Below are 259,337 nucleotides of genomic sequence, written 5' to 3'. Positions count from 1 at the left end.
ATGGAGACCCCACAGTCCAAGGCTACGATCCAGGCCTGTTCACTCAACACCTGGCCAGGTGGGCCAGCCGAAGTCAGGGTGGGTCTTCGAGCTGGGCCTGGAGCATCCTATACACCACCTGCCTCAACCTCTGCTACCCAGACTAAGACATGGCTTTCTCCAGAGGGAGAAAAGCAAGTAAAGGACCCTGTCTCTACTCAGGGCCCAACATCCCCTGCTGGAGGAGGGGAACGGGAGAGGGAGGAAGGTCAGGGCCGGGACCACATGCATTCTGGGGGCCCTACTGAGGCTGCAAGGGTCCATCTAACATTCCATGGATGAGAGATTCCAAGATTTTAAGGCTACAAGCCCTATAATTCTAAGATTCTAACAGAAGGATTTCGTGTGTTTAAGATTCCATCACCATATGATTCTAGACTGATAGTTCTTAAAACTTCAAGTCCCATTGTTCATCTTGGTCCCTAAACTGGAGGACCCTAGAGGCAACAGAGCACAGAGTTAAAGACGGTGAGAAAAACAGCTAAAATCAAATACTAGCAAAGCTCCATTATTTGAGTCAGAGGTGGACTGTAGCTGGGACCCAGGACCCCTCCTTTTGAGTGCGATACTGAATTTCTGTCCTGGGTAAATGACAGAAATGCCCACACCTGGCCCTCCCGGTGGCCAGTGGGGCAGGTGCTCCAGCCCAGCAAAGCCCTCACGCAGGCCATGCTGCCTCCTAGCTGTTGGGCAAGACAGTCCAGCTCAGAAGCCAAGTGGGGCCCTCGTGGCCCCATTTGGGAAGGGACTTCTTTGGGGTAGAAGGTACAAGACAAGGGATTAGCTGAGGAAATGAGCCCAAACACACCACCTTTCTGTTCCAAGCCAGAGGCTTGCCACTGGGCAACCATAGGGTCTTGCTACAAACCCCAGAGCCAGGTGCCTTCCCACTGACACTTGGGATGCAGCGTCCATGGCCACACAGCCCCTGCCCGATTCAAGGGACCTCTTCCCCTTCTCTAATGAGGCCATTGCCTATGGGATGTGGGAGGTCAGGGAGGTGCCTCTGGATTGGTCAGAACTAGTGGTCAGTGTGGCTGCCCTCCCTCCCGTGGACAGGGTTTCTGGTGAGCAGAGGGCACAGCGTTGAGCCCCTGAGGCTGGCCCAGCATAGGCTCCCCACCAGCCAGCCTCTTAGGACTTCAGAGAAGAGAAATTACTGGTTGATCATGTCCAGCCCCAAATCCTAATCATAGCTGCTATTTCTTGAGTGCCAACAACGTGCCAGGAAACACGCTTAGCTTTTTTTATACACATTGTCTTGCTTAACACTCACACAGCTCTGTGAGACAGGTACAATTATAATCCCCACTCCACAGACGAGGAAACTCAGAGACATGCACGGTGGCCTTCCCAGGTCATACAGTCAGCCAGAGGTCTCTGACCCCAGTAGCTGCCCTCATAAACACGATGCTATGCTGCTACCAGTGGCCCCCACTCAGCCCCACTCCCTGGCAGACCCTTTGCCAATCAAATCCCAGATCCCCAGGAGGCAATCTGTTCAGGGCACCTTTTCTTTGACCACGGCCTCCTGGAGCCACTGTCAGAGCCATGGGCGGTGGAGGTGAGCACCCAGAGTGCCCCCATCTCCATCCCCATCCCCAGGTGTCCGCTCCAGCCAGGGCCATACAGCCCAGAGCTCTCAGCCAGGGGCTGGGGCGTCTGGCAGGGTTTCACAGAACCCTGTTTCCTTTGGTCATGAGCATGGGTTTTCCTGACAATGCTGGGGGGTTGGGAAGTGATGCGGCTGGGGTGGCGATGGCTGGGGGTCAGACCTAGCTCCTCCGGACCCCCACTGCTGTGACCAAGGAAATCTCACCAGCTGTGTCATGAGCAACCCTGACCCTGTTACTCCAATGCCTTTGTAGGAGTATTTTTAGCAGAACCTTTTTTTTTTTTTTCCAAAATAAATGTGAATTGTAAAAATTATCGCCTGGACTCATGGTTTGTGGTATTTTCTTTTTCCATTGAGGTTCCCCAGGGAACACATGGGTGCTCCTAAAGGTTCTCAGCAGGGTCCTGAAGCATGACTAGGAGTTGTCCAGGGCTAAGAATGCAGCCAAGGCTAGGACTGGGGTTGAGGGTGGGGCAGGGACTTGGTCTGGGCTGGAGTTGGGTGTGGAGCTGGAGCAAATACTAGGAGCACACTCATGTATAGGATTTTGAGCTCTGCTATCAGGGATCCTAGCCTTGGAATCACAACTCTGCCATCTGTTAGCTATGTGTCCTTGGAGAGATCATATTTCTGCTCTAAGCCTCATTTTCACATCTGCTAAATGGGGCAATAATACCTAACACCTAGAGGGCAGAGGAGAATTAAATGAGATGGAGCATGGCAGGTCCTTCGCACTCTAGATGTCAGCTTTAAGTATTTTGCTGGGCAGAAAGGGGGGTCCATGTCTGTCATACACTCTGCAGGACAATGCCTGACCCACAGTAGACTCTCCATAAACATTTGTCAAATAAATGTCAGTTGACCTTCTGCTAAAAAAAAAAAAAAAAAAAAAAAGTGCTGGGGGGATTCAAAGAAGGTTCATGGTCAAATACATTAGGCAAATTCTGGACTTAGGCAAGTTGACAATTAGGCCTGACAAGTTAGGCAATTTCTTTACTTCAGGGTATTACAGAGCCTTAAATATGCTAAAAGGGCACATCTGAAAAGGTGTTATCAAGCCACCAGGGTGGCTCAATAAGTAGTTAAGTGTCTAACTCTTGGTTTTGGCTCAGGTCATGATCTCAGAGTCATGATCTCAGGGTCGTGAGATGGAGCTCTGGGTCAGGCTTTGTGCTCAGCTTGGGGGGGTCTGCTGGAGATTTTCTCTCTCTCCCCCTTTCCCTTTGCCCCTCCCTTTGCTTGCTCACATGTGCTCTCTCTCTTTCTCAATCTCTCTCTCAAATAAATAAAACTTAAAAAAAAAAAAAAAAGAAAAGGTGTTCTCATTTGCCAAATTTCCCATTCTATTTTTTTAATTTTTTTTTTTTAGTGGAGTTCAATTTACCAAAATATAGCCTACCTAACACCCAGTGCTCATCCCATCAAGTGCCCCCCTCATGAATTTCCCATTCTAGAGAGAATGGGACCAGCGTCTCTGGGAGCAGACTTGGAGAAGTGAGCCAGTGCTTGGGTAATAATGCTCTGAGGTTAGAGGTAGAGCACAGCTGAGGCTGGAGTGAGGCCTGGGAACAAGACAGGGTAGCAAGTCAGGGAGAATGGGAATCTATGAATCTGTCATTTGATTCATTCATTCAATACTTATTCATTCAAAAAATACTTACTGGGATCCCTGGGTGGCTCAGCAGTTTAGCGCTTGCCTTCGGCCTAGGGCATGATCCTAGGTTCCAGGATCGAGTCCCACATCGAACTTCCTGCATGGAGCCTGCTTCTCCCTCTGCCTGTGTCTCTGCCTTTCTCTCTCTCTCTCTCTCTCTCTCTCTCTCTTTCTCTCTGTGTGTCTCTCACAAATAAATAAATAAAATTTAAAAAAATACTTACTGTGTTTCTACTATACAAAAGGTGCTGTATTGTATCCCATGGGGGACACAGGAATGACCCACGTGTGCATCCCGCCCTGGAGAGCTTATCAGGGCATTATCAGGCTTATCGCAGGGCTCACTGCACACCAACTGGGCACCCCCACACAGTGCCAGACATGAGGCTGGTACCAGGAATGCCGTAGCGGTTTAGACGCGGGCCCTCACTTACAGGAGCTCCCCAGTCAATGGAGGAAGCCAATAGGTACTCTGGTCATTCCAACTCAGGGCAAATGTGCAACAGTCCAAGTGCCTACAGCTTCCAGAAAGGGTGCAGTTAATCCTGAGTGGGAGCGCCTCGGGGTCCTGACCAGGGTTCTAGGGCAGGCCCGGGAGTTCTGGAAGCTAAGTATTCCGCGTGGAGGGAACAGCAGATACAAACATACGAAGCCAACATGGATGTATTTTGTGAATTACTATGTAAGTAGTGCAAATATAAACATACAGACTCAAATATAAAGATACAGACTCTAAGCTCCTATCAGGGGCTGAGGGCTACTGGGTGGAGGAGATTCTGAGAACCCACAGTGAGGCCCATTGGGTCACACACCACCTGTGGGCACACAGCACAATTAGAGCTCAGTGTGCAAACTTAAGGCCTTCTTCTTCTTTTTTTTCAAGATTTTATTTATTCATGAGAGACAGAGAAAGAGAGAGGCAGGGACACAGGCAGAGGGAGAAGCAGGCTCCATGCGGGGAGCCCGATGTGGGACTCGATCCTGGGACCCCAGGATCATGCCCTGAGCTGAAGGCAGATGCTTAACCACTAGCCACCCAGGTGTCCCAAACTTAAGGCCTTCTTAAACATCCTGGGGCCTCAGACCCAACGCCACAGACAGCTTCCTGTGTCCTAGCCCAGCTCCTCTGAGAAGTCTGGATCCCCTTACTAGTTCCACCTGTCCCAGTCCCCGGTCTAACCCCGGGCCCTCCCTAGACTCTCCTGCCCATTCCAAGATCCAGCACAATCTCATGGGGGTTGCTCTAGCTCAGGGACACTGACCCCGGTCTCTTGCCCCTCAACATCCTCACCAAACCCTTGTTCCTCTCAACCCTCTTCTTGCCCATCCAGGAAGTAGCTGCAACCTCTCTTTGCCCTTCCTGGCTCTATATGGGCATCCACCGTCTCAGTCATTTCACAGGGACACAGATGTCACTATGACAAAGATGTCACCAAGGAAAAAAAGAGAAACAGAGGAGGAGATTTCCCCCATAGATTCTCACCAGGTTTGGCATCATAGCCATGGGACCCCTTCCCCCCACACTAGATAAGAGTCCACCCCACCACCACCTTCCCCCACCCCAATCCCCACCAATCCCATCAGACCAAAGTGTCTGCCTAGACCAGCCTTGCTCGAAGAATCCCTGATGACTCAGCGTGTGGGGTCCTGGGGCCAGTAGCAGCCTCCCCACCCTCTCCACTGCTGACACTTCCTCCCCTGCTGCCCCCTGGATGGCATAATGGTAAAACTTGAGACTTTATTACTACTACTGCTGCTGCCATGGCCCCTCCTCCCTCCTGGCGATGGAGGGTCCTGAGGCAGCAAGAAGTGTGCTAAAGCCTGCCCCAACCCCACCCCTACATACTCAAACACCTGCAATAAGACCCCCTCGTGCCCAAAGGAACCAGTGCGGGGATCCCTGGGTGGCGCAGCGGTTTAGCGCCTGCCTTTGGCCCAGGGCATGATCCTGGAGACCCGGGATCGAATCCCACGTCGGGCTTCCGGTGCATGGAGCCTGCTTCTCCCTCTGCCTGTGTCTCTGCCTCTCTCTCTCTCTCTCTCTCTCTCTCTGTGTGTGTGTGACTATCATAAAAAAAAATTAAAAAATAAAATAAAAAAAAAGGAACCAGTGCGGTTTTATACGCATGCATTTTTGCCATCAGCTACAAATAGGCACCCACCCACACATTCATGCACACACACACACCCATAGCTACAGGTTCATGTTCAAACTCACCCCATACAGATCAAGTCACACATACACAGCACTCACCCCCACAGGTAACTCACAGAATCCTTCCCCTGTGCCAAGTGTGGTTCTGAGTGCTCTACATGTACCATCCTGCTTAATCTTTTAAACCCATGCTTCTCAAATTATCTGTGGTGAAAGACCAGGTTTGTTTTTGAGGGGTTTTGTTTTGCTCCTAATTTCCAGTCTTTTGTGAACCAGTATATGGTCTGACTGTGAACTCAACACCCAAACCTGTTTGTACCCTGTTACATGAGACCAGTCCCTGATCTCATACGTGGGTGCTATGGCAATATCACGATGCCACAAATATTTCTGGAATTTCTGTACCTATCTTGTCATAGACCAGAAACAAACAGTTGTAGGGCAGGCACCAGTCCTGTCTTGAGTAGCAAGCCCCTAAAGCATGCCAGAAAGGGGACAACTGGCATTATCCCCATTTGACAGATAAGAAAACTAAGGTACAGTATTTTGAAGATTGCCCACAGTTAACACAGCTAATAAGAATGGGAAGCAGGATTAGAACCCAGGTGGTCTGTTCCAAAACTGGGCTGTCTCCTATCCCTACACACTCGGGCTCAAAGCTATACTCACATACACAACAGAAGATACGCACTTACAAATACACATATGGACAAGCACTCCAGACACAAACATGCACATGTATGCACACAGAACTACAGGTACAAACATACAGATGTGTCTGTGCTAATTATTATGCCCCTGGTGCTAGCACACTGCCTGGCACACAGTAGGCACTCAGAAAATATTTCTAAATGAATCAATACCCTCATGCCCCATATACATTCCTTCCATAAAGACATATGAATATGAGTGTATGGATTCTCAGTCATGGAGGGACTGATGCAGCAGGTTAAGAGCACAGTCTTCCCATTCAGGCAGATGACAGTTCAAATCCTATCTCTGCCACTAATGCTATCTGACATAAGAGGAAGTTGCTTCACCTTTCTGAGCCTCAATGTCACCACCTAGAAAATGGAGATTCATTACTTACTGAACCAATATTTATTGACTGCCTTCAAGTGATGGTCAGTTCACCAGGTGCTGGAAATACAGCAGACATAGCTTTACAAAAATCATCAATTGGGGTGCCTGGGTGGCTCAGTCGGTTAAGGGTCCAACTCTTGGGTTCAGTTCAGGTCATGATCTCAGGGTCATGGGATCTTGACCTGCATCAAGGCAGGCTCCACGCTCAGCACAGAGTCTGCTTGAAATTCTCTCCTCTGCCTCTCCCCCTGCTCATGCTTGCTCGCTCTCTCTCTCTCTCTCAAATAAATAAGTAAAATCCTTTAAAAAAATTATCAGTTTGCAAAAATGGGGTGGTCAAGGAAGGCCTCACTGAGAAGGTGATGGATGAGTAAACATCAAAGAGAAGAGAGGAGTGGTTCTCAGAGAAAGAACTGTAGAGGCAGAGGAGACAGCGAGAGCAAAGGCCGAGGACACCTGGCATGTTCAAGGAGCAGCGAGGAAGCCAGGGTGGCCGAGGGTGAGAGAACAAGAGGAGAGTGGAAAGAACAGGGGTCCTCCACAGGCCATGGTATAGACTTCAACTTTTCTTTGAATGAGATGAAAGCCCGGACAGTGTTTGAGAATACAGGTGCCATGATATGACTTTTTAAAGGATCATTCTGAGTGCTCTGGAGAATGATGGCTGGGAGTATATTAGTTAGGGTTCTCCAGAGAAACAGAACCACTAGGATATATATTAGGAGATTTATTTCGAAGAATTGGCTTACATGATTTGGCTAGCAAATCCAAACTCTGGAGTTGGGGCTGGTAGTCTGGAAACTCTCAGGCAGGAGCCGATGCCACATCCAGAGGCAGATTCCCTCCTCCTTGGGAACCACAGTTTTGCTCTTCAGGACTTGCACTGATTGGATGAGGCCCACCCAGATTTTTGACAGTAATCTCCTCTACCTAAAGTCCACTGACTGCAGATGTTAACCGCATCTGCAAAATACCTTCATGGCAACATCCAGATGAGTGCTTGAATAATTGAGTATTTACCCTCGTCACATTGACACAGAAAACTAACCACCACAGGGGTGGGGGGGTGGGCGGGTGGAAGTGGGGAGACAGGGAATTGCTATAATAAACCTGAAGGGAGAAGATGATGGCTTGGAAATGGCGAGAAGAGCAGAGGTGATGAGAAGAGATTGGATTCTGGACACAGTAAAGGTAAGCCAACATGACTTGTGGGTGGAATGGATGTGAGAGAAAGTGGGGATCCAGGAGTCTGCCCCGAGCAACAGCAAAGACAGAGCTGCCACTACCTGAGTTGGACAGACTACAAGAGGAACTGGTCTGGAGGTGAGACTGAGGTTCCCTTTGGGACATTAGGTAGAAATGCCTCCTAAACACCAAGTAGGCAGTTGGACACATGAGTCTGGAGTCAGGGGAGTAGTTGGGGTAGAGATACAAATTAGGGAGTGAAGGGGTTTGGCCAAGGAAGTATGATAAAGCCAGAAAAGGACAAAGACACAATGACAATGACCTGTGTGCCAAAGTTGTGCAGACAACGAGATACCACCACACACCTGTTAAGAGGATGAAAAGACAAGCCGCAGACTAGAACATATTTGCAAACTAGGGACCAGTATCTAGAATATGCAAAGAACTCCCAAAACTACAATTTCTTAAAATGTCCAGTCAGGAAATGGGCAAAAGACATAAGAGACATTTCACTGGAGAGGATATATGGATTGGTAGGGGAAAAAAAAACACATGAAAAGAAATTCAATTCAATCCTCATTCATTATCAGGGATCCCTGGGTGGTTCAGCGGTTTGGCGCCTGCCTGTGGCCCAGGGCACGATCCTGGAGTCCCGGGATCGAGTCCCACATCGGGCTTCCTGCATGGAGCCTGCTTCTCCCTCTGCCTGTGTCTCTGCCCCTCTCTCTCTCTCTCTCTATGTCTATCATAAATAAATAAATAAATAAATAAATAAATAAATAAATAAATAAATAAATCTTTAAAAAAAACTCATTCATTATCAAGAAATTAGAATTACAAAAAAAAAGAAAGAGAAAGAAAGAAGAAGAAAGAGATTACAGTTACGAAAATAATGATAATGACAATACCAAAAGATGGCACAAATGTGGGGAAGCTAAAAAAAAAAAAAAAAAGAAAAAGAAAAATGAAGGAAACCAGATCACTCATATATTGCTGATTGGAATACAAAATGGTACAGTCACTCTGAAAAACAGTTTGACAAGTTTCTTAAACACAAAACAAAACAAGACAAAACAAAAGCAAATGACTACCATTCAACTCATCGGTTGCACTCCTGGGCATTCATCCCAGAGAAATAAAAACTTATGTTCACACAGATACCTGTAAACAAAGGTTAATAGCAGCTTTATTTGTAATAGCCTAACACTGGAAATAAGCCAGGTGTCTTTCATCAAATGAATAGCTAAATAAACTGTGGCCCATCCATACCATGCAACCATTACTCTATAACAAAAAGACAAAAGCTGTTGATACTTGCAACAACTTGAATAAATCTCCAGAGAATTACGCTGAGTGAAAAAAAAAATCCCCCAAAATCATATACTGTATGGCTCCATACATATAGTATTCTTAAAATGGCAAAATTACAGAAATGGAAACCAGATTGGTGGCTGCTAGGAGTTAAGGAGGAGGTGGGGTTGGTAAGCAAGTGGGCACAGCCAGAAAAGGGCACCATGAGGGATTCTTGTCCTGATGAAAATGTTCTGTATCCTCACTCTATCAATGTCAATTATTGCTTATGCTATTGTAACTATAGTTTCGCAAGATGCTTTCATTGGAGGAAACTGAGTAAAAGGTACATGAGTTATTTCTTAGAGCTGCATGTGAATCTACAATTACCTCAAAGTAAAAAGGTTAATTTTTTTTAAAGGACATGCAAAAGACAAGCCTAAGTTTTGTATTGGATCCAACAGGTATAAAATTCATCCAAATGTTACAACTTCTGTTCTTCACCAAAAGACATCATTAGGAGAGAAACTGGAAAGGCAAACCAAAGACCGAGGGAATATATTTGCAATACCTGATCTGACAAAGCACTTGCGCCCAGAGCATATAGAGAACTTTTACAATATGAGGACTACAATGCCATCGAAACCGCAGTGAGCTAGGACTTCACAACCTCCAGCATGCCTAAAGTTGAAAAGACTGACAATGCTAAGTTTTTAAAAGCTGTGGAGCAACGACTTTTAAGTGTCACATTTTGCTGCTGGACATCCAGATAATGCAAGTGCTTTGGAAAACTGCACGATTTATCTATTTACCAAGAGAAATGAAAGCATGTATTCACAAAAAGACTTATACAGGAATGCTTTTTCCTTATAGCCCAAATCTGGAAACAACCCAAATGTCCATCAACAGGTGAATGAATAAGCAAATGTGGTACCCATACAATGGAATGCTACTTAGCAATAAAAAGAAACAAACTGGGGATCCCTGGGTGGCTCAGCGGTTTAGCACCTGCCTTCCACCGGGGCTGTGATCCTGGAGTCCTGGGATCGAGTCCCACATCGGGCTCCCTGCATGGAGACTGCTTCTCCCTCTGTCTGTGTCTCTGGCCCTTTCTTTCTCTCTGTCTCTCATGAATAACTAAATAAAATCTTAAAAAAAAAAAAAGAAAGCTTTAAAAAGAAACAAACTATTGATAACCCGTAAAGACATGGATTAACCTCAAAAACATCATGCTGGGGGGGGGGGGGGAGGACATACACAAAAGACTACACTGTATAATTCCATTTATATTAAATTCTAAAACAGGCAAAACTAATCCATAGTGACAAAAATAGATCAGTGGTTGCCTAGGGCTGGGTGCAGGGGAGGAGACTGACAGCAAAAGAAGTTTAGGGGATAATGGAAATTTTCTATATCTTGATTGTAGTGGGCATAAATATTTGTCAACTCTGATAAGGTGTGCATTTCGTTTTATACAAATTAAAACTCAGTAGGGCCTATTTCTAAAAGACAAAATGCAAACTCATATTTTGTCTTATATTCAACAGACACAAACATACTCTGGACACCTGGGTAACTCAGCCCCTTAAGCAACCCACTCTTGGTTCCAGGGCAGGTGGTGAGACTCGGGCTTAGCTTAGAGTCTGCTTGAGTTTCTCCCTCGCCTTCTGCCCCTCCCCCTGCTCACACGTGCTCTCTCCAATAAATAAATAAAATCTTTTTTTATAAGTACGCTTCGGGGGCACCTGGGTGACTCAGTGGTTGGGCATCTGCCTTTGGCTCAGGGCATGGTCCCGGGGTCCTGAAATCGAGTCCCGCATCGGGATCCCTGCGTGGAGCCTGCTTCTCCCTCTGCCTGTGTCTCTGCCCCTCTCTGTGTGTCTGTCATGAATACATAGATAAAATGAAGAAGAAAGAAGAAGGAAGAAGAAGGAGGAAGAAGGAGGAGGAGGAGGAGGAGGAAGGAGAAGGAAAAATAAGGAAGAAGAAAGAAGAAAGAAGAAGGAAGAAGACCAGCCGAAAGAAAGAAATAAGAAGACGAAAGAAGCACGAAAGAAAGAAGAAGAGGAAGGAAGACTAAGGCCAAGAGGAGGCGGAGGACAAAGCCCTAGAAGACAAGAAGGAGGAGGAGGAGGAGGAAGGAAGAATAAAAAAGAAGGAAGAAGGATGAGGAGGAGGAAGAAGATGGAAGAAGAAGGTACTCTGTCAACTTGCTAGGACAGTTTCTTTTTTTTTCTTTTTTTAAGATTTTATTTATTTATTCATGATAGACAGAGGGAGAGAGGGAGAGAGAGACACAGGCAGAGGGAGAAGCAGGCTCCATGCAGGGAGCCCGATGCGGGACTCGATCCCAGGACCCCGGGGCCAAAGGCAGGCGCCAAACCGCCGAGCCACCCAGGGACGCCCCCTTGCTAGGCCGGCTTCGAGATGCTTCCTCGCAGTGTCTGCGCTTAACTCCTCCCCCCCATGGAGAACGAACAGCTCAACCCCGGCGCGGTCCGCGGTCCGCAGGCCACAGCCCTGAGCAGAGCCGCGCTCCGCCGGCCGCAGGGGGTCTCTAACCGCCGCCCCGCCCCGCCCCCCCTTCCCAGTCCCGCGGGACCGAGGAGGCGAGGGAGGCCGGGGAAGGCCGGGCCGCGCCGCGCGTCACGGGGCCTGGAGCGCGGGCTTGCGCTGCAGCCGCAGCACCCGGTAGGTGTTGAGGCCCGGCACGTCGAAGCCGGGGGACAGCCCGTGGCGGTCCGGGGGGTAGAAGCGGACGAGCTGGCCGTGCTGCGCCTCGAGGGAGAGCCAGGCGTCCCCGGCCCCGGCCCCGGCCCCGAGGGGCAGCGCGCACGGGAACTCGCGCGCCACGTGCAGCTGGAAGACGCGGCCGCGCAGGTGGCGCAGCGCCAGGGTGCGGAAGGCGGGCGGCACGAGCGCCTCCACGCGGGGCCCGAACTGGCGCAGGCGCAGCTCGCCCGCCGGCCCGGGGCGCACCTCGTAGAAGGTCAGGTTGGCGAAGGTGAAGTAGCCGGCGAAGGGGCGCGCGCTGGGCGGCGGGGCGGGCCGGGGCTCGGCCTCGCGAAGGGCCCGCTCCAGGGCGGGCAGCAGCGCGTCGTAGGCCCGCGCCACCAGGTCGCGCCCGGGGGGCCGCGGCCCGGCCAGGAGCAGCACGAGGCCCAGGCGCAGCGGCGGCACGAGCGAGAGGGAGGCCGCGTAGCCGTCCAGGTCGCCGTCCTTGCGCGCCACGCGGTAGCCCCGCTGCGCGTGGAACTCCCACGGGGTGCCCGTCTCGTCGGCGAAGTAGGCGCCCGGGCAGGCCAGCAGCGGCGCCAGCAGGGCCTTGGCCGCGTCGGGCCGCAGCAGCCGCTGGGGCGCGCCGCCCAGGAGCGCGATGGCCAGCTTGGCCAGGTCGGCGGGCGTGGAGTACATCTGCCCCGACGGCCGGTACCAGCCCAGGTCGTAGAGCGGCGCGGGCCGCCCGCTGCCGTAGAAGCCGGCCGCCAGGCGGGCGCGCACGCGCGGCGTGAGGTCGAAGCCCGTGTCCTCCATCCCCAGCCGCTCCAGCACGTTCTCCGACACCCAGCGCTGGTAGTCACCCTGAGCCGTGTGCGCTGCCAGGACGTGGGCCAGGAGCGAGAAGGCCAGCGTGCTGTAGTGGCACCTGCAAGAGGAACGAACGGTGGAAACTGGGATGCGTGGCCCTCAGGAGCCCCGAGCCACCCACCCAGACTGTGTGAAATGTGGACTGGGTGCGGCTGAGGAGGAGCCTGCCTCGCTGCATCCCACGTGGTCAGACCCAGCAGACACTCCACAGGTCACTGCACACAAGTCACTATCCTACCCCTGGAAAGACTAAAAGCCAGAGAGGGGGGCAGAGAGTTGCCCAGGGGCACACAGCAGCTTGGACTCAGCAATGCACCTGGGAAAGGTGGTAAACAAGTCTTTTTTTTTTTTTTTTAGTGGTAAACAAGTCTTATTGGTTCCTTACACTTTAGTATGATTTATTTTCATCAAATGGAAAACTAGAGTCGCGGACTGTTGTGGGGTGAAAATGACAGGCAGCCAGGAGTTCAAGGGTAACAAACAAATAGGAGGCAGGACTGGACCCCCTCCCTTCTCCCAAGCCCTACTGCATCCACTCCTCGTCTCATCAGCGTCCCATTTATTTCCATTATGGCACTTGGCAAAATCTGTATTTCTCTTGTTTATCTGTTCACTGATAAAAATATCCTCTGTTCACTCAGAAGAATGCACACTACATGAGGAGCAGCCTGCTTTACATTTGTTCCCCGCTGTACCTCAACAGCTAGGTGCTGGGGGTGCCTGGGTGGTGGCTTAGTGGGTTAAGTGTCTGCCTTTGGCTCAGGTCATGATCCCGAGGTCCTGGGATGGAGCCCCATATCGGTTTCCCTGCTCAGCAGGGAGCATGCTTCTCCCTCTCCTCTGCCTGCTGCTCCTCCTGCTTGTGCTCTCTGTCAAATAAATAAGCAAAATCTAATAATAATAATAAAAATAAAGCTAGGTGCTATATCTCAGTTGAGTAGATGCTCAAAAAAAGTTGAGTTGATGTATTAACAGAATACAAGGTTCACACAGAACTGGATATGGGCCCAGCCTCCCCCTTGCCTTGTGCCGCCTGTCTGGGCCTGTCTTCCCAGCTGTGGAACAGGGGATGCGTTCAGGGATCCCTGAGGTCTCCCCTGGCTCCAGCTCTGTACGATGAGGTGACACAGGCTCTCTCCTAGGAGGGGTATGTCGCCTCGGGAGGTTCCTAATGTTGTCGGGGCATCAGACACACTCCTCACCTGGTTCCCGGGTCTGCCACCAGCACATCATCCTTGAGCAGGCTCAGGGCCTCCTGGGTGCTGCCCCTCCACAGCAGTGAAGTGGACCGGAGCCTTCTAGGCAGCCCTGGGGAAGAGCAGTGATCAGACCTGCTGGGCCAGCTGGAAGTGGGTCCCTGGGTGCACTCCCTCCCCCACCTTCCATGAATTGAAAGATAAGGACCACAGAACCACTTTAAAAAAAGAAGAGAGTAGACCCGGTGGCTCAGCGGTTTAGCGCCGCCTTCAGCCCAGGGTGTGATCCTGGAGTCCCGGGATCAAGTCCCACATCAGACTCCCTTCATGGAGCCTGCTTCTCTCTCTCTCTCTCTCTCTCTCTCTCTCTCTCTCTGTATCTCTGGTAAATAAATTAAAAATCTTTAAAAAAATAAAAATAAAAATAAAAAAAGAAGAAGAAGAAGGGGATCCCTGGGTGGCTCAGCGGTTTAGTGCCTGCCTTCAGCCCAGGGCATGATCCTGGAGTCCCAGGATCAAGTCCCACATCAGACTCCCTTCATGGAGCCTGCTGCTCCCTCTGCCTGTGTCTCTGCCCCATTCTCTCTCTCTCTCTCTCTCTCTCTCTCTCTCTCTCTCTCTCATCAATAAATAAGCAAAATCTTTAAAGAAGAAGAAGCAGAAGGAGTCGTCTAGCATGGACTCTAATCCCAGCTGTGTTTTCCTGGGCAAGTCACTTAACTCTCTGAGCTCCAGTCCCCTCATCTGTAACACGAGGGAAATAATTTCCTATATCATAGGGCTCATTTGAGGATTAGTTGAAATAAAATACTTAGCATAGGGTGACTAAGACCTGGCTTAGCACAGGTGGCTCAGACCTGTCTTCGGCTCAGGTCATGATACCAGGCTCCTGGGATTGAGCAGTGCGTTGGGCTCCCTGCTCAGTGGGAGTCGGCTTCTCCCTCTGCCCCTTCCCCCATTCTTGTGCTCGCTCGCTCTCTCATTCTCTCTCTCTCTCTCTCTCAAAATTTTTAAATGCTTAGCATGGGGTCTGGTCGCAGTAACCTTCAAAAATAATTGTCATCAACCATAGAGGTCTGATTCCACAAAATTCTTGAGGTCAGTACTCAAACAGGTTTTGTGGAACTGACTCCTCTGCCCACTTGGAATTTACTGTTTATTGAATGCAACCAGTCTTAGAAGGATCACAAGACTGGGCTTCTTTCCATCCTTCCACTCAATGGGTTTCAAGCATCCCTTTTGTTTCAAGGATTGTTCTGGGACCTGGAGGTTCTGTAGTGAGCAAGATAAAGTCCCTGCCCACAAGGAGTTTCTATTCAAGTGAAGGGGAAGATAATAAATAAATACTCATGCTGTGGGGAAAAATAATTGCATGTAAGAAGGGAGGGATTGTTATTTATCCAAGGTGACCAGAGGAAGTCCTCACAGAGAAGGTGACCCTTGAGAGGTGAAAGCTGGAGGAGGTGAGGGGGAGAGCCACGCAGCAGTGTGAGGAAAGAGTGTCTCCCACAGAAGGAACAGCTAATGCAGAGGCCCTGAGTCAACAGTGCCTTGGCATGTTTGGGGACCAGTGTGGAACAGCCAAAGTGGCTGAAGAAGAGTGAGAAGAGGGAGACTTTGGAGCTGAGAGATACAGGGATATGCCATGGGGTGCTAGAGAGTGCTAGAAGGACTTAGCTTTTTCTCTGAGTGGGATGTGACCACTGCAGGGGTTTTAAGCAGAGGACTGACCTATATTTTATCAGGTTGCTCTAGTTGCTATTTAAAAACAGACTTTTGAGGGGCAGGGGCAGAAGCAAGGAAGTCTGTAAGAAGACTTGAGAATCCATGTTTAATTGATGGTGGCTTAGACTTGGGTGCTAGCAGTGGAGATGGTGAGGAGTGGTTGGATTCTGGATATATTTTGAGTGGGGACCCAACAGAATTTACTATTGGAGGAGATTTGGAGGGTGTGGGGATTGGAGATATCAGGGGTGACTCAGAGCTTTTTGGCTCAAGCAACTGGGAGATGAAGTCTGGAGTCCTGAGTTTAAGTTCTGACTCTAACTCTGGTAATTCTAATTTTTTTTTCTTTTCTTTTCTTCTTTTTTTTTTATTGGAAAGGGGAGGGGCAGAGGTGGAGAGAGAGAATCAAGCAGGCTCCACGCCCAGCACAGAGCCCAATATGGAGCTCAATCCCACAACTCTGAGATCATGACCTGAGCTGAAATCGAGAATCAGATGCTTAACTGACTGAGCCACCCAGGCACTCCCTGACTCTGGCACTTCTTGCTGTGCGACCTAGAACCGTGTACTTTACCTCTCTGAGCCTCTACTTGCCCATCTTTAAATGGACTTAAGCACCTGCAGTGGTTTCCCTGTGAGGTTTGGAAGGCTTAACCTGGAGAATGGATGAAAAGCTCCAGGAATGGGAGAGAGTTTATAGATTATAGTGTGAGTCCATCACGAAAGACTTTGAGAGCCTAGAACAGAGTTGTTCAGGCAGCCACTGGCTCAGCTGGGCCCCTGAGACTGTAGGAGAAGATGTGTAGAATGTTTTAAAACTAACCAAGCACTTGGTGCTTGGGTCCCTGGGTATGGATTAAAGAAGAATCCACAACACACCCCTAGAGGGAGCGCTAGAGTCAGAGTTACAACCGGGGTGGATTTAACAGGAGGCTGGAGGAGCCTAAGCTTCAACGTTCCTCACCTGCATGGCCCCTTCCAAGGCCTGTATCTAATTTTGAATTTTTAATGATGTACCCTTAAAAAGGACCCCCAGAATTACATCCACATCAGACCCCACTGAACCTGGGTCTAACCCTGGCTATAGAATAACCAAAGCTACCCTGACAAGTGCTTGCTGTGTGCCAGGTGCTCTGCTAAGTGTTTTATACTCATTAGCTCATTTAATCCCCACTAATTATGCAAATGGAAGAGAAACATAGAGCTCAGAGAAGTTAAATGACTTGCCAAAGATCACACAGCTGGGAAGGGCAGAGCTGGAATTTCAGTGCTTGTGCCCTTAACCACTGGGCCGCCTTCCCTCCAGAAGACTGATGCTGGGGCGCCAGGGTGGCTCAGTCGGTTGAGCATCTGCCTTCAGCTCAGGTCATGATCCTGGGGTCCTGGGATTGAGCCCTGCATTGCGCTCCCTACTCAGCGGGGAGTCTGCTTTTCTCTCTCCCTCTGCCCCTCCCCCTGCTCACTCTCTCTCTCAAATAAATAAATAGATCTTAAAAAAAAAAAAATGAGGAAGGGACACCTGGGATGGCTCAGCAGTTCAGTGTCTGCCTTTGGCTCAGGGCGTGATCCTGGAGTCCCGGGATCGAGTCCCATATCGGGCTTCCTGCAGGGAGCCTGCTCCTCCCTCTGCCTCTGTCTCTGCCTCTCTCTGTGTCTCTAATGAATAAATAAATAAAATCTTTAAAGAAGAAGACGACAACGATGACTGATCCTGTCCTGCCTGAATTAATTTGGGAGGCTCCATCCTCTCGCTGAGCCTTGGGGACACCATCTGGGCTCAGAAGAGATAACCAGGCATGTCCATTGACTGAGACCTCAGGCCTTTCGAGATGATAGAATGGCAAGGTATGTGTATATTCATTAGGTTTACATAAGTGTGTTATATAATATGTACATTATACGTTCTTACATATATACATTCATGCACAGGTATGCACTAAATGTGTGTATTATTTTATCCATATTTTATCATATGGTAGCATATAATATATACTGTTTGAGCTTTTTCCTTACTTAAATTAACATTATGTCTTATTCCATCTCAGTACATAGCATTGTTACCCTTTTTTCTGGGGCTACATCTTGATTGTATACCCCTCTCCTATCTTTAAGTGTTTCCACTTTTCACTATTACAAACAGGGCTGTAATGAATGTGTGCCTACCTCGTAACACTCACGTGTGAATGCTTCTGTAGAATTTCCTACAAGGGTAATTGCTGAGTCAAAGGATATATACATTTTAAATTGTGATAAATGTTATCAATTGTCCCCCATACAGGTTGCACCAATTTAAGTTCCCACCACGGATGGATAAGAGGGCCTATTTCACCATTAACCTCACCAACTTAGTACACTCACCATTTTGGCCTTTGCCAGCCTGATGGTGGTGGTGGTGGGGGGGGTGTTTTGTTCAGTGGTTTTAATTTACATACATTTTGTTATGAATGAGGTTGATCATCATTTTAGTAGTCGTAAGGGCCATTTGTACTTTTCTGTGAGCTGTCTATTCTGTTCCTGTTCTTCAGCCATTTTTCTGTTGGGTTGTTGGTCTTGGTATTGATTTGTAGGCAATCTTTGTATATTGAGGGAAATTAGGTCTTCAGTGTAGAACTGAGTACAAATAATTGGCTTGTCCTTGACCTAATAATCAGATCTTGCCTTTCAACCTGCCACCTGATCTTGATTTGTCCCTTTGATCTAAACTCTCAGATTTCTTTTTTTTTTTTTTACAGAAATTTTCTTTGCAGATAGACTTTTTTTTAAGATTTTATTTATTTATTCATGAGAAACACACAGAGGAGAGAGAGAGGCAGAGACACAGGCAAAGGGAGAAAGAAGCAGGCTCCATGCAGGGAGCCCGAGTGGGATTCGATCCCGGGTCTCCAGGATCACGCCCTGGGCTGAAGGTGGCGCTAAACCACTGAGCCACCTGGGCTGCCCCTAAACTCCCAGATTTCACCTCAGCTTTTACCTTGCCAGATCTATCTACCCCTGGCCCACCATCCAGGGCAGGTGAGAGGGTGGTATGGCCAGCCTGGCTGGGTGAGAACTCACCTGAAATAGTTTGGGTTGAGCTGGGAAAGTTCAGAGCTGCTCACCTGAGAGCTGGCTGGCCATCCTTCGGAGGGTGACCGGTGAAGGCCTTGGGGCTGGGCCCACCTCCTCCAGCCCGTCCATCAGGCTCTGTTGTCCAGGGGCTGACGCCATGCCCAGCGGGTTGTTGATGGTGAAGGTGCTGACGTAGCGCTCCAGAGGGTCATCTAGGGAGGCCACAATGCCCTCCTCCCAAAGCCGGTATAGCATGAGGACCGGAAAGATCTTGGAGAGGCTGGAGATCCTGGACAGTGTTAGGGCACGAGGGTGCAGAGGAATGCGGTTGGCCCCACCACCCACATCCACCCTGCACCTCCACACCCCAACTCTGTAGTGTTCTAGGAAAGCACTGAGCCCACCCTTACCCAGGCCCTCAGACAGAAATCCACCAGCCTCTGTAGAACTGCCTTTGGGATGTTTGAGAACGTACCACAGTGGTGGGTGGACACTCTTGAGCACCCACCCCATTCCAGGCCATAACCCAGGCCCTTCCCATTCTGGAACAGATGTGGGTTGGCCAAGTGGTCTTGGGCAAGTATTAGATCTTTCTGAGATTCAGTTTCATTGTCCATTCATAGGTGGTAGGAGAGATTGAATGAGATTGGGCAACAAACCAGGCAGGTAGGTAGTAAGTGTTCAGCGGTGACAGCAAATAGAATTGTTGGCCCCATGCCTGGCACACAGCAGGTGCAGTGTGACTGGAACCTCTGTAGTCCTTACAGTATCTCTGGGTGTGAGTATGTTCACTTTGCATGGGCAGCTTTAGGGATCCCACAGGCAGCGCCTAGGCAGGGAGACTCTGGATGTGCAGCAGAGGGTCCCACATTTCTTCCACCTGGACCACTGCTGCCAACTGACAGGGATCAGGGGCAAGGGCCCAGGAACTGGTTATAGTCCCTTTGTGGCAGATAGAAGGGGCTGGGGGTGGGACACAGGGAAACTTTTCTGGTTAGGGAGGTTTTGAGCTCCTCAGAACTCTCCAGAAGGAATTTCTTCCTGACCTCTTACCACCATGGTGTGATGTTGGGCACCCTCTGGTCCACTCTGGACCTCAGTCTCCTCATCTATAAAATCGTCAGGACTTCATAAAGGCCCCTGGCAGTGTGAACCCTAGCCATGGTTCTCTTGAGTCCCCCGATCTCCTAGGTCTCCCCTGTCCTCCCATCTCTTGCCCTGCTCCACAGGACCCTGGAGGTCACCCGGCTGACCGGTACATGGTGTACTCGTTGGGGGGCCCAGAGGCCGGATCTGAGCCATTCTTCTTCCCAAAGTTCCCAGTCCAGAGCACAGTGTCATTGTGGATGACAACTGCAGACACGGCAGCCAGGCCCGGGGCAGACAGCGCCTGACGCAGGATCCTGTCCACCTTGGAGGAAAGGAGCAGGAGGCTCAAGTACAGGCACAGAGACACACTCCACTCATTCTTCATGCCCTGCGCACTCCCACACCACACCCTGCACACAGCAGCCCTGTCCTGACCCCCTCTATTCTCTCCCCACTGTCACTGGAGCCTCCAGACCTCAGGTTCTCATACCCCCTGGGATGGGACCCCCATCCAGTTACAACCAGTGCAGCTCCACACGTGTTTTCTATGTAGGGCTTCCTCATGAAGATTTTTGTTTAAAGAAACATTTCTTTGGCGAAATGTAAAAAGAGGGAGGGGTTAAACTACTCATCTAGTTGAACCCCCCTCTGATGCCCTAGAAAACCCCCAGGAGGCTAGTCTCACCTCCTAATGTTAGAGAAGTCACTATAGGAGGGCCCCTAGGCCCTCTTTGAACATTTATTGAAAAGACATTGTTTTCAATAATGAAATGCAGTGATGGTGAGAACTCCTAGGTTTGTTGGACTTTTGGAATGTGCCGGGTGTCATATAAAGTGATTTTCACGCATCGTTTCATTTAAGTCTCATAACAAGTTCAGTGCTCATTTCTCCATGTCTTACAGATGAGAAGATTAAATCCATGAGATACAAAGTGACTTGCCCTAAGCAGCTGAAGGTTCATGGAGTCAGGGTTAGAAGCCCACGTGAAGGCCAGCCCTAGCTCCTAACTTACTGCTGGACCGGCCTGCCAGGTGATTACACAGATCTGGAACCCAGAGCTCCGTCCACCTGTGGTTCCCAGGCCGGTGCTAGCTTTGCCTCTGTGTGCCTCAGTGTCTTCCTCTGTAGACGGGGCCTCCCAAGCATTCCTAGAAAGAAGCCACCATGCACTAGGCGCTCCCCAGAGGGCAGCCGTGGTTATCGTTGCTGCTCTGTTTTCATTACTATGACCCTGGAGCTTCCCAGCACCCTTCTGCTCCCTCTCCTCTGCTAACTTTGTCCTGTATTTGCAGACAGTGATGGTGTCTCCCTGCATTGGCTCACACCTTCTCCCACGTGGACACACATCACCCCCTGTCCCTTCAACTGTCCTGGACGCCTGTCCCGTCCCTGTGCCATGCTGCTGGCTCCTGTACTTCTGGTCATGTATCATTTGTCCATTTGTCGGTCTCCTGATGTGAGTGGCCCAGGGGGTGGGGTCTGAGTGGCACAGGCTGGGGCTGGCTGGCAGCCCCCTCTAGTGTTAAGCCATCATGTGGTGCTAAAAGGCATCATGGGGGGTGGGGGCAGTTAATCGTATTGTGCTGGCCTCTGGGATAGGGGCTCTGTCCTCCTCGGCCCACCTCTGGCCCCGCCAGCCTGAAGTTCCCTGTAGTTCTCTGTGTGTCCCTTGCCTTCACTCTGCTGCCTCTGGGCCTATGCACATGCTGGCCCCTCTGCCCAGAGCATGCGTGTCACTCCTCCAAGCTCCCTTGTCACATGAATGTCACGTGAATCTATCCTCTAGGTATCTCCTACTTGTTCACGTCTCAGCTTAGACACCACTCGCTCCAGAAGCCTAGCCTGACCCCAAAGCCAATTCTTTGTATCCCTGCATTCCCCAAATGTCCCCTATCCTCACTCTTTCCCGTGTTGTAGATGTTATTTGTGTTGACTACTCTGTCACTTCTAGACTAGTAGCTTCTTTAGAGCAGGACACTATCTTCCTGCTATAGCCCTGGTGCCTAGCACAGAGTAGGTGCTCAAGAACTGTATGTTGAATGAATGCATGAATACCACTGCTAGCGCACAGGTTATGCCCTCCCCTTCATCACCCAGGCCGAGCCCACACACCCAGTCCCCTCTTGGGTCATCACTGACCTTTTCCAGGGCCTCCTTCAACACAGGGAGAGGGTGGGCCAGGGGCACAGGCTCAGGGTGCCGGGGACACATTCTCACAGGGGCAGAGGTCACCTCTGGTCCCAAGGAACCTGGAGGGAACATCACATGGTGAGTGGGGGACAAAGATCAGGATAGGAGTCTAGGGGTCATCCTAGAAGAGATGGGACGGTGGCAGCAAAGGGCAGAGCCGTGCCTCGGGGCCAGCCCTCCCAGCTGGCAGCAGCCTCCCCGGGAGATAGCAGGGCACAACGACCTGCTATGAGCAGCAAGGGGCAAAAGGCAGAGTCAGCCTGGGAAGAGAAGGGACAGTCCATGCCCACATGTGATGCTTGGCCTTCAAAATACCAATTAGGCCACGGTTCCTGGTTGGCAGCCCTTCTCTCTTACATGACTGGCATCCCCCTTCCATGTAGTCAGCTGCCTTAGAAAAATTCTGGCTCCTTGGGGCTGGCTCAGCCATGTCTGTCTACCTGTCTGTGTCTGCTTCCCCGATTCTGATCATATATTTGGGTGGAGAAGTGCACTTGGGCTCCACTTAGGGCTTCAGGCCTAAACCATAAGGGACAGTGCCTTCTGTCACCAGAGCTGTGGGGCCAAAATAGCAGGTTTCAGTCCCATTCTGCTTTGGTCCAGGAGTATGGCTTCCCGGGAACCTCAGGGGAGATGTGGGCCCTAGCAGGACGGGGTTCAGGCTGACAGATCATTGCAGCCGCCCCAGACCTCCCCGGGTCCTCGAAGAACAGTGAGGAGCGGGGAGGGTGTAAGGGCCCCTAGGAGCCGCACCCTTCGTGAAGGCGTCCCCCCACTATGTCCCGAGACGACACAGAACTGAGAGCAGCCAGTCTGTGGGAGGCTCACCATGGCCATAAGTTCATCCAACTCCTCCCACCTTTTGAATCTGCCTGACTTTGTGACTTTGTCAGGATGAATTGTCTGGGTGCCTTCCAAAACTAGGCCTTGATCAGTTTGCTCCCTGGGAACACTGCCCCCTCGTGGATAAGCCTGGAATAGCGGCCATGGGAGCAGGTGTGTACATAGAGGGACTTCCCCGGGTGGTGACTTGTCTCCTGAATTGAAAAGAGCCCGGGTTAGACCAGCAGCAGAACTGTCAGCAGGCCCACAGAATCACGAGAAGTATAAATCACTTTGTTCCAAGCCAGTAGGTTTGGGGTGGTTTATTACTCAGCATTAGATAACCGATATGGTCCCAAACAGAAAAATTACAAACCTTGGGGAAGATCTCTCAACAAATCCCTGACATAGGTTTAATCATTGGAGTAGGGAGGTCTCAGCCAGTTTGTTTCGCCTGGGACTCAGGTAGGGCTCAAGCCCACGGCCCTGCAGTAATTTGCACCTGTACAAAAAGTCACCCAGGAATCTTAAAATGCAGATTTGAGGGGCACCTGGGTGGGTCACTCAGTTAAGCATCCAGCTCATGATCTCAGCTCAGGTCTTGATCTCAGGGTTATGAGTTCAAGCCCCATGCTGGGCTCCACACTGGGTATGGACCCTATTTTTAAAAATGCAGATTTGATTCAGTAGATAAGGGGTGGACCCAGGGCATCCTCATTTTTAACAGCCTCTCAGGTGGTGCCCACACGAGCAGGTCCATGAGCTGTTTGGTTCCCATTTGTGACAAATTAAGGAGAAAATTTGAAAACACGCATTTAGAAACTTCTATAGCAATTTGATGGAGTAATTATGTGTTGAATCTTAAAACTTGGGCATTTATAATCTTTTTTTCATTTAATCTCTCTTTTTTTTTTTTCATTTAATTTCATTTGTATGTACCGCATTACAGCAGTACTGGTCTACTTTAGGTTGGTAGGTTGACAGTTTGAGAAGCATGGCCCTAGAGGACAAGCTGACCCACCTACTTGGGGACTGTTGGCTTTAGAGTCTAAGAAAACCCTGGTAAAGGAATTTACCCTAGAAAGAATGGGTTGGGTGGGAGAAGAAAAGGCCAGCAAGAAAATAAAAGGAGCCATTTCTGCAAAGTATCTCTGTGGGACTTTGGGAGCCCAGGCCACCGTGTTGAGCCTTGGGCATCTGTAACACAAGAGGACTGGAGAGAGGCATTCACCTCAGCTTCAGCAGAGAGCTGGGATTCTGGATGATTCAGGATCTCGACAGGTTGGAGGGCATAGGGGTTGCTATAGCAACAGAGGGCCTGATGGATATGCCCAGCAGTGGTGGCTCATTTGCCAAGCCTTGACCAGCCCCCAGATGGAGAGGCTCCAAGCAATGGCAGCGTCTGTCCAAGGACACCTCATTGTTCCTCCCAGGGTCTTAGATATAGCTGGGGGAGGACCTTTAAAGGGGGGTAGGGCCTGAAGATCCTATCATGAGGGCAGAGGACCAGGCAAGAAAAACTCCATTCGCCCTTATTGGGGGACCCTGAGTTTTACAGCCAGACCGGGTAGTTTAGGGAAACCCCCGTGGCAATGGGGTCCTCATTTTAGACATTAGAGCAACAAGACACAGAAAGATCATGTGACTGGCCCAAAGCTACACAGCCAGTGAGGGTTGGAGTCAGAATGAAGGCCAGAGTTTCTGAGTCTAAATCTTGGGGTCTTCTTACCCCTACACCTTCAGGTCAGCTTACGGCCCACAGGACCCGCGGGTGGGGGAGAAACTCAAGGATGCTTGTGCACTCACTGGTCTTCAGCTTGGGGAGGTGGTACTGCCATAGGAAGCAGCCGGTCATAACCACAGATAACAGGAAGAAGAAGCTGCAGGAAGCTGGGAAGAGCCACTTCTTTTTCACTTTCAGCAGGCGGGGCTGCCGGCCCACCTGGAAGGGGAAGGACACAGGGCACAGCCCCCACGGCAGTCAGCCAGAGGGAGGAGAGAGAGGGACCCCCTACTATACCTTAGGTTCACCCAGACATCAGGAGAGCCCAGGGCGTGGGGGAAATATCACGCCTGGAAAACCAAGGTTCTTTCCAGGATGACCCCTTCAACGCCGTGCCACACGTGTACCTCCGCACCTCTGGGCCTTTGCACAGCCTGTTTCCTCTGCTGTATGTGCCATTTCTCTCCTGTGTACTTAGTGAAATCTCCAAGGCCAGCTGAGGTGCCACCTCCTCCGAGAAGCTTTCCCCAACTCTCCTCATCCAGGTCCCCTCCACGGCACTTTGTCCAAGTGTCCATTGTGGTACAAGACCAACTCCCTAAGGCAGTAGCTGATGTACTTAGGGGAGTGTGAGTTCTCCAAGGACGGGGCACCCACCACTCAAATTTCTTAGATCTTAACATTTTACCATATCGTAAAGATATTCTTTACATTTAAAAAAAAAATACCATGTCAGTCACTCATTTAGTTTCTGGTTGGTCCATCTCATCCCATAGAGAACAGGGGTTCGTGTTTGCTCACTGTGGTGCCCCAAGTGCCCCAAGTGCCTAGAACAGTCCTTGGAGCATAGCAGACCCTAATAAATAATTGACAAATGCATGGCTAGGGGAAAATAAAACATTCTAGGTGGAGATAATGTCCTCTTCGCACCACCTGCAGATTCCCATCTCCATCCCTTCTGTCCCTCGCCCCCTCATTTTCTCTCTTTAAATACAAAAAAAAAAAAAAGTTTTTTTTTTTAATTTATTTGAGAGAGAGAGAAAGCGAGAGAATACAAGCAGAGGGAAGGGTCACAGGGAGAGGGAGAAACAGACTCCCCACTGAGCAGGGAACCTGACCTGGGGCTCAATCCCAAGACCCCAGGATCCCGACCCGAGTCAAAGGCTGCCGCCAAATCAACTGAGCCACCCAGACACCCCTAAAATCTTTTTTTAAAGATTTTATTTATTCATGAGAGAGACAGAGAGAGAGAGAGACGGAGACACAGGCAGAGGGAGAAGCAGGCTCCATGCAGGGAGCCCAATGTGGGACTCAATCCCAGGGCTCCAGGATCAGGCCCTGGGCTGAAGGCGGCGCTAAACTGCTGAGCCACCCTGGCTGCCCCCTAAAATCTTTTTTTAAGTGCCTATTTTATGCATTTGAATTGAGAGCACTGTGACGGGCAATGAAATATCTGGGCGGTCAAGTGTGGCCTTTTTCAGCTGAACTAGATACTATCCAGTTGCTCTCCAAAGTTGTTGCTCCAGGTAACACTCCCACGACCTGTGATTCTCATTTCTATTTTTAATTAATAGGGCTGAACCCTTTTTCCTGTGTTTACTGTGTATATTTGGGTTTGCTTTTCTACGAATAGACTGTTCCTATCCTTTGCCTGTTTTTTCCTATTCAATTTTCTGTATTACTATTAGAGTTCTTTGTAAGTTCTGGATACTCTTGCTCATGTTTTTTGTCTTTTCACATTGCGTTTATGATACCTTGTTGCGGGGCCAGAATAGTGTAGTGGTGAATCTGTGGCCAGATTGCCAAATTGTGAATCTCAGTTCAGCCACTTCCTGGCTGCGTGACCTTAAGAAAGTCACCCTCTCTGTGCCTCTGATTCTGCACGTGTAAAAAGGAAGTGATAACAGTGCTTGCCTCGTAAATTAGTAAGGATTTAGTGAGTTAATATATATAAAGTGCATTCTGTTTGTCCCATTGTAAGCTCTGTTAGCTATTATTGTTGAATAGAGGGTTCTTCGTTTTGGTTTTGGTTGCTGCCAATCAAATTCATCAATATTGTCTCTTTTGTTTGCTCTGTGTGTGTGTGTGTGTGTGTGTGTGTGTGCTATCTACTCAGAAAAGCCTTTATACAGAGGTTATAGATGTAGATTTCTATACTTTCACACACACAAAAATATATTTTTGGTCATGGTATAAAGAAGGAAAATAGGGCAGCCCGGGTGGCTCAGAGGTTTAGTGCTGCCTTCAGCCCAGGGTGTGATCCTGGAGGCCCAGGATCGAGTCCCACGTCGGGCTCCCTGCAGGAGCCTGCTTCTCCCTCTGCCTGTGTCTCTGCCTCTCTCTGTCTCTCTCTCTCTCTCTCTCTCTGTCTCTCATGAATAGATAAATAAGTATTTTTTAAAAAGAAGGAAAATAATTTTATTTTTTCATGTGGATAATCAGTCATCTCAGAACCATTTATCAAATACTCTAATCCTGTCCCCCACTGACCTGTATGCCATCTCTGAAACATACCCAGCATCTGTACATACCAACACCTGCTCTATAGGCTCTGTTCCATTAGGGTCTCACTGAGTTTCAATTCCCTGTCCCTCTGTCCAATCCCACACACTCACATGTTGAGCACTGTCCTTCAGGAACCAGTCTGGCCAGAGAGGCTTGCTATAATCTGACCCCAACTGACTCCATGGGCCCATTTCCTGCCTCTCCTCCTCCTCCTCCTTCTCTTCCCCCTTGCATCTTTATGCCTCATCCCCCTCTCCATGACATTGTACTTGTGATTCCCCTCTGTGAGGCCCTTTCTATCCATTTCCACCTGACAAACTTGTCTTTTTCCCTTAAAACCCATGGGTATTCGTAGAGCCTTCTCATTCTCTGCAAGGTAGAACTGAGGGCCTCTCCTCTCTGCTGTATGCACACCCCTTACTGCATTGTAATAGTAATCCACACTGGCTGCTACTGGCATCTTTGTCTGGGTCCCTACTCGGTGGCAGGTGCCTCCCACACCAGGATCGTTCCTTTTTGGCCTTTACGCCTGCAACACTTGGCACTCCACCTGGCACTGGCAGATCCTCAGGAAATATGTTTTGAACTTTACATTGTCCTGCAAGATGAAGGTCTTGGGTTCAAATCTCAGCCCCATTTCCTGAGTCGGGTGTTAACTATGGACAAGTCCCTTCCCCTGTATGGGCCTCCGTGTCTTCAGCTGTTGGAGCAGGATGGACTATTTGTAAAGAGTTTATATTTACATCCGGAAATCTCCAGCTCTAAATCTGGGGTTCCCATTGAAGCCATTCTTTATTCATAATTTCCAAAGATTGGGAACAAACCAAAAGTCCCTCAACTGGATATAGTCGAGACAAACTCCACTATATCCCCACAACGGAATACTTATCAGCAATGTAAAGAAACAAATAGATGCAGTCATGTGAATGAATCTCAGATGCGTTATGCTAAATGAAAGAAGCCAGACTTAAAAGCTGCAGTCTATGTGATTCAATTTTCATAACATTCTGTAAAAAGCAGAGCTGTAGGGACAGAAAACCACTCAGTGGCTGCCTGGGGCGTAGGGATGGGTTAGAGGATGGAGGAGCAGAAAGGACTTTCGGAAGATGATAGAACAGTCCTGTATCTTGACAATGGTTTCAGGACTGTGTGCATTTGTCAAAACTCATAGAACTGAACACCAAAAAAAGTGCCTTTTAATGCATGTACACACTTCCTCCTTTTTTTTTTTTTTTTTTTTTTTTTTTTAACTAAGCCGCTAAAGAGCCCAAGAGCATAAGGATGACTCCACCGAGGTGTCACAGGAGTGACATCAGACACAAGACTGCGCTTCAGCCAAAAGGAGTGGAGGGGGTGCTCTCTGGCATTGTTTGTGTGAGAGGGAAGTCAGAAGGTGCTTCCCTCAGAGCATGAGCAAAGGGCCACTGGGGCAGGGCCAGGGAGGGAGCCCCAGTGGGAGGGCAACCTAATCTCCCTTAACACACATCCATGACATGGCCAGGATGTGGGCATCTCATTTTCTCTTTTTTTTTTTTTTAGAAAGCTATTTTTTTAAGATTTTATTTTTTATTTATTCATGAGAGACACAGAGCGAGAGAGAGAGGCAGAGACACAGGCAGAGGGAGAAGCAGGCCCCATGCAGGGAGCCCGATGTGGGACTCGATCCTGCGTCTCCAGGATCACGCCCCAGGCTGCAGGCGGCGCTAAACCGCTGCGCCACTGGGGCTGCCCAACATCTCATTTTCAAGTGCAGAACGAAATTCAGAGACTTTGAATGACTTGCCGAAGTCATGGACAGCACATGACGGACCTGGGATTCTAGCTCTGTGCTCTGCATCTCTCCACCCCACCTCACCACATGACTGTGATCTCTGCACCCCCAATTCATCATCCTCCTCTGAGGCCCAGCCGCCTCTCATGCCCATCTCCAATCTCAGGATTTACACCAATAGACCCAAATTTGGGGTCAGTGTTTAATGTCTAAGCTGCTCACCAGCTGCTCACATTTTGACTTGCAGTAGCCACTAAGACTCTCTCCCCTCTGGAAAATGCTGGCAAGGGAAGGGTTCCGGAAGAGCCCGACTCTCCCAAACTCTATGCCTCCCCCATTCTTTCCCCAGGTGGTCTACAGTCCCAAGACACTCACTTCCATTCTCCTTCTCCTGCCCACTCTGGTGCAACCCTCCTTGTCCAGTCAGTCATCCAGAATACAGTTTCCAAGGGTCAGCTGTGTGTTGGGCACAGTCCTATGCCCTTAGGGTACAGGACCTTTGGCCAACATCTGTCCCCCATAGAGCCAGCAAGATGGTGGAGTGACCATACTCAAGGGCTCTGGGGTCAGGGAAAGCAAGACTTGATGCCGACTTTGCCCTTACTGGCCTTGGACGAATGACTTCACCTCTTTGAGTCTCCATTTATCTGTGTAATGGAAGTGACCATCCTTCCTATACCTCATAGAAATTAGGTAAGGGTAAACGAGATAATGCATGCAAAGCCCCTAGAAAGCTATTGCCTAACTGGTGCTAGTGTAGTCATTTCTCTGGGAAGGAAATGTAAACAGAGCATGTGCAGACAGCTTTTGGGTCTCAGGGGGACCCATGAGCTCAGCCTCTGGGTGGGAGGGGGAGGAAAGATTCATTGAACAGGTAGTGGGGATGAATCAAGGGCACTCCAGCCAAAGGCCTGGGGATATGAGAAGGAAGGGGAGTACTTTCTGGCTGGTTTCGAGAATTTAGTATATGCAAAATACTTGAAACTGTTCCTGGCCTACAGTCCAAACTCTAGAAATGTTAGTGGTGATAATGAAGGTAATGTGGAATGATCTAGACTTCATGGGGCTATGCCTTACCTGGGTCTTCATTCTTTCCAAGGTGTGGAAGATTCCAGCTCCTTGAAGATTTGGGTCTACAGCTCAGGAGACCCTATGAATGGAAAATTGAGTCAGAGGAGTAAAGAACAACAGGGATCCTGGAATCTGGAAAGGAGGAGGGGACAGAAATGCTAGAAGATGAGGAGGGGGAATGAGGAGGGGAGGGGACAAAGCTTCACTTCATGAAGCTCCACCTCAAAGGCAAGGGGAACTGAGCTCAGAAACCCTGCAAGCTCGACCAACTGTCCAGATCTGCCCAGGTCTGTCATGATTTTAGCACTGAAAGTTCCAGATCCCTCAGGCCTGGGGAAATCAGGACAGTTGGTCGTTCTCCTGGCCACTGCCTCCCCTTCCAGCCTTAGAAACAACCCTGTCAGACACCGGCCCTCCAGACTCTTAACCCCACTCACCCTCTTCTGGAAGGCTCAGGAAGGACAGGGCAATTCAGGCCCAACCATGGCTGGCCAGTGTCTCCAGGAGTCCCCATGTGCCAGGGGACGGGAATGGCTTCCTGGGCTTCTGAGGTGCAGTTCTCCAGTGGCTGGCAGATGTAGTGCCGATTACCCCAGCACTAATCCCTCCACGAGCCCTCCGCCATTAGGATTAGTTCCTGGGGTCCCTGGGCGGCAGGGAGTGGGGAACATCTGTCAGGGCCTGGGCAGCACCACGTGATCCAAAATGCTCCGGGCTGGCGGACAAAGGAATGCTGTCTCCAGAAGGAGTGTCTGCCAAGCCCGGTGTGCCAGAGATGACCCACAGGCCTCCCAGACCTGTCCATGCCCCACACCAGCTCCTCAGCTGCCTCTGTGGAACCAGGATTCCAAGGAACACAGTTTGAAGACCACTAGGGGTCAACCCAATCGTTAAACATTCAGATAACCAGTTCTGTTGCTGCCTGCGTAGCCTTGGGTAAGGCATGCCCTCTTTGTTTCTTCCTCTATAAAAGGGGAAAATAATATCTTGGTTACCATGAGGATTAAATTACAGCGTGCTGGTGAACAGATAGCCTAGGACCTGGCCCTGAGTAAAGACTCTATAAAGACCAGCTTCTTGTGATAACTTAGCTTTGTGCCCAAAACTCTACCCCTGTGTCAGACATCAGATCTTTCTCGGTGAACGTGCTAGAAAGTTACTATCCATTGAGTTTAATTGACAAAAAAAAAAATTATTCATTCACCTTCCTGGCACTAGATGTGGCTACACATTGGAATTACCTGGAGAGCTTTGAAAAACCACTGGTGCCTGGGTTCCATACCTAGAGATGCTCAGGGACATGGCTTTGGTGATTCTACTATGTGGTCAAGGTTAGGTTAGGAACCGCTGCCCCAGACCAGCATGTCTCCAACTCACCTTAAATGTGTATAGGAGGGGATCCCTGGGTGGTTCAGTGGTTTAGCGTCTGCCTTAGGCCCAGGGCATGATCCTGGAGTCCTGGGATCGAGTCCCACATCAGGCTCCCTGCGTAGAGCCTGCTTCTCCCTCTGCCTGTGTGTGTGTGTCTCTCATGAATAAATACATAAAAATAATAAATAAATAAACACATACATACATACATACATACATACATAGGTATCGGAACAGCCTGAGGTCAAGTCAAACTGCAGGTTCTGAGTCAGTGGGTCAGAGCAGGACCTGAGATTCTACATCTCTAACCAGCTCCCAGGTGATGTCGATGCTGGTCCATGGACCACATTTTGAGGAGCAAGAATCCTCTGCAATTCATTGGTCACACAATCTCCCATATCATTATCTCCATAGGGCCCCGGAGCTACCTCCCAGCCACCCCGTTTTTGAAGGGACTTGAGCGATTCTCTCCACTTTGCTGATGATTAAGGTCAAGTATGTGAATGGGTGGAGGCAGGTCTTCTGGATCTTAGTTTGCATCTCTGGTGGTTAGAAATCTGGACTGGTCTAGAAAAGAATGCTTACTAAGTTAGAGCAAGAAGAGAGCTGAGTGATTTTGCCCAAACTCCACACCGTATGGCTGGTGAAACAGGCTCTGAGAGAGGAGGTGACTTCCCAGGGTCCCATAGCAAGCTTAGTGACAGCTGCTATAGTGGGGCTGGAACCTGTGTCTTCTGGACCTGGCCGCTTGGTCAGTCTTTGCTGGGCAGCGTGCCACCGGGTCACAGTTGGAGTGCCGATAGTACTCAGTGCTTTCCATGTTACCTCCTTTGGTCTTCAAAATAGTCCCACGAGGCACGTTCTGTTCTGCCCATGAAGTGGCAAGACTGGGATTTGGACCCAAGAGGCTTCACCTTGTCCCAAATACAGCCAACTATGTTGACTCCCCATCGGACCAAGAGGTCCTCTAGGGCGAGAACCACGTCTCACTCTAGTTGGTCTCCAACCCAAGGCCGAATATGCAAAACAGACCACTCCAGAGTTCTGCACCTCAGCTGACAAAGACCCTCATTCCCAGGACACAGACTACTTTCTGAGCTCCTCCCTCCCCAAAGCTGCCACTTGTCACCAACCCAGTCCAGTCTTGCCCCTTCTGAAGTTAGTGGGTAGGAATCTGCAGCATGTCATACAACAATGTGGCCACATGGCGACAGTAGAGGCCCATGTGTAAACTCTTAGGCCCGCCTGAGCCTCCTCTGAAGGATAATTTTATTCATTGAGCACTTCCCTTCCTCCAGGCATTTGTCCAAGGGCTTTCCATGCATGAACAAAGATAATCCCCACAACAGCCCCATGAGGGAGGAGTTATTCATCCACTTTATACATGAGAGATCATATTAGTCCTTTGCTTAAAAACCTTCGATGGCTGCCCACTGCCCTTGGAAAGATCAAAATTGGACCCTTGAGTCAGTCCACTGGGGTTCAGATCTCAGCTCCACTACTTACTACTTATGCGACTTTGGTTGGGCTTCTTGGCTCCTCTTGGACCTCAATATGCTCATCTAGTAACAAGAATAATAAAACAGAGCCTACCGCCTTGGGATGGGAGTGAGGGTGCCATTAGCTAAGCACACAGTTCTGCAGCTGGCACACAGCTAAGTGCTCAACACACATGAGCCACCATGACGACCATGGGTCCCATTCTGTCTCCTCCCAGCGTTCCCATTCATGCCCCCGCTGGTCTCTTCCCCTTTCTTCATCCCCCTTTTTGCCCACTTACCCCTACTTTCCCCATCTCCCCGCCACCCCTTCCTATCCCTTTTGCCTCCTCTTCTCACTTCCCTTCTCTTCTTTCCATCTTTCTCCCTCCAGTTTCAGAACTCATTCCAGTTGTCCCAACACTTCCTGGAGGTGTTTTCTGATATCTGTTCTCTGTGGCCCATGCTCAGGTTTGTAGAACTAGGAGCAGGTCTTGTTCCACAGAGGGTAGGTAGGAGGCTCCTGAGTTCCAGTGGACTGTGGGTTTCAGAAACTCCTGCTGGCCTCCTCTTTTTCCCCATGTTCTAAAACTCTCTCCTGAAGTCGACCTCTCCATGTGGCTTGCTCCCTAGATAATTTTGAGGTCACTCTCTTGTCCCCAAATCCACTCCAGAACATCCCCAGAGAGAGAAAATGACTGTCCCTACCCTCAGCATCAGAATTGTTTAGAATGAAGAACGTGGCCAAAAAGATCTCAAGGACAAATTAAACTTGAAAAAGAAAAGTCTCTCTCCCAAAGGATCTGTGAAGATATTTAGCATTTTTCCCCCAGTCATGCTTGGATTGATTAATTGATTCATCTGTTGGCTAACTTATCCATTGAATCACCCAACAGACACTTATTGAGGATCTACTATTCATCAGGTCTTATACTCGGGTCTGGGGGAGGACATAGGGCAAGGCAGACATAGCAACAAATACTCATTGTCAACACAATGTATATTTTTTTAAGCTTATATATTTAATCCCCCGTGGGGCTCAAACTCATGACCCAAGATCAAGAATCACAGGCTCTTCCCGATGAACCAGCCAGGCACCCCAGCACATATTTGTTGAGTACCTACTAAGTGTTGGACACTGCTCTAGCCGCTTGAATTTATCTCCATGAACAAGACAGATCCCTGACCCTGTAGAGCATATGTCCTAGCGGAGGCAGCACAATAAGTAAGTGAAGTGGCATGTGAGGAAGTGTCACAGACTATGGAGAATAAGTAGAGCTGGGGTGGAGGTTATAGTGTTAAATTGGGAGGTCAGGATGGCCTCACTGAGATAGAAACATTTAGCAAATCACCTAGAGGAATAAGGGAGTTAGGTATGTGGCCAGCAGTGGAAGAGTCCCTAGTAGGGGGGACATCTACTGCAAAGGCCTCTTAGAGGTCGAGAGTGTGCCCAGTGTGCCAAGGGAAAAGCAAGGAGACTGGTGGCTGGAGCAGACTAAGTGAGGGGCAGGCCAGTAGGCCAGGTCAGCAAGGTAAAGAGGGGTCATGGAGAACCTCATAGGCTGAAAGAAGGACTTTGGTTCTCATTCTGAGTGACATGGGAGCCCTTTGCAGGGCTTGGAGCAGAGGAGCAGCATGACATGACTCACGTTTTTAAAAGACCACTCGGGCTTTTGTGTTGAGGGCTGCTTAGAGGGCCAGAGTTGGGGGGTGGGGAGATCAGGGGCTTATCCCAGGTCAGAGATGGTGGTGGTCTGGAGCAATAGTGGAGGCAGCTGGAGTCCCAGACTCTGGCCATGCTTCGAAGGTGGAGCCAGCAGGACTTGCTCATAAGTTAGAGCTAAACACGAGAGAGAAAGAGAAGACTCAGGACCAGCTCTAAAGTTTTTGGCCTAAGCCACTGGAAGGGAGAAGCCTGCAGGTGGGAGAGGTTTGGAGCAGAGGGGCAGAGTTCAGGACTCGTTAATTCTGAGATGTCTGAGTGAAAGTATGGAAGTAGGCAACTGGCCATTCGAATCTGGAAGGTAGAGGTCTGTATCAAAGATATAATTTAGAAAATCATTAGCATTAGAAAATAGGAGATGATATTTAAAACCATCACCATGGAGTGGAATGAAGTGAAGGAGGGATCTGAACACTGAGCCCCGAGGTCCAGGAGATGTGAGCGCTGGATGAAGGCAGATGCCACAAAGTCATGCAGCGCAAGTGCAAATCGGGTTTCACTCAGGAAACTAGAAGTGACAGGTCAGCGGTTAATGAGGTGCTGGGTGGCGCAGCGGTTTAGCACCTGCCTTTAGCCCAGGGCTCGATCCTGGAGACCCGGGATTGAATCCCACGTCAGGCTCCCGGTGCATGGGGCCTGCTTCTCCCTCTGCCTATGTCTCTGCCTCTCTCTCTCTCTCTCTCTCTCTCTCTCTGTGTGTGTGACTATCATAAATAAAAAAAAAAAAAATGAGGTGCTGGTGCATTGTGCACTCTCTCATCATCATATGGAGAGAGGTTCGAGGGTTAGGTCATGGCTGGAAACATCCTGGAGTGTGCCCCAGAAGACCCCTTGATCCCCCCGCCCCACTACTCTATTGTTGTCTAGCCAGCATGAGGTCAGCCTCAAAAGTAAAGAAAAACTGGTCTGAGCTCAGGCACCAGCAAAATTGCTTGCATACTGAAGGCACCTGAAGACCCTAAGGGGAGTGGAGACCTTCTGGAATCATTTCTGCATCTGGGAAGGGAGTCTGCTCTAGAGTCCACCTGCTGTCATCTCATTGCTAGAACCTGGAGTGAGCTCTTAGGGTCTTCCAGTAGAGATTGTTTTTCCAAGGTCCATCTCCCGACCTAGGGCTCATTGAACATAGGCCTGCCCACCAGGGATGGAGATCAAGAAGAGTGTAATAAACAACAGGGGTAGAAATCAGCTGGGCTGGTAAAGGGATTTCCGGCTGTTATTGGCAATACTGGGTGAGACTCCCCAAAAGGAGAGAAGCCTGGAGTGATCAGTAAAAAGCCCATGGTAGAGGCCTGAGCCATCTGGCCATGGAGTCCTTACCAGATGCAGGAACCTATAACCAGAGCACAAAACAGTCCTAGGATATGAAGGGTGCTGCTCAATACTCTGCCAGTGGGCTTCAACACCATCTGAGCAAGGGACAGGAACATGGTTGTGGAGGCCCAAGACATAGCTGTTGGTGGCTGTGGCCAGCTAGGAGCAATGTCTTTGCCATTGTCAGAGGGTGAGTCACTGATAAGTCTCCTGCAGCTGGGTATGGTGGGCGGGGATAAGGGTGATGGTAGGTTGAGTACTGTGATAGGTTCGTGCCATGGGCCCTGGCCTGGGCAGCTGCTAGAAGCTGTTCAGCATTGCCCGTCCAAATCTGGAAGAGAAGGCAAGTTTACTTAGCCCTCCACCCTGGTCTGTTTCCTGAGATTGCTTGCATGTGTTCTTGCTAGATCACCCGTGAGGTGTCATGCGCCCGGGTGAGCCAAGTGATTTGTCCTTTCCCAGAGCATTGTCACCATAGGAGCCCAGGAGTCAGCATTCTACCTGACAAGTCAGGGATACCCTTCTCTTTCCTAGGTGCCCACAGAGGGTGATGACAAAGTGCTGGTGTAATGGCACCTTGAAGGAGCCATTGCAAAGCTCTGTTGTACCAACCATCTTGCAGGTGGCAAGTGTGGAAGAGCAAGTGAATTCCATAGTGACGTAAAGCCCACAACTGGGAGGCAGCGACTGTAAACAGAGTTTCGTTGTCAGACTGTGCCATTTTGAGAAATTTTAGCACATGGCAAAGGGGCTCATCAGAACCTTAGGAGTCTAGCTTAATGAAGAGAATAGCCACCCCCATATCCTAAATCAAGTCTACAGTGGTCAGAATCCATTGCACCCAATTTGCCTCTTCTGAATTTGTCAAATCCCCCAAGTTGTTGTGCTATACCTTGAGCCACAGACCAACATTTCTAGCAAGCAAGACATCCTCTGTGAGTACCAGCGATGTCATAGGTCAAGTGGATCCTCACTGGGTCACCTCAGACCTCCATGATGGTTTTGTTATTGTGGTAGGTGCAGGCATGATGTAGGGCACCAATTGGATATGATAGCCAAACAGCTCTGATCAGATTTTCTGTCCAGAGGCTCTGTTAAGATGCAGTGCCTTATTGTGAGCTTGTTATATATCACATACATTTGGAGTTTGGGGCTGAATTGCTTTATCTGTTTCCACAGCAGAGGTTTCCATATGGATATTCTAATAGTCCAATTCTGGGTGGTCCAATGGCCTGGCCATATAGCAAGACCATTAGCAGTAGCCCGTGAAGCTTTGTGAAAGGGACTGTTACAAAGGTGTAAGCAGGGACACCTGGGTGGCTCAGAGGTTGAGCATCTGCCTTTGGCTCAGGGTGTGATCCCGGGGTCCTGGGATAAAGTCCCACATTGGACTCCCCGCAGGAAGCCTGCTTCTCCCTCTGCCTATGTCTCTGCTTCACTCTCTGTGTCTCTCATAAATAAATAAATAAATAAATAAATAAATAAATAAATAAATAAATAAATAAAATCTTTTTTTTTTAAAGATTTTTACAGCAGCATATAGGGACCCCACAAAGATAATGTAGTATACCCCAGGACTGGAAAATGGAGAATGCTTACCACCCCCGGCTCCAAAGGGAACCTGGAAGAAGGTCCTGTAGAAAGAGCCTTCCTGAGAGGAGTGACCCTCTGTGAAGGAACCCAGCCAGCCCTAAACCAACCTGAGGCAACCCCAGAATGGAGAGTGGACTTGGAGAGGCATCAAGAGACCTGATCCACAAGGGAGGGTTGTGAGTTAAGCAGAGAGGTCATGGGAAGAAAGACCTGAGGGGGTGTAGTAGCTCACCTAATCCTTACAACATGCAATGAGGTTGGGAGTACTACTCTCCCCATTTCACAGTTGAGCAGACTGATTCACAGCAAGAATAAACAACTCAGAATTGTCTAAGATCACACAGCGGGGAATTGATAGAGGTGGGATTTAAAGTCAGGCAATTGGGCTCCAGAGATCCTGCTTAAAAAAAAAAAAAGAAAAGAAAAGAAATCAAGATATAGAAGAGTCATCATAAAAGGAGAACACTGAGAACATGTCTGGACACAAGACTGTGATCAACAATCAGAGATGCTATTTATTAAGCACTGACTATATGCTAGCCACACTGTTGGGCACTGTGGGAAGCAATATACAGATGAACAAGAGGCAGCGCTTGCCCTCAGAGAGTTTATAATCTAGTTGGAGGATGGGGAGGGAATATAGAAAGGTGTACAAATCAAATCCCAGCGGATTGTGACACATCCTAGTGTCGAACTGTAGATAAAATGCTGGGAGCGCACCAAGGAAGGAGACTCTTCCCGGTTGGTTTAGGGAAGCTTTCTGGAGGTGTAGTTTGAGAAAGACTGAAGAATTGTAATAGTAGAAAGGGGAGGAAAAGGGATTCCAGGGGAAGACGTCATGTGAGAGAAGACGTGGATGCTTTTGGGGGATGACCAGCCATCTGGTTTGATTAGAGATGGTTTTAGGTGGGGCACCGACAAGGCATTAAGCCACACCTGATCCCACAGCGAGGTGGTGATTTCCCTCTAGTTCTCCTTATTTTGGTGCTAGTCCCTCTCTCAAATGCTAATACTTGCTTATCTCGCTTTTTAACCCCAAATTCCCAGGCTCAGACCCTTCAGTGGGCAACCAAGCTCTGGTTGGAATTTTCGTAACATTGTTCTGTCTTCATTGTCTTTTACTTTTTGACAGTCATGTTCTATTTCAGCCCAATGATACTGCTTTTTAATGTACAGATCATTATTTTTATTATGACTTTCCTTCACAGACAAGTTTATTTAAGGAAAAAAAGTCCATTTAAAGAGACAGTATTGAGTCAAACATTCAGGTGGCTCGTGGCTCTGGCAAAAATCACAAAGGGGCTACTCCAGTGACTGATGTTTAGGATACTCTCTGGCACAAGGTATAAAGCACACGAGGGAGAGGAAGAGGGAAAACCGGCCTGGAAAGGGGGTCAGATCATGGAGGGTCTAAACACCATGGTAAGGAGGCCTTTATTCTGTCAACCACAGCGAGGTGTAGGCTTGAGAACAGGCAGTGAACTTGTCCGAAGCCGCACTTGGCAGAGCTCGGCTCTGGCCTCTGAGCAAAGGGGAATGGGAAGACTGGGAGCTGGGGCAGCCCTGGGGAGGCCATTGTAAGACTCCAGGTGAACAGGTATAGGGCCCTGGACTAGGGTTAAGGTGGTCAACTGAAAGAGAGGAGGAGCCGGATTCTGGAGCCCCCTCAGGTTGTATCTTAGAGTGCTGTGTGGCTGACCTAGTGAGTACTGATTTCTTTTCCAAAGGTGATTGGCTTTTCAGGCTCCAATCCTGCTCTCCAGTGTGATTTACTGAGAAAATTCAATAGTCTCTGACTGGGTTTTACTGAGTAAAGGTAACATCCAAACAGGCCAGCCCACCCCAGTCTCTCTGACCTCATTAGGGGGAGTTAGAAGTACAGTCAGAGTTGATGGAGAAAATTGAGTCCTGTCTCCTTATTCTGTGCTTCCTCGCGGGAAAAGTCCGCTGCCGGTTTGACCTCTTGCAGTGATTCATTCTATTCCATACAATGAACATCTGATTTTCTAAGACCTTCAGCTTCATTTCACTGAACATAAGCCGTTCAAGGACTTTGTCCTGGAGGGCGAAGCAGGCATGCAGTCTCTCGACTTCTTTTGTGTTCAAGACGCAGCTTTTGGGTTTGGCTTCAGGAGGCTTTGGTTTCTCTGCCTCTTCCTAGACTCCCCCCACCACAAAAAAGGAAATGTTGGTTAATAGTGTTATTTAAATACCCCATTAATCAGTCCTCACAACCAGCCTGCAAGGAGAGCATCTTTGCCACACCTTGTGGGTGAGAGATTTGGGGTCCAGTGAGGAAAGGTCCTCTTCTCAGCTTGGAAGCCCCCAAACTCCTAGGACCTGTCCTTGTCTTTGCTCCATAGGCATAAACGAAATGGCCTGCTCATCTGCATTAGCAGGGGAAATAAAGCATTTAACCCACATATATCGATCTCCGGAGCTTGTGTTTCTCCCAGTGTGCCTCTCTGAGACTGTCATCAGGCCTCATAAAATCACCACCTGCCGAGCTTCCCATGGTCTCACGACATGCCTCTAATCACTATGATCCTCATCTATCCCTACACAGTTAATAAATGTTTTTTTTTTTTCTTTTTGGGCTCAGCTACAAATTCCTCATCTTTAAAACCATTTTAGGGGATCCCTGGGTGGCTCAGTGGTTTAGTGCCTACCTTCAGCCCAGGGCGTGATCCTGGAGACCCAGGATCCCTGCATGGAGCCTGCTTCTCCCTCTGCCTGTGTCTCTGCCTCTCTCTCTCTCTGTCTCTCATGAATAAATAAATAAAATATTAAAAAAAAGACATTTTAAATATTCCAGATATGTCAAAAAAAAAAGTGAATGTTACAGCAAATATCCATGTTCCCTACCAGCTTGAGAAATAAAATATGACAAATGTAACTGAAATCCCCTGTGGGTCCCTCCCATTGAGTTCCCTCCCTCCCTGAACCTCATCTCAACTGCAATCCTGAATTCCAGATTTATCTTTTTCATACATTTCTTGATACCAGCGGTTCTCAATGGCAGGCTATTTTGCCTTCCCCGCAGGACATTTAGCAAATGTCTGGAGACATTGGTTGTCACAAAAGAGGAGTGAAAAGTGCTATTGGCACCTGTGGGTAGAAGCAAAGGATTCTGCTAAACATCCAACAGCGCACAGGACAGGCCCTCACAATGTAGAATTATCCAACTCAAAACATCAATTGTTCAGAGGTTGAGAGACCCAACCTTAAACATATTTTTGCTATACGTAGGCATCCATAAAACAAGGCAGGATATTGTTTCACATGTTCTTTTAAATATATATACTTTTTAAATTTTTTATTTATTTATGATAGTCACACAGAGAGAGAGAGAGAGGGTAAGAGACATAGGCAGAGGGAGAAGCAGGCTCCATGCAACGGGACCCCGACGTGGGATTTGATCCCAGGTTTCCAGGATTGCACCCTGGGCCAAAGGCAGGCGCCAAACCACTGCGCCACCCAGGGATCCCTCACATGTTCTTTTAACTTGACATAAAAGATGTCATAATCTGGGTACATTTCTACTATCTTTATTATGCTGTCCTGGAGATGTGTCTATGTTCTACAGGTATCTTTAGTTCATTAATTTAAAAAATTTCCACTTTATAAAGTAGTTGTTACTGTTGCCAAACCATGTTGATATCAAACATGAAGTAGGAGAGTCTGGGATGGTCCCTATTTTTTTTAAAACAAGTTTTTTCTCTTTCTTTTCTTTTTATTGAAGTGTAACTAATAGTGTTATATTAGTCTCAAGTATACAATATAGTGATTCTTTGATAGTATATATTTTTCAGTGTTTATCAAGATAAATGTACTCTTAATCCCCTTTATCTATTTCTTTTTGTTTTTTTTTTAAAAGATTTTATTTATTTATTCATGAGAGACACAGAGAGGCAGAGGGACACAGGCAGAGGGAGAAGCAGGTGCTCAGCGGGGAGCCCGATGTGGGACTCGATCCCAGGACCTTGGGATCACGACCTGAGTCGAAGGCAGACACTCAACTACTGGGCCACCCAGGCACCCCCTTTATCTATTTCACCCCTTCCCCACCTACCTCCTCTCTGGGAACCACCAGCTTGTTCTCTGTATTTTAAGAGTTTTTTATTGTAGGTTTTTTGTTTTGTTTCATTTCAGGTTTTTTTTGTTTGTTTGTTTGTTTTTGTTTTGTCTAGAGTTGGTCCCTATTTTACAGCCCAGGCAATTGAAACCTTGTAAAGGAAATCTTTGTCCTCCATCACCCAAGTGGGAGTTGCAGAGAGGGGGCTGAGATCAGAGCTGTGGATTTTTCGGTCTTGCCCCATTATCCTGACATCTTCCCTGTCCCCCAAACCCCCAGTCTAGCTGTACATATCCCATCATCCTTAGCTGAAGCTAAGGCCCCTCTTGCTCACCTGTGGGGGCTCTGAGGGGGTGGGCTTGAGTTCATGCTTGACCAGCCAGTTGCTAAGCAACAGCAGAAGGAATAGGAACCCAAACAAGGCTGGCTTATAGCTGATCAGCCAAGCCACCACTGCTCCTATGGTGCCTGAAGAAGCAAGTATCCCATGGAGATACCCGAAAAGAGTTATTAGTTCCCCCAGCATTATGGCTTGGAGGCACCCAGGCCCCAAGACCCTGACTTGGTGACCCTTCTAGGACAGTTACCCTCCATGACAGGAGCCATGGCTGCCCCCTGCTCTGAGTCATAACTAGCCACCCTTCCCAGCTACCGCATAACAATACTATTAACTACTCCTATGTCTTAAACAGCCACTATGTGACAGACTTTGACAGGCAGTTTGTAAGCAACATCTCATGACGTCCTCACAACAGCCAGGTGATGTAGGTCTTAGTGACACCTCATTTATTCAACAGTACTACTGGGCCTAGCCACTGGGAATAAAATGGTCAGCAGCACAGTGTCCCTACCCTCTTAGCAAGGGAGACTGCAAAGAAAAATTATCCAAGATCTGGAAATAAAGCAAAGAGATTACTTTGAGCTTATTTACGGTCATATTAGAATATTGTCCAGCTGGTCCACCTGTTGGTCATCTGATGCTTTAGGGGAAGGTAACTTTGTTCGACATACTGTTTAATTATTGATTAGGATCTTGACTCTGTAAAGTAGATGTTAAACTTTTTAAACGTTGGATAAGGGGTGCCTGGGTGGCTCAGTCGGTTAAGTGTCTGCCTTCAGGTCAGGTCATGATCCCAGGGTCCTGGGATGGAGCCCCATGTTGTGCTTCTTGCTCGGCGGGGCGCTCCCTGTGCAGCTCCCCCTGATTGGGCACTCACTCTCTCTCTCTCTCTGTCAAATAAATAAAATCTTAAAAAAAAAAAAATAAAAGTTGGATAAGTTGCTTCAGCAATTATACTTCTGGAAATATATCCAAAATAATTGAAAGCTGGGTCCTTTTCTTTTTAAAAAGGTTTTATTTATTTCATGAGAGACACAGAGAGACAGAGACATAGGCAGAAGGAGAAGCAGGCTCCACGCGTGGAGCCCGATGTGGGACTCCATCCTGGCACTCCGGGATCACACCCTGATCGGAAGGCAGATGCTCAACCACTGAGCCACCCAGGTGTCCCGAAAGCTGGGTCTGAAAGACCATAATTTTATGGGCATAATTTTATGCCCGTGTTCAGAGCAGCATTATTCACAATAGCCCTAAAATCCAACAACAGATGAATAGTTAAATAAAATGCTATATATATACCTACAATGGAATTATTCAGCCTTAAAAGAAGAAGGAAATTTGGAAAACCCCATGGGTTGTTGCCACGTTCTCCTTTCCCATCCATCATCTGCGGTGGAATCGCTGCCAAGATGCAGATTTTCATGAAAACCTTAATGGCAAAGATATCTTGAGGTTGAACCCTCAAATACAATAGAAAATGTAAAGGCCACGATCCAGGATAAGGAAGGAATTCCTCTTGATGAGCAGAGACCCATCTTCACTTGCAAGGAACTGAAAGTGGACGTTCTTTGTCTGACTACAGTGTCCTTCGTTTTGTGCTGAGACTTCATGGTGGTGCTAAGAAAAGCAGAAGCCTTATGCCACTCCCAAGAAGAATAAGCATAAGAGAAAGAAGGTTCAGCTAGCCACCCTGCAATACTATAAGGTGGATGAGAAGGGCAAAATCAGTCTCACCTTGGCCAGGAGTGCCCTTCAGCTAACATTAAAAAAAAAAAAAGGAAGGAAGGAAATTTCAACACATGCTAAAAAACATGGGTGAATTTTAAGTGATGAAGTGAAAGAAACCAGTCACAAAAACACAAAAGTCATCTGATTCTACTTATGTAAAATACCTAGAGTAGTTTATAGAGACAAAAAGTAGAACGGTTTTTGCCAGGAGTGAGGAGGAAGGGAGAAATGAATTGTGGTTTAATGGGCACAGAATTTTACAAGATGAAGAGAGTTCTGGAGGTTGTACAGGTATGTGAATGTGAATATAACTAACACTAGTGAACTGTACACTTAAAAATGGTTCAGATGATAAATTTTGTGTTATGTGTATTTTACCACAATTTTTAACAATTAAATAAATTTGTTATTTCCAGGGGGAAAATGGGTAAGTTACAAATGTTATTTGTTTCTTTTCCCCCAAATAGAAGCCATTGAGTTGTATCTGATAGAAAAGAAAACCTCAAAGTCTATAGCTTTATGGCTTTGGAAGACTTCAAAACCATTTTTTTTTTCTTATTTAACTTTGCAATTTTATTCCAGCGTTCTGTTTTCTTTCTTTCTTTTTTTTTTTTAAGATTTTATTTATTTATTTGACAGAAGGAGATCATAAGTACGGGGAGCAGCAAACAGAGGGAGAGCAAGAAGCAAGCCCCCCGTGGAGCAGGGAGCTGGAAGCGGGGCTTGATCCCAGGATCATGACCTGAGCCCAAGGCAGATGCTTAACAGACTGACTCACCCAGGTACCCCCAGCATTCTGACTAGTGACTATATATCAGTTTTTCATGTTTTCCTTTGAACCAGTGTTGTCATCTTGCTGATTCTCTCAATAATGAGTTAAATAAATCTTTGATATATGCTCACTATTTTGTATGGGAGTTCTTCATGTTCAAGCTTTAACTTTAATGGCTATGATATTCTAATATATTCAGTTAGTGGCTATTTATTGGGCCTTCAGGTTAATTCTTCTTTATTGCTATTTATACAATCTGATGCAGTTTTTTTTTTCTTTTTAAGATTTTACTTATTTATTCCTGAGAGACAGAGAGAGAGAGGCAGGGACACAGGTAGAGGGAGAAGCAGGCTCCCTGCAGGGAGTCCAATGCAGGACTCAATCCCAGGACCCCGGGGTCATACCCTGGGCGGAAGGCAGGCGCTAAACCGCTGAGCCACCCAGGCATCTCTGAGGCAAACAGTATTAAAGTTAAATCTTTGTACATATAGTTAAATATTTTCCTAGAATGTCTTCTGGAAAGTGGACTTGCTGGATTAAAGGATATGCATATTTTAAAAATCTAATTTTAAGTTTTATGAAATTATTAAATGTGCAAACAAGTCAGACAGAACTACAGGGTTTAAAACTATCTTTGATCTATCTCACCTCTTTCCATCCTCAAGTTATATGACAACTCATTCCAACTTTTTAGCTGTATCTTCTAGCATTTATCTCGATAAATCTAAACTGTATGCTTATACTGTTATTTCTTGATTTTTCAGTGTTGACATTATATATTATCTTTTTTTTAAGATTTTATTTATTTATTCATGAGAGACAGAGAGAGGGGCAGATAAATACGTGTATATATATATTCCTTATATATTATCTTTTTATGATGGAAGATGAGGATTTAGCTCCCATGTAGAAACTCCCCCATTCCCATTTCATCGCTGCTTCTGTAAACCCCTCTCATCCCTCTCCTCCATACATTTTCTCTTTCCTCCATTCTCTCAATATAATTCTATCCCATTGGTTAAAACAATATTCATTGCTTAAATTATTTTTTAAAGACTATTTATCCATTCATGAGAGACACAGAGACAGAGGCAGAGGGAGAAATGGGCTCCATGTAGGGAGCCCGACGAGGTAGGACTCGATCCCAGGTGTCCAGAATCACACCCTGGGCTGAAGGCGGCACTAAACCGCTGAGCCACCCGGGCTGCCCCTATTGCTTATATTATTATGGCCATGTCAGTGCAGTTCATAGCTGAGCCATATGTTGTACTATGATTGCACTTTTCTTCTTGCACAGCTTCTAAATTTCCTGGACTTGTCTCCTTTTTCCTGTTTGCTTAGTTAAAAAAAGAAAAAGTTCAACTTCATTGAAGTACGATTGACAAAAAGTAAAATATGAAAATATTTTACATGTATAGTACAATGAGTTTTGACTAAGGTATACAGCACCCAATCAAGATAAAAAACATTTCCACCAACCCCAGCAAATTCCCTCCTGCTTTTTACAGTTTCAAGGGGTGCCTGGGTGGCTCAATCAGGAGAGCATGCGACTCTTGATCTTGGGGTCATGAGTTCCACCCCACGTTGAGTGTAGAGATTACTAAAAAAAAAGCAAAAAACAAAACAACAGCAACAACAAAAAAAACTTAAAAAAAAAAAAGAAAAAAAATTATAGTTTGAAGAGACGTGTAAAACGATTATAGTTATGTGTAATGAGTAGAAACAAGCTTGAAGAACACAAGCTGTTCCAGTATTGGGTCACTAAAGGAGTCCTGGAGGAATAAAATAAATAAATAAATAAATAAATAAATAAATAAATAAATAAATAAATAAATAAATAAATAAACAAACCACCACCGCCACCTGCAGCATTAGAGTGAACTAACCTGGAGTAGAAAGGGCTGTTATGTATGGAAGACCCAGGGAGTGGGAGGAGGTGTGAGTGAGGGAGAACTAATGGGAAGGGGGTCCAGACACAAGGGAGAGCATGAACACCGCCCTGAATGAAACAGCAATCCAAACTTGGGCTTTTTGGGCTCAAACCTGGATTTCCTAATTTCTGTCCATTTTATTGCCACGAAACACATTTGCTGTCCAAGATTTCCCCAGTTCAAGCAGGACAGTTCTGCAACAAGATGATTTACCAGTTAATGGTTCAATGTTTTCCCCTCACTAGACTGTAAGCTCTTTGAAGGCAAAAAAAAAAAAAAAACCCAAACAAAACAAAACAAAACAAAAAACCAACCAACCAAACAAAAAACTTCATAATTAAACCCTCGTCACGTCGTAAGCATTAATACATTTTGGTGGAACTGACGCATGAGTACACGAATGAATGAATGCGCGCATGCATGAATGAATGAAACCGTATTTACGGGGTTGCAGGCGCGCCTCTAGAGGGGATGGTCGCCCTCGGAGGTGCAGTCTGGCCCAGAAGGCCTAGGGCCGGGAAGGTGCCGAGGCCGACTCCAAAGGCCAAGGCGACGCTCTAGGGGAGTGCGGTGCTCCGTGCGGCGCTGCCGCTCTAGCCGCGAGGACGCCGCTCTATGGCAGCGGGGGAAGGCGGGGCGGTGGGCGTTCCGGGCCTTTTTTGTCCGGACGCGGCGGGAGCGCGCTCAGCGCGTGCGTACGCGGCCGCGGTTGGCAGCGAGCTGCCTTCGTGAAGCGAGGTGCGGCGGGGCGGCTCCGGACTCACGGACCGACAGACCGAGCGGCCCCTTCGGCCGTCGGCGGCCAGGCGGCCAGAGATGTTGTCTGGGAAGAAGGCCGCGGCGGCGGCGGCGGCGGCGGCAGCGGCGGCGGCCGCCGGGACGGAGGCCGGCCCCGGGGCCGCGGGCGGCGCGGAGAACGGCTCCGAGGTGGCCGCGCCGCCCGCAGGCCTGTCGGGCCCCGCCGAGGCCGGGCCGGGGGTGGCCGGCGAGCGCACCCCGCGCAAGAAGGAGCCTCCGCGGGCGTCGCCCCCCGGGGGCCTGGCCGAGCCGCCGGGGTCCGCGGGGCCTCAAGCCGGGCCTACCGTCGTGCCTGGATCAGCGACCCCCATGGAAACGGGAATCGCCGAGACTCCGGAGGGGCGACGCACCAGCCGGCGCAAGCGAGCGAAGGTGAGGCGCGACCCCCCCCACACACACACACACACGGGCGCCCGCCCCCGCCGCACCGCGCGGGCCGTCCAGGCGGTCAGCCCCCGGCCGCCCCCACCTCCGCGGCCCGGCGTGAGGTGAGGGAGGGGAAGGGCTCCGCCGCGTTGAATGCCGTCTTTGTGCGCGGACCCGGCCGTCCGGAGGGGCGGCTGAGCCCTTAACGTCTGTACCCCTTTTCTTCTCTGGCCTGGGAAACATGGCTCCCTGACGTGGGGTCGGGCTGGCGTCGTTGGAGACGGGCACGGCCGGAGGCCCCGGGCGGTGTTGCGGGCGTCCGAGCTGCACGCGCGTGGGGCTGACGGAAAGGAACGTTTGTTGTTGTTGTTATTGTCGTTGCTTTAAGGGCCCGCTCTTTGCTAGTTTTCCTCTTTTTTTTTTTTTTCCCCCCCTCCCCTATTATTCTCTCTCAACGATCTTTTTTGACGTAGGTTTTTCACAGATGAGGAAACTGGCGAAAAGGGGCTTAATATCAATTAGTCAAAGCGCAGGTACGCGGGAAGGGGAAAAAGAAAAAAGAAAAAAGAAAAAAAAAAAGACTCGTCACGGAGCAGTATCTACCGACGGCGGCTGCCTCGCGTCTCTGGGTGCCCAGATGCCGTGCCCAGGGCGTCACTGACCGGGTTTTTTTTTTTTTTTTTTTTTTTTTTTTTTGCCGAACACGCGATGGGCAGGTGTCGTTGACCCTGTTTTAGGACATCAGTCAGCTGAGGCGCGCGGTTGAAGCAGCTTGCCCAAAGTCCCACAACTTAAGTCCAGTGGTGCAACTGGAATCTAACGCTTCTGTTGTGATGAGGTGTCCTCCGCCTCAGACAAAGGACCACATGGGACACCAACCGTGCAGGGCACTAAGGCAGTACTCGGGCACAGACTTTGTAGATTTGGGGGTTTTTTTTTTGTTTTGTTTTGTTTTGTTTTGTTTTTCTGGAGATTTAAGGCTTTTAAAATATTTAAAATCGTGCGATTCGTGTAATTTATGCATATAATAAGTCTCCTGTCTGTATATGGTTTTTTAAATGGATACGCCAAGTCGGGGTGTATGGAGAACTTCTTGAGATGAGCATCACCCAGACTGAACCCTCAGATTCAACTGCCCACTGGAGAGATCGCTCTCTAAGAATAAAAACCCCGCGCTAAAAGGAGGAAGGGCTTTTGGGGGCTTTAACCAGAGCCTAGGTTAGAAAAGACGCAGGTTGGAGACTCCCAACTCTCCGAAATGAAACAGAGGGCACAAGCCCTCTGCCCGGGTTTTTGTTTTACTGTTTTATTTTTATTTATTTATTTTTTTAATTTTTATTTATTTATGATAGTCACACAGAGAGAGAGAGAGAGAGAGAGAGAGGCAGAGACATAGGCAGAAGGAGAAGCAGGCTCCATGCACCGGGAGCCCGACGTGGGATTCGATCCCGGGTCTCCAGGATCGCGCCCTGGGCCAAAGGCAGGCGCCAAACCGCTGCGCCACTCAGGGATCCCTGTTTTACTGTTTTAATACAATAAAGAATGGCCAGAAACCATGCGATGTTTCTTAAAAACAGGTTTGTTGGGATAAATCATGTGATAAAATTTACGATTTTTAAGTTTTGCAGTTGAATGGTTTTTAGCATGTATTTACAAGTTTTGCCACCACCACCACAGTCAGTTCTAATTTGGGGACATTTTCACCACTCCCAAAAGACACCTGTACCATTGGCAGTCATTCCCCTTCTCCCGTAGCCCCACCCTTGGCAACCACTAGTTTACTTTCTGTCTGTATGAATTTGCTTTTTCTGGACGTTTTATATAAATGGAATCAGAATAGGTGGCCTTTGTGTCTTGCTTTAGTATGTTTTCAAGGTTCATCTATGTTGTATTTCCATTTGGTACTTGACAACTCTGTGGCATAATAATGTCTCATTGTATGGATATACCACATTTTGTTGATCCATTTTTTTTTTTTAATTTATTCATGAGAGACAGAGAGGCAGAGACACAGGCAAAGGGAGAAGCAGGCTCCCTGTGGGAAGCTTGATGCGGGACTCAATCCCAGGACTCTGAGCCAAAGGCAGATGCTCAACCATTGAGCCACCCAGGCGTCCCTATCCATTCATCATTTGGTGGACATTTGGGTTTCCTCTTATTGGGTGTTAATAATGCTATGAATATTTGTGTATTGTTTTTGTGTGAACATAGGTTTTCAGTTCTCTTGGGTATATACTAGAAGTAGAAATCACTAGGTCATATGGTATCTCAGTGGTTTTTTTGTGTCTTTTTTTTTTTTTTACTTCTTTAAATTCAGTTAATATATAGTGTATCATTGGTTGTAGATGTAGAGTTCAGTAATGCATCAGTTGCATATTAACACCCAAAGCTCATTACATCATGTGTCCCCTTTAATGCCCATCACCTGATTACCCCATTCCCTGCCCTTTTTTTAGGTTTCATTTGAGAGACCATGAGCGGGTGCGGGGGTGCAGAGGGAGAGGGATAAGCAGACTCCCTGCTGAGCAGGGAGCCTGACACAAGGTAGAAACACATCTCAGGAGCCTGGGATCAAGACCTGAGCCTCAGGCAGATGCTTAACTGACTGAGCCACTCAGGAGCCTTAGTGTTTTAAATTTTGCGGAATTGCCAAACGCTTTCCCACGTTAGCTACGACATTTTACATTTACATTGGCAGTATATAAGGTTTCCAATTTCTCCATATTCTTGTCTTGATGCTTTTTATTATAGTCATCCTAGTGGATGTGAAATGGTGTCTCATTATGGTTTTGATATGTTTTTCTAATGACTGATGATATGGAACATCTTATGCTTATTGGTTATTTGTTGTATATCTTCTTTGATAAAATGTTCAAGTCCTTGGCTCATTTTTAAATTGGGTTGTCTTTTTATTGTTGAATAGTTAGATTTCCTTATATATAGTGACAAAACAAAATAAAACAAAAGGTTTTTTTTTTTTTTTTAGATTTTATTTATTTATTCATGAGAGACACACAAAGACAGAGACACAGGCAGAGGGAGAAGCAGGCTCCATGCAGGGAGCCCTATGTGGGACTCGATCCTGCGTCTCCAGGATCACACCCTGGGCTGCAGGTGGTGCTAAACTGCTGCGGCAGCGGGCTGCCCAACAAAAGTTTTTTTATTTTAATGTCTGATTTATCTATTTTTCTTTTGTTCCTTTTGCTTCTGATGTTGTATCCAAGAAACCATTGCTTAATCCAATATCACGAAGATTTACTTCTGTGTTTTCTCCTAAGAGTTTTATAGTTTTAGCTCTTGCGTTTGGATCTGTGATCATTTTGGAGTTAATTTTTGTATATGGTATGAAGTAGGAGTTCAACTTCATTCTTTTTCATGTGGATATCCACTTGTCAGCACAATTTATTAAAGACTATTCTTTCTCCCTTTGAATGGTTGGTGCCCTTGTTGGTTGGCCAGAAACATAAAGATTTATTTCTGGATCGTCAATTCTGTCCCATTGATCTATACTTTTGTTCCAAAGCCAGTACCACACTGTCCTGATTACTGTCACTTTGTGTAATAAGTTTTGAAATCAGGGAAGTTTGAATTCTTCAATTTTGCTCTTCTTTTTCTAGATTGTTTTGGATATTCTGTGACCCTTCTATTTCCATATGAATTTTAGAATCAGTTTATCAGTTTCTACAAAAAAAGGTAATCCCAATCTGATTGGGATTGCCTTGAATCTGTAGATCAATTTGGGACATACCGTAAGATTTGTCTTTGCAATTATCCTATACAGATTTAATTCCTGTTATACTGTTTTTCCATGGTGATTAGGTCTGAAACTCCAAAAAAGAAAAGTAGATTACCTGTTTCTTTGGGGAAGCAACTAGAAAGTAAAGAACTGGGGAAATTAACCTGTCCCTGGCTAGTCTTAGGAGCCAGGGGGAAACAAACCTCAAGGGATAGAGTAGCCGTTAAAGGAAGAAAAAGCAAGCTGAGACTAGTATAGAGTGGCCTTGCTTCAAGAGTTCTGAGGTATATGCAGAGGGGTATATCTGTATCTATAGATACAGATTCTATAGGGGACTTGGATACAGGTGTTATATATAATTATATAACTAAAACAAGGTTCAGGATATTGGAAAGGGTCCATACAATTGGGAGGTCCCTAAAGCTTAAGCTTCAGAAGAAAATCACCTCTGTGTATGCTAACATAATAGCAAAATATTTAAAGTTTGGAATTTTTTTTTTTAAAGATCCTATTTATTTATTCATGGGAGACACAGAGAGAGAGAGGGGCAGAGACACAGGCAGAGGGAGAAGCAGGCCCCATGCAAGGAGCCCGACATGGGATTCGATCCCGAGATTCCAGGATCATGCCCCGGGCTGAAGGCAGGCACCAAACCACTGAGCCACTCAGGGATCCCCAAGTTTGGAATTAAGTTGGATTGGGACTTTAGGAACACACCAAACAGCTTCAGGAATGGTGGCCTTCAACTGGGCCTTGAAAAAGCACAGAATTTAGAAAAATATTCTGGAAGAGGAGTTAATTTTTCTCCCTATGATTCCTTTTCCTCAGGAAAATAAAACCTGTCTTGTAAGATTTTTAGGTTTAGGTACAATGTAAACAAAACACTTATTGCAGTGTCTGGCTTAGAATAAAGTGCCCAGTAATTAAGTAGGACCAGTGGAGGGAAGAAATGAAACATGCTTGACAGATTATGCAGGGTGTTTTGAGAAGCTGTAGGGAGTCCGGAGTGGACAATTGAACATTGGGAACAATTGGCAGATGACAGATGAGTTTAATTGGAAATAACGTTTTTTCTAGGAGCAAGATAAATTGCAAGGATCAGTAGTGTTTGGGTTGTAGAGTCCTGTCCGGATTATAGAGAGCCAAACACTAGATCTGTGCTATTCAGTATGGTAGTCACTAAGCCCATGTTACTAGTATGACTGAGGAAACTGAGTTTTTACATTTAAAAAAAAAAATTAAGACTTTTATTTACTTACTCATGAGAGACAGAGAGTGGCAGAGATATAGGCAGAGGGAGAAGTAGGCTCCCTGCCCAGAGCCTGATGTGGGACTCTATCGCAGGACTCCCTGGGATCATCACCTGAGCCAAAGGCAGACGCTCAATCATTGAGCCACCCAGGTGCCCCTACTTTTAAATTTAAATAGCCCGGGTGACTACTGCTGTCATATTGGTAGCACAAATGCAAAACATTGCCATTATTACAGAAAATGGCATCAGACAGTACTGCACGAGACTATTAAGTACAGACCTTAAGTGCTAGGAAGGAAAGATATATTTGGAAGGTTAGAGTAGTTAGGAAATTTGCAGAGGAGGTGAGCCTTGAATTTTAGGTATTGGAATAATAGAAAAAAATGGTGGGAATCGTTTTTAGGGAGTTTAGGGATCCCTAGAACATTGAGGACTTTTTGACTAGTGTGTTGGAAAACGGCTAAAGGTAAGTCTGACTCATTAGAGCCAGAAAGTTTATATGCTGGTTTGAAAAATTTGGTATTCTCCTGTAAACTATCTGAAAACATCACATATTTGGAAAATCAGTCTGGCAGTTGTGCCCTAGGTGAATTAAAAGGAAGAAAGCTTAAAACAAAAAGACTGGAGCTTTAAGGTGATTGGAAAGTGATTCAATCATTGTAGCAAGGGTGAGGAAGAGAAGGGAGAGACTAGAGGTGTAAATTTCAGAGTCATCTGTGTAAAGGTAAGAATAATTACCCTACTGATTTATAGCTGCCTATTGGACATTTTTGGTTGTAGTAGTTGTAGAACCTTCAAAGTCTTTGAGGATTTTACTTAGAGGTGAGAGGTTCTCACTACTTTGTGTTCAGAGTATCCATTCCTTTTCTCAGAGGAATAGTTTTTTATTCTTTTATTTTTTAGAGTTTTTGTATACTTTCAGGTGGTTTAACTTTTTATTTAGCAGAGAAACTTTTTTTTTTAATTTTTTTTTAATTTTTATTTATTTATTTATGATAGTCACAGAGGGAGAGAGAGAGAGAGAGAGAGAGAGAGGCAGAGACACAGGCAGAGGGAGAAGCAGGCTCCATGCACTGGGAGCCTGATGTGGGATTCGATCCCGGGTCTCCAGGATCACGCCCTGGGCCAAAGGCAGGCGCCAAACCGCTGCGCCACCCAGGGATCCCTACAAAATAAAACTATGCAAAAATCTCAAAATAAAGTAGTATTGGCTGTTTTTGTTTTTCAAGATTTTTATTTATTTATTTGTTATGAGAGACACAGAGAGAGAGGCAGAGACACAGGCAGAGAGAGAAGCAGGCTCCATGCAGGGAGCCTGATGTGGGACTCGATCCCTGGTCTCCAGGATCAGGCCCTGGGCTGAAGGCGGTGCTAAACCGCTGAGCCACCGAGGCTTGCCCGTATTTGCCTGTTTTATATTAAATTTAAACTTAAAATCTTTATTTTAAAGATTTTATTTATTTATTTGAGAGAGCGAGCGCGCACAGGTAGGGGCAGGGGCAGAGGGAGAGGGAAAACAGGCTCCCCACTGAGCAGGCAGCCTGATGCCTGGGATGCCTGCGGGCTGATCCCAGGACAGCAGGATCACGATCTGAGCCAAAGGCAGACCATCAACTGACTGAGCCACCCAGGCACCCCATAACCTTTATTTTAGTTGTCAGTCTTTGAGAAAATGAGGCTTTTTTTAATAGAACCACATTTGAGAATGGAGATTAAGCTTAATAGTTACAGTCTTATTTCAGTCTCAGAATCCAATTTTATTTGTTTTATGAAGTATTGTGAAGACCCAATGCTTGATTAGATCCAGCTATTGGTAAGTAGTGCAGATGGTTGTTTTTTTAGCTTGTCTTGTCATCTCAGGACACTCTTGGTTGAACAGATTGCAGAAGAAATTGCATTCTTAGGTCTAACCCATATTTAGTATCCAAGCAGTACAAGTTCATGTGTTGTTGGTCTCCAAAGGATTATTGTTTGGTTTAACACATATAAATGTATATTTAAATGAAATTCTGAAGAATCTTAGGATTCTGTGAAACACATTTTTTTTTTTCTGGTTATCAATGTTTTTTAACTATTTAGATATTTTTGCTCCTACTTCTAGGTATCTTTCTAATCTCTTTTTTCCCTTGAAAACCAAGAACTCTATTCCTTCTTAGTAGCTACTACATCAAAAGACTGGCTTAAACGATGTTTAAAAGATTGGTTTTGCTTCAAAAGTTCTCAGTAATTTTAATGTGCATTGTGATTGTCCTAGAAGGAGCCTGCAAAAAATGTAGTGTTTCCGAGACTTGATCATGGATTCCTTTTGCCTTCAAAGGGTATTGGTCTTGTGGAACATCCTTTGGAAAGATCCAAAAGGATCTTACATTATTGTTTCAGAATTTGCACATGACCCAGTTCCATGGTAGGCACTTAAGTGATTATTGATTTAAATGGATGAGATTGATGAACAGGATTAAAGGGCTGAATCTTTGGGTAGGGAGGGGTCAAGCACTGTTGAGAGCCAAAAGAAGAAAGGAAACTGCATACTCTAAACATTTATTATATTTTCTGGCCCCTGTATCCAGCTCTTTGAAACTTTTCCCTCCTTGCTGCTTTTTTGCGCATTGTCCTGAGGTCTGTTCCTACAGTTTATCTCAGTCAAATAGGGCAAAGTTTAGTATCTAGATTTCTGGAAGTTTTATTGTAAAGTCCTTCTATGAGATGATTTACCTAATAAGGACCATTAGTTTGCAGCTAGAATTTCAGTTTTTAAGGGCAGGGAGACTCTCATTCATAATTGTTTTCTTCATTGTGACCATGTAATCAGTGTTCCGTATTTGATAGATGAATAGTATCATTCATTTCTTAAATAAGAATTTGAGAGCGTGGGTCAGAACTGTTTAATTTATCTTTAATTTTTGTTTCCATTTTCTGACAATCTTTTTTACCTGTGTTCATGTCATTTAAAAACAATAAAGGCCAAATATAAAAGCAGCCAGCCAAATGGAGCTATTTCCAAGGCATTTCAAAAATTAAGGTAGATTACATTTGCTGTAATCCACAGGACTATTAATTCCAGAAACCTAACAAATTAGGTGTGTTACATATGGAAACCATGTTGTCTTTGCTCTGTCTCCATATCTAACAAATTTTTATTTCATTCATTTTATCTTTTCATTGACTCTGAAGTAGAGAGCTGTTGTTGCTATGGCTTCCTGGAATTTTTTTTTAGGGTGGGAACCACAGTGATAGTTTGCTAGTGTTCTAAGGTTGGTGACTATTTGTAATACTGTATTACACATTTTGGCAAACAGGTCCACATTAATCTTCCCTATAAGTTGCTTTACACCCAGTAGGACATTCACCAAGATTGCTTCCTCTATAATCTTATTACCTGATTCTCTCCTTTATAACCTTTATTACCTTATTCTCTCCTTATAATTCCTTTATGTGAATTAATTAGTAAGTAAGGCCTGTAGTCTCCATTTCTGTTTCATGTAATTTGTTGTATTAAGGATTCTTTTCTTTCATCATTCAACTGTCTTAGGTTATTGGTTATTTTTTAAGCAAATGTACTTTCTCATAGTTTCAGTGTGAATGCTGCCATTTGCAGTTTTTATTACCTGCCATTGCTCCCCATTTGGTTTCTGGGATTTTGTTGTTTTTTCGATGGAATAGTAGAAGTACAGGCTTGGTATTAGACAGACTTGTTTTTCTAGTCGACTATATTTTTATCTCAGGGTTATTTTATTTTATTTTATTTTATTTTCTAAGGATTTTATTTATTTATTCATGAGAGAGACAGAGAGGCAGGCAGAGACACAGGCAGAGGGAGAAGCAAGCTCCATGCAGGGAGCCCGATGTGGGACCCGTTCCCGGGTCTCCAGGATCACACCCCAGGCCAAAGGCGGCACCAAACTGCTGAGCCGCCCGAGTGCCCCTCTCATGGCTATTTTAGTCTTTGTTGAAACTTTCAGTGTGTAAACATGATGTATACATACATATGAATACATATGCATATACAAACCTACATATATACACATGTGCATATTTTAAAAGAGTTCTTAGGAGTTGTAGAGAGCCTCAGATTCGTTGATCTAGATGTCGGTATTGTGATGTAAAATTGATAGATTGGGCTAAAGCTGAACTGATTCCAGACTGTTACATGAGGGATTTTAGGGTTTTTTTGTTCTGTTTTTTAAGTTTGTTTAAGTAATCTCTGTATCCAACATGGGCCACACTTGAACTCATTATCCTGAGATCAGGAGTCATATGCTCTTTGAGCCAGCCAGATGCCCCAAGATTTGGTCTTTAATAGCTGCCTTTTATGAATGAGCTTGTTCCTTGTTATTTGCTTATATCCCTTACAATTTGAAGCTTAAAGGTAGTTCACATTCACTGATGGTTCCAAATTGAGTCCCTGGTTTTAGATGTTCACTGTATTTAGCTTTCCCTGGTATAATCTCCATATAGGTAGAGTACAGAGAGATGGATGAAAGCTTGGCCAACCTCTCAGAAGATGAGTATTACTCAGAAGAAGAGAGAAATGCTAAAGCAGAGAAAGAAAAGAAGCTTCCCCCACCACCCCCTCAAGCCCCACCTGAGGAAGAAAATGAAAGCGAGCCTGAAGAACCATCTGGTGAGTTATAGTAATCAACCAATTTTACTTTATCTTGGAAATAATAAATGGATTAATTCCTATTCCACAGTGTTATGTCTTCATCTTTGGTTTATACTCTGATATTGGTCGTATGTCTGTAGTGTATATATATATGTATACATATACACACGCATACATGCATCCATATTACGGTGGTACTGATATTTTGTGTGTGTCTGTATGGATATAGAAGGAAAGTAAAAGATGGTAATGGAAGGATAGTAGCCTTCTAAGGCACTTGGAAAGTTAGAGAAATAATTAAAACATACAGAAAGCCAAATCTAAAAACCAGACCCCTCAGATTTATCTCTGATTCAGAATTTGTAGATAGAATGGTTCAGAAATTATTCTGGTTAAATTATGCATTTACCACATAGATAATTTCTGATAAAACCTTCAGAGTGAGATCAGTTTTGAGAACAATTTCGTAGTGAACAAATGGAAGATTACGAGGTCAAAAAGAAAAGGTTTAATGCCTGTTATTGTTTAATATTGAGTCCTCCAATCAAAGGAATGGTAGGAGAAAGGGCTATGAAGAAATTCTAAACTTACACAGTCTTCCTATGGCAGTGGAAAGATTGGAGACTATATAGTCTTGATTTCAGAGCTTCAGACATCTTTGAAGAATTCTCACTAATATTCCCTCAGACTAAGTCCTGTTGAGAGACCCAGCCTAGGAGTACCCTTCTCCTTTGAAGAAACCAAACAAAAGTAGAATGTTAATTAATTTTGCATATCATCTGTTCTTGATGGTATTTCATGAACTCTTCTCAACTTTGAATTTCTACTAAGTTCTTCTCTTTAAAATACTTTTTATATTTCTGATAGCTCCAGGTCCACTTACCTCTGTATTCTTTTAGTCCTGCATCTTTTAAAAACAAAATTTTTTGTTTCAGATCCCATCTTTTAATATCTTGCATGACTTTCATAGGTACCCAGATACTGACATATTTGAGAGGTTTATCTTTTGTTTCAGTCTTTTGGGTGGTGGTGTTGGGAGGAGGGTTGGGGGGAGTTCTCCCCTGTGATGTTATATAAATCACTAGATGTTTGTTTTTTAAAGATTATTACTGATGTATTACTTGAGAGAATTACAGGTCAGGTGTTAATTTAAATTTAGATTTAGAACTTAACAAAGAGATTAATTCTGGCTAGAGATTCTGGCCAAAACTCTCAAAAATTAAAATTTATAATTTCAGTAATTATAATAAAGTTTAATAAAAACACAGTTTGAGAACATCTTAAAAGGATTAGATTCTGGGTTCAATTTATCTCAGGAATATGGGGTTTTCTAAGAATGGTTTTCTCTCTCAGTAGAGATACCAGAAGTATGTTTAAAAATTTATTAAAATGACTTCTTGGGCAGTTATTGGCAGTGATCTATTATTACCTCTGGGACTAATGTCCCTGAGACAAATGTTGCCTTCTCCATACCTTAAAACACCCCATTTCTTTTTGTGGATACATTTTTTTCTTTCTAGTCTTTTACATTTAGCTGTCATCCCTTTCTGTCCTTCCCTCCAACTTCTCCCTTGATTCTCTCTATTCCTTTTCATCTGTATTCTTCTGTGATTCTTGCCTTTCTTTTCTTCTGCCTTTGTTGTAGGCTTGCTAAATGAGGTACATGGGGATAAATCTTGATATCCGTCATAATTCAAGAGGCTGTTGATTTCTTGTTTCAAGGGCTCTGAGTATTCTTCAGTAGGTGATCTGATAGTTTAGATGCTGCTTCACCTTCTTTTTGTGTGTGTAGTTGTGTTTCTGGTAGACAGCTGTCTGAAGTTGGTACCAAGTTGATACACATTTTCTTTGTCCTCTGAACATTTTAAACCTGGTACTGGTATTTTCTTTTTCATGAAAGAGATTTTTTTGTTTGTTTTTCCATTAATGTCAGACACTGTTGCCCCAAGAAGTAAATATCTTAACAAAGAGATGTAGGATTTGGGGAACTGTCTTTATGCTATTATGTTGTAGTTAAATTTTTATCCAGTGGTTTAAATAAGTTATCTTAGTATTTGGGGGGATAGTTTAGACTATCTTCAATGCTCAGAGATGTGTTGAAAGCAGCCAAAACTTGCAATATATTATTTGTGATTATGTAAATAAAGTTATTTTTCCTTTAAAACAACTTGAAATTTAAAAAAAGTTTTCCAGCGTGAATTGGGGAAGTATTTGCCCCAGGAAAGTAGTGGCAACACACTGACCTGTGTAATTTAGAAATAGATTGGGCCCTAATACTGAATCATAAAATATTGTCAAGTGAGTTTGTTTGAAAACTGTCCAGGGTTTCCAAATCTCTTGTCTTACCAGAACCAGCTCTTTTGAGTTTTTATTAAAAAATTGAATAGAATCATTGTCATATAGGTATCTTAAAATCTTTGAGAGAAGATGTGGGACTTGTTCTTTGCCAAATCTTTATCTTAATCATTTTAGGTAATAACAAGAGGTTAACTTACTCTCTTAAAATATGTAAGTAAGGTTTGAATATATTTTATTTTTACCATCCTTTAAGTTTGTTTAGAAAATTTTGCTTGGCTTTCCACCATGTTATTCTTAAGAATATTTTGTTAGCACAAGGTATTCTGAAGTCTGTTGGGTCAGAGGGTATTATTGGAGAAGATTCCTCTAGGAGAATTCTGGGAGGAGGCCAGAAAAGAAGGTTGGAGTCTTTGTTACCAGGCTAAGGAATTTGAATTTCTTGTCCTTTAAACACTGGGAGGAATTGCCAGGGTAGCACTGAGGTATTTTGAGTGAGAGGCATTTTACCAAAATATATTTTTTGTAAAGATCAATTTGATATGCTCTATAAGAGTGAACTAAAGGAGTAAAAGAGACTGGCTTGGAGAGATGATTTAGGTTGTTTTGATAATCGAGTTTAGTGAATTTTGGTCATTGGAAAACTATTCTCAATATTAAAGTTGAATTTTTATGGTAACCAGATGTTTGGATTTTTTGTTTGGATTTATGTAATTGGGAAGAAGTTCTGTGTGGCTTAATTATTTTTCGATTTGCCTGCTTTAGATAACTGAATGTAGCTTGTCCTGTAGTAGTCACATGAGTAAATAATGTATTTTTCATACTAAATATTGCTGCTTATATTTAAAATTAAAATGATTTGTTTTCCTAAATGTTTTTGTGTATTTTACATTTACTGTGCACTTCTGAATGTATTTAACAAATGATGGATTTATTTGGTTTCCTAGTGCCTCTTCTAACAAGATAAAAGTGTTTTTTAAAGTCATGCCAACTGAACCTTGAAAAGTCTTTGGAATTGAGTGGTTATTAGTGAGTGGTATCACATAATAGTGGAGCATCTGTAAAATAGAGTAAAAATTCTCAGTTGGATTTTACTGGTTTAGAATAACACCCCTGTTAAATAACCTTCTGTTAGAGAGTTGCTTTTTTTTTCCTTTCTTGGTTCAGTTGTTAACTTTTTATGCCTTTGATTATTCCTCAAAGAGGTTTTATACTATATTAGCTGATTTGCTAGTGCTTAGCTTTTTATTTTCATGCAAAAACATTATTTTTTCTCCCTCCACTGCCTTACAACAGTTGAAAATTTTCAGAAAAATCTTACTAGTAGTTTCTGAATTTAAATTTTGTGTTGGATAGCTGTTTAGGAACTTGGGTTTAGGCAGATATTTGGGGTTAGAAGTAGCTTAGTTGTGTAAGCTTAAGACTAAAAAACTTGCTTTAAAATAGTAAAATGAATTGTGAAATGGGCTATTAGGATGCCTTTCTTAAGCTTTCTTCAGGTTAATGAATTTCTCAATAGAGATATCAGAAGTATGTTTAAAAATGCATATGTATGTATGTATATATATATATATATATATATATATACACATACATATGTATGTGTATCTACCATTTTTCCAGCCTCAGTGATGTGCTGTTACACTAATGAAGCTCTTCAAATCATTGGGTAATTTTGTTAGATATGATTAGTTGATTGATGACAGTTCTGCATTATCTGTTTTATTGAATGCCTATAGGAAGAATCACTTTGTCTCCCTGTTTATATTTTTTTAAGAGCATATAAAAACTTATAAGAATGTAAACAAGGGAACCTACTTGCTCTCTGTTGTGCATGGTAATTTTGGGGGTGTGTGTGTGTGTGTGTGGTATGTGTGTTTGAAAGACATATAAGCTGTTGAACAGATTACAGTAGTGATGTGAAAGATTGGCATGACAAAAAGTAGTTTTTAATAATTTGGGGGGCACTGTTCATGTAATAGTCATACTGTAGGTTGAAAGAATACTTTAAAAAATCACATGAAAGGAGATGCAACATGAATTAGTAAAAGTTACTAAATTCTAGAAAATAACACAAAATATGTGTATATAGGAAGAAGAACTTAGTTTAAAATGCAATGAAATTTGATCACAAATACTGTTATAATGAAAATATTTATGACAAAAGATTGATGACTTAATATTTTATGAATTGCTTATTCAGTACGGCAAAAATCTAAAAGGCAGAATCTTTTGGACTGTCCTTTAGAACTTAGTATACTAGAATTTGACCAGAGAAGAGTTTAAGATGAGTTTCCTTACATTAAAAGAAAAAAGAATCAGTGGTCCTAATACTTGTATAATGGGCTTTATATTTTTTTAGTTCCTTGTTCTTTAGGGTCCTGTGTGAGGCAGTCATACTGATTGTGGTCAGTAAAAGTCCTAGGTTTAGCAGCATGGATAGTTATGGTCAGAGTTCAGTGAATAATTTTGTTTACTGTGCCATAACTATTTTCAAGTAGCTTATCCCAGGCTCTTCTCTCTGATTTCTTTTGCTTGCCTTCAAGAACAATCATATAACAGGAGTAGCTTTTAGATTTCATGAGAATGGACTCCATTACCTCCACTGGGAGGATTATAGAATTTTCTATTACACCCTGCATACCCAGCAGGAGGCCCTCTTTTGTAGATTTACTAGAGGTTGCTGGGAAATTCATTCCTAACAGAGTTGTTTATGTTGCCATTTTGGCCTATTATCAAATAAGTGCCTGAAATCATTTGAGTTCTCATTGAATGAAGTATGATGTGTAACATTTAGAATGCAGACCTAGCCCCCCTCTTTTTTGTATAGCATCATTTCAGTATTTTGATTTGCCACTGTGCCCCAGAATAATTTCCTGGAGGGCTAAGGATAAAAAAGTCACAGGCTGGAAAGGTAATCTAGGTTAATTCACAATTTTTGTATTTTGAGTGGTAACTAAAAATGGGCCAAGATATGTATCACTATAAAGTACATGGTCCCCGCACTCATAATTTATGGCCTAGTATGAGATATAAATGTGTATATAAATCCAATAGAAGGTGAAATAACTCTTAGATAACACATTTTAGAATAAAAATTTGGAGAGAGAGGCAGGAAGAGTAGGAGGGAAGTAGATCTTATTTTTTTTTCTTTTAAAGATTTTATTTATTCACGAGGGACACAGAGAGAGAGAGAGAGAGGGAGGGAGGCACAGACACAGGCAGAGGGAGAAGCAGGCTCCATGCAGGGAGCCTGATGTGGGACTTGATCCTGGGTCTCCAGGATCACACCCTGGGCTGAAGGTGGCACTAAACCGCTGAGCCACCCGGGCTGCCCGGAAGTAGATCTTAAATCCTTGGTTTACTGGAAGGATTTTTAAAAAGGTTGTATGGAAGAAATTTTTTTAAATTTAATTTATTTTATTTATTCATGAGAGACACAGAGAGAGAGAGAGAGGCAGAGACATAGGCAGAGGGAGAAGTAGGCTCCCTGTGGGGAACCTGAGGCAGGGCTTGATCCCAGGACCCCAGGATCACAACCTGAGCCAAAGGCAGATGCTCAACCACTGAGCCATCCAGGTGCCCCCCCCCCCTTTCTTTTAAGATTTTATTTTTAAGCAATCTGTATACCCAACGTGGGGCTTGAACTCATAGCTTTGAGTCACATGCCCCACCGACCAAGTTTCAAGTCACATGCCCCAACCGACTGAGCCATGTACTGGGAAGGGAAATTTAAAAAAAAAAAAAAAAGAAATAGAGACATCTATCCTTTTCTTTTTTCTTTTTCCTTTCCTTTCCTTTCTTTTTCTTTACTTCACTTATTCATAGAGAGAGACAGGGAGAGGCAGAGACACAGGCAGAGGCAGAGGCAGAGGGAGAAGCAGGCTCCATGCAGGGAGCCGGATGTAGGACTCGATTCCAGGTGTCTAGGATTACGCCCTGGGCTGAAGGTGGTGCTAAATTGCTGAACCACCCAGGCTGCCCTAGAGACATTTTCTATACAAAGTAACATTGCCCCAAATTTGGCAGTTCTTCATGGACTTTATTCCACAGTTACTTCTAAAGTTACAATGCTTTGTTCCAGACATGTTGCTGGATTCTGTGGGTTCGGAGCTGAAGACTAGGTCTTACTGCAGAGAATTCATAGTCCACTTTAGGGTTACAGATTTAATAATTGTCTATAGTGAAGAAACAGTACAATAAAAGTATATTCAAAGTATGGTGAGAATCCACAAGTTGTTTTTATATGTTTTTCCAAAAATTGGGTTTTGGAGGTTTTACATTAAAACATGAAGGAATTAAATTAGGCTTTTTTGTAAGCAGTAATATCCTTGATTTTTAACTGGTTACTGCTTTGGGCTGATAACCATTGAATCAGATGCTACCAGTTTCATGTTCGGTCTTTGACAGATTGAGCTGCTTTTGATGATTCCATTTCACTGATTGTTTTGTTTTTTTATTAAGACAAAGTGGTTGTTTGGTTAGTGGAGGAATTTTATTTGTATAGTTTCCTTGAATTCTTTTTGCTACCATCCTTTATTTGGTGTGGTCTTGGTATAATAGAAGAACAGGATACTTGGGCTATGAGGATTTTCTCATCTGCAGAATGGGGCTTGGTATGGGATCAAATGAGAAAATAGGAATTCCACCCTCATGTACAAACATCTTATATGTATTAAACACAGAGTTGATCTAGCAATAGGGTGGATTGACATTTTATCAGGAAAAAATGAGAGTAAGTTGTTGGTTGACATACATACTCATCACTTTTGGAAAGTGGGAAGTATTTGTGGTAGCCCATTTTTAGTAGCATGTCATTTGCAAAATCATTTAAGTTTTTGTGCATTAAATCCTAGGAATGGCAAATGTTGGTACTTTTTTAATGTTAGATTCTCTCTTCTAGAATAACCTAATCAAAATCTGTGTATCAACTATTGAGATATAACAAATGTTAACATTTTGCAGTATTTGCTGATCACACAGGTCTTAAACATTTGAAGATAGAGTTATGTTTTTGTTTTTGTTATCTTTTTGCATCTTCTGATATGTGAAGATAGAAGATCATATGTGATTAATGCCTAAGAAGCTGTATCTCCTTCCTTCCTTGTACTCAAATCATACTGAGGATGGGAAGAGCCTCTAATCATGGTCTGAGAAGATGTAGATGGCCAGCATTCTGAGAAACTCGCTTGAGCAGAAAAAAGGGATTCTCTTATTGAAATTCTCTCATGGTTATCAGTTGTGAAAAGTTATTATGGTTCTTTTTAATAGGTTCAGGGTAATGTTCAGTATTGGCCTTTTTAGAAACAGGTGAGGGGTGCCTGGCTGGCTTGGTCAGAAGAGCATGAGACTTGTTTTCTTTGTGAATTCGAGCCCATGTTGGGTGTGGAGATTACATACATAAATGCATACATATGTAAACTAACTTTAAAAAAACAGGTGAATAAACTGGAAAAGTAAGCTTTATATTAACAACTCAAGCTTGGTAGCTTTAAGCTTGGTAGTTGAGCAACATGACAACATATAAATTGTAGACTTTCTCCTGAACATTTTGAAGAGTGAACTACAAACCAAGATTTTACAACAAAATAGGTGAGGAAAATGTCTACTATGGAATGTGGAAGGAAATAGCATGTTAAAAAGTTAATTCTTCCCTTTGGCTTCTAAAAGCTTTGTTTTTCTTCTTTAGTTTATAGGGCTTTTACTTTGTATAGGATTTCTGTTACGAGTTTCTCACTTCTGCCCCAGTGTTGTCTTCAGGTGCAAATCAGCAGTGCTCCAGCTCCTCCAGTCAAAGTGAGGAAATTCTAGGTAGGCTCCTACATTAAGCAGCGCCGTTTTCCTACATTCTAGACCTTATTGACACTGTAAACTAGGGTTGGAATTCTAATTGGAATCCACAGATTTCGTTCTGGATAATTTTGTTGAAGAGAATTGGTCAGGTTAGCCTGTGTTTTTTTTTTTTTTTTTTTTTTTAATTTTTATTTATTTATGATAGTCACACAGAGAGAGCGAGAGAGGCAGAGACACAGGCAGAGGGAGAAACAGGCTCCATGCACCGGGAGCCCGACGTGGGATTCGATCCCGGGTCTCCAGGATCGCGCCCTGGGCCCAAAGGCAGGCACTAAACCGCTGCGCCACCCAGGGATCCCAAGGTTAGCCTGTGTTTAAATAGCTCTGATGTGCTTCAAAGGAATGCCTGAGGCTTTCCTTCAGGCTAGTTTTATCTGTCTCTGTGATCTAAATTTACTTCCCTTTGCATTTTGAACTGTTGTAGATCATTTTTTATTCTGTCCAGAATCATAGTCAAAAAGTTAGAAAAGAGATACATCAAGAGCAGTATACTTGAGGATGTTAAAGCTATCTATCACTATAGAGAGGACTGGAAGGCAGCACAAAGTGGTGATAGCCCTCATAACTCACTACCTTTCAGTTATTTAAACTTTTTTGGGGATCCCTGGGTGGCGCAGTGGTTTGGCGCCTGCCTTTGACCCAGGGCACGATCCTGGAGACCCGGGATCAAACCCCACATCGGGCTCCCGGTGCATGGAGCCTGCTTCTCCCTCTGCCTGTGTCTCTGCCTCTCTCTCTCTCTCTCTCTGACTATCATAAATAAAAAAAATAAAAATAAAAAAAATTAAACTTTTTTGGTCATTTGTTTATGGTGACCAATTCCTCTTTGAAACTGTGACTTTCCTTATGAGATTATAGTCCTACATTTACAACTGCTTCAAACTCTCTGAGCCTATTATTACCTCCATGTTATTTTAAAGTTTTGGTCCCATTCTAACTTTGAAGTTCTGGCCCTTTTTTTTATAAATTTATTTTGTGGGGTGGTGGGTTGCAGAGGGAGGGAGAAAATCCTGAAGCTGATTTCATACTGAGCACTGATCCTGACACTGGGCTCTATCCCAGAACCCTGAGATCATGACCTGAGCAGAAATCAAGAGTCAGCTGCATAACTGACTCTACCACCCACGTGCCCCTGGAATTCTAGTCTTTAATTACTTTAAAGAATAAGTAATTAAGTAAAGAGCATTTCCATTTAATTTAATTCACATAAATTTTTCCTAAATTTCCCATTGTGTCCATTGCATTACCATTTCTGAACTTAAAACCTGGGAGTCAATCCTGAACATCCCTTAGCCCTTTGATCAAGTGTTTTAAAGTCATGTATCTTCTGTGCACAGCTTCTTTGACTTGTTATGCCTTATCCATTTTCATTGTTACCTTTTTATTCTAGTGAATTTTACTTCATATCTAAATTATTTAAGCAATCTTTCATTTGGATCTCCTTTATCTAGATCACCTTCTCCCTTTGATCTGTCTGGTACAAAGTGGCCAGATTAGATTAATTAAAATATCACTTGTTTTGCTGCTTTTCTGTGACAGATCATACAGTTCTACTCCCATAACTATTAAGATCGAGTTTAGGTTTTGACACTGAAAGAGGCCCATTTTACCTATCCTGCTCTCCCACATCTGCAAGTACTCTGTGGTTCTCCATACATACCAGCTCTGTGCTTTTCTTGCTTTTTATAAGTGTTCTGGACCATGCTGGTGGTTTGACCTGCCAAATCTCCGGATTTGTTCAGAAAACCTTCCCTGATTCCTTAAGTCTGTGTTAGCTTCTTTTTTCCCTTAAAAAAAGGGGGGGGAGTTTCTTTCTGGATATTTTTCATCTTTTCCCCAATTAGATGGTAAGCCTTTTGAAAATAGGTACTTACCGTGTTCAACTTTCTACTCGTGCTTGGCAATTTTGGAATAGGTATTCAGTAAACATTTTATTAGTGAGATTATTTAAAATATAAACTAAACTGAGGTGTTAATAGAGTGGAAACTCGTGTGTTCAAAGATGATTTAAACTTTTAAGGTTTTGTTTTTTTCCTCTGCTAATTTGTCAGATTTGCTTGAACCCAGTAGCTTGGCAGTCACTTTCATTCTATAGCTTTGGTAAAATTTTTATTACATTTTGTAAAGTTGATTTTTTATTTAAAAATCATTGCTTCTCAGAAGACTTAGAAGTTTCTCAAATTGTCTACAAAGTTACTAATTTGAATGTGATTTCAACAAACTAAAGTCAAAATGTGAATCAGCTGTTCAGTATGTTCCTGGAACAACACATCAGTGATCCTGCCTTCCATGCTTGTCAGATAAAAATATTTGAAAGACATCATAGATTTCCTTTTAAGATGTTGGAAGAGTGATCTCTTGAGAATTTGAATCAAGATGAGAAATCATCCTCTAGTGACTGAAACTAAAATACTTCACTGTTCTTTGATAATAACCTAACAGGTCTGTGAAAGGTTTATTAGAAGGCAACTGAAAGGCTGCTATGTAAGATAAACCAAAGATTTTATTTTTGACTTGTAGAAGAGATGTGCAAATACAGGTACTAAGGATCTCTGCTTCAGACTTGAGGAGTGTGTGTGTGTGTGTGTGTGTGTGTGTGTGTGGTGGGAATGAAAACAGAAGGAAGTCTCCTGCGCAGTGCAGTGGTGCCAAAATCAAGGTGATATGAAAAAGTTGCTTTTGTATATTTTCATTTTCCATTTTGAATTTGAGCTCATGGAGGATAACAACTGTACTTGACTGCTGTTCCATGTCTTTGTGCTACTGTCAGAAACAGAGTCCTAGGCCAGAAGAATTCAAGAAATAAGTGAATATGGCATTTTATATGTTCTAATCAGAGACACTCCTGGATAGAAAATTAGCTGTAAACATTTATATGTGTGTTGTTTTTAAGAAAATGGTGAAAGAATTGCTCTAGAATATCACTAATAAAGATGATGCTGTTACCTGTCTTTGGAGAAGTAGGCACTCTCCAAATACTCAGTGTGTTATGATTAGAGAGAAAGTAGCAACCTCATCTTTAAACATTCATCAAGTCAAGAGACACATTGTTCCCTTACTTAATTTAAGCACTTTTTGTTTCGCTTCTCATCATTTCTTAAGCGTTTATTTTTTTTTTTTTAATTTTTATTTATTTGTGATAGAGAGAGAGAGAGGCAGAGACATAGGCAGAGGGAGAAGCAGGCTCCATGCGCTGGGAGCCCGACGTGGGATTCGATCCCGGGTCTCCAGGATCGCGCCCTGGGCCAAAGGCAGGCGCTAAACCGCTGCGCCACCCAGGGATCCCTTCTTAAGCGTTTATATCACATATTTGGTTTTCTCCTATTTCTCTGCTTATGCAGTACTTTGGAGTTTCTCTCTGTCTCCCTTTGACTTTATACTGTTAAGAGGTATCCCTTAAATCATCACAGGGTTTTGAATATTTTTCATATTACTCCTACATATTTTATTAAAGAATAGTATATGAGTTTTGTTCCTTTTTTCAAAAGCAGAAGGTGAAAAAGACCTCCCTACCTTGTAAAAGAACGACCTTGTTAAGCTTTTGAGTGCATAAATCAGGCTTAAGAAATCTATATTTCCATTAAAGACCATTGACAGAAAACAATCAGCCAAGAGCTACCTGGAGGTTAAAATAAATTAATTTAGCGTACTGTATGACATGTAGTGTAGTAAGGGGAGAAAGCAAATAAATGATAGAAATAGGAAGGGTAAAATAATTCAGACTTAATGGCTAGCTTAAAAGTAGGCTTTATTATTATTATTTTTTAAAGTGGTAAAATGCCTTCGTGACAGGAGACTGTAGCTTTCATTCTTGGTATAGCAGGGTACATAATTTGAGAGAGAGTAGTTATATTATTCCTAGTGCTTAAATGTTATTCTTGGAAACTATTTATTTCATTGTTCTGAGCCCTCTCCCCCCTTTTAAAAATTGATTCAATCTTTTGATTTAGTGTGGTTCTATTTGGAACCAAACAGAACAATAACAACTTCTTTAAAAAAAAAAAAAAACTAAAAGTTTTTTTATGAATAAATCTAGAAGTTATTGAGAATGAACTTTTTTTTAAAGATTTATTTATTCATGAGAGACACAAAGAGAAAGGCAGAGACACAGACAGAGGGAGAAGCAGGCTCCCCAAGGGGAGCCTGATGTGGGACTCTATCCCAGGACCCTGGGGTCATGACCCGAGCCCAAGGCAGACGCTCAATTACTGAGCCACTCAGGTACTCCAAGAATGAACATTTTTTTTAATTTAAACTTTAAAAGTAAAAATTAAAACATAGGGCCTGCATTTTCAAGATGTTTGCAGACTGAATTTTGTAAGGAGTCATCTCTTTGGAATTATATGCCCTTTTCTAAAGGCTGTAAACAAATTATACATCTTGAGCCTTGTCTGAGAACCATACCCTTCTATAGAAGAACCTCAAGGGTCCTTCAGACAGAAGCATAGTGAAATAATTTTTAAAAAAAATTAAAAAAAATTAAAAAAAATAAAAATTTATTCATGAGAGAGAGGCAGAGGATGAAGCAGGCTCCCCTATAGGGAGCCCCAAGTGGGACTGATCTTGGGATCACACCCTGAGGGGAAGGCAGATGTTCAACCCTTGAGCCACTCAGGCTCCCCATGAAATAATTTTATTTTTATTTTTTTTTAAAGATTTTATTTATTCATGATAGACAGAGAGAGAGAGGGAGGGAGGCAGAGACACAGGCAGAGGGAGAAGCAGGCTCCATACGGGGAGCCTGATGCGGTGTTCCATCCCGGGACTCCAGGATCATGCCCTGAGCCACCCAGGGATCCCCCATTAAATAATTTTAGAATGAGATTCTATCCTATCTTCTAGTAACCCATTCTAATGTCAAACATCAATTCTTTCTAAACACCTTCATATATATGAGGGTAGAAATGTCATTTTCGCTTTCCTGCTCCCTTAAAATTCACATGGTAGTCAGTCTGCTTTTTCGTTGAGATTCTTTTAAAATAAACTGTTCAGTGAAGCGTGTCTAGTTTAGGTCATTGGAGAGAGTTTTCATATCTTTCAAGGATCATGCTGTAGTTTTCCTGTAGTGTACCAGGTTGCTAGAAGCTTAAGGAGATTGATAGCATCTGTCTTGGTGATAGATTTTGAAAGAGTCTAGAAGATGATCTGTCCTGACTTTGTCTGATTGAACTTTCAAGCTGTGATACTTTTCTTGAAGTTATATTTCTACTTTTTAGTCAATTAGGAAAATCTCTAACCTGGCTTGTTGTGTAGCTTGAGTTAGAAGCTCCATCATATCTAGCCTCCCCCGACTCCAACCATGTGTGTCTATCCACATTACTTGGCATATGACTGCAGGGTGTCTTGTGGTGTGTTTGAAAGTTTTACTAAGGAAGCACTGGTGTATTCAGATCTAGTGCTGTCTGGCATGCATAGTAAATGAAACTTGTTTTGGAGCTGAATCTTTACAATGCCTGCTTTGAAGTCAGAGGGAGAATTTTTCATTAAAACTGTCTTTTGCTTGTTCATTAAGTATACTCCTTGTGGATAGAAAGGTAAAGATAAAGGGAGATTGTTGCAGCTCTAGACCTAGAGCACGTTACACTGATCTCTCAGTCTAGCAACAAGTAGTAAAAGACCTTTGGAATTCGTTTTTCCCCCATCCAGCCTTGATTAAATAAGACTGACAGCAAGGATTTAGTGATTAGAAATACTGTGTACTTTGCTCTGCTACCTTTCAACAAGAATCAGTGTGTAAAGTTGAAATTTTCTGACCAGAATTTGGAAGACTATGATGTGATTCCCTGGGCCTGATTCAAGAAGGAGCTCTCTGAATATGGGTTTACTAGTTGGTGGTGAATTTGTGAGTCACCAACTATTAGGCCTTTATGTCCAGATATTATCTTAATTTATGGAGTAAGGTCCCTGAGTTCTCCTCTTTCCTTCCACAGGGCAAGCAGGAGGACTTCAAGACGACAGTTCTGGAGGGTATGGAGACGGCCAAGCATCAGGTGAGGGTGGCATTAGATGCTTGCCACTTAGTAGCAAGAGCCGCCAAGTCAGGGATTGATGCTTGCAAGTGTTTTTGGCTATGGTATCCACATTTTAGCCAGAAGCGCAGGGGAAATTTAACCCGCAGGACAGGGTAGTGGAATAGGAGAAGGTGTAGCCAGAACAAAGGCAAGCAAAACATTTTGAAGTCCTCAGGCCGATCTCAGCCCTCCGCTCTTCATGTTCTTGAGGAGATGGCGGGTACTTTTCTCCCCAGCAGCTTTTATAGTAGCAGTAAACATATAAAACATATTTAAGAATCATGGGACCTTTAAAAAGTAAAGCTATAAACACAGAGAGGAGAAGCCACAGGCTGAAAGCCTTCAAAAAAAATAAAAATAGGACAGAAAGGCATTCTAGGAGTTAGAGGAATTATACAGGCAGGGGATTCCTCAGAAGTGGTTGTTAGATGGTGTTGGGTACATATTTTTCAATTAACATTACATAGTTAATTTTGTAGTTTAAACATTTTGTCACGTGAAAATTCATCGTTTTTTAAAAGTCTACTCGAAATGCTTTCTTTTCAGATCAAACTGTTGAGATTTTTACTTCTAGGAAAAGGTAAAGGATTAAGTGATTTATAGGGCCCATCTGGAGCCATTAAAGTTTGTTTCAAGAATCCAAAGTAGTATGTCTGGATTTCATCCTTTGCCTTGGATGTTTTTGTGTGGTTCAGTGCTCAAAGCTGACTGATAACGTACATTTTGATAGAAATGGAATAGGTATTACTTCACTTTTGGAGTTTGTTACTTTTCAACTGTTAAGTTTACTTTAAAATTATTTGTCTTTTGCAGTTCTGTACAGCAGGTCTAGGAAATACTTGTATTTTACTCTTGGGTCAAAGTTCACTGTTAATGCAGAAATTAGTACATAGGGGATCCAGAATGTTAGAAGTAAACTTGTTTAAATGTTCTCCCAAGGATCGGAGGTTGATAATCAGCTCATGGTTATCTGAGAGGAGTTAAAATCCTCATTCAGAGTCTGTGGCAGATAAACCTTCAAGAATGCTGTTCATCAAATGATGCATAATTGGATCTTCCATGGAACTGTTGAGGATCAGGGATAGCCTTTAGAGCTTTAATCTTGAAAGTAATTGAGTTTTCTTGCTTTTTGTTTTAACGTGGATAAATTTACTCTTTTGCTTTAGTAAACAGTACATTGTATTGCTGAAAGTAAAAACAGACTTTCATATAAAATTGTGGTGCTTCTGACTTACTGTTTAGTAGAACATGAGTTTTTTAAAGTGTTTCCAAGAATAGTGGGGACTATTCTGAACCCTTCAAGACCTCTCTTCAGATCTTTGTCATGCTCAGAAGCATGCATTTGTGAGATGATCAGTTAGAAGCATATGCTTGTAAGTGATCAACATTCTTTTTTTAATAAAGGCAAATGACCCTCATGGGTATCTTGGGACCAGGATCATATCTTAACTTCTATAAATCCACATCAGTCTGGTGTATTCATCCTAAATCTTAAAAGTTAGAAGGGAACTTAAGGTCATTTTCACTAGTTTCCTGCTTTCAAACAGACTATTGTATCCACCTCTGTTTTATGGATTAGGACTTGAAATATAATTAAATGATATGACCAAAGATACACCAGCAGCTGGAGGAGTGAGAACCCAGAGGTCTTCTTTCTCATGCATAGACTAGTCCTTGTACCCTCCCTCATAGAATCACTTAAAGTGTACGTTTCCTCTAAAAAATAAAAGATATAAAGCATAAGAAATCATGATTCTCCTTTTTTTTTTCTTTTCCTCTCCTTTCCCTCTATTCTTTATTCTTTTTGTTTTTATACTATTGTAGGACTGGATATGGTGCATCTGTAGTTTACTAATTTTAAGTGTCTTTTATGTGTAGATTCTTGTCAGGCTTTTGTTTTCACTCTTCAACTAGAAATGTAGCTATTCTAGTTAATTTATCTACTTCATGAAAAAAAGGCAGTTAACTTTCATGGAGGTCTTCTTTTCTGTTAATTTTTATATCTGTTACCTCACTCTCCTCAGGATAATACCTGTATCATCAGAATCAGGGAGGAAGTGGTTTCATGGAGTAGAGAATTTATATCTTCACCTTCCCCTAACACTTTTCTGCGTCTCTAATCTATTGAAAGAAGCCTTCATATTCCCTTAAATATTTTACAACTTTTACTGTGTTTTCAGAGTAAGTGTGAGCCAGTCAGACCATTAGAAAGGGTATTTCTACTTCAGCATGACTGCATTTTGACAGGTGGCATTGGCATTTCCTGTGTCAAGCATGGGGGAAAAAGGAATTGAACTAAGGGGCAAGATAGATATGCAGGCAGCCCTGGGGCTTTTAAAAAAATTAAGGTAGCATCTTTGAAACATTCTCAATTTCCAGAATACCAGACTGTGTTAAGTGCACACAAACACTAAGTGTAAATTACTTTTGAATTAAATGTACTACTAGTACTTCCTTTTAATAAAGGTATTATTAGAGTCAATTGTATTTTTTAAGATTTTTCCCTCTAAAGGAAATACTTACAAGTAATATTGTCCAGAATGGTCTATTAGTTCATTTTGGAAAGAGTGCTTTGATTTCTATTCTGAATAGCTTGGGTTCCAAGTTAACATTTTTGGTTTCTTTGATAAAAGGTTAGTTGTGTGTGTGTGTGTGTGTGTGTTTTTTTTTTAATCTTACACGATTTTTATATTGATAATGATCTTCCTTCCTTGAAATAAGTCTTCATCCCTAAAAGCCGAAAGGAAGAAAATAATTACTGAGTTTTTAGAAACTGTTTTCATTTTTAAAAATTGACAAAGTGTTTAAGAGTAACTAGGTGTTTTTGGATGTTATGTAGAAGATAGAATGGACAAGAATATTATTCCACACATACATTAGTGTCACAACTTTTGGCTTAATTCATTTTGTTAATCATTTGGTGTTTGATTTAAGGAGTTTTTTTAAATTTAACATGACTTATGTAAATAACATTTAATTGTTACATAGTCTCAGGATTACCAAAGTTAGCCAGGTATTTTAGAGTGATTTTTTTTTTTTTTTTTTTTAATAAGAGCACTTGGAACAAGGAGCCAAATAAAAAATTTAGTGTTTTCCCTATGTGTTTTTTTTTTTTTTTTACTGTCGTTGACAGTAGTATTTTGTAGTAGGATTGATGTTCAATGATGACTTAATAAACATGTAGAGAAGGTATAGCTAAAAAAAACTACCCAGTTTTGGGGCAGTGGGGAGTTTATAGAGTTCATTGGCTTTCATGTTAGTAGTAGTGTACACTTATGAAGGTAATCTGTTTTAAGAGATCTTTGTTCTGGTTATTGTGTAGATAATACTCAATATAATGTGACATGTTTTTGTTCTTAGTTTTATTTTTTGTTTATTCAATTGGGGCATAGAGAATAGGGACATCAAAGCTGTGTGTACCTTTAGAGAATTTCACGTTACTGAAATAACCTATACCTCTGTTGCCAGCATTTCTTCTCTTCTTGCCTTAATTTCATGTTCTCCTCTCAACAGTATGGCTCATTATTTTTTTCCTTATGGAATAATTAATTATCCTGAAAGTCTTTAATTTTAGGTTGATATTTATTAAATGAGAGAATTGTTGACTTAGTAATGTGAATATAGTACATGGGCCCTCATTATCTGTTGTGAGTAGATAGCTTTTCCCCCCTCTTTCCCAAGAATATTGTTTCTTAATGTGCCACCCATATTAGCATTAGGCATTTTTCCTTGACCTCGTGTTAACCATTTTGTCCTAGTTAGTATCTTTAAATGTCTGTGGAAACAGCACTTTAATAGCTTAGTTGTCATTTTCTAAGTTACATCCTTACCTGCATTGTTCTTTTTATTTTCTTAATCTTACTATGCCTTTTCTTAATTTTATTTCCATTATCAGTGTTTCTAACTACTTGTTTTATGTGCTTTAAATGATTAAATATGGATATCTGGTGCCTGTTTCGTTACTTACATAGAATTACTTCAAAGGTATTGGATTTTGAAACTTTTTTTTTTCATAAGCTGGTGGTTAAATATATCTTTTATAAGGTGATCTTAGAAATACAGGTAAAATACACATAAGTGTATTTCTAAGGACATTCTGTAAAGACGTACTTAACTATCAGCTTGTAAAAATAATCGGTTTAATACCCAATTTTAAAAGTTTCAAAGTAATATATATTTTACTTGTACATTGCATGTATTTGTAGTGTATAGTATATGCAGTTAACATACTTGTGTAGTGTAGTATAAAGCATTTTTATGTTTTTGCTGGGAAAGGTAAATTCTTTGCTTTCTTCTGTGTCTTCATTGTAGTCTGCCTAACTTATCTGTTTGCCAGCATTGCATTATGGGGACTAATGGATGGTACCACTGACGAGATAATCTTACTTTGTTACTGTTGGTTATGTTCCCTGCTGTAATCTTAAAAGAAGGCATGTGGTTGTGTTTTTCACTCTGTAGTTTCTTTTCCTTTCCTATTAGTGTGTTTTCCTTTATTCTGGTTCTTTAGTTTAAGATTTCATGTACACTCTCAGTGATGCTAATTTTAATTAGAGTATCTTCCAGTATTATAAAGTTATTTTGTGGATAAAGAAAATATGTTGCATGCTTTGTTATGTTTTCTGAGGTAGATTGTTTCATTCATTAGTAAGCTGTAATTTTGGGAATATTAAGCTCAACAGAGTAAGTAAATTCTAAAGATGTTCCAGCTTTTGAGTAAAATGAAAGTTTTGTTTTTTGTTTTTTTGAAAGGAGATGGTCAGTGTTCTGTGAACAGGCAGAGCTTTATAGAGGTTCTTCAGGTGGAAAAGGAGTTTCATTATCCCTGATTTTGTATTCACTTGCACTTTTCCCAGAAGTCCTTTGCTTTCTTTGCTAGGTGTGGAGGGTGCAGCTTTCCAGAGTAGACTTCCTCATGACCGGATGACTTCTCAAGAAGCAGCCTGTTTTCCAGATATCATTAGTGGACCACAGCAGACCCAGAAAGTGTTTCTGTTCATTAGAAACCGCACAGTAAGTTTCCATGTCAGCTTTTTTTCTGTTTGGATTATAAAAAATGCATATTGCTTTTATGGAGAATATCAGAAAAGAGAGAGGAAGAATTACAAAATTACCTATAACATGTACCATTAACCAGAGGTAATATGTTAAAAATTAGTTTTTTTTTCCCTTTGGTCATTTTTTAAAAATGTATATTTAATTTTTGTTTTTAAATTTGAAATGCTATTTCCATATATTCTTTGGATTATTTTCATTCTCTTTTTTTGTTTGTTTGTTTTTTTAAGATTTTATTTATTTATCCATGAGAGATACACAGAGGCAGAGACACGCAGGCAGAGGGAGAAGCAGGCTCCTCGCAAGGAGCCTGATGTGGGACTCAATCCCAAGACTGGGATCATGCCCTGAGCCAAAGGCAGACACTCAACTGCTGAGCCACCCAGGTGTCCTATCTTTTCATTCTTCATAACCTCGTAAACATGGATCTTCATTTAAACTTTTTAAAAAATTTTTTATTTTAAGTAAACTTATGTGGGGCACAAACTCCCTACCCTGAGATCAAGAGTTGTGTGCTCTACTGACTGAGCCAGGTGCCTGGAAACCTCTTTGGCCGGGGGTGGGGGGTGGGGGGGGGAGTGCAGAAGGGGAAGGAGAATCTTAAGCAGGCTCCACACCCAGCTCAGAGCTGATCACAGGGCTCAGTCTCACAACTGTGAGATTATGACCTGAGCAGAAGTCAAGAGTCAGATGCTTAACTGACTGAGTCACTCAGGTGTCTCCCCAACCATCCCTTTTTAAAAAAGATTTTATTATTCTAGAGAGAGAACATGAACTGGAGGAGGAGCAGAGGAGAGGCAGGGGGAAAGAATGTCAAGCCAACTAGGTGCTGAGGGTGGAAGCTGTTACTGGACTAAATCCTACAACCCTGAGATCATGACCTAAGCCCAGACCAAGAATTGGGGCACTCAACTGACTGAGCCAGCCAGGCCCCCTCCCCTTTTTAAAATTTTTATTTATTTTATTTTATTTTTTTTAAGATTTTATTTATTTATTCATAGACACAGAGAGAGAGAAAGGCAGAGACACAGGAAGAGGGGGAAGCAAGCTCCATGCAGGGAGCCCGATGTGGGACTTGATCCCGGGTCTCCAGGATCACAACCCAGGCTGCAGGCGGCACCAAACCGCTGCACCACCAGGGCTGCCCTTAAAATTTTTAAATAATAATTTTGTCCTTTGATCCCAGGATAAGAGGAACTCTTATTCTGTTCTACTTGTCTGCTTCAACCTCCTCCTCTGGCTAAATGCTTGATTTTGATGTCTGCATAATATTTTGTCTGTTGGTTGGGTCATACTGTAAATTAGGCATTTAAATGTCCATTTGTGCTTTATTAAGCTGTGAACAGCTTTATACTTTTTTTTTTTTAAGATTTTATTTATTTATTCATGAGAGACACAGAGAGAGAGGGGTAGAGACATAGGCAGAGGGAAAAGCAGGGTCCATGCAGGGAGGCTGACGTGGCACTCGATCTTGGGTCTCCAGGATCACGGCCTGGACCGAAGGCGGTGCTAAACCGCTGAGCCACCTGGGCTGCCCAGCTGTATACATTCTTGACTCTATCTCTCGTTGTTATTTCCTTATAACAGCGTTCTAGAAGGAGAATTACCTTGTCAAAAAATAGGAACAGTTTTGGGGTTTTGTTACATATATATAGTCAGATGGCTTCTCAGAGAGACTGAATCAGTCAGCAACTCTATTTCTCTGCTCCTGCTTTGGTTATTAAAACAATGATAATCTGTACTGCTATTTAGACTAAGAGTTTTTCATTTCTTTAACATTTCTTACTTAGACTGACTTTTTTTCACATTTATTAGTCATTTGTATTTCTTTTGTGAATTTTTCTTTTATTTATTTATTTTTTTCTTCTGTGAATTTTTCTTTCATGGCCTTTATTCATCAGACATTTTTTATTTATTCATTTTTTTAAAGATTTTATTTATTTATTCGAGAGGGAGAAGCAGGCTCCATGCAGGGAGCCCAATATGGGACTCAATCCTAGGACTCCAGGATCACGCCCTGGGCCAAAGGCAGGCACTAACCTGCTGAGCCTTTCTGATCCCCTCATAAGAAATTTTTTAGCCATAGAGGAGGGCAAGGTACTCTTCAGAACATATTCCTTGTGCTCTAGGGTGATACAAAGTAAAAGAAATTTATGTTGTAATTTCAGCTGCTTTGAATATAGCTCAGAAATGTCATTTTAGCATGTCTGCTTTTTTAGCTACCACTAACTTCTTTATTTTGGCTGTTAGATTGCAAAACCTCTGCTGAATTTAGTTAAATGTTATTTAGCTAGAGTGATTGGTGGATTATACTGGGTTTTCATAGTACAGAATAAAGGGATTTTTGAGCATATGAAGAAAAAATCAGGGTAAGTTTTTAAAAAGTAAATGGAACATTTTTTTATAATGTTTGTATTTCTTTTTTTTTTTTTTTTTAAGATTTTATTTATTTATTCATGAGAGACACACAGAGGGAGAGGCAGACACACAGGGAGAGGGAGAAGCAGGCTCCATGCAGGGAGCTTGATGCAGGACTTCATCCTGGAACTCCAGGATCATGCCCTGAGCCGAAGGCAGAGAGAGGCTCAACCTCTGAGCCACCCAGGCATCCTGTAAATAGAAAATTCTTAATGTGGATTTCTGACACTTGTCTTAAAATCAACTTCTGTGTGTAGCATGTCAACATTTGATTTAAATGGAGTTTTTAGGGGACATCTGGCTGGCTTAGTCAGTAGAGCATATGACTCTTGATCTCAGGATCTTGAGTTCAAAGCCCAACATTTGATGTAGAGATCACTTAAAATTAATTCTTTTTTTTTTTTAAGATTTTATTTATTCATGAGAGAGAGAGAGAGAAAGATAGAGGCAGAGGGAGAAGCGTGGGACTTGATCCCGGGACTGCAGGATCACACCCTGGGCCGAAGGCAGCACTAAACTGCTGAGCCACTGGGGCTGCCCTTAATTCATTTTTAAAATGGATTCTTTTTTAAGATAAGGTCATCATTTTTTTATTTCATCTGAGGGAAGTTTTCACTCTTTACTTGAATTTCACTCTTTACAGTGATCTCTTCCTGTGATTTCTATTCTGTGATTTGGGGAAGGAAGGACTGGCCCAGGTTAGAGTTCTGCGCTTCTGACTGTGTAACTGAACATAAAGCGTTCTCTTACAAGAGTTGTATCAGTTCCTTTGTTTACAGATTTTGAAACCACAACAACTTTAGGATTATTGAGCTTAAAAACTGTGACCCAAGCCTTTTTTTTTTTTTTTTTTTAATAGGATGGATAGAGGAAGAAGGCTTGTGTTGAGGGGTGAGGAGCTTGGGCCCAGTGTATACTTGAGGAAGTGCATTTTGCCTTATCAGTGACCAGCAAGAAAAGTAGAGGATGGTTATGAATTTGGCTATGTCTCTTTGTAATTGGGTTTATTTACACATCGCCACATTTCTTTGTTGAAACTTGTCTTTGGAGCAATTAATTTTCAGCTAAGACTTAAATATGGTGGTAGTTGGTCGTTCCATTTATTTATTCATTCATTCATTCATTCATTCATTCATTCATGATAGACATAAAGAGGGAGAGAGGCAGAGACACACACAGGCAGAGGGAGAAGCAGGCTCCATGCCAGGAGCCTGACGCGGGACTTGATCCTGGGACTCCAGGATCCCGCCCTGGGCCAAGGCAGGCGTTAAACTGCTGAGCCACCCAGGGATCCCCCTGCCTGTTCCATTTAAAGAGCATTTGTGTTTGAGCTTATTGATTGTACCATAATATTTTTCATTCCTTATCTTACTGCTTTTTCATCAGTATTTGAAATAATTAACTATTATTTTCTTCTTAAACATAGAACTCCCTTAGCTTAACACAGTATTCTGGTTTTTCTCCTGTCTCCCTGGTCTTTGTCTTCTCTGATTGCTTTGTATGCTTAGCTTTAAAAATAGGCCATTATAAAAAAAATAAAAATAAAAAAACAGGCCATTATGTGAACTGACTGGAGTTCCTTAAGACTCCTTACAGTCTCTCCCTCCCCATACTGTCTTTTCCCCCCTAGAAGGCCTCTTCTGCACATTGGCTTCAGTTATCACCCATAGGCAAATGGCTGCAGACCTTAACTCTCCTCAGACCCTTAGCTCTGTATCTAGATGCCAATCTTGTATCTTTTCTTGGTTGTCTTGAAACTAAACTCACCTCTTCTTTCATTGACCCTCATTTAGGGACTAGCATACCAACTCATTTAGTTGTGCAAGACAAAAACTGGAGTTATCCTTGGCACCTCTGCCCTCCCCTACCACATCTACATATCTAATTTGATCATTTGATTCTGTGGATTTTATCTAGTCTGTATCTCTGGAGTCATGTAACCCAGTTTAAATCCTAATTGGTCCCTACCAGCTGTATGATACTCGCAAGTTACTAGGTTTTTTGTTTTTTTGTTTTTAGGCTAAATATCTTCCAGCTTCTTCAGTAATTTACTCATTTGACATCGTTTTGTGTTTCATCAGTTTGTCAAGAATATAACCCTCTGTCTCAATGAAAGGAAAGCCTATATTTGAGGCCTTAGAGTTGAAAAGATATTTTAAAGTGGTCAAGTGGTCTATGTCTACTCGTATAATAAAATTTCCATTTAAATACAGTTGCAGTTGTGGTTGGATAATCCAAAGATTCAGCTGACCTTTGAGGCCACTCTCCAACAATTAGAGGCACCTTACAACAGTAAGTAGTGTTATCAGTGGGATTAATTTTGGTTCATGGTTCATTGATAATGAATTTTTTCAATTCATATTTCCATCTTATTTTACCTTGTGTTATGCAAAAATAAGCCTTGTAGAAAACTATTATGTGTCTATTATTTTCTTGGTTTTTAAATTGTGAGTTTAAGAGATTGCTAATCATTTCACCAGGACTATGTTCCAACTTTAATCCTTAGAGTACTTTGTTGACATTTGATTGGCTGGCTGGCTTTCTCATTTTCCATTTACCACCCACAAAGTCTTGAAAAGTTTTTTCCAAAGTAACTGAGTATAATACTACTTTTAAAAGGGGTTAGTTTAGTTTTTTTTTTTTTTTTTTAAGATTTTTATTTATTTATTCATAGAGACACAGAGAGAGGGGGAGAGGCAGAGGATAGGCAGAGGGAGAAGCAGGCTCCATGCAGGGCTCCTGACGTGGGACTGAATCCCAGGTCTCCAGGATCAGGCCCTGCGCTGAGGCAGCGCTAAACCGCTGAGCTGCCCAAAAAGGGTTAGTTTTATCCTTTATGTCTTCTATAACAGCATGTCATTATTAAAAATTCCAAATTATGTGATATGCATTTTGGATTACACCACAGACCAATAGTTCTAGGAATCACTTTTCTTTTTTCTTTTTTCTTTTTTTTTTAAGATAGATAGATATAGATTGATTGATGAGAGATAACAGAGACAAAGACATAGGCAGAGGGAGAAGCAGGCTCTATGCAAGAATCCCAATGTGGGACTCGATCCTGGGATTCCGGGATCACACCCTGGGCTGAAGGCAGACACTCAACCATTGAGCCACCCAGGCATCCCAGGAATCACTTTTCTAAAGGAGTCACATGATCTTGTAGCTTATGGAAAATATGTATAGAATAACTTTATGATGGATAAATAGAAGAGTTAAAGAGCTTTCTGTTTAAACTGCTAAAAATATGAACATGTTTTAAAATTCATTTATCCTGTAGGTGATACTGTGCTAGTCCACCGAGTTCACAGTTATTTAGAGCGTCATGGTCTGATCAACTTTGGCATCTATAAGAGGATAAAACCCCTACCAAGTAAGGACCTGACCAATAGACTTTATGGTTTTAAGTTACAGTTCTAGACTCTCTTTTATTTCCAGGAGATTTTAGCATTTTATTTTGATTCCTAAGTCTAAATTTGGAGTCAGATATTCCCAAGTTTATTATAGGTCAAGTTTAAAGTAAAATCTCTTCATAAATATGCATTGCCTGTAATTGCTGGTTTGATAAGTGTACTTTAGTAAAAGATATTGAATTTCCAGTATAAGAAAAATCAGAAAACAAAATTTGTTAAAAAGGAAAGAAGTCCATTATGAAAGCAGATTTGAGGTTTTCTTTCAGTGGCCTGTTCTTTATACTGCCAAGAACCTAGGAGTCAGGGATATTTTGAGAATTAACACATTTGTTTGTTTTAATTAATTTATCTTTGATGCTTTAATAAGTCTTCAAAAAGGAATAGTAAAGACTCCAGAAGTAGAGCTTAAAGATGACTTTAAGAATAATTTGGCTGTCATATTGTCCTAGTATAATTGTGAGGTAAATGCTATTCATAATAAGTTAACCTGTCACATGACTGCAGTATAATGAGAAAGTAGATCTTAAAGGATTTCATTTATAAATTTTTAACACTGAATTAAAGTGTGTAAATTTCAGGTACTTGCTAATTTGTATTCAGATAGTTTCTCTATTTTGAAAATGAGTGAACTGTTTACCTTGTAAGACATTGTGACATGTTGAGAACCTAGAGGTTTTCATGATTTAGAAAATGGTAAAACAGACTCTTATATCTGCAACAAAATTTTGTAATTTTTATTCATTTTTTTTCTTTTTAGCTAAAAAGACAGGGAAGGTTATTATTATAGGCTCTGGGGTCTCAGGCTTGGCAGCAGCTCGTCAATTACAAAGTTTCGGAATGGATGTCACACTACTGGAAGCCAGGGTAAGAATTTTATTTTGCATTCAGAAAGCCTCACCTAATGGAAATAGATATTTATCAATACAGTAAGAAATTATCTTGCAAATTAATGAATCCTACAACTTGAACTAAACCAAACAGATTTGTATACTACTCAGAGTATTTTAGATTATGCTATTTATATTGGATAAAGCAATTTTGACAGTGAAGCTTTGAAAGGTGCTCAGTGAGTATTTAGAGTATGCAAATGATCTATATAGCCTTTTGATGGATATTTTTGGGTCATTGTTTCTTATAGTTAACTTTTCAAATTTTGGACTTTCATCGACATACTTGCAGGTGGCAGTTATTTTTAGTGGTGGAGCAGAGTGGATTGTATTCCTTACTTGATAGTAAAAGAAAAGGAGAGCATCTCAGGCAGCAGCCGACTCTGTGTCTGATGTAGCCAAGATATGTTGGTTCCCTTATCGTCAGTCCTAGAAAGAGAAATGGAAGTTGAAGGAGGAAAGGGATGATGGCACAGAGTAGGGGGGAAAAGAACATCATGTTAAGATGCTACTCTTCAAATTATTTTCGTGAGTGATTTTTTTAAAGATTTTATTTATTCATGAGAGAGAGAGAGAGAGAGGCAGAGACACAGGCAGAGGGAGAAGCAGGCTCAATGCAGGGAGCCTGATGTGGGACTTGATCCCGGGTCTCCAGGATCACGCCCTGGGCCGAAGGCAGGCACTTAACCACTGAGCCACCCAGGGATTCCCTCTTGAGTGATTTTTGACAGTTATCTTCCAGTGGCTTACAGGCCTCTGTGGACTCATACCATCTAAAAAACAAAAAAACACTTCTCAGGTTACCTAAACGATCTAAAATTTTATAGAAGCTTTCAAAATGTTTTGTGTAGTATATCTAAGTTACTTTTTATAAATTGTTAATTTTAAAAAATATTCTTTTAAAATAAAGTATGGAAAAATCAAAATAATTTTTAATATAGTCTTGTAAAAATGATGTTTTATAGATAATTTAGGAAACATTTGTGTGCCCTCTTGTCCTGTGTACTGGCAATATAGTAATGAATAATGGGATCATTATGATCCCTACCCGTGCAGAGTTTTAATCTAGTATACAAGAATTTGTTTTGCTTTGTTTTGCTTTTGTTTAATTTCAGGTTACAGAGTATTCTCATAATATCCATGATTAAAGTGTCACTACAGCTCAGTAATTTTCCCCCCATACTTGAAAATCCCTAGTCAGCAGAGATAAACTTGGGTCTATTGAGGAATGAGAGAGATTGTCAGAAGTTTATGTTCAGTAGACATTCTGCGCCAGGACGTAGGGCTGCACTAGTAAACCATTGGTCTGAGAAGTCCTCGGTCATCACAATGGACTTTGGGGTTGGGGGCCAAGAGTCAGAACTGGTAGTAGAAAGGTGGCATTTAGTGTTGCAGTTTGTGAACAGATATTTTCTGTGTGAGTGGCCCTTGCTCAGCCTAAACAGTAAATGGTATTAGAGACAGCTGGGTAGAGAGGTAATAGTACCAATGGCTGAATATGTCTCTGGCTGTCAAATTGTTTCATATCCTATCATTCCTTACCTACCACTCATTCAAATAGTGCCCATGCTGCAAGCCATGTATACTCAACTATATGTTTGTTTTATTTTGTTTTGTTTTTTTTCAATTATAAGAGACAGAGGCCTAGGATGGTATACCATGCCGGGTTCTTATGGTTAAAATAGAATTGATGATTTCAACCATTTAATTTCTGAAAAACAGGATCGAGTTGGTGGACGAGTTGCTACATTTCGCAAAGGAAACTATGTAGCTGATCTTGGTGCTATGGTAGTGACAGGTCTTGGTAAGTAGTCCTTAGTTTGTTTTTGTTTTTTGTTTTTAAAGATTTTATTTATTTATTTACTTACTTACTTACTTACTTACTTATTTATTATTTATGAATGACACAGAGAGAGCAAGAGGCAGAGGGAGAAGCAGGCTCCATACAAGGAGCCTGATGCGGGACTCGATCCCGGGACTCCAGAATCATGCTCTGGGCTGAAGACAGGCTCTAAACCACTGAGCCACCCAGGGATTCCCCAGTAGTCCTTAGTTTTATGCTGTTATACAAGGTCTGAGATTCATGATTAAGCTTATGTTTTAAAGCTTTTTGTTTAAAAACCCATAAATGTGGTTTTAAAACATTTTGGTTTAAGATACTGTTCTTACTGTTAGCAATAGGTGAATTGACAGATAGTCTTCCTGGAAAGATACATTAGTATGTGCAAAATTTAAATGGTACATATGTTTTGACCTAGCACATTCAGTTCTAGGAAATTATCGTAATAGACAAGTGGACCATGTTGTTTGGAGCTTTTTTTTTTCCTTTTTAATTTATTTAGTTTTTGCTTGTTTAAACATTTTTTTGTCTATTTGAGAGAGTATGTGAATGAGCACACATACACATGCAAGGAGGAGGGACAGAAAGGAGGGAGAGAATATCAAGCCGACTCTGCGCTGAGCACAGAGCCCATTGCAGGGCTTGATCTCTCTCTCTCTTTTTTTTTTTTTTAATATTTTATTTCTTTATTCATAGAGACGCAGAGAGAGAGAGAGAGGCAGAGACAGGCAGAGGGAGAAGCAGTCTCCATGCAGGGAGCCTGATGTGGGACCTGGGTCTCTAGGATCACACCCTGGGCTGAAGGCGGTGCTAAACCTCTGAGTCACCAGGGCTGCCCGTGAGGCTTGATCTCGACCTGGAGATCATGACCTGAGCCAAAACCAAGGTTCTGACACTTAACCAACTGAGCCACCTAGATGCCCCTGCAGCTTTTGAAATATGGCATAGCAAAATGTTAGAACCCATGGTTCTGGAGATTAAATTGTTACACAAGGAGAACTATACAGCCCCTAAATATTTTGTAGCTTTATACTAACATGAAATTATGGCCAGTTTATTGCTAAGTTGAAAAAAGATTACACAAGAATATATGCATTGTGATCTCTGTGCGTGTGTATGTGTATGATCTATGATTTTATGCACATGAAATCTAGAAGGAACTGTAACAAAATGTTAACTAACACATGGGGTTTGGTTATAGGTAATTTTTTGGCTCTTTATGCTTATCTTACATATTTTGTATATTACTTATTATTTTAGTTTGGGCAGTTTTTTGATCTATAATTCACATATCCTAAACTTGGAGTATTTTAAATTTTGAGTAAAAATATTTTTGCTTTGATGTTTTCTCTTTTCATAGATATGTTGAATTTAATAGTTTGAGTTTTTTTTTAGGAGGGAATCCCATGGCTGTGGTCAGCAAACAAGTAAATATGGAACTGGCCAAGATCAAGCAAAAGTGTCCACTTTATGAAGCCAATGGACAAGCTGTAAGTTGAGGACAAACAGAACTTTTCAAAATTTCTCTGGGTCAGTTGAAACAACAATTTGGGGTAAATGTGTGGATGAATATACCCACATGTCAGTATGAACTGAAGGTAGAAATTATGTGACATTCTGTTTGTTCCTTAATTGTGAGCTATAATATAGGATGGGATGATTATTGCATATATGCAAATTTACATTGCCTATTCAGGCATTCATCCTTAGACATTTAATGAAGGCTAGCTAGACAGTTAATTTTTTTATTTGGCTGTGGCCACCTACTCTAAGAGACCTGTGAAATTGACACCTGATTCATTTCTTTGTATTGTGCCTCCCATCATGTGCTTTAGCTCTGTGTGCTCTTTATGACTTCAGTTTTGTGTGTGTAGGTTCAAGATTTTAATGAACTAATGGCCAAATGGTGATATTGAACTCAGATGTTTAGGTAGATTAAAGTATTTGTTGACCAGGGGCATAGGAGCTTCCCCATGTTTAGTAGGCAGTAACATGGAAGTGATATTTGCTATGAGAGAGTAAGAGTAGTTTAACAACAACCATGTTGAGAGGCTTAGACCATGCAAGTCAGTTCTAATTTTGGGGGATGGGTGAAATTCAAAAGTTCATATTCAGATTTTACCAGCCCTCCCCTATCAGGAATGAGGAAGTTTACCATTCTTAGGATATAAGCATGTTATCATCTTTATATTTTGAGGAAGATTCACTATATAAATGGCAGTTCAGCTGTTGTTGCTCAAAGTGGTAAGATCCCAACTCTTGAATTTACTCAAGAGGCTTTGTTTGGTTTGTATCAAAAGAAGACAGACATAAAGGAATGCTTGGCTCTCCCATCCTCACCATTCTGGATTCAGATTCCTCCAGGGCTTATTTTGGGGTGGGTGGAGGGCAGGACCACTTTCTGGCAGGATAAACAAACTAGAATGAGCAAGAGAAAAAGGAGGAAAGTAGAGCTCTTAACAATTCAATAAACTTGTTACTCTGCAAAGATCTCTAAAGGCTATAGAGATGAATAAGACAGTCCCTGCTATATAAGACCCCACAGTCTAGTGGGGTTTGTGCACAGATAATTTTTTTCCCAACTTTTTATTATGGAAAATTTTAAACCTATACAAAAGTAGAAAGAATAGTATAATAATGGACTTTCATTTATTCTAGTCTTATTGCATCTATTCAATAGATTTTTTTTGGTCTGGAGTATTTTAAAGCAAATCACAATCAGGAAATATTTACTAAATATTTGCCAAAATCTAGGCATTGTTCTCTACATTGAGTATGTATTCCCTGCACTCAAGGGTCTTAAATTATAGGGACTCTGGCTATCTTACGAACCCAAGAACATCAGGAATTATAGGAATTAAAATTAAAATCAGATATTAAAATCTGTGACACTCCCATTTGCCCCCCAAGTACACGCCAACCACAAACATACTGCTCATACATATACCAGTAACACAAGGCAGATTTGCCAGGGGTTAGATAAAAGGATAAATTGCTATGGAAGAGTCAGTGGGGAGGGGAAGAGAGTGAGAGTCTAAGTCTCTGAAAGTGGGAGGGGCAAGAGTAGGGAGAGATTTAGAGGGAAAGCATTTGTGAAGATAGCTTAGGACTTAATGTGGTTGTGGAGGAAGGTTTAAGTCTAAGAAGTCTTTGAAGGAGGCTGGAATTATATTATTAGGGCTAAAATAGAAAACTGAAGATGAGGATGAAGGATGTTGTTTTACTAGGCTGATTTGTAGGTTGGGACTTCTGAGGGTTGAAAGCAGAAGTGACGTGACCAGATCAGTGTTTTAGGTAGATAGATACTACATTAGTCCTCAAGAAGTCATGGAATCCAGACCAAAGATTATCACTGATCATTGAGACACTGCTTTTTTCTTTAGACTTCTCTGAATTTAGATCAGGTTTATTTAGTCTTTCTAACAGTAAAAGGAGTTTTTTCTAGTAGAAATATCCAAAGAAATTGTCTCTTCCTTTCTTGGTATTAGAGGAACTTTAACACATTTTTTAAAACCTTTGCTTCCACATAGTATCCCAGCATTCCCCTCAAGTATGGCCTGCAACCAGCTGCTAATTCATGAACTAACTGTTGGTTACCAGTATGGGATGAGATAAATATGTAGCTTATGCCAGAATGTAAAATAAACTACATCGTTAACACACTGTTCAAATGATGATTTAGGGGAAGCAGGGGTGAGGGGTGGTAGCAAGACTTACCCAATGAAAAAAGTGGTGCTTCAGTTACCATCTGGCATAAACTCCTAATCTCACTAGGATCAGCCCTTTGAGTAGCATTTTAGTAAACCTCTGTTAAACTGGTGTGTGGTTTTCAGCATTTTTTATGCAGGAATATTTTTCCAAGGGAAATTTATAGTTGTCATACAATTCTGATCTTACAAAAGGATTTCTCTAAGTCATTTTGTTTGTATTTGGTGCAGTAGCCAAGTAGTTAAGGAGGATTCTTCAAGCACTCTCAAATTTAGGAGAAAATTGTTTACAGCTTTAAGTTCTGCTTGCCTTAAGTTAATCAAACATAAGAAGTCATGTTAATGTTTTTTGTATTTGGTGTAGCTGATAGTCTACCTCAGAGTAGAAATGGACAACTGTTAACCAGTAGATTGGCTTTTGGCTTGTAGGAAAAGAACTAAGAGCTTTTAGTTCCATTAATTTTGTTTTTAATTACAAATATATTTCTTGACTTCAGAAACCTAAGGAGTAAGTAGGTCAGTTGCTTTCATTCTTTCATTTTTCAGGGGAAGAATCTGAAGCTCAGACAAGGTATTTGCCTAGGGTCGTTCTAATCAATAAGTTGTAGAGCATAGGATATATTGCCTGGTATTCCATACCAAATTCCCTTACAGGCATATTGTGCTTTGCTTTATTGCATTTCCCAGATATTGCCCCCCCCCCCTTTCATACAAATGGAAAATTTGTGGCAGCCCTGCATAGAGCAAGTCTGTTGGCACCATTTTTCCAACAGCATTTGCTCACTTTGTGTCTCCATGTCGCATTTTTGTAATTCTCACAATATTTCAAGACTTTTTCAAAATTATGGTAATATGTGATCATTGATTACAACTTACTGAGAGCTTCAATGATAGCATTTGTTTTAGCAATGAAGTATTCTACTTTAAGGTATGTACATTGTTTTTTAGACATAATGCTATTGCACACTTAGGCTAACTACAGTATAGTGTAAACATAACTTTTATATGCACCGGGAAACAGAAAAATTGATTTGACTCACTTTATTATTACGGTGGTCTGGAACCAAGCCTGCAGTATCTCTGAGGTATGCCTATACTTGTTCTGCTATGTCTGGCTGATACCTGAAGGAAGATGGGGACTGGAATAAGTGTGATTGCATCAGCTGAGTGTCCATCTCCAGGAACTTTCTTTTAATAGTTACTCTAAAGGAGGCAACAAGGCCCCCACTCCACTCCACCCCACCCCCAGTGGACATTCACTTAGCCATTGATTTTTCTTCAGTAAACTTTTGAATGAAATGGAACTGTCTTCTCTATTTGTGGACAGTCTCAGTGCAAAAGAGGATGATTTGATGGTTCTGTTGTTAGTATCTAGAAATTAATTCCCTAATCCTGCACAAAGCAATTAACTCAGAGTGACAAATATCATTTGTAATACTGTCTTAAGGACCTATCACCAAACCTATCATTTTGCTTCTATACAACAAAAATCACATAGCAAGTGGTTTTTATTCTGTTAATTTGTTATATTGTTATTATAACAATCACAAGAATCTCTGAAAGAGTTCACTTCTTTATTCTCTCTGGTCTTGCATTGGCAGCTAGGATGTTGAGCCTCTGTGTTTTTGACAGAAGCCTTAATTTTATGGCTCCAGATGACTAGAACAAGGCCTTTCTTCTTTGATTCTAATATAGGATGTCCCTATAAGTAGAAGTATCTTCCAAACCCATAAAAACAGAGCTAATACAGCAGCTGCCCTCAGATTGACTGATGATGGAGTTATACTCTGAACTATGCTGTAATCAGCTTTAAAAGAACATGGAGATCGTTGAGAAATAGCATAATTCATATTTCAGGAGTCACCAGTGAGGAGACTGAAACATGGATTGGTGGGGAAACGGGAAATATAACTGAATGTTTTCTATGTATCTCCTGTACACCAACTAGTAATTCAAGAGCTTTAAATTCTAGTTTGTTTTGGCTTTCTTGAGTAATGAAACAGCATCTTAATCAAATTACTTCACTACTAAGCATTTTGGATTAAAAAATCTCTGGTTTCCATTGGGGGGAGGCATTTGGGTGTTGTGTTTTGTTTTTACCAGATGAGGCCCAAAGACTCAGTAACTACTTGGAGAAACAGATCTTGATTTTCTTCTTTGGAATGACTCAGCTGTTGTGAGGAAGAAAGATACACTTGAAAGATAAGGATTGCCAGGTCTCTTATGAAGGCCATTAATTTGGTTATTCTCTGTACCTACCACAATTCAGCAAGTTTTCACTTGCATTCATATAGAGTGATGCTTAGGTTAGTTATACATTTGACACAAGCCTGTTGGCATTTTAGTTTTCCTATTCCTTTGTGGAAACAGTTTTCGTTAGTTTTTATTTTATTTTATTTTATTTTATTTTATTTTATTTGAGAGAAAACGTGAGTGACAGGGCGGGTGGGGAGGTGGCAGGCAGAGGGAAAAAGTAGAGTCCCTGCTGAGCAGGGAGCCTGATGCATTGGGGAGGGGTTGGGGGTTTTGATCCCAGGACCCTGAGATCATGACAAGCTGAATGCAGACACTTAACCTACTGAGCCACCCCAGGCACCCCCAGATTGCTATTTTAAAAGGTGGTTTTTCTCTACCTCTTAAAATCTTCTAATCCTGTTTTTTTATAAATGTAAAAATTTCGTGCCTGCCTTTAATGTTCCTAAAGTTGCAAAATAGTTACTTTCCTTTCAAATATAGTTTTATAATATTGACTTTGCTTTTCCAAACCTTATTTACTCATTACATAAGAATTTACAGAGCACCTCTACTGTGTGCTAGAAACTACAAGTGAACTCCTTAGACATGTTAGTGTGCCTTCTCCACGCAGCTTAGTTACTGCTTTAGAGAAACCCATTATTTACATCCCCTAAAAGTTTCTTATGACAACTGTCTCCATTTATAGAATAAATAAATTTTATTTGTATTAAGGATAATATACGTGTTGTCCTTTACGGAGAATGGCCATACCTCATTTCTTTTAGCTATTTGGGAATCTGAATAGTGACTTGGAGATGTTAATTTTTCTTTTTTCTTTTTCTTTTTTTTAAACAGTTTCTTTCTCTTTTTTTTTTTTTTTTTTTTAAGATTTTATTTATTCATGAGAGATAGTGAGAGAGAGAGAGGCGAAGACATAGAGAAGTAGGCTCCATGCAAGGATCCCAATGTGGGACTCGATCCCAGGACCCCAGGATCACGCCCTGGGCCAAAGGCAGGCACTTAACCGCTGAGCCACCCAGATGTCCCCAGATGTAAATTTTTCTACCAGGTATTACAGAAGGTCCTAATCCAGATCTTTCATTTTATCATAATTTTAAAAGTACATGGGAATGGGAGAGACAGATTTACTGTAGCCTCTGTTGGCCAGGTTTAGCCATTACAGCCGTTTTTCATTGTGTTATTCTTTCCTGAAGATTTCTCTGGCTAAATCTCTGAACTTTGGATGCCCAGGACCTAGCTGTACCTAACTCCATCTTGCTCTCCTGCTAGAGAGCTTATGCATACTGGAAGCAAGAGAAATGGACAGTGTTTTGAAGATCTAAAGGGTTTGTGATGATAGAATGCAACCAGAAGTAGAACTGAGGAGAGCTGTCCTTCGTGAGATGACTTCTTGCAGGATTAGGACCCTGTCCAGAAAGCCACTTGGCTCTCACTAGATTTATTCTGCATAGGCTAGATACTCAGTCGGCTCTTCCTCAAGCCATGCTCAGGGATATTCCATATAATCTCTGCAGGACCATAGCAGTCAAGATTGTACCTATTTAAAGCAGTGAGACACACCAGATTCTTAGTTTGAAGGAACTGTTTGGAGCCTTTCATAGAGAAGTAAATGGGTTTGCAAAATTGTAATCAAAAGCTGTTTCAAAAAAAGTCTGTTTCAAAAAAAGTCTGTTTCAAAGTGATATCCATTTTGTTTGAATCTTTGCTAGAGAACAATTATCAAAGATACTTTACCTTCTTAGTTTACTGTTATGTTCTCGATATGTTGTCATAGAAATCCAGCTGCCATCAAACATGGTATGGTGCTTAGCCCCTTGCAGTCATTTGCTGAGTTCCTTTCTCAGGATGCAGTTTAAGAAGCTGAATAGAATGGTCAGGTAACCTGAAAATTATTGTGACTTGTGTTTAAAGATTGCCAATATTTCAGCTCCTTTCCATAATTTGTGGACCTAACAGAGTTCAAGGGTTCTCACCAAGGCAAGAGCAGTGACCTAAAACAAATACTTAAGAGGTGCTCAGGGGGTAGTCAGTTGCTAAAGTTCTTTTCATTGTCTGAATATGTGAAATGGAACATATCTGACTTAGCTTAATTTTAGAAATAGAGTCAAGATTTAAATATATCAAAAATATATTTTGGTTTTTTCCCAGTCAGTGTTGGTTTCCTAATGGACAGGTATTTGCTATTTTCCAAATATTTCTTTAATTTCAAAGTGGAATCCTAAAGTTAATGGGAAAATGCAGCTTTCAAAGCTATCCCTGGTCTCTCTGGCAACAGTCCTAAAATTGCTAAACTAGGTGGAAAATGGATGGGGCCTAAGTGCTGTCTCTTGTATTCTGGAAAGTGGAGTCTCCAGTTAGAGCAGTGGACCCAGTCAGTGGACCAGAGATGCAGTCTGTCATCCTGCTGTCCATCAAATGAGACAGTCATCTTTTTGGTTTGGTTTTTGTTTGTTTGATTTTGTTGTTCTTGTTTTACTGTTTTGTGTCTTTCCTTTTCTCTTTCATTGAATTTTGATTTATTCCTCACTGCTTTCTGACACCATCTCCCTTTATCACCCTCACACCCACCCCACCCCACCAAACTGCCTTTCTTTTGCCCATTTCTGTGCCTTGACTTTCCCATTTTGGTCTCTATACAGTCTGTTCCTTGTTTCTCTGGTGGTTGCAGCTTCTGAGCTAACAGAATGCTTCTGTCATGCTGTGTGTTTAAAGCCTTGATTTTACTGCTGTCATACAAAACTAAACTTGACGTGGCTGTTGGGCTGTTATTTACAGTTTATTTCTCTCTCTGCTGCACTGGTTAAAAGGACACTGTCAAGGTATTTTTTTTATATAATTTTTCAAATCATTTTCTTCACTGTTTACAATAACCCATTAAAAGCTTGAAACTTCGATCTTTCCCTTCCAAAGATCCTCTCCATCATACATTCACACTGGTTTGTTGTTGTAGAGTTGCGCCTATATGTTGGGCTGGTGCCATTTGAGTTTTTGTCATTGAAAGCGCATGTAAAAAGGTTTTTTGTGGGGGTGGGGTGGGTGGACTAAAGGGGAAAGTGTTATGAATCAAGCGGGCTGCTCAGCAAACAGAGGGAAGAAACAAAAGGTCAAATTTGGTCCCTCTAACCTTGACAGTGTCCCTTTAAATGTTTCTCTACCACACACCCTGGACCCCAGTTACTGAGCCTGAGTGCTGCATACTTTTCCAGAATGAACTTCCCTATGTGACTGTCACCCTAGCTAAAGAGATTAAAGCTTGTCTGAAGCAAGCCATCCAGTTCACACTGGAAGAGCTTTAATCTGTACCATTTGCACACTTGCGTATTGGCACATTCTGCCCTATTGCAGAGGCACATGTGATCTGGTCCCTCTTGCTTCTATAGCATCCTCTTGCTTGGCATTTTTGAAGCCACACATAGAAATATCACTATTTTGTACTCCATGAAAACTAGTCATGCACATTGCATCTGGGATCAGTTAAGATCTCATAACTATACAGATTTTGTGTTAAAAATGTAATTATTTCCTTTTTAAAAGAAGCACCAAATTTAGAGTTTCTAGAACTGTCTTTGGTAACATCATTGCAGGAATCACGCTGAGCAAAATTTCAGCGTTGCTTTGAGCTGCTCTGAATATGAGCCATCACATCCTTGAGCAACTGATACAAGGTAAATGAAATTCCTGACAAGAGGGTTTCTTCCATCAGCTCTGATAGCTGTGTAATCAGAACAATGTAGGGTGTCACCAAGAGCTCCTTCTTTTGGCCAGGGAGTTGAATGTGTAGGTAAGATGTGTTTGATCCACCAGGTCTTAGGTACCACTCATCTATATAAGGGGCACCAAGCATCCAAAGTCTGATTCTCTGCCTTACTTCTCAGCATAAACTAGAAGATTCTCAGAGATCTATATTTGTTAGGCCAAAGGGGATTCTCTAATTCATAAAGATTTCCTGATGGCTCCCATTCTTGGCCTTTTGGAATTTGATGCTTTAGAATTTCTGATTCGGTCACTTATGGGGTCATATTTACGGTTCCAAAAGAGAGTTGTGGTACATTCCCTTTCTTCTTTTGATTGCAGATTGTACTTTTTGCCATATTCTTTTGCCACACCATGGCTCATCTAGTAGAGTTACTTGTGTGACTCCTCAGTGAAGGGGCAGAGACAAGTGCTTTAAAAGTTGTCTATTCAGTTGCAAAGGGAAAAAAACTAAGGCATTTCAAATGAGAGGTAGAGTCTTATTGTGATGATCTCGCCCACAAGTTACCTCTGATTGTAAAACATCACTCCTCCTTGGCCTTAGTGTTTATTAGAACTTTTCTTTAATGCTGTCTTCTTGTTACCATTTTAGGTTGGCTGTAAAGTGAAATTCCATGTTTTGAATCCCATTAACTTGTTAATGCCCAGTTTATTCTGGCAAGAGATGCTTGCTTTAGACATGCTTGCCTTAGATAGATATGCTTTTTTCCTTCTTGCTACTACTGTGAATTCAGCAGTAAAATTGCAGATGCAGTTAAGGTTAGTACTGAATTAAGCAATAGCAAAGGAATTTGTGTCTGCTAACTGATGGTGTCAGTAGGCAGGAGCACAGCAGGGTTTAGGTATGTGGTCTTGCAGCTTGATGATCTGTTTTGCGATCTCTCTTCCTACACAGTAATGAGCCAGACCTGGTACCTCAGTCACTCATAGTCTCAGAGCTTTAGGCATTCAACTCTGAACTTAATCGGTGCCATAAAAACACTGTTACTCTGCGAAAGAATGAAGATGAGATTGTGTTCTTATTAATAGCTGTGAATTTCACTTCACTCTTTCTCTACTCCCACCTGAAACTCATCTTTGAGGGAAAGGCAATGCCTTGGGCTTCTTATTTTTCCATCCTGCCCTTATTCTGGGAGGTCCTCAGGTGTGTTGACATAGTTTTTGTTCTCTGAGACTTTTCCAGTGTGGCATTTGCATGTCGGCCCAGCTTATCTCAGTGCATGTCAGCTCCAGGACACCTTGTGCTCCACATAACTTCAGTTAGCACCAATTAGGACCAAGTGTGAATCCTGTGGCTGTTAATAGAGGTGAAGTCTCAGCTCAGAGGGCAAACTTGGGAGAATAGGAAACTATCAGGGCCAAAACATTTCATACCTCATTTAATGGAATTGACAGATGGAATCATTGTCCTCAAAGGTTCCCCCTTTGAGGTACATATTTTGACCTTTTAAACTGTAGAGCATTTGTGTTTTCATGGATGGTTATGTTTAGTCTTATTATAAGGACCAACTCTGCTATACTTCGGATTTGCAGGTTCCTAAAGAGAAAGATGAAATGGTAGAGCAAGAGTTTAACCGGTTGTTAGAAGCTACGTCTTACCTTAGTCACCAGCTAGACTTCAATGTCCTCAATAATAAGCCTGTGTCCCTTGGCCAGGCATTGGAAGTTGTCATTCAGTAAGTATTTTGAAACTGCTTATTGTACAGTGAATTCCACTTAGAGATTTGCTATTTGTGTTTTAAATTTTTCAGCAAGTCTTATTTGAGCTATTTTTTAACTTATTTTCATGCAAATTAATTAAATCCCAAAGTAAAACCATTTAAAATAAATGATCCTTGAAGGCCCCTCTCAATTCTAAAACTCACAGCTTTATATAAGGTACTAAACTATATTTAACATAGCCTAGAAAATAATTTGCCACCTTTCTTGTCCCAGAGTATTAGAAATTTCAGTGGGCCTTGGTGTCCTTGAATGCCTTTGATAGGTTCCTGTCTTGGGCTACAAAGCTGGCAGTGTGGCCAAGGCATATATTTTGTCTCTTTTAGGTTACAAGAAAAGCATGTCAAAGATGAGCAAATTGAACATTGGAAGAAGATAGTAAAGACTCAGGAGGAGTTGAAAGAACTTCTTAATAAGGTGAAATTTTAGATTTTCTTTATACCTGAAGATGCATTGGTTGGGAGATGCTTTAAAAAATTTTAGGTGTTTTTTTTTTTCCTCCAGGGGAGAGAGGGTCCGCCAGCTAGGGCTCATTATTCTTGAGAAAATAGTGACTAACAAAAGGGGTAGTTTTATCTGTCAGTCTTTCAGTACAGTACTACTGGTAGGTTGTTGCCATGGGAAATAGATCTTTGCTGTGTTGGGTTCCCTTTGGCAGAGTTAGCCCAGTGCCTTCTGCTGGATTCTGTGATGAGATGGAAATGAGCTGTGCTGGGGTCAAGTTGCCACTGATGAGGACAACAAATCAGCAGCCAGAACCACAATTCACTGCCATAATTATTTCGTTTGAGGTGCCAGGATGGGAATATTCCTCAGTGCTGTGTCTACTGAGTGCCCTTCTTTCCCCCCACTTCCCAGAGGTCCCACCACTTCCCAGAGGCCCGGTTCTCGACTGGGAAACCATTTGTTTTCTCCTGATCCTACCAGCTGCAAACATAATACCAACTTAGGGAGAAAACATGAAGTGAGACATCCTCTGTGGGGGGCTTTTTAATGCAAAATCTGAGTGCATCTTGTGACCAGACTCTTGACTCTCTCTCACTGTGCCTTGTTTCTTTATCCTGTCAAATGAGAAGATGTCTGTGCACAGATTCTTAGGGTCCAGTACCATCAGAAAGCTGAGAAACTAACATTAGGAATGGCTCTGGGAGGTTTTGTGTGGTGATTTAGCCTTTTACATAATTTAGGAAATAAATCATGACAGTTTGTTCCCCAAAACAGTAAGCTAAATTGGTGTTTGTTTTTTCCTGGAATTTGAGATAGATATATAGATATAGATAGATTTATTATTATTATTATTATTATTATTATTATTATTATTATTATTGGAACACTCCTGGTTCTTCATTTGTTTTGGAAGACAGAGATGATCTTACTTCTGTGATAATGTGATACGTCTGTGTTGAGCCATACAGGATTTTTTCCTCTTCTAAAATGTCATGATGTAGAAGAGGTATTTCAGAACTTCAAGGATTTTGCACTGTAACCTTTTTGGGTATAATAGTTTAGGGGATGAACCAAAGCATGTGATTTGGAGCTGGATTACATCACTATCTGAAATGGTACATTTGTATTTTTCTCTCTTAGATGGTAAATTTGAAAGAGAAAATTAAAGAACTCCATCAGCAGTACAAAGAAGCATCTGAGGTCAAGCCACCCAGAGACATCACTGCCGAGTTCTTAGTGAAAAGCAAACACAGGGATCTGACCGCCCTATGTAAGGTGTGGTACACATACATGCCCAGGTGGTTTTCCTTGGAATCCTGAGAAAGACCATAGGTCTGGGAAACTTTGGAAAGGGAGAACCACTAACCAATCACAGGTATATGTAGTAGGAAGAGAGAGGGTTTAGAACACAGAACCCAAAGGGACTGAATGGATTAGTTTGCTTTGAGATCTGCTTTTTCTGCAGAATTTCTACTTTGTTTTCACAGTCTTGTACTTTAACTTACATCTCAGGTTAGCTCCCTGTCAGCTTAGAATAATGATAATGAACATAACTTCAGTCATTTGATATCAAATTGATTGAAATCCCTAACTTAGTATCTCTTAGCCATGAGATCTTAGATTCCTCAGTCACCTCATCTGTGACACAGTGTTAATACTTTTCCTTTGTAAGAGATCTAAGCTTTAGCCCATGCTAGGGACATGGTAAGGGTACAGGAAGTAGTTGCTGTTCTTTTTCATTCTTGCTTTGTAGCACCCCAGTATCTGTGCTCGCTTCTGCAGCACATATACTAAAATTGTAGTACCCCAGTATGCTATTCTTCCTTTTTCTTCTCCTGTATGCCCTCTGCATCCCTTCTCCCCCTCATGTTCATTGAGGCTCACATTGTAACTTGTCTCTAAGAACAACCATCCCTGAGCCCTGATCCAGCCTTAAGCTTGAGGCATACTCCCAGATATGGACAGAGAGGTGGTCCAGGCCTTAACACTTTGTGGTATAAATAATTAGATTGGTCTCTGCCCCATGAAGATCGACCCAGTTCTCTTAATTTTATCAGGAATATGATGAATTAGCGGAAACACAAGGAAAACTAGAAGAAAAACTTCAAGAATTGGAAGCCAATCCCCCAAGGTGAGGAAAACACAAATGTTCAGAGGGATAGCTTTTGCTGTTCTGTTATATTTAGAAGGAAAATTACAGAGCACTATTCAATGAATGGATTGTAATTTTAATGTGTAGTAATCCCCTAAATATTTAAAAAATATGTTTTTGAAACGAAAACCTTTCTCCATAAGATCTAATATTTGAATGAAATATATTGTCTTCTGTGAGTAGAATAGAAGGTCATATTGCTTTAAATTCCCATAATTCTGAGGGCTAAGAAAGTCACACTTCATTGGATTTTTGACAGTGAATACTTGTATGCTGATAGTGTGTGTTCCGTGGTGCATCTGGCCCCCACATATCTACTCTGTTCTGTATTTGGGAATGCTACCCATTCTTGCTTTAAAAAAAAAAAAATCATGCTTTATTTATACAACAAATAAGCTTTTATAATGCCAGGTACCCATGTGAAGAAGTCTTTTTTTTTTTTTCTCCTAGACAAATGAAGCCTGATAGTAATTTGCTTTATGTAGTAGAGGTTGGCACTGCTCTAGGCACCAATAATAAAGGAGTTAATAAGACATATAAGGTCCTGTTTTTTGACTTGTCATTTCTTTGTATAAGGCACAGTACCAGGCTTAGGTTCTCTCAGTTATTGAGATTGTCTGCATCAGTCCACTGAGCACAGTAGTCCTGTCCTTCCTTTAATAACCTGCACCTCTCTGTTTTCATTTTGCAGTGACGTATATCTCTCATCGAGAGACAGACAAATACTTGATTGGCATTTTGCAAATCTTGAATTTGCTAATGCCACACCTCTCTCTACACTCTCCCTTAAACACTGGGATCAGGTAAAGTTGCTTTGTCATTTATTTTGTTGCACATGTCTTTGGGGGGAAGGCTCTTAGGAGCAACTGTTAATGTGTGTGTGTGTGTGTGTGTGTGTGTGTGTGTGTGTGTGTGTGTGTTTAAATAGCTGTAAGAGAGAGAATTTGCATACAGTACAATTTACCTATTTTAAACGAATAGCTTGAAGTTTTGCCAGACATACGTAGTCCTGAATCACCAGCACAATCAAGATAGAGAACATTTCCATCCTGGAAAGTTCTCTTGCCTCTCTGCAGTCAGTCCCCAGCCCTCCTACTCCTGACCTAAGATGACCCCGATTTCCTTTCTGTCATTATAGTTTGCTTTTTCTAGAATTACATATAAATTGAACTGTATGGTATATGATCATACAGAATATAGCCTTTTGTGTGTGATTTCTTTCACTTAGCAAATTGTTGAGATTCATATTTGTCGTTGTGTGTATCAGTGGTTTGTTCGTTTTCATTGTTTAGTGGTATTCTGTTGTATGGATATGCCATAAATTGTTTATCCATACACTGATACATTGGTGGATATTTGGATTTCCAAGTTTTGGGGCCATGAATATTCATGTCTTTCTTTTGGATATATACTTTGGAGTGAAATTGCTGGATCTTATGTAGATTTTTAACTTTCTAAGAAGCTCCAAACTATTCCAAATTGCATTCCCCCCAGCAGTGTTTGAAAGTTCTAATTGTTCCACATCCTTACCAACACTTGGTATTGCCAGTTTTTAAAAATTTAGCCTTTGTAACAGGTGTATAGTACCTGTTTCATTGTGGTGGTAATTTTTGCATTTCCTGAATGATGGGTGATGTGAAGCACCTTTTCATGTATTTACTTGCCATTGGTTTTTCAGTTCTTTGGTGAAGAGTCTGTTCAGATCTTTTGCCCATTATTTAAAAATCTGGTTAACCTCTTACTAAATTGTGTAAGAGTTAATTATGTTCCTTAGATTCTGGATAGAATTCCTTTGTCAGATTTTTGTTTTGTAAATATTTTCTTCCAGTCCACAACTTCCTTTTTCATTTTCTAAATAGTATGTTTCAAAGAGCAAAACTTTTTAATTTTATGAAGTTCCTATTTCTCAACTCTCTTTTAAAAGCTTTGTGCTTTTTTGTATCTTGAAAAATCTTTGTCTAAATTTCAGTAACTAAATTTTCTCCTGTTTTCTTCCTAAAGTTTCATAGACTTAGCTCTAATGTTAAGTCTGTGATTCATTTTAATTTTTGTGTACAATGAGAGATGAGAATAGAGTTCATATTTTTCCATGGTTATCTCATTAATTATTCTAGCACCACCCTTTTTCTTCATTTGTCTTGGTACCTTTGTTGAAAAATCATTTGACCATATGTTAAACTATTTGTTACTCCTTCCTGTTAATTCACTTGTCCACATGCCACTATCATAGTCTAGTTTACTATTGCTTTATGGTAAGTCTTGAAATTAGGTAGTATAAATTCTTCAACCTTTTTTTTTTTTTTTAATCATTTTGGCTACTTTAGGTCTTACATATTTCCATAAAAATTTTAGAATCAGTTTAGAAATTTCTATAGAAGACCTTCTGGGATTTTGATTGGGATTTGAACATGGTATATCTCTCCATTTATTTAGATTTTCTTTAATATTTTTCAGCCATAATTTACAGTTCTTCAGTGTACAAGTTTTACATGTCTTTTGTCAAATTATTCTTAAGTATTTTAAGTGTGAGTTACTCTTGAGCTGGTGAGAAATCACAGTGCTTCTTAGATATTGAATGAATCGATCTCTAAATCTGAGACTTTGGCCAGACCTAAGACTACAGAAATAAATATTCCTTTTTTTTTTTTTTTTACATACACATACATATTTTCATTTCTATTTTACATTTTCCTAGTAAAATTAGTTTGAATTCTTTTTTTTTTAATTAGTTTGAATTCTTAATCTTTAGGTTATATACTTTCATATTCTTTAGTATTTAACTTACAGTGAGGATTGGACCTGTTAGTGGTAAAAATCTTAACAGAATTCCTGGTTGTTTTTTTCATGTAAATACTAAATTTAGACCCTTCCTAGTCACTGATTTATCATTTGAAGTTTCAGTATGTGTCCATTCATAATCTTATTTGGGGTATGGGGAGATGAATCATTCACTTAAGTAGGGAGAGTTCTCCTAACCTAGTATTATATAACTTGAAAGAATCATGCCCTGCTTTCCCCTAGAAATTCCATGAGATTAGAAAATACTGACTAGCCTTCAAAATTTTTCAGTAAATTCAAAGAAATTAGATCATTTTGGGATTCCTTCCAGGCCAAATGTTGACTCCTTTACTAGATCCTCTTGGGCCAGTTTTTATAATCCCAGATTGTTTTTATCTAATTTGATTAATTTTAGTTTTGCAAGTCTTCCTTATCTTTCAAGACTGTAACTTAAAGAAATAAAAACTGATTTTGCTCCTAGGTAAAAGAAATGTAAGTAATTAGGATGGTGGTTTTGCCCACTCTTTAATGCATTCAGAGGCCAGACCGACACCTGAACTTATTGAATCATCTTTGTCTGAGAGCCCACCTCCTTTGGATAGCCTGGACTGAGAGATCGAGTGTAGGCCTGTGAGGAGAAAACTTGATCTAGGGAAGAAGACGCTGCCTCATCTCACTGCCCAGAGATGGCCATTTGGGACAGTGAAACATTTTTTTCTTTTCCCTCTAGTTCCTGGGACAGATGTAACTAAATACTGAGTGGTGGTTCTTTAATTTCTGCCTTACAGTATTGACTGTTTTCCACAAACTTGTTTTTCAGTGTTAATCTTATAGAACCCAGTATGTATGATAGAGATTAAGAGCGTGTTGGGTATACTTTTCTCTCTTTAGGACGACGACTTTGAGTTTACTGGCAGCCACCTGACAGTGAGGAATGGCTACTCATGTGTGCCTGTGGCTTTAGCAGAAGGCCTAGACATTAAGTTGAATACAGCAGTGCGGCAGGTTCGCTACACAGCTTCAGGTATGTCACTGCTTCACTGGTGAGATAAATCTCTTACTCTGAAACGCAGTACTGATCTTTAGTTTACCTCAGGAAAAAAAAATACTAGGTATATTTTCTCATAAAACCCTATAAACTATGACTTCTAATTTTAAAAATCTGCATTGACAGAAGGATTGAGCCTATATCTTTGGGCTTTCTAATCTGATGAGTGTGCAAACCAAAACCAAGAAATTGAGGCAAGTCGTAGGGTTTCCAGTTTGTTACATGTATTACTTTGGTGTTGTAACAACTACCAGTAAGTTTGGATCTAATTTTGCTGAATTTTTTTTTTTTTAAAGATTCATTTATTATTTGAGAGAGAAAGCACAGGTGGGAGGGCAGTGGGGGAGAGGGAGAAGCAGAAGCAGACTCCCCACTGAGCAGGGAGCCTGATGCAGGGCTCAATCCCAGGACCCTGAGATAAAGGCAGATGCTTAACTGACTGAACCACCCAGGCATCCAGTATTCTTAAATATCAGGATTCTGGCCTCTGGGCACAGTGGGACCCACTCGTGTATTTTACCATTTCTGTCTTGCTGTTTAGATCCATTTAGCCTCTCCTGTTGAGGGTGGGCTAACTTAACTGCTCAGGCTGGTTTCTGATTCTAGGAGCAGTCTGCTAAGAATTTGACTTCACAGATGGAATTGCCCTGATTCTCATGGGCAGAAGGCTCAGTGCTCACTGTTGCTGACTCCAGACCACATGTAATGTGGAGTGCAGAGAACTCGCTGTCCACCCACTTTTGGAAATAGTAGTCCAGAACTTGATGATAACTAGTCAGCCCCAGTCCCCTCCCCCAGGGCCCTCATAACAAGTGAAGATGTGGCCATCAACCTTGCTTGCTTGCCCTTCATGGTCACTTTTCTAGAATTGTGGAGACTACCACAGTTTTGTTTTTGTTTTTTTAAAATTTTTATTTATTTATGATAGTCACAGAGAGAGAGAGGCAGAGACATAGGCAGAGGGAGAAGCAGGCTCCATGCACCGAGAGCCCGATGTGGGATTTGATCCCGGGTCTCCAGGATCGCGCCCTGGGCCGAAGGCAGGCGCTAAACCGCTGCACCACCCAGGGATCCCTGTTTTTTGTTTTTGTTTTATAACCCCTGAAGCAGCCTTCCATTTAATTTTCCCTTCATATGCAGCTTCTAGCTGATAGTGAATCCTGTAGCCTTTAAATAGCCATCTGCAGGCAGGTGAAGAACAGTGAGAAAGTAGGCATGAACTGAGCTGTTGTACAAATTTTGAGCTACTTATATATTTTCTGAAATTCTATAAATAGGTATTTATTGAAGAAAAAAATCAAACACAAATGAAGAAAAATACCATTAACCTCTTTTCAGTGCTTTTTCTGTGGTCAGCTCTGAGCTTTATTCAGACTCTGGCAAGCGAGGCATCACAGTGCATTTGCAAGAATAGCATGCTCTGCGCTTCCAGTGGCATCATGTAACTGCACCACGGTCTTCCCAGTGTCATTCTTCACTTGATCCTCAGTAGGCACCTAACCATGGTGTAGAGGCATTGCCTGTAATGTTACATTTATTCTTCACTTTGGTCTACATTTACTTAATCCTTAGTAAATAATAATGTTTTTAAATTAGTCCAGAAGATCACTAGTGTATCAGAAAGGTAAGACAAGCACCGTGCTGAAGATTCAGGACTCTGAAATTGACTATTAGAATTTGAAACCTGGCACTTAGTATCCGTGTGGCCTTGTCTAAACTTACTTCACTACCACCTCAGTTTTCTTCTATTAAAAAATAAATAGAACAGATTTTACAAACTTATGGTAAGAATTAACTGAGATAGTGTATAGATTCTACAGTGCACTGAATGTTCAATAATACCATCCCTATCGCCACTAAAGTCTTTTCCCTCTGACATCTCTAGGATGTGAAGTGATAGCTGTGAATACCCGGTCCACAAGTCAAACCTTTATTTATAAATGTGATGCAGTTCTCTGTACCCTTCCCTTGGGGGTATTGAAGCAGCAGCCACCAGCCGTTCAGTTTGTGCCACCTCTTCCTGAGTGGAAAACATCTGCAGTCCAAAGGATGGGATTTGGCAACCTTAACAAGGTAACTTGCCTAGGCACCTCTCCACATACCCATTGTGCAAATACCAGCCTTCGGGCTCTCCAGTCAGAGAGGATGGGGGTGTTGTTTTTGTACGTTTTGCTGTGCTCCCAGCTTTGTGATATCAGGGTGAGGCCTGTCAGTTCATTCATTTCAGTGCCTAATTTCATATATATATAAAATATCCATGAGGACTTATTCTGGGATCACCTTGCAAACCTAAGCTCTAAATATTGTCTGAAGTAACACATTCATAATAGGGATTTCTAGGCTTAAATTGTGAGTAGATTAGGAGAAACTTTAATAAGATCTAAGGAAGAAGTATTACCTCTTGAGGTACAGCTATGCTTAAAGCCATGTTCTCTGAGCCCTGTCATCAGTTCATGTGCTCCTTTTTTACAATAGGTGGTATTGTGTTTTGACCGTGTGTTCTGGGATCCAAGTGTCAATTTGTTCGGGCATGTCGGCAGTACAACTGCCAGCAGGGGTGAACTCTTCCTCTTCTGGAACCTCTATAAAGGTAGCTGCTCCTGGTTTTAATCTTTTTCATATCCTTATAGGAACAGAGAATTAGGAATATTCTGGTTTTTCTCAAATACGTATGTCTTGATTTTTCATCAACTCAACTAGCAATTTCAGAAATTCCCGCTAGATGCTTGGGGATATGGGGGTGGGGTGGGAGAAACACCTGCCATCAAGGAGCTCACAGCCTAGTGGGAAATACACTAAGGAGGCGAACAGTCTAGGAACAGGCCTGTAAAGTCAACCCAGCCAAGGAAGCCCAGAACCAGGGAAGCTTCCCATAAGGGGAAACTTGTATTCCTCCTTCTCAGACTTTTGTATCTGGCCCCTGAATCTTTGATCACTTCCTTTAAAATGTATGTATCAAACTCCTACCTCCTGTTTTAATTTCTTCTGTAATTCGACTGTTCTTCTGTATGGTGCTTAAAATATTTATATATTTTATGAATACACGTATAAATGTTATCTCTATTTCTTGTCTTCTGGTTCAAGGCCTCTGCATGTACTATGTGGTCTGGGCCTGAGGAGCTTTTTTTTTCCTTCTCTTCCTTCCCATGATGGCCTTCCACTGTCTCAAATCTGAATTAAGTCCCTGTATTTTCTTTCTATCCTGTTTTTCTTCATTGCTTTTACCAGTTCATAATTATAGCTATGTGATACTTACCTGTTGATCTGTAGAGTTGTATAGTTTATAGCTTTTATATCCCAGCATCTTGTACTGTGCCTATTACAGAAGTATGTTGCATAAATATTCACCAAATGGGTGGGTGAAGGTGGTGATGGGTTTGGAGCGGCCTGGAATAGTTAAAAGGATATAGCTCTTGCCATGGAGCAAGCTGTCTAAGGTGGTCAGGGCTAAGGATTCTATGCCTAAATATAGGAATACCTGTTGGTTTTCTTAGCAAGATCCAAAGTTGTATCTTCAACATTTCTATATTCTGCAAAATTATAAGTGGTTAAGTACATGAGTCACACTTTACTCACTAGAGTTTGCCAGCTGCCTTCTAGGGATAGATTTTTGAGTTGCAATTTCAGAAACATGTCTCCATCCTAACTCTGGGAAACAAAGGGTTGCAAAAGGGGAAGTGCGTAGGGGGATAGGGTAATGGGTGACAGGCATTAAGGAGGGCACATGATGAGAGGAGTACTGGGTGTTATATGTTGGCAAATTGAATTTAAATAAAACTTAAAAAAAATAATAAAACTTGTCTCTAGCACAAGAGTTGCATGTCTATTGGTCATCAGATTTCAGAGTGCCCAGAATAACGTGGGGCCTGATAAAGAGGTTCTTGAGAAAAGTCTGTAGGAAAACCCTAGAATTGTCCTTTCTGTTTCCCTAGCTCCAATACTATTGGCACTAGTGGCAGGAGAAGCTGCTGGCATCATGGAAAACATAAGTGATGATGTGATTGTCGGTCGATGCCTGGCCATCCTCAAAGGGATTTTTGGTAGCAGTGCAGTGCCTCAGGTAAGTAAGTTGTGGGGACAAGTGGGGATCAAGGTTCACACTAGAGCCAGGTTTGACATAGTCTCTTTACATTGGTCAGCACAGTTTCAGCCAGAATTGTGTGTGCTAGGTTTCCGTGAATGCCAATGTTTGGAGTCTATGATGTAAGTGTGGGATTCAAGAAATCCCCCCAGTACATGGGCTGGGAGATTGAAAAGACTATTTGCTGCATATCCCTGCTGGTCTCATCCATTGTATGTGTGTGTGCAGTCATACCACTCCTGCCTTTTAGACAAAGTGGTCAGACTCAAAGAATTGCCTGGTACTTTTTTCTCTCTGAAACACTAGATCCTTATGATTCCTTTCATAGAAGGCATATTAATGCTTTGTGAATTGAGGGAATAAAGGTCTAGTCCTGGGTAAACCTGTAGATTTCACAGGCAAGGCAGTGTAGAATCTTGGTTGGAAGCTCTTTGTGTTGTGTTTTAAAGCAACGGAGTTCATCACTTGGCTAATTGGTGTCTCCTGCCTCCTTGCTCAGTTGTATCCCCACCTGCCACAGCTGTTCCACCTTTCCGAGAGGGCTGGTTTGTCCTCTGTCCTGTAGTAACTTCTGCCCGTGCTTTTTCCTTTAGCCCAAGGAGACTGTGGTATCTCGCTGGCGTGCTGATCCCTGGGCCCGGGGCTCCTATTCATATGTAGCTGCAGGATCATCTGGAAATGACTATGATTTAATGGCTCAGCCAATCACTCCTGGCCCCTCAATTCCAGGTGCCCCACAGGTGAGAAACTGGCAAACTACATGGGCTTATATGGGAAAAGGCCAGTATCCCAAAATTTCAGGGCAAACATGATGCCACTGTCTTGGGGGCTGTTGTTAGATTGTAGTCATTCTGATAATCAAGAGCAGAGGAGAAGTGAGGAACACTGATTTCTCATATTCTGGCTCTGTAAATCAAGGCAGTCCCATAGTATAAGCCAATTACTTTTTCCTTATTCAGATTTTTTTCCCCTAAGAAACGAAAAACATTTTTAGTTGCACCCCATTTTGTAATGACTTACAGTATTTTTGGGGGGTGTCAATCACTAACGGGTCTCCAGGATATGCCTCTGGGTGGGGGGGGGGGGGTCCTTATCTAGATGATACACACTCTGCTCCAGAGTAGCAAGGGTTCTTCAAGACCCTGTGAGCCTGCTCTGGAGCTGAGAAGCAAAGGTGTTCCTGGGTAAGAATAAATGCTGGATTATCTGTTGTACAGAGTAGTCAGGAACCTCTCTGACCAAGTAGGTGCTGTAGGAGGCAAAGGAAGCTCTAGAATTGGAAATTAAATGATAAATAAGAACAGATGCAGTTATGCATCACCCTAGGACTAAGGCTGGCTCGGCTGAGTTTTGTCACATTTCTACTCTGGTCATTTCTAGAATGCCTGCTGATGAGGGAGACCTTTTTTGGTAGAATGATGGTCTGTGATTGGTGGGGCAGCCTTCAAAGGCCAGTAGGCATTTCAAACATAACAAAAATAAAAGTTATTATTTGCAACCCACTGATCTTTTCTCTCAAAATTTTTCCCCCTGAAATAGCCAATTCCACGACTCTTCTTTGCTGGAGAACATACAATCCGTAACTACCCAGCCACTGTCCATGGTGCTCTGCTGAGTGGGCTGCGAGAAGCAGGAAGGATTGCAGACCAGTTTCTGGGTGCCATGTACACTCTGCCTCGCCAGGCCACGCCAGGCGTCCCTGCACAGCAGTCCCCAAGCATGTGAGACTGAAGGGTTCTGAGGGAAGCAGACGATGTGCGTGTCTTTTGCTGTGTAAGCAAAGCTCGTAGCAATACTGGATCCCACTGAGAAACTCACTCTGGCATCTGGGCTCCGATCAGCTGCTTGAACTCATGATGCCGGGTGGCCAAGGAGGTTGCCTCCTTTGAGTGACTTAGAGCTAGAGAGGCAGTTGTCCGTTAGCGTGGAAGTCAGTGTTCTTCCTAAAGACTTGAGGTAAGCAAGTGTGGTGAGAGGACATGTTAGTCTTTTGGTGTGTGGTGGTTTTTTATATTTTAAAAATAAAACTTCATATAAAATTATTCTGTTTCCCTCTTAGATTTATATATAAGATAGGGGTGCTGTGCCTTTGGAAATGCCAATTTTATCCATGTTTAAATATTTATGTAAGGGGGAAAAGTGGTGAGGTCTGAAGATGAGCTTGAGGGGGGGCCCCACAGAAGCAGTGGGCTTGACCAGTGGAACCAGAGTTCCCCATTGGGACTATGGGGTGGTTGCACTAGGGGTATGAAGCTATAGGTCAAGCATATGGATATTAGGAGACTGAATTTTTAAGGTAAAATAAGGCACAGAGTTTGGGTGGGTCTCTGGCAGACCATTCAGGCTTTACTCCCCAGGCTCCCTCCATGGGTATGTGCTAACTTTCCACTTTTGTCCAACATAGTGGTATAAAAGTTTTAGGAAGTGTCACAAAAGGATAAGATCCAGGGTTTGGGTGACTTAGTTTCCTGTTGCTGCTATTAACAGATGACCACAGCAGGCTCTGAGGGAAGATTCCATTTCCTTGCCTTTTTAGCTTCTAGTGGCTGTATTTCTTGGCCCTTCATCTTCAGAGCACATTACTCCAATCTCTGCTTCTCTTGTTCTATACTCCTGTCTTCCTTGTACAAGGATACTTGTGATTTCATTTAAGGTCCACCCAGATCATCTTCCCATTTCAAAATCCTTACTCATGTCTGCAAAGTCCCTTTTGCCATATAAGGGAAAATGTTTTTATAAGAAGGGAACAGTTAACTGTTCCTCAAGGGCTCCTAACAGACGTTACCATAAATGCATGTACATCATGTTTCTGAAAACTGGCTTTTACTGGTGTGTTAGTCAATTCTTCCCTATAATTAGTCTAAATGAGGTTTATACTTAGATTTGAAGGAACATTACATCGGTGGGCTAACAATAAGATGATGAAAATGGAGAAGGCTTTCCTTAGTCCTGGACTAACAGCAATGGGGGGAATCTGCACACCAGGATCAGGGCAAGTGGCATAGAGCTGAGAATAGCACGCAGTGGAAAGTACATGGCTTTTGGCCTGTGACCTGCATTTGAATCCCAGCTCTGCCATCAATATTGTTGCCTCAGGTGGGTTAGGTGCTTTAAAACCTTGTTTTTAAAATAAATGGCCCCTTGAGACAGGTCACTGTTTTCGTGTGTGACAGCAGACAAGCCTAAAACCAAGAATCCTAGCAACTGTTTCATTGCTACGTTTAAATCCAGTCATGTGGGTGCTAGGCGTATCCCTTCCCAAGCCCCAGCATGTTTCCAGTCCTTCCAGCATCACTAATTAGCCAGTTATTTTAAATAAAACACAGTGAGCTATACTAGCTGCACCGGTGCACAGACAGCAGCTGAACTCAGATGACGACAACAAAATGGCATCACTGACTCACACACACACACAGCCCATGGAAACTAGGGAGCTTTATTGGTTACATATTGTGCTGCGGAGCCAACAGACAGCATTCGAGCCAGAGGATACATGCAGACAGGCAGCTTCCACTATACACATGCACCCAAGGAGCCCCGAGTCACTGCTCATGGCTTCGCCCTGGTTTCCAGCCACAGGGTCCGGCCTCCTCGGTCCCATGCTTGGAGTGGGAATGTAGAAGCTGCCACACCTGGACTCCAAGGGGGCAGGGGTGAGACCAGAGCACCTGCCTGAACAAGCAGATGTGGACTGACGGCTACTGACGCCCCCCTGCAAAGGGGCCTGTAATGCATTAACAGTTTTTTGAGGGCTACTTCCCCAGCCCTCCCAATCTTTAAAATACAAAAAAATAGACTTTATTCTCTTAAAAATACATTCCATTCAATACATGTTCTGAGCTGTGAAGCAGCAGGAAAATAGGGCTCCTTTCCTATGATCTTGGTTGTGAGGCTTTGAGGAGAACCCTGAGCCCCACCCGGGGTAGTCAAGAGATAATCCCTAAAAGCAGCTCTTCCAAAGCAGTCCTGTCAGAGTGACCACAACAAACCCCACATCAACAGAGGCGGCTAGGGACCCCAAGGCTGGCCCCTGCACTTTTACTGGGAAGTGGTAGCACTTGGCACTAACCCACTAAATGTAAAGCACTAAAACTTCCCCAGGATGACAGGTCCAAGATCAACAGAGCCTCCCCACACCCCATGAGGGGCGCAGGATTTCTGTGCAGACTCGCCTGTGGCTGAGGTTGGAGTCGTCGGCTCTACTGCAGATCCCTTCAACCCAGGCTGTTTCGTTGCCACTCCAATGCAAAAACAGCCATGGCTTCTTTGCCTACCATCCCTGCAGCTTTCTCTCTAGTGGTTTTTCATACCAGAGTGGTGAGAGACCGGCCTCTGGCATTCAGCCACCTCAATTACTCTAACCACGGGCTCATTAGGAAGCCCTCCCACAACTGTCCACCTGCAGGTGAAACCTGGAGTTATAGCCACACTGCAGCAGAGGTTTGTCAGAAAAGTAGGTTTGTTGGCAGGGACAGTGGGAGTACTTGGTTGAGTGGACAGCTATTTGATTACCAGGTCTCCCCTTCATGTGGAAATTTCCACCAGGACCCCTGACAGTGAGGTCTAGATGGTCACACAGAGGTTGCTTTTCAGAAAGGTGCCTTCCAACTTTGGAATCTGAGAGCCAGCCTTGCCAGCCATTCGAAACCCAGAGGAACGAAGCCTCCAGCCTTCATTTGCTATTAAAAAGGTATCTCCTGCAATGCTGAGGACATTTAAAAATAAAATCTATTTTACAATGGTTCTAGAAAGTATGCAGATTAAGGAAACATAATATTTATCCTGAAATAATTGTTACAATCAAACCCTATTGCACTCAGATTTTAAGATAGCAGCCCCTGACCAGAGGGTTCCACAGCTGTCCCTCTTCCACAGAGCATTTTGGGTAGTGGCAGGTGTTGGTGCTGCTGCAACACAGAAAGATCCAGACTTTGGCACCAGGAGCTACAGCACCAGAATCCAGGGCTCCAACGCCCAAAGACAAGAATTATTGGCGAAATCTTTGTAGGCATGGCTTGGCACCCTTTTGTTTCCACCAGTAGAGAAGAGCCACAGACTTGGTTTCCTATAACCTCAGACGACCCCTGCAAAGGTCCATCTCCTTTGGACTCTCAAGATTGCCAACCAGTGAAGAATGGCAGGGGAGGCTACACGTGAGGTTGCAGCCTTAGGCAAGTGAGTTTCTGGCCAGTGATCCAGAAGAAGCAGCAGAAAGATATTTTGAAAACAGCGTCTTAAACTGAGCATCTGAGGCAGCATTGTGGAGAAAAGATCAGCTACATGGCAAGGCTCTTAGACTGGCAAAACTCCAGAAAATGGAAGTAGGCACAAAAACATTCCCATCCCTGAAAGGAAGCCAGGTGTGCCCTGGGTCTGATGGCAGACACGGGCAGAGTGAAAGCTGGTTCCCACACGGAGTGTGGGCCGGGAAGATGGCTCATGAAGCACAGCAACACGAGATGGCCAACTTGTGTCCTGAAAGCCAGGGGACACTGTGTGGCAAGTGGGCAAGGCTGGCGCCGAAAGGGCTACAGAAGCCATCTAATCTCTTATCTTACAGACTAGAAGAACAAGCCCAAGGGAGCTTCTCCTGGTTCATCCTCATGTTAAAATGTGGAAAAAATAAGGCCCAGGAAAGGGGGGGGAGGGCACACCTTCCCCAAACCCATCTGGATGCTACCTTCTAAAAGAATCACCACCTCCCCACCCACAGGACAGTGTAAACAGAATAATCCCAGAATGCCAAATTTAGGACCCTCAGAGACCATTTCAAAGAATTTGTTTTATAGCTAAGGAAACTAAGGCCCCAAGGGGACAGCGACTTGCCCAGAGCCATACAGCCTTCCTGACTCCTAGTAATGCTCTTTCACTACGAAGGAACAGCATCTAGCCATTGAAGAGGGATCCCTTCTTTGAACTGAGAGTGGTAGCCAAAAAGCAGTGCCAAGAATAAATGTTTCTTTTTAACCCCCCACCCCCACCCCTGCCGTGACTGGTATAAGGAAATTAATTTTTGTTTATGTGGCTTCCTGAAAGGTTTGCTGCACTATGCACTGTATAAACCTGGGGCCCTCAGTGGGCATTTACTACCTTTCCACCAGTGAAGTCATCGTAATGACAGTTTGCAGAAACCAAGGCCCACTTCTGTAGGAATGCATCAGCTTGGTAAAGTGCGAGACCTCCTCCACAGGGGATGAAGGAAGAGGGACAAAGTCCATGCCTTTCATGGAAATATTGCTTTGTGGAGTGACGGGAAACACTTCTTCCTGCCCACTTTCCCCCTTGCTGGGCCCTTTCTAGAAGGCAGAGTACGCTGGGTCAGGCCCAGTTCAGTCCAGGAGTATTCTGATGGCGGAAATGACGGAGTTGGCCTGAAGTCTCCCGCCACAGGAGAGGAGCGGGGCAGTGCCAGCAGCATTACTGGTGCCCAGGAAAGGAGATGCGTGAGGCTTATGCGCTTCCAGGTGCCTTTGGAAGGTGAGCAGAGAGCCGGGGGCGAGGGGAATAGGACATCATTCTAATAGGTGGGTACCCGTGTGCTCTGCCCCCAGGAAAGCATCAGCCAGGGGGCTATGTCAGAGAAGCTTCAGCCTACAGCTTGGTCCTATAGTCTCTTAGAGGCAGCACAGACCTCTTCTGCTGTCCCAGGCTGAGGAACTCCAAAGGGGAAAGGAGTGGAAGCCTCCCAGGTGGAGCTGGTGGCTGCTAAGTCTCGTGGGTACTTGGGCCCCTAGAGCAAACAAGGAGTGAACCGATGCGGTGAGGAGACTAAGAAACTAACCACACTGAAGGGGCTGCCCTCCAACCCCCCCGAGGAGCAGAGAGGAGCTTTCAGCTGCTGCTGGGTGGTGAGGATACAAGGGGCTTCTGTATCTTTCCCCACCCGGGGGCCAGAGGGGCCCATCCGACCTGGGGACAAGAACAAGGAGAGAGGACTCATGCATCAGGGAAGGCTGGGCCTGGGTGACTTTGTCCAGCTTGTAGTTTCTGATTCCCTCTGGCCAACTGGCAAGACGACCCGAGCCATAGCCTGGTCTGCCGGCGTCTCCCAGCCAAGGCCCGGCCTAGTCTAGCCTGGTCAACTGGCCTCGCATCCTTCATAGGGCAGGAAGGCAGGAGAGCAGAGAAGCAGGAGCACAGGAGACCGCAGACCTCACCCAGCCGGCTCAGTTGTCCTCAGCGCAGGGCCTGGCCGGCCGTAACCGTTCCTCGGCCCGGGCTCGCCCAGGCTCCAGCGGCCCCTGCTTTGCAGGCAGTTCAGATCGCTCCAGGGAGTTGTGCAGTCGCCTGTGGACACCGAGTGTGCAGTCGTCCCCCTCCTCCTGTGCCAAAAAGGACAGAAGTGAGCTGTGGAGGACAGCAGTGGGTAACAAGACTGCTCGCTCCCTACCCCAGGGGTCCTCTCCAGCCTGGCAGGGAGTACAGTGTAGGCTGACCATACCCTAACTACAAAGACTTGTTTTGGTCTGAGGACAGGCTGACTTACACACTCCTTGGAAACTAGGGTAGACGACACCCTGAAGCTGCTGGGGCTCGTAGGGTAGGACGGGGCATCGGCTGGCCCCGTGACTCGGGGCCTGGCAGTCCCTGAGCTCTGCACGTGCAGGCTGCACGCTTCCTGGGGGGAGCCATCTCCCTGCTTGGGGAACAAGGAAGTATACTAAAAAAAGGAAGCCAGACCATGCTTTTCCTTCTTCCCAACTACCAAAAAGCCAGGTGCCTTCCCCTTCAGGTCCCATACCTAAGCCCCCCCACTTCGCTCTCTGACAGCCACAGCCTCAGACCTACACACCTCTCTCTCTGTCTTCACTCCTCTTCTACCAGAACTCTGCCTTTCCACTGTCCTCTCTGGTCCTTTGAGCAAATGCAGATCAAAGAATGTAGAACAGTATGAATGAGAGGGTCAGGGTGCAGGGTAGAAAGCACTGGATTCCAAACTAGGAGGAACCTTGGATTCAAATCTTAGCTCTTCCAGTAATTCACTTGGGCGGTGTTGGGTTCGGTACTTGGTGTCTCTGACCTTTAGTTTCCGTATCTAAGAAATGAGGCTAATACCTGCCCGCAGGGCTCTTGGGAAACTGAGCTGGTGTGCAAGTGCTTGGTCAGAGGCTGAGCACCCTGTAAGGACTTACAGAATGGTTCAAGCTAATACACCATCACCTGCCTTTCAAAAAGAAGGAAACCATGTCTAAGTCCAAAACGTCTTACATCCTCGTAGGCTCCATATCTAAGACCCTCCCAGAGGCTTCCCCTTCAGGTGCTGTTCTGACCCTCAGATGAGGAGGTGGTCGTGGATTGCTCTCTCCTGTCACGAGCCGCACTGTATCAGCCCTGCCCTCAGACAGAGAATAGAAGGACTTGGACGGGTGTCTGGGGCAGAAGAAGGTGACGTGGGCACAAAGCATGTAAAGTAGGCCCCGAATGAGCCCTCGCTCCCTGCATCCCCCGCGTCCAGCAGCTGGCAGAGCTCTGCTGTGGGAACCCCTTCCCTGGCTCTCAGCTCTACGCACCACAGAAAGGTCAGGGCTGCCCTCGCCCAGAGCTCCCCAGGGGCTGCAGCAGCTTCCCTGGAGCTTCTAGGCGCTGCTCTGTGGGGCTTCAAGGGGAGGGAGTGCCTTTGGCTCCCCTGGCAAACCCAGAGAACAGAGGCCAGACCTCCTTTTGTGTGGCCTTCACAGATGAAAGAGACAAACTGGGAGAGAGGGTTTTGGAAACTCCTGCTGCTTCTCTACCAAAATACCTTCTTCAGTGTACTTCATCCTTCAAGGCTAACCCCACCTTATTTTCAGCAGTTCTCCGAGCAGCCCAGCTCTACCCAGTATTTCCCAGCCCTGGGCCACAGCGGCCAGAGGAAGGGACAGCGGGAGGAGAGGAGGGAGAGAGGATGGGCCCAGGGAGAGAGGGGGAGCAGTGGGGCTCACCGCGCCTGTCGAGTGGTTCCAGGCTGCAGCCGTGGCGGCGTCTCCCACCCGATTCCGACGAGTGAGCACCTCAGACACGGTGAGACTACTCTGGGTCCTTCTGGAGGCGAGCTCGGGGGCATCCCCTGAATTTCCTGCCCTTTGAGTGCCCTGCTCACCAAGGTGCAACCTGGACTGTCCAAGGTCTGAACAGTCTGTGGCGGCCCTCTGGGTGTAAGCATTGGTAGCTTCCACATTTCTACCTATTCGAGTTGGGGGGTCTTCTAAAGAGTTCAAGTCTCGCCTACTCTTCCAGGTGTTCCGCACAGTAACATGTCTGGCATCTGAAGAGCCCACTTCTGAAGGGGCACTATGGCTTTTCCACCTGATTGTCTCCGCTGGGGGTGCATGGCTATTTCTCTCCACAGGATCTGATGGCTTGATGATAATGCTGCTCCGAGAGACCACTGTTTCTGGCCTGTTCTTCAGGGGTCCATCTCCCATTCTTTCAGCTTCTGTGAACTGTAGGGCGATGTCATGTTTGTGAATGGATAGCTCAAAGGGGGAGCTGACGTGGTTGCTAACTGACGTGAGCTCTGCTGGCCCCACCTGGATGTTGCTGGTGGATGTGTGCCTCTCCCGCGGGGCCTCACCTGGGGTGGATCTAGGGTTGCTGCTGTCAGAGGGGTAGATAGTTATGCTGCTTGTCACCTTGTTTGGCCCTGGCTTGGAGGTGGATTTCTGCTTCTCCGTTGTGGCCTCAGTTCCAGATCCTCCCATGATTTTTTTCACATCCTTATCAATGATGACAGGTTTGATGATGGCTCTAGACCGCAAGGCCTCTCTGGGGCTGAAGGGCCGTTGGCTTTTTACCCCAGCACCATTGGCATCTGGGAACTCTGTGGCATTGGTGGAGGCTCTGACAGTTTTCATAGATTCATTTTCTGTCCCAACATCTTTATCATTCTCAAAGAGGGAGGTTTTAAGTCCTCCTCGGGATTTGGCTTTTTCCCTAGAGTTGGATTGGTGTTTGGGTTCTGGCTCTGGAGTAATGGTTGTGTTTACCAGCTTGGCAGTGACAAGAGATGTCACATCCACATCATCATCTGAGTCTGGCTTCTCTCTGCCACTGGACTTGATGACTCGGCACCGAAGGGCCTCATGCTGACTGCTGTCTTCCATCACAACTGCTACGGGTTGGTCAACACCTTCTTTATTTGGGGTTGAAAAGCCCTGAAGGATGTTCTCTTGGCTTCTGGAGCTATAAGGATACTTTGATAAAAGTGGAGGCTTGGAATTTGGGAAACTGGTATCAGCCTCTGGGCCACTAGCAGCCTTTTTGCCCTTGCAGAGCCCTTCTGAGGAAGATCTTCGAGATGAGGCCAGAGTTCCAACTGCCTTAGGACTGCCACAGTCTGAGGCCTGAGTTAATGGACTTCCATTGCCAGGTACCGGCCCCCTCTTGCAAAAGGGGGCCTCAGTGGAGGTGTCAGAAGCCTTGTCAGCTCTACCCAGTATGTCACTGGGAACAGATCCCTGGGTGCTATGGTCACTAAATGTTCGTGTGGTCTTCTCCACTTTTCCCTTCAACCCACTGTCAGTACCTGGCTTGGGAGTACCCTTCCAAACTTTATTGTGCTCCTGAGCAGCTGGCGGGTAGCGGCTAAGCACTGATGGCTGTTCCCTGGACTTCTTCCCTTCACTCTGAGAAGAGCCAGGTGCAAATCGATCCTCAGTTCTCCTTGTCTCCTGAGTCCCACTGTCCGCTACTGCCCCTATGTTGGAAGCTTTGGCTGCCCTCCTATTGGTGAAACTGGGAGAGGAAACCTGCCTGTTGCCCAGAGAATAGTTTTCATTGTTGAGAGCGAACTCCCTGTTGCGATGCCTCTCCCGCTTATGCAGAGGGGACAGTTCCCGGGGCGTGTGTTTGGATGCAGGTGCCTCACTCCCGTGGCCTCTCACCTTAGTCCTCTCGTGCCTCCCTTTGCTGGACAGGAAAGCCTCATCTCCTTCTACCTCCCCATTCTCTAATTCTTTCTGCTTCTTGATTTGTAGCTTGATCTCCTCCAGCTGGCTGGCTAGAAGTTTGTTTTTATTTTGTTCACTTAGGTAATTATCCTGAAGATCATTATTTTTGGCCCTCATTTTCTTAAGCTCCTCTTCCAAAAATTCAAAATGTTTGATTTGTGTCTTAAGTTTCTCAATCTCTTGGTTAAGATCTTTAACTTTGTTGTCTTCCTGATTTCGGTTCTTTTCATTTTCTGATTTGTTTCTTGTTTCATTCTCTACCTGCTTTAGATAGTCCAGCGTGCCCTTCCTTCTTGATTCTTTGCACGGCAGTGTGGAGGAGATCCCATCCTCAATCCGTAGGTCATTCCTTTCCAGAAGATTAGAAGCATTCCTTGTATAATCTCGGTTCATTTTTTTGTTCTGCTCCAGTTTCTGAGTGAGCTCTTTTATCAGTTTCTCATTTTCTTTCTCCTTTTCATTCAAGTATTTTCTCTCACTTACAAAGCTCAGAGTTAACGACTTCAGCTTTTCTAACTCTGACACTAAACTCTGTTCAGTTTTATCTAGGCGGTCCTCAGAAGATTCCAGTTCTTTCACTTTGACCCTGAGCATCTCCAGCTCAGAGGAGATCTTCTTTGTCAGGTTTCTCTCCTCATTCAGACTCAGACACAGTTGAGTACAGTCATTCTTACTCCTGCCAAAGGCCTCCTCCAGCTTCTCCAGTTCAGCCATTCGTTTCTGAAGCCGCTCGATCTCAGATTTCAGCTCCCGGGTGAGGTTTTCTTCCTCTTCCAGCTTCTCCTTCATCAGTTGACACAGGTCCTCTGCTCTCTTAATTTCCTCATCTTTGCCTTCAATTCTCAGCACTCGCTGGCGCAGCACTTCAATCTCTGCCAACATGCTGGAGTTGCTGCCTTCTGCCTGAATCACCTTGTCCTGGAGATCCAGGAGCTCATCCTCTGCTTTCTGGAGGTTTTTTGTGGCTTCCTCCAGCTCATCGAGGCGGCGGCTTAGACTCTGTAACTTAAACCGCAGGTGGCGGCTGGAGGCGGTCTCCTTGTAGCTTGTAAACTCAGCCATGTCTACTGCCAGCCGGCACGGGCTCCTAGAGACATCCAGTTCCACTCGAGGAGATGAGAAATGGTTACCTTTCTCTTGGCATCCACAACCTTCTTGGGCAGCCGGAGACCATTATCAGTCTATAGAAGGAAAGCAGAAAGCATGTCAGGGGGCAAATCTCAAACCTGTACTTCAGCTCCCAGGTGTAGTAATTCTTGTGCCTGGAACACAGGCGCTCAAATTTGTTAAATGAATGAATTTCAGTAATCCTGCAGGAACACCCTGGTGCTTTAAGGTGGATACTTAGGTGATTACCTAGTTTTATCCTAATGAAGAATGTCACCAGCGGCCACATGGCAAAAAGGCGTAAAAGAATGCCTCATTTCTCATGGCAGACTCTAAGAAAAATCACCTCTTGACATTAGGGAGATAACAGGACCTAGGCTCCATGAGAGGAGAAAGAAAGGGTTAGACCCCTAGAGAATCTATAATTTTGGGTGTGCCTTCATCCGAGTTCTGAGTTCAAATTTACCCTGCCTTGAGTGATATAGTATCAACTTGTCCTCACTGAGAATCTAACCTAAAATGGTCTCAGCCTGGCAAAATCCCTGGGAAACCTAGCAGAGGTCAACAAAATACTCCTGAGAGACACTCTCTCTACCCAGGTCACACGAGAGTTCCCACAGATAAAGTCCTGCTGCACCTTGGGTTTACTATTCTAAGTTACAAAACACATAAGGACCAATCTTTTACTATTTATATCAATAAGAACCAAGGTTTGTAAGATAGATTAAAGACCAGAAATTAAGCACATTCCAGTTTTTTTTTTTTTTAATTTTTATTTATTTATGATAGTCACAGAGAGAGAGGCAGAGACATAGGCAGAGGGAGAAGCAGGCTCCATGCACCGGGAGCCCGATGTGAGATTCGATCCCGGGTCTCCAGGATCACGCCCTGGGCCAAAGGCAGGCGCCAAACCGCTGCGCCACCCAGGGATCCCCTGCATTCCAGTGTTTAAAGGTGACAAACCAGGAGACAAGAAAAAGATGGTGTCAACAAAGATCAGAAGATTTTAAAATTAACCAAACTTCTTCACTAGAAATGGAAAGAAAAATGGCAAATTAGATGCAAGTGAAAAGTACAGTGGCTGAGAAGAGATATACGGAGATTACAAAGGGCAGCACAAACTTAAAAGATTTTATGAAAGAAAAGCTAATTAGTGGCTCAGTCAGTTAAGCCCCCAACTGTTGATTTCAGCTCAGGTCTTGATCTCAGAGTCATGAGTTCAAGACCCACCCTGGGCCCCATAAAGGGCATTAGGCCTACTTTTAAAAAGGGGCAAGGGGGCAGCTGGGTGACTCAGTTGGTTAAATGGCTGCCTTTGGCTCAGGTCATGATCTCAGGGTCGTGGGATCGAGCCCCACATGGGGCTCCCTGCTCAGTGGGGAAGCCTACTTCTCCCTCTTTCTCTGCTCATGCTCTTTCACCATCTCTCTCAAATAAATAAAATCTTCCAAAGAAAGAAAGGTTAATGGATGGGGAATAAAATTAACACATTTAACAAAAGGAAGGAATAGAGAGAATGGGGGGACGCAATATTTGAAGAGCTACTAGTATTTTCAAGAGTTGATGAAAGAGGGATCCCTGGGTGGCGCAGCGGTTTGGCGCCTGCCTTTGGCCCAGGGCGCGATCCTGGAGAACCGGGATCGAATCCCACATCGGGCTCCCGGTGCATGGAGCCTGCTTCTCTCTCTGCCTATGTCTCTGCCTCTCTCTCTCTCTCTCTCTCTCTCTCTCTGTGTCACTATCATAAATAAATAAAAATTAAAAAAAAAAAAAAGAGTTGATGAAAGATAGGGAGCTTCATATTTAGGAAGCAAAGTCCCAACCAAGCAGGGACAAAGTTAAATCTGCACCTAGACACATAGTAAGGATACAGGAGAATACCACTAAGAGAAGCAACAAGAAGGAAAAATATATATGTACTCTATGAAGTAAAAAATGAAGTAGATTCTCAGAAACTTGTGTCAAATAAAAGACATGGTAAGACTTTTAAAGTTCTAAGAGAAAATAATCATAACCTAGAAGAAGATACCCTGTGAAACTATGAAAGAAGGTACAATTAGAAACTCTTTCAGAACAAAAAAAAGGGAAATAAAAACCTAAGTATTCATTAGTAACACACCTTCACTGAAAAAGCTATTTATGGATTTATGATAATTGAGAATATAGAAACTGGGGCACATGGGTGGACCAGTCGGTCGAATATTGGACTCTTGATTTTGGCTCAGGACATGATCTCAGGGTTGTGGGATCGAGCCTCATTTTGGGCACCATGCTCAACAAGGAATCTGCTTTCCCTTTCCATCTACCCCTTTCCCTACTCATGCACACACACCCTCTCAGAAAAATAAATCTTTCACTTAAGACAGGCATGATATGCAAGAAGGAATGGAAAGCAAAGAAATTAACCCAAACAAGCACTGGTTCAGTTAAACAATAAACAAAAGTTAATTGGGGACAGGAGGGGGTAGGGCAGGATAAACCTAAATGCTAGGTAATGATATGTAAGTCATAAAGAAATCAGAATTCAAGTGTTCTTAAGAAGCTGTAGTTTGGGGGAAGAAGACAGAGTTAATTATAACTAACCTTAGACCTTGTTAAGAGTAACTGCTAATTATATATCTAATAAGACATTAATAAGCAGAATATATATAAAAGAACTCCTACAACTTAACAAATAACATGATTTAAAAATGGGCAAGTGGGGCAGCGTGGGTGGCTCAGCGGTTTAGTGCCACCGTCAGCCCAGGGCATGACCCTGGGGACCCGGGATCGAGTCCCACATCGGGCTCCCTGTGAGGAGCCTGCTTCTCCCTCTGCCTGTGTCTCTGCTTTTTTCTCTCTGTGTGTATACACTCTCATGAATAAATAAATAAAATCTTTTAAAAAATAAAAAATAAATTAAAAAAATATAAAAAAGGGCAAGTGCCTTGAACAGACATTGCTCCAAAGATAATATCCAAGTGGCCTACAAGCATATGAAAAGATACTTGATATCATTAATCATTGGGGAAATGCAAATCAAAATCACAATGAGAGAGATCACTTCATATACATCAGGATGGTTACTATCAAAAAAACAAGTGTTGTTTAGAATATGGAGAAACTGGAATGCTCATGATTGTTGGTGGGAAAATAAAATGGAAAAGCTGCTATGGAAAACAGTATGGCAGCTCCTCAAAAAAATTAAAGATAGAATTACCATATGACCCAGCAGTCTCACTCCTGGGTATAAGAACAAAAATTCAAAACAATCTTGAAGAGATATTTGCATACCTATCTATATTCACAACAGCGCTATTTGCAACGACCAAGAAGTGGAAACAACCCAAGTGTCCATCAATGGATGAATGGAAACACAAAATGTAGTATATGTTAAAGTGAAATATTAGTCTTTAAAAAGGAGACTCTGACATGCAGTATAACCCGGGTGAAGCTTGAGGACACTGTGCTAAGTGAAACAATCCAGTCACAAAAGACAAATACTTTATGATTTTACTCATATGAAGTACCTAGAATATTCAAATCCATAGAAACAGCAGAATGGTAAATGCCACAGGGTTGGAGAGGGGAAGTAGGAACTGTTGTTTAACGGGTATGGAATTTCAGTGATGCTAGATAAAAAATTGGTTTGCACAACAATGTGAATATATTTTAGGTTATGCATTTTTACCACAATAAAAAAAATCTTAAGGCAGGAGAGAAGTAAAAAGCATACAGAAGGTAGGGCTGACTTCCAGTTTCTGGTCTAGCACGTCAGGAAGTCATCACTGTGTCTTAACATATAAAAAGCTGAACAGTTTGAAAATCCATGAGAGAAATGAGGCCACAAAATCCACTTCTCAAAAAGTTAGACAAGTGGATGCAGGGAATCATAATCTAACAGAACAGAAACTCACGAGTATCTGTGGGAATCGGCACCAGGGTAGGAAAACCTATAACTACAATTGACAAATTGCTAGAGGCCCAGTGTGGACAACTCTGCAGATTAAGAACATGAGGCAGTTTCAATCTTAGAGGGATGCACTGCATTTTGTGGACTTTACCTCCAAGAGCTGTACAAGGTTCTCACAGTGAAGATGAGAGAAAACTCCCTTGAGCACCCAGCAGGGGGAGGGTTAAAGCAAGCATTTTCAAACCGAGCCTGCAAGAAGGGAAATACCCAACTCCAGCTCCCTTTAGCCATCCTGTATCACCTAAGGGGCATGGGAGTTTGGGGGAGCATGAGAGTCTGAGATAAGAAGGGGAGAAGGCCATCAATAAAGGCCTACTTACCTCAGTTCTTTCTATCCAGGACATCATGTCCTGCTTTCATCAAAAAATTACCAGGCATACTAAAAGGCAAAAAAGGAAGTTTGAAGAAACAGAGCAAGCATCAGAACCAGACTCAGATATGGCAGAGATGTTGGAATTACCAAAAATTTAAAACTATGATTAATATGCTAAGGGCTCTAATGGAAAAAGTAGACATCATACAAGAACAGAAATGGAAATTCTAGGAATAAAAAAAAAGTTAAAATCAGAAACATTGTAACAAATAAATAATGCCTTTATCTCATTAATAGACTAACAGAGCTGGGTAAAAAAACCTCTGAGCTTGAGGAGGGTATGTCATCAATAGAAACTTCCAAACCTCAAAAGTAAAGAAACTTTTAAAAAAAAGAAAGACAACTACAAAAGGTATAACATGTAACAGGAATCATGGAAGAAGAAAAAAATTTGAAGCAATGACTGAGAATTTCCAAAAATTAGCGTCAGATACCAAATAACACCAAGCAGGATAAATGCCAAAAAGATAAAAGAAAAAACAAAAACCCAACACTAGACATATCAAATTCACAATGCAGAAAATCAAAGATATGGAAAAAATCTTGAAAGACCCACAGGGAAAAAACAACCTTACCAATAGAGGAACAAAGACAAGAATTACATCTGTCTTCTCAGAAGTTATGCAAGCCAGAAGTCAGCGGAGTGAAATATTTAAAATGTTGGGAGGGAGGTCGGGGGGGAAGCCACCAATCTACAATTCTGTACCCTGCAAACACGAAAAAACTTCTATACCACTTGAGAAATAAAGGAAAAATAAACACTTTCTCAGACAAATAGAAACTGAGATCCACTGCCAATAAACCTAGCTTGCCAGAAATGTTAAAAGAGTTCATCAGTGAGCAGAAAAATAATATAAAAATTCAGACTACAGGGCAGCCCTGGTGGCGCAGCAGTTTAGCGCCGCCTGCACCCAGGATGTGGAGTCCTGTGTCAGGCTCTGTACATGGAGCCTGCTTCTCCCTCTCTGCCTGTGTCTCTGCCTCTCTCTCTCTCACTCTCTCTCTCTGTGTATCTCATGAATATAAATAAATAAAATATTTAATAAAAAAAAATTCAGACTACATAAAGAAAAGGAGAGCATTAAAGTAAAAGTAAAATGGCATTTTTCATTTTTATTACTCTCAATTGATCTAACAGATAATAGTTTGTTCAAAATAATAACAATGTATTCAATGGCTGTAGCTTAAATATAAATAAAATTAATGACCGCAATGGTACAAGGGACACATGAGAACTAGAAACACTTTATTATAAGGTACATGTACTACCTATAAATCTACACTGCAACTCTAGGTCAAACACCAAAAAAAAAAAAAAAAAAAAAAAAAAAAAAGTTTTAATTGATATGCTTAGGACAGAAACTGGATCCATATAAAATGCTCAGTTAAAACCACAAAAGGCAGAAAAAAAGACAAAAAGGAACAAAACGGGCAGCCCTGGTGGCGCAGCGGTTGAGCACCGCCTGCAGCCCGGGGTGTGATCCTGGAGACCAGGGATCGAGTCCCACGTCGGACTCCCTGCATGAAGCCTGCTTCTCCCTCTGCCTGTGTCTCTGCCTCTCTCTCTCTCTCTGTGTGTCTCTCATGAATTAAAAAAAAATAAAATCTTAAATAAAATAAAATAAAAGTACAGATGTTTAAAAAAAAAGGAACAAAAACACAAGAGCATATAATCACTTTAAATATCAACAGTCTAGGGGATCCCTGGGTGGCTCAGCAGTTTAGCGCCTGCCTTTGGCCCAGGGTGCAATCCTGGAGTCCCAGGATCGAGTCCCGTATCGGGCTCCCGGCATGGAGCCTGCTTCTCCCTCCTCTCTGTCTATCATAAATGAATGAATTAATTAATTAATTAATTAATATTTTAAGATAAATAAATAAATAAATATCAACAGTCTAAATATACCAAGTGAGAGAGACTGGTCTGAGTAGATAAAAAATTAAGACCCAAACATACATTTACAAAAACCCACTTAAAATATTTTTTTAAGATTTTATTTTTAAGTAATCTCAACACCCAAGGTCGGGCTCTAACTCCCAACCCCAAGATCAATAGTCATGCCCTCCACCAACTGAGCCACCCAGGGGACCCAACTTTAAATTTAATTCCAATATAATTAACATACAACATTATATTAGTCTCAGATGTACAACATAGGGATTCAACAATACAATGTATTACTCAGTGCACCCACTCTAAAATTTTAATAAAGTACATAATGACTAGGGGCGCCTGGGTTGCTCAGTAGGTTAAGTGTCTGACTCTTGATTTCAATTCAGGTCATGATCTCAGGGTTATGAAATCAAGCCCCATACTGGGTTCCATGCTCAGGAGGTAGTCTGCTTGAGATTCTCTCTCTCCCTCTGCCCCTTCCTTGCCCTTTCTCTAAAATTAATAAATCTTAAAAAAAAAAAAGATTAAAAGTTAAAGGACAGAGAAAGATATGTCATGCTAACTAATCAAAATGAAGTTGGAGGGGTGGCCTGGATGGCTCAGTTGGTTAAGTGTCTGCCTTTGGCTCAGGTCATGATCCCAGGGTCTGGGATGGAGCCTGCTCAGTGGGGAGCCTGCTTGTCCTTCTCCTCCCCACTCATCCTCTCTCTTGCTATCTCTGTCTCTCTCTCAAAATCTTTAAGAAAAAAAAATACACATACACACAGCAAAAGGAAGTTGAAGTAGCTACATTAATTTCAGACAGCGGATTTCAGAGCAAGTGAAGTTATGAGGGGAAAAGACAGACATTACATAATGATATAGGAGTCTCAATTTTCCAAGAAGATATAACAACCCTTAATATGTATATGCACCTAACAATGGAGCATCAAAATATGTGAGGCAAAAAAAAAAAAAAAAAATGTGAGGCACAAACTTACAGAATTGCAAAGAGAAATAGATGAATCCACTATTATAGCTAGGAGACTTCAGCACCCCTCTGTCAGAAATGGACAGATCTAACAGGCAGAAAATCAGAACATAGTTGAAGTCAACAACACAATCAATCAAGTACTACATCCAACAACAGAATATGCATTCTTAAGTTCACATGGAACATTCACCAAGAGAGACCACATTCTGGGCCAGAAAACACAATTAACAACTTGAACAGAACAGAAACCATATACTATCTACTCTCAGGCCACAAAGGAATTACACTAGAAATCAATCCCAGAAAGCTGGAAAGTACTCAAATATCTGGAGATTAAACAACACACTTCTAAATAATACATAGATCAAAGAAGAAGAAATCGAAATTTTTTTAAGTATTTTGAACTGAAAGAAAATGAAAATACAACTTTATCAAGATTTGTGGGGTGTACCAAAAGCAATGTTTAGAGGCATTTATAGCACTGAATGCATGTATCAGGAAGAATAAAGATCTACAAGCAATAAGCTAAGCTTCCATCTTAGGCAACTAGAAAAACAAAAGCAAATTAAAACCAAAGTAAACTGAAGAAAAGAAAAACTGAAGTAGTAATCAAGTTGTTCTTTGAAAAGATCGATAAGGGATGCCTGGGTGGTTCAGTGGTTGAGTACCTGCCTTCGGCCCAGGGCATGAACCCGGATCGAGTCCCACATCAGGCTCCCTGCATGGAGCCTGCTTTTCCCTTTGCCTAAATCTCTGCGTCTCTCTATGTCTCTCACGGGTAAATAAATAAAATCTTAAAAAAAAAAAAAATGATCGACAGAATCAATAAGCCTCTAGCCAGGCTAACGAAGAAAAAAGAAGACACACATTATAATACCAGCAGTTAAAGAGAGGATGGCACTACAGATCCCATGGACATTAAAAGCATAATATAGGATTATCAAAAATTCTATACCCACAAATTTGATAACCTAGATGAAATGGACAAACTGCCTAAAAGATACAATCTGCCAAAATGCACACAAGAAGGAAATAGATCATCTGAATAGGACTGTATATATTTAAGAAATTAATAATTAATAACCTTCAAAAACAGTAAACACATCAGGCCTGAATGGTTCATGGGTAATTGTAAAACACACTTAAGAATAATTATACCAATTATACAATTTTCTACAAAATTCCAGAAGTTAGAAGCAGAGGGAATACTCCCCCCGCCCAGAGCATTCTATGAGGCCAGCATTACCCTAACACCAAAACTAGACAAAGATCTTACAAGAAAAAGAAAACTACAGACTAATCACTCATGAACACAGATGAAAAATCTTCGACAAAATGTTAGCAGATCTAATCCAACAATGTATAAATAGAATTTTAGACCATGACTACATGGGATTTATCCCAAGTATATACAAAACTGGCTCAACATTCAAAAATAATTAATATAATCCAGAATATCAACAGACTAAAGAAGAAAAATCACATAATCTTATTAAAAATTACAAAGTATTGACAAAATCCAATACCCATTCATGATAAAACTCCCAGCAAACTAGGAATAGAGGGAACTTGCTCAACTTGATAAAAATCTACAGTTAGCATCATACTTAATTGGTGGAAAACTCAAAACTTTCCTGCTATGACCAAGAACAAGGCAAGATGTCCCCCTCTTACCACAGCGTCTCAAAATTGTACTAGAAGTCCTAGCTAATGCAATAAGACAAGAAAATAAGAAAGGAAAAGAAGAAATAAAACTGTCTTTGTCTGCATACGACATGACTAGAAAATCGAAATTAATCAACGAAAAAAAATTCCGGGAACTAGTAAGCATTATAGTAAGGCTGCAAAATACAAAGTTAACCTACAAGTCAGTCACTTTCCCACATACCAGCAATGAACAAGTGGAATTTGATGTTAAAAACACAATATCATTTTCAAACACACACACACACAATTTACATTAGCACCTCCCAAAAAAGAATTACATTAAGTATAAATGTAACAAAATATATACACGATCTATATAAGGAAACTATAAAACTGGTGCATCAAAGAAGTATTAAGTCAATGAAGAGATAGTCCATGTTCATGAATAGGAAGACTCAATATTGTCCAAATGTTAATTCTTTCCAATTTGAGATATACGTTCAATGTAATCCCAATCAAAATCTCAGCAAATTATTTTGTGGATATCAACACACTGATTGGGAAGATCCAAAGAGCCAAATCATACTGAAGAACAAAGTTGGAAGACTGACATTCCTTGACCTCACGACTTACTATAATCCTCCAGTATTCAAGAGAGTGTGGTATTGGTAAAAGAACACACAAAGCAACAGAACAAAAAACAGAGCCCACAAATAGATCCACATTAGCATAGTCAGTTGAACTTTGACAAAGAACCAAAGGCAATAACAATGAAGCAAAGACAGCCTTGTCTTTTCTGGTGCTGGAAAAATGAACATCCACATGCAAATCAATGAATCTAGACACAGATCTTACACTCTTCAAAAATATTAACTCAAAATGGATCACAGACCTAAAAATAAAACATAAAACTTATAAAATGCCAATAAGGTAACATAGGAGAAAATTCAGATGACCTCAGGTATGATATAATGATGACTTTTTAGATACAACACCAAAGGTGTGATCCATGAAAGAAATAACTGGTAAGCTACACTTCACTAAAATTTTATTCTTTAAAAGACAATGTCAAAAGAATGAAAGACAAACTACACACTGGGAAAAAATATCTACAAAAGACCCATTTGATAAAAGGAGTGTAAACATAAAATGCCAAGAACTCTTAAAACTCTGGATGCCTGGGTGGCTTAGTGGTTGAGCATCTGCCTTCAGCTAAGGGTGTGGCCCCGGGGTCCTGGGATCAAGTCCCATTTCAGATTCCCTGCAGGGAGCCTGCTTCTCCCCCTCTGCCTATGTCTCTGCCTCTGTGTGTGTCTCATAAATAAATAAACAAATAAATAAAATCTTTTAAAAAAAGTCAACAATAAGAAAACAGTCTGATTTAAAAATGGGCATTAACAAAGATTTCACCAGAGAATATGTATATTGGAATATACATATGCCAATAAGCAAATGTAAAGATGTTGCACATCATATGTCATCAGAGGAACACAAAGCAATAAGAAGATACACTACACACCTATTAGAATGGCCAAAATCTGGAACACTGACAACACCGAATGCTAGTGAGGATGTGGAACAAAAGGAATGCCCACTGCTAGTGGACATACAAAATGATACAGCTCACTTTGGAAAACAGTTTGGTGATTTCTTACAAGTAAATGCATTCTTACCATACACAATGCAGCGACAGCATTCCTTGGTATTTACCCAAAGGAATGAAACCTGCATGCGAAGGTTTCTAGCAGCTCTATTCACAAATGCCAACACTTGAAAGCAACCAAGATGTCCTTCAGTAGGTGAACGGATAAACAAACTGCGGTATATACAGATAATGGAGTATTACTTAGCTAAAAAGAAATGAGCTATCAAGCCATGAAAAGACAAGGAGGAAGCTTAAAAGTAAAACAACCCAATATGAAAAGGATATGTGACCCCAACTATATGACTTTTTTTTTTTTTAAGATTTTATTTACTTATTCATGAGAGACACAGAGAGAGAGAGAGAGGCAGAGACACAGGCAGAGGGAGAAGCAGGCTCCATGCAGGGAGCCCGATGCAGGACTCGATCCCGGGACCCCAGGATCACGCCCTGGGCTGAAGACGGAGCTAAACTGCTGAGCCACCCAGGCTGTCCTATGACGTTCTTTAAAGGGCAGAATTATGTAAACTATGGAGACAATAAAAAGATCAGGGGGTAGAAAGGAGGGAGGGATAAAGAGAGTGAATTTTTAGGGCAAGAAGGCTACTCTGCATAATACTATAATGGTGAATACATCTCATTATAAATTTGTGCAGATTCAGAGACTGTATAACACCAAGAATGAACCATAATGTATACTGTGGACTCTGGTGATAATGACATGTCAATGTGGGTTCACCAGTTGTAACAAATGTTCCCCTCTGGTCAGGTATATAAATAATAAGGCAAGCTGTGCATGTGTGGAGGCAGGAGGTATATGGGAAATCTACCTTCTGCTTAATTTTGCTGTAAATCTAAAAGTGCTCTTTTAAAAAATTTAGTTTAACAGACAAACAAGCTGGCTAGGGGTGGGGGGAGATGCTGAGAGGAGGTTGCAATTTTAAACAGGGTAATCAGGGTAGGCCTCAAGGTAGCACCTGAGTAGAGACTCGAAGGAAGCAAAGAATATTTAGAGGAGAACATTCTAGGCAAAGAGAAGACGGAAAACAAAGACTATTAAAAAAGCATACTTTGGACAGCATGGCTGGACATGAGGGAACAAAAGGAGAGTAATGAGAGATGGAATCAGAAGATGAAGTGGGAGCATCTTGGAGGCCCCAGGGAAGACTCTGATTTCTTATCTAGACCCATCCAAAGGTTCTGAGCAAAGGAATAACACATTCTGACTTGGATCAATCTGGACTATATCGTTTCACTTACACATAGTTGAGAAACAGGCAAAAATTCATCCGTGGTGATCATGGCTACCCTCTAGGGAGACCATGACCAGAAGGAGGCTCCTGGGGATGTTCTATGGATGGCAGATTCCTGCCATCAAGCTACATAACTTAAGATTTGTACACTACATGTTATATAACTAACAAAAAATATAGATAACCTATGAAATAAGATACAGATCAACATGACTGCTGTGCTCAAAACAGACCACAGAGGGTAAGGGTGAGAGCAGTAATCCGGGCAAAGGCAGTTATGGTCCGGCCCAGGACACTGGCCACACATGGTAAGAAGTGGTCCAACTCTGGCCACTTGAAAGTAGAATCACAGCATTTGCTCTTGGATTGCCTGTGAGGTGTGACAAAGGGATTAAGAATGGCTCCCGGGGGTTAGGTGGAGGCAGGGGGGTGGCACCTGGGTGGCCCAGTCAGCTGAACATCCAACTCTTGGTTTCGGCTCAGGTCATGATCTCAGGGTTATGAGATCAAACCCCACATCAGGCTCTGTGCTCAGCAAGGAGTCTATTCCCTCTCCCTCTGCCCCTCCCACTGGTTTTCTAAAATAAATAAACAAATCTTAAAATAAAGAGCTCTTTAAAAAAAATGACTCTGGGGGTTTTGCTCTGAATCTATAGAAGGATTGAGATGTTATCAATTTAAACAGGGATGACTGGATGGAGCAGTCTGAAAAGAAAGATCAGGAGTTGAGTTTGGGACATATTATTTATGAAATATGAATTAGTCATCCAAATAGAGACATTCAAGAGGCTGTCTGAATATACAAAGCTGGACTTCAGGAGAGAATGGGCTGAATGTATAAATCTGTGCTATAATCAATAATGAATGGATGGCTTAGAAAGCCAGGATTCGGGTAAGACTGTCAATGAACTGTGTGAGTACAGAAAAATCAAGAAGTCAAAGGTCTTAGCCCCAAGGTGGCCATATTTTTTACTAGTGGAAATGTAGAGTAAGCAGCAAAGGACACAAAGACAAAGTCAGCAAGGTAAAGGGAAACTGGGAGATTGTATCCTAGAAGCCCAGCCAAGAAAGCCTTTCAAGGAGAAAGGGTGCTAAGTCCTGTCACAGGAAGCTGATGGCTCAAGTAAAAGGAAGGCTAAGAACAGACCATTATATTTCACAACGTGGAAGTCACCCTGGGAAGAGCGGCACTGTTAAGTGATGGAAGTGAAAATTTTATCAGGTGAGTTTAAGAGAAAAAATAAGGTGATGAATTGGGAGATAACAAATACTAAATGATTTTTCAATTCTGTTAAAAAGCAGAAAATACAAAATGTATAAAATTTAAGTAAAATACAAAAATAGAGTGAAATATAAATAAATAAACAGAGCAAATAGGGGGCTTGACAGAAAAAGTGGAATCAAGCTATTTCTTTTCTAAGATGGAAGAAAAAGTATGTTGGCATATTGATAAGAGTATGCTCCAGGAAAAACGGGAAAATTTGACAAGTTATGAAAGACAGGCAGAAACATTCTAGAGCAATGTTCTTGGATAAGAGAGAGAAAATGGGGATCCAGGATAAAGTCAGCAGCTGCGCTGGAGAACAGTGGATGCACGGTGACCGGCAGGCAGGCAGAGGATGCAGGTGCATGGGCAGGTGGGAAGGCAAGTACGGTGGTAGGAGTTCTCTTCAGGCAGTTTCGTGTCTTCACTGAAATAGCAAGCAAGGTCACCATCTTAAAGTGGCAACAGGGGATCAAGTATTAACAGTTTGAGATCTGGTGAGCGAGGCGAGGGCAGACAGGCAACATTAAGGGCCCGCTTAAATTTCATGGTCATGATTTACAGTGAAACCAGTCGGCAAGGTCGTATTTCTCTATCCAGTCTTGTTCAGCTGACCAGATGAAGGCACAGAGGAGACAGGGTCTGAATGACCCGGATGGAGCTCTAGGACTAGAACAAAGCAAGAGAGGCCACGGGAATCACAGGCACGGCCAAGGGAACTTAAGCTTGTTCAGTAAAGATGGACAAGAACATGTGAAGAACAGTGAAAATGTAATAGGACCAAATGAACTGATGGGACCAACAAAGGACAGAAGGGCCATTGGGGTCAGGGTACCAGCAGGAGTGAGCTTGCCAGACAGGAGATGGTAATTCCAGAGGGACCTATCTCCAGGAACTGGAGAATGTCAAAAACTAAGGTATGAATAGGTGGAGCACAGGATGTGTAGGGCAGTGAAACTACTCTATATGACACTGCAATGGCGGATGTATGTCATCATACATTTATCCAAACCCACTGAATGTACACCAGCAAGAGTGACCTATAACACGAACACAGAGCCTGGGCGACTATAGCGTGTGAATGTAGGTTCGCCAGTATGTGCCCCTCTGGTGAGGGATGCTGATAATGGGGAAGGCAGGTGGGCAGGGAATATATGGGAAATCTCTTCCCCTCAATTCCATGAACTGAAAGATTCTCTCAAATAGTCTTTTTCCTTTTTATTTTTTTTTAAGATTTTATTTATTTATTCATGAGAGACACAGAGAGAGGCAGAGACACAGGCAGAGGGAGAAGCAGGCTCCATGCAGGGAGCCCAACATGGGACTCGAACCTGGGTCTCCAAGATCTCGCTCTGGGCTGAAGGCAGCACTAAACCGCTGAGCCACCCGGGCTGCCCGTCTTTTTCCTTTTTAAAAATATTTTTTTTAAGTAATCTCTACACCCACATGGGGCTCAAACTTGCAACCTCAAGATCAAGAATTGCATGTTCCTCCAAATGAGCCAGCCAGGCGACCCCAAGATGGTCTCATTAAAAAAAAAAAAAAAAAAAATCCTGAAGTTTTTTTTACACAGATGATCATGTTCATGGGGCTGCTGGGAGCAGGGATGAAAGAGGAAGATCCCTGGTATAGAGAGAGAGAATGGGAGGCAAAGGTGCTGCAAGGACCACAGAATCATACCTTGAAAGCACCACTTATTAACAGGACGAGAGATGGCAAGAGTGACATTAGATAAGAAGCTAAAGTCACTGAGAACTTAGAGGCACTCTGGGGGGTTGGGGGCATGAGAGACGACAGCAGCACCAAGGGTGCAGGGTGATACAGTCTGATATGATTAGATTTAAAATTAGGGGGAAGGAGTGAGGAAACATGGTCTGAGCCATAACAAAAAAATAACCGCCATTCGGAAGAGAAGAACTGATTCAATAATGATCCCAACAAGAAAACCCAGGGCAAAAAGATTTGAGGAAATGCCAGAAGCCACTGTCTCCAACCCGGAGATCCGTTCTCCAGGTCGCACTGGAAGCCTACAGCCGGCAGATGGAGCCCACGCACCGGCCCTAAAACACCAAGGCCTTGGAGATGCTGGAGCTACAGAGCCTGCCTGCCTGCCTGCCTCCCCCAGCCTTGAGGACCCTGCCTTCTTCCAAGCTGGTTCTCCCTCTCCGCCTGCCCCTCTGCTTCCCTGGTCCATCTCTCTCTCTCTGTTCTCTTTGCTTCTTTTGGTCTCCCTTCTTTCTCTTTCCAGTTTATATGCTTCCTCATTCTCAAAAATGGAAGGTGGGGGGATCCCTGGGTGGCGCAGCGATTTGGCGCCTGCCTTTGGCCCAGGGTGCGATCCAGGAGACCCGGGATCGAATCCCACGTCGGGCTCCCGGTGCATGGAGCCTGCTTCTCCCTCTGCCTATGTCTCTGCCTCTGTGTGTGTGTGTGTGTGACTATCATAAATAAATAAAAATCTTTTTAAAAATGGAAGGGGAAAAAGAAACAAAGATTCTTTTGTGATTTATTTATTTATTAATGAGAGAGAAAGAGAGAGAGAGAGAGGCAGAGACACAGGCAGAGGGAGAAGCAGGCTCCATGCAGGGAGCCCGATGCGGTACTCGATCCCGGGTCTCAAGGATCACGCCCTGGGTTGAAGGCGGCGCCAAACCACTGGGCCACCCAGGCTGCCTGATTTATATATTTATATAAGAAAAAAATCTTTTCTCTTATTCCCATCCACTCTTCCTACTTCGAGTGCCATCTGTTTTTGTCCTTTTGCCTAGTGGTACAGTAAAAACACAAAACACAACACTGACCAGTCTATACACAGGGTGAAGGAAATGGGGAGCTGAACAGAATATGGGTCATAAAGGGATTTTAAAAGGATCAACATTGGTATAACAATTAGCAGAAAGCAAGTGATATATGATGTTTCTACAAAGTGCTTTGAACCAGCTTATCCTTATAAGTATGCTAGAAAGCCATTAGATTGTACACTTTAAAGAGATCAACTTTGATATATAAATTAGATCACAATAAAGCTGTTTTTTTTTTTAAATGTTTATTATCCCAAACTAAAACATTCCCCTCAGCAACTCTCACACTACATTTTCATAAATTCCTTTTTTGGAAGAGAGAAATGTTAAACTTCAGTATAGCCCCATCTACAAATTCTAATTCTGAATTAGTAGAACCCAGAAATCCCTTTGCTCATTTATTCATTTGGCTTTTAGTGCCAATTTTACATGTTCTGTCCAAAACTCTGACACGAACCAGCCAGTACAGCACAACTGAAAAAGCTGAGCCCAATAACTATCCAGCATACACTTACTGGAGATGTGAAGAGAAGGAGCTCTTACCACTCTTCAAAATGCCTTCAAGGTCCTTGCTGCTCTCAGGATAAAGACCAAAGTCCCCAACGAGGCATGTGAAGCCCCAAAAGGCCTGGCCCTGCCGGCCTCGTCAGCCTCCTGTTCAAACCTCACACTCCTGCAGCCCACAAACCCTGCCCTCTCTCACCTCCGGGCCTTTACTGGCTTGGTTGGTAATCCTTCTCACTGCTCCAAATCCCACCTTAGTACCTCCTCCTGGAAGCTCCTGGACCACCTCCCTCTCAAAATCGCAGGCCAGATGGGGCCTTTCCTTCTTGCTCTTACAACGAGTGTGCGTATGTGCGTACTGGTCCCATCTCTGGACACAACACACCGTATTCCAGTGGTATCTACGCACTCTGTCTCTCCAGTTTGTTTCTTATTCACCACTGTATTCTCGGTACCCAGGCGGAAGCCTAGCACAGAATCAATGCTTAAAATTTGATCAATGAATGGCTGAATGAGCCCCCCAATTATTAAATGACTTATCAGCCCTTTGGCACTAACCATTAACACAAAGTAATAAAAATGATGTCAACAAGCTACTCGTGGATTACAAAGGCAAAAACAATTGGCAGGAACAGATATGGCCAGCACAGATATATCAGGTCCTGCGGTGAGGCTCCGAATGACCTCATCCCAAGCCCAGTGCCACCTGCAGGGTCCCAGCCCCAGTACTTTTCCCTGTTTGAACTCTGCCCCTTCTGGCTTTCAGGTCAATGCATGGAAATGGGGCATAAATACCAAAAAAACACATTATTCATAGGCTGTCTAGCTCTAGTAATTGGACCTCATGTTGGGAAAGAAGGGGAAAAAAGAAAATCTGGATCCTTTTCCACTCCTTAGAATGGGATTTCAGAGCCATAGATCTCTTATAGCTAAGAGATCATTTAGCCCACTGGTTTTCAAACTGGGCTCAGCAAATCCCCTCAGGAGTCCCCAGGGCAAAACAGGGGAGAAGGTTGGAGCAGGCTGAGAGCTTCAGGCTCCTTCATTCACTTCATCAACCAAAGCAACACCTATTAGCTTCTTAACACATTGGGTTTCTCCCATATGACTGTAAGGAGTTCCACTGATTTTATTTTAAAAATAAAACCACCTATTTGGCCCAATCCCCTTATTTTACAAATTAAGGAATGGAGACTCAGAGGTAAACACTGTGGTTTCTCTAGCAACTCAGCAGTAAAGGTAAGGACCTTAGTCTCCTGTCTATCCAGGATTCTTCCCATTGTGTAGAACCCCCTTCCTGGAAACTCTAAAGCATTTTTACAAAGTGAGGAGTCCTGACTATACACAGACCAGTAAGAGGAAAGATGCGGAGGACACCCAGCAGTGGAGCACTACTGTGCTGCAGTCAAGATATAAAGTACTTACCATACACACCTTCCCCAGGAATCCCAGATCTACCACTTACTTTTTCTTAAATTACCTCTCGGACGCTTTCTCATCCATAGAGTAGGGTAATCCCCGGGGATGTAAAGGGTTTAGCAGAAGTCACAAGTAACAGTAGCTACTACAGTATTCCACTGAGCCTTCCCAGTAATGTCATGGGACAGGGACCTTTGAACTCTCAAGGTCACACAGCAAGGATGACAGCCAGGTGTCTAACGCAAGACTACTTCCATAGTCCATATTCTTTTGAGAATGTTACCCTGTTGGCCAAATCAATGATCTTCTCTATGCCCCAGCACCTTCCTCTGAGCAAATAAAATACCAACCTGACTTACCTCACAGCCAAAACAAAAAAAAAAAAAAAAACAAGCAAACAAAAAACAGTCAGCTAAAGAACTCTGAAAAGTCCCATGCAGACCTGAGGTAAGTTTCACCAGGCAAAATCCTCCTAGAAACAGCCTCCCACTAAAACCAGGCTTTCTACCATTAGGGAAAACAAGAAAACTGATCGAAAATGGGGTCAGAGTGTCACTTTTCTCTGATCTTTGGCCCTAAGCATAACCAGGGTAGAAATGCTTTGCTACCTCCAAGACCATCCGAAAAGGAAGGGGAAGGGGCACATGCCTCTCCTCCCAGTGCCCCCCACATGCCCCAATAAGTATGTTTATCCAGGGAATATTCATTTCTTTAGTAGACATCTATGAACCCCTATGCGCACCCAGCATTTTGCCAAGTGCCAGGCAGGTTATCAACACCCATCCCTTGCCTTTAAAGCACAAGAGAACTAATCAGAAAACAGTAACGAAGAGGCCTCCCTGACCGTCTTCTACAATCCAGGCGCCGATCCTTTTGCTTACCATGCTTTTTTCACTTAGCACATCTTACCACCTGATAGATGTTGCAACTGGAAGCTCAGAAGAAGTGACTAATCGTGCCTGAGGGTGGACTCTGGGAAGGAAATTATTGATATTAAACCTCAGGAATCGCAGGAAAGTGATGAGAGGGAAGGGTGGTCCTATACTTTAATGCCAACTTGTCCCCCTCACCAGTGTCTAGCTCGGTTCCATTTCACACTAGAGGGATACAGCACCAATTCTCTCTCATTCGGGGCTCCTTCCTGCCCAAGTTCTTGAACCCAGTTCCAAACAGCCTGATCCAGCACTTTGGAGGTTGGCTTCTTCTCATCCTACTGGACCAGGAAGGTCTGAAATAGAACATAATCAAACCTGCCCTGCCCTGCCCTTTCCCCCTAACACAGCTACCATGATTCACACTTCCTCTTCCCAAAAGTCACTGAAAGCAGGGGGTCGGCAAACTTTTTCTTTAGGGTTGAATAGTATCCATCGTGGAAAGCATGGAGTAAAAATGCTGCATCGATGTTGTATGCCTGAAACTAATATAACACTGTGTGTTAATTATACTTCAGTTTTGAAAAGTCTGAGAGCATACATAGACGTGTACAACTTAGTTTAATAGTAAATAGTCCAGGCTTTGTAAGACCTGAGTTGGGGTCTGTCCCGGGTACTCAATTCTGGCCCCATAGCATGGACCAGCCATACACAATGTGTCCGTGAATGACATCATTGTGTTTCCACCCAACTTTATTTACAACAGCAGGCAGTGGGCCTGTGGACCACTGTCTGCCAACCCCTGTTTTTAAGCAGCTTCCTCCCAACCATTTCTAGGCACCGGTCTTCAGCCCCTAGGCCGTCCACATCCCACCACCACTTCTTCCTAAGGGCTTCTCTGTCATTCCTGGGCTTCAGTTATTTTTCCCAGAAGCACGAATTCACGTGTTTGATATACAAAACCTCAGGAGTTAGTAGCCCAACAAGCACAGAAAGATTCCCCAGGTGGGAAAAGACTTAGAGACCTGTGACCCAACCTCCCACCCCATGCAGAAGGCACCTCGCAAGTAGCCACTCTACTGTTTAAACACTTCTAATAACCAGCAGGACTCTTCTTCCTTCCCAAGACAACTCATTCCATCTTTGGACAGCTCCTTTTTTTTTTTTTTCTTGTTTAAGCACTCTTAACCACTTGAATACTACCTAATTCTTTTTACTAGAATGTAAGATCCATGACGCCAGAGACAGGCTTTTTCTGCGTCTGTAGCTGGTTTTTTTACTGCTGTCACTGGTATATAAAGGGTATAAAAGAACTGTTCATAAGAAGGAAAGACAGGAGGAAGGAGGCAGGAAAGAAGAGGGGAACAGGGAAGGAGGGAGGGAAAATCCATGGCTGCACCTGGGGAACTTTCCTCCCTCAGGACTAAGCAGAGAAGAGTGAGGGGAAGGAGAGAGCAGGTAACTGGTGAGGCTGGAGCACAGACAGAGGTGCAGGGCACAGACTGTTGCCATCCATCAGCAGGCACAGGGGCCGCGGTGGCTGTGGCTGAGGACCAAGCCAACGAGTGCGCTTCCCCCTCTCCTCTTCCTTCGGGCCTCCTCTGTCCCCGCTCTGCTCCAGGAGACCATCTGTCACCACAGCACCTGTCCCCTCTCCCCTCGCCTCTTCAAACAGCGCACACCCTGCAACACAAATGTACTGCCTTCCCCCGCTGTACCCACACTGCTTCCTCGCTAGTGTTTGTGTTCCTCTCCTGGGCTCTGAGCTCATCTTTATTTTCCCTCCATGGGCGCTGAATACCACGACGGAGTAGGGCAAGAAAACTCACAAATGCTCGGAAAGTCAAGGAAGGTGTTAGTCTGTGTCCTGTAGCCCAGCCTACATCTTGAGGGGCTGTTTTCAGATCCGGGTACCACCTTCAAGCAGAGATACTTAGCCTTTAGGCCAAAGGCTGCAAATGCAAATGCCAAAGAGATCAGGCCAATAGTGTCTGTGAGTCACAGGGGCCTGGGAGGACGCAGGTGAAAAGGGCAGATCACGTTCTACTTTTACATCAATCTCGTGAATGTGGCCAACTCATTCAAAAGGGAAATAAAAAGAACACCAGTGTACAAATCCTCCACAACACATACTACATGTCTACAAGTGAACATGGGAAGCAAAGGTGCAACCTGCTTTGGACAGAGAGAGTCACACAATCAGAACTACGTTTGTGGGGCGTCTGGTGGCACGGTCCCTAAAGTGCCCAAGTCTCAGTTTCAGGTGGGGATTTCACGTACTCAGCAAAAAGTCCACTTGTTTCTCTGGCCCTCTGCCTCTGCCCTTCTCCATACCACGTGCTCATTGTCTCTCTCTAATTTTTTTTTAATTTTTTTTTATTTATTTGTGATAGTCACAGAGAGAGAGAGAGAATGAGGCAGAGACACAGGCAGAGGGAGAAGCAGGCTCCATGCACCAGGAGCCCGACGTGGGATTCGATCCCGGGTCTCCAGGATCGTGCCCTGGGCCAAAGGCAGGCGCCAAACCGCTGTGCCACCTAGGGATCCCTCTCTCTAATTTTTTAAAAGATTCTACTTATTTATTCATGAGAGATAGAGAGGGAGGCAGGGACAGAAGCAGAAGGAGAAGCAGGCTCCCTATGGGGAGCCCGATGCAGGATTCGATCCCAGGACCCCAGGATCACACCCTGAGCCAAAGGCAGACACTCAACCACTAAACCACCCAGGTGCCCCAATAAATCAATCTTTAAAAATAAAAAAAATAAAAAAAGCTGCATTTGTGAAGGACATTCTGACAGGATAAACTAGGGAGCTATTGTAATAATCAAGGCAAGAGACTGAATAGGACCTGAACTAAGACAGTAGCAATGGAGTAAAAGGGTGAGGGAGGAACTGAAAGATGACCTGGTTAATCCAGTTTTAATAATAAACCTAAGACTTGCAGGAGCTAATCTGGCAGCCGCATTACCAGTTTATAGGTTCATACTGATTTTTTAAAAATAAACTGCTACTATTTTAATAACCTAAATATAGGGCTTATTTCTTATATCTTTTGTAGGGAGTGTGGTACAAGGGTTAACACTGTCATTACAGACATTGGAGCTAAACACCTTAAATCAAATCCTGATTTTGCCACTTGCTGGCTGTGTGATCTTGGCTAAGTTACAGGACTTCTCTATGCTTCAATACCTACTTTTGAGGGTTACTGTAAGTGCAAATGAGTTAATACATGAAGTGCTTAGACAAGTACCAGTCCATCTTAAGTGCTACATAAATTTTAAATTATTTACTATTTTTCACATTTCAACAACATGAAAGTTAGTTTCAACAGATAATTTCAATTGTCTAAATACTTCTTTCTACACATTCTGGCTTGCAAACACTCGCTGTAAACATGATAGGCACATCTTTTCTATACCATCATTGATGCCTATGTTCAAACTGTTAAAATATAACAAAGAACAGCCATCCAGAATGCCACTAAAAACAGCCCCTCTTGGTAAACACTGATCCATTATTAATATTGGATATTATAATGTTTACTATTAATATTTATAATTAATATTTTATATTGTTATTAATATTAGTAATACAATGCTTGTAAGCCAGCCCAAAATCATCTTTGTCTTGAGATCACATGAGAAAATGTTAAATACCTAATTGTAACACACCACATTACCTTTGTAGCAGATTCCAGACCATCCAGCCAAGAATGTTTGCGAAAATGAACTGTCCTGATATACATCAAAATGTTATGTAATCATCAATGGATGGTGTTTCTCTTATCATTTATCTTTATTTTCTGTATTTCTATAATAAACTTGTGCTGATGCTTTAGGTTAAATAAAAGCAAGGCAGAGCTTAAGGAAAACAAAGAATTGTTGTCAGCACAACTCACTTAGTGAACACAAGTGGCTTCTAGGGAAAGCCAGTTTTAGAACTGCTCAGTCGGTTTTAGAATTACACCAGGGATCACTGTCAAGTTTCCAATGATACCCTCAAACCCGTGTGACCTAAAGTCCAGAGAAATCAAACATTTCTACAGGGAGAATGAGAATTTGACCTTACCTTCAAAGTATGTCCAGAATCCATTACTTTGTGGCTATGCACCCTATAGGGTCTAGGCCATCATCCCTCCCCTAGACTGTACACTCATCACTGCAATCACTGCAAGAGCTTCCTAACTGGTCTCTCTGGTTCATTTCACACTGCCCACCTTGCCCTATCCTCCCCCACCCTCCAGTCTAGTCTCCCACAGCAACCAGATGAAACCTTTCAAAACATAATTCAGCTCATTCACTCCTCTGCTCTGATTCTCCAGTGCCTCCCCTCCCCCATCTCACTTAGAATAAAATGCACTCCAAAGGTCATATGCCCTGGCTCTGAGTGTCTACTTGATCTGGATCGCACTGTCTCCCCCGCTCTTACTCCTACTACTCTTTCCCTACCACTCCACTCCAGCCACAATGGCCTCCTCATCAAGGACAAGGTACACTCATACCTCAGAGCTTTTTACACTTCTTGTTCCCTCTGCCTGGGATGCTTTTCTCCCAGATATCTGGATCCCTCACCTGTTTCAGATCTTGGCTGAAATTATCACCTCATCAGAGGCCTTCCTTGAACTCCTTACATAAAGGAGCAGTCCCCCAGGCTCCCTGTCACTTGACCACCTGACTCTGTTTTTGTTCTTCTGAGCACAAATCACCTAGTGGACATTACTGACCTAGTTACCTATTTGTTTATGTCTACTCCTTTTTTGTTTGTTTGTTTGTTTGTTTCTACCCTTTAGTATATAAACCCTGAGAGCAAGGGCTTTTCCTGTTTTGCTCAGTGCTGTATTATTGTTTTTGTTTAAAGCTGTTTAGCATCAACAATTATGCTAGGCATGTAGTAAGCGGTCAGTTTGTGTCACCAGAACTTGACAAGTGTGAGCTTCTCTATTTCCTCAGCACAATCCACCTCGGTCAGCAATAATCAATAAAATAACTGGTGCACAGAATCCAGAAGGAGTTAGGAAAAGGAGCTGGCTGTTAACCAAAAGGCAATTATTTGTTCATTCCGCTTTGCTTTTTAAAGATTAAGTCAGTCACTGTCTCAACCAAAAAAAGTAACTTTCTCAAAAGAGAAACATTATGCTACAGTGAAAATAACCCAGAGTTGAAATCCAGTCCTCCCCTTCACTCCCTGTGTGAACTTGAAGTAGTTATTTAATGTCTACAGGCTCATTTCCTCCAAAAGAAAATAACAGCACTTACCTCCTAGGGTCAGTGTGAAGACTAAGGGAGATAATGCATGTCAAACAGAACCTGCCTGGCAAAAAGTAAGTATTTAGCAAATGCTGGCTGGACCTATCCCTGAAAGTTAACTAAATGCAAGGATTTTCACCCTGGTGTGGTTGGCTGATTGGCTGATTACATTAGAAAACACATATATGGGCCCGTGGGTGGCTCAGTCGGTTAAGCGGCTACGTCCCGCTCGGGTCATGATCTAAGGGTCCCGGGATCGAGCCCTGCTTGAGGCTCCCTGCTCAGTGGGAAGTCTGCTTCTCCCTCTGCCCCTCCCCCTGCTCATGCTCTGTCTTTCTCAAATGAATAAATAAAAGCTTAAAAAAAAAAGGGCAGGGGGGGGGATCCCTGGGTGGCTCAGCGGTTTCGCATCTGCCTTTGGCCCAGGGCGCGATCCTGGAGACCCGGGATCGAGTCCCACGTCGGGCTCCCAGCATGGGCCTGCTTATCCCTCCTCCTGTGTCTCTGCCTCTCTCTCTATGTCTATCACGAATAAATAAATCTTAAAAAAAAAAAAAAAAAAAACATTAAGTACTTAGCACAGTGTTTGGTTCATCAACAAATACTAACTTTCCTCCCTCTCCTGCAATGGTGCAAAGATTGCAGACTTCAGAAACTACTGCAATTCTATCAGTATGGCTAGGTTTCACTGTACAGCATACTTACCATTTAGGTAGTTTAAGCTTTCCTTTAACACCTCTGGTGGCTCCCCTGGTGCTCGCTGTCCTGGAAACAGGCACTCGCTATCTTTCAATGGCAGCTGCCTCTTGACCTGGACAGAATATAAACAGAAAGTAAGAGATAGGTAAGGCGGGAATTGCACCAAGACTGAGCTGAAGGGAGAGGAGACTGCCCTTTTCCTCTCAGATGATTTGGTCTCAAGGCAGAGGACACCGTCTTTCTTAAATTAACATGCCTCTGCATTCCCCAATAGTCTAAAAACTCATGACATCTTACGGCTTGAGAGGGATCTCAGAAATCAACTGGTTAAATGCCCTCGATTTAAGGAAAGAAATTGAAACTTGGAAAGGGTGAGTCACATACATAACTGCTTCAGGCTAAAGCCAGGATTTTACCAAAATAAGGCGTTCTAGAAGATGGGTAAGAAAAAAACCCAAACATCTGTGGAGCACCTACCACACCCCAGGCAATATGTTTTATATTTTATACAAGACAATGGTACAATAATATCGCCCCCTAATAAAGAATCTATATTCCGAGAGGTCAAGTGATTTGATCAAGGTCTTGCAGTTTGCTAATACATGGCAGATAGGATTTAAACCCTCGCCTATCTGACGAGAGCCCCTTCACCAGGCTGACTCTCACTGGGTCGCCTTATAGATGTGGTCCTCAAAAGGGCCTTGAACCACCCAGTATCAATCAGAACCAAGTAGAGCTTCTCTGTCTACATATTTCCCTCTGGTTTAAGGAGCATTTGACCAGAGACCCAAAGGTCTACTAACTCACTGAATGTTACCTTTAGAATTACTGGAGGTGGGAGATCTGAGGCAAACTTCCATCTACCCTCATCTCACCAAAGAATGGAAAGATACCTTCTACACTGGAAGGAAAGCTTCGATGCTTGGTCTTAAACTAACCCCCTTTCTTTCATCACAACTGCCCAACCCTTCCTTACACATCCCACAAACTACCCTGTGACCTCCTTCTGAGGCTATTGATCCCTTTAGTGTGATTTCCACCCCTCCACTACCAACCCCACAACATACACACGGCAGAGTCCACCCCTGCCTCTATGCTCCTAGACAGTTAGAAGACTTAAAATGGAGAGATACTTGAATGATAGTTTTTTCAAATGGCTTTAAAAGAAAGATGAGGGGGCCGCCTGGGTGGCTCAGTTGGTTGAGCATCTATCTGACTCTTGGTTTAGGCTGAAGTCATGATCTCAGAGTTGTGAGATCAAGCCCCACATCAGGCTCCACACTGCACGCAGACTCTACTTGAGATTCTCTCTCTCTCTCTGCCCCTCCCCACCCCACTTGCACATGTGCACTCTAATATCAATCTTTAAGAGACTGATTTATTAATTAATCAAGCCAGTAAAAATGGAACAGAAAAGAATTAGTGACAAGTAATAAAAATAGAAAAGTAGGAAAAAGGATCTATACCAGGGTCAGCACCCGAAGGATGGCTTGAGTGCATGTGGGAAGGGTTTTAGCTCTCCCCACATCCCCACCCCCACCACACACTTTTTAAAAAGTCAGTCTAAGTAGCACATGTGTAATTGCTATTTAACCAGCTTCAGAACAAACCCACAGATCTTCTGCCCTTGTCTCTTTTTCCCTCTCTACCCACCTTACACATACCTTCCTCTGCACAGCCTAGAACCTCTCCTACATAAAAATTCTGAATTCCAAAAAATGGCCACATAAATCTGGTCTATCTCCACTCTGCCCTGACAATGACAGAAGCACCCCTGCTGAAAGCTACTGCCCCCACCACCTCCTGCCACGTTTCCTGGCATATTACTAAGGCCCAGGGGGCTAGTCCCTTCAAAACAGGATAGAATGCACTGCCCAAAATCAAACAAACAGGAACTCCTGATAATCCGGATTTATTTTCAACTGTCTACATTCTCCTTATTTCTAAGGGATGGAAGCAAGCAACAAATGACTTCTTCCTTTTGCTTCTGAAGGTCACTGACTTCTTGCATCCTTGGCGTACTGGCCTTCTGTCCCCAGAACAAGAGGAAGACTGTAAACACCCACAGACTCTTTAGTGCCGCCCCTTCAAAGAGCTTTCCACCCTGGCAGATCCACACATACCGCTTCCCTCTGGCACCCCTTCTGCTGCTTCTCATTGTTAACTTTTTTGGTGGAGATAGTGGGGATAGTATATTAAGCATATGAGTAGTGTATGTCTGTCTGTCTGTCTAGAAGCAGAGATGAAAGGACGTTACAGATCATGGAGAGTCCAACTGCCTCATGTGCTGGAGGAGAAAGTGGAGCCCACAGAGAAGAGACTTGGGTACACAAGGTTGCAAAGCAAGTTAAAATGAACATGGTTGAGCGCAGCTGAGGTAATAAGCCATGTAGAAAAAAATGCATCAGTTCATCCTCATTTGATTGCTGGAGACTGAAAGTCTCTTAAATATGCATCACTTTTGTTCCCAAAACACTTTGATAATAGATAAAAATGCTATTAAGTAATTCTGGTTCCAGTATGATCCTCCAACAGGTAACAGTAATAAGCTCTGGACAAAATGTAAAAAACTAATTACAGTGCACAAAGGCTGGCTGAATTTGGAAAGAAGTCAAAAACTGGTAGAAGGGGCTGGGATGGGACAAATTCCCCATTTCTGGAGCTTTCACCCGAGGGCTGTCCAGCTGCAGTGCCAATCAAAAAACAAACCCCAGGCTTTCTCTCGGGAGGAACCATGGACAGAGTCTAGAGCAGCCACAAGCGATGAGGATAAGAAGAGGGCCAGAGAAGCCAAGTCCCAGGCTCTGGGTGTGAAGTCTGCCCCAACCTCTAGCTGCGCCCTGGACACGCACACGCAGGACAGAACCCGAGCTCCTCGGCCAAGGCCGAAAGACTGAGTGTGAACTGCACACACCCCTCCCCACAGGGAAGACAGACTCTGCAATTCTGAGTCTGAGTTAACAGCCTGCTAACATAAAAACATCACCAGATATCAGTATCTCCACAGCCTAACATTCACATGCATTCGTGTTCAGGCTACAATCTCAAATTACATGAAGAACTAGAAAATCTAAACTCATTTGCAAGGGAAAAGATAATTAGCAGAGGGCAATGCCAAGATGACCCAAATATTGGATTTACCAGACAAGGACATTAAAGCAGCAACTATGGGTAAGCAGAGGAAGTGAAAAAACTTTTTTTTTGAAAAGTAGAAATTTCAGGCAGCCTGGGTGGCTCAGTGGTTTAGCACCGCCTTTGACCCAGGGTGTGATCCTGGAGACCTGGGATCGAGTCCCACGTCGGACTCCCTGCATGGAGCCTGCTTCTCCCTTTGCCTGTGTCTCTGCCTCTCTCTGTCTCTCTCTGTGTGTCTCTCATGAATAAAATGAATAAAATCTTAAAAAAAAAAAAGTTTAAAAAAAGAAAAGTGGAAATTTCAGAACAGAAACATAATATCTGAAACAACCACCACTAAATCCTCTGAGTGGGCTTAAAAACAGAATGGAGAGGACAGAGAAAAGAGCCCATGAAACATGCAGATCAAGAGAAATTATTCAAACTCAAAAACTCTGGGTCATCTGCAGTCTCTAGAAGAACCACTCTCGGTCCTCCACCTGAGCGTACACAGTGATAACTTGACTTTCTGTTACCAGACAGAACCAGAATAATTAAGGATCATGGAGATACCATGAACCTGTGATTCTGCTGGAGCAGGCCATATCTACTAATTAACTTTTTGAGACCTTCCAGATACAAGCAAAGAACCAAACTGAAGGTGGATAATGAGAGGGCAGGATAAAAATGTAAACCCGACATAACTGTAACATGCAAAGTCCTAGGAGTCCAATCTGGTGCCCCGCTGCGTCTACTGAGAAGCGAGGCAACGATCATTCTATCCCCTAGAATTGCTGGGGGAGCATTCTCAGTAGTGTTCAGGAGAAAAGAGAGGAGGGATTTTACGTTTTTTTCTGCCCTTTGCCATCTCTTCACCAAAAAGCCAGCCTTTAAATAGGCTGATGGGAGGATGGAGTAGGAACAATCAATGGATCTGGGGCTGAAGAGTGGCTGCAGCTTGGGGAGAGCCAATCTAGAACCACCGAGGTTGATAAAAACAGCTCACCTGAATGCCATGCTTGACCAGCCTCCCGCACTCCAGTTACTTCATGCCAGAGTTTAAGACAATCCGGGTAAATGTAGGGGGAAAACAAGCCCCCATTTCAGGAGACATGTCTAAAAGCCCTGCTTTTTTTCCTCATCCTCCCTCCACCCCATCCCACCTGCCCACAAGGGAGGAGAATCCAGAGCAAGTGGGAAACGGGAAAAGATACTCTCTTAGGGTGAGGAACCTTCGACAGGCAGTTCACAACCACTCTTCTATACTCTCTGGGTCTCCATTTCATCAGCTAAACAAAAAACTCAGACAAAATGATGTTTAAGGTCCTTTCCAATAACAACATATATGAACCCTTGACATGCTGGCTCCATGTGCCCTTGAACTATAAATAAGGACTCCTGGGTGGCTCAGTTAAGTGTCTGCCTTAGGCTCATGTCATGATCCCAGTATCCTGGGCTGGGAGTCTGCTTCTCCCTCCCCGTCCAGTCTGCACTCATGCATGCTCTCTCTCAAATAAATATTAGATCTTTAAAAAAAAGGGGGGGGGGGGGGCAGCCCCAGTGGCACAGCGGTTTAGTGCCACCTGCAGCCTAGGGCGTGCTCCTGGAAACCCGGGATCGAGACCCGCGTCGGGCTCCCTGCATGGGGCCTGCTTCTCCCTCTGCCTGTGTCTCTGCCTCTTTCTCTCTCTCTCTCTCTCTGAATGAATAAATAAATAAATCTTTAAAAAAATAAATAAAATAAAATAAAAAATAAAAAAACTATAAATAATAGGTAGGTTCCAAAAGGCAAAAATGGAGACATGCCAATTCATGTGATTTATTCGAATACCTCAGGGTTATGCAATTATTCAAGCTTTTAAAAAATAAACTAATAATCTTGTTATTAATTCTTGAGCTTTATGTTAATAACAGATTTCAATACCTATCTATGAATGGGGGCCGCTAAAACACTGTCCAATTCTGGGGCACCTAGGTGGTCCGGTCGATTAAGTGTCCAACTCTTAGTTTCGGCTCAGGTCGGGACCTCGGGGCTGTGAGATCAAGCTCTGTGTCAGGTTCTACGCTCAACACAGAGCCTGCTTGAGTTTCTCTCTCCATCTCCCTCTGCCCCTCTCCACCACTCATGCATTCTTTCATTCTCTCTCTCTCTCACTAAAGAAAAAAACCTTTAGGGATCCCTGGGTGGCGCAGCGGTTTGGCGCCTGCCTTTGGCCCAGGGCGCGATCCTGGAGACTCGGGATCGAGTCCCACATCAGGCTCCCGGTGCATGGAGCCTGCTTCTCCCTCTGCCTGTGTCTCTGCCTCTCTCTCTCTCTCTCTCTGTGACTATCATAAATAAATAAAAAAAATTTTTAAAAAGAAAAAAACCTTTAATAATAATAGTATCTGAATCTCCCAGGAGAACTCTTTTATCCATGCAGCTCTTGGGATGAGAAGGCAGTTACTCTTATCCGCCGTATGACAGATGAGCAAACAGATTAAGACTTGTGACTCTTTAAGGAAACTCATAACAGAGACAAGACTAGAATCCAGTAATCCCATCTCTGAGCTTCAGGGGTTTTTCCACCTAACCAAACAAACTTTACCTAACAAAGAACCAAGAGTATAAACGAGATTAGAATTAGAAAGGATTTAAGAACTTTCAAACACTTTGGAACCACTTATTAATAAACAATTGATAAGACTAGCTTGTGATTAGGGCATCTATTTAAAAGCAGGCCCTCAAGGACTGCCACCTGTCCGCCGTTTCCTTTTCTAACAAGTAGGCTATAATTGAGACAAGGCTTCCTTGCAATTAGCCCATGTTTGTGAGGTTTAGCAATAGAACCACATGTCTAAAATTGTTGGTTTCAGACCTGCTTTAGAAAGTTGGCTGAATCAGGAGAACACGCTGGCTCCCTTTAACCCCTAGGAGTCTTTAATTAGGATATCAAGGGGCCACCAGGATTAGGGCAGGTAATGGCAAACGTAAACAGCAAGTCACAACAACCAGCCTAAGGAGAAAGAAACCAAAAGTGCTTTTATTACCTAATTTAATCTTAACAGTAACCGCCTCCAGCAAATACCATCACGGGTTATTTTATAAATGAGGAAGAAACAAAGGGTCAAAGTCACACAGCTGTTAAGTGGATTCTCACCCTAGGTATTTCTAACCCACAATCTGCTTTCTCTTCTGTATCATACTACCTCTCCAAGGAATTCCCTCAGCTCCAAACCTCAAGAAAGCCTGTCCTGATCCACATCCCGAATATCACGAACTGACAAGAGGCTGATGGGTAGGTAGCCCGTGCATTCGTTCATCCAATCACATATTCGTGCAAATACTGACTGGCTACCACGCATCAAGCTCTGAGGTAAGCACTGATCAAAGACAGAACGGTCTTCACTTACTGTACAAGCAACAGGAAAACACTGAATAAAGAATCACTAGCAGATTAGTAGAAGCCGACCTATTCACAGAGAGGTGTAAGCAGGCTGCCACGAGGGGTGAGGACGTTCTTGAGTGGGAGAGGGAGCACGGTGACGCTGGGGGTTAGGTGGGTGCGCGAGATGACGACGGGAGAACAAGCCGATGCGGACAGGACGTGACCATGGGGCGGTATGAAGACAGCCCCCGCACACAGGCCCTTGGAGACCACATTATGGATTGGGGCTCCTTATCCAAAGAGTTCCAGAAAGTCATGTAAGTGTTGGGCAGGGGGTAAGGTGTGTACACTTCCAAAAGACCGCTTCAGCTTCAGAATGGACCGCAGATGGAGGGAGGGAAGAATGGTACCGCAGGATGGGGAAGGAGGCCAGCTCCGGGGGCCAGGAGGCAGGAGGCAGGACAGCAGGAAAAGCTAACAACGCCGGCTGCATACACAGCCCCCACCATGCCCCAGACACCGTTCTGGGCACTCTGTAGGAATTACCTGGATCCTTACAACAAGTCTAGGAAACATACTATTATGCCCGTCTTAGAAAAGTTAAGTAATTTAATGGTAATACATGCCCCCTTCATTTGCTCACTTTCCTCATAATCAGTCCCTTGCAAACACCTTTAATTCACCCTTCACCTCCCACCCCCACCCCTTCCCCATAGTCAACTAGTAAAACTTCAATTCTCACTAAACCTAACAACCTCTCCAGGCCTACACCAAAGCAGCTAAGTTCTCAAATAAGCTGTGTCTCTAGAGAAAATGCCACCTACTGCCTGGCATCATTTTTTTTTTTTAATTTTAAGTAAGCTCCGTGCCCAGCCTGGGGGCTTGAATCCACAACTCCGAGATCAAGAGCCACATGCTCTACGGACTGAGCCAGCCAGGAGCCCACATTTTAAATTCATCACCACAAATCTCAAACACATCCCTCAACGCTGCCAGCAATCCTACATTTCCCTTGCTAGATTCACTCTGCGACTCCCCAAAATGACTCCTACGCCTTTTTCTCAATAAACCTCCAGCCCCCATCAGCTAAATGACTTTGTCCCCAAGAAGCAACACTCAAACCATCAACTCCTAACTCCAAATCTAACAATATACCAGCATTCTGCTTTCCCTACTGTTACAATGAAGCTTTGCTGATTCATGAAGTACAACGTTTCATGTACTTCCTACTCCCTCTCATATGCGATTACCTCCGCTCTTACATCATCCTTCTTCTCCCCATACGGACTCAATGAGCATGCGGTCCGCAGGCCAGCGCTGGCTCACCAACTCGTACCAGTGTAAGCAAAGGAACTGAGAAGAGGCACTCAGGTACCTGGGAAGGAAGCTGACATTGCTACAACATCCGAGCATGGGATCTGAGGAGGGCTTCTCAAACAGGGTCTAAACCACGGAGGGTGCTGATCAACTCACACAGTGAGTCACATGTGGAGGGAGTTACAGACAAAACGCACATAGTGGTACCACACGTAGGTCCTGGACAGATTGGAAAAAATTAATTGGTCCCGCAGCATTGATAAGTTGAGAAGCCACACTCTAGAATGGTGCAAATATGTGAATGTGCACACAAACAAGCTGGGGATTTCCCTGGAGTGCAGACACTGCCTCAGTAGATCTGGGGTGGGGCCTGAGAGTCTGTATTTCTAAAAGGTTCCCAGACTGATCCAGAGGCCACATCTGGAAAGCAAGATTCTAGAATTTCTCATCTTAAAAAACAAAACAAAAACCAGAAACAACTCGCCCTTGATCGTATCCCTCCTTCCAGCTGGTCCCGCCCCAGCATCTCTGCTTCTCCTCACAGCAAAACCCAGGGTGGCCTCTACTCTAACTTCCGTAGCCCTCGTTCTCAGTTTATGCCCATCACCTTCCATGCTCAACGCTCCACAGAAACTGTTCATCAGGGCCAAAGGCCTCAACACTGCTTATCCTCCAAATGGCATTTAACACAAACAACCATTCTTTCTCTACTGAAACCCTTTCTTCCTTGGGCCCAGGATATCACACTTTCCTGATCTTCCTAGCCACAGGTCATTCTCAGTCTGCTCTGCCTTCTCCTCTACTTGACCAAAGACAGTCCTGGGACCTCTTTTCTTTATCTGAACCCTCCCATCTTTGGGCTATCTCAACCAGTCCCATGACTTTTAATATCAATGACCTTCAAATTTTTATCTCCAGCAATGACCTCCCTGAATTCCAGAAGCATATCCGACAGCCTACCTGACTTCTCTACCTGGATGTGTAATTATAAAATCTCATTCGTGATGGTAGTATTTACCTCCTACCCTTCTTTCCCCAAATTCATTCCTCTTCACATCTTCTCCTAATTCACAATACCACCATTCGTCCAGGGTGTCTCTCTCCCTCACACCCTACCTGCAAATCCATCAAGCAAGTCCTATCAACTCCATTCCTGAATTTTCTCGAACCTATCCTTCTGCTCTCTACATCTCCAATTAGGTACCCTAGTCCAAGCTACTAGACTCTCACCCTACCTACTACAACAACCTCCTTAAGTCTCCCTGCTACCAACTCTCCCATATATATACTGCTCTTCAGATAGTAGCAAATTAAGTTTCTACAAATTTAATTAGATCAAGACTCTATTCTGCTTAAAAATGCCATAACAAAAAAAAAAAAAATGCCATAACAAAACACCTCTAACAGCTTTTCCTTTCACTTAGAATAATCTGAAGTCCTCATCAGAGTCTACTAGGCCCTGTGTGATCTGGCCCTTCCCTACCTCTCTGACCTCATCTCCTACAAGTCCCCTCCCCACATCCCATGTCTTACACAGTGTTCATTCTGGCCTTGGGGCCTCTGCACTAGCTACTCCCTCTTTGCTCTGCACAGCTGGCTTCTTTTGGTCACTGAAGGGTCAGCTTAAATTTTACCACCTCTGTAATGACCTGACCAGACAATATAAGGTAGCTCTCAACCTCTAACACATCACCCTGGTTTATGTGTACCTGAGCACTGAACTCTATCTGGCATATTTTGTTTACTACTTTATTATTTGTCTCTTCCTCACCACCCCTACACCCCCACCTCCGTCTACCTCATCACTATATCCCCAGGGTATTCTATATCCTAGAACGGGGCCTGGCTGACAATAAATAGATGGGTCTGTAGCACAGGGGAGCAATCCAGGCTGCATATATAAATTTATGAGTCATGTCCATAGAGGTGTGGTTACTAAAGCCAATGGGGTGGATGCATCACCAAGGGAGAATGTCTACTCTGAGCAGAGAGGAGGGCCTGGGAGAGTAGAAGATTTAATAGCTGTAGAATGGAGGATAAGCCTGCAAAAACAGCAGAGAAATAGGAGGAAGAACAGGACGTGTTACATCACTGGAGCCAAGACAAGAGAATGTTTCTGGAAGGAAGGAGTGGTCAATAGTCTCAACTTCACTGAGAAAATGACCCAAAAAAATCAGTTTTTTTTTAAAGACTTTATTTATTCATGAGAGACAAAGAGAGAGAAAGAGAGAGAGGCAGAGACACAGAGGGAGAAGCAGGCTCCATGCAGGGAGCCCAACGTGGGACTCGATCCTGGGTCTCCAGGATCACGCCCTGGGCTGAAGGCGGCGTTAAACTGCTGAGCCACCCAGGCTGCCCTGAATTCAGCTTCATGGAGGACATAAGTGACCTTTCTGAGAGTGTACGGTGAAATGAAAGGGCAGACGCCAGCCTGGGGCAGGCTAAGTGGAGGGAGGCAGTGAATACAGACAGCTGTTCAGAAAAGTTTGCTATTTCAAAGTGAAGGTGATGGATTCAAGAGGATGCAGGGGGGAGGACAATCTGTTTCATCTGTTTCTGTTTAAAGGGGACACTATCCTAGCACAGCCTCATGTACGAGCAGCAAGTGTCTGAACCTTTTTCCTCAGACACTCCCCTTGGACTAATCCCCAAATGTCCAGAGTATCAATCTGGAAGTCTTTTTCCATACATACATCTCCTCTTCTTCACCACAACAGAAGATAAAATGCCCTTCTCTACACTTTCCCTTGGTACGTCAGGAACAGAACACGTGGCTGTTTATACTAGAGGGCCTGGGTTTAGAAGGTCTGTTCTGCCATTTTAATTTCAAGGCACATATTGGGGGAGTCATCATTATTTCTACCCCCAGCAAGAAGCTTCTTTCCATTTTGTAGCCTCTAGAGAACTTCCCTTTGTCTCTATTCCACACTCCTCCTCCACCCTGACTGCTGCCCAAACAACATACTATAATGGAAGGAGCCCACATGGTCTCAGAAGCCAGGGAATCTCAGTTCCCCCTATAATCACAGCAGTGATTCCCCTTCACAATCCCAGGTTCTTCAAGTGCACACAGATATTATAATATCTAAACTTTACGGGGCTGATATCAGAATTATATGAAAATATACATTAAGTGTACACACATAAGGCCTGGCATAAAGTGTATTCTATTAATGTTAATCCAATTTTCTTATCACCATTCTGATAAAGCATTACATCCCTTGCACATTTTTATTTGGCTTCTCTTTCCTTCTACGTGTACCACAAAGCCCTTGGGAAAGGAACCTTGAGGAATTCACTTGCTGGGTTCCAGCAGAAATAACTGTAAAGTACTGAGAGAGGTGGGTGGGGCCTGAGGTGTCACCAGGCAGTATCTGAAATGAAAGGGCAGGGAGGCCGCCCTAGTCAGAAGACCTCAACGGGCTCCCTGCCCGGTCTTCTGCATCTCCCCACCACCACCCCTTGTCTAGTTTTTCTTATTGCAGCCCTGGATGGGTCTCTTTATCTCTTAGGAAATCATGCTTGCTAACAAGTCTCAAATCAGTGTCTTCAGTATTACAAACCATGGAACAGACATGCACTGGGCAGGGCACAGGGCAATGAAATCCTGAGACCCAGTCCTGTCTCTCCAGCTTACTGGTTGTGTGACCCTTGTGAATTATTATAATTCTCTGAGTAGAAGTTTCTTCATCTGTAAAACGGAAATGATAAATATATATGGACTATAAGATCATAAGGACTGAATGAAATAATATATGTGAAAGTACTTTGGCCACTATAAAACATGGTTATTGTTATATTGTAGGTCAGAAGGCAGCTGCAGAGTCTACCTTTGCTCCGTTTAGGTGTGTTACTAAGAAAGTCCCCAGTCCTGGAGTAGTCTGTTCTAAGATCTACGGCTACCCGTTTTCATCTCAAGTCCTCTCATCCCTGGCAGCTGAAAAACTTATATTCTTTCTAATTTCACTTGATTCTCTTTTCTTAGCAAGGATTCTTCAACTTCTCTGACTAAATGGCTCCATATCCCCAGAATGGTAAAGACCCTTGGCCCTGATACTCTCTAAGGATCCTCTGTGGCTCTAACATTCTAAGCCTCTCCATCCTTTGTTCCCAAAGTACTTGTCCGTATCTCTACTCGCACAATTTCCAATCTACTTTGTGTCGTAGCTTTATATCATCTCCTAAGGAGAGAGAAGATTGTCTGAGTTTTATGTTCCCCACTGCACTTAAAATGGATCTTTGTACACAGAGCTTTGCGCTCCAAAAATATTGGCTGATGACTCAACGCTAATTTCTAATTTTTTTACACTTATTGTCCATATCACACAATAATTAGAGACTACCCTCTTATTCTTTTATGCCTTTTTGGTACCTCTACTGGCTGGCACAGGCCTGTGTACTGTGTACTGTGAAACACAGGCAATACTGTTTTTTAAAGACTGCCGACTGATTGATTTCTTGGTCAAGGTGAAAAAGCCGTATCAACCTATCCAACCTATGATTTTTTTAACAATTTGCTCCAGACAACTATAAATATGACATTTAGCAGAGTGTCACAGAAGGAAACTGAGTAATAATCATTACACATATAGAGCTCTGCACTGGGCAAATGAAATGTACAGGTTTTGAGGGGCCTTTTTCTCCCCAGTGGCATCAAAAATAAGGCAAAAAGGTAAATATATTGATTGCTGGTGGACCTGGACTCTAGAGTTTATCTCTAGAAGATGTGAAGTTTCCTAAAATAGCTCCCAATGAACACCTGCTAGTGTACATGTCCTACATGTACTCCTCCCCTTGAGTTTATTCTGGGCCTCAAGACTTACTTCTAACAATGAGAATACAGCAAGAATTATGAGAGATCATTTTTTCAAGGTTTTATTTATTTATTCATGAGAGACACACAGAGAGAGAGGCAGAGACATAGGCAGAGGGAGAAGCAGGTTGCTAGAGGGGAGCCCAATGTGGGACTTGATCCTGGGACTTCGTGATCACACCCTGAGCCGAAGGCAGACGCTTAACTGCTGAACTACCCAGGTGTCCCTCTGAGATGTCATTTCTGAGATTAGGTTAGAAAAGACTGAATTCTTTCTTGCTGGCACTTCCTCTCTTTTGCCATCTCTCTGATGAAGTTAGCTGCCGTGCTGTAGAGGCCTATATGGCAAGGAGCGGAAGGCGGCCTCCATCTACCAACAAACAAAAAATTAAGGCCCTCAGTCCAACTATTCATGAGGACCTGAATCCTATCAACAGCCTCTGAGTGAACTTGAAGCTGCCCCTTCTTCAGTCATACCTTGATGGTTGACATCTTGAGCATAGCCTGTGTGAGACCTAGAAGCAGGGGATCCAGCTAAAGCCATGCCCAGCTTCCTAACCCATAGAAACTATAATAAAATGTGTATTGTTTTATGCTGCTAAATTTTGTTATGCGGCAATATATAACAAACCCTGTATATTAAAAAAAAAAAAAAGTGGGGGGGAGCACCTGGGTGGCTCAGTCGATTGAGCACCCAACTCTTGGCTTCAGCTCAGGTCGTGATCTCAGGATCAAGTCTCACGATCCTGAGATCAAGTCCTGCATCGGGCTCTGCACTGGGCATGGAGTCTGTCTGAGATTCTTTCCCTTTCCCTCTGCCCCTCTTCCCACTTGCACTGTCTCTAAAATAACTAACTAAAATCTTAAAAAAGATTTTTTTTTAACAAAAAAGGGAGGGGACGTGGAGAGAGAACCTATGGATTAAAAGATTCTTTAAAAAAGACATTTTGACCAATCACAGTGTATGGATCTTAAATGAGTCCTGATTCAGACTAACTGTAAAAAACAAAACAGAGTCACTGATGAAAAAACAAAAATTTGAATGACTGGATATCTGATGGTATTAAAGAATTCTTAAGTTTTTTATGTGATTATTAAAATTGTAGTGTTTTAATTTTAAGAAGCCCTTAACTTTTAAAGATAATGAAATGCTTACAGATGAGATGATATAATGTCTGGAACTTGCTTCAAATAACACAGAATGGGGTTAAGTAGATAAGGATAAAGATGAAACAAGATTGGCCATAAGTTCATAACTGTTGAAACTGGGTGTGGGCACATGGGAGTCCCGTTATGAAATTTCCTTTGTATAAATTTAAAATTTTCTCTAACAAAAAACCTAAGAATGGGGAGAAGGTTTAGGTAGAATCCAAGAGCCCAAGAGCCCTTCCAGTTCTGACAATGTAGGATAAGCTACTAATTCCATAGTACCTGAAAGCCTTTATACTACAGCCACTCTGACATTCCATCGGTTTCCTATACTGGATACACCATTTCAGTCCGTGTCAGTAACCAACATTACCAACTTTCCCACAAAAACTCTGTTGAGCACCTAGATCTGAAGAATTACTTAAAATAAGATTATCTGCACACTTTGGCCCATATAGGTAAAGAGGATGGAGTGATATGGTGGCTAATTGCTAGAAGATGCTTGGCACAAACCCAGGAATCACTCTGGGTCTTCCCAGTATGGGAAACCAACCTCTGTTGTGCTTTACTGGGGCTGCTTGGGACACTCCACCATCCCACCTACATGGGTGTTTTAACATTTCCTCCCTGTGCTATATATAGCCTTACTTTTTTAATCCCTTAAAGTTTTCTTTCACTAAGCCTTGAGAATCTCAATTGCTGTGAATGACCTATTTTCCAATTTCCAATTGTGTTCAGCTAATTTAAAAAAAGAAAGAAAAAGCCTCATGATCAACAGTTTTACAAGAAAAGAACTTCAACAGGGAAGAAAATGTATCCCTTTTTCTTGTCAGAGTTTCTGATTCTTAGGTTAGAGAATTAATCTTTGAAGTTCCTACCAGACAAGAAGATTCACACAACAAAGTAAAACTGGGACAAATGAGAACTTCATAACTATATTCTAGCCCCTACTCTTGACCCTCTCTTTAAAAAGAACAGTCCTGAGATTTACACTCTGAGGGTTTTCCAATTATTAGAAAAATCTAGGAGCTTTCAAAAATATCATTACTATCTGGTAACTGACTCAATTTCTATAATGAGTCAATGATATGATAAAGGAGGAGCAGAGCTAGAAGGACTTTACAGACAAAGAAACTTAGGAAACATAACATTATACTTAATGTATTATGTGGACTGATCAGATACCCTAACTAACTACAAAGACATTTTTGAGACATTGATTATGATCTTATCTAGATATTACAGATCTGTTAATTTCATTAAATTTGATAATGGCATTATGGTTATGTGAGAAAATGTCCATACTTAAAGATGCATATAAAAGTGTGTAGTGGTGGGGCACCTAGATGGCTCAGTCGGTTAAGTATCCAACTTTTGACTTCAGCTCAAGTCATGATATCAGGATTGTTGTGAGATCAGATCCCATGTCTGGCTCCACACGGAGTCCATTTGTCCCTCTCCTTCCCCCTTTGCCCCTTCTAACACATTATTCTCTCTCTCAAATAAATACATAAAATCTTTAAAAATGTGTATAGAAGTAAAATGACAGGATTTTTGGGATTTGCTTTAAAATTCTTCAACACATTAAAAAGAACAGAAATAGGGGATCCCTGGGTGGCTCAGTGGTGTGGCGCCCGCCTTTGGCCCAGGGCGCAATCCTGGAGTCCCGGGATCGAGTTCCGCGTCAGGCTCCTGGCATGGAGCCTGCTTCTCCCTCTGCCTCTCTCTCTCTCTCTCTCTCTGTGTGTGTCTATCGTAAATAAATAAATAAATCTTTAAAAAATAATAAAATAAAAATAAATAAAAAGAACAGAAATGAACCAAATGTAGCACAATCTTAAAATTATTAAATATAGATATATGTGGGTTCACTGTACTAGCCTCCCTCCTTTTGTGAACATTTGAAATATTTCATAATGAAAAAACATTTAAGGGTCACCTAACATGACTCAGTCAATTAAGCATTCAACTCTTGATTTCAGCTCAGGTCTCCTTTTTTTTTTTAACTTTGTTTTGTTTTGTCTTTAAGATTTTACTTATTTGACACACACACAGAGAGAGAGAGAGAGAGAGAGAGAGAGAGAGCACACAAGCAGGGGGAACAGGAGAGGGAGAAGCAGGCTCCCCGCTGAGCAAGGAGCCTGAAGTGGGAGGCTTGATCCCAGGACCCTGAGACCATGACCTGAACTGAAGGCAGATATTTAACCCACTGAGCCACTCAGCTGCCACTCAGCTCACAGCTTGACCTCAGGGTCGTGAGTTCAAGTCCTAAACTGTGCTTCATACCGAGCATGGAAGCTAATTAAAAAAAAAAAAAAAAAAGATTGAATGCTAACACCTAATACAACCAAACTCTTTAGCTATATCTACCAGAGCTGACATATGACCCAGAATCATATTCCTAGATATACACCCAAGAAAAATGAGTGCATACATTCACCAAAAGACATACATAGGACTACAAATATCCATGGCAGCTTTATCATTCAGCCCAAACTGATAAGATCCCAAATGTCCATCAACAGTAGAATAAATAATTGTGGTACATCCAGGGGATCCCTGGGTGGCTCAGCAGTTTAGCGCCTGCCTTCCACCCAGGGCATGATCCTGGAGTCCTGAGATCGAGTCCCACATTGGGCTCCCTGCCTGGAGGCTTGCTTCCCCCTCTGCCTGTGTCTCTGCCTCTCTCTCTCTCTCTCTCTCTCTCTCTGTGTCTCTCATGAATAAATAAATAAAATCTTAAAAAAAAATTGTGGTCCATCCAAACAATGAAACATTACGTACTCCTACATACAACATGGATGAATGTCCAATATACAGACACAATGTTGAGCAAAACCAGCCAGACTCAGAAGAGTGCATACTGTCTGATTCTGTTTATATTCTGTGTATGTTCTATTACATGAAACTCAAGAACACAAAAGAACACAAAAAACTGAGATAGAAGTCAAAATAAACGGTTAGTTGGGCAGCCGGTACTGATGGTGTGGAAGAAGCACAGGGAGCTTTCTGGAGTTGTGGAAATGTTCTCTTTCTTGACCTGATGCATACCTTGATGTGAATAGTCTTTACATGAGAACATAAAAATTGAGCACTGGGACACCTGGGTGGTTCAGTTGGTTAAGCAACAGACTCTTGCTTTTGGCTCAGATCATGATCTCAGGGTCTTGAGATCGAGCTGTGTCTAGCTCCATGGTGGGCGTGGAGCCTGCTTAAGATTCTCTCTTTCCTTCTGCCCCTTCCCCTATTCATGCACACTCTCTCTAAATAAATAAAATCTTTAGAACAAAAATTGTTTTACATCGGGCTGCTTCTGGAAGCTTAACAACAGAGGTTTCAAACTTTTTCTAAGATAGGCTTGAGCTGACTGGGACAGGTTCAGTGACCTGAGAAATTATGAGAAGAAGAAAACAATCTTATGTCTTCTGAGAAAGAGACAATTTTCTACCTGATATCCTCCCTTTGTGGAATATTAAGCTAAAATAAGTTATCTCAGTAATGTGCAAACAAATATGGGAGTAAAAATCAGAATCCTAGGTATCGGTATTTTATAAAAGCTCTGTAAGCAATTCTAATGTGCAACCAATGCTAAGGATCTTTCTTCTACCTCAGCGAGCTCAAACTTAAGACTCCCAAGCCTTCCTACTTCCATTTCAATAGAATCGTGAGGCAAGGTAATAAGAACCAAAGCTTGAAAAGATGGTGGAGCAGAGAGGAGGGAGAGAGTTACAAGTCGGAATCTAGGGCAAGGGAGGAAAAGTTGAAGTCACTGCTAATGGAACTACGAACAAAGCCGTAAGAGAACAAATATCACAACTCTATTTTAGTTCCAGCTTCACTACCAACTAGCTATGGGTATGACCTTCGGCAAACAGCTTCATGGCCTCCCTATGATCTCACACAGCTTTTAAACAATCTGGAGAGGAAGGTAGAGGAATCAAGTAGGAACAGGCCCCTTTGAAAGACCCTAGTTTTGCCTCTAACATAGATAGCACTTACCATCCTGTATTGTAATTATCTACTTGTTTATCTCCCCCACCAAACTGTGAGCTCTTAAAAGGCCAAGATTATAGTAATCCAAGCACATGCATAGAACCTGGCATAGTAACAGTTCAATAAAGTTCAATAGCTAAATAGCTGAACACTATGAGGAGTGCCTATATATATGTTCTTAAAAATATAGGTGTACTCACACAAAAAAGAACAATTCATCTCCCATGTGTAACACTGGGTAAGAACACCAAGTAATATTATTTTATTAACACCAACTAAAGGAACTCCAGATTCCAGGATGCCCACATTCATCAGAAAGGCTGCCCAGAGATGTCCTGCCAGAGCCCTCAAAAAATCCATGCCATGATCAGTCAGTCCACTAGCTGTTTTGCTTTATTGAGATAACTACCTCTCTTAAGTTTTCTTTATCCTCATGAGAAACAGTTATACAGATTACTTTTACTTTATTTTTTAAAGAGAGAGGGAGGGGCAAGAATCTTAAGGAGGGAGAGAGAGAATCTTAAACAGGCTCCATGCCCAGTGCGGAACCCTACACGAGGTTTGATCTCACGACCCTGAGATCATGACCTGAGCAGAAATCCAGAGTCTGATGCTTCACTGAGTCACCCAGGCGCCTCTACAGATTACTTACATGTTTTAAGCAAAAAATAAGGCCAGCCCAGTGAGAAAAATCCCAAGACTACAAAGGGCCACACTGAAAAGCTGCTGGCTTAACTTCCCTGTGTATAAAGCTAAAGAAATAAGAGCAAAATTTGCTCCAACAGGAAGCTCTAAACCCTGCTGACCAGAGGGCCAGGGTATTTGTCAGCGGTGCACAGCCGATTCCGTCTCTACTTGCTCCAGTATTTTCTTCACTAACTTGTATTGTTAGCATTTTCTCTGCACCACTCTGAATTCTCACGAGGACAAAGGTCCCACCTTCCAGTTAGGAAAGTCCAGCTCCTCTAAATAAGCATATAGTACTCAAAATCAGACCACTAAACATGTTTTTCTGTCCTAATAACTGACATAAACTGTCTTTCCCAAAATTAAAAGTAAAAATTAACAGGTTGGCATTCTTCAACAGATTCCACTATGCTGGTGAAACTACTTTTTTTTTCTGCAAACTAAAAATAACTTATTTATCAAACAGGAGCATTCCTCAGGTTTTTTTGCCCTGTCAGCAACCCAAAGCTCCAATTCCTCAAATCCCTCACCTAGCGTGTTTTCTTGGATCCCAGTCTCCCTGCCTCTCCATCTTCCCCACTCCTCCCCCTAATCCCTTACACGTAACAAGAGACCTAAACTCCTTTCCCCTTACTCAAGCTTTAGAATTTCTTTCCAGTTACAAACATTCATAAAGCTCAGAGGCTAGATGGGCTGAGCTGCAGCAAATAATGAAAAAGCTAAGAAAAAAAAAAAAAAAAAAAACGAAGGACAAGACAGGACATGATCAGGAAGTTAGCTAAATGCTTTTCATTCAGGCAGGAATGGAGGGAACTCCACCCACTGGGAAGAAGAAAGCAGGAGGGTGAATGGTTTCCAGTACGGAGCCAGTCGGTATCTGGCCTTAGGTCCTGACAGCACAGACATCAAGCCTGCTCTAGGGACAGACTCACCCCCCAAAAACACTCGAGTATCCTACAAGAATCAGTAAACTGTCCTCAGGTTGAAGTGACATTTTCAGGAGGGACAGACTCCCATAATTTAGGCCAAACAAGCCAAGCTTAAACTGCAAATTTTCTAGTTATACAGAGCTGAGGGGCTCAAATCATTCCACTAGGAAGTGGGAGTTCAGATGAAGCTAGAAATCCTGTCCCTCAGTGGCCCTCCCTCCCGCTGGGCCCTGTAAGCTGGCACGCATTATCCAAAGGTGGAAACTAACTGTGGACTTTGAACTTCCTTATAGCCCCCTGTTCTTTGCAACAGCATCAGGAGATGCCACAATACTATGACATCTTATAGACTGAACAAAAAGCATCTGCTATTCTGGAACAGTTACTTGGGATATACTAATATACTCCCCACAGATGCAACTTTGAAGTCTTCTCTCGCTTTTATTTTTAACCTTTTACATTCTCTTTAAAACACAAAACCAAAACCGGCTTATCTATAAAAACCACATTCTCAGAAACATTCCTACTGAAAAAACAATTAGCCTGAGACCACCCAGGGCACAACTGCAGAAGGTTCCCATACATAATCTATGCTGTCTGAGCACACTGCAAGCAGTGGCCCTTCATCAAACAGCAAGAGAACCTTCAAAGAATATCAGAGCTAAAAAGGTCTTTGAGGATCAATCATCCAGCCTGCCATCATAAAGACGGGGGAGATAAGGTCCTAAGAGAGGAGAAGGGAGGCCTGGACCTAAGAGCTGGGTCAAGAATCCCAACCCAAACCCCTGATACCACACCACACCTCCTCATAAGACTGAGTTTATGGGAGTCAAGTGGCTAAAGAAGGGAGCAGGAAGAAAGTCAGTGTATGGTTCCAAAGAGACTAAAACCCTGTGAACTCTCCTTTTCTGCTGCTTTGTGGTGTGACTCAGGTCCAGTGTCTGCTCCTTCATTCATCTTAATTTCAAGAGGTTTTCTCTTAAACGTTACACAATTTTTACTAAGAAGCAAGAAATAGGGGCACCTGGGTGGCTCAGTTGGTTAAGTGCCTGCCTTCGGTTCAAGTTCTTAGGGTCCTTGGATCTTAGGGCCCAGGATCTTAGGGTCCTGGGATAGAGCCTCGCATAGTATTTGGGCTCCCTGCTCAGCAGAGAACCTGCTTCTCCCTCTCCCCCTGCTGTGTTCACTTTCTCTCTCTGTCAAATAAGTAAATAAAATCTTAAAAAAAAAAAAAAAAAAAAAGAAGATATAAATTCCTATCCACACCTTACCTGGGCCCCCCAATCACTGGCAAGGCAAAGTCAAAAATAACCAAGTGCTACATGTAATGACTACAAGAATCCTGAAGCAGAAACGTAACAGCCCTTGGGAAAATGGGCACATCTTAAAAAGACGATTCAACTGGATGACCCTATTGAAGGAAACTACATTACCAGACTTCATATTCTAATACCCAGTCATATTCTAGGCCTTGGAGAAAGATTCAATTCTCTGAATCTTGGTTTAACAGTAAAATAAGAAATACAGACTTTCATTCATTCGAAGGCCCTTTCAAGTTCTAAAAGACTCCACCGCTTTCTAAGAGGGCCCTGCCAAAGACAGTAACCACAATCGTACCCAAGAGGGAAGGCACAGAGTCTTAAGCTGGGCCACCAGCCTGGAGATGGGTGCTGGCAGATAGGCTTTGGAGCTACTAGCCTTCCCACAACCTGACAATGAGCATCAATGGTACTACTGAAATTCAACATGGGGGAAACAGTGCATACTTTCTTCAACAGAGTGCCCTCTAGAATGCTAGCTGTGACGCCTTAGGGATCTGGTTGGACCACCTAGAGATAGTTTAAATTTGCCACAGCTGATTGTTCCCAGCCTCTCCACTGAAATCAAACCAAGTATTTACTGTCTACCACTAAATATATTAAATACTTTCTCAATATTCTCATTCTCTATTTACTCTTTGATTTAGCATTTTACATGTTAAAGACCCATGGAAAAAAAAGTAAAAATCTTAGTAAGTAACTAGAAGTTTCAAGTAACAGAAAACAAAACAAGACAAAACGACTGAGCATACGCAAGCTTTTTTCTACAGCATCTAAGTCCACACAACGAATGTAGCATTCTCCTTTCAGACACTGCTCCTTCCCAAGGGTGTGGCTGATGGTGAAAACACCAAATAATGTAAGCAAAAGAGGACCAGTTTGGTTTTCTGCTGGCTCATCAACAACACATCTTAATACAGAAGCTACAGTATATCAGAGATTAAAGCCAACAACTGAATCAATGCAAAAGGAAATGCAAGCTCTGATGTAAATTATGAAAAGTAATGAATCTTAAATAAGCAAATACTTGCCGGCCCACCCACTAAGCCTGGGATAAAGACAATTTCTATCAACAAGATTACAAACAGTAATTTTCAGACCTCAGTATGGATATGGAATTACTTGTTAAAACTGCAGATTCCCAGGCACCAGTCTCAGATATTCTCATTAATTGGATCTGTTGTGGCGCCCATAGATTTGCATTTGTAGGGCAGCCTGGGTGGTTCAGCGGTTTAACGCCGCCTTCAGCCCAGGGCCTGATCCTAAAGACCTGGGATCTAGTCCCGCGTCAGGCTCCCTGCATGGAGCCTGCTTCTCTCTCTACCTGTGTCTCTGCCACTGTGTGTGTGTCTCTCATGAATAAATAAAATCTTAAAAAAAAAAAAAAGATTTGCACTAGTATTCTGATACACAAGGTCCAAAGGCTATGCTTTATATAATACTGTGAGGAAAAAGGACATTACTAGCACTCCTGGACACCAAAATGTACATTTTCCAGGTGGTGTAACCTCCGTGATGTGTTCCAAAGATGCCTGGCTGATTTTCAACAGTACCAGACCTGCTCCCTCCCATACTGAGAATCAATATGGGCTGATTTTAAGCACTTTAAAAAGGAAATCCTCACTTCCATCTCCTAAAGCAACTTCCAAAGTCATCCACTCCTCATACCAAAGATCCTTCTAAAGGGTTACTGAAACAACCGATTTGGGGTCCTTTTCTTGGATGGTCACTCACTGGCTTCATGCTGGGCTGTGCGTTACTTCTCAGAGTCTTCCATTCTGTCCTATCTGAAGTGAATGTGATTCTTTCTGAAAATAGCACCCCCTTCGCTTAACTTAGTCCTGCTTCTCCTGTTTGATTTCTTTTCATAGTACTTAGCATACCTGAAATTCGTTATATTTTACATTTATTTACACTCTCCCTTGCTAGAACGTAAGTTCTTGTAAAGAGGCTTTCCTACCACTACCACTGTACTCCTAGCACCCAGAAAGGTATCTGACATATAGTAGATGCTCGATAAATGTTTATCAATGAAAAAAACACCACTGCAGAAAACAAACGAAGTTCTTGGTCTTTCATCCCATTCACTTTGCCTGCCACATGCACTGTCAGCAGCGTCATCCTTTAGATGGCTACATCACTCAGGAAGATGAATCTGGGTGCCAGCCCAGAAAGGCTCCCTGCCACATGACTTTCACTCCCCCTGGTAATGTGAGATTTTTCCCAACTGAACTGCAATAGAGGTTTAAAGGTCCAGCCTACAGATGTTTCCAAATGACTTATATTCCATAGGAATGACTTGGCTTCTACTATGTGAGAAGTCAAATGCAATGTTGGCAACCACCAGGGTGAGAGCTGCAAGTTTCAACAAAAGCAGAACATAGTATGTTGGCAGCCAAGAGACTTCTGCATTAGGTCAGCCAAACCCTTTCCGTCAAGACCTAGCTAACTCTCACCACACACATTTGCCTATTCATTTGCTTAGGGGCAATAACGACTTTATAAAAGGCAGATACCAAGTGCTTCATATACATCACCCTAATCCTCAAAACAATCCTACAAAATAGGTATTATGTATCCCCATTTTATAGATTAGGAATTTGTAAATAATTTACAACTAATAAACAAGTAGCAGGCTGAATTCTAAATTCAAGTCTACTTGACTTTAAAATCTTGCTTTTTTCAGTTTTAACACTTTCATTTCTAAGGCTCTCCATCTCCTGTCTCCTGCAGTAAGGCTGGCACATGGAACACGTTTAATAAATGTTTGTTGAATTCATGAGAGCTAAACAGGATATTTTACCTCAAGCTCAGGAATCTACCTAAGATCAAATTCTTCAGGACAACTTTAGTTTAAAAAATAAAGAAACATGTTCATTCAACTCCCTTTGAATAATAAGTCATGGAAAACACAGCTTTTTCAGTTTAAAAAAATACTGAGGTTATTCCAAAATGGAACCTATCATAATTCATTACTATGGAAATCTGGATATAAGGCAAATGAAATCACGAAAGCAGTGTTGTTTAGTACGTTAGGAGGCAGACATGAAATAAAATGGGAGGTCAAGTTTCAGCTATAAAATAGTGATAAATGCTCTTGCCTCCCCAACCAACAGTGGTGTCCTAAAATTTAAATGTGATAATGCTTATAAAAACACTTCATAAACTGTAAAGCATTATACAGAGATAATTATTAGTGTGACTTGAACCTTGAAGGCAGAATAAAAATCTGATAGAAGACTCAACCTATAATAAGGCCAACGTTATTAAAAGTTCCACTACATTTGAGTGCACTTAAGAGGTAAATGTCCTATAAACTCCCAACTAGTCCTAAACTTTCCTTAAGAAAGGATGTGACCTCGAGAGAACTATGTAAGTGAAATAAGTCAAAGACAAATACCATGTGATTTCACTTATATACATACAGAATCTAAAAAACAAATGAACAGAGAAACAGACTCATAAATACAGGCAATAAAATAGTGGTTGCCAGAGGGGACAGAGGTGGAGAAATAGGTGAAATTATAAAATAAACAAACTTCCAGTTATAAAATAAATAAATCATGGGGATAAAAAGCGTAGCATAGGGAATACAGTAAAAAAAAAAAAAAAAAAAAAGTTCCTTACCCTTTGTATGTCTTAGGTCCTATTTCTCCAACCATTAAGTCTTTCAATGGCAGAGAAGTGAGATATAAACAATATATTATTTTGTCTTGAGAAGGACCATGAATGATCTCACCACAATGAATAGAGGGGAGGGGGAAGGGGAGCCTGGGTTCCTCTATATCCAGAAAATTCCTTCCTGTCATGCTAAGGCACTTATTCAGATAGATCTATAAACCAGGGTGATTAAAACAAGAGTCCAGAAGATTTCTTCCAGCTTATAAAAGCTATGACTCTTAGGGACAGCCAATAAACACTATCACAGCATAAGCCTATATACTGGTTTAGCCCTCCTTAAGCTAAAGAGAAAATAAGCAGAATACAGAAAAGATTCTCAATAATCTTAAATAAAAGACTATATAGCATTAGTCCTAGTTAATGTCATAACATGTATTTAACAATGACATGGCTGAGATTGGTAAGAAATGATAAAATCCTTCTTAAGCCAAAGGGGTTTAGTTAGTTGAGACAGAGTGAGTTAGCTAATTAGTTAAGGAGCTATTGGGATTGTATGTGTAGGTGGTTGTATATTTATTTATTTTAGAGGTGGGGGTGGGTGACAGGGAGAGTCTCAAGCAGACTCCACACCCAATGCAGAGCTCTATCTCACAACCCTGAGATCACCAGCTGAGCCAAAACCAAGAATCTGAAGCTTGGTTTTAAGCAACTGCACCGCCCCCCCTCCAGGAAATCATCCCGTGGTTGGATTCTAAGTAATGATCAAGATAAAAATCTCACCATCAGGCTCACATTCTCTTATTCAGCCCTCAAACGTAAGTGACCATTGCCTTACCAAAATCTAAATTATAAAGATGACAATGAGATTTGGAATCTTGCAACACGTTTTAACATCAGCATAGCCTTTCTTATAGTTTCAACATTTCCCCCAATCCATCTCTCAACAATAAAATCCTCCCAACTACTCAGCACCACTGGTGACACAAACCCCACCCCATCAAACTTTCCCAAGGAAGTAAGAATCACTTAATTTTTTTCTCCTGGTTCATTTGTTTTTTTGCATCTGTTTCTATATCTACATACAAACCCTGTGCCAGAATCACAATTTCACATCTGCAAGTGATCCAGGCCGTCAGAATTTTAAAGAATACAATGCGCGGGCAGCCCGGGCAGCTCAGTGGTTTAGCGCCGCCTGCAGCCCAGGGCATGATCCTGGGGGCCCGGGATCAAGTCCCACATTGGGCTCCCTGCAAGGAGCCTGCTTCTCCCTCTGTGTCTCTGCCTCTCTCTCTCTTTCTCTGTGTGTGTGTGTGTGTCTCATGAATAAATAAATAAAATCATTTAAAAAAATACAATGCACGTCTTACCAATAAGTATTACTTGATCAACTGGTTCAGAATACAAGATACTAATGCACAGACAGGATTTATTTACATTACAACTGCAAACTGAAGTCTAAATTCTTAGTCTGTCACTCGAGAGACCCTGGCATGCTAGTCATTATCTTTCTCTTTCCCTGGACAGACTGATCTACTCATTATTTCCTAAGGACAAGTTCCTTCATCTTATACCCTTTGCCTGGACATCTCCCCTGCCCAGAATAGCCATCATGTCCTTCATTTCATCAAATCTATTCAAGGAACAATTCAGGGATCCCTGGGTGGCGCAGCGGTTTGGCGCCTGCCTTTGGCCCAGGGCGCGATCCTGGAGTCCTGGGATCGAATCCCACGTCGGGCTCCCTGCATGGAGCCTGCTTCTCCCTCTGCCTATGTCTCTGCCTCTCTCTCTCTCTGTGTGTGTGTGACTCTCATAAATAAATAAATAAATAAATAAATAATAAATAAATAAATAAATAAATAAATAAATAAATAAGAAACAAACAAACAAACAATTCAATGCCATGTCCTCTTCAGTGGAACTCTTCCATACCCACTACTCATTAATTCTTCCCTTCTTGAGCACCTAATGCCATTTTCACATAAGCATATACTACATGATGGAGCTATTATTCTCTTACACAGTACACTCATTTTTATGTGTTTATATCACATTACTCCAACTATTACGCAAAAGTCCTTAAGGTTAGTAGAGATTTGTCATTCCTTTATATTCCCACCAGTACAATGTTATGAATATAAGTTATTCAATAAAGATCTGTTTAAGGAATAAAAGAATATTTCCTCTCATCTAATACTGTAGTTCTCCACAAGAGCATGAATACAAAAAAAAAAAAAAAAAAAAGAGCATGAACACTGTTTTTCTACTTCTTTATCTGACAAACACCTAACAGAAACTAAATGCACTGAAATAAATGCTCAATTATAGTCCTCTGGCACATGCTTCCAATTACACCTTTAATTAAGTCAACAAATACTCATTAAATACCTACTCTGAGCCAGGCACTAGGCTAGACATCATTCTCATTTCTTATGTTTTCAATTTATCATGTTCATTGATATTCGGAAAGGTCCAACAGTTGATCATAATAAGCTAACGAAGCCCTGAACCTCATCCCCTGCAATAAGATGACCTCATTTTATTGACCAAAGAAATGCAACTAATTGCAGCTACCTGCAGGGCACCCTACAAACTTGTAGTTATTTTTCTGTCAGAGAACATAGAGCACTTCACTGCTCAATTATATGTCAATCTCTCATTAATTACTGTTCAATAGAATATTTTCAAAAAAAACAACTATGAAAGACAATCTTGAGAACTCTGGAAACATCTGAATATGAACTGATATATATTAGAAACAATTTTGTCAGGTGTGATTAATGGTATAATGGTTATGTTGTCGACTATCCTTATTCTACGAGGTTACACCTCTGCAGGTTATCAAATAGTTAAGAAACAGTGGATACACATATACAAATATACTACATAAGTAGAATAAAGCAAACAGTTAATAAGTATTTAATCCAGCTAAAAGATCTAAGTATTTATTAGACTATTAGTTTTTTCTCTAAGTTCAAAATGTTTCATAAGGTAGTGGGGGGGAAATGTTCCTCTTAAAAATATTTTTTTCTAAGTTGTAACTACTTGGTTTTCAGCACAAGCTTTAACATATAATTAGACAAAAATCGATCAAGAAAGTACTATAGGATCCACAAACTGAACCATTAAAACACGTGAAATATTAACAGAAGGAAGAGGAAAAACTAGGGATGGCAAAGACAACTTCCAGTCCAGCCAAGGCCAGATCCTTCTTCAGCAGCTTTGGGTTTAGAAGATGATACCATATTTTAGAACCCTGCTTCTAGAAAGCAGCTCTTCAGTACAACACATGTAGACCCAATCCTTCAGCCTCACCCTCCCAGAGAGATAGTCTATGACGGGAAACTAAACCACAGTAACAATATATATTAATAGGGCTTTCTACCCTAAGCTCACAAGTACTATTCTGAAAATACAATTTGTTTTTTATTGCTGTTGTTACTTAAGCAGATGTTAAGAACTATAATCACAACTACCAAAGTAATAACTGATTCAGAAAAGTACCATCAGTGGAAGCTAAAGCCATTTGGTAGGAGAATAAGATATTCACAAAGTCCCAAAGTCACCCCATAGATTACAAAGGGGAGTAAGTACCTTTCAATGAAGAGGTCAAATTTATCATCAACAATAATGGAGCTAACATTATGTACCTCCCAATATGACACAAAAGGAACCTCACAGCACTGCCTACGTACTATTTCTTAGCAAAAACTGTTTACCCTGCATCTCAGCATGAGAAAACAATCAGAAAAATCCAACTTATGGGACATTATAACTGGCCCAGACTCTTCAAAAGAGAAAGTGTTAAGATACACACACAAAAGTTAAGAGTGGAGATTTTTTAGATCACACATCTTCAAACTAAAGTTTTATTGGAGTTCAGACATGCTCATTCATTTACATACAGTCTATGGGTGCTTTTCTCGTCAAGAGATAGTATGGTCAAAATATTTACTATCTGTACTATCTGGTCCTTCACAAAAAAAGTTTGCCAATCCCTGCTCTAGATTAAAAAGGACATGAAGACCAAATGTAACAAGAAATCCTTGAAGTGGATTCTTTTTTTTTTTTTTTCTTGAAGTGGATTCTAAAGTGGAGGGGAAATGATAAGATTTATGGAACACCTGGGATATCTGAATATGAACTAACATTACATAATGTTGTATCAATGTTGAATGCAGAATTTAGTGGTTATAGGTTATATGTATGCAACTTGCTTCCAAAGGTTTCAGAAAAAAAATTAGACAAACAGAAAAAGCAAATATGACTATTAACAATTGTGAATCTAGATCAGTAGTTCTCAAACCTTTTGATCTCAGAACTCCTTTGCACTCCTAAAAATTACTGACGACGCCAATGAGCCTTTGTTTATATGAATCTAGATTTCGCATATAAGAAATTAGAGAAAATTTTAAAACAAAAATTTTTTTAAAGATTTATTTATTTATTTATTCAGAGAGAGAGAGAGAGAAAGGGAGAAGGTGGCTCCATGCCGGAAGCCCGACCTGGGACTCGATCCCAGGTCTCCAGGATCATACCCCGGGCTGCAGGCGGCGCTACGCCGCTGCGCCACCGGGGCTGCCCAAAACAAAATTTTCAAATTACAATAAGCTTATTATATGTTACCAAAAGTAACATTTTTATGAAAAGTAATTTTCCAGGGATCCCTGGGTGGCTCAGCGGTTTGGTGCCGCCTGCCTTTGGTCCAGGGAGTGATCCTAGAGTCCCGGGATCGAGTCCCACATCGGGCTCCCTGCACAGAGCCTGCTTCTCCCTCTGCCTGTGCCTCTGCCTCTCTCTGTCTCTCATGAACAAATAAATAAAATCTTAAAAAAAAAAAAAGTAATTTTCCAAACCAAAAAAATTTAATGAGAAGAGTGGCATTAGTTTTACACTTCTGCAAATCCCTTTAAAGTTGCAATATCATATCTGCTTCTGCATCATGCTTACAATATGGCATTTTGTTTGATATATCCAAAGAAAACAGAAACTTCACACATTATATACCTGAAAAGATCACCTTGATAGCCTTTTAAGATGATTAGAGATTCTTCTATGATACTACACCATAACTTGACAAGTAGTAGTTTTTCACAAGTTAGTTGAAACACAGAATCTGGGCACCTGCGTGGCTCAGTGGTTGAGTGTCTGCCTTTGGCTCAGGTTGTGATCCCGGGGGGGGTCCCAGGACTGAGGTCCACATCAGGCTCCCCAGAAAGAGCCTACTTCTCCCTCTGTGTCTCTGCCTCTGTCTCTCATGAATAAATAAGTAAAATCTTAAAAAAAGAAGAAAGAAAGAAAGAAAGAAAGAAAGAAAGAAAGAAAGAAAGAAAGAAAGAAAGAAAGAAAGAAAGAAAGAAGAAAGAAAGAGAATCTGAAGCCATATACATAAGAACTTTTCATATTCTGTCACATTAAATCTATCCTGCACTTCAAATGGATCTTTTACCACGTATGATTTAATAAAATCATGCTTTGACCATTTGGTAAATACTGGCTCACTAAGTTGACAGATATGCAGATCTTAAATGCTGACACATTGTACAGTATCAAAAAATCACTAGTGTTAACATACTACCAATCCTGTCAAAAAAGACTGCACTGGGAAGCTAACAAGCTCATAGTAACAGAAAGAAGTTATACAAAATTCTAATCATTGCTTGAAAGTCTGAATTTTATAATTGGCAATAGAGGGGGATCGATCCCTGGGTGGCTCAACGGTTTCACGCCTGCCTTTGGCCCAGGGCGTGATCCTGGAGTCCCGGGATTGAGTCCCATGTCAGGCTGCCGGCATGGAGCCTGCTTCTCCCTCTGCCTGTGTCTCTGCCTCTCTATGTCTATCATAAATAAATAAATCTTTAAAAAAAATAATTGGCAATAGATACTTTCAGTTGTTTTCTTTAAAGTGACAAATTTCATTTCACTCATTTCCCAAAAAAGGATCCCAAATACCCAAATCTGAGTTACCAGTTTGTCACTTTATTCTTTTTTTTTTAAGATTTTATTTATTTATTCATGACAGAGAGAGAGAGAGAGAGAGAGAGAGAGAGAGAGAGAGAGAGAGGCAGAGACACAGGCAGAGGGAGAGGGAGAAGCAGGCTCCATGCAGGGAGCCAGACATGGGACTTGATCCCGGGTCTCCAGGATCAGGCCCTGGGCTGAAGGAGGTGCTAAACCCTGAGCCACCCGGGCTTCCCTGTCACTCTTCTTTAAAGTAAAAATGAAAAGAAAAAAAAAAAAAAAGTAAAAATGACATGCATGAAATGAAATGAAAAATGAAAGAAGAGGTTTAGCTTGCAACTCGAACCACCAACTCTTCAAATAAAGACTAGACCCTGATATACAGAGGTATCTCACCCCATTTCAACACATGGAATATTAAAAAGATGTATATGTGTACTAAAAAATAATTTAATAAATTTAATAATTTTTACTGCTTCATCAAGAACATTCTTAAAAAAAAAAAAAAAAAGATTATTTATTTGCCAGAGAGGTAGAGAGAACCAGAGAACACAATCAAGTGGAATGGCAAAGGGAGAGGGAGAAGCAGGCTTCCCAACACCTGAGCCGAATGGGCAGACACTTAACCAACTGAGCCACCCAGGCACCCCCAACAAAAACATTCTTAAATGAAACCGGCATTTGTTGTTTTACTCCAAGTATGTCACAAACAGAACTATTACTACTACAGTTTGATACCACTATCTTGATTTGTGCTAAGGCACTAACAGCTTTATCCACCACTGATCACTTTTACATCGTCAGTACAAGTATCACCAAAGTGAAAAAGGCAAATGACGTCTTAGTATTATTATGAAAATAGTTCTGACCTTGCAGATTCCCTTAAAGGGTCTTGGGGACCCCCAGAGATATGTAAATAACCCTTGAGAACCACTGATATAGGGAAAGGTACATGAGTATTCATAATACTACTCACTCAGTTGTTTAGTAAGTTTAGAAATTTTCAAAAAAAATCATTGAGGAGGAAAAAAAAAAGAAACCATAAAAAATTCTCAACTCTATTTTAAAAAGAGAAAACTCCTTCCCCAATATTAATGAATATTCAGGTGGTACAGCAATGTTCTTTGGAAAAACAAAGAACAGTAGTGGAAATTAGCTGCCCAAGGAAGGCAACCCCTTGGGGTTTATTTCAAGAAGAATCCATGTAACAAAGAAACTATCAACAAGAAATACAGGGCAGCCCTGATGGCCCAGAGGTTTGGCGCCGCCTTCAGCCCAGGGTATGATCCCGGAGACCCAGGATCTCCCACACAGCAGACTCCCTGCATGGAGCCTGCTTCTCCCTCTGCCTGTGTCTCTGCCTCTCTGTATGTGTGTGTCTCATTAATAAATAAAATATTTAAAACAACAACAACAACAAATACAGATCAAGAGTCCCTGTTTTGGCCTAAATATATTTTGGAATTCAGAATTTCTTAGATTTTGGAAAGATAATATAATAGAGATTAGGACAATACCCTGTAGGCAAACACATCAATATTTCCACAACTTAAATATATGAATAATCATGGGATGCCTGGCTGGCTCAGTCAGCAGAGCATAACACTCTTGATCTCAGAGTCATGAGTTTCAGCCCCCATATTGGGGGTAAAGCTTAAATATATATAAAATATGAATACTCATACTAAGTAGGATAAATAAACATCATAAATAGCCTCACTTCAGTTCAGATTTTGCAATGAAGTATACCATGTTTTTCATTTTTTTTTTAAGATTTATTTATGTATTCATAAGAGACACAGAGAGAAAAAGGCAGAGACACAGGGAGAGGGAGAAGCAGGCTTCCCACAGGGAGCCCGATGTGGGACTCGATCCTGGATCCTGTGAGCTGAAGGCAGATGCTCAACTGCTGAGCCACCCAGACGTCCCTATGTTTTTCATTTTTAAGTGCTTTTGCATTTTGAAATTACAGATAAACAACTGTGTACTCCTTGGGAATACGCTATGCTCCTACTCAAAAAAATTCTAGCAGCCCATGCTAGTACCTATTTATGGGGCGAGGTTAGGTTGAGATTTTCAAGAGAATTGTATTTGTGATTCTATTGAAGTTGCATATTCCACTGAAAAATTGGAAAAACCACATTAACAGGAAAAGGTGGTTAGGAATAGGCAGAGTGCCAATATAAATCATTTTCATCAGCAGTCAGTGACCAGAGAAACCATGGGCTAGGAGACTCTAACACCAATGGTGCTGGAATGGAATTGTTATAATAAATCACAGGGAGTCAGTCAACTGGAGACCTTAGAGCTGCATATAACTCCCTAAGGCTGAAAACAGACCATGAACAAGAGAAAGATTTAAAATCTAAAACTAACCACCAACTTATACCTAAAATATGTAACAAATATATGTCAATCCCATTTAATGCCATAATTAAAAATCAGAATTTGGAGGCAAGTTATTGTATCCCTTAGCTGAAACACTGGCAAATTCCTGATACTACTTCTTAACCAGATTCTAATTTAATAATTCATGGCAAAGTGCTTTACTAGAAATAGTGAACTCGAAGTCCAGGCAATCTCAGTTTTCATCAATTCTGCCACAAACTAGTTAAACGGCCTGAGTCAGACATCCAGCAAATGCAACATTAAATCAATAACCCTAACTTTTTTATGCCTCTAACTCCTCACTTGTAATAGAGAACATTAGATTAAAAGAATTATAAAGGTCTCTTTTACCTATAAGTTCTTTAATAAAAACCCACATTTATTCATATGACTGGAGTTGGTCAGAATTTACTATGACTAGTTTTAAAGAAAGACAGGGTTCTTGATTGAAGACAAAAAAAATAAGTTTTCTAGCAAAAGTAACAGCATGCACACAAGTTTTATATTAAGAACAAATGACACAGTATAATCTTAACCTATAACATGTGTCCCCAAAGACCTTATCAACTCAAACAGCTTTAGTGGTGACTGTAAAAACTACCTAAACTGTTCACTTTATGGGGGAAAAAACTGAGAATTACATTATATGCCCAAGGTCATACTATCTGGCTGTGGCAATGCTAGGACTAAACCCAAATTTCCCTGGTTGACAGTTGAATGTTCACTATCTTTCTTATAACCCAAGGCCTCAAGAACTGTATAACTTCGGTGCTACCTGTAACATGGCAATCCCTTTAATCAACATATGTTCTTTTAGGACCTTTAGTTCTACAATATCATGCAGATTCTAGACAAAAAAAGATCCAAAAATTTGGAGAAAATATCTGCAAATCATATATCTAACAAGAAACTAGTATCCAAAATATACAGAGAACTCTTATAATTCAACAACAAAAAGATAAACAATTTTAATAATGGCAAAGGAGGGCAGCCCCAGTGGCGCAGTGGTTTAGCGCCGCCTGCAGCCTAGGGTGTGATCTTGGGGACCCGGGATCGAGTCCCACGTCAGGCTCCCTGCATGGAGCCTGCTTCTCCCTCTGCCTGTGACTCTGCCTCTCTCTATGAATGAATGAATGAATGAATGAATGAATGAATGAATAAATATATAAATAAATGCAAAAGATTTGCATAGGAATTTCTCCAAAGAAATATATATCAATGGCCAATAAGCACACAAAAAGATGCTCCATCATCATTAGTCATTAGGGCAGTGCAAATCAAAACCACCATGTGATACCACTTCATACCCACTAGTATGGCTATCATCAAAATGGACAATACCAAAAAAAAAAAATTAAATTAAATTTAAAAAAAAGGACAATACCAAAGGTTGTGAGGATGTGGAGAAATTGGAACCCACATACATTGCTGGTAGGAATGCAAAATGATGCAGACAGATGCTGTGAAAAAAATCTGGTAGTTACTCAAAAAGTTAAAGTTATCATATAACCCAGCAATTCTATTCCAGGAATATCTGAAAATATATCTGAAAGCAATGAAAACTTGACATAAACTTGTACAGCAATCTTTATTCATAATAGCCCCAGAGTGGAAACAACTCAAGTGTCTTTCAACCGATGAATAAGCAAAATGTGGTACATTCATACAATGGGGTACTATTCAGCCCTAAAAATGAAGTAGTGATACATGCTACAACACAGATGAACCTTGAAGACACTGTGGTAAGTGAAAGAAGCCAGACACAACAGTCTACATATTGTATGATTTCCATTTACACAAAATGTCCAGAATAGGCAAGTCCACAGAGAGAGACAGAAAATGGATTATGGTTGCTAGGAACTAGAGGTAAAAGAGAATGGAGAATCACTGCTAATGGTATGGAGGTTTTGTTTGGGGTAAACAAACAAACAAAAAAAAAAAAAGGTCTGAAATTAAATAATGGTGATGCTTGTATTCGAATTTTATGGTATGTAAATCATATCAATATATATTTTTATTCATTTTATTTTAAAGATTTATTTATTTATTTTAGAGAGAGAGTGCCAGGAAGTGGGGGGGGGGAGGTGAGGACAGAGGGAGAGAGAATCTCAAGCAGACTGCCACTGAGCACACAGTCCCACACAAGGCTCAATCTTACAACCCTGAGATCATGATCTGAGCTGAAATCAAGAGTTGGTGGCTTAACCAACTGAGCCCTCCAGGTGCCCCTGCTGGTTTTATTTTAAAACACACACAGGGATCCCTGGGTGGCGCAGCGGTTTGGCGCCTGCCTTTGGCCCAGGGCGCGATCCTGGAGACCCGGGATTGAATCCCACATCGGGCTCCCAGTGCATGGAGCCTCCTTCTCCCTCTGCCTGTGTCTCTGCCTCTCTCTCTGTGTGTGACTATCATAAATAAATAAAAATTTAAAAAACACACACACACACAGAGACACCAAAGTGAACTTCTCACTCATGCCTTTTTGGGTAGAAAAATACCAATAGAAAGTCAATGCATCAAAGTCTGGATTCATTACTTACCGAACCAGGCATGTGCTATAAAGAATACAGAGAAACTACTCTGTTCTTATGATATTCATATTATAAGCCAACAAAAGTAAGCAGATAATTACAACAATGTGGTAAGGACACAAGTGTTCCAGAAAATGTACTACAACAAGAACAGAAGCACAGAAGGAGCAAATTTTTAATGAATTACGAAAAGTTTCATAGATCTACATGAGACCTTAAGAAAGAACAGAACAGAACAGCACCTCTCTCCAGGCAGATCATGGGAGCAAAACTACTATGTATTGGTCCATGCTAAGCAACATAATGGCTTTTAGAGATGGGACAAATCCTGTGATCCAGGGGTCCTGCAATCGAGTCCCACATCAGGCTCCCCGCAGGGAGCCTGCTTCTAACCTCTGCCTGTATCTCTGCCTCTCTCTGGGTCTCTAATCATAAAGAAAAAAAGAAATGGGACAAATCCTTTTTCTGAAGTGGAGCTTCATGGTAAAATTTAAGTTAATCTCAGAATGAGAAGAACATGATTATGTGTTTAAAAAAAGGGGCAGTATTGAATCATGGGCAAAATACAATTGGAAACGCACATATTTAGCTCAGCACAGCAAGAGTAACACAGACTGCTGAAACAGCACTGACTGGCTGCAGGAGTTGGTATGACTTGGGTACTATTTTAATTTGTCTCTTCCAAAGAAATACTGCCTCCAGCATTTCAGTTGCTCCAGTTCTTTTCTGCATATGTAACATCTATGTGCCAGCTATCTATCTCCTCTCATTTCATCTTTACAACAAACCTGAGCTCAGTACTAATATCCCAATTTTAGCAAGGAACTCAATCAACTGCAGGAAGGTTAGTAACATTTCACAGTACTGTATCATGCATTCTGTTCACTGTCATCAATTTATTCTCTCCATCAATCCTTAAAACAAGCCTAAGAACTAGGTATTATTGGTACTTCTCATCTATAGAGGAGAAAACTGAAATTCATGAAAGTTAAATTTGCCCAGAGTCACACTGGGAATAAAAGGCAGAACTGGGAATTAAATCCAGGTCTGCATGATCTCGTCCCCTTGATATATCACTTCATCTATCATTAATCATCATTCAGTCTAGTTCAATATGCTTCAATTTTTATATTCTGCATTTCCAGTAACTCGTCTCTTGTACAGCAGGTACAATATACATTTGCTGAAGACATTGTTCCTATGTGTTAGAGCTAAGGGAAAGCCAACCGCTGTTAGCTGGAGAAATCCTAGCCAAGAAAAAAACCCAACACAAGGTCATTTCTGAAAAACTCTTTTTAGGTTTTTCCAAAGAGTAGGGAAGAGCCTCCAATGCTAAAGCAGACTAGCCCGAGGGAGACATGCAAAGAAATCTTTTCATCAGGAATGGAAAGGCAAGTCTTACCAAGATCTGGTTACAGCAATGCAGAGATTATGCAGTATATACTGCAGCAAAATCAAGTGCTGACAGCTGAGCTAGATCAAGCCGCATGAAGCTGTTTAAAAAAAAAAAAAAACAACTAAAAAACTAGAAGCACTTAAATCCTAAAAAATGCCTCTAAACATTAACTGCAGGAAACCAACACACGACTAAAGAGTGGGATTCAGTTGAAGCAGTTCAAGAGTTAAATACATAAAACAACTCACATGACAGCACAGCTCCTACTGGTAGATCACGCCTCCCACTCGGTTTACCTTTTTTTTTCCACATAGAAAAGGTAAGCTGTTTTCTCAGTTCCCAGAGAATCCGATACCCTTCGAATGTTGTTTCTCAGCTCGCTAGATGGCTACAACAGGACACGGGAATGACACAGCAACATCCCCCTCTAACAGCAGGAAGGGAATCAGGGACTAGAAAAAGAAATGAGTAGCTGGGAATGATCTTCCCGTTCCAAACACCACAGGCTTGTCCTACTTATATAGGAGAGGTGACTATTATATGACACTCATCCCAAACCATGTTTTTTTTCCTCTTTCAAACTGGGGTTAGCTAACCTTTTAAATTTAATTCCATGTAATTTTGCTCTCCTGTCTTTAAGACAAGTTGCTTCATGGATTTCCTATTTGTAAAATGGGACTAAATATACTAGATTCTAGACCCTACCTCTTGCATAGGAATGCTATTTGAAGAAAATGGTATTTAAGGTACTTGGAATAGTTAAAAGCATTACAATAGCCAGCATTTATTATATGTTTAGTTCGTGTTATTCTAAGTCCTTTGCATCAATTCATTTATTTCTCACTACACTGGGAGGCAGATACTATTAACCCCATTTTTCAGACAAGTAAACTGAGGCACAAAGAGATAGAGTTCCTTTCCCAAGTTTACCCAAAAATCACATGGTAGAGCTGGAATTCAAACTCCAGACACGTCAGTCAGCAAATGTAAGTGATGTTACTAAACTAACATAATTGTAATGTGTAATGAAAATTATGTTAGAATATTATAGCTCATAGCTTAAGGAAGCAAACACAATAACCTAGTTAAACATTCAATATCTAATTCTACTTTGTCCTCACCACCATATACCTTCATCTGTATGTACTCTGAAGTTAGCATGCAACAGATAAGTGGTGTGGGACAGACTTTGGAGTCACACAGACCTAGTCATACATGTGACAATATGTTACTTAATAGCAGTATGGGCAAGTTACTTAAGGATGTTTCAGTGTCCTCAAGGGTAGAACAGGGATAATAGCAGCCACACAGAATTATTTAAGGAAGGATTAAATGCGTTATAAAATCATCTGAGGATCGTAGCTGGCATACAGAAGTGCTAACCAAATGTCATTAGCTACTATTGTTAATATTTCACTCTGCCATTTTACCTATTCTCCATAAAAACGCACACTTAAAAAATCTGCTTCAAAGCTGTCACAACATTTGAAATAGGCATACGTATTGGATTTCACATTTCAGCATCTCCATTGTTCAATAGTATTTTCTAGTAAATTTACTATCCATGTAACACGGCTGGGGATGTAAGCTTCTACCATTTTGTTTTTTTTTTAATTTGAGAGAAAAAGTGAGTGTGAGAGAGAGGGCAAGCGAGCACAAGCAGCGGGCAGGGGCAGAGGAAGCAGCAGACTCCCTGCTGAGCAAGGAGCCTAATGCGGGGCTCAATCCCAGGACCCCAGGATCATGACCCAAGCCAAAGGCAGATGCTTAAACAGACTGCACCACCCAGGTGCCCTATTCTATATTTTGAAGATACAACTCCACTGTGTTACTTACATGTCAAACAACATACTACAAGTTCTCATCTCTTAATATAAATTGTCACAAACCTGCCTCAATACAAATTATCACATTTCTGACTAATTGGTAAACTGAGAGTCACTGTGAATGGCTTTTTATCAAACACCTCAAATTAAAATGGTAGTATCGTCTCAGAAATTTACTTCACCTCATTTGACAAATCTGAAGCCCAAAGAATAAAGTGACTTGCTCATGTAGCTAAATAATGACTAAAACTGAACCAGAACCTCCAGACTCACTTAGTCCAAAGCTCTTTATCACCACTCTGGGCTGAATAATTCCATTTCCTGTACAGGAAGGTGATAAACATCTGAGAACAGAGAATGACTCAAATCTCTAAGGACAAAAAATTTCTCGGGACACAAGGCTTCCATGACCATTTAACACAGCAAACAACAACAAAAATAGCATTACTCAATACTGTTTCCTTCTCAAAAAATCTTGTCATCTCAAAACTTTGCTCTACTACTATATCTGTATTAGCCTAACCCACATTTGCTCACGCCACTACTTCCCATCTATCTCAGCAACTTTCTGAAACTGTCTTGGCAAATTCAGGTCAAAATCCTAACAACAAACTCCAGGGAACTGTCACAGTACCGTGTTATTATAGCAAATACTCCTGAAAATAAGTGGGGCTTAGAAAATCTATTATACTGAGATTCTCAGTATAATTATTTTTGCTGTGATAGAATCTGATGTGGTTTCCCCCCCGCCCAGAAATAGCCTTCTATGAAAATACTAAAATAAAAGAGAAGACATGAAAACTTTCTTGTTAAGGACACTTAACTAACATTCATTAAACTTTCCCAAATTTTCTGGAACATTTCAAATCTTACATGCATTTACCCAAAGATTTAGTTCATACCACTCTTTCCAAAAGTCTGCTCTAAAAAAAAGTCTGCTTTTATGTAGTATAGTATTTAACCAGAGTCAAGAGCAGAAGTGGGCAATCCAATTTTACAAACAAGCCATAGCAGGATTAGGGAGAGAGGAAGAGAGAGAGAACAGGAAGACTAGCAAGTCAAATCAATTATTTACTTAAAAGTCCACAGGGTACAGAGCACTATGAGATGCACAGTGCCAACCTACTCCACCCCTTCTCTGCTAGTCAGTACAGGCCCCAAGACGAACACCAGAGTCCAACAACCAGCCAAGTTCCAGGTAAAATGGCCTTACTAGGCTCAATGGGGCCAAACACACATATTTTTAACTCCAAGCCAAAGAACAGAAGTTCAAGGAAGAAGATGATCAATAGTTTAAATATTGACAAGAGATTAAGGAAGACAAAGGCTATGAAAATGACTGAATATATGGACACTAGGTCTTTTGAAAGGGCATTTACAGTCAAGTGTTAAGAGTCAGAAACAAGACAGGAAGGGTGTTAAAGAATAAGGAGTATGAAAGGAAAGCCTGCATAGAGAATGCTGTTTTTAGATGTCTGAATAAAAGAAAAATATAGGGCAATAACTCTGATAGAAAGGCAGAGGGATTTCATTTATTTAGGATAGAAAAGACCTCAGTGTATTCCTAATCTCAAAGGAAGGACTCAATAAAGAGTGCATGGGATGCAATCTACAGATGCAGGACAGACAGGAATCAGTAAGTGTGAGGTACTAGACAAAGTGCATACTAGGGAATGGGATGGTGAAGAAAAGTGATCCATGAGGATCCTGAAAGTCACCAAACACAATGAAAACAGAGAAGCAAATGGTAGGGGCTCCGAAAAATCAGAAGCCATGCAAAAATGGCAAAAAATGGTCTAAAAGGGACAGTGTAGGCCTAGAAATATATTAACTGCTCCCCTGTCCAAAGAGTAACAAAGTATTCAACCAGCAAAAATACAAATATAACAGCATTCATTAGAGGAAAAAAACTTGTTTCCAGTTGTGTATTAGGAGATGGAAGAAATGTTGGGAGGAAAAAAATGAAGAACCTAGGACTTTGCTCACATTTGTGCACAGGTACTACCAGACCCAATATAAGCAGCTGGTAAAGGAACAAGAGCAATGAGGCTGAGAGCAGTAGGGCTGAGGTTTATAATACTGAAAGAACACTGAAGAAATTATCAACAGCACACGTGACGAAAAGCTAAGAACTTTTAAAGTTGTGAATGATGAGAATGAAGAAAGGCACATGCCCAAAAATAAGTGACAGTTACCAACGTCAGCTAGTGTCCAGCACCAACTACACCTTCAAGCACAATGACCTTCAATCCCACTTTCCCAGAAGCTAGTCCCTAAAATTCCCTTAGATGTCATTTGCCAGACTAGCAATTTGTTGAACTGTGTGTCACCAGTGTGTTTGTTTTATGAATTGGACATTTATTTTTATGAAGGATATGTTGAGAGCTCTACAAAAAGATGTGAGGGACATCATCCAAAAGATAAGTGACTGTCCCTGACTAGAACTAGGACTAGATCATATTTGGTCTTTGAAGCCCTCCGCCCCACTCCTGCACACAACAGACAGGATGGAAAAGGCTAGATACCAGTTAATACATGGGTAGCACTTTACTGATCTGAATTACCACCTAAGCAATTATCTCTTCCCCTCTCTTTATTCCTATTCTTATGACCTCTAATCCAAGGATAGAGTAGGAGAAAGAACATCTTTGTATCATGGTGATAGAGAACCCTAATTCTACTGCTCCCCACCCCCACCCCAGGGACATTTCTTGAACCCTCCCCATGAGCTTCAGTCTCCCCATTACTCCTACTCCCTAAAGTAGGAGTAACAATACCTATATCATGAGCCAGTTTTAAATATTAAAGAGTTAGGAGACATCAGGTACCTGCTACATGGTAAACGCTAATGGAATGATAGATAATATGTTCTACCATGCATGCTGCAATGACAAAAACTGGAAGACTATTTTAACTCTATCATGATAAATCAAACCATCCAAGGTGAACCAGCGTATTACCACACGGTGTTGTTAATATATACAGGACAAATTCCACTAAATGAAAAAATTCTAAAGTAACCAATGCATTCCAAAAATTCCTCCACACTTGATAGTTCATCGAACCAACAATATTAATTAGGGTAAAATTTCTAGAACTAATAATTTATTCAATGTATATATAATGGTTTGAAATGTACTACATGTATATTTTTTCCAAACTAGTGTTTCCAAAATAAAAGAAATCTTCTAACTTCCACTTCAATCCCAAGGCAATTTTAGAGACTCTCAACATATCTCAAGTAAATGGTGTTTTGGGGTGCCTGGGTGGCTCAGTTAAGCACCCAATTCTTGGTTTTGGCTCAGGCCACGATCTCAGGGTCATGAGATAGAGCCCCACATCTGGTTCCAAGCTCAGCTTAGAGTCTGCTTGAGATTCTCTCCCTCTCTCTGCTCGCACTCTCTAAAATAAAATCTTTACTAAATTAGTAAATGGTATCAAAAGTATGTGGATATGGAGTAACATTTAGCAGAGAGAATTGAGGCAAAAAGGCTATCTCCTCTATCCCCTTCTCCAACTACCATTAATTAGTATCACAAATAACCCCATTTTACCAATCTCATAATCTTATTTACCTTTCTCCACATCAACTCCTATCTCTTCCTTCTTCAAAACTTCTAATATATTCCTTTTTTTTTTAAACTCCCTAAATTCAGATCCTAATAGTATGCACACCTGAGCTCCTACAAAAACCCTTCACTGGCCTGCTTTCCAGTAATCTATATAACACCTCCTGATTAATCAGTCTACAATACTACAGTTAGCCATGACTTACCTTTATAAACCTTCAGTGGTTCCTAAATGATAGAAAGATCAAGTCCAAATTCCTTAGCATAATGTTCAAGACTGTTCATAATCCAAGCATTACCTCACTAATCTTATCTCCTCCTAGTCCATAATCTAAACTCTATTATTGGAGCAGACGAGCATTCCTCCCCCCCACCAGCCAGTTCCACAGTTCTATTTTCCTTAGAACAAAATAAGATGCTTTCAGAACTCGTTTGTAAAAAACTGTTAGAACTTGAAAAGTTTTCTAAACATTATTTTGTCAGTTGACGAAGTAGGCACTTCAACACAGAAAACTTCCCACCTGCAACCGTGTGGAGCATAAGCTGTCCGATTAGATATAGCTAGCGAATTGCTCAGAAGCAGGGCTTGGACTTGGGGCTGGAGTACTAAGTATCAGGTCTAATCTCCTTGCCCTGATGCCTGCAGCGCTCCTTCTTCACCACCGACTCATGGCTCCTCACCACCCCATGCTTCACAATCCTGCATGGGACCCTATGCAGGAGACACAGCTCTCAGTGGATGGATAGAGCTGCTAAGCTAATTGAGGCAGGAAAATATGGTGATCCTCCTTGAGTTAAGTGGCCTCGAACACCCCTTCTACAACAGAAGTCCCCACTTTTGGATACCCTCTCCCCTCCTCAGTGATATCCCCTGGGACCAGAGTAGTTGTTTAGTAGGAGAGTAGGAGGTGAGAGGCCCCACTCACTCACAGGCATCTTTGTGGTAGATGACTACCTGTTTAGGTGTGTTTATTTGTTAGGTGTTGCCTATGGGGCAGGCAGGGGGCCAAACCACTTTTGAGGCAACACAGGCCAGGATCAGCTCATGAGAGCCTGACACTATCCAAGGAGAGCCAGAGGCCCCACGCACGGTGCTACCACTTCAGATCCTAGTCTGGCTGTGGGGTCGGCATGCCTGGTATATAGACCAAGTGGAGGCTCCCAGCAACTACAGATGTCTGAGGCAGGAAGACAAGGCTGCCAACTCGTGGAAGCTCCAACAATGATCCTCAAGGGTGGAGCAGACAAGTATTCTTAAGCCCAATCAATAATACAAGTTTATTCGAATCTCAGTATCTTTGTTCTTTTGCTGCTCTGGCCTGGAAAACCATCCCTTCCTTCCTGTCTATTCACATCCTATCCATTCATTATTGTAAAACTCTAGTCTACCTGCCTCCATGAAGATCTCACAGATCACTTCAGCCCACACTAACATCAGTATCTGACATAATTTAGTAGCATAACAGACCTCCTAGAGTAATTACCACTGTACCACAGATTCAGTGGCATTTTCCATAAGGCTACATTATTCAATATAAAGATCTTCATCTAAGATGATACACTTTCATATCAAATGTTCCATCTTTTCTGAAACAGTGGTATTAGATGAAAAGGTTTTTGTGTGTGTGTCCTTACTTGAGAAAAAAAAAGTTATTTTTAAATATGAATAGTTTATCAAATCCAAGCTCCAGAAATCACCAGTCAGTATCACTCCTTTTGGCATTTACATATTGTCCAATATTGCCATGGAACCACTTCAAAAACCAGGTACATCAGAATGTTAAATTCCTTGGAACAAGGGCTAAATATGGCACTTCTTTTGTCTTTTTGCTTTGTCTACATTAATTAACCCTGGATTAAATATATAACAGAGGGGATCCCTGGGTGGCTCAGCGGTTTAGCGCCTGCCTTCGGCCCAGGGCGCAATCCTGGAGTCCCGGGATCCAGTCCCACATAGGGCTCCCGGCATGGAGCCTGCTTCTCCCTCCTCCTGTGTCTCTGCCTCTCTCTCTATGTCTATCATAAATAAATAAATCATAAATAAATAAATAAATAAATAAATAAATAAATAAATAAATAAAATATAGAACAGATAATATAAATTGAATAGAATTGACCAAATCATTGGCTTTCAAATTTGATGCGAAACTGACCAAATACGCAAATGAAGCCAGTGTTCCTTGTTCCTCTCCACCTCTCCTCCCTAAAGATTCTCTGCTCTCTCCTTGACTGTACCCAATTAATGAACAGCCACTTACTTCTATTTCTGCCTTAATCCCATTCCTCTTGCCTTTTATGATCTGAAATTTTATCCCTCCAATGCCTTATTATTTCTCCCTGCTCCATTAACTGCCTCACTACCAAGCCATCTGTTTTTTTATCATACTTCTTTATGATCCTGATAAGTCTCTTTCAAATCACCATGGGATCTAGTTTTAAAACAAGTCTAACATAATCACCAGTCCTTGAGTTCCTACCAAAAAAAAAAAAATTAAGCATATGTTGGAATGTATCTAATTTTATCAAATTATATTAAGAATATCTCATACTGTACGCCAGCACAGCTGTAGCAGAAAACATAAAAACTGGTATTCCTGGGGTGTCTGGGTGGCTCAGTCAGTTGAGAGTCAACTCTTGGTTTCAGCTCAGATCAAGGTCTCAGGGATCCTGGGATCAAGCCCTGCCTCAGGTTCCGTGCACTCCAAGAGGAGTCCGCTTAAAGATACCCTCCCTCTGCCTCCCCCCCGCCCCAAATAAATCAAATAAATAACTAAATCTTAAAAAAAAAAAAAAAAAGCCAACTGGTATTCCTGATAAAAGCCTACTAGCCACCACTACATGTTACACAAACAGCCTAAACCACCTCTGTAGTATGTATCATATTCAATCAGCTTTTGTATATTCTGGAACATGTTGTCTTCCATTTTAAAGATCTTTAATACATATTAAATCAATATTTAAAAATGACATTCTTCCTACCCTAGGGAACATAAGCCAGTGTTGACCTCACTTACTTAGGGAAGAATGATCTTAAATGCACACAGTTCATAAAATCATCATGTGCTCATCGTAATGTTCAGTAGCAAGCTCTGGAGTCAAATCCTAGCTTGGCATTCACTGGCAGTGTTGACTTTAGGCATACTGATCTCCTATCTTAAGGATTTTTCTTCTATTAATGGAGATAATAATAGTATCTACTCCAAGGGATTGCTGAGAGGAAGATTAAATAAAGATATAAAAAGAACTGAAATACAGCAGCTGGCACATAGTCAATAACATTAGGTTTTATTATTTGTCCTCAATGACTAAGAATCTGTAGAAAATTTTCAATTCTAATTCTGCTTATTCACGGATACTATATATAAATCACCAAGATAGCCTAAATAAGATAAACACCCTCAGGTAATTATGAGGACACACATTTGTGATAAAGCTGTTGCAGGGTTTTAAAGAGCCAAAAATTAACTACATTTATCTTGCTTAGCATTTAACTTAACCAGTTAACTTGAAACTGGATAAAACCAGGGATTTCTTTACTTTTAGAAACAGGATATACTGTCAGACCCAGGTGGATGGTACCATTTTCCTATCTGAACTCTTCGGCCTCCACAGAAAGCCCACACGCATAATGCCTGGGTAAGTGGGTCAGGAAAATACATTTCACCTTTTAATTATAATGAGTTCAAATCTGTTCCTATATATATTTGCCTCTCCAGATTAAAAATGTTCTTTTCCTTTTTAAAAAATGGTCTCTTAAAGGCTATAAATAAGATTGATATTAATACAAAATACTTCCATGACAGAGAATTTCAACTCCATCAAGAATACAAGTTAAACAAGTTATATTCAAGCAATGATTTTTATTTATAGAAGCTCAAAATAACTGTTGTTATTCGAGTCAAGAAGCAAAACTCTCTTCTAGCGATGCCACCAAGGCTCAAAACCTTTTTGGGTTTTTTTGGGGTTTTTTTTTGTTTTTAAGATTTTTATTTATTTATTTATTCATGAAAGACACACAGAGAGAGAGGCAGAGACACAGGCAGAGGGAGAAGCAGGCTCCATGCAGGGAGCCTGATGTGGGACTCGATCCCGGGACTCCAGGATCACGCCCTGGGCCAAAGGCAGGTGCTAAACCACTGAGCCACCCAGGGATTCCCTCAAAAACTTTTTGAAACTCTATTTGTAGGTTCCCAAAGACGAGCCTTACACACAAAATTCCTAGTCTCCACCTTAGAATTATCTCATTTGTGACCAAAAGCCATACTGATTACTCAATTCATTCACCAGATTTATCTCCAAAAGTTAAATATAACTCCCCCAAAATGAAGACTTACCAGGATTAAGAATGTGCAATATGCTCTAAAGGCAAATTCAAAAGAAGTACAGCAAAAATTCTACAGTTTGGAAATCTCATTAAAATAAATATATAATTATTTCCCATTTTGGAAACTTCTGATACTTGTTATTAAAAAGCAGTCACGGGGCACATGGGTGGCTCAGCCGATTAAACATCTGCCTTTGGCTGGGGTCGTGATCTCAGAGTCCTGGGGTGGAGCACCATGTCAGGCTCTCTGCTCAGTGGGGAGTCTGCTTCTCCCTCTTTCTCCTTCTGTTCTCTCTCTCTCAAATAAATAAATAATACCTTTATTAAAAAAAAAAAAAAAGGCAGTCACATTACCCTACAGATACTCCTCAGAGATGACCATAAAACCACAGTTAAGCAAAAGTGGAAGTCTAAAATATCATACCAGATCTATGTAAAAGCAGCAAAATGATACTGTGGATAATAACCGAAGTTGTTTAATTTGAACAATTAAACTAATGTACTTCCATAACATTGGCTCCCCGCGTGCCTCTGAAGGAAGAGTGTTTAATACAGTTATTTATATCCATTCTTCTTGAAAATTTACATTTGATTCACACTGGTTTGGGTAAACTGGAATTCTTCAAAAGAAGGAACTTTCAAGTTGTCTTTTGTTCTTTTGTTGGTTGCTTAAAGAGATGGATTTAGGCTAAGACAGGAAATTATCCCAGCTTAGCTCACCTAAACCTAACACATCCTGCTCCAAGTACCTGCACTGTAACCTATTTAGCACATACTTCAAAATTTGTTAACATCCTTCTCCTAAAAAAAAAAATCTGGCACAGAAGTAATTTATGCCAAGATTTCAGCAGCTGTTATTCAAATTTTTTTAAAATTCCAAATCTAACCCTTGACAGCTTTGTGGCACTGGACAAGATACACAGCTTCTCTATACCCCAGTTCTTAATCTGTGAAATGGGACTAAAATAATAAACAATGTATCTATTTCATGGGTGTGGTGACAATTAAATGACATTATGTGCTTGACACATGGCAGGCACTCAATAAATATTTGTTAAATGAGCGAGTAAATGAAATAATGCACACAAAATGCTTAAAATAGTACCTGACAAATATTATAACAAATGTAAAATCACTTGAGGTCTTTACCTAGAATAAGCAAAAGTAAATGGCTAACAATATTAATATCACTATCCCAAAATTCTATAACCAGATTTAATATTGATTAATATTAATATTTAATATTGATTTAATAAAGATTTTCATATAAATAAATTTCAAAAATTTTAATGGTTTGAAATATTCTCACATATTACTTTACCAATAGTCTCAATTTCCAGTTGTAGGGTCTCTCTTTAAGTGATGAAGAGCTGGTTAGAACATCCAAAAATTCTCTCTCCCTTGTACCAATTACAACCACATAGCCAACATATGAGCTAAGGATGAGTCATTCAAGAAAAGGAAATTAATAGGGGCCTGTGGGTGGCTCAGTGGTTGAGCGTCTGCCTTTGGCTCAGGTCATGATTCTGGGGTCCTGGGATCGAGTCCCACATCGGGCTCCCTGCAGAGAGCCTGCTTCTCCCTCTGCCTGTGTCTCTGCCTCTCTCTCTGTATCTCTCATGAATAAATAAATAAAATGTTTTTAAAAAGAAAAGGAAATTAGTCAATGACTAATTTACTTAGTTAGCTTCATCAGAAATCAATAAAGTTAAAATTAAGCTTTCAAAAATTCTTGAGTTTCTTCCAGTCTGCCCAGTATACAAAGACGTTATCTGATTTTAGACTAAATCGCATTAATTTTAAAATAAAAACAGGTGCTCACTTCGGCAGCACATAAAATAAAAACAGGAAATTTTTCTTCTATTCTTTGGGTAAACAAAAATGTAAAACTGAAATAATGACTGAATTTACTATGTACCCAGTATTATGACCTAAATGTTTCTGTACAGTAAATCATTTAATCCTCACAATCACTCTTCCCATCAATAAGATGGAAAAATTGAGGCTACAGAACTGGAACTGTATAGTTTTAACCAACCTTATAAGGTAAAGTGATATTCAACCAAGTTGGCCAAAGAATGAGAATATGACACAAATAAACAATTGTCAAAGAATCAGAATAATAAATCACATTTAATAAAAGTTTACTTGAATAAAACTGAGTGATTCAGAAACATACTCTCAAGATCTCCCAATGCCTAGAAGCCCATGTTATGAACAATTCTTTTGTGAATGTGTAACGTGTAGGAGACTGGGATGAGGACATATTAATAACTTTGTAATCCATTCTGAAAGTCACTTTTTATAATGAATTCCCCATAGTTTATCATTTGTCTCACATTTTAAAAGAAAATTTCATTATTGAAGTCCAGTGCTCGTCTGAAGTATGGATAAATATAAATGCATTCTAGTTATACTTTTTATTTTGACCTAGTTGAGGTAAAAAGGGCAAAAAGCTAATAGGCTACTTTCATAAAGTTGTTAAAAGGAAAAATAAAGATTAGGAGCAATTATGAACAAAATTACTCCAATGTCTCTCGGAAACTTCCTTAAGTATAATTCCTTTATTTCCATAAAAACAATTACTAAATCACCCAACAATCTTCTGATAGAATTCCGTCAGAAAAGTAAAAATGGGGCACCTGGCTGACTCAGTCATGCAAGAACATGCAACTCTTTTTTTTTTTTTTTTGAAGATTTTATTTATTTATTCACAACAGACATAGAGAGAAAGAAAGGCAGAGACACAGGCAGAGGGAGAAGCAGGCTCCATGCAGGGAACCCGACATAGGACTCGATCCCGGGACTCCAGGATCGCGCCCTGGGCCAAAGGCAGGTGTTAAACTGCTGAGCCACCGAGGGATTCCCCCAACAGCATGCAATTCTTGATGCCCTGGTCATGAGTTTGAGGCCCATGTTAGGTGCAGTTTACTTAAAAAAATTATTTTTAATTTAAAAAAAGTCAAAATTATCATTGTTTTAAAATACATATCAGGCACCTCTTAAAAAAGGTTTTACATTTATCACTCAATTGTGCCATATGTATATTAAGTTAAATCATCCCAGTTACAACGAATTTAAATTTGCATTTAAATTGGCTTAAATATATAATGTAAATATATACGATATTAGTACATATGTTCTTCCGCCTTTAATAAAAGGAAGAATCAATACTGAGAGAGCTCACTGGCAAGTCAGAGAAAGTAGTGTTAATTGGCTTGGAATTTTCATTGTTGACATCAAAATAAAATGTTATTCAACAAAATAGTTCAAATGAGGTATCACCTAGTCTCTCATTTCAGTTAATAACTCCAATCTGAGACCATTAGACAAGCACTGAATAAGCATCTAAGAAAGAACTGTGCATAGTTAGTTCTTTGCCAGTGACAAATTCCAAAGGAGTATCTGTTTTGTGGTACCAGGACTGGACTCCTGTACCTTCACACCCTGATAATTGTTGTATCACCTGAAGTAGCTGGGGCACTCCCAACCTTTGGATTAGAGAAAACACCAAGCAGAATTCTAATAAAAAGAGTCCATGTTAATAAGCCTAAGAAATTAAAATTGCGGGGATCCCGGGGTGGCTCAGCGGTTTGGTGCCTGCCTTTGGCCCAGGGCGCGATCCTGGAGTCCCGAGATCGAGTCCCACGTCGGGCTCCCGGCATGGAGCCTGCTTCTCCCTCTGCCTGTGTCTCTGCCTCTCTCTCTCTCTCTCTCTCTCTGTGTCTATCATAAATAAATAAACAAATCTTTAAAAAAAATTAAAATTGCTACCTATACATAAGTAGCATTATGATTAATCATCAAAAACTCTACTAACGGCCTACTATGTGCAAAGCTCAGTGAAAGAGATTGAGGGGAGTTATCAGCTAAAACAACTTAGCTTCTGATGAAGAGGCTTCTGATCAAATTAGGTAAAGATATAAACTAGTGTAATTAACCAAGAATATAAGGGGTGCTGGCAAAAAAAAAAGCTTTTGATCCAACGAGGTAGATAAGATACATGCTAGTGTGACTTGCCAAGAACATGAGGAGTATCAGCAATAAATGTCAAAATTTTAGAGAAGAAAGATTTACTACTGCAAAGTCAGCACAGACTTCATAGAGGGGAATTGAGCTGAGCCTTGGAAGACAGAAAAGTTTAAACAGTGTAAGAGAAGAAAAAGACAAAAGATACCAGGAACAAAGGTGCTGAATTGGGAATGTGGTCATTAAATATTTATTAAATACCTACTACATGTCAGTCATTGTGTCAGATACTAGGTAAACAAAACAGATGAGTTCCCCACTCTTGTAAAGTCTAGTGGGGAAGGCAGATAATAATCATGCAAGCAGATATATCATTACAAGTTGTAATAGGTGTTATGAAGGGAGGCAACAGATGCCAGAGACAGGGAATAACGGAAAAGGACCAGCAATATAAGATGAGGAGGGAAAGCATCTCTGATACACATGCTGAGGCTTGAAGGAGGCAGCCAGGCAAAGAACAGGGGAAAGCGCATTCAAGGAAGCGAGCCACACGTGAAAAGGCCCTGTGGTAGGAAACAGCTTCTTAAGGATAAATAAGAAGCTGGTATGACTGAAGCATAATGGACAACAAGCTTGGTATAAGGTGAAGCTGGAAAGTAGGTGGGGCCAAGCTTTAGAAGACATCATAGGCCAAGATAAAGAGTTTGAATTTGGATTTTATTCCAAGCCCTAAACAAAATCTTCAAAAGTTTTTGCATACTCACAAACATACTGTTGAATAAACAGAACCAGACCCAAAAGAATATCTGCTGTATGATTCCATTTTTACAAAAAAACAAAACAAGAAAAATTAACACCTGCTTTTAGAAATCATCCCAGGGAGGTGGGGAAGGGAGGCAGGAACTGGAAAGTAACTTGGTGGGGGGCTTCTGAGTATGAGTAATATTGTTTCTTGATCTACATACTGGTTCCACAGATATATTCAGTTTGTGAAAAAAAAAATGATCAAACTGTACTCTTAATATATTATATATAATACTTCAATAAAAAGATGTAATTTTTAAAAATTCAATTTTTAATAACATTTTTAAAAGATTACTTTGTACAGATAAAATGGAAATAGAACAGCACACCCAAACGTGTCCTAATTCACAGATTAACTTAATGGAAACTTTTAGATACATGGAAAATAGGGGAAGGGGTAAGTCAAATAGCCAGTGAATATACCAAGTACCATGTTCCTAAAGAATGCAAAATCTAGGAAGGGAGTTTTGCAATAAAGAATGAACTATAGGGATCCCTCGGTGGCGCAGCGGTTTGGCGCCTGCCTTTGGCCCAGGGCGCGATCCTGGAGACCCGGGATCGAATCCCACATCAGGCTCCCGGTGCATAGAGCCTGCTTCTCCCTCTGCCTATGTCTCTGCCTCTCTCTCTCTCTCGTGACTATCATAAATAAATAAATTAATTAATTAATTAAAAAAAAAGAATGAACTATAAATGAATCTCTAGAAATTAAGAAGTCTAAAAGATTTGTAATGCTTGTTAGGTTTTGGCTTATATTTTAATATGATATTTCCAAGCTCTTCCCTTGCTCCCCCCAACCCTAATACACAGAGAGTGTGATGAAACTGATCCCAAACTTGAGCACCAATCACATCTGAGCTCAAATCAACCGTCTCTGCCCCTCACTTGGCTCTGGCAGTAACTGCTCTGAGCTCAGCTTCCTCATGTATAAAGAGGATAATAACTACTGCACAGAGTTATTATTTTTCTCCCTATCATCACCCAAAATATTGAGTTGGTAGACCAGTATTTTAATTTAATTATTATTTCCTAATGATATATGAAAGGCCCATGGCTGATGAGTTTCCATTCTCAAGACTGACAGGTGAGAGAGAAGACATATAAAACAATCAACATGTAGAAACAGAATGTATAATGAGAAATGAAGAGTAAGAGATACAAATGGGGCTGCTTCCAGGGGCATTTGGGTGGCTCAGTGGTTTTAGGCATCCAACTCTTGATTTAGGCTCAGGTCAAGACCTCAGGGGTCCTGAGATTAAGCCATACGACTAGGAGAGGAGCCAGCAGAGGAGCCGCCTGAGACTCTCTCCCCCTTTCCCTCTGCCCTCTCACCCCCCACTCACACTCACTGGCTCTCTAAATAAAATCTTTAAAAAAATAACACAAGACTGGTCTAGAAGTGGCAACAGAGCTTTCAAACTTTTTCAAAGACAGACTTGAGCTATAGCAGATTGGGACAGGTTCAGTGACCTAAGAAATTATGAGAAGGAGGGGCACCTGGGTGGCTCAGTTGGTTAAGCATCTGGCTCTATTTTGGCTCCGGTCATGATCTCGGGGTGGTGAGATTTACTCCCATGTAGGGCTCAGCACGGAGTCTTGCTTTTCTCCCTTTACCGACCCCCAATCTCTCTCTCTCTCTCCCCCCCTCTCAAATAAATAATTCTAAATAAATAAATAAATAAATAAATAAATAAATAAATAGGTAGATAGATAGATAAGTAAATAAACAATTTTTTAAAAAATTATGAGAAGGAAACAATAATCTTATGTCTTCTGAGAAAGAGACAATTTCTACCTGATGTATTGCCTTTGTGGGATATTAGCTAAAACAAGTTAGAGATAAGCATTAAGGATATTCTGACCCAGGTGGAAGGGCAAGGCCTTTAGTTATTTTACAGCATCCCCACCCTTTAGCATTATTTGAACTACACTGGGTAAAGCACTTCCAGGGACAGCCAAAGATGCTAAGTTTTATATTTCAGGAGATACCATTTCAAAAAGGAAACAAAAATAAAAGTTCAACTCCTTAATAAATCTTTGGGTAATTCCACCACCACCACCCCCGCAACCCCCCCAACCCTCCGCCAACGACAGCCCTGTCCTAAAATGAAAACCTGGTTCCTCATGAATTTCTTTCCCCTGATCTGCCAAGTATACCCCTATCTCTACCAATCTTATTCTTCTCATGCACCTCATCAATAAATACCTAAGGTTTCCCTATTTCCTACAGAGTTAGCATACTAACTCACTCTGATCTCAATAGTTTGAATTAGGGAACACAGAAACTTCGTAACATTGCCAGGAATTACTTTGCTAACCAATACCTTAAAAAAAAAAAAAAACAAACAGTTTAAACAAAAGATGGCAGTTGTGATTACACAACTGTGTACATCTGTCAAAGCTCATCAAACTGCACACTTAAAATGGATGAATTTTATCGTATGTAAATTAGACCTCAATAAAGCTGAATTTTAAAAAAAAGTGAGGGCAGCCTGGGTGGCTCAGTGGTTTAGCACTGCCTTCGGCTCAGGGCGTGATCCTGGAAACCCAGGATCAAGTCCAGCATCGGGCTCCCTGCATGGGGCCTGCTTCTCCCTCTGCCTGTGTCTCTCATGGATAAATAAATAAAATCTTTTAAAAAACAATAATAAGAAATAATAAAAAAGAGTGTTTCTTCAGCAAGTATTTACTGAGCATCTATTATGTGCTTCAAAGTTTATACCAAATCTTTCAGCTTGACTGTGTCCTACCTGTAACTAATGTGCTTTACTTATAAGCTGACACTATCCCAAAAAGCCAGTATTACATGAAAAATGGTTCAGCTTCTGATTATGAATGTCACCCTAATTATGGCTTCTACAGTGGAAGGACCATTAGCTATCCAAATTTTCCATTATATAAGTGAAATCTATGATCACCCAAGTACTCTGCATTTCAACACAAATGCTTCTGGGGGGGGGGGGATATATAGATATATAAATATATACATACACACACACAATATACACACCTACAGTATATAGGACACACCACTAGCACAAAAACATCTCAATAGCATACTGACAACATTGCTGGAAGAAAAAGAAGGCAATACTACTGGGGAAAGGACCTAATTGACTTATTCTACAGTCCAAGGTGAGCCAGTGGCTGAGTTAAAGGCCTAGAAATTAATGCAGTGTGCATAATGGGAGATAACCAAGGACCTCACAGACTGGGTTTGAATTCCAGCTCCACCTCTTACCATCTGTATGTGTAAACCTGGGGCAGTCACTTTACCTTCTGACCTTCAGTTTGCCCATATGTGAAACAGGGGATGCCAATTATGACCTACAGCATTGTTGTGAAAACTCTATGAGATATATACCACCAAGCACAATTACTGGGCACAGAGTAGGCAACTCACCAAAATTAAGCTCCCCTTCTTGGTCTTAAATTATTCAGGAGTAAGAAAATGCCTATTAATCGAGGCTAATTCATAATCCCTGTTAGTAATGACAGTACAACAATGAACCTGTACTTGCTGCCTTGTTCATACTCTAATCAACTCCCTTCCCCAGCCCACTATTTCCAGTTTTTCAAACTTTAGTTACTATGTTTAGAAAAGTGATTTAATTTTAGAAACCTGGAAAATTCTTCTGAGTAAATTGAGCAAAACCTTAATCTGCCCCAAGGGGAATCCTGAGCAAAAATAATTATTTCTGACAGAAGAATTTTTCTATGGGAGTTACTTAATTTAACCACACGAATGCTACCAAAGCTGCACACAAAGTGACAAAACAATCTGGAACATACCGTACAGATTCTCCAAAGGGAAATATCCTCCTAAAATCCAAACCTCTCCCTCCCTTCCTAATCTAATAAAATCTTACTAGGTGATCTGAGTTCCCCCAACACGAGTCCAGCTCCTTACAGGCCAGAACTGCAGCAGTCCTTAAAATGCTCTGAACAAAAAAAAAACAAAAAAAAAAAACCTCTGCAAACGTCCCCAAAAGGCAGGGAGGTCCAGAGAATATTTTCTCCCCAATCAACAGATAAGGCAACCAGGAGCTCCGAAGCACACAATTCTTTTCCCAAGGTCATTCGAGTCAGTGAAGGAAGGTGCGACGGAGAATCTGCAAGCAATCCCTGGCTTTCTGGAGATCACACTGCAGGGTTGGTTTTCTGTTGGGTTGTGGATGGGGGGACTGGGGGGGGGCGGTGGAAGAGGAGCGGGGGGGGGGGGGGGGCGCCCGGTCTCTTCCCTTCTTCCCTTCTCCCACCCTCAAGTGTGAGCACTGGTCTCGGCATTTCCGAAACAAGCCACAACAAGCTTGCAGGGTTAGGAAAGGGGCTGACGCGACGGAGAAACAGATGCTCCAAAGCAAGACGGTCTTTCTCGGCTCGCAGAGCCTCCTCTCCAAGGTCATCAAGAGAAACCGCAGGCACGTCTGCGGGCTCCCACGCGGGCTCCGAACCCGCAGCCCGGCCGCCCCGGGAGGCCGGCTCCCCCGCAGCAGGCAGCCTCCGCAGCCAGAGGCCACGGCCCCCGAGGCCGCACTTCGTTCCTGCGCTCGGGGCAGCCATGGCTCCTTCCCGGCGCGCAGGGGCGGGGGTGCGCGGGGAGGCGGGCGGCGGGCGGCGCGCGCTGCGGAAAGTTCACCGCGGCGGCGGGGGGCGGGCGGCGGGCGGCGAGGGGCGGCCCGGCCCGGCTCGCCCGCGTCCCCCTGCAGATTCCACCATTAATTAGTCCTAAGGACTGTCTACTGGCAACTTAAACAAAGCGAATGCCTCGAATTCCTTCCCGGCCCAGCGGTCTGGCTGCGAGGCCAGCATCGGCCGGGACGCGGGCCGGCGCGGCGGGCCGACAGCTGCGGCGGCGGCGGGACCCCTCCCCCGGCCCGCGCCCCCGCAGCCCGCTCCCGCAGCCCGGCCGACCCCCCCCCCCCTCCTCCTCCTCCTCCTCCTCCTCGGGAGCTCCCGGGCTCTTCCTGTAAGATCACTTCCTTCCTCCCCGGGTGCCCGCGGGCCCCGCGCAGCCCCCTCCCCGCCCCCCCCCACGCCGGACCCCAAACTCGACCCGAAACTCCCCTCCGCCCTCCCCCTCCCGAAAACGTCCCCTCGGCTCTCTGCCCCGAACGTTTCTCCTCCCGGAGCCTCACTCCCACCAGAACTCTCGCAGATCCTTCCCTCCCCCTCCAAAAGAAGAATTTCCAACTCCAAAAAATTTCTCAAGGTCTCGCCCCAGAAGGTCTCCCCTTCCGAGCCCTTTCTCCAAAATTCCTCTCCAAGGCCGCCCCCTCCCCCGCCTCAACTCCATACCCGCCCCCCCCAGCCCTCCCCGGGGTGCGCCCGCCGGTCCTGCCCTGGCGCCCCTGGGTGCGCCGACCCCTTGCCCGGGCGGGCCGCCCCTCCGGCCGCCCCCTCCGGCCGCCCCAGCCCCCCCAGCCCCCGCGCCGCGCGCCCGCCGCCTCCGCGCCGACCCCTCACCTCGGCGGCTCCGGCCCGCGCTCCCGCCCGCGGAGGGGTCCAGCGCTCCGCTCCCGGCGGCCGGCGCCTCCTCGGGCTCCCCGGGACTGACAATGAGGGGCGGGGCCAGATGGTGACGTCAGCGCCCTGGGGGCGGGGCCTGTCGTGGGGGCGGGGCTGCCGATCCGCCCCGCCCCCTCCGTTCTTTTCCTCCTTCCCAGGACTTGGATTTTGCCAAGTTTCTACGGCTTGCCTAAGTGCCCGGGTCCTGTGCTAGGCGCGGTGTGAAATCGAAATGACAGATAAGAAAGATGTCCTGCTTTCAAAAGGGGCACTCCTGGCGGGGGGTGGGGAAAGGGGTGGGGGGGGAGGATTAAATGAGATAATCCACGTAAAGGTGTTTAGCCCAGAGCCTGGTATTGAATAATCACTCAACGAATACTATTTATAATACTCAGCAATTGTGGGAAAGGCCTTCAATGTGGAGGCATGGCTTCCAGTCCCCAGCTCTGCTATTAATTCATGGTGTGACCTTAGACAAGTCTTTTCCCCTTTATGTTTCTCGCTTTTACCTTCTTTAAGATGGGAAGGAGGGATGACCAGATGATCTCAAAAGTCCCTCCAATAATTCTGTGACACAGTTCCCGAGGTACCAACGGCCCAGAGAAGTGGGGAGGGGGGCCTTTGAAGGGACCCCAAAACCCACAGCCAGTATGGTACAGGACACAGCCACAGACACACTCCCCACGGATGCCCTCCCACATCCTGGCACAGAGCTGCATTCACAAGCCAGGACACAGATGCGCTGAGAGTGGCTACCCCTCAGACTATAGCAGCATAGCTGGTCTCTTGAGACATCTCTTGTGTAAACTCCTTATTGCCTATGGAATAAGGGCCAAAACCCTGGCCTGGTCCGGTCTCTCCCTACCTTTATACACACACACAGACATACACACACTGTAAAGTTTATCCAGACTTCCACCTGCACACCCACTGCTTTCCCACATCTGCCCCATGGCTCATGCTCTTCCTCTGCTGTCTCATCTCAACTTACAACTCCTCCTAGATTCCCCCAACCTGGAGCCGACTCTCCCTGTTCTCAATAATCCAATACCTGTGTGCTGTATTTAACTCTCATGTGCGCATGAACACATTTTAACTAGTATCGCATTGACCTCCTGTTTCTTAGCACTTCCTCACTTCCTTGAGGTCAGAAACCACGAATGTTTAGTAGTGCCAGAAAACCCAGGGATTATACACCCATGTTCTGGCCCATGCTAGCTCTCATTCTTCTCATGTGTAAAATGGGGATATTCATATAGTCCTTGCAGTGTTTGTTCTGAAATTACATAGAACACTGTGCGGAAAGCACCAGGCACAGTGCTCCAGAAATGATGTCGTTGTCATTCTTACTTTCATCATCACCATCAATATTATTTCCAGCTCCTAACACCACACACCACCCCTCGTGATAATTCACCCAATCATTTCATAGAGTTCGACTCTGAGGTCCCGAGAGAGGAAGAGGCCCACTAAAAGTGGCCCTGCAGAACACTGCCCTTGGGAGTGAACCAACACTACAGTTTCTAGACCCCAGGGAGATTCTGCGGAGTCACATGTGACGCCCCAGGGTGTCTCTGTCACTCAGCACCTGTCCAAGTGGGGGACAGCTTTGAGTTCTCTCGGCAAGTTATTTGCGGCAGAGCTGACCCATTTCTCCCTCATGCCTTTCTGCTCTCACTTCCCTTACAAAGAGATAGATCTGTGTTAAACTGCCCTTGGCATCTCTGCAGTCCCTGAGGAGAGCTGCAGCAAGGCACTGGGCGTTTCCAGAGTGCTGGCCTGTGGGAAGAGGGAAAGGGCTTTGGGGTTCTGATTAATTTCCTGAGCTGCAGACAGGCAAATGGTTGTCCTGAAATGCCTGGGCTGGTTCTCAAGGGCCCCTAACAAATTGCAGCTTATTTTTAGAAGAGGAGATTCAAAAATGCCACTTCCCATGAAAAGTAGGCATGGCCACAGGATTGCTCCAGGCAAAGAATGGGCCTGTACTGAGTTCCTCCTATGTGGGGACGCCAATTCCAAGCATTGCAAACCATTGGCAGAGAGAACCCAGGATGCACAGCGGAGGTTCTGAAGGCAGAGCATTCTCTCCAAGATCCATGAGCCCATCCATCACATCTTCGTTCATTCACAGCAAAAGGTTTGGCACAGAAAAGCTCAGAATGCAAATCTCAGCTCCATCACTTGCCACTTATGTAACCTTGGGCTTTCAAGTCTCTGCCCCTTAGCCTCTCACCTGAAAAAGAGAAAATAATAATAGTACCTATCTCACACAGTGGCTGTGAGGATTGAATGAAATAACATATGGAATAGCTTTGTTCAGAGCCTAACACCTTTTTCACGCCCTGATACAGTGGCTGCTGCTACTACTTCAACACATCCTCCCAGTAAGGCCTATCCTATGCTGGCCTCTGGGCCAGAAGTAGGGCAAACAGGGAGTCCTCACATCAAGAATCTCATCAGTAAAAGGAATGGGGTAGATTTTTGGTTCTTGGTACTTTCACTGCAAAGCATTTCTGTTGCAAATATTTTTGCCACATAACCCATTGGCCCTCAGGCAACTTTGCCATTAAAGATCAAAATAACTAGTTGACAGTTTGATAGTTTGATAGTTTGGTTTCATCCAACTGGTTTGGTTTCATTTCTCCACTTCTCCATTTCTCCACTTAGTACTCCTCTTTTTGTATTATACAGATCATAGTCCTCATAATGGTCTATACAGTGGCACAGAGTTTTGAACCCACATATCCCAGAGAACATTGGAACAGCTATCAAGGGACATGTGACAAAACCAGACAACAGAGTAGAAGGCTTCCACAGAGCAATAGAAAGCTCAGTTACAAACATGTATCCTAGTGTTTGGAGACTGACATCCCTTTTAAGGAAAGAAGAAATTTTAGTGAAAAAAGAAAAAGTCTGGGGTACCTGGCTGGCTCAGTAGGAGGAGCATGTGACTCTTGAGTTTAAGCCCCACATTGGGGGTAGAGATTACTTACATAAATAAACTTTAAAAAATGAAAAAGAGTAAGGTATGGAACTACAGGTATAGTGGGACCTCGTGGTTATAACTTATATGCTCAGTACAAGCATTAAAGTGGAGAATATAGAGAATGAAATAGGATGCTTTCCCCTTTTTTCTTTCTGATTTGCTTTTCTCTGTGGGCGTGTGCATATAGCAGGAACTTCCAAAAAGACTCTACTAGATTCTAATAGAGAAAAGAGAGGATGAAAACACAGGTCATGGTAATCAGCAGTGGGCATCTGAACCAGCTGTGTATACTGCCATAGAAAGTTCCACAGTTTCCATCTCATTCCGGGAAAAGCCCCTGCCCAGACAAGTCTCATCCTCTCCCCATTCTCCAGCCCTTAGCTACACTCAGACTTCAATGCTACGGCCAAAGGCAAGACTCCTAACAAAACTTCCAGAAGCCAAGGCAAGGACAGGAGGAAAGACTTTAAAGTAGGAAGAATTTTTTTTTTTTTTCTGCCGGTTCTGTGCCCCTCCCAAAGAATAACAATATGTCAGCATCTTTTGTCTACTGTGCCTAAACTTGCACTTTTGTTTTTCCTCATATCTTTCTGCAATTTAAATTTTTTACAAGGAGCATACATTACATGGTCATCACAAAAAATGCAATAAAGATAGGCATAAAAGGAAAGCTAACCAAGCTGAGGTTGGTCCACTTTTGTTGGTCACAAACAATAAAGCAGACGAATGTGGTTGAGGCCGGTGCTAAGTTTCATAGGAATCATAGAAAGTGAGAGTAGGAAGGGATAAAATCACCCTCAGTTTCTCCTGCCGTTCCCCCCAATGGCATGATTTCTAGTCCCTTCCCATCACAGGCCACCCACCAATCCGTGTATTTCATGCATTCATTCAACAAACATTTATGGATCCTTTACTGTAAACCAAGCATCATACTAGTCACTTTACAGATACTATCTCACATGGATTAGAGAGGTCATTATTCCCACCTTGCAGATGAGGAAAACAAGGCTCAAGGGAGGTGAATGACTTGCCCAAAGTCTCACATCTAGTGGGATCTAAACCAAGACCTTCATAACTTCAAAGCCTGTTTCCTAAAGGATGTGGGCTGAATTCCAAAGCAAATGACTTATGTCCTTGGGCAGCCATTATTGCATGGGTGGCCTTGGCCGAGTCACTGAACTCTTCTCAGCAGCAATATCGCCATCGCTGAAAGATAAGGGTTTACCCAGATATTTATCTAAGTTACGTGCTTTGTAAGTTATAACACATACTACAAAGGGAAGTGGTTCCATCAACTCTTGAGGGACTGCTCACTCATCTTTAGATCTCTTGGTGCTCTCCCCATTAACGTTTATCCCCCATTAGTGCATTTAGGACAGTGATCCTTGCAGGAACTCCATCATTACCCCCACTAGCCTGGGACCTCCTCCAGGACAGAAATGACACTTAGTCACTTAAGATCCCTTTCTGCCCCCAGTGCAGCATCTGGCATTGCAGCCCTCCATTCTCTCCCTCTTTTATTTATTTCACAACAAATGGCCAAGAGCCTAACATGTACCAGACACGGCACAGACTGTAAGACAGCAAAGGGCTCTGCCTTCTTGGAGCATGGCTGATGGGGTAGAGAGACGAAATAACGTTAAACACAATTAGTTCCTTAAAAACAATCACATTAAGCACCACGGAGCATCAGGCTTGGGGAATGTGGAGTGGGAACCAACTGAATCCAGGACACAGGGAAGGCTTCCTAGAGGAGGTGGCCTTGAGGCTCAGAGAGGCTAAGAAATTTGCTCAAGACCACAAAGCTGCTAAGCACAACAGCTGGAATTTTAACCTAGGAACACCTGACTCCAAAGCTCAAGCTGTGGCCTTCTAGAGAACACTGCCTTTCAATTCCTTCATCTTATTCTTCTCTGGTTCTTATTGGTGAGAAGGGAGTAAGGTCTGGTTAGCACTGGATGCTCTAAAGCAATGTCCGTCCCAGCTTTGGGGATGTGACACTCCTTTGAGAATCTGGTGATATCTATGAAACCTCTCCCAGGAATTACATGGATATGACACGCCCACGATACCTTGCCTACAATTTCAAGGCATCCGGAAGCCCAGGTTTTGAACTCACGCCACAGTAGGACCATAGAGTGAATCTCAGAACCTCTGAAAAGAGACTCCAAGATTTCACAGGGACCTCAAACCCCAGACAGATCCCAGAAACTCTATGGAAAGATTCCCAAGATCCAGGAGAAAAGATCCTGCAGAGATATTCTCAAGGTCCTACAGGCTGTTAAGGAATGTCAAATCCTCATAAGGCCGGAGTCTGCACTGAGGAACCCATCAGCCTTGGAAAGCTACAGTTCTCAACCCTTTTGGGGTCACTGACACCTTTAAACCTCTGAGCAAAAATGCGATACATGGTACACGTAGAATCAAGAGGTGCACAGACTTCTGGGGGCCCCCGGATTCAGACCTCCTGTTCTTGAGCTGAACCTCCTGAACCCCTCAAGGACCCGGACCAGGTTCGCAGACTCAAGGTGCGCGCTGCGGAGGCAAACGGACCCTGCGGGGTCGAATCCGAACCCCGCACTCACCTGCCCCCCTCCGGCCCCAGCGACCTTTCCTCCCCAGCCCAGCCCCAGCGGCGGGGGCTCCGAGCGAGCGGGGCGGGGCGGCGGGACTCAGCGTCAGTGCAGCGGCGCCCAGGGGGGGAGGGGAGTCTGCGGGCTGCGGGGCGGGCTGCGGGGCTGCGGGGCTGCGGGGCGAGGCTGCGGGGCTGCGGGGCCGCGGAGCGAGGCTGTGGGGCTGCGGGGCGAGGCTGTGGGGCTGCGGGGCTGCGGGGCTGCGGGCCGCGGAGCGAGGCTGTGGGGCTGCGGGGGCGGCTGCGGGGCTGCGGGGCCGCTGAGTGGAGGCTGTGGGGCTACGGGGCGGGGCGGGCTGCGGGGCGTTGCGGGGCGGGCTGCGGGGCGGGGCGTGCGGGGTGCGGGGCGGGCTGCGGGGCGGGCTGCAGGGCTGGCGGGGATGCTGGGGCGAGGCTGTGGGGCTGCGGGGCTGCCGGGGCGGGCTGCGGGGCGTGCGGGGCTGCGGGGCCGCGGAGTGAGGCTGTGGGGCTACGGGGCGGGGCGGGCTGCGGGGCGGGCTGCGGGGCGGGCTGCAGGGCGTGCGGGGCTGCGGGGCTGCGGGGCGGGGCGTGTGGGCTGCGGGGCGTGCGGGGCGGGGTGCGGGGCGGGGAGCGGGGCAGGGCGTGCGGGGTGCGGGGCGGGCTGCGAGGCGTGCAGGCTGCGGGCTGCGGGAGGACTGCGGGGCGGGCTGCGGGCTGCAGGAGCGGGAGCGGGGAGGCGGCGCGCCCGCCGCAGGGACAGCTCGGGGCTGCCGCGGGCCGGGAAGCCTGCGGGGGGCAGCGCGGGGCGCTCGCGGCCGTCCCCACCCCGCCAGGGCGTGCCCGCCAGCCGGCTTCCTGCGGTCGGGCCGGGAGGAGGGAAGGCGCTGAGGGGCCCGGGCCTGGCAGGCCGGGTTCCTGGCTTTCTCTCCACGTTTCCTGAGCGGGAGCCCGGGGGATGGGACCCGGCTCAGACCTCCTTCCCGGGGAGCGCAGCCAGGAAATCGCGTCCTTGTGAACTCGGGTTCCTCCTCTGGCCGGAAGGTGCCGACTGCCATCCACGGTCGTCCAGCCCTGACCCGCGGCGTGTGATGTGACCCACTTACCCGGGGGCGGAAGAAGCCCAGAGCCGAAATGGCAGGCGCGGACCCCGCGGTGCAAGTGCGCTGGCTCCATCCCACGGACGAGAAAGCTGAGGCTTGCAAGATCGAAATGACCTACCCAAGGTCATCGTTAACACATTACTAGGAATGAGAGCGCGTTCTACATTTCACTTCTCCTGCAAATGCTCTAAGTGTAATTGTGCCATTAGGTCCTCAGGAGTTAGGAAGGTAACATGGGCCCTATTCTAGAAATGAGAAAACTGAGAATCAGAGAGGTCAAGTGGCTTCTCCAATGTCACACAGCCAAATGCAACCGAGTTAGAAATTAAACTCCAGTCTCCTGTTTCTGGAGCTCAGAATGGTCATTCCACTGTCCTGCTTCCCAGATGTCCTGCTTTAATGCATTACAGCCTAGTAACCTGAGGGCTAGAACCTTATTTGTTTTAGGTCCCCCCAAAAACCCCACCTAGACCTGGCGCAAGGTAGATGCTCAGACATGACTATGGAGCCCAGCACAGAAGCTCAAAGTCAGAAGGACTGGGAGGAGGCACCTACCTTGACTCCTAAGAAGAACGAACCTTCAACCAAGTGAAAATTCAGCCTCTGCTTGAATACTTCTATCATGGTGAATTCTCTCTCTCCCATAGTAGCCCATTCTCCTGTTGGACAAATATGTTTGGTCCAAAATATAAACACTGCATTTTGCTGCTGGCTCTCCCTATAAATAAAGGAAGACCGTTTCCTTTCTCGTGGCCACAATCTATGTGGCATGGTATTCTTAGCCATTTTATAAGGATTGATGGCTCAAAAATGTTCAGTTGCTTGTGAACTAGCACAATGTCAGCCGTTCACCAAAGATGTTCACTCTCCGTGAATAGAGTTGTTTCAGAAAAAAGCAGCCCAGACTACATTTTCCAGCACCCCTTACATAATTAAGTATGCAACTAGTTTTCACCAACGGGATGTGGGCAGAGACGATGCGGGCCATACCCAGGCCAAATCCGAGTCAAGAAATATGTATGCTTTCTCAGAGCTCTACTTTTCCTCTATCATCTGGATAGAGATATCCAGATATCATCTGGATGCCAATACTAGAGTGACCTTGGAAGACACACATACCAAATGTTGTCAGCCTGGGTCTCACTCAGCCTGGTCTCACTTGACTGAATGGAGCACACAGTGAACTAACCTCCATTGTATTTAAGCACTGAAATTTCAGGATTTCTCTATTACAGCAGTTAACATAATTTAACACTGGGACTAACTTGGATTCATTGTTCTATACACCATGGAGCACGGTGTTGGTCACACAGAAGATGCTCAAAACATAACCATCTAGCACTGACTGTTGTCCAGTTAGCTCAGCCGGTCAGAAATTGTGTCTGTTCATATAATTGATGCATATGTCCTGCCTATTCCCCCAAAGGGTTTTGAGGTGGTTTCCATTGCAGCTTCAAGCCTACTTGATGAATAATTAAAGAGCAAGAATCAATGAGTCATGAAAGCCTGGACCAAAGGCCAGAGGGGAAGAAGGGAAAAAGATGAAAAATTGACTAACTAGAGCAGAAATACTAGGCTAAGCTTCCTGAGGATAGCATTGTGGCAGAGCAAAAAAAATGAAACAAAACAAAACAAAACACAAACCACTGCTCTGAGTTTCCTGGCAGTCCGAGCAAAGAGGGAAACAAGATGAGTTACAAATTGTATGGGAAGTAGCAAACATGTGATCAAGCATACAAAACCTGGGGCCAGACTGTTATTTTGAAGTCCACGTCTACCATACCCTAGTCATGTGAACTTAGGCGTTATTTAACTTCTCTATGCTTCTGGCTCTTCATCTGAAAAATGGAGATGATATAATGAAACCTCTCTCTTTGGGGTCATTGGGAGAATTAAATGAGTTAAAGCATTTTCAGTTCTTATAACAGGTCTGTCGTGTACTAAATTCTATGTAGGAATCAGCTATTACTATAGTCTGATGGGAAGAATTAGTTTAGTGACTTGGGAGAGACGAATCTTTCTCGGGGAATGTATTAAACAAGGGACACCCTCCCCCCAGCTAATAAGGTGGGCTGTTTTTATGACATCCGCTGGGCCATGGGTCACATGATTATTTCTCTTATTGGCTTTTGGACCAGACAAGCTTTGGCATCCTACTCACTGGGGAACTCGGGGGATAGGTTGCTTGGGGGTAACCTAGGGCCCTAGGTCTCTTTCTGCTGACCTCTCCACAGGACAGGTAAGTGTCACAGCAAGAGCAAAGGGTTTGGTGTTAAACAGACCCAGGTACATTTGTTAACCTCTCTAGGCCAGTTTCTTCATTCAAACAGCAGACACAATAGCAAACAGGACCTACCTCAGAGAGTTGCCATAAAGATTATATGAAAGAATTCTACAAAGCACTTTGCCCTAATATGTGTGTATATATATATACATATCTATGTATATATATAATATATAAATATAATATAATATATATTTAAATACAGTTGATTCGGCAGGTGAATTGTTACACACTCCTTAGCAGATTCCGACTTCCATGGGCACCGTCCTGCTGCCATAATAACTGGTACTGTAGGAAGACTGTAGTGCATGAGCACTCACATAATAAGGAAGACCCCAAGAAAATAAAACAAGGAATCTTGCCTGAGACCAAGAGAGTCAAGACAATAACTTTTTTTTAAGGTAATTTCGTTTTCTTTTTTAAGACTTTATTTATTTCAGAGAGAGTAAGAGAGCACAAGCAGGGGGAGGGGCAGATGGAGAAGGAGAAGCAGGCTCCCTGCTGAGCAGGGAACCCAATGCGGGACTCGATCCCAGAACCCCTGGGATCATGACCTGAGCCAACGCTTAACTGACTAAGCTACCCAGGCGCCCCAGGAGAATAACTTTTAGTACTTCAAAAATTAGAACACAAATGGTACATTTCTCCCAGAATGTGGCCCTGGCTGATCAAATTATCATTTCTCTGCTTCTGGCTGGAATTCCCTTGGCTCAATGCAGTGTGGTGTGCAGCCCAGGCTGACCCATTTTTGGAACCACGCTGGCCTGGAAAGGTGCCACAGCACCAGAATGACCACCGTGTCACAGCAACAGACCCTGTTTTTGAGGGGAATTGAGGACATGAAGCTCCCCCTTAGGCTTCCCCGTGATGGGTGGCAAGCACTGTGCTGAGCTTCACACACATTACCTTGTCCAGCCCCCATGACAGCTTCATGGGGGGAGCCCTATTCAGAATCACACTTTACATATAAGAAACCTGAGGATCAGAGAAGCAAAATGACCTGCTTATGGTCACACAGCTAAGAAGTGGCAGAGATGTGTCTGACACTATTATGTGTTCTTAACCACTCGTCCACACTGCATCTCCCCTCCGGTCTGACCCAGGACCTTGTCTCTGGAGCCAACCTCTCTCTTGCCAGGCTGTTTTCATCAAGGATCTAGGAAATACTGCTGCTAGGACCACCTACTCCTCCTGCCTGGCCTCAGGGCAGCCCCTTACCCTGGGTGAACTAGCTCACGGGCAAGACAGACAAAATTCACTGGGGTGACTCAAGCTGATCAGAAGCTCCGAGTGGATGGAAAATCAGCCCCATCACTGTTCCCTGAGTTCAGCCTGCAGCTCTTACTTGCTCAGCCTCATGGTTGGTCCCTCTGCCTCCAGGCTTCCCCAGCTCCATTCCTCCCTTCATCCACAGCCAGAGCGATTGCTCTCCACACTTATCTACCCAAGTCATTCCCCTAATGAATAATCTTCAATATTTCCTGCTGTCCCCAGTTTAAGGTTCAAAGTCAATAGCTTGGGTGAGCTCCCAAGGCCCGGCCTACTCTTCCAACCCTCTTTCCTCTCAGGCATCCTTGCCATTGCCCCCCGCCCCCCATGGCTCCAAACATTCATGATTGGCAGCCTCAGAGCCTTCACACATAGTTTCCTATGTGATCGGAGATGAACAAATGTGTGGATGAGCTGCCTGCCAGGCCTAAGGTGGGCTGCAAGGCTGTCAGGTGACTTTAGCCTCACCTTCTCCAGGTGGCTTCAAAGGCTTCCTGCCATTTGATGGAGGCTTTCTTACTGAGTTTTGGGGTGGGGTGGGGTGGGGGAGTTTACACACCATCCACCTGGGAAAGGACCCCTCAGGAAGAGACCACCAGCACCTTTGGCTCAGTGCAGAGGCTTGGAAATGAGGACCTTATCATGCACCCACTCTATGGTCAGAGGCTAAGGTGTCAGGGAGGTGACATGCTAAAGCAGCAAAGAGGATCTAGATTTCCCACCATTCTGTGTGATACCTGTGTCCAAGCTTTTCACAGCTGCCCTAAGCTTGAGACAGAATTCACTTCTGGATGTTTATAATGTATACAGTGGCCAGAGTGCCCTCCCAGAGCCAGCACAGGCTTTTCCCACTGCCCACGAGCAAAGGAAAATTTGTTCTGAACGAGGAAGATACCCACCCACGTTGGATTTCCGCGCCTCTCTCTGGGGCCCCTCCGCCACCTGGTGGTCATCTCTGGAATAGACCAGGGTCTCTGAACGCCCCTCTGAGGAAGGAGGTCTCGTGTGGGTCCGCTTAACAGCAGCAACATCCCAAAGGGTGTTGGGATTTTCATCCCAGGCTACGTCCTCCTCCGCAGAGCTCACCTGCGCCTGAGGCTCTGAGAAAGGCAGAAGTCGATTCTGTCTCACTGTGGAATCTTGAGTATCACTGCCACTCTCTGGGCTCAGTTTTCTCATCACTACAAAAGGGACAGGAGGGGCTTGGGCCCTACCAGCTCTGATATTTTAGGATCTATGCCTAAGGTTCACCAAGCTGGGACGCCTTGGCTCAGTCGGTTAAGCATCTGACTCTTGGTTTCGTCTATGGTCTTGATCTCAGGGTCATGGGATCAAGCCCCACATATGGCTGGACACTCAGTACAGAATTTGCCTGCCTCTCTCCCTCACCCTCTGCCCTTCCCCCGCCCCAAAAAATAAACAAAATCTTTATAAAGTTCACCAGGTGACACATGACTCTGGCTCCTGCCTTAGCTCAGTGGGCAGATATAAATTTCTGGAGGGCTGGGAAGTCACTGACTTGTTCACTCTCTATACCAAGTGCTTTGTACATGGAAGATGCTGCATTGGATTTGGAGCTATATTAATAGAAGCACTACATGTTCAGTGAAGGAGGTGATAGTCCTTCTGTCCATGTCGGGAGTCCTGTGTTCCCCCCTACTTGGGATTAGAACTTTGACCCGGACATAGAGAAAATGTAATTTGTCCCTAGGAGAATGAACAAAATAATGGCTGAGGGAGGACCACAAAACTACATTTTATGGGGGACAGTGGAAGAAGTCAGAATATTGACTCTGTTATTAAAAAAAATAAATAAACACTTAAGGCGCCCAAGTGTCTGCCCTCAAACATCTGAAGAGGGCATCAGGGGAAAAGGAGTAGGTGAACTAGGAATCAGGGGCTACTACTTTAAGGGACAGAATTTTCTTCCCCAAAACCAAGAGAGGCTTTCAGTCTGAGATAAGGAACAGAGCTGCATTTGAATCTCAATCTGTCCTTAAGTAATTTTGTAACCTTGGACAAGTTCCTTCATCACATTAAAACTGGGTCTTCTCCTATGTAAAATGGGTATTATATGGAGCATGCAGGATCAGTGAGAATGGAATGATATAAAACACTTTTTAAAATGCCGAGTGCAGGGGTGCCTGGCTGGTTCAGTTGGTGAAGCATCTGACTCTTGGTTTCAGCTCAGGTCATGATCTCAGGGTCGTGAGACCGAGCCTTGAGTCAGCGGGGAGTCTGCTTCAGATTCTCTTCCTCTCCCTTGGCCCCTCTCTCTGTCTGTGCCTCTCAAATAAATAAATAAATCTAAAAAGATCATTTAAGGGATCCCTGGATGGCTCAGCGGGTTAGAGCCTGCCTTTGGCCCAGGGCGTGATCCTGGAGTCCCAGAATTGAGTCCCACATCGAGCTCCCTGCATGGAGCCTGCTTCTGCTTTCTCTCTCTCTCTCTCTCTCTCTGTCTCTCATGAATAAATTTAAAAAAAAAGTCTTTAAAATAAAATAAATTTCTTAAAAAAATAATAAAAAAGAAAATAAAAAGATCATTTAAAAATGCCTAGTGCCGGGTGAGTGAGCTACGGTTAATAAAATAGAAAGGTAGTGAGCCCCCTGTCACTGGACAGGTGAGCAGAGGCTTGAGGATGGTTGGTAGGAGTGGTGAGGAATCAAGCAACTGGTACAATGTGGCTCAGGACGGCAGCGCGGGCTGATAGCTAGCAGTTTTGGCCCTTGGGTCGGTCGCATTGACTAGATGTGAATCTTGACTTTGCTATTTACTTGCTGTGATACCTCGGGACGATTACTTAACCCTTCCAAGCCTCCATCTCCCCATCTGCAGAATGAGCATCATAGTAGCTTACACTTTAAGCTAGCTGTTTGGCGGCGGGGGGGTGGGGGGATGTCAAAGAGGTAAAGCAATCAAAAGGTGTGAGCTACTGCTCTGACATTAGCCGTCTGATTGGGGTTGTCCTAGATGAACTTGAAGGTCCTCTTCCATCTGATAGTCTCCCGGTCTGGAATCCCTGGGGTGCCCTGGGGAAGCAGGTAAATCCATTGTTCTAAGACTCCCAGATGCAAAGGACTACTTGCATCTGCTCCCTGCTGGGCATGGTCCCTTCCCTTGCCCCACAAGCCAGCCCTGCCTGGGACAGAGGTGACTGGAATGGCACCTGAGGAAGCTGTGGGGGCGGGGCACAGGATGGGGCACGGGACAGGCGCAGGGGAGGACAGGCAATCTGGCTTTCTAATCTGCTCGTGCACTTTGGTCTCCAGATAAACTATGAGCTCTGTGAGGGAAGCAACTGCCATATAGGGCATAGAAATTAGCCAATAGTGTGGGAGAGGATCAGAGGTTGCCAACTGGTGGCCCAGGGGCCAAATCCAGCTCACAGGTTTGTTTTCTGGTTGGCATAGTAGCACAGTGGTTTGTTTGTTTATTAGTTGTCAACCTTCAAAATGAGGAGACTGCACAGAAAATCCAGATTCCTCACTCTGTTAAAACAGCACTAGCACGTTTCTGCACAACACGAGTCAGTTGGGGATGAGTAGTGGCTCACGTTAAGATAGAGCATGTGAGTTCTGGGTCGCCAGAGTCCCCACATCTCCCTATTGTGTCACAGCCAGTCTGCTTTACTCACTTATGAACAACCCCCACAGTCCCTGAGTTTATGACTCCTGGGAAAGAGCCAAGAGCACCGGCTTTGCAATATTTCGGGACAATGGGTTGTCCCAGCCGAGTTATGTGACTCATTAGTGCTCCAAACTTCTTTTGCCCATCTGTAAAAGGGGCTTAAGTACCCGGACTCCCCACAGGGCCGATCTGAATATTAAATAAGGCTAAGTCTGTAAAGTTCCTGGAACGTAGTTGGTGCTCAGCAAAATTCTTCCTGAGTAAGCAGTGGTCCAGTCTCACTCAAGAACATCCCCTGGGTTTTTTTTATTTATTTTTTTATGTTTTTAAAGATTTATTTATTTATTTATTTTTATGATAGACAGAGAGAGAGAGAGAGAAAGAGGCAGAGACACAGGAGGAGGGAGAAGCAGGCTCCATGCTGGGAGCCCGAAGTGGGACTCGATCCCGGGACTCCAGGATCGTGCCCCGGGCCAAAGGCAGGCGCCAAACCGCTGAGCCACCCAGGGATCCCCCATCCCCTGGTTTTGAATGCTACAGGGCTGGGCACAGTGCCAAGCTACAACCACCCTGGGAGGCTGACATTACTGTTACCCAAATTGTAGAGAGCACAGAGACAGAAAGGAATTAAATGGAAGAGCTGAGATAGGTAGCCCAGGCTGTCTGATTCCCAAACCTGTCTTTTGTTTACTACCTTATGCTGCCCCTCATAGCCACGTGGTGTTTTGACCCTGGCCTCATCCACCAGTGGATTCTAGGGTGTAACTATATGGGAATTTTGGCTCCACTGCTTTCTAGAAGCATGACACTAGGCACGTTATTTACTTTCTTGGGACTTCTGGTTCTTTATCTGGAGGATAATAAAAGTACCAACTTTATGTGAGTTAAATGAGTTAATATTCATAAAATGCTTTGGGCAGGATCTGGGACACAGTAGAAACTCAATAAACGGTAGCTATTATTATTTTTAGCTATCATTATTATTATACAGAGATCAAGGAGAGTCCCTGTGGAGCTGAGTCTGATAAGAGATCATGGGCCAGAGTGACATGTGCTGGAAGGAGCCTGGCTGTGAGAGCAAGAGAGGGGTGATGGTTAATTTTATGTGACAACTTGTCTGCACCACAATGCCCAGATATTTGGTCAAACATGATTCTGGATGTTTCTGTGAGGGGGTTTTTGGATGAATGTACATTTAAGTCAATGGACTTTGAATAAAGCAGATTGCTCTCCATAACGTGGGTGGGCCTTGTCCAATCAATTGAAAGCTTGACTAGAACAAAAGGCTGACCTTCCCTAAGCAACAGGAAATTCTCCAGAAGATGGCCTTCGGACTTTATCTGCAATATTGGCTCTTTCTGGTTCGATAGCAGCCTGCCTTTGGATGAGAAGTGCAACTTATTTTCTGAATCTCCCACCTATTGGCCTCTGCAATTGTGTGAGCCAATTCCTTGAAATAAATATTTTTCTCTACATAAGCACATCATATTGGTTCTGTTGCTCTGCAGAACTCTACTACATGGTTGGCGGTAGTATCAGTATCTCTGCCAGAGCAGGCATCCTTATCAGGTTTGGTGCTGCTAGCTCAGAGGAGGTGCCAAGGGCTTTGCCCCTGTCCTCAGTGGATGTAACAGTTCTTCAATGATTGGGATGTATTTACTATTAGGATCCCACAAAGCTGGGAGAGACAGCACTTATAGAGGCTTACAGAATCAGGATTCAAAAACTGCCTAATCTGAGGCGCCTGGGTGGCTCAGTCACTTAGGTGTCTGCCTTCGGCTCAGGTCATGATCTCGGGGTCCTGGGATGGAGTCCCATGTTAGACTTCCATGCTCAGAGGGGAGCCTGCTTCTCCCTCTGCCACTCTCCCTCTCTTGCTCTCATGTTCTCTCTCTGTTGAATAAAAAAAAAAAAAATCATCTTTTAAAAACTGCTTAACCTGCAGAATATGTAGGAACCTATAAGGAGAAATGTAGCATGGATCATTGAAAATTCCTGCCCTTGGTTTCAATTTCACAGGTATAGAAGCAGGGGCCAGGGGCAGAAGAGTGAAGCCAGATTAAAAGCACTGGGTGGGTACAAAATTTAATGCTCTTAGGGGTGCCTGACTGGCTCAGTCGGTAGAGCATGGGACTTTTTTTTTTTTTTAGATTTTATTTATTTATTTGAGAGAGAGAGAGAGAGAGAGAGAAAGAGAGAGGATGAGCAGGGTGAGGAGCAGAGGAAAAAGCAGGCTCCCTGCTCAGCAGGGAGCCCGATGTGGGGCTCCATCCCAGGACTCCAGGATCATGACCTGAGTGGAAGGCAAACATTTAACCAACTGAGGCACCCAGGCTCCCTGAGCATGGGACTCTTGATCTTAGGGGTCTTGAGTTCAAGCCCCAAATTGGGCATGGAGCTTATAAAAAAAAAAAAAAAAAAAAGATTTAGTGCTTTTAGTCTGACCACAAGTACAATATGGGCCAATTCCTTCCTCAGTTATGTTAAAAGAAGAAAGGTTGAGGTGAGGCTGATCGGCCTGGGGAAGCACAGTCCTGGCATCCAGGTTTCAGTAAACAGGATCAAGGGCGGCTGGGTGGCTCAGCGGTTTAGCGCCACCTTCAGCCTGGGGCCTGATCCTGGAGACCCCGGATCAAGTTCCAAGTTAGGCTTCCTGGATGGAGCCTGCTTCTCCCGCTGCCTGTGTCTCTGCCTCTCTCTCTCTCTCTCTCTCTCTCTCTCTGTCTTTCATTAATAAATAAATAAAAAGTCTTAGAAAAAATAAAACAGGATCAAGCCATATACATAGAAGTTACTAGAAATCAGATTTTGGGGGCGCCTGGGTGGCTGAGTTAGTTAAGCATCCGACTCTTGATTTAGGCTCAGATCATGATCTCAGGGTCTTGAGATGGAGCCTGCCCCCCCCAAAAAAATCAGGCTCTGTGTTCAGCAGGGGGTCTGCTTGAGATTATCTCTCCTCCCTCTGCCCCTCCTTTGCTCCAGTCCATGCAGGCTCTCTCTCTAAAATAAATAAATAAATCTTAAAAAAAAAAAAAAAGAAGAAGAAGAAAGAATCAATCAATCAGAGTTGGCCCCATTGGGAAGAACAGTCAATGCTGACCAACGATGGGCTAGATGTCTCATGGAAACTGATCTCCCCATTACCAGGAACGCTCCAGAAAGTATCCCTTGTTGGTGGTGTAACCAAGATAGAGCTGGGAAGAGAAAGAACATGCACTTCGGATGGGACAGAGTGAGATTCAAATGGTGAGTCACCCTCTCTGAGCCTTCATTTCCTCTGCTGCCACATGGTCCCGCAGACCTCACGGAGTGCTTGCACCACACTGGAAATCCCTGGGTCACTATGTCTCACAGCAGCCAACGAACACAAGCTGTTTATCACACTTGTTGGCCCATCCCCCCGCCCAAGGCCCCAGGCCTGCGCCAGAGTGCTTCATGCGGCTCAGCCTACGGAAGGGCAAGGTAGCAGGAGAGAGGTGTGCCTTCCCGTGTCTGTCGGGATGTGTTCAGCAGCAGGAAACAGAGAACTCAGCCAATGGGGTTTAAACCATAGGACTGTCACTGTTCGGTTACCAAGAAATCTGAGACGGGTGGTCCCCAGGATGCTCCAGTCCTCAGTGATGCGGTCAAGGAACTGGGGGACTTGCTCTTTCCCCTCCACCATCCTCGGGGCATCCGGGAGGTTTTCCTGCAGAATCACAGTATGGTTACCCAAGCATCCCCTCCTCTTGGGACTTCTCCCAAGCAGGAGGATTTTTTTTTTTCCTTCCCTGTCTCTCTTTCCCTGAAGAAGTATCTTTCTTCTTCAAGCCCCCTGCCGGCTTCCCCTTACATCTTGCACGACCGACTTGGTCTGGTTTGCTTGGTACTTTTTGTGGGTTGTCCTGATGTTTGCAGGTCCTGGGAACCCCCTCAGTCCATCTGTCCAGTTCAGCTCCCTGCTTACATCCCATTGGCCAGTGCTGGCTCACATGTCTATCCCTTGACCAATCCCCAGCAAGGGGTATGGAAATACCCCAACTGACCTAAATCAATGAGGATCCACCTCTTGGCAGGGGCAGGGTGCGCTGTCGTTGGAACTGATCTGGGGTTCTGTGGGCAAGAAAGCAGGATTGGCTGGTAGGTGGGCACCCTGCCGTGTTTGCCACACTTGCTTCAATCAGAAAGGAGCAGAGCTGTCTCCTAGCCAAGGCTCTGCTCCCTCTCCTTCACCCTGCCCACTATCATGCTGTGTGTGTGTGTGTGTGTGTGTGTGTGTGTGTGTGTGCGCGTGTGACTAAGTGTGAAAGAATTAGGAGCATGACAAGGATGTTGGGGGAGAGGGCGTGGAGGAGAAAGACTTCAAATACAGGCTTCCTCTGCGGTCGTGGGAAACAAGTTTATTTTTAATTTCACCTTCATGTGGCCTAATTAGTGTGCGGTTCTCCAGGCATGATACCCCAAAAGGCAGTTTTCAGGTAATAATGACAAAGATCAGAAAACAGCTGATCTTTCTCCTAAGCTGGCCTCTCCTTGGACTGTCAGTGTGTAGAGACTAGGGAGGAGGGAGTCATCTGAACAAAAGGACAGAGGGGCGGGGCTGAGTGCAGGCTGGGAGGTCAGTCCCAGCCCTGGCTCCTTGGAGACACTGGGGTCACCCAGTGTCCTCACTCACCTCTTGCATCAGCTACACTCAGGACAGAACTGTTCCAAGTCTGACCTAGGTCTACCTGACACTAAATCTCATGATTTGTGAGGTGCCAGCCCCAGGGCCAGTCACGTTCTCTCAAAATTCTAAAGATGAAGACACTGAGAACCAGTCATTTGTAAACCTGGAAATGGTGTTCGATTCATTCATTCAAATATTTATTGAGTAGGTACTATGTGCCAGGCACTATGGTGTACTGGGTATCAAACAGCGAACATGACACTTAAGATCTCCACCCCGAAGAAGCTAACATTCTAGAGATGGCAGGCAGACAATAAGCAAAACTAACACATACACATTGTTATTAGCAATAAGTATAATAAAAAAAATAAAGTCAAGAGAAGGGGATAGAAAATGACTAGGTACATGTGGGCAGAGGTGTCTGCTTCTTTTTTTTTTTTTTTTTAGATCCAGGGTCTGCAAACTATAGCCTGTGAGCTGGCACCTATTTCAGTAAATAACATTTTATTGGAATATAGCCAAACTTGTTTACTTACATAGTGTCTATGGCTGCCTTCACGCCACAATGACAGAGATGAGCAATCGGAAGAGAGATGATATGATCTACAAAGATGAAAATACTATCTGGCCCTTAAAAAAAGTTTGCCTTCCCAATGAGATACCACTTCACACCCACTAGAGTGGCTATCATCAAAAACCAAATACCCAGTACCAGTGAGGATGTGGACAAACTGGAGCCCTTATGCACTGCTAATAGGAATGTAAAATGGAGCTGCCACTTTGGAGGACAGTCTGGCAGTTCCTTAAAGGATAACCATAGAGGGCAGCCCTGGTGGCTCAGCGGTTTAGCGCTGCCTTCAGCCCAGGGTGTGATCCCGGAGACCCAGGATCGAGTCCCATGTCAGGCTCCCTGCATGGAGCTTGCTTCTGCCTCTGCCTGTGTCTCTGTCTCTGTGTGTGTTTGTCTCTCATGAATAAATAAGTAAAATCTTTTTTTTTTTAAAGGATAACCATAGAGTTACCATATGACCCAGCAATTCCATCCCTGGGTGTGTGCCCAAGAGAAATAAAACATGTGTCTATGCAAAAATTTGTACAAGAACATGCACAGCAGCATTATTTATCATGGGAAAAAGTGGAAACAACCCCTATGTCAATCAATGGATGAATAAGTAAAATGTGGTATAGCCATACAGTTGATTAGCTAGCAATAAAAAGAAATAGTGTACATGCTCTGATATGGATGAGCTGTGAAAACACTATGCTAAACAAAAGAAGCCAGTTACAAAAGAGCACAGATTGTATGATTCCATTTGTGTGAAGTGTCCAGAAGAGGCAATCTATAGAGACACACACTAGATTAATGATTGTCTAGGAGCAGGGAGGCTGAAGAGTGTTGGGTAAGGGTTCAGGGATTTCTTTGCGGTGATGAATTGTTGTGATGGTTTTACAACTCTGAAATACTAAAAGCCATTGATTTGTAAACTTTCAGTGGGTGAATTGTTTGGTGTATGACTTATGTCTCAATAAAGCCATGTTTTAGAAGGTTTATTAATTTTGTTCTAGATGGTCAAGGAAGGCCTCTGAGGAAGTGGCCTTTGAGCTTCTTCTATAATTGGCTCCAAATTCTCAAAGTAAAAGATGACATCTTACTGACCACTTATGTACCAGACACTTGCAAAGCATTTTATATTTACTACCTCATTAAATCCCCACAAAAATCCTATGGCTTAGATACTGTCAATCTCATTTAACAGATGAAGAAATTGGAGCACAGAGAGGATAGGCGACTTTTCCTAGGTCACATAGCTGATAAATGGCAGAACAAAGATTCAATTCTGGCTGTTTCTGACCTCAAAGCCTATGTCCACTGAGCTAACCACTGAGCTATGCATCCTTGTCCAATTTCTGAACTCCTAATGCTTCCCAGACCAGGAAGATGGCTCAAAGAGCGAGCAGATGGTAAAGAGAGCACAGCCTTAAAAGAAGGTAAGGAAGGACAAGCCAGGTGCAGAGGAGAGCAATGAACGACTGAGAGGTGTCTCTGGGCTCAGGGAGAGAACTCACAGGGGGAGTAAGACACTAACATAGAGGTCCCCAAACTTTAGAGAGCTAGAAATCTGCTACAAGTCAGAGAGAGGCTTATTTAAAATTCAGATTCCTGGGCCTCACTGTCAGAGGTCTGATTTAATGGGTCTGAGTTAGGGACCAGGAATCCAGTGTTAACAAGCTCCCTGGTCCCTGGATCTAATGCAGATGGTCCAGGAAGTACACTATGAGATGTCCAGCAGGAACTTCAAGGTCAACATAAGACTTCTCTGTGTGCTCCTCCCCACCTCCCATTTTGGCATCCCTCTTTTGCCTCCCTTCCTGATATCCCATAGTCCTGGCTCTCATTCTTCTCTCTGTGTCCAGAGACCCACTGAGCATGACAGACCTCCCAGTTTTTATTCCTGCGAGGACCACCTGGTGTGTCCTTGCCTACCTTCTTTTGCTCCGCTCCATCTCCCCCAAGAGGCCTCATCCCATCTCCCCCCTTCTTTAGCCTCCCATCCCACAAAGGCTCAGCTTTTCGGAGGCTGCTGAAGTGTCTCCTTTTTATGAAATCTTTCCTAACAATCGGAACATTTCATTGCATCTATAAAATGGGGATGAAGAGCAAACAAGAAAACGTGCACGAGGAACATTGTAGGCATTCCATAAATAGTGGCTATTGTTTTTATACATACCTACTACTATCCCAATTTTACAGGTGAGGAGAGCAAGGCAAAGAAGCCTTCAAAAAAACTTGCCTAAGGCCCCCCAGCTAGAATTCGGTAGTACTTGAATTTGAACTGAGGTATCAGGTGCTCAGCTTTAACCATCATGAGACCAGCTTTCATTGTTATGAGGCTCCAGTGAGAGAAGAGATGCCAGGACTCCAGCATGGAGCTGGGCCTGTGGTGGGTGCTCAGTAAATGCTGGAGACTGAAGTGGATTGAAAGGTTCATCCAGGGAGAGGGGGGGATATTACTCGAAGACCTCACTGACCATGACGTCTCATGCTTTTTATTTGACAAGACTCAACATCTTAATACCTCTGATGAAAATAAAATCTCTGATGAGAGGGGATTCCCTGGGTGGCTCAGCAGTTTAGTGCCTGCCTTCAGCCTAGGGCGTGATCCTGGAGTCCTGGAATCCGGTCCTGCATTGGGCTCCCTACATGGAGCCTGCTTCTCCCTCTGCCTATGTCTCTGCCCCTCTCTCTATGTCTCTCATGAATAAATAAACAAAATGTTTAAAAAAAAAAAAAGATCTCTGATGAGAACAGGATATAAAAAAATAATTCATGAAACAAAATTCAGAACAGTCTCCCACCCAAAGCTTGGTGGGTCTAAAGCCTGTCAATCTATATCATTGAGGGTGATTGGAGGTGTTAACTCAGAACATTAAGGTGATGCGGAGACACTGAGGAAGGAGCAAGGGTACGGGGTAGTTGATCTGCGTGCTATTTTCTAATCAAGGTGCCACATGGAACGGAGAGCCCTCTATCCTGACTGCAAATTCTCTTTCAGCTCAATTCATTAACCTCATATACCTTCCTCCTCTGAGCTCCATACAAAACCTGGGTAGACCAGAAAGCCTCCCATTTGAACCTAGGATCTCTCTGCGGAGTCAGACAGTTTCCTGTCTGAACCAAATCAATGGGGAATCCCATGGATCACATTTCTCCCAACAGGGATGAGCCGTGAAAATAGTACGCAAAGGGACATCTTCGATCTTGTTCCCCTTCACAAAGTTGCCCCACTTGGAGGGGGGGCCCCAGAAGTCAAGAAGACAACAAGAACACTCACTGAACAATTCTATTGATGGAACCAAAACCCAAGACATCAGGATTGACCCAAATCTCAGGAAAACGAAACAAGACAATTCCAGCTGGGTTACAGGACACACCGGATGACAAGAGTCACCAGCAAATCAGACTAGGAGGCTTTCCGGACGTGGACAACCCTCTGAAACGCTTGCCGAAACTCTTCGTTAAACACAGTGTATATTATTGGGTTGATGAGAGAGTTGAGATAGCCTAGCCAGGTGAAGAAGTCAAAGAGGGCTGGGTGGAGCCAGCAGGAGGCCCGGCAGATGGGGAGGACCAGAGATGCAACAAAGAAGGGCAGCCAGCAGACGATAAAGGCCCCCAGGATGATCCCCAGGGTTTTGGTGGCTTTTCTTTCTCGGGCCGCCGAAATCCTCTTGCGCTCCAGGACACCCTCGGCCAGCTTGACTTGCACGTGGTTGAAAAAGAGAGGGGGGCCGGCCGCATGCGAGCGCTCCTCTTGGAGGCTGGGGCTCAGGGAGCAGAGCGAGGACCCCGCGGAGCCCGTGATGAGCTGCGCTGTGGTGAAGCGCTTCCCGTACAGCGAAGGCGGATTCAGGATGCGGTTCCGGGCAGCCACGTAGATGCGGCCATAGAGGATGATGAGCAGCACGGACGGGATGTAGAAGGCCCCGCACGTGGAGTAGATGGTGTAGGAGATCTGAGATGTGTTCACCTGGCAGTCCGACATCTCCTCCTGAGCTTTGGCCTGCCGCCAGAAGAGCGGAGGGATGGAGATGCAGATGGAGATGACCCAGACGGTGGCGATCATGACAGCTGCCCGGCCCGCTGTGCGGCGCTTACTATACTCCAGGGCATCGGTGATGGCCCAGTACCTGTCCAGAGCGATGACACAGAGATGCAGGATGGAGGCCGTGCAGCATGTGATGTCAGAAGACAGCCAGATGTCACACAGGATTTGGCCAAAGCTCCAGGTGCGGGTGGTGGTATAGGCAATGCTGATGGGCATGACCAAGATGGACACTAAGAGGTCAGTCATGGCCAGGGAGCCAATGAGATAGTTAGCCGGGGTGTGGAGCTTCCTGGTGAGGAAGATGGTGGTGAGCACAAAGGCGTTCGAGAGGGCTGTGGCCATCGTGATGATGGAGAGGAGCAGAGCGAGAGAGATCTTGAGGGCCTGGAGTGTCTCTGGACCCCAGGCCTCTGGGGTTTCCGTAGCATTCAGGGATCTGTTGGAGGCCTCCTGGAGAAGGCCTTCCAGTGACTGGTTTGGCGGGGACATTCTAGGTGGCTCTCTCTTCCCACAGACTTGGACACACGCAGCTCTCTTCACAGTTGTCCTGCCTACAGGACGAGGTCATCCTTCTGCTTCATGCTGGTGGGGGGCCCTCCATCAGAACAGCCCACACTGAGAAGACCTCAAGACTTGACTACTTGAAGAACAGTGAGGTGACGGCTGGTAGTTAAAAGTCTTTCCTAAACCAGATGAATCCCAAGATGTCTCACTATTCTGGACCTTTGCCCAGCAAATGTTCAAGCCCAGGGGACACATGCTGAATTTGTTAGACATCTACCAGGATATCACACCAGTGTGGGCAGTGCTTTGGGATTCTCGCTTTTGGCATTTTTTGGCTCCTTCCAAAGCTTGAGGGATAAATGTGTTTAATGAGAACTTTAGAATTCCCCCCCATCCTATTCTGAGAAGAGTCTGGGTTTCAGATTTCCTCTGGGGAACTTTTAAAACTAGGGACAAAAAGAAGTACCGGCAGATTCAGAGAAGCAGTCCAGTCAACAGTTCACCATTTTCCTAGGTTCATCTTGACACATCACGAGGCACTTAATTTTGGTTCCTGTCCCACTGATCATTTCGAGCCTAAACAGACAAAACATTCTGGTTACCAAGACCTGAAGTATGCATGAGCTAGGAGAAGGCAAAACAAGCCGATCACTGTGGGTTCATCCAGAAGGGTACATGTTCAGAGCTCTGGGGCTTAAAAAAGAAAAAAGGAAAGAGTTAGGTTCTAGAAGGACAATTTAGATACTCAAGACAAACCGTGAGTTTAAAAGCATACTGCTTAGAGCTGGCAGTGGCGCAGTGAAGCTGGCATGGTCCAAAGTGTCAGGAGAATACAGGGGAGGGCAATGTGTCCCACCCCCACAATTCCCAGAGAGGGCAGAGCTGCTGGAAGCATCACAGGCTTATTATAAATACATGAAATCAGCTTTGTTCATTATGAATCAGAAACCATCATTCTATTTGTTCAGCAACAATGAAAACTAAACAAAATAACTCCATGCACAGAAAAAAAAAGAAAAAAAAAAGGGTCACCAGGAAAGATACCAATTTTTTACAATATATTTCTCTAGGAATTGGGGAGGAGGAGGTGACCTTTCTTTTATTCCTAAAAATTTTCCAGATTTCCTGGAGTGAGCATGCATGATTCTTAAACACAAAAGCAAAACCAAAAACACCTTTTGGTTGGCAGAGAAGTTAATTGCAAAAATCAAAACCCCAGACATTTTTCATGGTGAAAGTTCAAATCCAGAAAATCTATTCGGCTTTCTAAACGGAAACTGGTAATTTCATCACAAAAAAAAAAAAAAAAACTTTGAAGGCTCATTTTCTCCTCTGTATGCTCCTGACCTTGAATCTGGGTTTTAGTATTTGAGACATGGGCAAGCCAAGGGGTTCTTGGAGCTTGGGACCCCTGGTACAGATGATTGGGGTAAGGTAAACCAGAGGGCACTCTGTGTCAGGCCCATCTCTGGAAGACCCGATGAAGTCTCTGGGGCTCAAGGGCAGCTTCTGGAGTATGGGGTTGACAAGAAGAGTACCAAGACCCCTAGCCCCATCCACACTCCTACCAATTCTTCCCCTGGCTCGTATGGAATACTACAATCCACCAGGAATCCCTATGATTCATTTGATTTCTTCCAGGTTCCACCATGAGAGCATTCAAAGCCTGACAGGGAAAATAGACGTAGCTTCAAGGACCCTGGGACGGAACTGGCCAGGCAGATTTATATATACACACTTTTAAAATGTGATTATGTATGAATTTGTTTCATAGTTTGTACGTTTTCCAACTCAATATATTTGGAACTTTGTCCCATCACAGTCATTCCCATAACATCATTCGTAAGGGCCGCATTTTGCCTCAATGGGTGGCTACATTAAGAAGAATGGTTTCAGGGATGCTTGGATGGCTCAGCAGTTGAGCATCTGCCTTCGGCTCAGGGCATGATCCCAGGATCCAGGATCAAGTCCCACATCGGGCTCCCTGCATGCAGCCTGCTTCTCCCTTTGCCTATGTCTTTGCCTCCCTCTCTCTGTCTCTCATGAATGAATAAATAAATCTTTAAAAAAAAAAAAAGAGGGGTTTCAATAGTCAAGGTCAAGGAGGTCTATAGTCAAGGAGGGACTCCTGATGGCACTTCTGATGGCTGGAAAGGCAAGAGCAAAGGTCCAGAGAGCCAGGGTTGGGTAGCAGAGAAGGCTCAAGAGGTGGCTGGCACCAGAGGTGGGAGGCAGGTGGGTACAGGGGAGGCTTGGATGAACAATCTGGGTTCCAATCCCTATTCTCTCCCCACCCTCCTGTATGACCTCCTGTATGACCTTGGGCAAGTCCCTTACCCCTTTCTGAGTCTCAGATTTTGTCATTAAAACAGTGGCCCCCTACCTGTCTCCCAGGGCTGCGGTGGAGCTTCCATTGCTCCTGGCAAGGCCAGCCTTTGAAACCCAGTAAACACTGAGTGATGTCAAGACTCATTACTATCTGACTCCCTGTCCCTACAGCTTGACACTTGACTCAGATTTGTCAGAAAAGTTCAGTCTGTGTTTGTTGATTGACTGATTTTTAAATCACTAAGAACTTAAACTACTGCAATGCAATAGTTTCTCTTCTACTCCTCAAACCGTGGGGACTTCATCTTCAAAAAACATCTTCTAGGGCATCTGGATGGCTCTTGAGCGTCTGCCTTTGGCTCAGATTGTGATCCCAGGGTCCTGGGATCAAGTCTCACATTGGGCTCCCTGCATGGAGCCTGCTTCTCTCTGTGTCTCTCATGAATAATAATAATAAAAAAAAATCTTCAAAAAATTTAAATAAATAAAGAAAAATCTTCCTAGAGGAGGAGGCAGTCTCAGTTTAAGAAAAACAATCTGTTTTTTTAAAATATTTTTATTTATTTATCCATGAGAGACACAGAGAGAGAGAGAGGCAGAGACATAGGCAGAGGGAGAAGCAGGCTCCATGCAGGGGGCCTGACATGGGACTTGATCCCAGGTCTCCAGAATCACGTCCTGGACTGAAGGCGGCACTAAACCACTGAGTCACCAGGGCTGCCCTGTTTTGTTTTTTTAATGTAGGCTCTACTCCAGCATGGAGCCCAGTGTGGGGCTTGAGCTCACAACCCTGAAATTGAGATCTGAGCTGAGATCGAAAGTCAGACGCCTAACCCACTGAGCCACCCAGGTGCCCCAAGAAAACCAATCTTAATCTGCACAAAAAGACATTCCCAAAGTTTAAAGGATATTATTATTATGTATTTCACAGAGCTCTTTCTGTGTTCACAGGGCTAGTCCTGGGGCCAAGTCACCCACTGTGATGTGGGCAATCTGGCCCCCACCTTACATATGAGCAGAGAGGGGATATCACCTGCCCAAAGTCACCCAGCTGGAAGTGGAAAAACTGGGTCCAGAGCCACTTCTGAAATCTCTGTTCTCCACACTGCACTGAACAGGGAGAAGAGCCTCAAGGCACATGTGCTTCTAGGAGTGAAACTGGTTTGGGGCCTCACAGTGATCGGTGAAAATGAGGCCCTCTCCGACCCTCTCACTCCACCTCAAAAGCCTCTGGCTGAAGTTCTCCTCTCACTTGAGTTCACATTGGAAATGTGAAGTTGGGTTGGACTGTGTGGAGCTTTCTTCCTTCTAGACAGACTAGGTGCAGTCATTTCTCATGCAGGGCTTATGCTTGCCTCATAGACCCATACGGCTGCCCCCTTGGGTTCCAGGCATTCCAATGACCTCACTCAGTGAAAGGCGTGGGCTCGGAAAGGCCTGGGAGGTTGGTGGGTGACATCTTGGGAAGGACAGGGTGGCTTGCTTTGGTCAGGAATGCGGGGCTGGAATTTTGAGGGAAGCCACATGATTCTGAAGCCATCCCCCTCCTCTCCTGCCTGCTGTCCTTCCCCACCCTCAACGAAGTTGGGGGGATTTCCCATAATCCAGCTACCTTTGGAGACAAAGACCGTAGCTCTATAAGCAACTCCCACCCCTATCACCCTTCAAACAATAAAACAAAAATAGAAATGAACACAACAGTGAGATACCATATTCACCCAGCAGACAGTAAAACATCTTAAATCTGACCATTGTCACGTCATCCAGTAGGGTGTGGACCAGCAGGAATTGTCGCCTACCACTAGCAGAGCGTAAATCGGAGGAATCTCCTTAGCAAACAATCTGATGTTATCTCTTAAAGCTAAAGATGCAATGATTACCTCATAGCCCAGTAATTTTGCTCCCCGGTATACATCACAGGGAAACTCTACTCTGTGTTCATCAGCAGAGAGGAACGAGCACGGTCACGGTGGCATTGTCAGAAACAAACAACTAGAAACCACCCAAATGTCCAAACACAACACAGTTGAAGCAAACCTGAGTAAGCCAAAGCTGCTTGCATCAAAGTGGGTACTTCTCACAAACAACACTTACTATCAGAGTCAGAAACACGTAGGAAGAAATAAAATATTTATTAAAAAAATTTTTTTTAATAAAATGTTTAGAGATATAAATACATATTGGCAAACCCATAAGGAAAAGCAAGGAAACATTAAGTATAAAATCCAGGATTGTAGTCACCTCCGGAGGGGAAAGAACACAGGAATTAGATTGTGGAGGGGTTTTAACCGTATCAGTGATGATGTATTTTTTAAGGTGGTGGGAGGTACATGGATGTTTATCATTCTTTGAACTGTGCGTATATTACATATACACTATTTTGTAGGGTATGGTATATTTGCAATTATTTTTGCTTAAACAATCAATTTTGTACATTAAAAAAAAAAAAAAAAAAAAAAGAGGGTAGCCCCGGTGGTGCAGCGGTTTAGCGCCGCCTGCAGCCCAGGGTGTGATCCTGGAGACCCCAGATCAAGTCCCACATCGGGCTCCCTGCATGGAGCCTGCTTCTCCCTCTCCCTGTGTCTCTGCCTCTCTCTCTCTGTCTCTCATGATTAAATAAATAAAATCTTAAAAAAAAAAAAGAACCATACTACCAGCAATAACACTGATACATTTGGATATAGCAATACCTGTTGATATATTTGAATCCAGAAGACCTGGGTTCTGGTCCCAGCTCTGTCAAGGACCAGCAGATAACTGAGGACAAGTCATGACTTCTCTTTGACCCTCAGTTTCTTCTCTGATAAAATGGGAATATAAAAAAAAAAAAAAAAGGAATATAATTTGCTGCCCCCAAAGGATGTTTAGTGCTTCCAATAAGATCATGTATGTGATGTGCACTAATTGTAGAGACCTGGACAAATGTAATGAGGATATAGAGATGGCAGGCCGTGGCTAAAAGCATACAATTAAAAAAAAAAAAAGATTTGGGACGCCTGGGTGGCCCAGCGGTTTGGCGCCTGCCTTCCGCCCAGGACATGATCCTGGGGTCCTGGGATCGAGTCCCACATCGGGCTCCCTGCTTCTCCCTCTGCCTGTGTCTCTGCCTTTCTCTGTGTGTCTCTCATGAATAAATAAATAAAATCTTTAAAAATAAATAAAAAATTTTAAACAGGATTTATTTATTTGAGAGAGAGAGAGGGAGATAAAGACAGCAAGTATGAGCAAGGGGAGGGGCAGAGGGAGAGGGAGAGGGAGATAGAATATTCAAGCAGACTCCCTGCTGAGCATGGAGCCCAATGCCAGGACCCTGAGATCATGGCCTGAGCCAAAATCAAGAGCCAAACACTTAACCGAATGAGCCCCCCAGGCACCCCCAAAAACATACATTTTAAGTCAGGGAGGATCAAGTTCCAATTCCTGTTGCTCTACTTTCTTGCTGTGGCCACTGGGCAAGTCATTTAAGCTCTCTGGACCTACACAGCCTCAGTGATGGACATGATAATCCATCCCCTACAGGAGCTTGGGGAGAACTGGTAAGAATATGGATCTAAATACCTGACATAGTAAATGATGACTTTTCTGGTTTCTCTATGATGTGTCCAATCAAATTCAAGTCTGTAGGCAACAAAGTCTCTTCTGTCCGCTGTCCAACAAGCCATCACTGTCCATTTTATTTTATTTTACTTTATTTTTTTAAAGATTTATTTATTTATTCATTCAGAGAGAGCAAGAGAGAGGCAGAGACACAGGGAGAGGGAGAAGCAGGCTCCATGCAGGAAGCCCGATGCGGGACTCGATCCCGGGTCTCCAGGATCACACCCCAGGCTGCAGGCGGCGCTAAACCGCTGCGCCACCGGGGCTGCCCCACTGTCCATTTTAGCGAGTGATGTCTGCCACTGTAAGAACTACCAGCCATACCAGGGAGCTTCTCCCTTGCCCACCATACTCCAAGGAGCCATCGAGGCAGGAGCAAGGACTCCCCTCAGCCTAGTAGTGTCTCCCCTAGAGTCTAGACCACATAGACCCGAGCCACACCATACACCCCCAGCTTTAGCATCTCTGCAGCAAGATGGAGGGGAAAAAGCAGATTCTCGATCTCAATTCTGAGCATAGCTAATTGGACCAGGTGGACGCATGACCCCAAAGGAGCCAACCAGATTCTCTCCTGGGAATTTAGCAAGGTGACTGTGAGCAGCTGGGTAGATTGACGATGGAGGAGGAGCAACCTGCGAGCCAAGGATTCTGAGGCTGAAGTCTAGCCATGGCCATGACCAAAGCCAGGGCAAGTTTGGGGGCAGCTGAAAAGCCAATTGGTAAATAAGAAAACAGGTCTGCAGAGAGAGGCAGGAGAAGGGAGAAGACAGAGAAAAGAGCAGAGAGACAGGGGAGCCACCTACCTCAAGAGAGGAGTAAGGAACCTTCTAGACCACATGGCACTCCTTCCTATTTTGGGATGTCCATGAGCAACCTCTGTACCCAGGAAACCGAATTTATACCAGCTCCTCATTTTTTCCTAGTGGAGCCAGTTCAAATGGACTGAGAAACAGTCTAACAGGTCCTGAAGAGTGGTAATAAGACAGGATTTCCAGTTCCTTTCCCCCAAACAATCCCCACTGTGGGGTGGAGGCCAATCATTTCACCTCCTGGGTTTTTCTTCTTCATTTGTAAATTGGGGTAATAGCACCTTTCTCCCAGAACTGCTCTGTGTATTCAGTGGGAAGGATCCATCCCTGGACAGTGGCTGGTCCACAGTAGGGGCTCTTTGCAGCCCTCTTAACAAGTGCTTCCTACACAGGGCTCATTTGGTTTACAGAAAGGTCAGTCACCTCCTCTTCCTGAAGGATCTTTTTTAACAGAGTCATAAAACATTGCCAGAAACCAAGAGGATATATGGGTTTAATGTATCCTCAGAAGCCAGTCTCATCCTTTGAGAAGAAAAACAAAACAAAACAAAAAACCAAAAAAACCCAAGGCTCTGTGATAAAGATTTGTTGCAGTAGGATTAAAACAAACAAACAAACAAAACAAAAACAAACAAACAAATAACAGAGAAATTCCTGTCTGTTCTTTCTCTAGAAGCTGTTTGGTATGGCTGAGTGAGCCCTGGATGGGGAAATCATTCTCTACAAATCTGAAGAGTGCTTTATATTTTACAAAGTACATCCACAGCTGTTATCCATCTCTTCTCTAAGGCAGGGGACCTCCCTCAGCCTCAGTTTCCTCCTCTGTAGAATCAGGGTATCAAGTTTATCTTTTGGGGGTGTCATGAACATGAAATAATATATGTGGAAAAAACTAGAAAAGTGTTAACGTGTGTGTGTGTGTGTGTATCTGAGTGCAAGGCTTGACCTATAATTAATATCTTAAGCAAATCCATCTTTCACCTGTTTCTCTAATTATAAAATCTGAGAGGGGATCCCTGGGTGGCTCAGTGGTTGAGCATCTGCCTTCAGTCCAGGGCTCACCCTAGAGTCCAGGGATCGAGTCCCACGTCGGGCTCCCGGCAGGGGGCCTGCTTCTCCCTCTGCCTGTGTCTCTGCCTCTCTCTGTGTGTCTCTCATGAATAAATAAGATCTTAAAAAATAAAAGAGAGAATACCAAAAAAAAAAAAAATCTGGGAAATACAGAAAATAAAAAATAGACCTCTGACCAAAACCTCCTACTCCCAGCTCTATAACCAACAAACACCTGCATGTATGTCCACCAAAACACTTGTGCAAGAATTGTTCATACAGGCATTGTTTAACCACCACAAACTGAAAACTATCCAGACATCACAGTAGAATGTGTAAATGAATTGTGGCATGTTCGTAAGTAGAATATTATACATCAGTGAGAAGGAACACCAGCTCCCTGCTACACATGACCACATGGAAGAGGCAGTCATATGACACACCATGTGTGACTCAAATGTCATAAAGTTCAAGAACAGTCAATACTGACCTATACTGATGGAAGTCATACTAGGGTGTTGCCCTTGAGGGGAGGGGGGGTACAGTGACTGGAAGGGAGCTTGACAGCAGCTTCTGGGTGAAGGTCATGTTCTATTTCTTGAGCTGGGCGTGTTCGCCTTGTGAAAGTTCATCAGGCTTTATGCTTGTGTTTGGGGCACTTTTGTTCTTGTGAACAGTCTACCCAAAGGAGGAGTGGTTAAGTGCCTCGGGGCCTAAGAACCTTTATCACCAGTTCTATTGGTCAAAGGGAAACCCTGGGCTTGTCACTTGACCTCTGAGCTGTTTCCTCATGTGGGAAATGGGGAGGAGGGTCGCGCCCGGCTGGCTCAGTCAGTAGAGTGTGCGACTCTTCATCTTGGGGTCGTGAGTTCGAGGCCCACATTGGGTGTAGAGATTGCTTAAAAATAAAATCTGGGGTGCCTGGGTGGTTGAGTCAGGGGAGCATGCGACTCTTGGTCTTGGGGTGTGAGCTTGAGCCCCACAGTGAATGTAGAAATTACTTAAAAATAAAATTTTGGGGAAAAAAAAGAAAGAAAATGTGGACAGTAACAGCACCGACCTCAAGCTGCTGTCACGTTTAAGTGAGCTGAACAGAAAGCCCAGCCGCAGAGTCAACAATCCATCGGCTACCGTTAGTTATAATTAACAGTCCCTCCCTGGCAAACCTGATTTAGAAGGAACACGTTAAACGACGCGGTCCGATCCAATCGGCTGAGATGGTCGATACCCAGAGAGGTGGGTGTCTCGTCTGAGACCACACCGCAGGTTCAGCACCTGTGCTCAGCTCAGGTGCTTGGACTACTCCGTGCTGCCTCCACTTACCCCTGTCAAAAGGAAGGGTGTATTTCCTTGTCCTCTGAGTCTGGGCTCAGCATGAACTAGCTATGGTCAACAGCACGAGACAGAAGCGACAGGGAGCCAGGTCCAGATTTAGTCCTCAAGGGCCTGTGCGGGTTGCTTGCGCTCCGCCACTGCCACTGCCACATGCATGGGCGAGCCCGCTGGTCTCTAGGGGGGCAAAGACACAGGGAGCAGAGCCCTCACTCCAGCCGACTGCCCCGGCCAAAGCCATGTCACTCCCTTACAATCCTCCAGTGGCTCCCACGGCACCTGGGATCCAGTCCCAGCTTGGTCTAAGGGAGCCTCGTGAACTGGTCTTTATTTACATTTCCAGCATCGTCTCCTGACCCCACTGGCTGCGACCTTGGCACTCCAGCAACAGATCTGCCAGTTTCCCTGCCAGCACCCTGCTGCCATGAGCTCCAATGCTGCTTTCTGCTCTGAACCTCTGTCCCTGTTTGTGTCCTCTGCCTGGAAAGAATCCCCCGCTCGGCCCTCCGGTTGGTTGCCTAATCCAAGTCACACTTCAGCACTAAGCTCTGGCACGTCCCCAGGAAGCCTTCCCTAACCTTCCCCCAGCTCCACTTTGATTAGATACCCTGCTTCTGGATGCCTACCACCACAGCTCTTACCACGCTGGACTGTCTCTATCACTGGACCTTGAGTGCAGGGACCACGTCTTATTTAACCCCGAGAGCCCTGACACTTGGCCCAGAGCAAGAGATCAGCACCTGGTTATGAAAGTCTCCCCGAACTGCTGAGGATGGGCTCTGAGAACAAAGCCTGGCCTGAGAAGCGGGAGCCTTGATCTTTTGCTTGGTTCTGCCATGAACTCTCCGTGGCCTCAGATAAGTCAGTTCCTGCTCTGGGCCTCGGTTTCTCCATCTTTAAACTGCAAAGTTTGGACCAGATCAGAGATTTTCTGGCTGTGAGAATCTCCTGGGGGAGCTTTAAAAACATACAAATATTGTTTAAAAAATACAAATGTCCAGACCTTAGCCCCCAAGGGGTAGAGCTCAGGCACCGTAAATTTTCAAAGCTCCCTACATGCTTCCAGGGGAATGAGAACCCCTGGCCTGGCTGATCCCTGGTCATCTTTATCACTGACAATCTGATTATCTTTAAACAAAAATCCAAGACAGGTGGAGCCTGTTTTCCAGACCTTTGCAACAGCTAGGGAAGTCTGAGAATGCAAGCCCTTCCTTCTTACAGCTTTGCACTGAGTTATTATCAGCCTTCAGTAGGGAAGGGACCACCTTGAATGACCAAATAAACGTGTTGCATAAAGGCTCTTGCCATTGTGGTTGACAACTCCCTGGATTTTCTCCCATGCTTGTGGGAAAGAGGGCAGAGGGGTTTTAAACTCTCCCCATGTGGGGCACCAGGGCGTCTACCTTTGGCTCAGTTCGTGATCCCAGGGTCCTGGGATCGAGTCCCACATCAGGCTTCCTGCAGGGAGCCTACTCCCCCTTTGCCTATGTCTCTGCCTCTGTGTGTCTCTCATGAATAAATAAATAAAATCTTTTTTAAAAAATTAAAAAAAACCTCTCACCATGTACTTCTAATACCACTGCCTGGGGGCAGAGTTAGTATTCCCATTTTACAGATGATAAAACTGAGATCCAGAGAGGTGAAATGACTAGCCCAAGGCCACACGGGTAATACGTGATACAGTTGGGATTGAGAGCCAGTGCTGAGAAACCCTAGCATAGCCACTCCATGGCCACATATGGCCATTGAGGGCTCCAAATGTGGCCATAGAGATGTGCTGGAGTGTAAAATACACCGAGTTTCAAAGAGTTTAAAAAAGAATGTATAATATCTAATAATTTTTATATCAGTTACTTGATAATATTTTGGGTATCTTGAGTAAATAAAATATAAGTGAAATTTACTTTTTTTTTTTTTTTTTACATAGCTACCTCTAAATTTTCTAAATCTGAAATAACCTTTGTGGCTTGCTTTCTATTTCTATTGGATGACGATGCTCTAGAACCAGTGGTTTTCAACAGGGGTGAGATCGCCCCCTACGGGTCACTTTGGGGACTCTGTCCTCGGGGAACTCCGGCCATCCAGGGGCAGGCTTGGGACACAGTACAGGGCGCTATATGCACAGGCAGTCGTAGCAAAGCAACAGCAGGTGCTATTATGAACTTACTATGTGTGCCAGGCACTGTTTTAAACATTTCTCCTTTATCAACTCATTTTAAGGCTGATCCCACCCTCTGAAGTCAATTCTACTGGCATTATTCCCATTTCCCAGGGCAGAGAACTGCAGCTCAGAGACGCGGCTTGTCTAAGGCCCTGCAGACCTAGGAGAGGAGCCTGCTTGCTCGCCTCCCCTGCCACACCGCTCAGGAAAGGTGAGTCAGTTCCTTTCCTCACTGCACAAATACCCCACACGAGCCTGCACACACTCACAAATTCTTTGCTGGGGACCTGTTCTGTGCCAGGCTCCATCACTCCCACCTGAAGGGGCCTCTGCCCCCCTCCAGCCCTCCACCCTGGGAGCATGCAGGAGCTCTCCCTCCAGCCGACACAGCATGCAATCCTCCACCTGCCTTCTCCACACAGCCCAGAGGGAGGGCAGGGGCAGCCGCTCACCGTAGCACACCTCACACTGGGATGAGCACACGGGCTACCTACAGATCTTATGAACGTGCAGGTTCTCATTCCGTGGGACCGGAAGGGGACCTGAGATTCAGCATTCTTCCCAGATGATGTGGCTGCTCCATGCACCACAATGAGCTGTGCAAGGGACAGTAGTAATGTCAGCTCTAGGACTTAAGAAGGACCTGAGTGTGGGACACCTGGGTGGCTCAGTGGTTGGGCGTCTGCCTTCAGCTCAGGGCATGATCCTGGAGTCCCAGGATTGAATCCCACATCGGGCTCCCTGCATGAAGCCTGCTTCTCCCTCTGCCTGTGTCTCTGCCTCTCTCCCTGTGTCTCTCATGAATAAATAAATAAAATCTTAAAAAAAAAAAAAAAAAAAAAGGAAGGCCCTGAGTGTCAGAGCGGGAAAGACTCAGGAATCCTTTAGTCCAACTCAGATGGTGATGATGGGGAGAGAGGCCCAGAGAGGACAAGACATTTGCCCAAGGGCACACAGTGAGTTACAGGCAGAGACCAAGTCTTCAGACTCCCATCGATGCTCCCCCTGCTGCCTCTCGTTTGCAGCAGGAACTTGAGACTAGGGACGGAAGTACCAGGGGCTCTCGTGCCTGTTCCACACCAAATGTTTTGGCATCAAACGTCCCTGTCACCTCAGCCTCAGTTGCCCTACCAGGGGAGTAATTGTCAGAGCAGGCTGGCGGGGCAGACCTCACTCTGCCAGAAGCCTTTAGGGCTGCATCCCCAGGTCCTGGAGCTCACCCTGCTGCCCTCACAACCTCCACCCCCCCATCCCCACCCCCACCCCCGTGCTGCACATCTGGGTCCCCAGAGGGCACTTGAGCTGATGGAATGAAACCACTTTCAGGGCAAGCGAGAGGCGCCTTCTCCAGGCTGGATAAACAAGGTAGGAACAACAGGAATTCATTTCCTAAAAACGAAACACTGGGTTTCCAGTGCTTACAGGAGCTAAACCTGCTGTTCGCCATCTGCTCACCGTGCTGGGAGGCACAATCCAGCTGTGTGACAAGCATAAGCTTTCGAGTCAGGTAGGCTGAATTTGCTTCCCAGCTCTGCCACTTACCGGCTCGGTGACTTGGGGCAAGTTTCTCAACCTCTCTGAGCCCGTTTCTTCATCTATTCGATAGCGGCTCACGTAAAGCCTTACCACGTGTTGGTGTAAGCGACACACGTATAGACCCTGCCCCTGGGAAGACTTCCGGCGCCCCCAGGGGAAGCCCTCCTGGCACCTGGGCCCACACAATGAGGAGGATGACATCGGAGCATGAAGGGGGCAGTGGGAAGGTAGGAGAGACAGATAATCTGCTGCGACCCTGAGGCCCCTTCTGAAAGTGGCCCTGAAGCAGAATGCTGGAGGACGAATGCCATCAGCCAGTGCAGAGGAGTTGGGGCCGATGACACCGATTCCACAGACTGAAGACTCCTTGGAGAACTTTTCCTTCCCTGCGCCCCGACTCCTCTTTCTTCTCTTCCTGTTGCTTACACCCTCCAGAGAATGCCTGGTCCAGCCCTTTCCCCTCCTCGTCCCGCACTCAGCACAAGACCCCACCGCCAGCGTGGCTGAGGCTCCTCCTGCAAGAACACTGTAGTTCTCTCACTGCTCGGAGCCCGCGCACAGGCCAGTCCCTCTATCTGAAACACCCTTCCTCTCACCTCCTCCACCTTCTCTGGAGGTTTCTCTGGACCCCCGAGATGGAACTGATCACTCCCTCCTCCCCACCCACTCGGCTCACTTACTGATTGCCTGTCTCCCCGGTGGGCTGGATTTTTGGAAGAGGAGGGAGTAGTATACACATGTCATAAAGCCCAGCACCCTCTGTGTGGGGTACCCCTCATCCACCCCATCCACCCATCCAACTGCAACTTCACTCCCAGGATCCAATTCAACTGTCCCCTCTTTGCTGAAATCTGTCCACTCCTTCCTGCACTCATGGCAGTTGGGGAGGTCCCAAACTCAATGCGACCACCATCTTCCTCATCCACACCAGCCCTCCCTGTTTTCTTCTTGGCAGGCATGATCCTGTTCCCAGTCACCCCTTCCCCAGCACTTGGCATCCTCCCTCTCCCCTCTCTTTCCCAGCATTTAACCACTAACTTCTCTTTTTATGCAAGAGCAGCTGAGGCTCAGAATGGGAATGCAATCTGCTCAAGGTCACACAGCACATACATGGCCAGACCCAGGGTCTTGCTCTGAACAGCCCAGACTTCCTCCCTAGACTGCCCTCTTCTTGTTCCCTACAGGTCCTGTCTCCTCTCCTCTGACTTCCCTACACACATTTGGGGCATTTCCAACTTGGTTCAGGCTGACTGCCCTCTGCCTGGAAGAGGCATCTTTCCCCTTCACACTCTCTGTTCTCTGAGGCCCTTCCCAAAAGCCACTTCCTCCAGGAAGTCCTTTCCGGCCAACCAGATGCAGAACCTCCCTCCTTTAAACTCTCTCCTGACTCCAGGCTCATCTGTGCCTCTCACTGTCTGTGCCTGGAAGCTCTTCGAAGAGCTGTTTCCTCCGCACTCAGTGACCATGGCACAGCAGGCTTGCAACCAGTACAGACGAACTCCTTTCTAAGGCTCCGATGAGCCCTGGAGAAATAACAGCATTTGCTCTCTCCAGTTTGAAACTCTCCAGTGGCTCCCATATCAGAACACAATCTGAAGTCCTCACCATAGCCTACAAAGCCCTACACCGTCTGCCCCCCAAGCCACCTTTCTGACTCCTACCAGCTGCCCACCCCACGCTTAACTATCACCTCCTTGGCAGAGCTTTGACCAGCCTATATAATAAAGCAAGCTCTCATTCTCTATCCTATCACCCTGCTTTATGCTCATTTTAGCACTTAACCCTATCTGATGTTTTCCGCTCATCTACTGCTTGTCTCTCCCTACCCGGTCCCAAAACACACCTTCCGTCTAGCTCATCGTTATATCCCCAGTGTCTGGAACAATGCAGGGCTGACAATACCTAGATGGATCTATAGGCTGGAGAGGGATCTGAGCTGGAGACAAACCTTTATGAGTCACATGCACAGAGGTGGTAACTAAAGCCAACGGGGTGGATGAGATCACCCAGGGAGAGTGTCTAATACGAGCAGAGCAGAGGGCCTGGGGCAGCAGAGCAGCGAATGGCTGCAGAAAGGAGGATAAAGGGCAGCCCTGGTGGCACAGCGGTTTAGCGCCGCCTGCATCCCGGGGTGTGATCCTGGAGACCTGGGATCGAGTCCCACATTGGGCTTCCTACATGGAGCCTGCTTCTCCCTCTGTCCCCCGCCCCCAACTCTGAATTAAAAAAAAAAAAAAAAGAAAGGAGGATAAACCTGCAAAAAACAAGATATAAGGAGGGAAAATATGACAGTGTTAAATTGCAAGAGCCAGAAGAGAGAGTGTCCAGAGGACAGGAGTGGTCAGCAGTGTCATCTGCTGCTGAGAAAGTTAAAGACTGAAGCCTGAAGCGTGTCCGCAGAATTCAGCTTGCTGGAGGACACTGGTGACCTTGGCAGACCCTGTGCCAGCTGCAATGAGAGGAACCACTCTGGTCCCAGAACTCCCAGCTCTGGGAATGTATTTCTGTTCACAGCCCCCTCACTTCGCCGAGAACTGTCATCCATCTGCGGCCTAGGAGAGAAGGGATGACCCTGTACGCTCACTCTCATGATCCGTCATGTACCTGACAAACTCTGAGAAGGCACCTTTGTATTTCTGGGCCTGCACTAGGCACCATGGGGAGGAGAGGCCCTCCCAGTCATGTCCGGCTGGCCAGCCCCTCCCTTCTAGGCCACCCTCTAGGTCCTGGCTTCCAGGATGCCTCCACGATAAAGACCACCCATTTCTCCCCACTCACTGGACAGGACCAAAGGCTGGAGAAGCCTCAGCTGCCCCAGTGACCCTGCTCGCTGCTGTCGGTAAAGGGTCCCTCCATGTCTCTGTGAGGAAGGCTAAGACCCTGGCCGGTGGCTGTGCAGTCCAGAGATGCGCACAGACCCATGGCGTGTGCTCAACTAGAAAACACTGGGCGCCAATTCAAGAAAGAGATTGAGAGGTGACTCCAACTAACCAGAACGATGATTACCACTAACGACAGCTGTTGCTTGTGGCCAGGTGCTGTGCTGAGCAATGACCACCTTGGATTTGTACCGCAAGCCTGCAAGGCTGCATTCTTAACCCACTTCACATAGGAGAAAACCACGGCTGGAGAGGTTAGGGCTTTCCCGAGGTCAGTCAGGAGCTGGTAAGTAGCCAAGCCCGGCTTTGCTCGTGCAGCCCATCTGATGGAGAGCACCTGCTCTCAATGTTTGAACTTGCCCAGAGCTGGTGAGGCAGGGGGCTTTAGTCTTACATTCCCTTACAAGCAATGCGACTTTGGGCAGGATCTTTTCTCCACTCTCCCCATCTGCGGCAAAGCAGATTTCCTAGCGCCCTTCCAGTTCTGACATTACCTGATCAGCTGGGATTTGCACAGAACTTTACAGTTGTTTTTTTTTAAAGGCATCCTTACAGCATCTTATTTATTCCCACGGATCTTGTAGGGTGGGAGAAGTATCCCCTCCACTTGATAGATGAGCCAACCGAAGTTCGAAGAGATGCGGTGACCTGCCCAAGGTCACAAAGCAATCCGGGCCGCAGGCTTCGGGTCTGGAAACCCGAGCTCCACCCTGGCGGCTCTGTCGGCCCCCCTCGGGATGGGGCCTGCCCCGCGCTGCGCGCGCCCCGACCGGGCCGGCAGGGGGCAGCGCCCCGCTTCCCTCGGCCGCCCGGGGCCACGCGGGGGCGTCGCAGCCCCCCGCCCTCCGGAGGTCGCCCCGGGGCGCGACCCCCGCCCTCCGGAGGGGGGCGCCCGGGACCCCGCCGCCGTCTGCAGGCGCCGCCCGGGCTCCCGCTCCGAGCTCCGCGCTCGGCTGGTCCTCCGGGGCCCCCTTCCCAGGCGCGCGCGCCTCCCGTCCGAAGGCGCCGAGGGGGCCGCCCCGGGTCACCGAGGCCCCGAGGCGCGGCGCCCCCTCCCCGCCCCAGCGCCCTCGGGCCCGTCGCCGCGGCCGCACTGGGCTCCGAAAGCTTACCTGCTCCGGGCCCGCCCCCGGGGTCCTGCTTCCTCGCGCGGCGCCGCGTGTCTCCGCCGCCCCGGGTGCTCGGCCCGGCCCGCGCCCTGCGGCTCCCGCTCGGCGCTCGCCTTCCCGCGCCCGCCGCTCCTCCTCGCCGCCCTCCCGCAGCTCCTCCCCCGCGAGCCTCGCTCCCCACTCGGCCCCCCAGTCCCGGCCGCGCGGGGGACTCCGAGCCCAGCCCCGGGCTCCCCGCGCGCGCACCTGCAGGAGAGCAGGTGCGCTGGGTCCGCAGCGAGGGCGGGGGGTGGGGGGGGGGCCACGCCCAGCCCAGCCCGAGACCCGGGGCGGAAGCCCGGCCTCCTGCGTCCGTCCGTCCGTCCGTCCATCCCGCTCTCGGGTATTCATCCCTAGTTGGATTTTTTTTTTCTTCGTTTAACAAATATCTGTTGATCTGTGTATCAGGCGCGTTCTAGGCCCTGGGGACATGGTGCACAGAAGGGTTGTGGACCCAAGGGAGCTTACGTGGATGCAATAAGTAAAACATATAAAATATTTGTAGAAGTAAACGGTGTGGGAGAAAATAGAGCACGGAAAGGGAAGAGAGGAGGCGGCCCGCTGGGAAAGCGGCATCTGAGCCGAGGCAGGGAAGAGGGCAGAGTGTGGGGAACCCGCAATCCCAGGGAGGGACCCCCACGCCCGCTGGTCCCAGAGAACCGGGGCTGCGAGAAGACCCGAGCACGAAGCAACTTCGAGAACCGTGCACGGCGCGGCCCCGCGCTGGGCATGGCCTGTGCGCAGGCTCCACACTGCTCAGGCGGAGCGGGCCTTCCAGGTGCTTAGGGGCTTTTCGTCCACTTGTGCTTTATGTATTTTGAAGCCTTGTTATTAGGTCCATCCAGCATCATTAGGATTGTCACTTCTTGATGAATGGGCCCTTTTATCCTTATGAACGAAGTGTCTCTGTGTCCCTGACGGCAGTTTCATGGTGAAGTCCCCTTAGCTGGGTGACGGAGAGGCCAGCGGTACTCTCCCTGGTTTCTTTACAGCCCACAGGACTGTCTGACAGCTGGCCCACCAACCCTCAGCAGCTCCTCCAGACTTTCTTTTTTAGCGTCCTTCTGTGTCCTTCTGTGTCCACAAATTCCCTACCCACCTGGCCCTCCCCTCTCTTCTCCACACCTCACCCTCCTGGTTTACCATTTGATCATTGGCCAGGGGCCTCCATCTCTCTCCATCTCTCTCTCTTTTTTGGAAGGCTGTGATCAATGATCATTAATAATGCAAAAGTTTTTTTTGTCGTTGTGCAAATCCCAGGCCAGTAAATCACGGGCAGATAGATAGGAGCTATGGGCAGCCACACCTCCTCATCCTCAGTCTACTCAGGTCCTGGGCTCTTTTCCCGAATAGGAAATAGGAAGATGGAACAATGCCATATGTAGGCATTTCCCAAAATAGGTGCTGCTGCCACTGCTGCCACCCCGGGTCAAATAGTCCTAGAGGAGGAAGGGGACCTGTCTACACAACAGCACAACAGAAGCAGTTGCACTGCCTGCAGGGTCCCGGCCTGTGGTCCGACTGTTGGGAAACCCACAAGGAGTAAATGCACCTGGTGGGTATCCTCAATGAAAAGACCTGGACAGCCCCAAAAGCTGCCCTGACAAGGGATGAGAAACAGAGAAGAGAGAGCAGCAAACCGTGTGTGACATCTCGCCATGCTCCAACGAACTGATGGCATTTAACCACAAAAGCGGCCCACGATGGTAAATGCCTTTGCAAAGTTGGTCTTAGAAAAAGTTGGGTCTACTGGAGAGGGTCACTGCAGCCTCTCAGCCCTCACCCTGGGCCAGAGGATGTGTTATGTAAGCACATTCTCCACTTTCGGGAAGCTTACAGTCCAGGAGAGGGAAAGGAGCCACAGGCAGTTAAGCCCAGCACGGTGTGGGGGAGGGGAGGGAGCTTGGAGGGGGAAGGGCGCCCTGCACTGCGCGCACTGAGCCCGCAAGGGTGCGAGCAGGCATTCGAGCAAAGAAGGGGGAAGGAGAGCAAAGAATTTCCCCAGTAGAAAGAACAGCATAGGCCAAGGCATAGACGCTAAGGGAAGAACTTGTCGGTGGATTTCGCTGGAGTAGAGAGAAGGGGTCAGGATGCGGCTGGAGGTCAGGAAGGAGCCAGCTGGTGAAGAGCCTTGAATGGCAAGTGAAGGGCCACCCCCACCCCCCACCCCCCAGCTTTATCCTGAGGGCCATGGGAGCCGAGGAAGGGCTCTGAGTGAGGAAGTGGCGTGATCAGCCAGTGGCAGGTTGGCGGTCTCTGTACCCTGAACTCTGCTACCCGGATGGGCGTCATCCACCACTCTGTCACAGTCCCCATCAGTCCCCATCTGTCGCTGCCCCCATCCTCCGTGCTTCACTGGAGCAGGCTTCCTGAAACACGCCGATTCCTTGCCGGACGTCTCCAGCGCCTGCCACCCCTCCCAAAGAGGTCCCAACCCCTGCACCCCATCCTGCCATTCCCAGCTCTTCCCCGGCCGTTCCCCCCTGTATGTCCTGCCTTCTGTGACCTGGCTCTCGCTTTTCCTTCTGTTTGCAAAGTTCTGATCCCCATTTCCGTGAGTCAGAATCCCTCTCGTTTCCAGAATCTTTCATACCTCCTTGACTTACCATGACTCATCCTCTCAAGGCCCAGCTCTGAGACCCTCTTCTGCGCGGGGCTCCTCCTGGACAAAAGTGGCAGTCGCCTCCTTGCAGGTCTGATGGCAGAGTGGGGGTTAAAAGTGTTGTCTCAGTGACTGGACTGAGTTTAAATCCTGATTTTACAGCTCAGTAGCCGTGCAACCCTGGACCAGTGACCTTAATTCCATGAGCCTCAGTTGGCCCATGTGTAAAATGATCACAATAATAGTACTCACGTCATGGGGTTATGATGAGGACTGACCTGCAACCATGAACCTACATACAGCACATACTGTAGTGCGCGGCACACGGTAAACCCTCCACCGGTGGTCCCTATCACTATAATTGTATAATAGTTGGGATGCCATACCTTTCAGAGTTACTTTGTGCCCATTTCCCCCCAACATGATGAGTTTGGGAAGGGAAGGAGTTACTCACCTAAGTATGCCCCGTGCCTTGCACTGGGTCTGGAACACCCTAGGCGTTCAACCAAAGATGGATGGATGGATGGATGGATGGATGGATGGATAAATTAATGAACGAAGCCACCCAGCTCCCATAGAGTGTTCTCTGGTTGAGAGGTGGGAGCCAGGCTTGCCCTTTTCTGAACAGGGTTGAATGAATCGTGTGTCAGAGGACTAGTGTCTGGGGCAAGCTTTGTCATCAGACAGTCCGTGGTTTGCAATTTCTTCAGGAGACAGCGTCTAGACAGAGGGGACATCTACACCGGGGAGGATCAGGGACTGCATGGGAATCAGAATCCAGGCGAGGGCTTTTCAGGGAACCGGGAGCCCAGCCTTCTCCCTGCTTTCTTCCTTCCTCGCCTGCTGCTGCTCCCAGCAGTGGAAATTAGTTCACAGCTTTGGCCCGGGGACAATAGAGCGGGCTCCTGGCCAGGTAGAGTGACAAGAGCAAAGGGAAGGATGGACGATCCACCAAGGAGAGGAACCAATATTTAGTGAGTAGTTTTTATGTGCCAAGAACTATGCTAAGTGCTTCACGTGCATTATTCTCTCCATAACCCTGTGAGGAAGGGACGACGGGATCGCCACTAGCTGAAGGAAAAGACACAGAAGTTAAGTGACTTTCTCTTGCAAGCGTAGTGACAGGATGGGACTTCAGTTCTATCCGACTCTGCAAACCCATGCTTCTCACCATGAATCACGTGTTTAGTGAACAAATATTTTGAGCACCGGCTCTTTGCACAGCGCCATGGTAAGTGGTGCTGGGACAGCAAGGATAATCCAGATGTGATTTATACTCTCAAGGAGTTTATAACCTGAGGACAGAGGCAAAGCCTTACTCCTCTTTTTATTCCCAGTATATCCCAGTGCCTGGCAGTGTAGTGAATGTTGGTTACAGCAGGGATTGTCAGAGCTGGAAGGGCCTTTGGAGTTCAAGTATATTGATCCTGTCAATTTACAGCTGAGACCTCCAAGGAGCAACTACACAACACATTTTGGTCTGATTGTGATTTTTTTTTTAAGATTTTATTTATTTATTCATGAGAGGCACACACAGAGAGAGGCAGAGAAGCAGGCTCCACGCAGGGAGCCCGATGTGGGACTCGATCCCAGGACTCCAGGATCACGCCCTGGGCCGAAGGCAGGGGTCAAACCGTTGAGCCACCCAGGGATCCCCTGGTCTGATTGTGATTAACTAGTCACACAGTGAGTTAGTAACAGATCTGGACTAGACCTTGCACTCCCTGATTACTTCCTGACTCATAATTCAGTGCTCTTTCCAGTGCCCCATGGTCCCTTGTGTCCATCAGAGTGTGGTCAGGGAAGAATGGGAGTCTTTGCCTAGGAAGGGGGGGTACACGTAATCAGGTGCCTGTCCTTGGGGACAAGCGCCCAGATGTCCCTGAGCCCGTATCTCAGTGCCTCCCACCACTCCTCCTCCGTCTTTGCCGCCTCCCTCACCCGCCTGTCCCCCCTCACTCTTAACTGGAACACAGCACCGAGACTCCTGATAACATCCCCGGACCTCCCATGGCAATTTCCTCTGGAAGCAGCCAACAGGAAATTCCCTGGAGCAGTGAGGAATGGATGTCCCGAGGGCAGCAGTGATACCATCTCCAGCAGGGAGAAGACAGGTCCCACAGGAGAGGCTGCTCTGTTTGTTTTCCTCGGGCTTGACTTCTAACCAGAGAATTTAATTAAGAGCTGATGGCTTCACCCAGAGGAGAGAAATCCAAGGGGACAGCAGGGCTGAGGCTGGTGGCCACCAGGAAGGGAGGGAGGCGCCTCCCTTGACTCAGATCTCTGAAGGCTTTAAGCTGCAGCACAGAAGTTCAACTCACAGAGGATTTGAGTCTGACCCCAAGGCGAGAATCTTTCCCTCTGGGAACCTGAGAAGTTTTAGATTCTGCGGTACAAATGGAAAGATGTTGAAACCAGCCGAGGAATTAGGCAAAGTTTGATGTTCCGGATTCTTGGTGCTGCTGGGGATTAGTGGCAAGCCCGTGGGCCTGAGTTCAAATTCCGACACTTTACCTCCCTGAGCCTCAGAATCCTCGTCTGGGGCAACTTGGGTGGCTCAGTGGTTTAGCACCCGCCTTCAGCCCAGAGTGTGACCCTGGAGACCCAGGATCAAGTCCCGCATCGGGCTTCCTGCTGGAGCCTGCTTCTCCCTCTGCCTGTGTCTCTGCCTCTCTCTCTGTATCTCTCATGAATAAATAAATAAAATCTTAAAAAAAAAAGAATCCTCATCTGGAAAACAGGGACAACTCCACCGACTCATTCACACAGTTCACCTATAATGAGAATATCTTTCTTGCAGAGTTGGGGGCAGGAATAAAAGAGACGGGACGTGGAAAATAGAAGGGAGACATTCAAAATGTTGGGGAGAAGAGAGCGTGGCCTTGGGGTTGGGCCTAGGAGAACATTCTAGCTCTGCCCCGCCCTGGGTGGTGAACCTGGGCAGGTGGGGCTCTTCTCTGAGCCACAGTTTTTCTTGTCTGTGGAATGGGGGTGTTAGTGCCTGACGGCATCGTGGTGAGGATGCAATGAATCAAGCCATGGAAATGCCTCGCACTGTGCTGGCCCCCTGGGCGCCCATTAAACGTTCACTGAGTGTGAACACCCCTCACCCCCTCGGTCACCACCAGCTCCCTGGGATCTTTCATGGGTGGAAGGGGTTTCTGAGGGGAGATTGTCTGGCCTAACTTCCTACCCCGCTCTCTGAGGCATGGAGGGGCGGCGCAGGAGAGTTAGTCATCTGTGAAGGGGAGGATGCATTTTCCTCCGCCAGGCAGACCTAGACTGGGGTTGGGGCCAGATTAGTCATCTTCGTAAAATCCACTTATCAGTTCTGTTTAAAAAAAAAAAAAAAAAAGGCAGTGTGGGGGTGCGCCTGGCTGGCTCAGTCGGGGGGAGCACGCGACTCTTGATGTCCGGGTCATGAGCTCGAGCCCCATGCTGGGTGTAGAGATGACCTTTTAAAAAGAAATAAACTAAAAAAATAAAGCGCAATATTCCACTTAGTCAACTCTGATCGATCATTTCAGCTGAAAGGGTTTGTGATTTGTGAGTGGGGTACGTGCCCCCTCTGCAGAGGCATTGAATTTCTGGAATCTCGGTTTAACCCCAGTCAAAGCCATGGAGAAAGGTCTTGATGTTTCTGCCCCCCATGGCCGGGAGGAAGCCTCTAACCCAATATCCGGGCCCTGGGCAGTCTTAGGAACCTCCTGGGGTAAACGGAGTCAGGGAAAAACACAGCAACATGAAGCTGGGTGTAAGTTCTGTGCACCTGGCTTTTAGTTCTTGCCAGGCACCTGGGGCTGGGACCCATCATCTCTCTGGCTGTTTCCTGTCGCCCTCAGGTCACTCAGCTCTCCTCTGGCTGCCTCCTCCTCCAGGGAGCCTACCCCCAGCTCCCCCCGCTCCCCCCACTTTGGTCATGCTTCAGCCCCTGTCCTGTTGTACTCGATGTTTTCTCAACACTTACCTGACACTGTTATTTCCCATCCATCTCCTGCACTGTCCTCTATCCTGGTTGCCACTCTACCCCAGGACCTAGATAGATTCCGGCACATGCTAGACGCACGGTAGAGATTTCTTGAATGAATAAAATGATGTAAAACGAGGCTATTCCTTACCCTCAAGGACTGTGGTGAGGATTTCAGGGTGTCTACATTCCACCAGTCCGCTTTGCAGCTCCGTGACCTTAGGCAGGTTACTTCCTCGCTCATCTGTAAAATGGGCACAGTGAAAGTATCTGCCTGTGTTGTGAGGAGCACACGAAGGGAGGACTATCTTTAGCATGGTGCTGAGTGCGTAGCAAGTGCTCAGCAAAAATCAAGTATTTGAGCAGACAGTAGTTGATTGGACGGTTTACTCCATATTTGGTTTGTATGGGGAGAAAACTCCAGCACTGGTGTATAGGGTGGATGAAGAGAAGGGTCTGCAGTGGGCTGTGGGGTGGATAAGGGGAGGAAAATTTGGACTATTTCTCAGAGGCACATTAGGTTCTCAGTGGACCCGTCCCAGACTCAGGGAGAGACACAGAGAGCATCTCAGGCAACCCTGCTGCCCTCCTCGGAGCTCACAGAGCGCCAGGACGGCACTCCTCTGAACATTTCAATCAACACGAGAAGGGGCTGAGGCCAGAGAAGCAGAGGAGGCCAGGGTGATGACAAGGCACCCAGCGCAGTGCTTAAATAATTCCTTAACTTTGAGGAGGGAATTATCATCCCCATTTTATAGATGGACAACAGGAGGCTCAGAGGGCTGAGAACGCCCCTTCCCGAGGAAGAAAAAAGCCACCTGCTAAGAGCCCTGGCACTGCGAGGACCACTTTCCATACATGACTCCCAAGGGAATCCTGAGTTCTTTACTTATTATTCCCATTTTTTCAGGCAAGGAGACAGCACAGAGATGGCAGTCACTTTCCCAGGGTCTCACAGTTACTAGATGACAGAGCAAGGCTTCCACAGGAGGCAGCACGTGGGGCCCACCTCGCTGGACTCGGCCACAGTGTTTCTCCAGCTACAGAGTAGGACTCCGAACATCTCTTACAGACTGAAGGGGACAGATGAGGTCATAATTCACAGGCAAGAGTTATGAAAAGTAGGAAATGAGGGATTGCCTCCCTGTCTTTCTTCCCACTGTGTCCCTAAAGCCTGCCAGTCCCTTGGTCCTCAAGGGTCTTTCCCCTGTGTGTGTGTGTGTGTGTGTGTGTGTGTGTGTGTGTGTGTGTAATTCTTGTTGCAGAGAGGAGTCTGGTAATTCGGGGTTCTTTCTCAATATGAACAGAACCAAGAGAAGTAGGGCTGATGCTGTAAACCTACACATACACCAATCTCACGATTACTGGCCCCTCATGCTACTGGGCCCACTGGGACCCAACTAAGTTGAAAGGTAGGATTTAATTCTAAAATGTGGTTTCCAAATAATGGTAATAATTCATAGATGCTGCTTCAATTCAACCTTCAGGTACCGTGGAAAGAGCAGCTTTCATCTCCCCAAAGATAAAGCAGTTTGACAGTCTCTGAAATTCAAGGGAACTTTCTAGCATGGATAATTAATTGACAGGCCCATCTGAGATTCCTAAGCATCCTTTTAAAATCCCAAGTGTTCCCTTGGGGCAACCGGCTGGCTCAGTCCCTGGAGCGTGTGACTCTTGATCTTGGGGTTGTGAGTTCGAGCTCCACGCTGGGTGTAGAGATGACGTACAAATAAAATATCAGGTGTTCCCTTCAAAACATAACCTCCAAATTCCATGTAGAAATAAACTTAAGGGGATCCCTGGGTGGCTCAGCGGTTTGGCGCCTGCCTTTGGCCCAGGGCGTGATCCTGGAGTCCCGGGATCGAGTCCCGCATCGGGCTCCCAGCATGGAGCCTGCTTCTCCCTCCTCCTGTGTCTCTGCCTCTCTCTCTCTCTCTCTCTCTCTCTCTATGTCTACCATAAATAAATAAATCTTAAAAAAAAAGAAATAAACTTAAAAAGAAAAGAAATAAACTTTCATTCTCGAAAGACAATGTTGGGAAATTAGAGTTGATTTTCACCGACTGGAGAAATTGGAGCAGATTGATCATATCCAGGGTGTGGGGGAAATGGGGCCCCTGGAAGAAGCGCTTCCTGGGACAGTCTTATTTGGAACTTCTTTGGAACAACTTGACAGCAGCTATCCAAAGCTTAAGTGAGGATGCCTTTTCCCAATGCCATTGCTAAATATCATCTTACAAAAATATTCTCCCACATGCACACAGATGTGTGTTTATCACAGTGGGAAAAATGCAGATGACCCAAATGCCTTTGCATTCCTTGTGGTTAAATCAATGATATTATGTCTACATTATGAGCTTCTCTAAAGCAGTTAAAAATAACTTGGTAGATTTCTGCGTATTGACATCATAAATTCTCTGGGCGAGAAAAGCTGCCGTGAAAAAAAGCAAGTTATAGAAGAGCCTGTGTGGTACGATCCCATTCCTATATCCCAAACTACATTTGTGTACATTTACAACTCTAAAAATGCACATAAATGCTAGAAAAGTAGCTGTGAAGGAATCACAGCAAGCTGTTCACAGTGGTCGACGAGGGAGGGAGGAGGATGGTGTGAGCACAAAAGACTTTCATCTTTTACTCTCTTACAGGTATTGTTGGCATTTGTAACCATGTGCTTTTATTTACGTAAAATATACTTACATAAACGTATGTAAAGAAAAGAAAAAATTAACTATTAGGCTTTTGAGCAAGCTACTTTACATCAGCAAACTTCATGCCCCACATTTTATAAGAGAGGTTACTAAGGTAACTTCCAGTCCTAAAATTCTCCCCCCCCCCAAAAAAAATTATTTTTCCGATAAAAACAAATAATACTTCTAAACAAAAGGTTTTCCAGCCTGGCTTGAGTCAGGAGCATCTGTGAATCTTGTCAAGCATCTCCAGGGATTCTGAATCTGTAAGGCTCCTCTCAAACCGCTGCAGAGTTATTTTATTTTTACTTACTTACTTAATTAATTAATTAACATGATACCTATGATACCCAAAGGATCAGGAAGGGAAAGAGATCTTCTCAAAGTCACAGAGCAGGTCCTCCCCCATTCCTGGCGATTGCTGTCCTCTGCCCCAGGCCCTGGGCAAAAGAGCGCTTTCCCTTTCTTACCCCTCAGCACCCCACCCTACCCCCCCAAATACTCCCCCTCCCCCGTTGGACCAGCTGTGAATGCCACATAATTCAACCTCGGATATTCTAAAGCAGCTCCAAAGACATTTCCTCCATGTGGAGGAAGAGTGTCCTTTGAGGAAGATGCTAAATTGCCTTAATTATGATTCTTTCGAAAGCACTACGTGCCCATCTGCTTTCATGGTGGGGGGTGTCGACACATGCTGAGCACAAATACAAATCAACCCCAATGCAAACACAATTAGCAGGTCCGAGCAGCCCTGTAATCCAGAGAAAGGGGGAGAGCAGTGCCCTTGGGTGGGCAGCAGACTGGCTCAGCTCCAGGGCTGCTCTAGCATCAGGGTTCCAGGTGGAGCGGGGGACAAGCCGGTATGGACTCTGGACAGTGGGAGGGGGATGGGGGTAGAGGGCACAGTGCAGCTCCCGGGAGAGGCCGGAGGAGTGGGGAGCCCTGACTGTGGCAGTGTGGACCCTGCGCAACTGAATAAACATGAGAAGCAGAAGGGACTCCAGGATGTCATCATGGCAAGAGCATACCTGCTGCATCAGAAGGCTCTGGATTCAAAGCTTGAACCTGCCACTTACTGGCTATGTGACCTTGGACGAGATAGATAGCCCTCTCTGGGACTTCTCCTTCTGTAAGATGAGGACAGTAATACCTACTTCATAGGTTGAAGTGAGGAGGAGTGGGGTGATCTGTGCAGCTCATGACATAAGGCCAGGCATGAGTAATTGCTGGAGAGTTGGTTCTCATTTCTTTTTTTTTTTTAATTTATTTTATTTTATTTATTTATGATAAGCACACAGTGAGAGAGAGAGGCAGAGACATAGGCAGAGGGAGAAGCAGGTTCCATGCACTGGGAGCCTGATGTGGGATTCGATCCCGGGTCTCCAGGATTGCGCCCTGGGCCAAAGGCAGGCGCCAAACCGCTGCGCCACCCAGGGATCCCCCTCATTTCTTTTCTCATTATTATTCACTCACCCTTTCCTGAAAGTCTGACCCCCTCATTCTTTCTCAGGCAGGAAGGATGCAGAGAGAGGATGAAACAATGTCTAGAAAGAACAGCGACTTCACCTGTGTCACTGAAGGAAATCTGCACCACCTTGGAGGCAGTCCCTTCACCCCCTGGGACGCAGCTTTCCTGGTTAGAACACAAGGTCTTTTTTTTCTTTTCTTTTTTTTTAATAAACTCTACCCTTAATGTGGGGCTCGAACTCACAACTCCAAGTTCAAGAGTCACATGTTCTACTGACTGAGTCAGACAGGTGACCTTATAACACTAGGTCTTAAGGACATTTCCTCCCTGGCCACCTAGTATTTGGTGCATGATGATGGTACCAGGCTGCTTGCAGAGCTTTTCCTGATGGGATGGCTGCAGGGGAGTAGAAATCTCCAGACACTTGCTCATCACTGGGAGAGTGTGACTGGGGCTATTAGGGAGTAGGCTGATGATGAGAATAGTTCTCTGGCAAAGAAAGGACAACTTGTCCAGCTTTTTCCCATACAGAAATTGATGGGACTGTCGATGATAACAGCAGCTTCTGGTTTGTTTAAGATTTTATTAATTTATTTGAGAGTGACAGCAGGCACACATGCACAAGTCAGGGGTGGGGCAGAGGCAGAGGGAGTAGCAGGCTTCCCGCTGGGCAGGGAGCCCTATGCGGGACTTGATCCCAGGACCCCAGGGTCAGGACCTGAGCCGAAGGCAGACACTTAACTGACTGAGCCACCCAGTTTCTGTTTTTTAACTATTCTGGACCAGACACTATGTGGGGCATTATACATTTATATAATCTTTCACTTTTGCAACACTGCTGGAAAGACATGACCCCATTTCAAAGATGAGGAAACAGATTTAGAGAGCTGAGATCAAGGCAGAGATGGGATTTGAACCCAGGAAGCTTTGGCCTCAGATCTCTATGCTTCGTGCTGCACTACCAGTTGGGAACTGTTTGAAATGAGAAATAAAGGTGCAGATTTCCTCCTATGTGTTAAGCAACAGGCTGGACCTATGGTTATTTCATTTAAAAATTACAATAGTCTTGTAACAGCCATTAATGTTCCTGTTTTATAGACAGATAGACTGAGGTTTATCGAGGCTAAAAATGGGATTCAACACAGAAGGGCTAGCTTAGGGGTTCCTAGCCGGTTTTTGTGCTATGGCCCCTTTGGCAATCTGATGAAACGTATGGACTCCTCTTCAGAACATGATTTTAATGCATAAAAGAAAAAATATAGGATTGCAAAAGGAAACAAGTTATAATGAAATACAGTTCTCACAATATCTTTTTTTAAATCCATGATATAATAAAAGTGTGTCTTTATTAACACATTAAATAACAAGACCTGGCAGCTGGTCTAATAACCATCCTAATTTCAAAGTCATAATGATCATAAGCAATATTTCAAGATATCTGCAATAACCATAATGTAATACCAAAATATCTATGATTTTTATTGGAAACGAAGCCACAGGAATTGCTAGTAATATATGGTTTATTGCCTTCATTCATAACTGAAATGATTCTAATTTTCAGACAGAAGATAGTGAAAACGGGCAGCCCGGGGGGGCTCAAGTGGTTTAGCACTACCTTCATCCCAGGGTGTGATCCTGGAGCCCCAGGATCGAGTCCCATGTCGGGCTCCCTGCATGGAGCCTGCTCCTCCCTCTGCCTGTGTCTCTGCCTCTCTCTCTCTCTTTCTCTCATGAATTAAAAAAAAAAAAAAAAATCTTAAAAAAAAAGGTAGTGAAACACATATATAATTTTCCCCTATTTGAGTCCCTGTCCTGCCTGAATTCTGTCCATGGAGCTCATGGGGGGCCCCAAGTTAACACCCCCTGCCTAGACTGTAGCTGTGCCCACTAGATTGAGCTGTACCAGAAATCAGACATTGCTGTGCTTTGGTAACTTACCAATGACTTGTTTCACTGGAGACCAAAAGTTCAACCAAGTGTGTGCTGCTCTCCAACTCCATTATGCACACTTAGGGGAAAATACCTTTTATTTGAATGACCCACCCAAGGGAACAGGACAACTGAGAGACACATGATCCTGAGGCATGATGGTCCCACCCACGCAGACCAGTCCTTTCTGGTTCTTGGTGGCTTCCGTGGGTGGCTTGAGTGCATGAAAACATGCAGCCCCAGATTTTTCACACCATCTTAGGTTTTTTTTTTTTTTTTTAGATTTTATTTATTTATTCATGAGAGACACAGAGAGAGAGGCAGAGACACAGGTAGAGGGAGAAGCAGGCTCCATGCAGGGAGTCCGAGGTGGGACTCGATCCCAGGTCTCCAGGATCACGCCCTGGACCGAAGGCCGCGCTAAACTGCTGAGCCACCCGGGCTGCCCTCATCTTAGGTTTTTTTTTTTTTATCTTAGTCTTGGCTCTGTTTTCAATAGATAAGATTTCTTCTTTCTTAAAAAGAAGACTTCGTTCAATTAAGATTAAAGCCTACCATGTGCCAAGGAGTGTCGCAAGCACTGAGAATGCATTTATTCATTCAATTTATATTTGTTGAGTATATTGTGAGTCTAGACTCTTTTGAGCTAAGCAAAAAACAAAACAAAGCAAAACAAAAACGAGATCTGTTGGCTCATGTAGCTGAAAAAGTCTAAGATTAGCACCACTTCAGGTGTAGCTGGATCCAGGCTCTATTTTCCACTACATCAGGTTCATCTCTGACAGGCTCTCCATAAAGCAGCCACTAGCAACTTCAGATGATTGTCTCACCTGCTTAGCTACGGCAGGTAGTAGAAAAAAGAAAAAAGTGCCTCTTTCTCAAGAGTTTCAGAAACAGGGCAGCCCTTTAGCGCCGCCTGCAGCCCAAGGTGTGATCCTGGAGACCCGGGATCGAGTCCCAGGTCAGGCTCCCTGCATAGGGCCTGCTTCTCCCTCTGCCTGTGTCTCTGCATCTCTCTCTCTCTCTGTGTGTGTGTCTCTTATGAATAAATAAGTAAAATCTTAAAAAAAAAAAAAAGAGTTTCAGAAACAGTCCTGAAAGTGGCCCTCTGTGGATCAAGGTGAGTCACGTATTTGTCTCTGAACCAATTCCTAAGGCAAAATGGATGGAACATGCCTGAGTTATGGCTGGAGCCAGTCCTACCTGAACCACAAGGCTTGGGGCGTGGACGCCCCTAGGGAAGATCAGGTCACTGACACAGATGCTGGGGAAAGGGCAGCAGATGCCCTCTGTTTCGATAGCCTCTTATTCAGGCTTGGTGAGGGAGGTCCCTGCCCTAAATAGTACGAGATGTCTGAACACATGACCCTGACACAGGACAGATATACTTAAATAGAAAGTTATTACTTGGACATACTCTCGTAGCCCTAGGGGGAGACACAGCACCCCCAGGGCCACACAGGGGTTGCACTCAGGAACAGGCCGAACCAGCAGGGGCTGTGGGAGGTGGGCTTTGTCGTAAACCAGAAAGCGAGGTGACCCCTGGTTCCCTCGGCAGGATGTGATCAGCTTGTTTGAATAATTTCTCAGGCTGGTGGGGACTTGCAGTCAATTCGGTTGAGGACGGTTAAGACAGCTGTTCTGGCTAATAGGGAGCTAGCAGGGTGGGGGGCCTATTGTGCTGGGTGGGGGGCTCTGGAGCAGGGGAACAGGTGTCTGGAGCACTGTGAGGCTCAAAGATGTCGGGGCAGCACGTTAGACCTTGTAACACTTTAGACCTTGTAACACACTCTCTACAGGGCCTACTACACGCCAGGTGTGCTCTTCAGCGTGGGAGCCCCTGGGACGACGGGAGGTGTCTCAGACATCTGCTGCTCCTGACTTTGAACTGGGCTGGAGTCTCTGGCTTCATTAGGGGTTTCTTTTTGGGATTAAAAATGTTCCGGATTTAAGGGATCCCTGGGTGGCTCAGCGGTTTGGCGCCTGCCTTTGACCCAGGGCGCGATCCTGGAGTCCCCGGATCTAGTCCCGCGTCGGGCTCCCGGCATGGAGCCTGCTTCTCCCTCCTCCTGTGTCTCTGCCTCTGTGTGTGTGTGTGTCTCTCTCTATATGTCTATCATGAGTAAATAAATAAATAAATCTTAAAAAAAAAGTTCGGATTTAGAGGCACCTGGGTGGCTCAGTCAGTTAGGCATCTGCCTTTGTCTTGGGTCATGATCCCAGGGTCCTGGGATCGTGCCCTGTGTTGGGCTCGCTGCTCTGTGGGGAGTCTGCTTCTCCCTCTCCCTCTTCTCCTGCTTGTGCCCTCTCTCTCAAATAAATAAATTCTTTTTTTAAAGAAAGCATCTTATTCTTGATTTCGGCTCAGGTCAGCATCTCAGGGTGGTGAGATCAAGCCCTGCATTGGGCTCTGCACTCAGTGTGGAGTCTGAGATTCTCTCTCTCTCTCCCTCTGCCTCTGTCTCTCCCCTCGCCTCCCTCTCTTAAAAAAATTCTGGATTTAGATAGTGGCAATGGTTAACCACCTTTGTGAATATACTTTTAAAAAAAGCACTGAACTATACACTTTTAAAGAGTAAATTTTATGATCTGCGAATTATATTTCTTTTTATTAAAAGATTTTATTTATTCATGAAAGACACAGAGAGAGAGGCAGAGACACAGGCAGAGGGAGAAGCAGGCACCCACCCCGCAGGGAGCCTGACATGGGACTAAATCCCAGATCCCGGGATCACGCCCTGAGCCAAAGGCAGATACTCAACCGCTGAGCCACCCAGGCAGGCATCCCTGCAAACTGTATTTCAATAAAAAAGAAAAAAACTGACTTCCAAAAGATGTCATACAAATTAAATGAGATAATGTAGAACAAAGCATAACCAAGAGAAGAGTATAGCACCTAACACAGAGTAGGTGATTTTACCACCAGCACCACCACCACCACCAGCTGGGTGTGGGGAGCATTTGAGACAAAGCAGCCTAAAAAGATTTCATGTATCGATTGACCTCTGTAATTCTCTCTTCCACAATACCTAGAATAGTAAAGCATCTGGCAGGCAAGCAAAATCAGCATTCACGCTGAAATTATACTGTCCAAATTTAAAACATTTATCTTTTAAGATAAAAATAAATTTCTTTTCCTTAAAATATTATCATGCTTGGCAGATTTGACTGCACAAAAAATAAACTATTCTCTATGGCGTGTGACACTATGCACAAAGTCAAAATAACAAATTAGGGGGAACTATTTCTACACTAAACAAAGGATTGATACCCAAGAAGTAGCTAGAGGGAAGACAAAGAGCTCACTAGAAAAATGGGCTCAGGAAACAGACGAGTCATAGACGGTGACGGCAAATGGCCAAAGTGCCTTGTGAAAAGACCCCCAGCCTCACAGAGCAGTCAAGGAAATGCACATTCAGAACCAGAAGTGATATTTTCCCTCATTAGACTGGTGAAAAATGTAAGCAATTAATAAGATAATAAAATAAAAATAAGCGTGAACCCACAAATTGCTACAACTTTGGGAAAAATAATCTGGGACTATTTATTAAAATTTAAAGCATATCCTCTTCTTGAAATTTTTATTTATTTGCGAAGGAGAGAGAGGGAGAACAAGTGGTGGGGAGGGGCAGAGGGAGAGGGAGAGGAAGAGAGAAACAGACTCCCCGCTGAGCAGAGAGCAGGACTTGGGACTCGGTTCCAGGACCCTAAGATCATGACCCCAGCCAAAGGCAGAAGCACAACCGACTGAGCCTCCCAGTCACCTCGCATATCCACCTTTTTTGACGCAGCAAGTCTGCTTCTAGGAATCTGTCTGATGGAAATAAAGCATAAAGGTGGGTGTTTCACAGAAGCACTCTTCATACCAGCAGAAGCAACCAGCTGGAAGCAACCTAAAGGCCCATCGGAGAGAGAAGGGCTGAATAGATCGGTCCACATCCCACAGGATGTTATTAACCTAGACTGTTACTAACCACTGCAAAGAGTGAAAATGTTGCATATGGATAGGAGTGACCTCTAGACGTGGTATTAAGTAAAAAAGGCAGGATGCAGAACAGTATATGCTGTATGGTTTGTACATATACTCATATGTTGTTACGTAAAATGCGTATACACCTTTGCTTAGCCGTGCTTCACAGAGCTCCGGAGGATACACAAGAAAGGCAACGCTGGCCGCTTCGGGGGAGCTGACCGGGTGCCTGGAGGAGAGGGGTGGGAGGGAAATCATCTTCGAATGCTCCTGTGTACCTTTGGAATTTTGACCCATGCGAATGCATTATTTATTAACATTTATTTTTTTAAATTTTATTTATTTATTTGAGGGAGAGAGACAGTGAGCTAGAGAGAGAGCACAAAGCAGGGGGAGAGGCAGAGGGAGAGAGAGAAGCAGACTCTGCTGAGCCCGGAGCCTGACATGGGGCTCGATCCCAGGACCCCCGCATGACCCGAGCTGAAGGCAGATGCTTAACCAACTGAGCTACCCAGGTGCCCCATTTATTAACATTTTAGATTAATTAAAAGAGTACACAGATCTAAATATATTTGAAGTGTCCACAATATATTGTGTTTTGGGTTTTTTTTTTTTTTTTTAAAGATCTTGTTTATTTATTTGACAGGAAACAAGAGAGCACAAGCAGGGGAAGCAGCAGAGGGAGGGGGAGAAGCAGTATCCCCACTGCACAGGGAGCCAGACGTGGGGCTCCATGTAGGGCTCAATGCAGGGCTCGATCCCAGGACCCTGGGATCAGGACCCGAGCTGAAGGCAGACACCCAACTGACTAAGCCACCCAGGCAGCCCCACAATGTACTGCTGAATGAAAAAATATGTTCCAGAACAATAAAGAATGACTTTTTTGTAGCAAAAGAATAAGGAGGAAGGAAGGAAGGAAGGAAGGAAGGAAGGAAGGAAGGAAGGAAGGAAGGAAGGAAGGAGGGAGGGAGGGAGGGAGGGAGGGAGGGAGGGAGGGAAGGAGAAAAGGAAGGTCTCTAACTATACACAGATACATACATGCACATGTATTTATTTAGGCATTAAGAAATTTTTTCTTTTCACATGACCATGCATAGCTTTCCTAATTAAAAAATAAACTGCCATTGCTTTTTTTTTTTTTTTTCCCACAATGCTTCATTCATTTTGAGCTGAGGACTCTGATCTGGAACTGGAAGATTTCCACATAAACTCTTGGTGTCTGAGCCACGGTGGGAAAAGCTTCTCCCGCCGGGTTGTGTCCCTGCAGGACGGGCTTTGCTTTCCTCGTCCTCAGGAGTTGCAGATTCTGCGTTTTTAACCCCCCGGGCTCGGCCCTCCCCTCTGCCCCGTGGAGGAAACACGTGTGGGGGCGGGGACCCAAGCAGGCTGAGAGCAGAGGCTTGGGGGACCTGTGCCACCCTGCGTCCTCCCGGAGCCTGGCCACGCAGGGGCGGTTCCAGCGGCCCAGGGCTGACAGCAGCCCCAGGTCCTGACACTCGCATTTTCATGATCGCTGCAGGAGTGAGGTGGTGACTTTATTCTCCGGTGACATCCCTATCACACTTTTTTTTCAGTAACTGAGTTTCAATACAATTGCTTTCCTTTGTAGACATATGCACTTATCACATGCATTAAAACAATTTCCTTTTTCTTTTTAATTTTTTAATTCAATCGATAAACATATACTGTATTATTGGTTTCAGAGGTGGGGGGTCAGTGATTCATCGGTCTTACACAACACCCAGTGCTCATCCATCAGTGCCCTCCTGAATGGCCATCCCCCAGTTACCCTGTCCCCCACCCTCCTCCCCTCCAGCCACCCTCTATTTCCTATGATTAAGAGTCTCTTTGGACACCTGGTGGCTCAGCAGTTGAGCGTCTGCCTTCGGTTCAGGGCATGATCCTGGAGTCCTGGGATCTAGTCCTACATGGCGCTCCACTTGAGGAGCCTGCCTCTCCCTCTGCCTGTGTCTCTACCTCTCTCTATGTCTCTCATGAATAAATAAAATCTTAAAAAAAAAAAAGTCTCATGGTTTGTCTCCCTCTCTGACTTCATCCTGTTTTATTTTCTCCTTCCTTCCCCCATGATCCTCTTTTTAATTTCTTAAACCTATGACACTATGCTCTCCTACTGTGAAGGGCTGGGCCAAATCGCAAATGGTTTATCCCAGTGGGATTTCCGGCGGCCTGGTTTCCACCCACCTGCTGGCTCTCCCAGCAGGTTAATTTACTAGTTAAGAGCTCCAGGGTCGGGGCCCCTGGGTGGCTCAGTCGGTTGAGTGTCTGCCTTCGGCTTGGGTTGTGATCCTGGGGTCCTGGGATCGACCTCCCTGCTCAGCAGGGAGTCTGCTTCTCCTGCTCCCTCTGTTGTTCCCCCAGCTTGTGCTTGCATGCTCTCACTCTGTCAAATAAATAAACAAACAAATAAATAAATATCTTAAAAAAAAAAAAAAAGAACTCCAGGGTCTAGCAGACCTGGTCTTCAAATTCACCTCTTCCCTCCACACTCTACCTGTGGGGTTCTGGACAGGTGACCCATCCTTTTCAGCCTCAGT

At 44.0% G+C, this 259,337-nt stretch overlaps 5 protein-coding genes and 1 long non-coding RNA gene across 16 annotated transcripts; 2 read left to right on the top strand and 4 right to left on the bottom strand.

Moving 5' to 3' along the window:
• Window positions 1–11,667: 11,667 nt before the first annotated feature.
• LACTBL1 (lactamase beta like 1) lies at window positions 11,668–34,538 on the bottom strand. Its single transcript, XM_038529595.1, has 8 exons — window positions 34,249–34,538; window positions 29,757–29,829; window positions 24,487–24,622; window positions 21,808–21,917; window positions 19,832–19,989; window positions 18,629–18,867; window positions 13,812–13,917; window positions 11,668–12,667 (listed from the first exon to the last, which is right to left on the bottom strand). The coding sequence occupies exons 2-8, from the start codon at window positions 29,766–29,768 to the stop codon at window positions 11,668–11,670; spliced, it is 1,761 nt and encodes a 586-aa protein (XP_038385523.1). The 5' UTR covers window positions 29,769–29,829; window positions 34,249–34,538.
• Window positions 34,539–39,015: 4,477 nt separating this feature from the next.
• On the bottom strand, window positions 39,016–41,927 carry TEX46 (testis expressed 46). Its single transcript, XM_038531656.1, has 2 exons — window positions 41,639–41,927; window positions 39,016–39,386 (listed from the first exon to the last, which is right to left on the bottom strand). Exons 1-2 carry the CDS (start codon window positions 41,828–41,830, stop codon window positions 39,090–39,092), a joined length of 489 nt encoding a protein of 162 aa, XP_038387584.1. The 5' UTR covers window positions 41,831–41,927; the 3' UTR covers window positions 39,016–39,089.
• Window positions 41,928–46,876: 4,949 nt separating this feature from the next.
• On the top strand, window positions 46,877–108,582 carry KDM1A (lysine demethylase 1A). Of its 3 annotated transcripts, XM_038531653.1 has the most exons (21): window positions 46,877–47,245; window positions 56,683–56,848; window positions 70,909–70,968; window positions 75,866–75,999; window positions 80,673–80,751; window positions 81,740–81,832; window positions 82,630–82,736; window positions 84,482–84,563; window positions 85,995–86,089; window positions 93,370–93,381; window positions 95,849–95,991; window positions 96,361–96,451; window positions 97,622–97,756; window positions 98,539–98,612; window positions 99,325–99,436; window positions 102,303–102,435; window positions 104,345–104,532; window positions 104,935–105,049; window positions 106,392–106,519; window positions 107,134–107,280; window positions 108,080–108,582. In XM_038531653.1, exons 1-21 carry the CDS (start codon window positions 46,892–46,894, stop codon window positions 108,263–108,265), a joined length of 2,634 nt encoding a protein of 877 aa, XP_038387581.1. In that variant the 5' UTR covers window positions 46,877–46,891; the 3' UTR covers window positions 108,266–108,582. The 3 variants fall into 3 exon arrangements, with proteins under 3 accessions (XP_038387581.1, XP_038387582.1, XP_038387583.1); XM_038531654.1 differs by lacking the exon at window positions 93,370–93,381; XM_038531655.1 differs by lacking the exons at window positions 70,909–70,968; window positions 93,370–93,381.
• A 1,375-nt stretch (window positions 108,583–109,957) lies between these two features.
• Window positions 109,958–199,767, bottom strand: LUZP1 (leucine zipper protein 1). 8 transcript variants are annotated; one of them, XM_038531650.1, is made up of 6 exons: window positions 199,653–199,735; window positions 179,701–179,791; window positions 143,118–143,223; window positions 142,422–142,476; window positions 115,462–118,649; window positions 109,958–113,862 (listed from the first exon to the last, which is right to left on the bottom strand). In XM_038531650.1, the coding sequence occupies exons 5-6, from the start codon at window positions 118,528–118,530 to the stop codon at window positions 113,707–113,709; spliced, it is 3,225 nt and encodes a 1,074-aa protein (XP_038387578.1). In that variant the 5' UTR covers window positions 118,531–118,649; window positions 142,422–142,476; window positions 143,118–143,223; window positions 179,701–179,791; window positions 199,653–199,735; the 3' UTR covers window positions 109,958–113,706. The 8 variants fall into 8 exon arrangements, with proteins under 8 accessions (XP_038387578.1, XP_038387579.1, XP_038387574.1 ...); XM_038531651.1 differs by having other exon boundaries at window positions 142,422–142,472; XM_038531646.1 differs by lacking the exon at window positions 179,701–179,791 and having other exon boundaries at window positions 199,653–199,767.
• A 6,332-nt stretch (window positions 199,768–206,099) lies between these two features.
• On the top strand, window positions 206,100–251,096 carry LOC111093602. Of its 2 annotated transcripts, XR_005356031.1 has the most exons (5): window positions 206,100–209,058; window positions 216,705–216,803; window positions 234,705–234,804; window positions 247,636–248,137; window positions 250,926–251,096. It is a non-coding gene; the product is annotated as an uncharacterized LOC111093602 (long non-coding RNA). The 2 variants fall into 2 exon arrangements; XR_005356032.1 differs by lacking the exons at window positions 234,705–234,804; window positions 247,636–248,137; window positions 250,926–251,096 and adding an exon at window positions 232,776–233,905 and having other exon boundaries at window positions 206,102–209,058.
• HTR1D (5-hydroxytryptamine receptor 1D) lies at window positions 222,034–223,696 on the bottom strand. Its single transcript, NM_001003280.1, is given in 1 exon segment — window positions 222,034–223,696. A coding segment is annotated over 1 exon segment (1,134 nt). The 5' UTR covers window positions 223,302–223,696; the 3' UTR covers window positions 222,034–222,167.
• Window positions 251,097–259,337: the final 8,241 nt, after the last annotated feature.

Source organism: Canis lupus, chromosome 2 (genome assembly GCF_011100685.1).
Source record: "Canis lupus familiaris isolate Mischka breed German Shepherd chromosome 2, alternate assembly UU_Cfam_GSD_1.0, whole genome shotgun sequence".
Taxonomy (NCBI): Eukaryota; Metazoa; Chordata; class Mammalia; order Carnivora; family Canidae; genus Canis; species Canis lupus.
This window is presented reverse-complemented; position numbering and strand designations above follow the sequence as displayed.

Bases quoted from the DNA above. Each gene is read 5' to 3' on its own strand.
- LUZP1 (XM_038531646.1), bottom strand. From the start codon at position 118,530: ATGGCTGAGTTTACAAGCTACAAGGAGACCGCCTCCAGCCGCCACCTG. The intron at 113,863-115,461 runs GTGAGCCCCACT...TTTTTGGCACAG, and splicing joins GGAACCACTCGACAGGCGCG to GAGGAGGGGGACGACTGCAC.
- KDM1A (XM_038531653.1), top strand. From the start codon at position 46,892: ATGTTGTCTGGGAAGAAGGCCGCGGCGGCGGCGGCGGCGGCGGCAGCG. The intron at 81,833-82,629 runs GTAAGGACCTGA...TTTTCTTTTTAG, and splicing joins GAGGATAAAACCCCTACCAA to CTAAAAAGACAGGGAAGGTT. The intron at 84,564-85,994 runs GTAAGTAGTCCT...GTTTTTTTTTAG, and splicing joins TATGGTAGTGACAGGTCTTG to GAGGGAATCCCATGGCTGTG.
- LACTBL1 (XM_038529595.1), bottom strand. The intron at 18,868-19,831 runs GTCAGCCGGGTG...AACACTGTCCAG, and splicing joins AACGAGTACACCATGTACCG to GATCTCCAGCCTCTCCAAGA. The intron at 12,668-13,811 runs GTGAGGAGTGTG...TTCCTCTTGCAG, and splicing joins GTGGCAGACCCGGGAACCAG to GTGCCACTACAGCACGCTGG.
- TEX46 (XM_038531656.1), bottom strand. From the start codon at position 41,830: ATGCTGGGGGAACTAATAACTCTTTTCGGGTATCTCCATGGGATACTT. The intron at 39,387-41,638 runs GTGAGCAAGAGG...GGGGGAGTCTAG, and splicing joins CCCCCTCAGAGCCCCCACAG to GAAGAGGCAGAGAAACCAAA.